Source organism: Emydura macquarii, unplaced genomic scaffold, assembly GCF_026122565.2.
Source record: "Emydura macquarii macquarii isolate MOO-44397 ecotype Brisbane River unplaced genomic scaffold, CSIRO-AGI_Emac_v2 contig_1230, whole genome shotgun sequence".
In the NCBI taxonomy this organism is placed as follows: domain Eukaryota; kingdom Metazoa; phylum Chordata; order Testudines; family Chelidae; genus Emydura; species Emydura macquarii.
In genome coordinates, this window is record NW_027131367.1 from 8,846,763 (window position 1) to 9,135,120 (window position 288,358).

Consider the following 288,358-nt stretch of genomic DNA (forward strand, 5'->3'; position numbering starts at 1 on the left):
TCCTGGTGTGATGCATCAGGAATTATATATACAATTCCCACCTACAATAAGAGGAATTACATATTTAAACCCCTCAAGTAAACTGTGCTCCCTTATATCAGAGCAAAGACTCTTTTCTTGGTTTCCACGCACCAACTGAGTGTAAAATGGTGAATAACTCTCATTTTTAATGTATAGATTGGGTACTAAGCATTAGGGGGATTTTAATAGCACTGGAGTTAGGAATGCGCTATTTTAATATGGACCACAGATCATGGGGCAAATCCTTACCTTCATATTGAACTCAATGCTCTTTATAGGAGGCCTTAGAACATATCCATGTGGAAGCTGAAACACTGAAAAGGGGAAGGCTGGGCGTACACACAGTGAGGGAATTTAATCAGCAGGAATGTGGCCTTTAAAATTAAACTTCAAGAACTGTGTAACAAAAAATAGAAGTCAAATGTTTGTCCAGCAACTGGGATGGAGGTTTCCCTCCCCTTTAATTCATTTCTCCAAGTTCTGAAGATGTATGTAGTAACATGACCCTAGCGTTATGCCTTTTATTAATAAGGATTTAATTTTCTAGCACATTTTCTGGAGGGTGAGAGTATTGTGGGCCTTATTCCAGCTGGAAGTGACAAAATCAATGATGGATTCTGATGTGTCTTAAGAAAATGGGGCATTTCAGGACAATATTTTTTCTCCTCTTAACGACATTGATATTCACATAGTGATCAGAGACGGGCATGAACCAAAATTTTTGATCCAAACTGCCCTCCCAATTTTTCCCTAATTTAGATATAGCTCAGAATTACTATAATGGTCTAAATCTAAAACCACTGATCCAAATACCCCTAAAGTTTGGAGGGTGTATTTGGGGGGGGGGAGGGGGAAGGGTCTGGATCTGAATTTTATGGCTTAGATCCACCTCTGATGGTAATCTGAGATTGCCTGTACCAAGATAAAATTCATACCCAGGCACAGGGCTAGAGAAAGGCCTGAGCCAACGTATTATTCATTCACTAGCAAACCCAGCCAATTCCTTCTGCTCTTGATCTAGAAGGATTATCTTTCAACTAGGGCTGGAGAATAAGTTGGTATTTATGTTCCTTTAAATCTAAACCTTTGAAACAAAGCATTCAGTACTAGCAATTGTGTTGGCCTATGCCAATGTTTAGAGTTGGCACTGATTTTTTATGATAGAAATTAAGAGACACAGAAATGGCCAGAAGCTCTGTGGTACCAGTAGTATTTTCATTCACCAGCCTACTCAGTGCTTTACTTGAATACCAACCAAATCCACACAAGGTGCATGTTGGGAAGTGGAAACATTTATAGGAAAAAAAAGGGTAATAAAAATTTAGGACCACATTTCTAAAGTGACTTTAACCAGATTCCCCCCAAATGTTGCAGGCAAAATCATCTGTGCCTGAAATTCTGCATACCCAGACATTTGTGTGAGTAATTAAGCAAATTTCAATGCCTAACTACCTGATTTTCCACCATGCAGCATGAAGTCAGATGATAAATGTCTATTATTTACATCTGCATCATTGCAGATGTAAGTGATTTGGCATGCCCTTTTGGGGACACCCATTTAAGGACAGATCCTCCACTGGTAAAGCCACCAGAGGATCTGCATTTTAAAGGTTGTTTTGAAAATATGGTCCTGAATTCATAATACTCACAATGCCATTTTGGGGCGGGGAGGGGTAGTGCAATAACCCAGTGCAAACTCCTAAAGCGTGCTACTGAATACTTCAGAGATGGGAGAGTTGGACTGGTCATCCAAACCCATTTCCTGTCCCGTGGTGGCATGCAAGTCTCCATGTTCTACAGACTGCATGCTCAGTGCCCAGGGCTTGCCCTCTTCGCCCAGTAACGTGGTTTTGTAAGGCTCCACGTATATCCTCCGGATGTTTTGCCTCGACTCATGGTACTTGCCTTTCCCATCTTCTGGGAGGCTCGAAGCGTGAGGTAAGAAGGCACTCCGAGGACCATCGACGGGGATCTGTGTTTGCTCGCTGGAGGTAGGCTCTTGTGATAATTCCGTGGCTTGTGTGTACACGCCCTCGGAAAGAGAGGTGGGCTGCGTCTCGCTGTGCACTCGCAGCCAGCGATGGTGCCGGCTGAAGTAGTTATAGTGCTGATGTTTCCCTAGTTTTTTTTTCGACAAGAAGCTCAAAGGCTGCCTGGAACTGGAGGTCTTGTCCAAACTTTTCGACGTGAACCCTGCCATCGTCAGGTTGTTCATGTACTCTGTGCAGTATTCAGCATCGGCATCCAAGTCATTGCCCCCTTTCGGGTCTTCTTTCAAAGTCAGGCGAGGCTTCATATCATGGACCTGGAGGACATCAGGTGCACTGCCACCCAGGCCACCGACTACCTGCTGGGATATGTCGTGGGAGGAGGAATAAACCAAATCCAATTCTCTGGGGCTCAGGGCATCACTGGAATCATAGTCGCTGTCGGTCGGAAGAAATACTTCTGAGCAGCCTTCTTCGTCCGAGCAGGGCTGGGAATCTGAAAACAGAAGACTCATTAGAACAGAATAACCACGGGCAGGATTGGCACCCCTCCTTCTCCCTGAAAAGAACCGCGTAATACACTCACTATATTTTCTTAACTTGGAAGCAAAATGAATATCAGACAAGCTACTGGCAACCTCTGTGTGTTTCCATTGTGGAATTTTCCACAGGCCAGGTGACAGTAGCAAAGAGAAGACAGTGCTGGTGGATTGATGGGTATGCTAGAGAGGAGATGGTGTCACAGTAAGAACCAGGAAGGGAAGAAAGAACTAATGCAATGAGGGCAGGTGAGCAAAGGGGAAGAATTGGGGTTGGGATGAAATTTTAAAAGCATCTTTTTTTTTTTTTTTCCCCTGAGTGTCACTGAATTTCATGGAGATTGAAATTTTGGATATTGAGAAACTATAACCCCAATGCTGTTCTCTGTTAAGGAGTTAACTGAGTTTCCTTGGATTTACACCTGTGTAATCGAGAGCAGGATGCGGCCTTATATGTCTTTAACAGGCATGGATACAAGTTATACAGTCTGCCCTTTTGTGAGAATGTTTATCCAAATTCTAAACTGACATATTTAATCCGCACGTGAATTTGTTCATCCAAGTTCGGCCTGGCTCTAGCACTGACTTCACTGCCATTCTTCTGTCATGGAAGCATCAGGGTCATGTTCTGCAGTGACGTAAAGAGCGGTGAATGTGACATAACGGGTCCCATTCTCTGCTGCCCTCCAATGTGGGTAGTCAGTTACACCAGAACAAAGCAAGCACAGAGTGGGTATAAAATAGTACCCACTACTCCCTTGCACTGGTGCAGAGCAGTAGTACTCACTACTCACTATACACGAGATGCAGGGCAATAATGAATCAGATCCAACTTGGGAACACATTATGCTCTTAGATACACGGTGTTAAGGTTAAATATCTCCACCTGACCCCAGAGGATTATTCTGCATTTGCACCATGTTATTCAGGAGCATTTGGCCTAGAGAGAGACCATGAAATCAAAGGAGAAGATTAATATACAATGGATTAAATCAAAGTGGGGGACACATGCTTCTATAAAGACCAGTTTCCACCCAAATTCTTTGGGCTTTTTTTTGCTTTTACTCTAATCAGAGCAGATTTATTTGACTTTCTTGACAGTAGGAAACTGCTGTTTAGAAGTAAAAATAAATTATTATGACCAAAAAGGCTGTGGCAGTTGTTCTAAGCAGCATCTGCAGCTTTTGTTTCTACTATGTCATTAACTCATTGCTTAATGACCGCTCAGCAGAACAGAGATTTATTTTCCCCCCGCAAGTCCTTATTCTATTAATGAAACAAGCACTGTCATTTAATGTGCTTCCTTTTTTCTTTGCTGCAATCCATTTTTTTCATCAATTTAATTTTCCAGCTATTCAGAGCAGCAGTAACAGCCAATGAAGTGGGCATAACATTTTACTAATTTGCTTAATTTTGCATTCTAAAGGGTCCATCTCAGATCATTTGGGACACTGAGCCATCTGAAAACAACAATTAAACCAAACTGGATCCAATGGCTCAAAAAGTCAGCTGCTCTGTCATCATAAACACAGATGAGCATAGAAAAGAAATAGTGCAAAAAGGAAGAGCCATTAAAGGAAGGCAGGAAAATATGATCTGAGATGAACATGGGATAATTGATCTCTATGTTTTGAAGTGTCCTTTGTCGCCTCTGTGGAGCATTAAGCCCTCAGACATGATAAGATGCATCCTGGGCTCACTATTCCTTAGCCACTTGTATTTAACATTTTGCAGTTCACAGGATGGATGAAATTCACCCCCGTGCAGGCCAGCCCAGGGATAGTGTCCTCAAAACAATGCCTAGGAGGTGCACAGATCTTGCGCTGGATATGTGCAGAGGGACGAATTTAATTTCGAAATGCTTGGCACTGATATGGTTGCATACATGCTGCATGCTTTTTACAAACATTAACCAATTACTCTTCACAAAAGCCCTGTGAGATAGCTACTGCTATTCAAATACCAGCTTCAAGTGTTGAACTACAATCAAGTTATTCATCTATCTGATTAAAATGTTGAAGGCCCAGTTTCTCCATCTCAAGTTCATGTTGACGTTCCCTGTCCTTCTCTGTCTCATCATAATTATCCTCACTTTACAGTTGGGGAAACTAAGGCAGAGAGACAAAGTGATTTTCCCACAATCACACTACAAGCGGCAGAACAAAGATTAGAAACCAGAACTGCCAGTGCTGCCGTTCCCACAGGCCACACTATCTCCCAAGCACAGCATCAGATAGAGTAAACCCCAAATGAAATGCATACGTTGGGTTTAGCATGCGGTAGTGTTGGTGGCCTGTGAAATACAGACTAGATGATCTAGTGGTTCTTTCTAGCTTCAAACTTTATGACTCTGGATGTGGGGCTGCTCGGTGATTAGTATTAATCTGTACGCCAAGATGTGTTTTATGTATGGGATTCCTGAGGTGGACGGTTGGTGTGCTGGAGAGGAGCAGACACTTTCAAGACATTCCCTCATATTGTGCCCCAATGACTGCAAGCCATTAAGGCTGAATGGGTTTAAATACCAAACAATGGAGCAACCAGCACAGGGGTTTCTCGTAGATAGCCTCGCTGGCCGACCGGGCAAAACCAGTCTGAGGCAAAAGGACAACTTACAAAAAGCATTGAGCTATAAAATATAGAAGCTGGTCTCAGGTGCACACAGAGGATGGGGCTTTGAGAAAAGGGAGTTTCCCTGAGAAGGGGTCCATTCTGGGAGATTAAAGCAGGGTGAACTTTTTCAGCTGAAACTTTTTTCTGCAAAGTTTTTTGGTTGAAACCTTTTTCGGCAAAAACGACGGATTCAATTTCACAAATTCATGTTGCTGTCACCCAGTTGTTCATGTCAGAAACAACCAAACAAATTAAAAAAAAAAAAAAGCCAAAAACACTTCAATTTAATATTTTTGAACAACACAGTTTGATTTTTCTAGTCCGAACAACTTTTTGTTTCCAAATTTCCTTCATTTTTATCCCCACCCTTTTAAAAACGTTCAAAACGGAAACATAATGTTTAGCTTTGGGTCAAATAACAACTTTTGTTTGACCTGAAACAATCTTTTAAACAAACTTTTTGGTTTGCCAAAAATTTTGAAGCGTTTTTATTTTGGGTCAACCTGAAACAATTATTTTTATTTTTCAGAACTGCCAGCCAAACAAAATACCAGCTTTTCACACACCACTAAGGGATACACACTCTCTGGAAGGCAAGTGAAGAGCAGGCTGGGTCCCAAGAGCTCTGGGACTTGCTAAAAGAAAGTGAAGTGGATCTGCTTCATTCCTGTAACTCCAGAAGCAGGCCCACTTAACTTAGCTTGTAATAAAGTATAAGATTAGATGAGACTAAATTTGTGTTTTGTCTGTTTGTTGTTTTGAAATCATTTTTTCTAATGCTTAGTTCCATTTGCTAATAAACATACTTGTTTTAAGAAGGCTGTTGGTTGCTACTTCATCGGTCGCTGGGTCCTGAAGTGAAGAGACGCAGCCTGGTGTCCAGTGGGGCTTGCATGATAATAAGCAGTTGGCATAGACAGAGTGTTATGTCTCTGTCTAAGAGTGGGAGAATTGTGAATTCCATCTCCAGACAGGTAAGGGCAGGAGGCTTAACACCCAAGGGACTGGGGGTGGGTTGGAGCACGGAGTGACCAGAAAGGGGCTAGAGTTGCAAGCAGGCCAGAACCGTGACACCAAATAATATGGCTACAAGAACAGAGCCAAGGGAACAGAACCTTCGTATACTATGCATCATGCCCTGCCCTACTATTGAAAATCACATGAGAGTGGGTCAGAGAACTGGTGCTCGTCCTGCAGTTTCCTCCTCGGGGGAAGGCATTTGACGAGAGGACAGGTTGTGAGTAAAGCAGCCACCCCAAACTCATGCAGATAAATCCACTGTGCAAAACTATTAGCTACTCCAGCTGGGGTTTCAAAAGAAGCCCGAGGGACTGAGGTGCCTACGTCCCATTAACTTTCTTAGGTCCCTTTGAAAATCCCTGCTTCCATGTGGTGTGTGTGTGTATACACACACGCATTTATTGTTTTGTATTGTCTGATTCGCTTTTTGTGAGCACTACAGACAATGGGAGTGACTGTGATTCATTGCTTCCTGAAGCCTATGGGAGTCCTTCCATTGACTTCACTGGGCATTGGGTCAGTCCCAAAGTGAGGGACTTGAATGCAGAGAAGGTGATGCCTAGGCTGCCAGCATGGAGAAGACAGTTCATGTGTGGGGCGGGGAGGAGAGTGGTGTGAAAAAACAGAGATGGAGATGGGCAGGAAAAAGGAGTCGACTGGAAACCATTGATGGTGAGGAGAAGGGAGAACTGCAGGGAATGATACTGTGGTGACTGGGAGACCAAACTAATAGATGGTTTCTCCAACTGCAGTTTCTCTAATTCTGAGATTATACTGAGACTGAACATTCAAGAAAAAAAATTGGAAGTAGATATTGGAAGGCACTGTAATTTGGTATTTCTTTTTCCCCATTCTATACTTATCCAACTAGCCTATGAGCTTAAATAATAATAATTATAAAATAATAATAAAATAATAAATAAATAAATAAATACATACATAAAATTGAATAGTTGTTAAAATACCTAGACAGGCATGGAAAAAATATCACAGACTAGCTCCTAAGGTAAAAGGGAGATCAAGGGTCTGTCTTGATTTCCTACTCAGTTTCACCCAGAAAAAATAAATCTCTCTTCTTACCACTCAGAGCTTTTCTCCTCTGGTTCCTGGTCTCAGGCGAGGGTGGTGGTGATGGAAGACAGTCTAGATGGGAGGATGTTGAATTAATTTTCATCTGATTCTGCTCTTCCGACAGGTCCACAAGCTTTGTTATGGGCAAGCCAGCCACCGGCTGTTTGTACCTGGCATACTGCAGCGCCTCTGTGATCCATCTCATTTCACGCCAGATCTCGTCGATTTGCTTTGGAAGAAAGGGGAAAAAAAGGTAAAAAAAAACAAACCCCAAAACAAAAAAACCCCAACCCTAAAAAGTTGCAATCACTCAATGCTGAAGGTATTGATTTTGATGTTCTTTAAAAAAAATATACAGAAATTGCCAGTTCTTTTTCATATTCTAATTTTTTAATTTAATTTTAACCAAAAAGTTGTATAGAGCCAGGGTATAAATCTACATAGCGCCGTGGACAGAGCACAGCAGAGATGGGCTCAAGCAGGGGAATTCAAATCCAAACCAGCTTTCAGGGGTTTGGATCCAATGTTTAGGTTCAACCCCATGCTTAGGGTGCGATTTAGGGCAGTCTGGGGGATGACAATTCTGTTTCGCGGCAACTCTTGAGGTTCTGAAATTTGGTTTGGTTTCGCATTGAAATGACGGCAAGTCCTTGGGAGCGTTTTTGGGCAGACAGAATTGTGTTGAAACGTCCATTTTGGGATCAAAACCCGAGCTTTTCAATTCGGGAAGCAGGCGTGTGTGCGTGTGGCCTGGTGGACAGGGCACTCACCTGGGTGGTAAGATACCCAGCTTTAAGTGTCTGCTGTGCCTGATTCAGAGCAGACTTCTTCATCCCAGCTCACTCTGAATCAGGTAGAGCAGGGACTTAAACATGGGTCTCCTACATCCCAGGGCAGTGGCCTAACCACCAACTTATAGACAGTCAGTCTTTCTCTTTCTGTCACCCTTTCCCCTAAATCAATACCTATTGGAGTGATGGGTTATCACTAGAGCTGCTGAACCTGAGATACCTTGAAGCCAAAGTAGCCAACTTTCTGCAGCGATGTCAAGAGCAACGGGGGAGCTGATCAGTGAAAGGGAACAAGTGATAAAATACCGTAACTTGCGCTGATGTGGGAGTTGGTGAGTGTGCAGAAGAGAGTGGTGTCTTCTATGCCGTGAGTGCGGAATGGGGGTTCAGTGGGGAAATCAATTAATAGAAGCCTGTAAGTTACACATAGGGCCTACAATTCAACACATCTCCTTTTGGTTGTCCTTCTTGCTTAACTTCCAATTTGGCCTGTTGGTGTGTAAGTGGCACACTCAGTGCCACAGCAGTGCCAGTTGCAACCATCAGGCCCGATTCTCTATTGCCCTGCCCCTTGTGCAGTCATCTCCACCGACACAAAATGAGGGCATGGTGTGTAAAATGCTACCCGAGGGTTTTGCAGATGCTATGCATTGGTGCAGGGCAATGGAGAATTAGGCCCATTACACTGCTTGCATCACGCTTTATGGCACCCCAGAATTCTACCCTGAGCCCTTTGTGACAGTCCCAGTCCCTTACACCGGATCAGGATTGTTTCCCAAGTTGCACAGAGGCAGCAAGCAGTACACACAATACGAATCGAAGGGTCTATCCTGGCTCCACCGTAGTCAATGACTGTTTTGCCACAGACTTCAATGGGACTGGGACGTCACCCTACACGTAATGAGAAGTGGTTCAGAGGCTTCTTCGGAAGTGGAGCTTTTTGCCTATTTTACCTCAAACTGCAGAGAAATAAAGGGACTTGACAAGATAATCCTATCTCATTTCAAGGTCTCAGTGTAACTTCAAGAGGCTGGTGTGACTGGCCGATCCGCTAGCACGCTCCTCACCCATTTGGCTCGGAGGAATCTAGGTTTCCATTCCATAACTCATCCCCTAGTTGCATGCAGGAGAGAGAATATTTTCACTAAAATGTAAAGCCAATTGGTTTTCTCTCCAGTACCGTTATAAGGTGTCTCCTGGGATGACGGGCCAGTCACATTTAATGAGCTATGTTTCTTTTACAGCTTAAGAGTATTTGAAGCATTACAGTATGTGAATTATAACTTAATTGCAATTTCAGCCTCATTTCTTGAGAATATGCCTACATATGTCTTTTCTTACTGTCAAACATGCTGGCTTAGACTCCAAGTACCTTATCTGCTATTTTGTCTTTTTCTTTTTGGTTGCCGTCTGACTCCTTTTCAGAGCTGCGTTCATCTAGACTCTTTCGCTCTTTACAATGTTTGGTTTGTGTAGTAACTTCAACACTGTCTTAGATCTGGGATCACACAAATGCTCTTGCGGTTTTGTGGTTGCCACTGAAGATTGCAGTATGTGGTGGGCTGAGATATTTTCGCCAATAGGTGGAATACAGCTGGTTTTCATTTGAGAGGCAAACTGACAAGGCTAATACGCTTTCACAATAATTCAGTCCAAAACACTGGGGTTTAAAGTACTCTCCAGAGTTGTCTTCTGAATATATATATCTGAACTGAAATTCCTGAGAGGAGCAGGGACGGTTGCTGCGTCTGTAGCACTGCAGGCAGTTTTATACATATAGGAAGGCCTCTTGGGAGCTTAGTTTTACTGCACACAGGGTGGCATGTCCCACTGTGCTCCCACTCCACAACTGCACCCCACCAGTCCCTTCCCACTCCCACACTCAGAAGAGCCAAATTGGTCCTAGTGATTGAGACCTGGCTGGGGCTTTTGGGTGAATTTCACCCTTCACGCAAAATACAGACATTCACCCAGCAGCCCCAGAAGGTCTCGAGCACTGTGACCAAAGCACTCGGATCTTCTGAGTGTGGGGGTGGGGAAGGACTTGGAGGGGAAGCAGTTTTAAAGTGGGAGCACAATGGAACACGCCACTGTGTGTGTGAAGTAAACCTAAGCTCCAAGACAACTCCAAAGAGGCTACTGCAAAGATGGATTTGACTGCAGGATAAGGAGCAGCAGAGACACGGTCAGCTGGTTCATAATTATGTAGATTTAAGTGGCCACAAACTTTGACAGGGGGGTGAACAGTTGTCTCGTCCCATATTGCAGCTGGCGAAGGCTTGAGTAGCAGGAGAGGAGGGGCTGTACTGCTGATCTGTGCCCTGTTCTGTAGATGGACCTCGTCCATAAATGCTTTGTGCAAAGATCATGAGTTTCAGCCAGGGAGAATTGGTTGCCCAAACGGTTTGCAGGAGTCACTCTGGCATCAAGGACCCCTGGCACAAAGATAACCTGCCTCTGCCTTGTTCTTTGTGACGTCACCGGATCATACTGTCTTCAGATCATTTTTACTGACAATAATCTATTTCTATAGCATGTGCCCTCAACACAACTTTCGTTTTTTTTTTTCTTTGCAATCTGCCAGTGAGGAAAAAAATGTATGTCCCCGAATGAGAGAAAAGCTACGATCCGGACTAATGACACTGGCTTTCCTCACACAGAGGGTGAGCTCCATAACCCAAAGTGACACATTGCTTTATACCATTCGAGTGTAACTGTCATTTGATTTTATCCATTAAAAAAAAATCTCTTTTATAAAAACAACCACCAAAGAAATTGTGCTCTGGGTTTGGAATTTCATAAAAAACCAACATTTTGACACCAGTAGGCTTTTTATAATGTCTACGAATAATTCTCCTTTTAGATTCCAAATTAGAGACCTTAAAAATCTCCTTGGTCTACTCAGAAACAGACTGTTACCTGTATAGAGTCTAAAACTTGCTCGTGTCTTTGTTTGGCTGCAGCGACTTCACTGTCTGAAATTGCTTCCCTTAGGGACTGCTGGGTTTTCAGAGAGTCCAGCTCTATGACAGCAGAAAGACGGCAATACAGGCTAATAAACTTCTCCTTGTAACAGCAAAAATGAACTGTGAAAATGACAGAAAAAACAATAATTAGAATTATAGTCTGGTCCTGGAATCCTTACCTTTTCGAACACAAATTTTAAATAAAGACGATTATTAAAATTCTTGGTGGAATAGGTTGAACCAGAAATAAATAAGAAAGCCTGATTCTTCTCTCACTTGCACTGGTTTTACACGGCTCTAACTTCACTGATTTCAGCATTTCAGGGAGCCTATTCCTAATTTACACTGATGTAAGTGAAAGGACGATTAGGCCCCGAATGAATACTTTAGAGGTAAAGCCTTTTGTAGCTTTAATCAGAGGCTGTTTTTAAGATTTTTATAATTCATCATTTTTAACAAAACCCTTCAGGAAAGGGTGGAATAATTTTGATCCACGGTGCAATCCTGCAGTCCTTACTCAGGCAAAACACCCATTGTGCAAACCATCAGCCACTCACTGCACAAAATCAGCTGGTCAACTGAACTCTAAATCCCCTCTCTCAACTATGACACAAAACAACCCAAACTCTATCCCCCTTCACCCCTCCAAGCATTATATTTCCCTACTATATGCACTATTCTACACTGTCTGTGGGCATGTCTTCACTGCAAAGTTAACTAGAGTTGTAACTTCATTGTTGGCCCGTAGTTTGACTCTTGTCCACACACACCAAACCGTTAGCTTGAGTTGGCTGATCTGAGAGGGTGCATAGGCTGAAGCTCAAGTTAGCATAACTTGTCAGCTACAGCTTTGTAGCATGGACACAGGCTAGCTCCATTCAAGTTCTGCTAGTCCTCCAAATTATTATTACTATTATTATTATAGCCTTCCGGGGTCAATATTGGTGCACATGGCTTTTCCATTCCACGTCCTTTGCTGCTGCTTCCATCTGTCTACGGGGTTGAGCTCAACTGTTCAGCTCTCCATGCATAAGGTTCTTCTTTAGGTTTTTCTTGGGTGCCCTCATTGCTTCACGTCAGTTTGTTTCCACTTGATGGCTTCATGTGGGAGTCTGTGTGCTGGCATCCGGAGTACATGCCCCAGGGATGTGCACCACTTCCTTCTAATTCTGGTGGAGATGAGCTGTGGGTTGGTGAGTTCTCAGCTGGCTATGTTAGTGCCGGAAGTCCTTCCAGCTAATGCCCAGTATCCTTCGCAGGCACTTTTTTTTGAAGATTTCTGGTAACATTTTGATAGATCTCTAGTTCTCATAGCTGTATGTTAGCGCATAATGGTAAAGTCCCAGTTTTGTTCTGGCGCTGTATCACTTTGATTTCCATATGTTGCTGCATTTAGTGAAGACTGTAGATGTCTTTCCTAAACTTGGTGTCACTTCCTCTTGAGGTCTCCGTTGGCTAATATGGTGCTAAGTGAAGTGTTCTGCCTTCTTGATGTTTTTGCCTTTTAATGTGATGTTGCTACTTGATGTCTGGATTTCAGGGATGTTTGTTTTGGTGCAACTGAGTTTGAGCCCCGCTTGGCCTGCTGTTTTTGCCAGGTTGTCTGTCTTTGTCGTTTTCCAGAGGTGTCACTTAACAGCGCAATAGCATCAGCGAAGTCTAGGTCTTCCGGGCATTTGCCATCTACCCATGCTATGCCAGTGTATGCCTTGCTAATAATCATTATCCAGCCTATGGCTATGCCAGACAACGATGGCGATAAAATGCAGCCCTCTTTTATGCCAGTGTCCACAGAGAACCACTCTATTGTCTGGTTATTGTCAGGAATCAGGACCTGCAGCAAGCCTAGATTCTGGGCAACCTAATGAGATTGGCTACACCACCTGATCAGTTGGAAGAGTCAGTAAACCAGCTCGTAGGCCTAGTAGCAGCAACAGTTGGGAGGCTGCTCAAAGTTTGCCCAGGGCTGTGTCTGCTTGTTCCCAGCCCGGCTCCTGCCTTGCCTCACTCCAGGTAACTCAGTCCTGCGCCATGGCTCCGATTTCTACCGTTGGCTCTGACCTTTGTCTCTGGCACCTGACCTCCTACTCCTGACTCCTGCAGTAAGCACTGGGCACGACCGCCCGCATCCCCGTCACTGACAGTGATTCACCCTTGCAGAGCTCTTCACAGCTCCTTATCTGGCCTTGATGATGTTGATGACTTTGCCTTTAGTCCTCCAATGCCTTCCCACAATTCTCTTCTTCTGCCCCAAAAGGACATACACAGTCTTCCACAATTCACTGAGAGAGAACTCAGAGAGTGTCTCAGCTTACGGCAGTGCACAGAACCAGGAGATACGTCTCTGGAAGTCCTACTGCCATACACGAGTGAGCGCAGTGCCAGGGTGGACACAGCTGTTTGAGCGTGGCTGCTCCGACTCGAGCGAGGCTAACTGGAGAGCAATAATTAAAGTGTTGCTCACTGCAGTCACATCCCCGGTATTTCAGAAAATGCCACAATTTGGGCAGAGCAATTATGCTTTTCCAGTGTCTTTCCTCACAGCCCATCCTCTGAAAACCCAGGCACAGGGAGAAAGAAGGGAACCCAGATTTAACCCCTAGCTTACTGGGGACATAGTACTGCCTCTCCAATTTGTCAGAGGACTTCAAGTTTCTTTGGTACTTTGGCAGGTTACTTAGAGTTAGGGGTAGTTGTGCTTGTGTTCCAATCCAAAACAGAAAAATAGAGATTAAAAAAATCCCACGCCACATCTTTCTCTTTTTCACATGCAATAGGACAGAACAAACAGGAAATCAAACGACAAAAACTTTGTTCATATAATAATAAAGATCTAATCTGAACCCAAGCACCCCAGAAAATCGAGAGTCAAGGACTTCTACTCTCTGCTTTCTCCTCCCATTGTGCCAAGATCTAGTCTGAGCAGTGTGTGGTCTTATAGCATATAGGCCATATGTGCTGCACTCTTGAGTGAATTACAGCCGTGGTTTCAGCTTCACTGCTGAAGTTTCTAGTCTTTGTGGTTTTAAGTCAGAGCCTTTAATGTTACTTTAACAAATGTTACGTCAACATAGTCTTTTGTGGTTTTGCAATTATATATTTGGTAGCCACCAGCTAATGGGGAATGGAAGCTTCTAATATTTTCAATGTGAATCACAGCTATTTTATAGAATGTTGGGGAGACGAACGTAATAAATCAGAGAGAACATGTCATCTGCTTTCGGCCATAGGATTGGTTACTTTTTTATTCAAAGAGTAAAATTCAGCATGCATTGTTATTCTCGCCACTACAGCCCACATTCCCAGCACAGGCGCCTCACTGGGCAGTGAGGAATGGGCATGGGGGGAAAATCACCGTTTCCCGACTGCATGCAGCAAGCTGTACTAGCTACACTGCCTCATCCTGGTCTCTGATTATTAGGTAGTCACTGTTGACCGCTAATCTACAGTGTGCACAAGGGGCAAGATTCACTCCTGCCTAGGGCCTATGCACCACATAGAGAGGTTTCAGTGGTACACAGGCTCTCTGCCCAGGGGGGAATTTCATCCAAGGTGAATGCGCTTAAGCAAATCTAGTTCATTTCTCCCCTCTCATATGGACAGCAACATGGTCAGTACCCAGAGCCTGACTGTGGATGCTGAGTTCCCCTCTCCTTTCCTGTCTGATCTCTTCTTTTACCACAACACTGACTCCAATGGCACTTTAGTACGCTCCCTGGGAAATAACACAGCTGTGCGTCCCCTTGGGAAAGGACACAGCTCCACCCTATTCAAAGCAGCGGTGAGCAGGCCTCTCTGCATCTGAATTGACATAGCTTCACCAAAGGCAGTAATGGATCCCTGAGGCAGGATGGTCCAGTGGTTAGGGTATCATTGTGCAGAAGGGATAACCCACCTGCCCCACTATCACTAATGCCCCGGCTCTGTACTCATTATACAGGCAAACATCTACTGAGGTACTAATATAGCCTCCCCATGAGCTCAGAACCTGAGGGGTTGGCCCATAAAGTGTCTCTGCCCAAGGTCACACAGGAAGCCTGTGGCAGAACTGGGACTTGAAACCAGTTCTCCTAAGCCACAGGCTTGTGCCTTCATCACAGGGTGACTCTTCTTCGCTTCACAATGGGAATTTTGCTGCATCGTTATAATAGCATTGGGCCCTTTGGTACTTCAGGAGGGAAAGCAAAGCGATGGGCCTGATCTGTGAAATCTGGCCCCGAGCAGGATCGCCTACAATCAAAAGTTGCAATAATTCTGCAGTATAAAACTGCTAGATCTTTCCATTGGCCTTAATTCTTCTCTGTGATGATGCAGAGCCCACTTTAGAATACAGACATTTTTGTGGCTACTCTCCGAATATCAGCCTTGGCATTTTATGTGCAGCATAACACCCCCTCCCCCAATCATCATCCTCCATAATAGACGAGGGCTTATCCTTGATAACTGTGGGCTTTTGCTCTAGGCTTTGCATTTCAATAATGATGGCTACAGTGTATACTCCAGCAGCTATGCTCCTTCTGTAACTTGTACACAGTTATAGGCAGTGCTGCTGCCAAAGCCATCATGTGATTTATTGACTCTCCCCGGGGACAAGGGGGAAAACAGATACAACTTTGTGATTTTATTATAAGGAGTCTGGGTTAATATTTCTAGGTGAAGCAAGCTACTATACCGAGTTCAAACATCTGAAGAGGGAGGTTAAGAAATCCTGAGTGTGGGGTGTAAGGATTATTCTGTCCTGGGGCAGTGCAGACATCGTCTGAGGCGGGGAGCAGGAGAAGAAAGGAGACATTGTGACCCAGTTCCAACACCTCCTGTGTATACAGACGGAAGTGCTTAGCCTGCAGAGGGACACGCACGGGGAAAGAAGTGGGAGAGAGTTACAACATGGCACTTACATAAACAACACCCCAAATGATATAAAACATTAAAGAAAATGTGCACAACATCAAGCTTGGAATTTTTATAAAACATAAATATTAGGGGGGCTTAAACTCAGGTTAACGTCGCTACATAAAATCAGGCTTTAAAGCTGTAATGTTCCACATTAAAAAACCAACACACACAAACAAACAACATTTATGTTTCTTATTAGGCAGAAAATGATCACATGCCGTATGCTTTTCAAGATTATGATTGTATAATTATGTGAAAACATGAAAATGGATTCAATTAAAAACCTTTAAGATTCAATTTAGGGTTGGTTAGGAGAAATATGCGGCTCCCCCCCCAGCATGGTACTGAAAAGATTTAACAAGTGCTGCATGAAGGGAAACCGGCACAAATAGTAGTTGAATATTGGCTGCCGTGTAGCTGCCATGTAAAACACCATCTTTGTTCTGGATTTGTACAGAACCTGCTACAAGGGAATCCTGGGCCATGACTGGGTCTCCCAGTTGCTACCACAATACAAAGAATAACAGCATTTATATATCTTCGTTGAATCCAAAATTAAAATCCCTTAATCCACAATTAAGGTTCTGATTCAGCCAAGCATTTAAACACGTGCTTAACTTTAAGGATGTGTTTAAGTGCTTCACTGGTCGGAGATGGACCTCAGCATGTGCTTAAATGCTTGGTTGAACTGGGGCCTAAGGAACAAATTGCACTCTCTTAGTTTTAAAACAGGGAATAATTCGGCATGAATGCTCCAGCCCTACTGGGACTCACTAGCATGGAGTCCTGTATAGGACTGAAATTGGAGGGAGTGGCTGCAAGTCTTAATCTTGGATGTACCTAGGTCTTCTTTGGATTTTGCCGGGCCACAGGGTCTGACCAGGGCCTGAACCCAGCCCTTCCGTATTTAAAAAAAGTTTCATTGAAAAATTGGACTAGATTCTCATTTACACTGAGGCTACTCTACACCTCTCTGACAGTGTAAACAGGCCTTAAAGTGAGGATACCAATAATACAGTTCCACTCTAAGGCCACTTTTACATTGCCAGAGCAGGGAAAGTGGCCTTTCTGTAAATGAGAATCAGGCTTCTGGTGTATTTTTTTCTTGCATCACAGACATATCTGGGCTTCTCTCTTAATCTCTCTCTCTCTCTCCTTTTTCCAGCAACTTCTGTACCTGTCCAGATTTGCTTTATTCTGCAGTTTGCCCAAGAGTCAGATTCTGATGTCTTCAATCACCAGGAGTAGCATATTGCTATACAAGTAGCCTCATTAAATTGGGGGCAAATACTTGTGTGAATAACTGCTCAGAAGAGTACGTAAAGGGCAAACACTCTGGTCCATAGTGGTTGTGCGACTGCTGCCATAATGGTCAACTCACCAGGAACTGAATCGGGATCCTAAAAGAATGAGCATCTGTAGCTTGAATTAAAGATCCAGAGACACTAGCCGGGGCTGTAACAGACACCTCTCCTGTGGACGGGGCACAGAGGGGGACTAGCAGCACACACTTACCAGTGCATGACAATTGGATAAATGTCTTTTATTGTATAACCACAGTATACTCCTACTTCGTGCAGCGTTGTGTGAGTGAAAAATACATAAGAAACATACGACTTGCTTCATGGCCTATGTGAAATACATTTGTGTTTGGACTCAGTCCAGGTCCAGCTAGACAGGTCTCCACTATTACAGCTGGCACTAGTTGGCATGTTTAATGGTAGCATCAGCAGAGGCCAAGGATTGAATGGGTTATGAGGGCTCAGCTATGCTCTCACTTCAACTGGCGAAACCTCAGTTGAGACACTGTGAAATCCTGGCCTCAGTGAAGTCAGTGGGAGTTTTGCCATTGCCTTCAGTGGAGCCAGGATTTCAGACACTGTGTAGGGAAGTTTGCACTGCTCCTGCCTATACTATTCCTGTTCAGTGGGTGGAGGATTTCAGTCTCCGGGGCAGTCAATCTGGAAGCCTGGAGCTACGTTTTCAGAAGCACCAAATGTCCACTGGGTGTAAAAGAATTGAAACCCAAGAGTAGACTTTGGGCCACACTGTCAACAGGCCTTCTTACAAGTGCTTACAATATCTGCAGGTGCCGCCACAGAAATGTGCAAATTCTCCATGGCCACGGGCAAATGCCTATTTGCCATGGCAAGTTGGGTAAAGGCACATCTACCTGCTTGGTGTGTGTGCAAAAGTGCCTATTTGCACATGCATGCAGTTGCACAGACACAAGGCATGTGCCCGCAAATACAAATGAGGGACACTATTGAAAATGTAGCTCTGTTGATCGAATGTTTTCGTTCCATATATTCATATAGCCTAGGAAAGCGCGCTATCCTAAAGGCGATTTTTACCAGCTGATAGTCCTAACACACTTAAAATAACCCTAGTTAAACTATTCTCTGACTACCTTTCTTTTGCAACTATAATATGTAATCACTAGTGAAATGTATACAGTTTTTAGATTTCATTCATGTTCCCAAGAACCAGCTGGAAAAAAAAAAAAGGTGATAAATACCACAAAGCATAATACCTGTCGCAGAGGTAGATTGATCTGTTTGAGGAGAGCTTTCACTGCCATCTGAAGCTCATAGAAGAACAATTGAATAGGGCAATTCGAAGCATGATCCGCATTTTCCACAGATTCCAAGCGAGAAAGCGTTTGGAGCCATTCCCACTCATCTCTGTATGTTGAGTTGGGTTAAAATTAGAAATATAACAAAAGTTCAGTGCACAAGGAAGAATTTACAGTATGTGCATTTGGGATTTGTTGATGACTTAATCCTCAAATAGTAAAATGTTCTAAAATTATGCAGTCCTGGTTGTTTGTAGTTAAAAACCCAACTTAAAAAGGTTTCCTGTTGAATTTTTTCTAGCACGGGCACATCAAGCTAAACATTCCTTACTAACACCTGAAAATCGACTGCCTTTGAAATATTTTAGCAAGGGTTTTTTTTTGACAAGAACTCCATTCAATGTTTTTTAAAACATACATTGGGCTACAGCTGTTTTAACTGGTGAGTTCGATGTCTGATCAGCTGCAGACATCTCCAATACTAAACGCAGTCAATGAACTCGATTCTGCCGGACACATTTCAACTCTAGAGCTGATGAACATAGGAATGGCCCTACTGGATCAAACCCATAGTCCATCTAGTCCACTATCCTATCTCTGACAGCATCCAGCACCAGATGCTTCAAGGGAAGGTGCAAGAAATCCCACAATAGGCAGGTGTGGGATAATCTGGCCCCATATGAAGGTCTGAGTCTAATCTCTAATAGTAGAGATTGTCTTAAACCCTGAAGCATGAGGTTTTGTATCGCTTCCAAAATTGTTGTTAAGAGATCCAGGAAATCACCAACCAGCAGCTTGTCTCCACCAGAATCAGAAGGAAGCATTGGATATATTTGGGGCATGTACTTTGGATTTTAACATAGTCTTGCACATGAAGCTGTCAAGTGGAAACCAAGTGGTGTGAGGAAACGCGCATGCTCAAGAGACGCGTTAAGAAGAATCCTCAGAACTGGACAGAATAGTCAATCCCAACACTACCCAGCAGATGGAAGCAACAACAAATGACAGAGGGGAATCCAAGAGACTAGTTTCTCCCCTGTTCGTTAGTGTTGGCATGGGAAGCATGTAATGCAATGTAAGATTTTTGTTAGCATTAACTATTACAAGTCTGGATATTCCAGTTATCCATATAAATGTCCAGCTCATCTTTGCATCTTGCAAAGTTCTTGGCTGGTTGATGGAACCACATGGGATAACAAACAAAACAGAGGAAGAAAGAAAATGCACTGATGCACTGCCCCATGGGTGAGAATTGTGGAGAGAGAACCAGGAAGAATGTGCTGGCCCAACAGAGAGCATCCAGAGCTGACAACATTTGTATAAATGTGTTTTTGCAATTATGATATATTTAATTGGTTAGGGGCAGGAGGGTGTTAGAAACAGGGTATATCACCAGCCAAAGTATATTGACTTAACGCTCATTTAGGCCCTGATCCCACGCCCACTGAAGGTCAATGAGAAGAATTCCATTGGATCACGCCTATAGGCCCTGATCCTACTATCAGAGTCACGTTGGAGGACCCATGCAGAGCTCCAGGAGTGGGGTCTTTGGGCCTGAGCCATATCCCAGTGAAACAGATAGAATTTTCGGCTTCTACGGGCTTTGGATCAGGCCTTCAGAATACCAGAGAGATGTGCCAAAATTAGCTGACAATTATACTTGTGCAACCAACAATCCATGTAATGGGGTTTTGACTGAGAGTAGAATTTAGCTCTAAATGTTAACAAGTAATGTGATAGTTGGTTGATAAGGGGTACACAGAAGAATTAATAAAATAAATAAAGAATATACTCCAAGGGCTCTGCAAGGTGGTGAGTGCTCTGGTCCTGAACCAGCAACCATTTAAGCACATGCTTAACTTTAAGCAGGTGAGTACAGCCCCTGACTTCAATGTCTCCATGCTTAAATACCTTGTTATCTCAGGACCAGAGTGCTCAATGCTTTGTAGGATGCAAATCACTTTACTCCTTAAAGTTCCCTTTACTCCTCTTTATTGAATGATATGCAATTATTGATAGCACTGTTGTGACCATAAGCATTAATTGTTGATTATCTGCCTCTTCTGTTTCTATTTGTATTGTAGATTTCACATTTGGCGCACACACAAAATGAGCATGTTTTCACATACTTGGCACTAGAGTTCTTCAAGTTTGGTCAACTGTCTTAAACGGATGAGTGTTAAAAAAAAATCACTTACTTGGAAACATTGCTGTTGTCTCGGATTTTAACATGGCACAGAATGTTGGGCAGCTTTTGCAGGACAAGGACTTTGATTTGATCTACGGAGCTGCAGAGTTTCAGGTAACCCAGATACAAGCCGGAAGGGAGGCGCTGCTGACTTCTTTTGTGATAGGAAAGTGTGTCCTGTTGAAATAGAAACATTCCTACATCAAAATCTTCGTTTTTCCTCATATAAGAAGAGGGACCTGGGAATAGAAATCTGCTAATGTTTTTATAGCAGATCTTTTACTTTAGGGGTGTCCTGAATCCAGCAAAGCATGTAAACACATGCAGGGCCAGATTTAGGGACAGGAGACCCAGGTGACCACTTGGGGTGCCAGGCTTGGGATGCTGTTATTGTTATTAGCGACAAAAGGAGAAAATCTGAAGTACAATCTGAAGTAAAATGTTTCAGATATTCCATGATTTCAGTTATTCTTAAAATTACAATGTTTCTATAAGCTTAGATGAAATGATTTTTTTAATTTGCTCATATATAACATGAATAAATACAGATTTACAGATCCTAGTGTGCAAATTTATTGTCTTAGATGACAGCAAAAAACCATGCATGCAAATTGTACATCAAAGCCATGAAATGGGCTACACATGTAATAAAAAATAAGGTATTCAAAAGTTTAACGTATGGAGAGGGGGACGCCAAAGATGTTCCTTGTCTGGGGTGTCATTTAATCTAGGGTTGGCCCTGAGCACATGCTTAACTCTAGGCAAATCAGTAACCCCCCTGTAGTTAGGAATGTTCATCTTGATTCACTGGGGCTACTCATGCTTAAAGTTAAGCATGTGCTTAAATGTTTTGGTGGATCAGGTGCTCAGAGTGCTCAGCACCTTGTAGGAGCCAGCTGCGAAACAATAACTATCCCAAAACAAGAAACACGTTGCAGTCCTAACGCAGAACTCTCCTCTCTGATCTGTGCTCAGGGCTCTTTTATGCACATCTGCAGTGAACTCCTCTGACACCTACTGACATCAGTGGGGAGTTCCCAGTGTGCATCAGTACAATAGGTTGTAAAGTATAGTAACAAAGTAGAATTTATTGTCAAATGAATCATGATATTTTCAACACAATGAACTTTATCATCAAAAAGAGCTAGGAAAGGACTGGCACTGAAGTTATATTAGCTGACGCCAGCAGTCATTAACAAGGCTAGGTACAGCATTCCCCCAAAGACTATCCTAATAAACGAGGTTGACTGCCATTCTGAGTAATGTGCCTCTGTAATGGGTAAGAATTAAGCCACCTGGCCCTGTGCCTTCACCCTTGGAACCATCACATTATCTGCCGGTGCTTTGCTTGGCTCTAACCAGTGCAATTAAATCTTCATTTTCTTGAGCACTTCATGAACCAAATACCCGCATGATGATTAAATATGTAATACAAGAAAGGGAGGGCATTACACTGGAATGTGCAAACCATTAGGGGGAAAGTTTTCCACTAGGATCTCTGTGGAAATTTGATCGGACCTGTATTTTGGGTTCCTGATATAACACTTTCGCCCAGATTGGGATTTTTTTGCACCTGTAAGACACATATAGTAATATAGTAAATTGAGCATAGATCAAGTATGTTTTATTGTCGTTTGGAAATTTTTTAACTTACCCCAAACCTTGCAATGTGTATGCAATGTGTATTTCAGCTTCTGGTACACAAAAGCACACAGTCACCACGCAGGAAAATGACCATAAATCACAATTAGCCACAGTTGTCAATATCTAGCTGAAGTGACTCAAAAATGGAGCTAAGCCAATGACTGGTTTGGCAGTACTTCCAATGATTCCTTAGGTTTAGAGATAAGAGATATTGGTAAATCATTCTCTATAGGATATATCCTTCTGTCACTTACACACAACTCCCGTTGACTTCAATCTGAGTTATGTGCACGAGACAATAGAAGGACGTGACTTTAATAGACACAATTCTGCAAGGTGCTGAGCATCCACAACTCACAGGTGTTAAATGGGAGTTAGGGGTGCTCTTCACTTGGCAGAATCGCTCCATTATCTCAGCATCATTCCACCATTGAAATCCATTGGGAATTTGATGTAAAAACAGATGGGAGGATATGGTCTGTAGAGAATTCAATGGGAGCTGACTTCACTGGGAGTTGAATTTGTCTGGTTTCACAAATAAAATCTGGTTTTAGCGATCAAGCTCTGATGGAAAAATTGTACAGAATATAACAGAAAATGGTCACTTCCCTATAGCTGTTCAGAATTTAAGAGAGAATTATATCCCGTGCTATACAATTCTACAGCATGATTCCAAAAACCTATAGAAAATTTATCAGTCTGCGATAAAAATTGTAAGTCTTTAAAGTCATTTCTATAGGACCCTATTACATTTCTATAGAACCTTATTAGTTTTATCCATATTAAGAGTCCAATCCAATGCCCGTTGAAGGCAATGGAAGACTTTACTCACAATGGGAGCCTTTCCATGAATTTTAATGGACATTGGATCAGGGCCTAAAACCTACGGGACTTTTCCAGAAAGCAGTGCTCAGTCACAGGTTTTTAAAAAATTAATAACAGAAAGTAAGTGAAGGAAAGTGCTACCTGGATCATTATGAGCAAGATGTCCAATGCCGTTGGCTCCTCGGGAGTTGAAAGGGATTTTCTCTGGCTTTGTAGTTTGGATATCTGCATCCATTTGCCATTAAAAAAGGAATAGAGGGTCTCTACTTCTCTTATCGTAACAATCAGGATATTGCCATGTCTGTCCTTGATCGGCTCATAATAAACTCTGCCTAAGTTGTGAGTTCCCAGCAAGTTCTAGAAAGTAAGCAGATTATAAAGGACAATATTAGCCATCATACATCAGGAGGGTGCTATTTACAGCATAGGCCTAGTTCTGTTCCCACTGAACCCAATGACTGGTTTGCCACTGACCTCAACTGGAGCGGGTGAGGCCAATACTTCTTCTATTTCCAGCCTACGTCCAACATTGCTCAGTGCCAGCAGAGAAAAATTCTGCCCTGCCTTGTGCGTGTGAGAATTGCATTGTAGAATGTGGGGGCAGTTCCTCAGTCGGTGTACACAGAAATGACTGGCAAATATCAATCTGATCATTATGACTGAGCATCTTTTCAAAAGACCAGACTGCAATGCGATTCACATGCACAACCCAAGGCAGAATTTTTTCCCCTAGTTGCATAAAGTTATGTGAATATAGGGCGGGATTTTCAAAAGCACCCAGCGTTGGCCTAACTCTGGTCCCATTGACTTCAATGGAGCCAAGCTGATTTATACTGGCTGAGGATCTGAATGTGGGATACAATGAGTGTCAAAGATGCCATATTGATTCTGGAGAGTTAAAATGCTGTGGAATTCCCTCCTTTAGGGCCAGTAACTTTCTATAAATTCAGGTTCATTTTTTTTTTCTAACGTAAATTATTTCCAGTGGTAAAAGTGAGGGGACACCAAATATGTGAGGAATGCAGGTCCGGTAAAGCTGGGACTAAAATGAATGATGCCCCTTGACAAGAGGGACTTTTGAGCAGTATTGTTCTGCCCCTTTTATTTTTGAGTACCAAAAATGTGCTAGACAAGAACAGTAGAGACCCTACCAGTCTTTCAGGGTCAAAACGTTTCTGGCAACATAGCTGAAGATTAAAGACATTTATTAAAACGAGCAAAACTAACCTCGGTCAAAATCCCTTTTCCCACATAATAAGCATCAGCTTGTCGATGCAAGCACACTAACTTCAGTGACCAGCCGCTGAAGAGATTCCCAGATGTCTTAAACAAAAATGCCTAACATTTAAAATATGCTCATTACTTCGGGAGTTTTCAAGAGATCTACAGTAAGCTGGGAAGGGGTGGGGGTTGTTTAAAAGGAAAAAATGAATTGACAATGTAGCACATTATACATATAGGAAAGTGTGTAGCTGTACTTTAACTTAATGACATTCTGTACTGATAGATTATCCTGAGTTAATTTATCTGCACTTAGTAGGCACTATTTACTTATAATCTGTATTATTAAATTGTTTATAAACTAAGCACTCAAGGTAGTCAGTACAGTGACTGCCATTTATAAGTGGCTTTAAGTAGCTATTTTAGCTTTATGTATCCCTCTCCAGGGCATACTATAGAAGTCTATATTGCCACATGCTCTTCTTTTTTGCTGCCTGTAAAGATTAGCCTCCTAAATCTAGTAGCATGGCACTGGGTAGATTTTGCAGCATGTTCTGGTATTTGTGTCTATTAAGAGGATGGGAGACAGTACACAAGCCAGAAGCTGGTCATTTATTTGCCATTTTTAATTAAAACAGTTGCAATGGGATTATTGACAGCACTAGATTCTGAAATGAATGGAAGAGTCTATGATGATTCCAGAACATATCACTAGGACACATGCAAAAAACTATTTTTGAGCCCTCCGGGGCTCCATCATTTCTGTTTTGTTTGCTCTAGTTGTCTAATGGTAGCAGCAGGCAAAATTACAGTCCCCAGTATCTTTGAGTCCACTGATCCAGTCCCTTACCAGCTGCGTTGTCACTGATCTCTCCCACGTTGTCCTAAATTCCTATGGAGTCAGTCTAACAGCCTCAGTAAAGTATATTCAACTATATAAACTTTATTGACACCCTTCATGGGCGGATCCCATTAGACTACATACTGCTAAAGTTTGGCAGATTAGTGACAGTCCTATGTTCATCAGGGGACCAAACTCACAGATCAAATGTTTAGGATGATAAATTTGCCACAAAAACCACAAGAGCAATATACCACAGGGGCAAACACGCTATCTCTCTGTGCTTCAAGCTCCTCTCTTATAATGGCTGCTAGCAAATCGTATGCAATGTGCACAGTGTCTTGGGTATCCCCAAATGCAGCCCCTGCACATTTCTGACGAGTATTATGAACAATGGCCTATTAAAGCCAAAATCTGCGCAGGGAAAATGAAACTGAGCTAATGACAGTAATATGAGCTGGCCACCCTATATGGAGGCATGCAGCAAATACGGTGAAATCTGTCAAACAGCTGACAAGCATCTATTGCTTACATAGGTGGTCTTCTAAGGGGTAGGTCTAGCCTGCAAGCTGGGGGGGGCGGGGGGTCAGGCCCAGTTTGAGGAGACATACTCGTGTTAGCTCTCTCATCAAGCTAACATGGTAAAAATAGAGTGTAGTTGTAGAGCGCGAGCTGCAGAACTGGCTAGCTGCCCTGAGTACATGCCTAAGGTCACAAACAGGTATCGACTTGGCGTGGCCAGCCCATCCCGCCATTCGTGCTGCCATGATGAGGCTCCATTTGTAGCACAGTAGCTAGTGTGAATTTTCTCCTCGAGCTGGGAATCACGCCCCCGCCGCCACCTCAGCCTGAAGTGTAGACACACCCAACGGTGGAGCATTTGTGGATACTTCGGGGGCAATCTCTCAAGCCAGGAGGCTGCCTGGGAAGACTGGTCTCGTACTGCTTTCATTATGGATAAATATAAGACTAATATAAGGATAGTCTCAATAATGCCCTCGCAGTGCTAGTGTGCCATAAAGTGCTAGGATGTCATGGATGCTATAAAACTCAGTTATTGCAGTGATCTGGAACAAGAAGAATGGTCTTGTGGTAACGTACCAGCTGGGACTTAGGAGAACTGTATTCCCTCTGTGGCTCTGCTCTAGATTTCCCTGTGTAACTCTGAGCAAGCCACTTAAAAAAAATCTGTGCCTCAGTTTCCCCATCTGTAAAATGCACTTCCCTATCTCACAGGGGTATTGTAAGGATAATACACTAATGTCTGTGAGGCACTCAGATGCTCTGGTGATTGCAGGGGATGGAGGGGGCATAAATATACTTAGATAGATCGATAGCTCTGGTGTATAAAGGCCCCAGGTAAATCACTTATTTCATCTATAGTGTCCTTCAATCTATAGGATTATTACTATCATTAGTAATATCATTTATTAATATATAATTAGTATTATCATTACTATTATTGCTATCAATAATTATGTGCATCTAAAGACCCCAACGGAGAAAGGAGTCCCATTGCATTAGGCACCCTGTGAACATAGGACGCTCCACTCTCTCCAAATAGTTTACAGTATACATAGACAAATCAGAGAAAAGGTGGGGAAAAGGAAGTGTTATTGTTGCGACTGATCGATTTTCTTTTGGCAATCTCTATTCAATTCTGTAAGCCTAGTGCCAGGAAGGGTGGTCTTGTGGTCTGTGATTCTGGAGAGCTAGGTTCAATTCCCACCACAGGCTTCACATGTAACCTTGGGCTTCCATTGACTGTGATGGGAATTGGGTATCTAATTCCCTCAGGCTCCGTGGAAGATCCCAGTCTCTGTAAAATGGGGATAATAATGCTCCCAAACCTTTGTCTGCTATTTCATTTTTTTACTACAAGCTTTCTGGGGAAGGGGCTGTCGCCTCCTCTGTGTGTGACCAGCACCTTCCACAAAGGGGTTCTAATCTTGATTGAGACCTGTAGGTGCTACAGTAATACAAATAACGGTAATAAACAGGCCTTTTCTATATGAGGCAGCTCGGCTTTTGAGTAATGTATCTCAGGATTATGATTGCTGCTCTCCTTCTGTGTGTCCCCTGCCTGTGAAATCTTGGGTTTATTTGGGATATTTATTTGCTGTGTTATGCTTGTTTTTAATTCTGTCACCATTTCTCCTTCCCCCTCTTTTCCTACCAGTTTACTTTTTATGAGATCACTCACTTCCAGCAGGCAACAGAGGCGCAGCAGCTCACTTCATCGCAGACGCTACTACTACTCCCAAAGACAAGCTAAGGCAGAGAACAGCTGGCAACACTTTCCCTCAGAGACGATGAATGCACTTAAATTAACTACTGAAAACTTGTAACGCAACTCACCTGTAACTGTGCTGTTGCTGAAACCATCTTTTGCCGGGCTTGAAGTGCTGTTGACGAGGACATGGATATTGACATATTCTGCCTCAGCCATCTAATATCATCCCACATACAGGACAGCTGCAAAATATATGACACAGTTCAATCCCCTTTTTTCTCGATGCTTGAAAAGCCGGAAGCAAAAATAAAAGCATATTTGGCTTTGGAAAAATCAGTAGCTAGTGTTCATTTTGAGTTTTTGCAAGTGGTACTAAAGGGGATAGCTATTGACTGCAGAGAAAGAGAGAGAGAAAGATACCATATCTAGCTACAGAAAGAGAGAGCATTCCATAAATAGCATGTACCTATCTCAGTTCATCTGTGGATTTTCATGTAAGAGTGATTCACTCTCTATTTGGATTAAAAAATAATGTGAAGATGTCTTTAATCCTGGACAATCAAAATACCAGCCCTTAAAACTCCTGGTCAATGGTTAATGTTCTTTCACTCCTTCCTTCTTTCTCCAGAAGCCCTTACATCACTAACTGGAAATTGGGTAATGTGGGATTACACGTCTCAATGAATGAATTCCGCTTTGGCCAGCACCTTCCATGCCCATAGTGGGTTAGGCCGGATATATCCCTTAAAAAATGCTAGAAGGAAAAAAAAAATTAACCCAAGCAAAAAGCGTGGTACTTTATCATTTAGCTTCATCGCTGCTGTCATGTTTTGTTCTGGAAATAAACAACTGAGGTTGGAGCAATTTTTGGTCCAGACCATTGAGAGACCCCATATGAAATTAGGCTCCTGTTACCTTTGCGAACCACAGAAAATCTTGCATAATGGAACTGGTGTGAGAGTCATCAATTTCCACAATTGGGATTTGATCTTCATTGGTTACTAGCAAGTTGTCTTTGTAATAAAATATGACAGCTATGTAGAGTCCACTGAAAAGAAGAAAGACAAACAAGAAAGCAAGCAGTCAGAGAGTCTCAATAGCTATGAAAATCAGTACCAAATGTCCTGGATAGGCAAAGACACATAGTTCCATAGATTTTAAGGTCAAAAGGGACAATTTTTACAATCTAGTCTGACCTCTTGCGTAACACAGGCCATCGAACTTCACCCAGTGATTCCTGCAAAATGGTCAGGGGAACTTTATTGCTCCAAATACAAGGAAACTACTACACTGTAGTGATCTATGACCCTCTTCCCGCCCAGTCTGCTCAGGTAAAACAACCTATTGATATAAATTTCAGTGGGAATTTTACCTGAGAAAGTAGTGCATCATTGGAGTCATTAAGGCTTCTGAAGTCAATGTGCATGCTAGTATTTTCTACCAATAATGGGTCAAGTGCTGCTCTCACCTACACCAGTGTAAATCTGGAGTAAGTCCATTGAAATCACCAGGATTATTATGGGTTTACATTAATGTTCCAGGGTATAATTTGCCTGGCATACCCACAAAACTGTTTATAGAAATCATTCCTTTCAATATTTACTCTTGTAATTAGTTACCTACATTAACCAGTTGCTTTAGGGAATTTAAAGATCCCAGAGAACTCTTTTGGAAGAATCAAAACTCTTATCGAAATACAAAAAAGAAAAAGTAAACTGAATGCTCTTGGTGATGAAAGAAGAAATAATCGTGTGGGTAACTTTCATTTACTGAAACCAGACCATCAAAGCTGTAGCGCTGCCCGGATCATCCAGGTCACAGAACTAGCCAAAAATATTAGGGAGCTCTCAGGTGGGTTGCTTGCTGGCAAAGAGACATTATAAATGTACTTAAACAGCCCTACATTTTATGTCATGAACAAATGAAATTCCATTATTGAGCAGCAACGGAACCAGCAAGTCAAAAACATTTAAATAACTGTACTGTGGTTTTGCATACAAGGCTCCATGATGCTACAGTCCCCAGCCAGCAAGACAATGGAAAGATTCCCGTTTACTTCAATAGTTGCTGACTCAGCCTCAATGAGCCTCATTTTCTACTCAGCCACAGTAGTTTATTATACCCAAGTAACTTCATGGACTTCATCATGGTTACTTCTGATTTACTGCAATTAAGCAACAGGAGAACATGCCCATAGCTATGTCTGGGTTGCCTGGCTTTTTGGTATCTGAGCTCCCATTTGTAGCTAAATTGGCACTTTTGGGACGCAAAACGTATGACAAACCGTTTCAGGGTCTTCACAAACTTGTTTGAAGAATGGAAAAGATGCTTCAGGCTCCTGGAGACTGATTGCTTGCGACCAGCATTCTGTAGTTTAGAACTTTCTAAAATGGACAATAAAAACAAAGAAAAAAATCAGAGCGCAATCCTCAGCATTACAGCAAAACATTAAGAACATTAAGAACTCTTCCAATCTCGCTCCTTAATTTCAGTTCATTTATGTCTATCCACAGACAAGCATTTCAGAAACACACCCTCTTTCCTTACGTGTTCATGCCTGTTGGTGATAAGGAAGATTAAAATGACCTCCAAACTCCAGAAAAAATATTGTCGGTTTGCTCCCAACCAAGGATGGGCTTGAACGAAAGGCAAGGATCTGGAGCTTTAGGCCATTCAAAAGCTGGATCTGAATTTTGCAAATGGCCCCTCTAGTTACAATGGGTGGAAACAAAGCTCCAGATCTGAATGCCGTTGAATTTTACGATGTTTGAAATCACATTCCAAATTTTGTGGCTTGAGCCCATCTATACTCTTAGGCTTCTAGTAATGGAACGATAAACCTCCTTGTTTTGGTTTAAAACACTTAGAAGGAAGAGATTTGACGACATAAGCAATGTCAGACATTAATAAGTTGGTGACATCAGTCAAAGGTTAAATAAGACAGCTGAAGTGTCTACGTGAACACTTAGTTCATGGCAAGCAAAGGTGTATATCTACCTTGCTTTGTGTCCAAACTCAGGCCTGCTATATGTCTCACTGTAAACGAGAGATGGGCGAACCAGCTCTGATAACAGAGGAACTCACCTTTTTTTTTGGAGGTTCTAAACAATTTGGTTAACATTTTATTGGTTAAATTGCATTTAGGTTTCACGTGGTCTGAGTGGCCTGATTCTGCTCTCACTTAGAGCTGGATCCAATTTCCTTTGAAGCCAATGAAAAGACTCCCAATAGGAGCTGGGAGGAGCTGTTATGAGAGTGCTCTACAAAAGATATATGTAAATAGTTTTTAGAGGATGTGCCAGTAGATGGCACTCAAGAGCATGCAGCATTGTGCACAGATTTTGTGCCACCAGTTAAAAGTTGCTGTTGTGCTTTGCAAATTGCTTTTGATGTGCAGCTTTTTACATGCAGCTGTTAAGAGAAGCAGGCTTTTAAAACTGGTTTTACACTGATGAAACCTCCATCGACTTCAATGGAGTCACTTCTGTTTAATGCTGGTGTCAGAGAGAGGAGAATCTGTCCCAGAGATGCAAGGCTGGTATTTCTGGCTAATCTGGGAAGAAAGAAGGGCAGAAAATGGTAATTGTGTGAAATTACAGTCCAGTTTTACAAGGCCAACATGTTCTGATTAATCAGATGAAATATGGATAAGCATCTGGACTGAACCGCCAAAATGTTTGGAGTTTAACCTCTCCGTCGGAAAAGCCTATTATCCCACCAGCTCTTTTCAGAAAACTATTTGTCGCATGTTGCTAATCAATCTCCTTGGATATTCTCAAAGTAACATATTTCCTTGTGCCTCTAATGCTAAATAGGAGGTGTCTGACTGTGTCTTCTTAACAAGTTCTAAGTCTGAACATTTAAAGAACATCTAAATTTGTTCTTGTCAAAACCCCATCTGTGGAAGTGTTCAACATATTTTTAAATGATGAATACATTTGCACCATAATTTGCACATTGAAGGCCACAGAAAGAAGATACATTGTTAGCATAATTATTGTTCTGCTGAACAGCAAACACAAGGAGAACAAGTGAGGTGAAATTATGACGGAGTAATTCAGTTCAGAGATGGGAAAAACTTATTAGGTTATCAAATCCATATTCTTTCCAATGCAAAACTGTTCTCAACAGTATTTTCTTCGGTGCTTTGTCTGGTTTAATTTTAGGTGTCTCGAGCAAAATTCTTCCCTTGGAAGATATTCCTTTTATCATTATTTATTATACCATTTACTAGTTGTATTTTATTACCTCTTAGAGGCTCAACCAGATCATGGCTCCATTGTGCCAAGCCTTGTGAAGACAAAGGGCCAGGTACTGTCACCTTTACTTATGCTAAGTAGCAGCTTACTACACAAGTAGTCTCATTAACTTGAATGGGACTACGTGTGTAGTTAACTGTTACTCACCATAAGTACAGTTGGCAAAATATGGCCCAGTCAGTAAAACTATCTCTTCTCCAAAGAATTTATGGATGGGATTTTCAAAAACACTCAGCATTAGGGCTGGCTGGAAAACAAGAATTCTGTTTTGAGGTTTCTGCATTTGTTTTTGTTCCACCTCGTCTTTGTTCTGCTTGATTTTGAGCAGGAATTTGACCTTGGGACTCCCACATCCCATCTGAGTCTCCAACCACCGAGTTAATGGCTCTTCTAGTGTAGTGTTTGTCTCTCTCTCTCTCTTTCTTTCTCTCCCCTGCCCTTCCCATTCCCCCATTTTGACCAGAAATTCCATCATGGACCTGAGAAAACTTCCTGACAAAATTTTCATCAAAATCTATAAGTTTCTGCAAAAAGTTTCAGTTTTGACAAATCGGCATTTTCTGCCTGAAAAATTTCCAACCAACTTTATTTAGCACTGCTGTAAAACTGCTCCCACAGCAGAATTAGGCCAACGTTACATGCTTTTAAACGTCTCACCCTACAGTCTTAGAGACAAGATGCAACAGATGGAGGGAAGACAAGAGAAGAATAATCTGAGCAAAAATTTCACAGCAAGGTCTCCCATTATGTAATGTTTTCTTATTCTTTGTACTACAGTAGCAACTGGAGGCCCAAACTTGCTAGGCACTGCATATAAGAGTTGGTTCTAGCCCCAGAGAGTTTACAACCAGATAGTCAAGACAAAGGAAGGATTGTTATCCCTATTTTACAGAGATTGAGAAACTGAGGCACAGATAGATTAAATGAGTTGCTCACGGAAAGGCAGGCATTGAACCCTGTCTCCCATGCCAGTGCCTTAACTACACGACTATACCTTCTCATGCCCTCTCTATAACCTTTCCCCAACATTCATCATCAATTTACTTTTCCTTAATTTCACCCCATTACTCCCTCTTCAGTGTTTACATCCTTCAAACAGTGGCTCTACCTGCCCTCCCTGGGAAAGAAAATATTTTCATGGATCATTATTACATCATTGTGAGTCTATTTCAGTATATCTCCATTATGTAAACCAAACACTATGTTAAAGCTCTCCTCCTCGAGTAAAACCAGTTTAAGCAATGCTATTTCCATCCTTATTATGTAAATTAGATTCTCTCCTGTATATGGGGGAGCTGAGTTGCTAAAGGCAAGGCAACATAACTCTACATAAAACACCCAGAGATTATAGCACTGAAATAATAGGGAACATTTAAAGTAAGCGTACATGCTATTGGGCTAGTCTGTGGTTTGGATTCAGTCCACAGCTCTTAGATGCCAACAGCAAAAGAAATAATGTAAAACTATATAAAAGACTGTAAACTTTCCCACATTGTTGTTTGCTTTTGTATTACAATCTTCTGTAAAGTAGAAGCCAGCAATGTGGAGCTGGGATTAGAGGATAAATTTGGATCCAGAGGAAATGGAATTTTAATAGTCTGTTATTTAATTAACTAATAAATAACATGAAGTGCCCCTAACAGTAAAATAGCAGCAGCAGCAGAGCAAGTCTACATTAATAAATGATAAGACAACCACGCTATGAGCTCACTTAACAAAAGCCTTAGCATCAACATTTACTGGCCGAAATTAGGGAGTTGCTAGTGATTCAATTTAGATCAGAAACATTTAAATTTAGATTGTACTAAGCAATTAATTACCAGGGTAAATTTACAACACGGGCAGTTTTTCTTTCTTTAGGCAGGATGTAGAAATGTTTCTTTGCTGTCCACTAAATATTGGCAAATGCAACTGATATTTAACAAAGCAAGGTAAGCAGATTGGTAGAGGGATAAGTGCAAAGTTGCACATAGGATTCCAGGGTACAATACTGGTGTCATCAATCTCTAAAAGAAACTCTGTTACTCAGTCTGTTCTGTTTTCCTGAGGAGGAAGAACATTTGGATGGAAAGGGTCTGCTTGTCTCTTGTCCCATTGTTGCAGAAGGAATTACTTCTCTCCCAGCTGGTGTAAATGAGAAGTAACTCATTTGATGCTGATGGAATTACACCAGTGTCAGATTTTTATGAGAGAAGAATCAGAGGTCAGGGGTCTCCCTAAAAGTTATATTTATTTAGAGTGAAATTCACCCATAAAGAACGGCAGCACAAGACCTATTCAATATTCAGAGCCCATTTAACCCCGGTTTGAGGGTATAACCAGTTTTAGCCCTTGTACTGACCCTTGGCATATGGGGCTGAATTTCACCCTGTGTGAAAATACATCCAGTGGTTGGAAGCTGAAGTTAGACAAATTCAGACTAGAAACAAGGCACTCATTTTTAACAGTGAGAGCAATTAGCCATTGGAACAACCTGCCTAGAAATGTGGTAGATTCTTGATATCAAGACTGGACGTCTTTCTAAACGAGATGCTGTAGCTCAAAAAGAAGTTATGGGCTTGATGCAGGAATTGCTGAGTGAGGTTCTCTGGCCTGAGTCATGCAGGAAGCCAGACTGGATGGTCATAATGGTCTCTTCTGGCTTTAAAATTTATGAATAGTTTTGTGTGTTGTTCTCAACCCATGGCATGATGAAAGCCCCCGCAGGCCTGTTATTTCATATTTATTCTAGCCATTTATTCCAAGCTAAATTTTAAAATATGATGCACTATGAAATCGGAGCCCACCCCCCAACCTCCACTTTGCTAAATGAAAAAATGGGTTCTACTGTTTATGAAACAAATTGCCATTAACATATTTTTAAAACTAACTTCTGACTTATCCAGTAAAATATATTTACTACTGGGTCCCAGAAAGAAACTCTTTGGAAAGCATTTCACTCAAGACATGGGTTGCTCATGTAACGAAGCCCCACACAATTACTTTTCCCTGCACAGAATTTGTTTAGAATCAACGATCCTACAGGGGGGGAAAAGAAAAGCACTTAAAATACAACTGAAGTGTTGCCAGGACATATGTAATTGTAGTAACTGAGTTACTGTTCTGTGGCACAGTATTATGAAGACAAATGGATGACTTTGTTGTCTGTAATCAGCAGGGTTTTCCAGAAGATTAAACATATGAAAGCAAAGCTTCCTAAGCAATTCCCTAGGAGATTTCATCATATCATAGAGCAAGTTCAAAAGCAACAGCTGAACTAATTCCAAAAGCTCTTAGATGCACTGCACATTCCAATGTATTCTTCCTGGTGCTTTTGTGAGCTTTTCTCCACAGAAGGCCAAATTCCAGGCTTCCATGCAAAGCGTGACAACCAGGCTTTGTGCGGAGCTCTTTCTGCAGGCTGGGGAATTTGCTCCTTTATCATGTTGGAGCACTAGTGCAGCTGCTGCTTTTATAGATCCCCTTATATAGGGACATTTTGGTCAGTGGGATCTACACAGTCATGGATCTATTTGCTCACATTCACTCACAAAGGCAGCATGGTCTAGTGAATTGCGCACAAGGGCTGGAGACCAGGGACTCCTGCATTCTAATCCTACTTCTGCCACTGTCTAGTCTGAATTTGGCTCGTCATTGAACACTGGGCGTGGTTCTGCTCTCACTTAAACCAGCGTAAATCAATGGATTTACACAGGTAAAAATGGTCTGAAAGCAAATTCTGACCCATTCTTTAGTTGTGCCTCAGAAGCATGGGAAAAAACAGACTCAGAGGGCCAGATTCTCAGCTGATGTAAATCAGGAAAAACTGCACTGAAGTCAATATACCTATTCTCAGCGAACAGGACTCATGAGGCCCTTCCTTCAAGCCCGTGCTCCACCCACGAGACAATCCTTCTCCTGCCACAAACCTGGGGCTTTCCATTCAGCTTGACAGCTCCCAGCTGCAACTTTCAGAGCAAATTCGGCCCCCTCTGCCCATTGCTTCAATGCAGTTTCCAGACGCCTCTAATTTAATAAGAATATTGAAATATAAGGGGCTGACACCAGCTACACAGCTTAGGCAAGTTTCCAAAGCCCCTTTTATCATGTTACAATTCTCATTCATCCAATGTATGATGCTTCACTACGACACAAGCGATTGAGAATTTTTATATGCTCCAAAGTAAGAATGTTGCCATGGCAGGTGTTGCCAGATGGTGCTGTTCCAGAGAGTCTTCCAAGTTCTTTTTCTTAGCATGCAAGAAAATGTTCAGCCTTGGGAAAATTCACTGTATTAGTGTAAGTTTTGGTAGGCAAGGAACAGAAATGGGAGCTGTGAAAGCAGCAGGCGAGTTTGCTTTCTGCCTTGATCTCCAATTGGAGATTCTGGAGGCAGAGATGTTCCCAAGGAGCTTGGTATTGCCTTAGGGGGAGATTCCTGATAGAATGGACTACCCTGCATGCAGTTTGTGACCACTTCTGCTCCAGGACTGGTGTGAAAGTGCAAATAAAACAAGTTGCATTTAGCATATACCCGGACTCTGCATCATTTATTTCTTCTCCACTGGGAAGTTGACCTGAAAGACCCCGGACATCTGCTACCTCTCAGGAGAGAGAAGACAGTCCCATGCAAAACGGCTCCTCTCCAAGTCATATAGGAAGCCAGCAATTTAAGAGTCAAAATATGCAGTCTGCAGCTTCACTTACAAAATCCTCCACAAATGATGGTGTTTTTGTGAATCTTCATTAGAGAAACAATCTATTTTCTTGCAATATCTCTTTTCCATTTCCAACCAACATTGCTGAATTGTTTAAGTTGCCATAGTTACAGTACGACTGTGGCAGACCCTTGATCATGATGATTGTGGCATATTTGCACTCAGAGAACTAAAGCTGCCTCTTTCATTTTCAGTCAGATGATTTCTGTCTTGAGCACTTCTGTGAATTTGAATCGTTTGATGCAGCTTGGAATATGATAAGTAAAACAGCGTGGGAAAACAAAAACTTCATGGCAGTTTGATTCTTCCATTTAAACCAAATTCCAAGCGCGATTCCAGTTAGAAATCGGATTTAAAAAATAAATAGTAACATTTCAACAGCCAATAGAGAATAAAGGCTTTTTAAAAGCTTTAAAAAATATCCCAGGCTGCTGCTTTGGCTCTTGAGTTATCAAAGGCACGGTCTGTTTCTCATGAATGGAGAGCGCAGAACTGGCTGAGATTTGAACCCTCTCCCCATTTTGGGTTGTTATGTTAAAAAAAAATGTAGCAATCTTACCTTCGCACGGGTTAGTATAACTATTTTTCATTACAGGTTGGCATCAGCTCTGCTAGAATACATAGTACCTCCCATTTGGCAGTGGCCAAGTCCTTTCAGTTGATCCAAAATAGATTTAAGAAAAAAAAAATTATTTGGTGGGGAGGGGGAGAAAAAGAGAGCAATCCTTGACATTTTTTCATGGATTCCTGTGTGAAAACGATTTGCAGGGAAAACAATTAAATAAGCGTATGGGAGGGTGGGGGGTGTTCATGGTTGCTTTCTGATGTTCGCATATGTCTTATTGCAAGGGTTAAGAGCAAGATAGTACGCTCAAGTGATTCCAGATGGTCCAATATTAAGATCTTTCTTTTCCTGATGAATGAGAAGGTCTGACCCAGTTAGGAAACTGCTAAAATTACAGGCGCCACGGAGGCTTTGCATGGTACCCCTACCATGGATTTTTTATCCTTACCTCGGCAACTGTAATGCTGATGAGCCGCTCGAACTTGCTGAAGGAGATGTTCCAGGGCTTCAGTATGTCCCCGGCGCCGAGGTTCTCTGCCATCGTAGTCTTTCCAGTCTGTTGAACGAAAGAAACAAACATACAGGAATGTAAAGGAGTCAAAAAGGGCTTTAAAAATGCTCACTCCTCATCTTTGCATATGCACGTGGGATAGAATAGCACTGCTTACGCTACAAGCTTCCTCTCCTTCCCCCTGCAAAATAGATAATATAATAATAGCGTGGGGTTAGGCTTTCAAAAGAAACTCGCTCCCGGCAGCTTCTGTTGTGACATCTATAGCCAGAAAACATCTATCTTAGCTATCTGTATGACCCCCACTGACATAGCATCTGAGCATCTCACAACCTTTAATATATTTTTCCTGATAACCCCTTTGTGGTGTAGGGAAGTACTGTTGTTCCCATTTTACAGCTGGGGTGCTGAGGCAGAGAGAGAGAGACTAAGTGACATGCCCAAGGTCACACAGGAAGTTGGTTGTGGAGCAGAGATTTGAACCCAGGTATCTTGTGAGTGCCCAAACCGTTGGACCATGCTTGCTAGCTGGACTAAGCACATCTGAAAACCTGGCCCTGGGTGTGGCTGCTGAGGCCTGGACATGCTAGTCGTGGCATGCCAGGTATGGTACTGACAAGGCAAGCAGCCATGGTTTCTGCTCCAAATGCCCTCAGTCCCAGGAAGGTTTGCTAACTAAAATCTCAGCCTTAAAATCTTCCATCGCACGCCCTCAAATTCTTTGTCCTGGGAGTGAGAAAATCAATCGAGTGCCTGGCATACAGGAGAGCCATGATTTCAGATCTTTTTAAATCCGCATTTAAATTCCTGTATTTACAAAAATAAAATGAAATAATGTTTAAAAAAAAAAAAACACCCCCACTCTGGCTTCATAAATAACTGTGTGCCCTTGGTATGTCAGTGCGCTGACAGACCCCGCTAAGATTCTCTTCTTAGCTGGCAGAGACACGACGTGTGCCCCCACCTCACTTGCTGAACATACAGTACTAATTTCAGTTGAGAGTGATGTATATCTTCCCAGGGACTCAGCACGCCAGAGACCTAACTGAGCTTTGGCCTTGACTTGCTACAATGATAATGAGGTGGATGCAGTGGGCAGTGGCTGCTCCTATAGTCTGTGGGCTGTACCAAGAGCTGTAGAGAAGCCTCTTTTATGTTAGACATTCTGGTGGATGTCACAAGCAGTAACCTTCGTGGGTGTACACTGAGAGGTCAGGTCTCAGCTACCTCCAGTATGCACTCAGTGCAGGTGTGTGGGGAGACACATAGGAGCCATTTGCCACTCACTGATCGTTGGAGGGCTGGTGTCGTTTAGAACAGCTCTAGGGCTTGGTATGACCCTCAGGGGGGGGCATCTGCTACCTGGGGATTGCCAGAGCATAGCAGCACTCTGGCCACACCCTTTTTATTCTCCAAATTTGCCTCTGGTACAATCACTGGACCTGGGGATGTGGGAGGGGTTAGAAGCCAGTGCTCAGTGACCCCCCCACCCCACGCCAGGGGAATCTCCAGTTGGGAAGATTCACTGACTTAGCAATCCCTCAGTGCTTTGGGGCTGGAATGGGATTCAGCCCTTGATCTTTAATTCCACTACCCCAGTGTTTCTCAGTGACCGGTCCGTGGACAGGTGCCAGCCCCTGAGATCTCCCAGACACCGATTAGGAAGGCATGAAGCCGGTCCCTCGTATCAAAAAGCTTGAGAAACGCTGCATTAGCATTTTTCTGGCTGCCATTATAGACCATTTTATAGAGTGTTAAAGAGTCTAACTTCATTTCTAGCTTAGGGCCAAGTTTGGCTCTGTTACGCCAGCGTCGTTCCAGGGCCACACTGCTTTTGCTGAGCAGTTTTTTTTCCATTGGTTTTGAAAACCAATGGTAAAGGCGGTCCTCCTGGGTAAAGACCTTCCCACTAGAACAAGTTCTGCTGCCAGTAACTGGACCAACGAATAAACAGCATGTTACATGTCAAGCTGAAACTCTGACATTAATATAACCTCATAAAAAGAGTTGAAACTTAGGCTATATGAGTCTGATGCGCTGAAAAGTTTGAGCATGTGTCATTGAGGATACTTAATAATGAAAATATCACACAATGGCCAGCTCTAGAACGGGCTCTGGGCCTGCTGGATGTGAGTGCTCACTGACGAAGAAAACATACACGTCTGGTCTTGTTGAAACCCTTTTCTTTGACACACTGTGACCAAACTTAAATTTCCATAGGTATCATGGGCTACTCCTCTTCTCTTTCTATTGTCACCATGTCTGCCTCTTGGAAAAATAACCCTGCAGTCTGCCATGATTGCCCCACATGCAGCAGTGGCTCTGTTTTTATAGAAGGCATAGCCTGGGAAGAGGCAGGGGAAAGGTGGCTTTATTTCACCTGGGTTCTCAGCTGCTGAGGGGACAAAGTGGCCTTAATTCTAACTGAGCAGGCCTGCCTATGGCTTATATCAGCCCTAGGCTGCTCCTGAACTGGGGACATTCTCCCCCGGGCCACGGTAGCACCTATGCTGCCAGAGTGGCATGGGCAGACTGCAGCCAGGGTCACAGGGTTTTGATGAGGGCTGGTCAAAACTTTTCCATCAACATTTTTTTTTCAACAGAAAATTGGGGGTTTTGACAAAAGGAACTGAACTTTCTGCAGGAAAATAACCCTATTTTCTGACCAGCTCTGGTTTTGGTTCAATAGCACCTGATCGAAAGCCCACTGAGGTCTGTGACAAAACTTCCTTTGACTTCAATGGGTTTTGGATCAGGCCCTTATTGCAGAATATTTTTAAAAGGTTCAACAAGAATAGAAAGAAAAAAGAAGGGTGAGACAATAAAATATTCCCAGAGTAATACCTCAATCTTATACAGGGCTGCAGCGTAAAATGCCACTTGTTTTGCCAGAGGTCCCCTGCTCTGCAGGGTGTATTCTGTTGAATGACACTGAGTTCCTGTAAAAGATACAGTCCCTTTCTTTAAGGAGACATGGAATTTTAAGGCTTCTAGACCAAATTCTGCTCTGTTATGCTGGTGTAAATGCAGAGTAAGTCAGTGGAATTACTCCAATGTAACCATGAGCAGAAGTATGTCCCAGGATTGTACTACACCAAACATAGCAGATTTTGTTCGAGTAACTCTGGATTTATACTGGTGCAAGTGAGAGCAGAATTTGGTCCAGAATAAGACAGTAGTACTGTAAGAGCCTCAACTACCAAAACTCCACTTCCCACAACTCTCAGATATATAGTGTCAGTCCAGCTTCCTTAATATTCTCACATTACCATTCAAGCTTATTAAATGGTTACATTAGCCTAATAAAAGAAAGTGCTAATGCAATAAAACAAAAACCTTCACCACACTAATCAATACAAGGGAAGCTGTAATGTGTCCAGCCAATTCAGCAGTGAATACTAATCCAGGAAAAGTGATTAACAATAGGATGCCATTAGGATAAATAAAAAAATTGCAAATGCAAAATTATGGTTCCAGTGGAGTTTCAGAAAACTTGCCATGATTTTTTAAAAGGAAGGAGGGTTTGGTCATGTGGAACATTTTAACTACTACTTAATTACTACTGTGAGCATGCATGCACATAAGTATCTCTACTTATATGAGTAGTCCATTGACTTCAATGGGAATTTACACCCTTCAGAATCTTAAAGGACTGGGCCCACAAATTTTGGTTCAGCGCAACGCACAGTGCAGAATTGTCTGCGCTATCAGTGATTTCCTGTTAGTAGTTCAGATTCAGATTATGATCTGCTCTTTTCCTTACATTATAGAAAGTTCAATATAACAGAAGCCTATTAAAGGACATCAAGGTCAAAATCCTAACCCTTGTGCATATGTGTTTGCAGGATCAGGTCCTAAATAGACAACCCGGAAAAGGTGTGAAAGTGGAAACAGTACAAGACAATTAAAATATATATAGATTATTTCCAGGGGTTTCTTTTTAAGTTATATTTTATTTAATTCCTGGGTGACTTGTGCATTTTATCCTTGGATCCCAATGGATTTGCTTTGTACAAATTCACTTTTAAAACAATAAAGTCGTTTTAATAAATCAATAGTGGTGGGTGTAGGAGATCTTAACCTACTGGAAGGAGCAGCACAAGCAGGAGTGGTAGTCTGTGGAGGTCCCCATCCTTTCATGTTGTACGCTGAAACACGAGCGTAATAGCTTTGGCCCTGCAAAGGCATTGAAATGGAAACAAAAGGCTATTAAAACATTTCATTTATAAATAGTAATAGTAATGCTCTGCTTCTTCAATGTCCCATATAAACATTAAGTAATGAATCCTTAACATAACAACTTTTAAAATTACTTATAGCCAGATCTACAACCCTAACTCATACCTAATAGGGTCACTGGACTCAATAATTGCTGCAGAGAAGTTAAGTGACTTGCCCAGTCAGTGGCAAAGTGGTGAAATCAGTGGGACTAGTATGACTGTACTGCTTACGTCAAAGGTTGCAGAATCAGGGCCTGAGAAAATAAGTAATGAAGTAATGATTACAGTTCTAGGGTTTTTTGGTTTGTTTGTCTCCTAGCAGTAGAGTAATCCCTGTGACCGGAATCAACAGAAAACTGCTTTGTCTAAATATCAGAAAGTTTACCCAAAGCTTAACTATACTGCATCCATCCTCTTGGTCTAAAAATGAGGATGGAATTGTCACGAGAACAGGCACTCTTGCTAGATTTACAGCATTTCCCATTCTGGCTAAGTTGGAAAAACTGCAGAAACAACACTCCTTTATGGTATTTTGGTCCTTCTCCTCTGGGTCCTGGAGGAGCCCATGAAGCACTGAGGCTGACAAAGGTGAAACACAAACAAACTAAACATTAAGAAAACTTTCCTGAAGTCGAAAATAGTTCTGGTTCAATTCGAGCCTGAGATACAAAGATTGATTCCTACCTAATCCAATCTGTTTCGCCCATTGCTTGTCCACATGGCACCAAAGAGGGGTGTGAACTGCACAGTGCTCTAACTGCTCCATGAAGACCTTGCTGGCACAAATGAAAAGGTACCTCGCTTGCGCTGATGTGGTCCCATTTCAAACAGGATGACATTAATGTGTACTAGGTACCTTCTAGTTCAGCCAGCAGGGTCTACCTGGGGCAGTTAGAGCATGACCCATTAGAGCGCCCTACAATTCATACCCCTGTAGTCCAGATTCTGGCGATGTGTAGACAAGCCCTAAGAACATAACTTAGGTGAGGTTCTGATATCCTTACTCATGCTGGTGAGTACCTTATTTCACAAATAATCCCAAGGGGCCTGATTCTCATTTGTATGAAGGTGTCCTTACACCACTTGGGCAATGCAAATGGGGCCTCAGTGTAAATGAGAATCAGGCCCCTTGACTTCACTGGACTATTAATGCATAAGGGGGTCAGACTCCAGTCCTTAGCACCTAATCCTGCGTACAGTGTTTAGTCCCACCAAAGTCACAGTAGTAAGTGCTACTTTCAGCGCTATGTGTTGGCAGGATCAGGACTTTAACTCACTTGTAAGCCGGTGTGCAGATTCAATAGTCAGGGAAGGAAAAATAAGAGTCCCAACTACAGGTTGCTTTGCTCTATCTTAAGTACTTACCCGGTCCCGTTACCATAAAAGCAGAGTGCCTCCCAAACTTGCCACACCACCCGGCGAGGTAGGGAAGTCTTAGTGGAGGCAGAGAGGGTAAGTGACTAGCCCAAGGTCATACAGGGAGTCTGTGGCAGAGCAGGGATTTGAAGCCAGGTCTCCCCACTCCTACACGAGTGCCCTAGCCACTGGCCCAGCCTTCCCCTGCACCTCAAAGCCGTTCCCTTGGGGCTTGTTTTGTTTCCAAAACTCAAAAACCAGAACAAATCAACTCAAGCTACTGAATAACGAGCACCAGGGGCATTTCCAGCCTCACCCACATGGGAAGAGAGAGGACCTACCCTAATCCTGTGGCAGTCTCCTTTGCACCAGCTTCCTCTTTCCTTTTATAACTCTTCCGAGATCAGCCATGCAATAGGCAAGAGTTGGTAACTCCCTACATGCTAGAATTCCTTTACACCTTGTCACGCCACCAAAGCTCGGATACTCAGAACAAGGGCTGGTGTTCACGCCTTCATTCATTCCATTGTAGCTAGCTACTACAGGTTGGATAACAGATGAGACTACTTAAATAACTCGCTACAGGGAAGGCGAGAGAAGGAGTATATAGTGATGGAGTGTGTGGCAGATTGCAATTTACTACATTTTGGCAACTACAATCTCAGCTGGAATGGATAATCTATTGCTTGAGACTGGGTAGTGTAAATAAGTGATACGTTTCACTTATAAGACACCTTTACATTTAAGACATCAAGATGATTTCCAAGCACTTTTCAATCCTCAAAACACCTCCGTGAAGTAGCTGATATTACATCTGTTTCCCACATGGCAAAACTGAGGTTAAGGCCCAGACTCAGAAAATCAATGGAAATTAGGATCTTAAATACCTTTGTGGCTCCTGGGCCTAAGTGTCTTGCCCAAATCACACAAAAATGTAGTCACAGAGCTGGAAACAGAACCAGCAATTGATGCCCAGACCTGTGTTCTAACCACTAGACGATATTCCCGCACACAGAGTCTTGTTCTTCCAAACACACGACTCAAGCTATTTTGACCAGATTATTATGATCGATTGGAAGATATAGTTCCAAGAGCTCCCCAAAATCCCAATATGGGTGGATCCCCGAGTTAATGGACCATAATGGGTCCAATAGAAACATTACGGTCTGCTAATGAGATCATAGGGAGACCCTTGCAATTGATTGACAGCTCCACTGTGATGCATCACAGTCTGTGTGCCAATGCAGACAGAAGCATATCAATGCCCAGCCATTGGTTTTAATGAGAATAGAGCAAGGCCAGTGTTTGTGCTTTTTGAAAATCCTACCCTTCATTTAAAGATACCGCAGTCTTGGGAGTGTGTAGCTACGATGTACAATAGGCACTGTCCTTAATATGTGACTGTGCAAATCAAGGTGCCTGTAAGTTTAGTAAAGGTACTTTGCATTGCCGATAACATACCAAAATGCAGGAAATACGGCCTATGGCCCAGCAGCCTGGAAAATATTGAGTTTCAAAGGAAAGCTCTTCAGATAAAAAACTGAAAATAATGCCTGGTCTATTCTGGCAGGGAGGGTTTTATATTGTGCCCATCACTTAACTCATAGGCATGTCTTCACTCCAAGTGCGGGCGTACCTGACCTAGCTAGCATGCGTAGCAACAGCAGTGAAGCCACAGCAGCTAGCCTCCTAAGGAACTACCCAGAGTCCCGGGTGGGTTTGTACAGGCCAGGTTGAAGCTTGTGGTGCTGCAGTGTCACTGCTCGATTAAGAGTTAGCTTAGGTGTGCCTATGTGCGCTGCAATCATACCTCCAGCTGCCGTGTAGACATACCCTTAGATACACACACTAGACAATTCTAATCCAAGCCCACAGTCAGAGCTCTAACACCTGTGCTTCAGAGCACAAGCCAGGGGTTTTTGGAATAATTTGTCTTTCTCCTGCTGTGATTTTGTTTTACGGGCCTGAGTCAATACCTAGTGAAGACTCTCATTGAGTTCGGTGGGTGCTGGATTAAGCCCCAATATTTCCAGCGCAAATATTTGTGTGAATTTTGAACACAAAAGGTTTTGGACACAGGTTTTGAACACAAAAGGTTTTGGACACAGAGGCTTGTTCTCTGCAAGCATTTGCAAAACCAAAATTCGTTTGCACAAATGTTCACGCAGCCTAGCCTGCAGACTAGGGTTACAAACATATGGTTGAAGTTAGCTTGCTTAAAAAATCCAAGTGAATATTCATGAGAGATTTTCTCCATCATTGACCCAGTTCTTATCTGTATGAAAATGCACGTCTCCTTAACAAGACTGCAATCAATGACTTTGTTCCTTAATGAGGTAGAGGAGATAGAATTGTTATTTTAACCATCAGACTTGGAGTCAGGATTGGACTTTGACCTGCACTAAGATTATCCTGTGATCCAGAGAGCAGTGGCTTTCATTCCAATCTTTTCTGATCGCCCCAGAACATGACAATTTACAAAGCAGTTCATGCTGTCTGTCTATTCCTTTGTGACTTTCAGATCATGACATATTCTGTTTAATGACTGGTAGTTGTTGCCAGAGGAATGGCACTCTGCTATTGTTGCCAAGATGCACATGTCAGAGCCCTGGTACCATTTGGGGAGTTTAAGATCTAAATTAATGATTTGGCATTTACCGTTCTGAGGCCTGTGATGGCGCATCTCAAAGACTGAAGATTATCCATGATTATTTCCCCAGCCAAAGGAGAAAAGTCTTCAGAACAGCTCCATTCCACTAGAAAATAAATAACAAGGGGAAAAAAACCACCAGTTGAGAACCACTGGTCTAGCACAATAAAGCATGTTTTCTAGTCTTTAATCATTCTTGTGGCTCTTCTCTGGACCCTCTCAATTTATCAACATCCTTCTTGAATTGCCAACCCCAGAACTGGACACAGTATTCCAGCAGCAGTCACACCAGTGCCAAATACAGAGGTAAAATAACCTGTCTACTCCTACTCGAGATTTCCCTGTTTATGCATCCAAGGATCATATTAGTCTTTTTGGCTACAGCATCACACTGGGAGCTCATGTTCAGCTCCAAATAATTTTCAGAGTCAGTGCTTCCCAGGATAGAGTAAATATGCAAATATGGCCTGCATATTATACCGCATCATGTAGCTCTGACTGCAGGATCCAGCCCACAGAGGATTGTTATCCCTTTTTCGGGCCCAAACGTTGAACTGTGGGCTAATAAAACTTTGAGTTCTTGCAGGTTGATCCAGTTAGGAGGAGAAATGGGATGGGGCCAGATACTTTTGATGCAGTCTTGTTAATTTGCAAGGAATGTACAAAGTCTCGTTTCCCTGAACACAGGCAGAATCAAAGAGGAGATCGTTTCTTGGCTTACGGCCCCAAAACTCTTTTAGCCAGCACCACGCTGTGCTTGATCATGCCATGCGTGCAGCTTTCTTCTCTCTGTGTTTCTGCGTGCACATGCTCTCGCTTTCTCTCGACCACCCACCTCCCCAAAACAATATCCAGTGAAAACGTCCATCCACATAGAACTAATTCCTGGGTGGAGTCACAAATGTATTTGTTTTAGGTGGGGGCGTCTATAAAGGAGCTTAACTGTTTCTTTCAGCTCTCTTAAATGAAACGTTGGAGTTACAACCACCAGCTTCAATGATGTTTTGCCCAACCCACAACAGAATTATCCTCTCTGGGCCTCATCCAAAGCTCACTGGAGTCAATAGGAGAATTTCTATTGACTTCAATGGACATAAGACTACATCTCTACTCCATATCAGGTTGTGTTACATAATCACAGAAGTCACACAGCACCATGAGGAATTACTGAGCAGTAGCCACTAGGAAAGCGAAACAAATGATGCAGTATTGACATATGCTTTGCAATTGAAGGGGTTTATCCTGCAAGCTTAAGCACATAGTGGGTATCTTTTACTTATGTAAGTGATCCCATTAACTTATAAGGCTCATGCGTGAGCGAAAGGTTTACAGGATCAGTGCCACTACCTTCAATCTCCCCCCATTCCTTCCTTGCAAAAAGGAATGAGACAAGACAAATAATATAAAATAGAGCAATTCAGACTCGTTAGATCATTTTAAAAACGAGCACAAGCAAGTGGGAAAGCGAGACTGCTGACAGGATAGCAGCTTTTTTTTTTTAAAAACTTGAACTCTACCAGTGGCAGGTACCATGGGCGTAGTTTTAAGGGTCTGTTTCTACTGTAGACTCACACTTCTGGGATTTAATAGTTTGCCCACTTCAAAACCACATCAGATTCAAACCTGTGGACGTCTATTTCAACAAACCTCCATGACCTCATTAAAGATTATAGACCAAATTCTTCTCTCAGTTAGGCTGGTGTAAGTGTGGAGAAACTCCATTAATGTTCTGCATTTACATCAATGTAACTGAGAGAAGAAGTTGGCCCAAAGACTTCTTTCATTTTAGATCCTCAGAATTCCCCATGGCTGTTACTATTTTCAAATGTTTAATTGTCATCAGCTTTAGTTTTTAAGATCAAGTACTGGAAAAAGGTATAGTTAAAGCATGCGATTCTCACACAGATCCCTGGTAAAGCAGAGTCTGCCCTATTTGGAAAAAAAGAAAAGAAAATATTTCACAATATTTTCTGTTCAGCATATGCAGCAATTAATTTCCATATTTCTGCAAGCTTCCCAGAACAAGAAGCTCATACTATCTTTCCACTCGCTTCTCATTCCATTCCCCACGCTCCGCACCCCCTCTCTCTGACGGCAGCATGTGATCTTAGATAATATGCTATGTTCTGAAACACTTCAACATTTACTGCTAAGTAAACAACGTTGTTCTTGATTTTGTCCATTTGCCTCTGGCTTTGTTCAGCATACATTTTCCTCGAGTTCCGTGGAGTTTTAACAACCTGTCTACTGCTGGCTTTAACAGGAGTCACAGGGCTATCTCCATCTGCCACTATGAAAATGTAGAGATTGTTACTGTAAGACATTGTAGTTTTTTGTGTGTGTGGAGGATTTAATTAGAGTAGTGCCTGTAAGTGCCATTATATTTGATGGCCCGTCAGAGTTTCCATTGTAAACCATGATTTTCAGGCTTTTATAACTCCGCTGTATTAAATCACTTAGGACTGAAGTCTGGTATGCACACTGCTCGCTCAGGCATGTTTCTTATTGCAGTAGTGTACATTGGAAGAGCCCATCCTAAATCGTTGAGCGTCTAACAAACAGGCTTTCAGTCATTTCAGATGCCTCTTTTCTTTTCAAGGGTCCAGGTAAAATAAGATGGTGTCATTTAGGGTCAGATTCTGTGGAATAGCAGTTTGCGTCACTCAGACCCATGTGACTACAGGCAGAGTAGGGTGAGAGAAATGGTGTGTGTGCTGTTTCTCTAAGACAACACTCGGAGAGAGCCGGAACTATGGTGGCTTTCAGCCACCTTCGTGTCTTCCCAATCCTAGGCTGCTCTGAGGATTGGAGAGGCCCTGAGCGTAAGTTAGACAGCCCACGAGGCTTGGCTAAGCTATGACAGCCTCCTCGGGAAGCCCCATGGGCAGTACTGCTACCAGAAATCTCAGCTGTGGTGCCTGCTGCAGCCCTGTCTTAGCACACCTTTCCTGCCCGCAGCCTGCCCCATCAACATCCTCTGCTCCAGGCTTATGAGCGTGTCCTTGGACGGCAGACTTACCTCCGTCTACCCCAGCACTTCTGTCAGGGGAATCCTCCTCCAGTGGGAACCAGGGCTTTTAGGGTCCCTTTACACCACTCTGACCTGTTTACACAGCATGAAGGATTTGGAGCAGGGGTGAAGATCTCGGCCAGCTTCAGAACCTGGTCCTTAATAAAATGAAAGCCCTTCCAGTAAGGAGTGTGGCCCTGATTTTCATCTACGCTAAGGCTCCTTGACGCTGCTCAGTAATTTATGCCCCCTTTAGGACCCCATATACATTGCCAGGGAGGTATAAAAAGGCCCTAGGGTAAATGAGAATCAGGTGTCTTTGTATGTATTTGGACAGCAGCGAGCACAATGGGGCCCACATTCCTGATTGAAACCTCTGGAGGCTAATACAGTTCTGTAACAATAAGAATGGCTAAGGGCTTGTAGAAGGATACCTCAGAAAAGAGACAGAAAGCACCATTATGAGTGCACAAGAACAGTCCTTAAGGACTAATTACATTACAAATAAAATTGACCCACAGAACTGCTCCCCGAACAGCAGAATGTGGTCTGGAAAAGAAGAGACAGTGGAGCAGATGCTGAGTGTCTTCGGAAGAGCCTGCGTAGGAAACAGTCTGTGAACAGACACTGCAAGGTCGCCACGTCTGTACTGCAGCCTCTGTGGCAAGTACAGATTTAAGCGCACCACGTAGTATTCTGACCCACCAAATCGAAAGTGCTCTAGAGAAAGAAGAGGCTAAGGCTTTGTGGGATCTGGCAATTGTCAAAGACCAAACGGCGCAGGCTAACAGGCCGGATGTAATTGTTGTAGAAAAGAAGACAAATACGACCCTGTTAATTGAGATTGCCATATCAGCAAACGTAAACAAGAAGAGAAGATGGCGAAGTCTGAAGAACTCTGCCATGAAGCGGAGCGGTTAAGGACAACCAGAGCAAAGACGATCCCAAGGATTACTGGAGCATTTGGAGCAACCCTGAAGGGTCTGAATGAGCAGCTCAAAGAGACATTAGGAGTGTAAGACCTCACCATCAGCGACCTCCAGGAGACAGCGCTCTGAGTCACTGCGAGAATGTAAAGGCAAGTCAAAGGAGAACGAGTGTACCTGAGCACCCAAAATGCAGGAATACTGGGAAGGGTTTAACAAAACTCCTGACTACCCAATCTTAGAGTCACGGCCAGGATTTATTGGTGACTCAGGGGTAAATTATAGACAGTATCTTTCCTCTTTTTATGATTAAAGATCATGAATGTTGTGAAGGTTACTCGTTTTAAAAAAAACCCAACAAAACATCCCCATGATATAGTACTGAAGGATAATAATAATACTTATTATTAATAATCCATTTCCCCGAGTAGTCAGAGGTCACAGAACTCAAAGAGAGAAATTGGGTAATAAAAGGTCAGGCATTTTAGGAAATGTGCAACAGCCAGAAAAGGCTGAGTTCTCTTCCTTACACAGCCATCATTGTACCCACCAAAACAGAAGGAGACTTTCAAAATAATACAACAAAAATGTACTGTAAACAGGTGAAAGCATTCTAAGAGCTCTGAGCGAACTGCTGCCCTGTCTCACATAGCTAGCAGGGGGCATGAGATAAGGGCCAGCAAGTTTTCCTAATACGCTCGCTCAGCAGCTGGTTAACATCATCATCTAGTACTCTCTAGAGCAGTTGGTAGGTGCCTAGCTGTTGTGTCCAGGGGAGAGTGGCTGCCAATCTGAGGGGGTGACCAGGGATACGTCTACACTTCGAGCTGGAGACCTTCCCACCGCTGGCACTGCCATAGCTACACTCTATCTTTAATGGGCTAGCTAGATCAGGATAGAGAGGATATGTCTCCTCAAGCTGGGATTTATATCAGCTGCTGAGTATTTATCCTCTGATCCCTGGACCATCCCACTCTTCACTGGCTGCTGGGCAGAGGCTCAGACAGACTCCTCAGCACGCAGCTTAGCAACATCAGGATTTGGCCCTTATTTTTTGGCCTATGCTGCAGTGGCTTGGTCACAAACTAGATGTGGTATCAGTTTGAACCACAGCCTGTTCCATGGTAACCATTTTAAAGCAGAAGACTCCATCCCATTCAACAGGCATTCTTAAAAGCAGAGCCGATCAACATTCTCCAGAACGTTCCCAACTTATCCTCTAAGCAGAGTTCATCAGCATTTTCAAACAGAGCTTGGAATTTTGACAGAAACACACCCAAAATTTGACAAAAAACTTCAAATTCATTTTAAAAAATGTTTCTGAACAGTGACGATACAGCTGGTTTACATTGTATTCATTTCTAAATTGATGAAAAAATTCATCCAAATTTGAAGTTCCAATGAAAATAATATTCAACAACATTTTCCATCAGAACTGGTTGAAATCTCCCAAATATTGCATTTTTGGCAACAATTTTTGTTGAAATTTTGATTTTTTCAAGGAACACCACTCCTTTGGGATTTTTTTTTAAACCAGCTTTGATTTTCACAACATTTCACAACATTTTTCTCCAGTTTTTGACCAGCTCTACTGAAAAGATGACGACCACAATATAGAACATTTTTTTAAACCACAAATATGAATTAACTCGTTAAGTCATTTGCATATGTTGCCAATTTGCAGTCGTCTAGCCAAAAACCTTTTTCAGATGGATGGACATCCCCCCCCACACTTAGATTTGGTTTAAATAAACTGTAGTGAACTGCAAGTTAAAATCATATTCAACCTTGTTCTATGGCTTATTTATTTTCACAATAGTATTTTTGCATAGAATAGAATAGTAATACAGTCATCACAAGAGTTTATAATTGCAGGACTGCATCCATTGACTTCAATGGGCATTTGATGAGGCCCACAATATAGAAAAATACTTCAGGGTAAGGATAATATGCTTATTGGTGCATCTTATCAGAGCGTGCTGAGAGCAATTTTGGCAGAAGTTTCATTGCACATAATTTTTTTAACTATGTGTTAGTTTACTTTGCAAAGGCTGGTTGAAATGAATAAATCACCGGCACAATTGATTTGAATGCATTTTTTTCACTAATATGGATAATAGGCTGTGGTATGTTGTAGAAATGTACTTCATGGTAAGAATACTGGGATGATAATATTATGAGCAATGGTACAGGAGGATACTTAAAAGGACACTGAATATTAATGATGCATCACAGTGTCATCCACAATCTGACACATACACAGAAATTAAGAGAGTAATGATCCATTGTTTTATGGCCTCTTTGTATCATTCCTGTAATGCAAAAAGACTATAAGCCAGATGGATCTGCTCATCAAAGAATTCCTCTAGTGTACTGGGCATAGCTGGAAGGTAGCCAGAATGGCCGTTCATGCTGGCTTCCAAGGAACTGGAATGGCCCCTTGTGGGCACAGGCTGCTCAGCCTGAGAATAGGGGATGGAAAAAAGTTACTCAAAACCACCTTCCCCCAAACACCATTCCTGCCATGAGCACAGCTTGGTAGGACCAGAGAATCATGGCTGTCATCTAGGGCTTGATCCTGCTTTCACTCAAGTTAATGGCCAAACTACCACAGACTTCAGAGGGAAGCAGGATCTGTTCCTTAATCGTTACAGAAAGAGCCTGGGAATTAAGACTTTTGGGTCTTATTTGAGACTTCTATAGTTTCCCCAGGCTCTTCCCTACCATCGTACTCCAAAATCTACTCCACTCCTGTTCAGTTCAGTTCCCCTTACTCACACTGTATGCAAACCCCCTCCCCATCCCCCCAAACTGTGTTCTTAATTTGGGTTAACTAACTCGGGTTCAAATAGCAGTGAAGACACGGCAGCTTGGCGTTTAATTCAGGTTAGCAGCTCATGTTAAATTCTGTAGGGGTGCCTGGGGTTGAACTTGAGCTGTTTACCCAAATCGGAGTTGCCACGTCTTCACTGCTGTTTTAACATGAGTTAGCTAACCCTAAGTGAAGACCAGACCATTTTTTTTTCAGTGTAGACATACAGTGTGAGCACAAATTCACCATTGATTGCATTGCACTTTGTGGTTATTCAAACCAGTGCGAAAGGAGGACAAAACACCACCAGGTTAGAACTTCAGCACTTTACATTCATTTTGTACTGGGATGCAGGACCATGGAGACTCAGATCCTGGGAGACAACTTGGATGATGGAGCACATTGGGGTGGGGCAGTGGTGAACCAAGGCAAAAAAGCAAGTTCCGGAGCTGAGGACCACCTACCGAACCTCCCCCTCCCCCGATTAAATCACGAGACTGTTAGCCTGAATGCCTCGTCTGTGTTAGAGAAATGTGCACTGATGTAACTTGCAAACCCCTGATGTAGATGTGCTACACTGATAAAAGGCGGGGCCTACTCTGCTCAGGTTTAGACAAAGGACCTTGGCCCAGGGAGGTATGACATGTCCTTACTGCTATTGCCCTTTCCTGCATTCAATTTGCAATTGATGTTGCAACTCACGTGGGGCAGTGAGAGAGATAAGCCAGCGTTATATGATGCCACCCAGCCTGAGCTGCAACACTGCGCAGTAACAAATTGGATAATACCTAGTAACAGTACTATAATAATTCCTTCTGAGGCCATGCTAAGGAGTGGCTCTGTCTGTGGAAGTGTCCCATGCAGAGGATACTGCCGCTTTGAAGAAGTGAGGCTGACCATTACATTGCTAATAGCCTCTGACTCTTCATTGTTTCTTGTTCCCTCCTTCAAACTGGAGAATCAAGTTATTTTCTACCAGTTTTGAATCTGATATCATTTCACAAACATTCGTTTCTTTCCCTTTCATGGTTTAGATTGTGAGTGCACCTCCAAAGATTGCTGCACAGATTTCGGGTATGCACTTTGTTGCTTAAAAATGTAGCCGCAGAAGCAGCGAGAGGGCACTAAATATTGCTTTTGAGTAGGTCCTACATAAATAATGTCCACTGACAATTTTTTTTTTAAATGTTGGTTATGCAAGGGTAGATTGGAAACATAAAATAAAAAATGAGATGGCAACATTTTAAAGGTTGGTAAAATTAAAGATCTAGATGACATCATGATGGGATTTTAAGAAAGAACAAAAGACCGCCTACCCTTAGCATTGAAAAGTGTGGTGGATCTGACTTGAACCCACAAAAGCAGAGGCATGAATATCTGTGAATGAAGAGGGTCCTTTATAAGAGTCCAAGAACAAGAGCTGGTCTTATAGATTGTAGCAGCTGCGCTGTAGCTTAGTGCTTAGTGCTGCTGGGGAATTAAGGATGGAACATGCTCCAGCCCTGTTTTCAATACCCAAAAGGCCTATTTTGTCTTGAACACTGAATGTCCTTGCTGTTGCGGGTTCCTATTTGACTCTTAACATTATGTCAGAGCAGGGTTTGGGGTTTTTTTTGTATTTAGTATATTGGTGACTACGTGTTTTTAATGAAGGTGCCCTGTTTTCCGCAGCTAGCAAATGCACGGTGTATAGTGGCCGTTGCCAAGGTAAGTAGTAATTTTTAAATAAACAGCAGTATAAACAGTTACATAAAACTCATGTAAATTGCTGGCATGTAATTTTAGACTGGCTTAAGTTATGTAACCTACTTTTAGCCAAGATTCTTTTTTTAAAAACACCCAATTCATACACTTTACATTTACGAACAAGATACAGGCTTCTTTTCACCTGTTTCTTTCCCACCGCTCCCTTTTTGGGGGTGATGAACAGACTGCGGGACAGCTCACCAGAGGGATGAATGGACAAGAGATACAGCGAAAGTAATGAAACATCTCCCCTACCCCACTCATCGATCTATTCAGGAAAGGGGTGGCTTTTCCTGAATAAACAGAAAGCACAAGCCATGGCAGAATTTGTCACTTCTCTTGGCATTTGTTTCCTCACTCACATTTAAATTACTCACCAAGTTGCTCAGTGGTTTAATTCGATCCGAAGATTTGATTTATGCTGGGAAGCTGAGGTGGTCTAGTGAATAGGGGACTGGACAGGTATTCTGTCGATGCAAGTTGTATTTCTGGATCTGCCCTTGACCGGCTGTGTGACCTTGGGGAAACCATTGTATCACTGTTCATCCTAATACATTCAATCTATGATTTAAGCTTTTCTGGGCTCAAGGACTCTCTCGCTTTCTCGGTGTGTCTTTGCACAGCACCTAGCCCAACAGGGCCCTGATCCCATTTGAGCCGCTAATGGCTATTGTAATAGAAACAATAATAATAATTATACTCTGTTCTGGGTTCCATTGAAATGTGGAACTGAAACAGTGAGTGCCTGAAAAATATCTCAACCCAAACCCCTTTAACAACATCTTTTTTCTGTCCACTGATATTTAAAAATAATTGTAACCCTTTATATTCACAGCCGCTTATCTAAATGCTTGATGCACTAGTGCATCTCTGCACTCATTGTGATGGGAGCACAAGCAGGCTGTAGGGGCCTCAAAAGGGATTTAGAAGCATAACTTCAGTGCAGAAAGCAACTCCAAGGTGCTGAACACCCTCAACACGCCAACTCCTAATTTCAATAGGTGTTAGGGCACTCGGCACCTCATAGGATCAGGTTTATAGGCCTTGTTTCCCCCCCAAATTCAATTAGTTTCAGCAGGTTTAACGAAACGGATCTATGCATTCTTGCCTTGTCTGTCCTAGCGGTTCAACGAGTTTGAAATCTAATCCAGATTTGGGGAAAATATCCCCCATGTAAACAAGTGCACAATGCTCTTCTGCCAAGGATCTCAAAATGCTTCCCAGCCACTAATGAATTAAAGCTCAAACTCTCCTATAAGCCAGTGGAGTATTATTATTCCTATGTTTTACAACTGTGGAATCTAAGGCATGGAGAGGCTACGTGGCTTGCCCAGGGTCTCATGATAATGGAGTGGTATAAGGAGGAATAGAAATCAGGAGTCCTGACTTATACTGTCTTTCCCTCGCCATTGGAAAATAACATCCAAAGTGAGGAATATAGCTCTTAATTGGGTTTATTCTTTCCCTCTGGAATAACATCTGCAATCTGAAGCAGTGGGAACATATGGAATACCATACATGAAATATGTGCTATGGCAGGACAAATGCTTATCCTGAGAGTGACATTTGTCTTTATGAATGCCCTGTGTAAATTACAATTATTATTGTATCCTCCAAGCAAATCCTTTCACTAGCAAACAAGAATTTGTTCTGGAATTTCCTGACTTCACAAAACCATCAGACACTCACGTCACACTATGGCATCTTGATCATTTGCAGAAACAGAGAACAATATTCAGTACATGTTAGATGGCCAGAAGCTCCCGTCCAGGACATTGTGGCTAGTGGTTAGAGAAATGGAATGAAAGCCAGGACTCCTGTGTTCTATTCCTTGCTTCACTCACTCACTGAAGTTAAGGGGACTGTGCACGTTAGAAAGGCAAGCAGGATTTGACTAAGTATCTCAGTCAAAGTGAACAGTAAAGCCAGTTTAATTTGCACCATCCAATTGGCAACCATGCTTATTCTGCTTTAAGGCAAAACAAACATCTTGTGAATGGAGAATTCCCTGGTTTTGGTCTGAAAGGCCCTTGTTATGTTTCTTTCTTCCCAATATACCTTCCTGTCTGGGAATCCAAGTGCAATTGGAATACACGTTAGTGGCATACCAACCCCACCTGAGCAGGCAGAAGGCAGATGGTTCATAAAGCTAAGGGAGGGAACCTCCAGGAGCTTCCTATTTTATCCCCACTCCAAAGCACTGCATTACTCGTCCAGATCATTTTGGTCAATAATGGCTAGATACGGCTCTCCGTGGAGTCCATGAAAGATGTCATATGCTCACCCAGCAGGGGTGGGGGGCACTTATCTAAAGACAGTTGTGTCAGGGGGCTCCAAACCTATCCCTCTCTGAACTGAATTCATCACCTACCACAATAATACAGGAACCCAAACTCAGTTCCTTTGTGTTTCACTGCAACTAGATGACTGGGCTGCCCCAGTGTATCAACCAGCTATCTATCCACCGGATGTTTTCCTAAGACCCCTAGCACATTGGTATCTAATGTAAAGAAGTTACTATCAGTTCACACTTGCAGGTGCAGGGCACTTTGATGATGGAAAGCCGATACAAGTGAACACATCAATAATAATGACTATGATATTCTTTTTAAAAAGAAAATCTTTACTGAGGAAGAGCTGCAAGTTCTGGAGAAGAGTCAATAAAAACGCTTTCAAAAAGAAAAGAACGATTAAGCATTTGCACTTAACTGACACTTTTTGTCACACAAAATCTCTGGTTGTCTTCAATCAGAGTTAGAGATAATGTAATAAAGCTATAAGGAGCCTATACACGTATGAATTTTCAGAGAGAGGGGAGGTCTAGTCACATGAGTTCAGGGCTGTGAAACATGGAAATCTTTCAGGTCTAATCCCAGCTCTGAAAATGCATCTTCTTTGGCTTTAGGCAATGTTCTGCTTTCATTTTCCCATTTGTAAAATGGTGTTAATGATAACCACTCACCTAATTTACACAGGCATTTTGAGGAGGAACTAGTTATAGTCTGAAAAATGCTTTCAAGGCAGAAAGCACTCCAGGCCTAAGTATGATTGAGAAAAGGGAACCTGCGGTGATGTGTTTTCTGATATTTCTGCACAGCAAGATAGTTTGACGGGTGGATCTTGGCATGCCTGTTGCTAATGGAGATAATGCCTCCAGATCAGGCCTGAGATATATTTTTGGCCACTGTGGACTTCAGTTTCAGTGCAGTTAGTCTGGATCCTTTCAGAATCGTTGGAGAATCCAAAGTCTTCCGGTCCCTACCACATACAATGCTGACCACTAGTAATGAGTGTCCACATGGCGCATGTCTTAGATGTAGCACAGATCATGAGGGTCCAATCGTTTACTCCTTACTGAAGCAAAACTCCCATAGATTATTGGACTGGGCCAAATATGTGCACGTCCATTGGTACTAAGAAGGCATGACCATTCACTCATCCACACAGTTATTTTGGAAGCACCTAGAGCCAGCACAAATTTCATACCATCAGGTAATGTAGTCTGACCTGTACACCACAGGCCACCAACACCACCCAGTCATATACACCCTAAACCTAATGACCAAAATTAGACCAAAATATTAAAACCCTGGCGGGCTAAACTATTGTGTGCCACAGGCAAAGAATAGGAGGGAACAACGTGTGTTAATGCCCAGGGCCTCTGCAACAGCGGGGAATTGATTAAGTGAGCTATACCCAGATGCTCCAGGCAAATGACCCAGGCCCCACGCTGCAGAGGACGGAGACCCCTCTCCCCAAGGTCCCTGTCAATCTGACCTGAGGGGAAATGCCTTCCTTACCCCAGATGTGGTGACCAGATTAACCTTGAGCATGTGAATGAGACTCATCAGCCAGAGAGGTGATGCAGGGAGAGGATTCCCTGTACCACCTCACAGTGCTGGTATACTCCATCCAGTGCCTTTCTTCAGCTGGGGCCAATCTTTGATGCTTCCGTTTCTTCAGATATTTTCTAATTCAAAGCATTGTATGACTTTCTCCCCCCCCAGGATTTACACACAATTTTCACTTTCCCCAATAGACACTTGGTTGCTTTGTCCAAATTCTCTAAAGGGTGGGTGGGGAGACGGACCTGCTCACATGTAATTTACTAGGGGATGCTCTTCTCTTGGAAACAGAAATGACTCAAAGTCACCGTATGGTGTGTGTGCTTTGCTGCTAAAGGTTCTGACTTTCAGATGAGACATGAACCCATCATCCTGACCAGCCGTGGTCACTGACGATCACAGGACAACTTTCCACAAGAATAGGGGTGTCTTGACCATAGTCCAACCGGCGTCATTACATTCTGTGCACCTGAATTCCACCTACAGATTGGCAATTTATTCTCTGATTCCTGTAGGGACAGCTGACAACTACATCCCAGCCTATGGGGAGCTGACTTCAGTGGCAGATGATTTCAGACCTCCACCACAGACTCCCTCCCTCAGGAGTGGGAGAGCTGTGACCCGTCTCCAAAATGTTCTGTGGGGGAAGGGAGCTGGGGGAGAGAGGCAGGGAGCAAGAGAGCAGTGGGAAAGGAGAAAATGTTTCCTCTTCACCTGCAGCTCTTGACTCAGCTGTGCACTCAGGACGGTGATACGTTACTGTCACAGACGTAGGTGCAAAGGCAACTTGGGGGGTTTCGCTCCTGCCCCTACACCGCCACATGTTGTGTTGTGAGGTGAAGATTGTTGAAGTGCTCGGATATGATGGTAATGGGGGCTCTATAACCCCTGAGATAAATAAATAGCGAGAGTGACACCTTGTCTCCCAAGATAGGCCAGTGGATAAAAATACCGCGGTTGAGTTTGGTGTTATAATAAACCTCGGAGCTAGATTCTCATGTGCACCATGATCAATGTATGCCACTCTGGCAGCATAAAGAAGCCTTAAAATAGGAATAGCTTCTAAGCTAAGGCAGTGTAAAATGGCCTTAGCATAAATGTGATTCTCGCCAAAAGGCAACATATCCTAGAAAAGCAGAACTGCTTCGGGCCCCAATCTTGCAACCCCTCATTGACAGGGAATGGTTTTTACTCATCCAAGCAGTTCCACCAAAGCCATTGGGCTGGTTCATGCCAGTAGGGATTATTCACACTCGTGCTCTGCACTCAGGCTCTTTCTGAAGCATACTATATTCAAATTTCCAATTAAAAAACGAACAGTCGTAAAGATGCAAACACAAAAAAAAAAAAGGTCACGTCACCCAAATGTGCCCAACATTCAGATATCAGAACATTTCAGGGCAACCAAACAAAAGAAAATACACAAACACCCATCAAGTGAAATTCTTTGATGCCGACATTGTTCTTTGAGTGCTGCAGTGTTAGAAACATTTGCACAGATCATTAATTACTTACAACACACACACACACCAAAGATAAGGGATCAAAGAAATTCTCTGCACCCAAAGCTGTGCCAACAAAAACATGAGGGGCAGAAGCAGGATCAGATATCAGAACATTTCAGGGCAACCAAACACACACAGCACAGTGTGTCCCTGGCTGCTCACTCCACTTGCTTTACTTTGAGCATGGGGCTCTTCTTCAGACAGGAAATAGGATGCCGACATGGGGACAGGAAGGAATGCAAATTTAATAGGACTTGCAAATGAGGTAGTTCAGTGCCATTGGTCAATGGGTGGGACCATGTGAGAGAGAAGACCCAACATTAGTACAGTAAGATCCTGGATTCTGAAAGCTGAGGTTTTTTGGATGTTGCAAAGTCCACAGAGATGAACTTAACTGGATCACAAACTGCACAGTACAGCAAGGCAAGGAGCTGGTACCAGATCTAGTGGCCTGATCCTAAACATATTGAAGTCAGTGGAAAGACTCCCGTGGACTTTAGATGAAATGTTATCAGACTGTGACATGTTGCTAACTTGACAGGTAGGTTGATTTCACACTCTTTTTCAGGCCCCATGCACGTGTATATGCCATGGATCAGATAATCTTCTGGCTCAGTGGGACCTGCAGAAGAAAGGCAGGGAATCTCCATGAATCTCTCCTTTAGGGAGCTTCTTACTAAGCATCTTCCAGTAGTGGGAGGGATTCTAGTTCTTGTAAAGTTTGCAGTGGGTGATCCATGGGCTTGGGAATCCTCATCAGAGCTTCAGTGGCAGGATCCATCCTACAGGGATATTACCTATCCACCTGAAAGGCAGGGTGGCCTGGAGGAATGAGACTGAGGCCACGAACAAGGAGGTCTTGAGTTTTAATCCTGGCTCTGCTACTGACTTCTTGTGTAACCTTGGGCAAGTCACTTTACCTTTCTATCCCAGTTTCTCATTTCCAAAGTAGGGGTAATACTGATCCATCAATCCCAAAAGGAGATGTGAGGATTATTGAGCTAATGTCTAAAGAGTGCTTTCAACATGCAAAGCACTATTAAATGCTTATTAATTATTATTATAAATAATAATAATATTATTAAGTCAAAGCAAATTTAAAAAGGTAAATCAACATCTCCTAAAAACCACCCATTTAAAGGTATGATTCCTTGTGTACTCAAAATGAGGACAGGTTCAGACCCTAAGAGTCTGGGTTTCTCCATTCACCTTGACTGGCTGCTCAAACACAAAGCAGAAGCCAAGAACAATTGACTTAAATAGTTTTTCGCTGATCAATTACATTATTTAATTGTACCTTCCTTTAGTATTTAGCCTTAGCTGGTGGATAGTGTCTCAGTTCAGGGCAACTGCTGCTCTACTCCCAGTCCTAATCCAGCAAGGGCACCCACTCCTCAGCTGTCACCTCTCTTGAATGGAGACCTACAGCTGTCTCCCTCCTGACTGGGGTTTTCCCAGGCAGTCCAGCTCTCTGCCTACACTGTGAGTTTCCCAGCAAGAAAGACTCGCTAGCGGGCCTGCTTTGGCTTCTCTTCAGAGGCTATAAAGAGTATAATTGCCACAATTACAAGGCACCACGCAGCTTTTCCTAAGCAAGCACATTAATTCTTAAGGTGAAAGCACTACAAAGATACTACAAACCAGTTAAAGAACCTACACACATGCCAATATGCTTTCCTGTGACCCCCCAATTCCAACAAGGACTCTGGTAGGAGTCAGTCCTTCAAACCCCGCCCAAGGGTTTTTCTGTGGTCACAAGGTCATAACACCTTTCACTCAGAAGAAGCAAACCTCTGTATAGATTAACCTTTCCTTTATGCAGCCTGCGTCTTTGATTTGCAGAGAGCGTGAAGAGGTAATCAGCCAGACAAAGGTTTCCTCAGAGAGAAACTTCAAAAGGCTGAATCCTGGCATAGCTAGAAGGAGTACATTTGTATACACCTCCCCTGAATGATTTCCTGGGAAACCCACTTAACTTAAAATTTCATTCTTGTCTGGCCCATGGTCTCAAATAGTCCTCAGATTCTCAGCACGCTCCTAGGGTTTACATTAGTCCTGTCTCCCCTCTAGGTACATTATGTACAATCCCACAGTAACACAAACTTCTGCACTTTTAATGCAATGAACTCCTAAGATACTTAAACTTAATTCAGTAAGGGTGTCCAGATTACAGGAAATTGCCATATCTGCCACAGGTATCTTTAAACTAGTCACATAGTTTATGTGGGTTTTTTTTTTTGTTTGTTTTTTTTTTAAGTCCAAAGCATACTACAAAAGCTGAGAGGACTTGGAAATAGGTTTGTTTTTAACAACTATGCATTTCTGTACTTTCTGGGCATAGAAATAGAAATCAAGCTGCACAGTCTTGTTAGCTACTGAAATGTAATGTGCAAATAAAGTGCCCATGAGACCTAATAAAATGCCATAAATGAACTACTGTGAAAATAAAATACCAGACCACACCTATTCTGCAGGATAAACTCGAACATGTTACAAAGAAACGTATTCTCTTTCCTTTTTAATGGAGAAAAGAACTGATTTGGGGATAGAAGGAAAAAGAAAGTTTAAAAATGTGCTGAAATCATAGGCGTGCGCGCGGGGTGTCCTGGGTGTGCTTGGGCACACCCTAATGCAGGGGTAACATACATATCTTTTGGCGGACGGAGCTGTGAGATTTTGCTGCGGATGGGAACACATCGCGATCTGCCACCGAAATACCCTCTCTCGCGCTGAGAATTCCGCCGGCGGGTAATTCAGATGTTGCCCGCCGGCGGAATTGAGTTTGACACCCCTGATAAAGATTCCCTGGGTGCACACCCTAAGGAAAATTCCCCGGGTGCAAGGAAATGTGCTGCTCACGCCCATGGCTGAAATGCTTAGAATCGTTAACAAAAATGGTATGAAGACCAATTTGGATATATGGTGCCATCAGCTGTGGGCAGACTCAAGCTGCCATGTTGCATTTGCTGCCGCACTTTATAAGAGATTCGTTAGAAATGAATGTTACACCATCACATTTCTCTCTCCTATGAGTATGTCCTCACTGAAGCTGGGAGCGAGCTCGCAGCCCAGGAAGACGGCGGCTGAGACTAGCATGCTAAAAATAGCAGTTCGGATGTTGCAGCTTGGGTGGCAGCTCCGTCTCTCAAGCCCTCCCAGTCCCCTGGGTCCGAGCTCAGTTGGCTAGTCCGAATCTCCACCGGAGGTGCAATGTCCACACTGCTATTTTTAGCATGAGGGCTTGAGCCCTGCTAGTGAGAGTCTGGCCCTGGGCTGGGACAGTGCAAACATACCCTAGGAGTTTATGTCAGCATCCTCAACTCCCACTGAGTCTACTCCCAGCTGCTGGCACCATATCTCCAAATTGGCTTGATGCTATTTTTGCCAACCATTCTAAGTATTTCTCCAAGACCCAGAGAAGTCAATGAGAGTACTTGGCTGCGTAAGGATTATTCACCGGAATAAAATATTCAGGAAAAACTCCGTAAATTCTTTAAAAAAAGATCTTAAATTGTGATTTTTCAAGTAAAGATTATTAAGGGTGTGTCTACACTGCACATTAAGCATGAGCTCTGACTCAGGTTTGAGACCAAACTCCCCTTCCGTCCACACACAAATCAGTCGGACATGGGTCAGCAAGTACTCAAGACCCAGGTCCTAGGACACCGCTAGTGGATAGGTCAGAGCCCAAGTCCCAGTGTAACTCAGGTCCAAGCCCTGTCATTTTGCAGTGTGGCTGCAGCTCGAGCCACAGAGATGAGTCAGAAGGTCCGTGTAGTGTATAAAATGCAGTATGGACATACAGGCTTGGGCTTGGACACAACAAGTCCACAAGCCCGGGTCCCACAGACCCAGGTATACAATGCAGAGTAGACATGCCCCACTGACCTCAATGGGCTTTGCATCCTCCCGTTAGTGCTTGTAAAAGGTAAGTGAGTGAGAGCCTGGGTCGATGAAGCTCTATTTATCTATAGAACATGTACAATACAGGCCAACCTGTGCAAGTTTCCCCATACTGCCATGCTGATGGTCCCAAACTCTGACCTTAAAAGGATTCCTCCTCTAGGCATGAAATAGCTTTTCAATGGTACAAGATCCATTCAGTTCCCTCTGCTGAGACTTCCAACAATGGTGTCAAATTGCACCGATTGTGCTGGTGACATCGACACCCATTTCTCTGGGAACAGGGCTGAGCCCAGGAAATTCATTTCACACAGGACACCAAACCAGCCATCAGATGGTAACACGTTTTGGCCACTTCATTTCTGACCTGGGTTGAACCAGTGACTTAGAGGTAATTAAAGAAAATTATACTAATGCAAAAAATGTTTGAGGTGAACCTCAAATTGCTCTGGAGGAAAGAAGGCATGGAATAATTTTTTGGTCAAAAATTGAACAAGAAATAGCTGCTTTCTCAGTCCTCCACCTCCCCTTGATCTAACATGACTGGTTGACTTTTTCTTTAAGGCTACAAAATTGACAGAACAAGAAAAACATACTTTCCCCCAGCAGAAATCCAGAAGGCAGTGGGGGAATATTGACAAACAGAAATGCATACAATGTCTAATCAAAAAACAAATAAAAAGAAAATAGTAACCAGGGGGATCAGGTGGCCTAGACAATTCCTCATCATTCCCCCCACTCAATGTCAGGCTGAGAAGCTATTTCAAAACCCACCAAGAGAACCCTGTAATACCTTCTGAAAGGCAAATACTGCTACTGGAAAAGCAGTTTGTGAAGCTTTCAGCTGGGCTTTGCAATCAATGTTCAGGCAGAAGGTAGAGCAGCTCAAGTTACTCAATTAAAGGGCGGCTCAGAAACTCTTTCTGTTTCCTACTACAATTTCAGACTAGATTTTTTTTACATCTTTTAACTAAATAATCAAACTAAAAAACATAAGCTGCTTCACATTTTTCACCAAAAGAAAATGTATTTGCCTAACATATGTTTGCTTAAAAATTAATAAGATATAGGAAACTCAGAGGTATAAATTAAGACTCAATATTTTGTGGTAATTTTTCATTGATGATTCATTCAGTGGTTATCCTCAGATCAGATATTACACACACTCTCCTTTATCTGGATGTCTGGGAATTTTCAAGCACTTCTGACAGGAGATATGCATAAAGTAACGTGCAATAAGAGGAGATTATATATGTTTTAAATTATATCTAGATAGGGGGAAACAAACAAAAAACAAAAATCAGATTTAAACAAAACAAACAAACAAAAAGTAGCCTTTTTCCAGACTGGCAATATTTTTCCTCCAGTGTAGTTTTTAAATTTCACAATAAAATTTACAATGATCTTTGGTTAATGATGTTGAAAAGTGCTTTTCATTTGACTAAGATGATATTTTTGTGAGTGTGAGTGAGAGAGGTGACACCCATTTAAAGGGTTACTTGTTAAAGACAACAGTTCATAAATGGGACCACACTGAGGAATAAGGTTCTTGCCTACCCTCGTGTGGTTTTGAGGGGAGGCCTTTTGCATCAGTATAGTTATGCCAGTGTAGCCCCGTTGATACAAACATGTAATGTAGGCTGGAGCAAATCAGGAATTTTTCAACCAAACCTTTTATTTATCGAAAAATGTTGATTTGTTGAAGCTGAAACTTTTCATGGGAAAGAGTGAGTTTCAATGACCTTTTTTACTTGAAGGTTTTTTGGGGAAAAAATGTTACGACATTTTCTAAAAGAAAAATTCCAGTTTTCTGGTTCAAAACATTTTTGTTCCCAAATTTAAGGTAATCAGAGTAAAAAAAAAATTTAAATGATTGAGAAATCTAAATGAAAATTGACCTGGAAAAATGTATTTTCAGATTTTTGGTTGGTGAAAATTTTCAAGATTTTGATGTTTTCATCATGATTCGGGATGGGAAAATATTTTTATATCTTGAAAATTTTCACGACATGGGAAAACTGTTTCCCATCCAGCTCTAGTGTAGACACACTGCCGCAGTGTCAAAACAACTGAGCCTAGTATGACACGCCCCAGTTTCAAGCTGGTGCAATTCACTTTTTAACACCAGTGCAGCATATTTACAACACTAGGGGTTTTCATTGGTGCAAAGTGGTTTGCAAAGTGTAGGCAAGTCCAAAGTGTTTGCAGGTTAAAGTGCAAAGCTTGTCTTCAGGGCATGCTTAGCCAATCAGAGATTTTTCCTGAGGAGTTACTGTAATTCTTATTATCCTTTTGTGGGGGTGGGGTCTTTCAGGAACTGGTATAAATATTTCTCTGTAGCTCGGATAAGATTACTATGATGATGATGATGATGATTATTGATTTATGTCATGCTTGTCTTAAGCCTCAAAACACTACTGAATTACAATATACATAGGAATCATTTCACTTCAGACACTGACATAAGGCAGCCTTCTCTGAAGGGAAACTAAATGAGCCATTAGGATGATGGCAGTAACATTACATGGCAGTTAAGAGTAGGAAGTAAAGAATATCTCAGGCTCCTTAAAGAACTAGCTTGGCAGAATGCAATCACAGAACTGGAATCTAGCTGGGACCCAAAGTCAACACCCATCTACCTTGTGTGCTTAAATTAAGTCTCTTAATGAAGTAAATTAGTTTTAGGGATTAAAGAGTGAGTGCAAAATGTTAATATCCTGTTTTATTTGTCAGTTATACAATTAACAGGAGAACCCTGCACACAGGATGCAGATAATGTTCTGATATATGTTTCTGAATGACTTTGAAAAAAATATTCCACAAAGCAGGTTCAAGCCCCACATCAAACATTTCAGACGAGATGACATGAAAAGGGCATTGGCAGCTTGTTAAAATACTAAGTACTTAGTCTTGATACTTCCCCAAAATAATCCATAGATCCATTGACAAGATCATTATTAGTGCTTGGGAGCGAGGGGGAGAAAGCCTTCTACTGCCAAAGAAGGTCTTATCTCTCCTGATTCCTTCTTTCTTAAAAATAAACAGGAATGTATTATCAATGGCCCCAACTCAGGAAAGCACTTAAGTATGTGCTTAGGTGGTTTGTTGAATTGGGATTTATACTTTTGTGTAAAAAAGCCTCAGTTAATATTATCAAGCTATCGTTATGGGAACAGTAACTCTTACCTGGTTCTAATCACGAGTGATCTTTTGAAAAGTTCCTTTTAACACAAAGAATTTTGCTCTGCCGTGTAATTAACAATTCCACATATAGTGTTTAATTAATCCCTACAAGTCACCCACAGGACCCATTAATGCTCTTTCTTCTCACCTAACCTTAAATATGCCAGTCTCCTGGGATAAAGGATTTAAAATGAACATCCTGGCAGAATTCATTGCCATGCTGATCAAGCATAAAACAGCCAGCAGTCTGGCTTACTCAGAGCATGAAGACAGAGTGCTAACTAGCAAGATTTGGAAGAGTTATATCAAGTTGCGGAAAACTTATCTTGCCTTCATACCTACTGAAAAGAGGCTAGAGCATACTAAACAGATTCAAACCAAACAACTATGTGTGGGGGAAAATATCACACAACTTTTGGAAAATTAATATTTTAAAAAAATAATCGAGTGTATTTGGAATTTACATTATTGTGAAGTTATGACTTTTACTTATTATTTGTTGATTGCTGACAATGTGCTAAGGGCTGTACAAGATTCATTTGTCCTTGCATGTTAAATATGTCTGAGTTTTGTCTCACTGGGTAAAATTTTCAAGTGAATTAGGTGCTTTCAGTGAATTAGATGCTTGTCTCATTTTCAAAAGCAATTTAAGCACTTAGGAGCCTTCATATGACTTGCACTGATAGGTAATCTCTTAGGCACCTAAGTCACTTTTGAAAAATGGGGTCTAGGTTCCTAAATCACAAGTCACTTTTGCACTGCTAGTTAGCTGCAATATGGGTGATTTAACTCTCCCCTAAAACCATCAGGTATGGGGCCACTTTGGGTGTCTGGACACAATGTTGACAATGAATTTTCAAGTCGACGTGAGCCCTGGTTACTCAGCACCTTTGAAAAGCAAGCTATTTATTTAGGTGATAAATATCAATGTAGATGCCAACTTTAAGCACCCAAGTTTGAAAGTTCTGGCCTTTGTCTCTCTCTACTTCATTTTAACCAATTTGCAAACCATTATAAACCTGTCAGAAAGGTGAAGATTGGACTGTTCAATGTATGATATGATCAGGATTTGGATTGGAGTTTTGGCAGTGTGGGCAGAGACAAAATCGCTGGATTTTGGAGATGTCATGAAAGAAGAAGGTGCAAGAATTTGGCAAAGCCTGAAGCTAAGAGCCAGGCTTAATTAACTGAGGCTTAATTGTTTACATATAGCTTTTAGATCCTCAGATGAAAGGTCCTATGGAATTGTAGAGTGTTATTACTACCGCTACAATGATTAATGTAAGCGTACAGGCCTAATCTGGGTAGGAACTAGAATGGGCTTCATTTGAAATACTCTAGCAAATAAAAAATGGTACTTTTCCTTTCGAAAATTCCTCAGGATGAAGCTTTAATAGAGTCCACCTGAATGGCTTTAAAAAAATAGATTTGCTTTGTTTAAAAAAGATGTCTTTTAAATACTCAAGCTCCTCTCTGCAACCTCATGAACTGTTTTTAATATTCATTATAACAATGTGGATGAGCTGCATATGCTTAGGACTGTTCAGATAAAGGTATTTTCTCTGTTCGTTCCTCTTTAAGGACTGTAACTGGTGCCACCCCTAATGTGATACTCTTCCAGGAATTATGTGGCAACACTGGAACAGCTAATTAGCAGGGCTGTGTGACACCACAGCCAGCAGCTTCAGCTTCCAGAAGCATTCCTTTAAGGGATGGGCAAGGATAGACAGGGGTGTTACGAAGACCACAGGCCCCATAAACCTGTGTTTTCTGGCTGGCTCATCCCATGTTCTAACCACAATGAGTCAAGCAAACTTCAAGGCACCATGGATAATGGTTTGGGTGAACTGTTTTTTTGTCTTACCATCTCATTAGGGAATCCCATCCAAAACATTCTCATTTATACACAGATAACCAATTAAATGTTTCTATCCAAATGAGGCTTTTATAGCAAAATATTTTCTGCAAGTAAATAGCTCATCGTTGAGCCTTAACGTTTTGGTGCTTTCTAAAGAAAGGTAAATGAAATATGTCCAAATCCAGTACCTTTATATTTGGTCACTACAGCTGAGTTGACACTAAGAGGTTCTTGGAAGGTGACAATGAGTGATGTGCTGCTTGTTACCATGAGACAGACATTGGTTGGCGCCTCAGGGGCTCCTGGGAGAGAAGAAAAAACATCAGGTTCATAGCACAACAAATCCTATTCAAACAACGTTTGTGTGTCTTCAAAGAACCAACTGAAAACCACCCGGCAATTGTGAGCTTTGGTTTGTAAGTGTTTGTGTTCCCTGCCTTTTGAACATTTTAATTAGTGCCCCAACTAACAATATCCTGCAGACACCATTTGTTTCTATCATGGTTTTCAGTTCCTTTGGCTTAAAAATATTTTCATGTACATATGTAACCCAATAAAACAGAATAATTTTAATGAAGTCAATGAAAAGTCCCTATAAATCTTTTGGGGCAGGTGGGAAGAAAGAAAAGGGACAAACAAAACTACTATAAAGAGCTACTTAAATCTTTAATATTTCACCAATAGATTCAAATGTATCAAAAGACAGAATTTTTTTTAATTTACATTATTCTGATTTAGAAATCACCAAGATTATTAGAGCTACTTGGTATGGTTTACCATGGTCATTCTAAAATGTGCTGTAGCATGAAATCTCTTTAACACTTTTAGATCAGTTCAAAGAATAATTCAGTTCAGAAATAAAATGAATTATCTATTGTTTGTAGGAAAAACTGGCAACCTCTTTGAACATGCAAATGATTCTGAAGCCATGCTGGGCGTGGATGATCTAGTTATCTAACTTTTTACATCTGATTTACAATAAAGACATTAAGCAAACTCTTGTCACGTAACATAACACATGATGGCTGATGGGCCAGATCCTCAACTGGTAGCACCATTGAATTAAATGAAGCTATCCTGACTCACACCACCTACAAATATGGCCTAATATATTTACTATTTTGTCACTGCAAGTAATTAACATTACTATGATATTTGTGGTATTTCCCACACCCTAATTCAGAGACTGCCATAAATACATTAGAGAAGTATTCTTGATTGTGTAATGCTCTTTACATAAAGTTAATTATTTGCAGATTTTTAGAAAGGTGGTTCTAAAGATGTTAGTGGTAACAACGATTGTATGTCATTGAATATATTACAGCAAAAAGGTCTAAAAGCTTATACAAATAGAAAGTTTTAGTCTCTAGTCTGCTCCTCTCCATGGGACACAATATGCCTTTCTGAACAGAAGCACATTTAGAGTGGCTAAAAAAGTTCCAAATTTTGAAACTGACTCATTTTCTTTGTTGAAGTATTACATTTAGATGTCAACAAATGGGATTAACTTTCCACAATTATCTGCGTGAAAACATCATTCTGTTGTTTCACCAACTACACAGCTGTTCAAAATTTTTCTCAAATGAAGATAAAAAGGTTACATTTCCCTCCCTTTTTCCTCAAATGTCCCTATTTTACAGCTATCTTTAATCACATTAAATGAAACCTGGAAGGAAAATGTAAAGAGAAGGAAACGGGGAAAGGGGTGTGGCATAGTGGTACAAGAATTAGATGTTGTACCAGGAACTTTTGGGTCTGATTATCTGAACAGTTTTGAGCACACAACTCCCATTCTGCACACATGCAATTGTCAGGATAATTGGGCCTCTCAAATTCTAGCACCAATTCCCTTTCCACTTTTGGACAGGTCACTTATGTTTCATTGCCCCAGTTTTCTCAGCTATAATCTTTAGCTACTTCCCAAGAGTGTCATGAGGATTGATTAGAACATCTTTGTACAGACAGAATTGCTCAACAAGTGTAAATTGTTCTTATTGAAAGCATATTCCTTTTATGCTTATAAACGACCTTGGTTCTACTTACTGGCATGCTCATAGCCTGCTTTCATGCGCTTGTATAGCCTGTATCTCCACTCCCACGCTTTTAGTTGTTTCTCTTTGTCTGTGTTGTCCATACTAAGACCTTCACTCATCACTTGTGCAGACAGCTCACTCACCCGCTGCTGGGCTTCCTGGACCAAGGTGTTCAAATGCATTGACCTGCTTTCCATATTAACAACTGCCAAGAAAAGGGAAAGGCAAGTGACTGCTTGATCTAGTGATAAAGTTCTGCCTTACACTAGAACAACCCATTTAAAGCCAAATCTTCTCCATCCTTTGAGTAGCCCTACAGTAGTGAACAGAGCCAGATGCTCAGTGGCATAAATTGGCAGTGCTCCATTGAAGTCAATGGATCTATGTCATCTCTACCAGCTGAGGATCTGGCCTGTTTAAATGAGACTAACCACATGAGTAAATTGAAGCTCACAGTATTTATCATATGCTTGAAAGTGTCTTAAGCCAATCATAATTACCCTACACCCTTTTCTTTAAGGTTAACAGATTATTACAAAAGATTAACAGTCAAAATTAAAGCTTTTCAGTTTTCACTCAACCTTTACTCGGTCATAAAAACTCATATGCTTCTAATGAAAAAAAGTTGTGGCTGTCTAGGGACAAAACACATAAAATACACAAATATCTAAAAGTCAAAAGAAACAGCTGTTGGAAGCCCAGGAAGGACGGTTTTGTGGTTAAGGCACTGGAGTAAAACTCAGGAGATCTGTGTTCAATTTCCTGCTCTGCTACAAACTTCTAGTCTGACCTTTGGCAATTCACTTTGTCTCCCTGTGCCTCTGCCTCCCATCTGTGAAAGAAGAGTACTAATAATTCATTTGCCTGACTTGTCTTGTAAGCACTTTGGAGCAGGGACTGTCTCTTAATGTACATGTGTGTGTGTGTACAGTGCCTAGTACTATTATTATTTAACATTTATATAGAAGTGGGGCTGACAGCACAACCAGATGTGGGCCCCATTTCACGAAATGCTGTATAAACATTCAGAAAATGATGACTAATCTAAAATGGGGCCCCAACCTCAGTCAAGGCCTCTGAGTACTCCTGTAATGCAAACCACTACCACGCCTGCATGGTGAATTTGGGTGGAGCAAACTTTTTTATAATTGCTCTTGTCCTGAAATATTGAGAGTCGTTTTTTCCAAAATATTTGCAATTTAGAAAATATGATTGGCAAAGCTGTTTAATTTTAAACAGCAGAGGAAAAGCAGTAACCAAGACAGTGATTAAAATTCAGGAGATAGTATAAAAGAGGAGGAGGAATCCTAAAATCACCCAAACTAATCTTGCTGTGGTGTGCAGTAACTTTTCAGAAGAACGGTCTGATTTTAACATCAGTGCCTTAATTGCCTTGGACCAAAAAAAAAAAGGGCCCCATTCATCAGAAATAATTTACTGCACCAAGCCACAGCTCTTAGCAATGCTGGGGGCAGATGTTGCTTAGGGACATGGCCAGGCCACTGGCTCCTTTATGTCTTTTATGGGATCTGAGCCAACCTTGCCAAAGAGCGAGTTGCAGTGACTATTTACTTCTCTAGTCAAAGAGGGAGCAAGACATCTTCAAGAATGCAAACATATGTGAGATGGGGCCAAGACGCTGACCTGTTGTGCCATAAAAAGCACCACACATAAGAACAAAAGTGGCCAGAACAGGGAGTTAAGTGATGCCTTCCATAGCTACTCCGCTCTAACAAAAAATCAATCCAGCAGCTCATGATACCGCAGAAGTTTTGCATCAGGAAAAAAGCAGAGTGTCACTCTGATATGTGTGTATATATATATGTGTGTGTACACATCTTTATTTCAAACCTCAGTATGATGACTGCAGTTTAGCCAGGAGCCCAAGGATAACCCTACTTACTAATGTGAAAAGTGCCATCGGGATTTAACCACCACAAGGGGAAGAGTAAAGAATCACTCAACACCTCTGATATCCTAAAGGTTTGGAAGAATGATCGTCTTTGGGGCTCTGCTTTCAGAAGTTGGCTTGCAGTCTCTCTCCTCCAAGTATGATCATTCTTCATGTGGCTGTCTCAGGACACATCGCCATGCTTACTGCAAGCTGTTAACATCTTCATAATTGGCCATCTTCTGTGAGACCAGCAAAGGGTGACAGACCTTCCTGGATCCATGCAAATGGGAAGCGTTGGGCATATCTGATCGTATACCAGGACTGAGAAGGAAGATTCTGTGGGTCAGATTCTCAGCTGGTGTAAACTGGCATTGGTCCAAGTTCCAGAGGATAATCTGACCTCATCTCCTTTATCAAGATTCTACTCTACAGTTGCCCAGGTCTTGGAAAGGTGTAGGATGTTCACAGGCAATGACCACTAGGCATTTACATTTTATTTGTATTTGTTTCGCATGAACGAGCAAGACAAGAACAAAGGATGAATAAAACCAGAGGAGGAGAGAGCGATTGGTTACATAGCACCAAGCGGACTCTGATAGCAGGGAAAGTAAAGTGATCTGCTTTCCATTTTTAAATGTAAATTTTCTAGGAGCGGCACTATATCCTTCCGCTTATCCGGTGCTTAAGAGAAGTGTGGGTTTGTGCAGGGGCTTGCTCAGGCCGGGCTCTGGGTGGAACTGGGAGTGGGAGTTGTTGCTTTTGGATTTCCACCCAGAAACCCAAGTAATACAGCTGGGAGGTTTATCACCTGTGTCCTCTTTAAAGCTACTGCCGTGCAGCTCTAAGGGGACTCAGCTGATGGCAGTGTGGTTCCTGCCGGACTCCTGCTACTAGTGTGTGCGTGGGGAAGGGGAGGGAGGAAAGATCAGGAGCTATCCTTGTAGGAAGGCTGCTATCTTTGCTTGGAATGGGGGCGGGGGGCGGGGGTCCTTTAGCTCTGAATTGCCGAGATCTGTGAGGGTTGGTAGGGGGCATACCCTCCACAACCCACAGCTCCCTAACTCCTTCACTAGAGGGGACGGCGCCAGGAAAGCTCTCCAAGAAGGACCTCAGGGAGATTTCCACACTGTGGCGCACTCCTGTGTGTGTCTTGCTGGGATGGGCGAGGAAGGAAGAACTTTCCTTTGCGCCTTACTCGGGGAACACTCCCACTGAGGGAGGGTTTCAGGGTCTGGCCCACTGTGAAGGCCAGGGGAAGGCCACGCTGCCCCGAAGAGGAAACGAAGAATTCTGAGTCTCACCTGTAGCTGTCACATGACAGAAAAGGATGATGGCGTTTAGAGTGCCTGCCTGCCAGGGGCTGTTCTGGGTGGAGACAGCGGGAAGAGTGGCCTGGTACATGAACCCACACAGCCCCTTGAACCACAGAAAGGGTCTGAAACGAGGCAGCCAGCCAGGGGCCAAGTTTATACATGGCCAGCTGCCCAACAGTCTTGGTTCTACCTCCAAATCCCTCTGCAACTCCGCCTGTATAGATCTCCATTCAGTGCCCGCTGAAGTCAATGAGAATCTTTCCACTGGGTGTCGGATCAGGCCCACAGAGCCCAGGTGGAGTGGATTTCACTCTAACAGAGTGGTGCAGGTGGAGTGGATTTCACTCTAACAGAGCAGGCTAAATATAGGAAGCAAGGTGGAGGGGCCGTGAAGTGTGGAACGGCGGCAGAATAAGGGCAAACAGAGAGCGATTACCGCCAGCTTCAAACAAGGGAGACAAATACAGAGGTGCTGAAAACCTTTGCTTCGAGCATTGAACACGACATTTTGATTTTCACTTTCAAGCAGTGACTTTAGATCCTCCAGGACAGAACCCGAACGATTTGGTTTTTATTTAGAAAGCCTGGACCATTATTTCAACCAGAAGAACTGAAAATCAAGATAAGTGAAGTGGAAATTTGGTGGGTATATTTTGAAATGGAAATGAGGTGGTTATATATTCATATTCTCTGTGTTCATAGGCATGTTTGCATTAATTACAGGAAATGAATACTAATTTATGATTGCCCCTGCTCGCCATCAGACTGCATTTATTTACAGATGAGGTCAATGAAAAATTAGTTTAGTCTTTTTTTTTTTTACTGCTGTTTAGAACACTCAAGACTGTGTTTTCCTCTAGATTTGTCATGGTTAATGAATGTTGCTTCAGCAGTCAATCATGTACTCTAAATGCTGTCACACTTTTTTTTTAAAGCCTCAGTCATGAACCATGACAGAAAAATAAACAAATAAATATAAAGCAAAAAAAAAAAAAAAAAAACCCTCTTTTCACTGAGCAGCTACACTATGCAAAAAATCTCCTGGGAAGGTTAAAGGAGGCCAGAATAAATGATAATATAAGTGTTGTGGACATAGAAAAGCAATAAAATTGTACCAACACTGAGGGTCTGGCAAAAAATCCCAACAACACACACACACACACACTCACACACGCACTCACACACACTCTCCAGTGAAAAATTGGCAATGTGACTAGCCTCAAGGTGCAATTTCCTGGAGCACTGACATTGACATGCCAGTACTAAATGTTGTTAATTTAACTAACTTCAAATTAATGACACAGTCTGCTGTGTCTGAACCCTTCACACACGGTCTCATTATAGTCTTGCTGGGAATGTCCTAAATATATGCACTGACAGTTCAAAACAAATTCCTATGTATTTGTGTATTTTTAGCCAAAAGTAAGGCGTCAGAGTTTGTGTCATGGTTTAAAGTTGATTAATTGACTTGGTTTAGTCGTCCCCCCCCGTCCCACGAAGGAAGACAAAGGATAGTTTTATAACCACAGTAAGTGCTACTGGTGGTCCAGTATAGTGAGGCGGTGTATTCTGGGCAGAGTTTTCATTGGTGTCGTTACCGTAGATTTACTGATGCCATCCCACCAGCTCATTGCTACTGGGCTGTCACATTGCCTGGCCCAAAGCCCATCCAAGAGAATGGAAAGTCTCCCATTCACCCCATTGTGCCCTGGGTCGGGCCTAAGCCTGTGGTAATCTGATTTTAATGGGACTGTTGGCTCAACAGAAGATTGGGAATTAACGCCTGAGGTACTGGCAATGGCTTGAAAATACATTCAGTGGCACACCTCTGCACTCCTTGCTACCTCGTCGGGATGTCATGGCATGGACCAGAATAATCTTCCAATTCTTCCATAGACATAATAGTCCATCTTCTTGTTTCCTATACTCTCTGCCATTAAGGACCCATGATCTTCATATTACTGACTACATATTGCCTAAAGATTTCCCACTGTTGCTCACATCAGTTCAGCTCCACCGGCGTTAATAATGTTAAATGGCCCCAGAGTGGATGGGGTGCTGGCTGTGGCAGTCGCTTTTAACATAGTTATTTAGCTCTGTTAACCCTGCCAGCAGATGGTAGCCCCTCTTATACATTTAGAAGGCCTGATTCTCATTTTCCCTGAGGCTCTTTTATACTGGCTGAATGGCATAAATGGGCCATGGTGTAAATAGGAATTAGGAGCCAGATTTTTAAAGCTATTTAGCTGCCTAAAATGCAGCAAGACACCTACTGGGTGCCCAATGGGAGTTAGGCACCTAAGCACTTTTGAAAATCCCACCAGCACCTATCTACAATTATAGGTTCCTAAATAGCTAACAAAATCTGACCCTAAATCTATAGAGTTTAAGGCCAGACCAACTGATCTAAGTTGACCTCCTGCATAACCCTGGCCAGGTAACTGAACAGGATTGAGTCCAGTAATTTATTGTTAGGGCTTCTGTTTTTCAGTATTAATTTCATTTTTCGCAGTTCATTTTTTAGCAACTTGAGTTCTATGTTGATGTGCAAACAATGGGGGTTTTCACTTTATATATACTGTCCTTAGAAGATTTTTGGGGGGTACATCACAAAATTCTACCATAAAATAGTAAAAGTAAAAAAGTAAAAGTGATAGATCTACTTTAATTTTTATTTTTTGTATTAAAAATGACTTACACGTTAGTTTAAACTTTATATCTTTGTTATGGTTCCCTGGTTTAGCATTTAGTGCATTTCATATACTTCCCCCTAGCACGAGGCCGACATTTTTTACAATACATATTTTCCATAAATAGCGGCTAATATTTAATAAAAAGATAAAATAATAAACATACACTTACCGTTATCTAAAGAAATTGTGACCTTTCCCATCACATTAATATCCCAATGTAGTAAAAAAGTACAATGTTTATGAAGTCAAGAACAGGCATTTCCATCTTCAAGGAAAATGGATTTTAAAATTTTTTAATAATTTTTTAATTGCATTCACAATCTGTAATGCAGGACTGTTGTAAATCCTGTATGCATGTACAGTTCTCCCTGTCTACGCAATGTCCATTGGAATGTAGGAATTTGCTGCACTCAGTAGTTGAGGCAGATTGGAAGTACTCAGCATAAATGAATGTTAGATACAAATCAGGGAGCAGGGACATTGACTACGTAAACAATCTGCACTGGGAAAGAGGGGAAGTCAGCATGAACTGAGTGACCATTTCAGTATTTTTTCGGGTGTTTAAACACTAATTTCTTCTTTTTTTCCTTTTTTTTTTTTTACATTGGGGTGTGTTTTATAGCTGTTTATTGGTTAAAACCTAAAATCAAAAGCCCTACGTAGAGTTGAACTATAGCATATACTTTAGAAAGACATCTTGTCTCTATTGAAAGACAAGTAAATGATTAATTGGCCACTTGGCTTGGTATATTTACACGAGGGCTTCCAATGTTACTAACACTAGTGCCCCTGAACCGGTTTTAGCAGCAGTGGGACATTTTTAAACAACATACCTAAAGCAGACAGGCCCATAGAGCAGTGTGACTCATTGAGAGATAGGATGCAGTCAGTTCAGAGATGCTGCTTTTTGCTATGCACCTTTCATCCCAGAGAGCTTTAAAAGGAAGAGTTAAACAAGCCTCAAAACATAAAACTAATCCTTATGATGGAGATTACTGAAAATACCAAGATAACTTCTGCTACTGTATTGGTAATTGTCAAGTATTTAATGATGCCTAACCTATAGCATCATATAAACTACCATCGACTAAGGTCTTGTCTACACTGTGCATCAGTTTGCACTCGAGGAGTGTAAATTCTAGTGTGCACGGGGCTGTCTCACAATAGCTACTACCATAACAATATCACTGATAAATATGGATCCTGTGCCTACATGGAATACATATGTCTTCATGTGTCTACACAGCTATACCTATGTAGACTCCTGTGAGACACACAGAACCAGCAAAAGTGAGCAACTACGTCTGGACATTACTGAGGCCGCTCGCATATTATTCTGGTGCGTTGCCTCATTATGGCACCCAGCAAACAGCTAACTTTGTCCCCGGATCCATTTAAAGCAAGTCTCGAGGTTGGGATTTGCTTGGTTGGTAGGCTGCACTCCCGTGGCTGACACACGAGACAGGAAAAACCTGCTGAGCTTGTGGCTCAGTAAACAAATACTCCTGCAACTGTCTCTGGTTGTCGTGGTGCCACTGCTGCTTGTATTCATCTTAAAAACAAAAGTGGACTGACTTGTCTAGTTTATGTAATTTAATTAAACCTCCCAGAGCAAGATGAAGCCCTTAGCGTGGATTATTTAAAGCAATGCAATTTGGATTCTGCTATACTTACAGTGTGGGCTTTCCTTCGCGCCAAGCCTCAGAAGGATCCTAGCGATAGGCACATTGTTTGTCAGGATAGCAATGTCCAAGGGAGTTAATCCCTCACTATTTGGTGTGTTTAGATCCAGCTCCTCTGGCGTATATTGATAGAGGAGAATCTGAACCGTGTCCAAATCTTGCTGTTCCACGGCCTCAAACATAGCTTCATTGCACTGGAAATTCTGTATATCAGCAACAGCAGAAATTAGTTACAATTTATTTTGTACCCTGTTAGAGTGAGCCTTGGCCCAGTCCTACAGCCCAAGCAAAAAGACTACAGGAAGGGCCCTACCAGTAGTTTAGCATCTGCTGGGGATGTGCAAATTATTTTCAACAAAACCCATCTCCCATTGCTTCATTATACAGTTGAACTTAGGTCAGGTATGTTGGAAGGTTCAATGACATTCACAAACCTTCCAAAGCAAATCTGAGCTGATTTGCAGGTTTATCCTGAAACCAAGCCAGAGAAATGATCTTTTCTGGTTTAGATGTGAAACTGAGTGAAAGTTTGTGGTTTTGGCCAAGGGTTTGATGCTGAGTTTGTTCAGACTCCACGACTCAAAGCAAAAAACTGGGGAGGTGTAACCCCAGGTAATCAAAATCCAACTAAAATAAAGCAAAACTCCAAAAGCTTTTCACAGCTCTATCATGAGCTGGTAGCAGGCACGCATTCTGAAATTGCTCATAAATTCTGAACACTTCAGGATTTATTTATTCTTCCATAGTACCAAAAAGCCCTAGTCATGAAGCAGGACCCCTCTGTGCTAGGCGCTGAACAAAAAACAACAAAAAAGGCGATCCCTGCCCCAAGGGACTTCCACTGTAATTACAAGACAAGAGACAATAAATGGATATAGACTGATAGGAGAGTAAAAAAAGAAAAAGAGAGATCATATTGGTCAGCATGGTAGGCAGGGATCTCTGCATGCTAGCAGCATAGCTGGCTTGTCTTTACTGCTTAGCCTGGAATTATAACTCAAGTTTTGCCTATAACCTGACTCCCATCAACACACACAAAAAAATCTCTCACTCAAGTTAAATGGTACATCTACACTGTAGTCTTAGCCCATGCACACACTGTTGCCCACATCCCTCTACTGTCCACACACAAAACCTCCAAGCATGTGCTTATTTGTGCTTTGAACCTGTGCTTGCTTGCCCAGCTGAGGGTATGGGATAAAATCCAAACTGTTCTTTAGCTCAGGCTAGAATCCACCCACTTTGCAGTGAGGAGTCAAGCAAGATCACTCAAGTGCCACTTGTCCTCCAATGTCCTTCCCATAATTCCCCCTGAGGGACAGACAAATTCTCCCACCACTGACAGAATTGACGGGGAAAGAATCCTAGACTGCCTCAGCACAAAGAACCATGGGATATGCCCCCGGAGACACATGAGTGACAGCAGAAACAGTGAGGATACAGTAATGCAGGTAGGGCTTTGCTGGGGAAATGCTAACACTGTGGCCCGGCTGACACACGTGCCAACCATCTGGAATAACTTTGCATTATAGCCATACCCACAACGACTCGGTGGCTGCTAATGCAATCCCTCTGTGCAACTCGCCTATGGCTCTGCAGTAAAGTCAGTCTCACTTGAGCGAGGGTAGGTTAGCTCGAGTGCAATAACTTGAGCGTACCGACTCCAGCCAACTGTTGTAGTGAAGACAAGCCATAGGTCATTTTTAAATACCTGATCATTTCATATTCAGCTTCCAGAGCAAAACTGCGACTAGAAGAGGGCTTGAAACACAGTGAAGCTTGTCGTCATTAGGTAAGAAGAGGGGATGGGACTGAAGCAGATTAACTGCCTGGATACTTCCAAAAGATTGGCAAGTAACCAAATACGTGCATCTGTGTGGTACTCAGAAAATGCAGATTGAGTGGGTGAGCACCTGAAAAATGTATTATTAGCATCTTCTCCACTATTCTAGGCTAGAAAAGAACAATCAGGGCCCTCTTTCCCATCAACAACAGATATATGAACTAGGAGGAGAGATAAAGGAAGAGTGGGTAGGATGCAAAGAAACATATCACTCCTTAATTGAGCTGGGGAGAAGCAGGTGCAGGAAGCTCACATGGCCTGCAGGGTTTTTGTTTATGAAAGCATCCTTCTAGTGCTCTAGAGTGGTGACATGTTATTTGCCAAGTTACTTTAAATTCCCTTTCAGTGTCCCTTTGTGATAATTACCCAATAGCTTTCTTCTTTTAAAAGTGAATTATTAGAAGCAAGCAGCTCAGCTGTGCAGAGAGAGCTCAGCATGCAGCCATAGAAGGGAGCTACGATTTGGGTGGACGTATGGGAGTGTTAAAGAAATACTTTGATGACAGTGAGAGAGAGCTGTAGAGTCAGGGCTGAAGCGTGGCTCTCCCTCACTGCTGGAGGCGGAAATGTTACAGCGGCAGTCTGCCCAGCACACTCTCTAGCAATCCCACTTGGCCTATTGAAGGAGAAGCATTGCTGAACTCTGTGTTCAGGCCCTCATTGCTGCAGGAAGGGGCCTTGGGGAGCGTGGGAGGGATGTAAGGGGATAAATGAAGGGATTATGAAGACTCCCAGGAGGCATCTGTGGACCTCTAGAAGAAAATAATTATTGCCTGTGAAAGGGAAGCTCTGATAACATTGGACAGAGCCAGGCGCAGTGCAGCAGATGAAATGACTTATATTCTCCAGTGTGTCTTCAATTCTGGGGTGCCTGACTTGGGACCAAGGGGGGCCAATTTTCAGAGTTGCTGAGTATCCACAGCTGACATGGAATTCAGCTGAAGCTGCGGGTGATTTGCACTTCTGAGAAACAGGCCCAAAGTGTCTCGAGTTGGGCACCCAAACATTAGCCCTATACTAGCTTTTCCAGACAGTTCTGCTAGAGGATCTTTAACACCTGTCAATGGTATTGTGGTATTAATACACCACTATTTGTTCCACATTCTGTGGTAGGCTCTGTGATATATGCTATGTCCTAGGATGAGATCCCCAACTCCAGATCAATAGATATGAGCTGTGAAGCAGAACAAACACAAAACAACAAAGACATTTCACACAGCAACATTTTCAAATTTTGTTTGTTATGGGTCAGCTGAAACGTTTCATTCCCGTTTCAACTTTTTGAAAAAAAATTTATATTATAATTTATAGTGTAAATATTGAAATGGAAAAAAAAATCAAGATGTTCCTAATGTTTTGACCTTATGGAAACACTTGGTTTCAAAGTTTTGTCTTTTTAAAAACAAACCATTGTTGAAACCTGCTTGTTCCAGCACAAGGTTTAGTTTTCAACGAAATGGCATTTTCAGATGGAAAAAGGGTTCTGTCGGAACATTTTTTGATCATCTCCAGCTATGATGTTCTGAACAAGCACAAAACTACCTTGATCCATATACAATAACTTTATTGGAAACAATGTAACGACACAGAGCACCTTCTGCTTAGAGAAAACATGGACATTGCTCAACATGGGAAATACAAGAAATATTGCAGCTACTCAGATGATGTTATCTACACGTTTTAAAAGGCAGCCATTGTAACCTGTTCTATCATGATATACTAAATGTGGTGGTCCACCTGAATAGAGATTAGCAGTATTTAAAATAGTCTTTAACCAAAATTTTCACCAGTTTCATTTCACCTCATCTACAACAAACCAAACACATTTGTATTAGACTTTCCAAGCGTCTCTACAGAGGTTATATAATAGATCACACCTGTTACTTTCAAAATAGGTCTTTTTGCATGTTTTATCTTGGAAGACCAAGACACAAAACCGAGAGATAAACATTTCTCTCTGCAGATTTTCAAGCAACTCCATTGTATAAATATTACTCAGGAAAGAAACTCATGATAATGATCCTCTAATTAATTCTCCTTGTATTTAATATAAGGAATTCTAAGAGTCAGATTTCATATATCTACCAAGTGCTTTGATATTAGTGGGATGGATGCAAGAGAAAAAATTTAAAATGATAGATGAAGGAATGGCAGATAGTTAGACAGATGGCTACAGATTATCATCTAAATCTAATCTAATCTAGAATTATCTAAAACATAACTTGAAAGGTTTTAAAGGCAAACTGTCACTGATGGGGGCACACCTAAAATAAATGTAAGAAAAGATCCTGTCACATATTTCTCAATTATAAGGCAAAGCCTAAAATGAAAGAAATTTTTACTGCAATGCAGCAGTTGCCTTGCACTCCACACATCTGCTCTCCTGCATTTCTAATACTTGATTTTGGATCACTCTGATATTAGAACTCAGCACTTCCTCCATGTGTTTTGTGGGGATCCCCTCCCACCTTAGACGATAAAACTCTTTGTTTAGAAAAGAGAAAACATATTCCTTAGTGGCAAGATCCTGAAACATGTGGATTGTCTTCAACTCCCATTGAAGTCAATGGAAATTAGATATAATTACATGTATTTAATAGCTCTATGCTATCTAGGCACATTTAATGTGTTTTAAATTGGGTCATTAACATTCCAGATAAGAAGAGCAAAAGGACTATACTCCTTTGCTCCCTGAGCTTTATGACTAAGGATGGAGAACCATCATCTATATCCTACAGAAACCCCCTTTATATTAAAAATTACAGCTGGAAAATAATGCCACTTTTGTTTTTCCCTAAATGTTTGGACATTAAAATAAATTCATTTCAGTCAAGTTTGCACCCTCCTCAAGTTCATTTTCTGCGAATGTTTGAGCCCTCCCTTTTACTGTCACATACATTAACAGAAAGCAAAATTCAAAATGAATTTCAGAAAAAGCATCAGAAACATTTGCATGTTCATCCAATAACAATACCAGTACAATGAACATTATATAGTTAGTTTTTATGGAGAACTATTTAAGCACCAAATATTATCATCAACTTACTGTGTCTTTCCTGTTACATTCTAAGCTCAAAATCAGTCTTATGGACATTGCATCATTTAGAGGCAATCCTTGCATTAGGAACAAGCAGAAAAATTAATATGGCTTTATGATTTGGTGGAAATTGTGCAGTCTGAATCATGTAGCTGAACTGAATTCAGGGGTGTTACTCTGGATTTCGAGTCTGTAATTGACAGCAGAATTTGGCCCTTTCTTATTCCAATGTATAATATGTTTATACGTATGGTATCAGACAGCAGACTGGGTGCTATACAGCTGCTGAACCTAAAACCAGTTCTGGGTGAATACTGCAAAAAAATTATTGGGGAACTTTGATGGGATTTTTTTTTTTTTAATTCAGCCTCAATAAAGCCTCAATTCAGCAAACTTTCCCTATTCCTCAAAGCAATTAAGCACATGCTTAAATTTAAGTGTATGTCTAACTCCTGTTGACTTTCATGAGACTTAAACATATGCTTAAAGTTAAACAAAGGCTAACGGGTCACATTTTCAAAGGTATTTAGGCCTAAAGATGCCAATAAGTGCCCATGAGATTTACATAGGTGCTGCTCAAAAATCATACTAGGCTCCTCTCTATATCTTTAGTTGCCTAAATACCACTGCAAATGGGCCCTAAATTCTTTACTGAACAGAGATGGGCCTAAGCATGTGCTTAAGTGCTTTCCTGAATTGGGGCCTACATTAGTTTAACCCAAAATGCAACTATGAAAGTTCATAATCACACAGAAAACCTGATGCAGAGTTGCACTCATCTAGACAAGGAGCACAGCATGTCTGGTAACCTCCTGTCTGCATCCAATCGAAACAGTGGAGGCCAAATTGCAAATATTCTGAGTGAACAATTCAGAAGCAACTGATAGGCTGAAAAGCATTTGCATGAAATAATTGTCTAATAGTTTTGAACACTGAGGGAAAAAATAATGGAAATTGTGATCTGTTCTGTCTACTTAGGTACTTATATAGCCCTCATCATCTTATCTGAGCATCTCACAATAATTGACAGGTTTTATCCTCACAATTTATTTGCACACGAGGGAGCAAAATATTGCCTCTCATTTTAGAGAATGGAAAGAGTAGATTAAGGAACTTGCCCCTGGTTGCACTTGGTATCTGCAGCTGAGCTAGGAATTAAACTGAAGTCCCAGTCCAGTACTCTAGCCACTAGACCGTCCTTCTTCCTGTTAGTGTGCAGTTTGCAAATCAGAAGTATCTTTACATACTACCTCAGTTAATGCAAATAGTTCTGCAAACTCTTATCCTTAGTATTTGCCATATTATTCAGTCACCTGCAGTTCCTGGAGATGGAATTCAAATGAGAGAAAGGACTGTGATATCAACAAACTGACATGTTCAACTTCAAACCATCTGGTATCATCAAAATGATTCAAAAGTGCCTTCTGACTTCATTTGCACCTACAGGAGTACAGTATTCTTCTTCACTGGGGAAACACCACTGGGAGCAAACAGTCTCTGAAGGTACAGTTCCAAGCGATCAAGTGCAGTTTAGGGACAATTCTCATGTTTCTCCTCCCTTAACAGTTGCTCTACAAGATTAAATTTATTTAGGTGTTACACAGATGCAAAAATATATCTATAGAAAAGGACCTCAGCACTGCTTTGCTGTAAGCAATAGCTATGTTCCAGCATAGTGATTCAGTGCTGTGTGTTTAAAAATGCAATCTTATGTAGCTAGATTAAAACATAGCCCACTTTTCAAAGCTATTCACTTTAGGTTCTTTAGAAAAGTCCACTAGAATCATAGAATCATAGAATATTAGAGTTGGAAGGGACCTCAGGAGGTCATCTAGTCCAACCCCCTGCTCAAAGCAGGACTAACCTCAGCTATATCATCCCAACCAGGGCTTTGTCAAGCCTCAGCTTAAAAACCTCTAAGGATGGAGATTCCACCACCTCCCTAGGTAACCCATTCCAGTACTTCACCACCCTCCTAGTAAAAAACTTTTTCCTAATGTCCAACCTAGACCTCCCGCCCTGCAACTTGAGACCGTTGCTCCTTGTTCGGTCATCTGCCACCACCGAGAACAGCCTAGCCCCCTCCTCCCTGGAACCCCCTTTCAGGTAGTTAAAGGCCGCTATCAAATCCCCCTCACTCTTCCCTTTTGCAGACTAAACAAGCCCAGTTCCCTCAGCCTCTCCTCATAAGTCCTGTGCTCCAGCCCCCTAATCATTTTGGTTGCCCTCCGCTGCACTCTCTCCAACTTGTCCACATCCTTTTTGTAGTGGGGGGCCCAAAACTGGACACAATATTCTAAATGCGGCTGTATGGTTCTGTAGCAGGAAGCAAAACGTTGAACTCGTTCCGGCAAGGAATTGCTTTGACAAACACGAGTGCAAGAATAAAGCAATTTTGGGAGGTGGCAGGACAACACATTTCTTGAATGGAAAGTGCTGCATAAAAAGAATGAGGAGGAAACTGTTCACTAGCAGAGGATTAGCAAAGGGTCTACAAATCCTGTTCTCTTACCTGGAAATTTGATTTAAATCAATGTGTAAATCCTACACCACAAACGTCCTTTACATTGAGTCTTAGGATTAAAAAACATATCAGCCAACACCTTGATATGTCATATTTTTACTCCTTACTGGTGGTTTCCTGACTATTTTCCACAGCTAACGCTGAGAACAACAGACAATGGGTTGATTGGCTTGCTCAGCAGGCATCTGATCCAAAGCCCACTGTGGTGAGTGGGAATCTTGTCATTGATTTCTATGGCTGTTGGCTCGGGCCCTGGATTGCGGATGGGTTATAGAGACTTTCACCTCTAGCATTCGGCCTAGAGCAGGTCAGTAGTGACAAAAAGCCGTTACAGTCACCCAGCTGTGTAGCAGGTTGGAGAACATAAATTTAGTGGGTCTCGCTCTATTTCCCATTATGCAGCTCTCCACATCATGCCAAAATGTGGTGTACGAGGCTGTGTAACAGTAGCCCCATTGAAGTCAGTCGGAGTAGTCATGCGCTTGGTTAAGCAAGTGCCTGTGTGCTGTGCTGGATCGGGGCTTTAGTGCTCCACACTGTGTACAATCAAGCCCTATAGATATGCTCTATGACCAGAGGAGAGTGCCAAAAGCCTTGATGTGTGTGGATCCTGGGCTCTCTGTCTAGGTTTTTATCTGGGGCACATCACCCTTGCACTTAACGGTTACATATTCGACTGTTACTTCCTCTGCTGTTTAAAGATATTGGCACATACATTAAACGATCCTTCTCTAGAGAAATTATTATTTCTTATATGTTCAAGATGGGCTAGACATTTTCCGTATCATTAGGGCCAGATTCTGTCACATTTTTCACATGCTGTGTAGTACCTTACTCCTTAAAGAGGAGTCCTCGTGGAGTGAAGTACTGGAACTGTAAGGGGGCCCCCAAAACCTAGCCGCAAGAAAAATCAATATCTGCTCTGCAGAGCAAACGTTATCAAGCATAGTGCTTATTACCACGTGCGTCACATCAGTGGGACTCCTCTTTGTCATAAGCTCGGGAATAGGGGTGTGTAAAGCTGGTCCATGAACAGACAAAATGCAGATGAAGGAAGGAGTACAACAGAGAAGAAAGGTCAAGGTGAAATCAGTTAATATGACAGTTTATTAAAAACGAAGTAATTACCACAGAAGTCTTTCGGAGACTGAGTCGGTCTGATCTGGCCCTGAAATACGCCTCATCAAAGGATGCGTGGCTCCCCTTCAGCTTCTCAGAGAGGTTGCGATACAGTCGCTTAGCAGCATTCGGAGAAGATGGCCCACTGTTCTTTTTCGTCTGGGAAAGGTTTAAGTTCTGCATTTGCTGTGTCATTTTCACGTGGCAGTTCCTAGAGAGAAGGCAATGCAGCCATTTGACATGGGTTTGCTATACTACCGTGATCCGTTCAAAGCTCATCACCGTAACACACGCAGCTAAGACTTGTGCAGCGACTGACTTGCGTAAATGTAGGCCAGGCCCACACCAAGAATATTAATGGCCATATTTTAGATCATTTACATTGGTGAGTTGTTGCTCACAGAGGTAGTCCCATTGACATCAATGGGCTGGAGAGGGATATGATGCGGACACCAATGGGACCACCCCTATGAGTGCCAGCCAATGTGAGGAATAAGATCTCCAAAATTTGGGTTTGATACCTGGGGAACCGACTAAGTGAGTGACATTGGGGGGGGAGCGGAGGGAGGAAATCCAGAACAATTCTGGTAGAGAAAAAGGGAGCTCGGGTTAAATGAGAATTGGGAAGAGGGACTTATATGTATGTAAAGTGATGACGATCGTTCCTAAATTCAACCAGAGCAAATAGGGTTGCAGAATCAGGACCCATACCATTTATTGTCATAACGCTTCTTCTGCTAAACACTTTCTTATCCTCTTATTGAGGCTGCTCTTGGGGGCAAAGCAGACAGTTGGAACACAAAAGGGTCCGTTTACAAATAACCTCACACATTTCCCGGGCTAACGAGGTGCTACAGACAGACAAGGTCTGTGAATGACGAGCATATGCCCAGAGACTCAAGATAATTGGGACATGTGACAAGGAGACTGCCTCGTTAAACCAGCACACCAGTGTGTACAAACAGAAGAACAGAACTCTGTGTGAGCAGCATCCCTGCAGCTAATGAGCGAAAATTGATGCAAAGCAACGCAGGCCTTCTCAGATCTCGAGTAGCGTCTTTCATTGAGCATGATGGCCATGGAGTATAGGTTGGTGAGACTGCACAGAAGAAGTTATCTTGTTTTTTCATTATTATTTTTAGACTGTGTTTTAGTAGAGCCTAGAGGCTGGAACTGAAATGGTGGCCCCATTGCACTAAGCACTGCACCTCACTGCATCTGCACAAAACACATAGTAAGACAGTCCTTGCCCCAAAGAGCTGAGAAGGCAATGCAGCCATTTGACATGGGTTTGCTACACTAACGTGATCCGTTCAAATAGATGAGACAGAAGCAGAGATAGTGCCGTTCCCGAGGTCACACAGCAGATCAATAGCAGAGGCGGGAACAGAATCCAGGCCAGTGTCCCATTCACCAGACCAAGGAACCTGCTAACATTATACAATTTAAAAAAAAAAGTAAATAAAAACCTACATTTACCTGAAATTCTGGAATTATTTTTCTGATTTGAAGTAGAGGAAACTAGGGCTAAATGTTCCTCCTTTTTTTCTCACCCCCACCCCTCCAAATAACACACAGGAGTGGCCAGGTTTAGTAGAAGGGGGTTTCTGTCGGGGAACGGGGAGGCTGGGTTGGAAGCTCCCCTCTATCTCATCTAGCTATAGAATCACTCTTTGTGGTGCTGCAATAGTCCTTAACCGGGGCAATATCCAGTGGATCGATATATTGGAAGATCTACTCGAGTCCTAGTCCCCCATACCTTGCTACATGGGGGTATGAAGGGAGAACCCCCCCCTGAAATTTGGTCTCTACAGCACATGGGATGTGAACACCCAGCGGAGGTGCCACAAGTCTTTTTTCCCCACCCGCATGGTGGAATCACATTGGTGACATCTGGAGCACCGTGGAAGGATCTACCCCCAATGCTCCAGGAACCAGATATGGAAATTGTCAGTAAGTGCTGATTTTAACGGCAAACACACGACAGGTGCAGAGCGGGCCGCTTTGCTGAGGCAGTGATAGGCTCGATCAGGAGTTTTAGTTGAAAACATGAGCAAAGGTGCAGGCAGGGAAGTAAAACTATTTTTAAAATGGTTATCAGGGGGCGTTCACATTAACCCCCTATTTAGAATCTTTCCATTCATTCAATGAGTTTCCAATGAGCCAACATCTTAAGATAGGTTTAAAGAGATGGTTGGTTGTGGTATGTGGCCCTCATAGATCTTCATATCCCTGAGTCTGGTGTCATTAAATATTTAAAGGACACTCAGCAATTTACCAAAGATAATTTTATTCTCAGTCACCCGGAGTGATGGCAAAGATCTCCTTGTAACGCCCCCCTTGTAACCTGCTTTCCTATATTCCACAGAGCAATGGATTAAAACACAAAGGGCATCTGCTCTCACATCAGATTTACCCTGGTGAAACTCCACTGACTTCAATGTATGACTCCTCCTATACAGCCCCAGACGCCATGTGCCAATAACATGAATGGCCTTGCAAACATTCACAAAAGGTCGGACCTTGGCGTACGACTGCTGAAACGCCCCCCTGCCCCTCAACGTAATATGCTGCAGTAATTATTGCTGGGCCACAGAAGGGCTCTCTGGAGCTGTCTTTCCTGAGCCCACTGGTTCTATTTATCCAAGGGTATTTTATTGTGCCATCACTAGAACAGCTAAGGGCCTGGTCCATCTCTGCAGGGTCCTATTGAAGCCAGTGGCACAGAGCTGCTGTTCCCCCTTAAAGATGCCCAGAGGGGTGGAAATTGTGGGCCGCGGAGACGCCTTCCTACAAAGCCGCAGGTTGTGAAGGAGGGATACCTCTTTGGGAAGGGGAAGTTCAGTGGAGAAGGATGAGGCCTCCATGGCTTCTGGCTGCTTAGAGGAACCCCAACTCTTTGAAGCCTAGAGAACTGAGATGTTAATAATTATTTATATTACAGTAGGACCCAGAGTCCCCATCCAAAGCTGGAGCTCTCTTGTGCTAGGACCTGTACACGTACATAGTGAGAAGCCTAAACACTCTTGAGGATCTGGGCCTTACCATCCAAATAGACAAGACCTAGGATGAGAGGAGAAACAGAGGCACAGAGAGATAAAGTGACATGCTCACACAGTAGGTGTAGGGCAGAACCCCCAAGTCCTATCAAGTGGGCCCCACTGCCTCACAAAAGTCATCCACCGTTCCCCCCGACATGCACGCAGCACCTCCAACACTGCTAGCCGCAAAGAATTCAAAATTCACAAGACAGCCCCTCTCCAAAGAAATGGAGGGGCTTTTATTAAAAATCATGAGGTTTTAAACTATATACCTGGAGGGCGTCTATTTCTTTATGCATTGGTTTTGGAGCAGTTAGGGTATCTGCAGGTCACATTGTTAAGCTTTTCTTTGAAACTGTCCGGGCACGAAGCTGAAATATTCTTTGAAAATGAAAGCTGAAACTCTCGCAGAACCATTTGATTCCAGGAGCTGAGGCTTTAAGCAAAACACCAAAGACTATGAGACTTGCAGTAAAATCGTAAGTTGGCAACACTGTCTCCTCATCCCCACATCCCACCAGAAAACAGGAGCTCAGATAAAAGGAAGAGAGAGCATTATGGGATGCTGATGAAAAAGATAGAAAACTGGCTGCATTGATCTAACTCTGAGGACTATTTCCCCTTTACTGACTCTTTAAATCCGTAAGGCAGAGCCAGGTAGCCCTGTTCGCACTAAACGAGGACTATCCTAGAGGCAACAATTTGCTTTTTGTTCTTGCTTGTTTCGACATTTTCCACCTAAAAAAAGAGGCCATCTACACACCAGAATCCATTTGCTTTATGTGTATGGAAAACCAGAACAACAACTATCAGAAAGGATGACCATCCCCAACTATACCCTGTTAGCCAGCTCATTGGCCAGGGCATCAAATAAGGCTCCCAACTGTGGGAGAATTTCAGTCCCTTTCTTCAGAGGATGGAGTGTTCTGGTTGTGAGAATTAAACCCAACACAAATAAAACAGCTAAACCAGATGCTTGGCCCCTTTCCAGGTCCTTTTCCTGCCCTGACCCAGGATCTCTTAAGGCTGCCTACCTTCTTGCCACAGGTGTCTGTCTCTAACTGAGCTGTTTATTGGCCTTTTATCTGAGAAACAAGTGACCCGAGACCGATCACTATCACTGATCCCTGGCCTCAAAGCCATCACCTGAGAGACAGCTAATTTGTCACAGGTGGGGCTAAGTCCAGCTAAGGGCCATCACACCCTGTGACGTGGGCCCTTTATTGAATCACTTCTTAATACTGTTGGTAGTGAGGCCAGGGGAAAGTAGCACAAGGTCACTTCAGTTGGTGAGAGAGAGAAGCTGCAGAGCTCTTCTTCAGGTCTGGGAAAGGTACTCAGAGTGTCACAGCTAAATAAAAAGATCAAATATATAGTTTAGCGTAAGTAGTTAGCACTTATTCTAAGGGACAATTCAAGGTGAAGTGGCCCATTATCACCCCTGTAGTCATAGAACAAAAGGGGGTTTATGCATCCCAGATCGTTGTAATGAGCTATGAATGCAGTGTCTTTATTAAGACCATGGTTTTTAGTGTCTAGCAATGTTATGAATTTAAGCTGCCAGACTCGCCTTTTGAAAATGTGGTGCAGGTTTCTTTTGAGGATGAGGACTGATAGGTCAGATACAGAGGGATCGCTTCATGAAAAAAGTCCTCACCCACAGGTGATAGGGTGTTTTTGTCTTGTGAAAGTTCATTCGAGAGCACAGTGATTGTCTGGTTATACCCGCCTAGTTATTATTGGGGCATTTAGTGCACTGGATGAGTTACACCACCTGTTGTGAGAGGCATGTGAAGGTGCATTGGCTCTTGAAAGGTGTGTGGTGGGGGGTTTTGGTCATTGTAGCAGTGGAGAGGGGTGTCTGCAGGTTTTGCATCTTGTTGTCTTGGCAGGGTCTGCTTCCACTTTCAGTGGGTGGGTTCTGGTCAGTGGGAGGCTTGTTTCTGATGATCTTGGAGAGGTTGGGGGTTATTGGCCACTTTGCTTTGAACTGTCCCGGAGTTTAGCATAAGTAGTTAGCACATATTCTCTGTTCGATCTTGTATTTAGCTAGGACACACTTAGCATCTTTCCCAGACCTGGAGAAGAGCTTTGTGTAGTTCAAAAGCTTGTCTCTCTCAGCAACAGAAGTTGGTCCAATAAAAGATAACTACTTCACCCGCCTTGTTCTAATTACACATGGGTGTTTTTTATGATTTAGCAATAGCTGAAATACAAAATCAATATGCAGATACAAAGGCAGTATTACCCAGTAGCTAGAGCACTAAGTGGGGTTTCAGAAGACCTGGGTTATATTTTCTGCTCTGCCACTGGCCTGAGTGACACTGGGCAAGTTACTTTAACTTCTCTGTGCCTCAGTTTTCCCTGTCAGTACAATCGGGATAACGATATATGGCTCATGTGTAAAAAGCTTTGAGATCTACTCATGAACTTCATGAGTGCTATACAAGAGCTACCTATTAGTTTTTATTTATGCATATATGATAAATATACATCTTGATGACCATATAACCCCAAGGATAATTCTCTTTATCCAAGGAAAGATTGGTCAAAGAGAAAGTTGAGTAAATATAGCTGTAAAAACTGCAGTGATTCAGTGACAGCATCTTTTCTATGTGGCTACAGTACAATATCCACAAGACCCTGTCTGAGGTCATCAATGACTATATTAATGTTCAATAGGCTATTTTTATATACTAACAGAAGTACACAAAACATTGCATGAACTAAGCACACAACAGCCAAATAATAGTTGGAAATAACAATGCAAATTCATTGAAGTCCTGATCAGTATGTTAGTACAATATTTTGTAAAATGTAAAATACTGCAGAGGATTACTGCATTTCGGACAGCACAATGGGGTATATGTAATAAGGTGCTATGAGATGAAAAAAGGAAAATGTATGCTGCATATCACGGAAAACTTTCTAGTAGAGTGATCTTATTAAACTGGAGAGCTGTCTCCCAAGGGAACTGATGGAAACTAGACTAAATAAAATCACGGAACAATCCTGCATTGTGAAGGTGATGGATTTGATAATCTATGGGGTCTTTTCCATCTCTAACTCACATGATTCTGTGATTCAAAGCAACTGCAAATTCAATGATATTTGAATTGGCTGGTAGCAGTTTTATAAAATCTAAGCAATTTTATAAGAACAACTTTAGGCTCCTTTTATAAAAAATGCAGGTTAGCTTTCATAGCCATGTCAGATGACACAGCAAAACATGCATCATTCTCACCGAAGTTACACATTAGGCATATCTTTATGTTTTTAACATATGGACAACTGAAGATGTGCCACGAAGGAAATGGGTGATTGCTAGAATTAAACTGGCAGCAGTACCGTATAAAAAAAACTAACCACGTAAGTGCTAGGTGGTGTACTGGGTTGATACATTCAAGACTTTCACCTCTGGAAACCTCAGCACATATCTAGCTTTGGTCCTAAATTAAATGAGTTAGGTGATCTTTGAATAGATCTTTGTGCACAACATAATCACCATCACGATATTTGACCTAACTGGCTAACGCTTGTCATAGTCAGTCAAGTGCTACAATGACAAATGTGCTGCAGAATCGGGAGAATAGGTAGAGTTCTGCAGAGTAGCATGCAGAGCAGCTGCTCACATTATAACTGGGTGTAACCAATACTGTCGGTAGCCCACTTTTCTAAGAATTAAAAATCACAACAAAAATGCTTATGGAAAATGGTTCAATAATGACTATCTGAATCACTGGGCAAACCGTCTACTGCAGACATTTTACACTAGTAATAGCTATCACATGCAGACTCTGATTCTCATTATCACTCTCATTTAGCATGTACCAACTAAGAGAGGGAAGTCTCCCAACCCACGTTTCATACTATACACAATGGAACCTTATCTTTGTCATCAGGTTTCTGATCACACTTCTCAGCACAACTAAAGTAATCTTTCTTAACAGGTATGTGCTTTAAAAGTGAAAATTTTAGATAAAATCCATCTAAATAACCTACCCTAGAAAGCATCTTTATTTCATCTTGGGGAACAACTGATCAAATATTCACGCACACTTTCTAAAATCACATTGCAAAAGGGAAACAAATCCCTGAATTATATATAGATGTATGTCAGTTATACACATATGAACATACTGTATGCATAGGTACACTATATAAATACAAAATAGATATAGAAGTATTAACTTAGGAAGATTTGACAAAAACCATACACACAACAGATTAAAAAAAATCACACATTAGTATACATGTTTATATATTTATTTATTAAGTGGTTTCATTTCTCACCACATAGCTAGAGAACGTCTGTATTAGAGAATTAAATTCGACTCACCAGCTTAGACTGCACAATTCAGAATGGGAACAAGTTGGTAATAATTGTCCACTATCTTCATTCAATATTTCACATTGGGTTTGCTTTCTTTTCTGGTTCAGCCTCTGGACAGAACAGATGAGCCTCTTTCCTATACTGTGTGAGTGATCAAAAATGAAAGAGCTTACTACAAGCAATTACTGAAGTCCAAGATCACTGATTAAATCTCAGCGCAAAAAAAACAAAAAACAAACAAAACCAAACAAAAATAAATGCAAATTAGACAACATCTGAAGTAAAACATTTGATGCCTTAACAGACTTGCACTCTTATCACTGCAGTGATAGTAATGACTGCTATCTAAGGCTCTTGTTTCTGTAGTCAAAGATGCCATGACTTCTGTATGCTTTTAGCCTGTTGTATCTCTAAGAATTGATCAGCACAGCATGCAAGTAAAACAAGTAATCACTGCCGAGAGTAAACAAAACAGGAATTGTCATCGTCATTCAGTCTGAACAAAAAGGCATTGAGGCAGTCATCTTAAAACAATTAGTTTTAAGTTAAATCAATAAGAGAAAAATAATCAGAGCCCTATACTTTGTCCAGGAATTCATGATTGCATATGATGCACAGTTCCTTCTTTCGCCAAGCTACCAATACAGCTGTCTGCAATCATAGCAACAAAAGCAGCAACCATGTCCATAGCTCTGGGACATCTGCAAGATCATTTCAAAGCTCCCAGCATGAATAGGTTATCTTTAAAAGGTTATTAAGCCAGTTAAAAAAACATCCCAGTAAGTACAACTTTAATGATGCCTAAATTTCAATTACAACAGGTCTCCAGGAATTAATATTTAAATGCTTTTGACAATACAACCTAGTAGGAAAAAATGTCATTTTTCCAAGGGTTTAAAAAAAAAAATACAGCAGAAAATGTAAAACCTGGATCCTCTTGAACCCAGCAATACGTTGCAAAGGTCAGAGTGTGCAAAAAGTTTATCAAACCTCAGAATGCTAAAAATATGGATCTGTGTCGGAGTGAAGATAAACAAAGATGAACAGGAAAAGCACTATATATTTTTGAATTGCCTTTCTGGTTAAATTCAAACAAACTACCATGTAAGTTAAGCACCTAACAACAGAAAAAAATTAAAAGACCCTTTTGGATTCTCATTTTGGGATTTGGGATCATTAGTTGTCTATAACAGCGATTTTACTATTATTATTACTTGTATTTTCATAGCGCCAAGTAGCCCCAGTCATAAGTCAAGGATCCCGCTGTGCTAGGTGCTGTACAAACACACAACAAAGAGACAGTCCCTGCTCCAAGGAGCTTACAATCTAAGTTTAAAACAACAGATGGATACAAATAGACTAACAAGAAGGTATCAGGCAACAATGTAACAGTACCAGTCAGCATGATAGGCAGGGGTCTCAGCACACCAACAACCTACCCATGGCTTAGTTTTTTGTGGGCATCATGAAGGCACAGTGGGTTTTAGAGATCGTGATGCTGTCAGTCTGAGCCTGAAATAGCCTCCCTGCTTCAGAGGAGTAACTCAGATATGATCCTGGAAAATGCTGAGCACCCTCTGGGAGATGGTGACCACATGATTCTTACCCGCTTCAAAGGAGAGTTGAGGGTGCTCAGCTTCTTGCAGAGTGGTGTCCTCTTTACGCCAGTGTAGCTGAGAGCAGAATCTGGCCCTATACCCCTACATGCCCCTGGGTCCGTCCTTACACAGCCTGCCGCAGAACTGGCTGGGCAGCTGAATGTAACTTTGACTTCTGTGCTGAACGAGTAAGTGCCCTTGCAATAGCAAATGCTACATTTAAATGGATCAAATCACGTTGTCTTAATCTTTATAAAATCTATGTCACTACGTCTGGGCCTGCACCAAACCCTCCAGTCCAAACACTCTGAGCTCTGGGAAGTTTGAAATGTGGCTTTCGGAACTCTGCAGCCTGGGACCATCTCAGGTTATTAGTCAAAACAATGATCCTCAGAGAGGGCCAATTAATAGTGATCAGAGCCTTCACTTGACTACAGCTTCATCAGTCTGCTAGGCATAACCTGCATCCTCGTCTTTGGAAGCCTGGTGTCAGATTTCAGTAAACCTAGTGAAGCTGAGAAGAGGTCTGGACAGATGAAGGCTAACACTGGAATTATTTTTAGCACCTCTATAGGTTTGTGACGTAGAGCTGACATGGTAGCAGCTTATGTTTAACTGGTCAGAGCAGTGCAAAGTGTTCCCTGCAAAACCTTGACACTCCACAGAACTCACCTGGTTTCAGACTTTGTTCTAAGCTGGAAACCCACCTCACGTTCGTTACAAGATTGGCCAGCCGTGAATGCCTAAGATATCACATTTAGATGGTTTTGCAGCAGAACTGGGGTGAAACTTGGTGGTAGTTTTGCTTTGAGGTTTTCTGGTGCATTCAAATTCAAGACTCGTAGAAAAACCTCCTCAGATGCAAATACATCACACGTGAATGGCAACGGCAAAAAATCGTTGCATCGCTCTTTGGTCCCATTTGTCAATGATGGAGGATGGCAGAACTAGTGTGGCAAAGGAGACCTGTCAGAATGGGTATTGTTCGGAAGCATATCAGCAGGGAGACATAGGGCTAAACAAATCCCAGCGCAATAGAGATGCAAACTTGCTCACATATTCTCAAGGGGAAAACGAACATTTGCAGGAATCAGATATTTAGGAGCATCTGGGGGGAGGGGGGAGAGAGATAAATTGAAAACATGTGTGTTGTTTTGTAATTATTCAGCAGTGCCTTAATTATGTAGTGCTTCCTATTTCTCCCAAGTTTTTAATTTAGGTTTCAAATATAAAACTTAAGGACCAAATCCTCAGCTGGTGTAATTCAAAGTAAATGTAGCTACACTGATTTACACCGGCTGGGGCCGTTTACTGTGGTTTTCGAGAACATGAAAGCCTATCAAAGTTCTTTCATGGCAACACAGGTGTAGATGTTAAAAAGGAAGACCAAGAGCCTTATTTTTGGTTCAACTCACAGTTCTTTTCCAACTGGCACGTTGAACAGCAGCTTGCAGGTCTCTATATCAAAGCCAATCGCAGCTGGCTTCAAACATTTGGGTTGAGCTCTGTGAAGAGTAACTCGGTCTGATAGTGAATTAGTTCCTGAAGTTATCACAGAATGTCAGACAGCACTTCACGAGCCAGTAATTAAAAATAATGTTGACAAATATAAGGCGTCAGTAATTTCTTGTTCCAGTTTTAAATTGCTTAAAATTATTTCAGAGTGGCTTGTCCAATGTCATGCAGAAAGTCAGTGGCAGAGCTGGGTTTGGTCTCATTTAGTGTAGTAACCTATTCACATGGCTATACAGTAGGGCTGACTGGTTAACAACTATTCTGCTTCAGGAGCAATTCTGAGTTTTCAAAATATGTTTTCATTTTAATGTGGAAAAAGACCAGGGGGAGAGAGAGAGGAGGGGAAGGCCCAGATTCAAGTCCTTGCTCTTCCTGATTCAGGGAACAGAAATAACACAATGACCAATACAACTCAGATATAAAATACCACACATTGAACATGCAGAGTAAACTGTTTGTGATCCGTCCACAGAGTGAGGGAGAAGGGGAAGCATCACAAGAGCACTCATGAGTAAATTCTAACAACACACCCATCTGAGGAAGTTGAGATCTGCTCAGACATTCTGACAATCACAAAAAGTGCCAAGACTCATCCAGCAAATTATTCAGTGCCAATTATTTGCTCAGCTATAGCCATTAGCATGGCGACATGGCATTGTCTTTGCTGGGATTTTAATTTGCTCTTGCTGCCTATCCTTCAGCTAATATCCTGATTCTCCTCTTGTTACACCACAATAGTTTCTACAGATGCCTATTGTAAATTACGATGACAAGATCTCATTCCCATGAAGACTGCACATGAGAAGAATAATAGTAACAATAGCTAGGCCCTGCTTCAGCAAAGCACTTAAGCATGTACCTAATTCCTATTCAAGGCAAATGGGATTTAGGCACATGCCCAAGATTAAGTACATGCTTAAATGCTTTTCTGAAATGGGGCCTTAGTACAGCCCCAATATATATTTGCTCCCGGAGCTCTCTGGGACCAGTGAGGGGGGATTTGCCCCTGGCCCCACCCACTCTTCCTCCAGCTCTCTCCCCATTGGTGGAATTCTAGACAGCCCTCTGTGAGGTGACTGCTTCAGTCTGTTAGCAGACATCACCGCATCAGTTACACTCGGGTCACGTTTCCAAGGTTTCTCTTTGCAACTATGAGGGTTAGAAACTTACTTTTTTCTCTTCAACAAAGATCTTAGCTTCTGCAGAGTCTTCTCCTGCTCTGTGGGCCAGATGACTATATCAAATGGGCCAGACACAGGCAGATGCATCACTTAGAAGAAAATCTGAGCTATGATAGTTAGTTTAGCTTGAAAACCAAATAGACAAAAGCAAATAACGACACCTGGAGGGGTCCTTGTATCCCCGCTGGAATAAACACGTAAATATTTGATTTGGCTCCAATCAGCATTAGCCTAGGAACAGGTCTGTCTATATCTAGGTTCTTTACCTATGGAACTCTCCTATAGAGGAGAGCTCACTCCAGCTGCTTTAGGGCAAACTGAGAGTGTGATAACAATGAAATACGACTAGTCTGTTCTTGACCATTTCCTGGTGGTCCCTCCCCTTGTGGCAATATTTCTTATCCCTTCGGTTTCTCCTTTCACCTTACTGCGTGGGAATTGATCATCTTGAAGGTGGGCTACTGGATTTGGCTGCATGCCTTATCTTTGCATGATGTCTAGTATTTCTCCATATTCTTCAGAGCAGATTAGTTTCTAGAATATAAAACAAAGACTTTTTTCTTGTCCAGGCTACTTCTTTAAAAAATATTTTTCTAACATTAACTGAAATTAATGTATTGAAAACCCTTCTGGCCAGAGGAGTTTAAGTTCATTGGTCACAAGTTCAGAAACTAAGGGACATAAAGTAACATTTAGTAAAATAAGAATAAGTACGTTAAGGAGGGAACCGTGGTACACCTTCTCATGTAGGATAAGAAACATGGAATACATTATCAGGAAAGGTGATTGAATTAGAGAGTATAAATGAATTCCAGAGATACCTACATTTATTTCTGAAGTTGAAAAAAAAAAATTGAGAGGCATAGAGAGAACAGGAAGTTGGGCTTAAAATAAAACAAACAGTCAGACATGTTGGTCTGATCTGGTGCAGGAACTCACGTCTTCTTAGATTTTGGTGATTCAGACTTATATTCCATTATTTGACCTATATACACGTCAGCTAGTTAATGTTTCACCTGCCCATATTTCATACTTAATTAGTTTAGCTGAACATTTCAGCTATTCTGTTTCCACAAACTGTACTAGTTAAGCAACACACTGCAGTGGAGACGTTTTCATACCCTTCTTTCGATCACCTTGCAAGTTTAGCATGACTAATTGAGCCACTTTACATTCCAGCGGCTAACTAATTTTTCTGAAGATGTTAGTGTTGCAATGTATTTCATTTACAATGGCCTCCCTAATTTGCTGACTAAATTTACCCTACATTAGTCCCAATGTATATTATACAATAGATATTTTAGCAGCCAAACTGTATGTTTTGCCAGATACTAATTCCATTGATCAGGTTAGTACTGATTTCTTTTGTATAGGTGTAACAAATGTAGCACTTTGGTTCCCAAAATGGGAATGCTCATATTTAAAAGTGTGAAGTCTCCGACTATGGTGTGTTCCTCTCAAGGTAGCTGGGCAACACAAAATTTTTATTTCATCAATCAATAGGTGGCAGTAGTCACCCAGTTCTTCACAGGCATGATAATAGCCCATGGAACAGGAGGAAATACACATATATTGCACTGTCCTGGTCACACAATGTCCAGCTCTTAACTACCAGGCAAATTTGCACAAGATATTTCAGTAGGAAGCACTGGTATATTATAGGCCAGATCCTCCGCTAATGTAAACCGCTATAGCTCTACTGCAGTTAATGGAGCTGAACTGATTTACACCAACTATGAGTCTGGCCCTATGCACACAGAGGATGCAAAACGCTCAAAAGAGCAGCGGGGTCTGGAAACGGGAAGTGAAGTTTGGGATTAAGAAGCCTAACTAGTCATATCAGGATTTTTAAAACTTCATACAGGGTTTGATCTTGCTCCCAGTTCAGTCAATGGAAAAATTGCCCTTGGCTTCAGAGGAACAGGCCTGTACATTTTCTGTGGTTAGAAAACTATCTGGTCACTTGTGCTCTGAATTCTCCTCTCCCATTGTGTAAATAAACAATGACACCACTGAGATCAATGAAGGTACTTGAGTGTAAAGTTAGTGTAAGACAGAACACAATCAGGCCCTTGAAGACTATAATCATGGGTGACTATGAATCAAAAATCAGCTGCTAAGGCCACAAATGACCCGTATATAGATCAGAACTTAACATTAATGTCTCCTGCTGGAGATGCTTGCTATGGTAAAACAGTGAGTGTTTGAATGTTGTTAGCTAATGGTTGCAATAATTGTTTTCCATTCCAGGGCAACACTAAACATGAGGGAGCACATTCATTTTCAAACAGCTTACAAAATTACATTCCGGCCATTAGACCTATCAAGGAATATTGCTGTTCTTCAGAAATGAATTACCCATTGAATGCCATAGGAATAATGAAGTTGTCAGCAGCAAAAGTGCAACTGTGATATTTTGTCACTCTCATGCTGATTATGCCATCTATTCAGCCGCTCCTCATGGAGATAATTTATGTCACATATTGATTGGCTGGGACTATTCCCAGAAGGGATGCAACAGTGTTTACATCCAAGTAATATCAGCACACTTTACAAACAGAAATTAACAAGCTTTTCATCACTGGCAATTTCTAGGTTAGGAAGAAGGAAAAAGCTGCCATTGACTAAAACGAGTGTGAAAAGAGCACAAATTGTGGCAGAAACAGTTTTCTGAAAGATCCCAGAGATATATAAAGGAAGTTATTCTTTACTCATCAGAGATAAGGTGACTGTATCTTTAATATAGGAAAATGAGACACTTTGATCCACATTTCTAAAGGTTGGGACACCCTAGTCACACAAATGACAACAGTGTGCTTTAAAAACAGCGTGCAGGTGACCCTACTTCCAGCTTCCGATTCAGCAGCAATATGGGATGTTTCTAGGAGCAAAGCATCCCCCCCCCCCCCCCCCCCCGTAACCTAGCATCTGAACAAGTTTATAATGAAACAGTGAACTAGTATCATTAGTTTTCAGTTTGAGTGAAGGAACAGCTTTGATAGTGTCTGCAGTCATTTGACTTTCCCTTTCACTCCAAACACTGTTCATCACCCAAACACTTGTTCACAGGACTGTCTGCTCCTGGTAACCACAGCAGTATCTACTCACAGCAGTGATAAGTCTTGAACAAACATTCTGTAGGGATTTTAAAAAAAAATCAAATATTTTGATTACTAAAATGAAACATCAGGAATATCCCAGTGATCATTTAAATAACATAAGAACACGATCCTTCTTGGGCCCGCTAGTTTTTCACAGGCTAAAACTGGTAGGTATTGCATCAGCTGGGTAGATCTGACTGTTCATTTATTTATCTGTTAGAGTGAAAATTGCTGTAAGGGATTCCTCAGTTGGGAACCCCAGTCTCATAGGAGCAGTACAGAAACCTAGATAGAAGAGAAATGATTGCTTTGAAGCTGTTCCAAGCTTTCCCGTGCAATTTTATTCTACATCTAGTGAAGACCCCATCTAAACATCCAGTACTGCTGGTCTCTCAAGGCAGGTTTCACATCATTAAGCACCCACCCGAAATCAGGGGCCCATTGTGCTACGCATTGTACATTTCATAGTAAGAGACAGTCCATGCCTCACACTGCTTACATACTAAATAGACAAAGGTAGTGCTATTATCCCTTTCTGTACAATTGGGATCTGAGGCACAGACAGACTAGGTGACTTGCTCAAGGTCGCACAGTAAGTCAATGGCAAAACTGGGAATTGAAGTGATCTCCTGAATCCCTCTCTAGTGCCTTCACCACAATATCCTTTCCTCATCTGAAAGAAATACACAAAATGCCCATTTTTTCTATAAATGGAAGGAAAAAAGGCCTGTCTCATTCACACAGGGAACTGAACCAAACCCGAAGTAAACTTTCCTATGTAGAGTGCAAAAGTTCCATATCAGAGCCCTCAGCATGTTGTCAAAATACATTACTTCCCATTTGAGAAGAGATTTTTAATATTGTTAAGTAACTAGAACAATAGTTTCAAAGAGGAACCTCTTTCATTTCCTCCCTCAAGCCCCGGAGATGATGCATCTGTGTTTTCAAATACAGTTATGTCAGCCCCTCGGTATCAATCATCACCATTACAATTTCCTGTTTAGTCACCACTGGTGTCACAACATCTCTACTGCAGTCCAAAGTGGAACAGAAAGTAATCCCTGTTCTTTAATGAGCCGGAACACGTACCTTGAGTACTATGCCCAGAGTGTCTATTCCAATTCTTATGCCCCCAACATGTCTTGAGTGATGAATCAATTAACATCACATGGGGGGAGGGCACTAATTTTTCACATTTACCTTTCAGCTTCTCATTTACCTCTGTTTCCCACCCGGGGAATCTGAACAGTGATAAGAAGATTCCTAAGATGGGGTTCTCCATTTAGGCCCTGATTCAGCAAGGTACTTAAGCATGTGCCAAGTGTTCAGCACACAGATAGTCCCGTTCACTTCAGTTTGAGAGATGACCAGGCAAGGGAGAGCAAACAAGAGCAGCAAACAAGAGATGGAAGGAGGATGGCTACAGCTAATACCAAAAGGCAGAAGGCAGGAATATTGGGCAAAATCCCGACCCCCCCTGGTGTGGCCTCCTTTGCACATTCATTGCCCTAACAGGACAGCTGGCGATTCTCCTGCTGCATGCCTCTCACTCTCTCCCAGGAAGTAGAGAGTGATTCTGGGACTGCAGTGCACACCAGAAATCCCTGCGTGAGAGGGGATCCCATTAGAGATCCACGTTCTCTGGTGTCAGTGTAATTCAGAACAGCCCTTGGGCTTCCCTAAGTTATGTGGTGTGTCCGCGCACCCCCCAGTCAGTCTCAGGGTCACAGAAGTGTCCTTTATCTTTCAAATTGCTAAAATAATTCTTGGTCTCTCCCAACCGAGAGAATCACTGTTTGAAGTATTCCTTCTTATACCAAACTCACTTAATCCATGTATTTAAGGTACAAAATGACCCTCTTTTATGTTAGAGGAATCGAGTTTTAGAAAGAAGATAGAACAATTAAGTCCCAACTCAACTTCCCCATCTAACAATTTTTTAAAAGAAAACTCATCTAAAATTAAGTTTTTCAAAAATATATAAAAAATGTAACAAGCCGCTACAAATATCTGCTAAATATAATTTTTTTAAAATAAAAACACTTAGAAAATGTTTGCACTTCACCATCCAAATATTAATTTAGTCTGACGTGTCACAGGAGACATATTTGTTAACATACATAATTTGCTGTTATGTTAAGCGATTGAATATCAGTTCGAAAACAAAGCCACGTGGCCCAATGAAGTGCATATTCACTTGAGCTGAAGTGCTAATTTGAGTTCATCTGAATTGAGTTAATAAGTGTTTGCAAGAGCAGGCGGTTTAGGTGGTTTAATTAAGAAAACGCTTGCTTTGCACCTTTAGGAACTCATTTCCTCCAGGGTCAGAGTTTGGTGATCTTACAGCTATCCCACAAACTTCTACACAACTTGGAATGATTAATAGTCCCTGTTCAGAAAAATTATGAGGTGCGATAGAGGGAAAAATTAATTGAATTCACCAAATGCTAAAAAGTCCAACTGAATATCTTTTCGGGGGGTTTTTCTAAGACCAAAGCTGTGTTACTTCTGGTTCTATTTCTATGTGTATGTTTTATATATATAAACAAACATAGACATACACTTATATATACACATACAGATGATATATATGCACATACAGGCCCTGATGCTACAATGAGATGCCCGCAAGCACCCTTGTGTCCAACCAGAGTCCTGTTGAAAGCATATATTGGATGGTGAAACTGCCATTTCATACACCACTGAACAATAAAACACATTTGAGTTTTGTACAGTATAAAATGTGTTGGTTTAAATTGTAGTGCAAGGAAACCCTTTTAGAGTTCAATGGTTTGCAAACCTCATTATTTTGGAGGTTTGCAAAAGTTCGTGGGGAAAAAAATTTCCTAGTTGTTTTAAGTTACATGATATGGCTCCTGAGTTGTTAAGTTCAGATCTGGATCCAGAGCCACATTTTAACAAGGTTTATTTAGATGCAGCATTTGGATCTATTTAAAATATAGGTTGGCTTTTGAATAATGTTTTTATCAAGACACCATCGGATTTTTCTCCAGTGTTAGACAGCACAGAGAAATCTAAATGCTAGAAAGGAACTATCCAGTCTGTGTTGCCATTGGAGGGCTAAATAATTTTTATGCTATGGTTATTACACCAGCAGCCAAAAGCACGAATCTTGCTTCTGTGAGATGTCAAAGATCTGTGCTATCTTTAGGGCACTATTCATGAAAAACAAGCTTCATAGTTTAGTATAAAATTTTGTTACAGATCATAGCTGGAAATTAAACTTTGTTGCACCTGAAGTAGTAGGGCTTTAAAAGAAGAAATACCAGCATGTGAGCAAGGTTTGGACATGCATATAATTACAGTGTTGCTAAATTTCACCATTTTATCCTCAGTCTTCTGATGTTTAGTGTCTATCCTCAAGCACCTGGATTCCTGTAACTACAAGAGAACCTCAGCTTTCATTTAAAAAAAAATTCTAGCCCTCACATTTTCTCTGCTACTATGGAAAATATGGCCCCAAATGCTCCCAATGGGTTTGAAAAACTAGAAGGCAAATAAAAAGAATCCACATTTGATTAAATCTCATGATTTTTGAGGCCTTGCTCCTTTGAACTCTTGGAGTTGGCAGTGCCATTGTCATCGAAGGAAATCAAGAAAACCACACAGGGAACCAGCCTCTTTTAAAAGGAAAGGTGACGGGTTGCCATCTTGAGTACCCACTTACTCTTTTTAATTAACATCCGTTGAATTGAGATGCCAGGAGGCAGCCTCTCTGGCATGAAGAGGCCTATATGAGACACCCGTCCTTATAGAGGCAACGTGATCTATAGATATTTGTAAAATCAAGTAGAGCACTGGACTGGGAGTCAAGAGACCCGGGTTCTATTTCTGGCTCTGGCACTGGCCTGTTGGGTAACCTTGGGTCAGTCCCTTCACATCTCTGTGCCTCAGTTTCCCCCATCTGTAAAATGGGGATAATGATTCCAACCTCCTTTGTAAAGTGCTTTGAGATCTGTGGCTGAAAAGTGCTATGTAAGAACTCGGTATTATTATTTATTCCCTTCCTCAGCTTTGGTAACCCTCAGCCACCTTTTCTTTCATGTGTGCTCCACTTTTGTTTTCCCCTCAAATAACATTTTCCATATTGTGATGAAGTGGAGGTATTTTTGGGGTTTTCTCTGAGTGCTGGGTGTCTGCCTCAGTTTCCCCCATATGTTACTCATGTATTTCGGTGATGGGACCCGGGTGTGTGATCATTGCAGAGGCCACTGGAGGGTGGAAGGTCTCTCCCCAGCTACATACCACCAACCAGACCCCTTTGTCCTCCTGAGTCAGCCAGCTGCAACTGGTTGTGGCAGGTGGAGACGAGGAGGACTGGCCAGCTTGCCCGGAAAGGAGACAAAGGACTGGGAAGGGGCAAGAGGGACAGGTCTGTGGGTGACTGTGTGGACGAGGCAGTCCCCCGTGAGGGATCGGAAGGAGTAGGGCCCGAGAATGGGGGCTCCCCAGGTGGTTGCTGCTGTAACTTCTAAGTAAGCTGCTAACAAAGTCTTTCTGCACTGTGATCCTGAGAACTATTAAACCCTTCCGACTTCCACACTGGCTGTGAATTGCTTCTGACTGCAAGGCAGGTACCTGGGCCCTTTGGGGGCGTGTAGGAGCTCCCCAGAGTCCCGGCCAGGTGGTCTCATAGGGGGAGCTCGGGCAGAACTGGGAGGCTAAACGCTGCGAGGCCAGAGACAGGAGATGGCTGCACTGGTGTGTGGAGACCCGAGGGGGCAGACTCCGAAGCACTCGAGTCCTGGTTGGCTGCGTCCCGAGTGGTTCCAGAGCACAGGGGACTGGGGGACTCCGTCACACATATATAATGGAAGAGGTAATGGTTCTTAGCTACAAAAATTCAGATGCCGGTTACATTCCCTTTGCACACAGGCTTCCCCCTGCCAGCAAGGATCTCAGAGGTGCTGCCATCACCAGCAGGCTCAGGACCCTTTATAACCACACCTTCCCAACAGTACTGGTAAGGACAGGGAGGATTTTGGGGGGAGCTTGTCTGTTTGTTTGTTTCTCTCTCCCCTTTCCCCCAGCATCTTGTTTTAAAGGGCTAGTCCCACCTGACTGAGTCAGTCAGAATGTCATCAAAATTGACATGCTCCAGCAGAACATTTCCATTCTGATGAATCAGCATTTTCCACTGGCAGTCCATTTTATTCACAACCCCATTCCTGGTAGATTAATCACAGATGCTGTTGAATCAGACTGAATATTTATTAATTGAAAAATGCAATGGGGAAGGCTGCAAAGAAGGTACATATTTTCATCTGAAAGATTGCTAGGGAAGACAACAGCTTTTCAGACGGAATGACCTGTTCCTTTAAGGGATAGTCTGAGGGCTAACAAACAGGCCTGGGGCTCAGAAAACTTACTTTACGATGCCAGTTGATGTGTGACCTGGGGCAAATCACTTGGGGCCACATTTTTAAAGGTATTTAGATGCCTAATTTCCATTGATTTCAATGTGAGGTAGGTGCCTGCATACCTTTAAAAGTCAAGCCCTTTCTCTCTCCATGCCTCAGTTTCTGAACTGAAAAATATCTGCCTGACAGAGATGTAGTGAAGCTTAAGTCATTAATGCTTGTAAAGTGCCTAAAGATTCTCAGATGGAAGACAAATTTATTATATACCTTCCACTAACATAAGACCTAATGCCCTAATAGTGCATTTCTTTGTGATGTTTTCCAGGAGTTGCATTTTACAACACCCACATTATTTTTCATTAAGGCCCAATGAGCGTTTTAGAATTATCCACTCTCCCTGAACAAACAGAACTTTTATCCAGTACGTATTTTGCCTTCATCTTCCAATAGTTCTTCCCTGCCAATTAAACAAACGAGAGTCGTAATAGTCAATTTTTATCTTCCAAATCCTTGAAAGTTTGCAAATTTTCTTTCAGTGTGACCTTGTCTGTCCCAACAGGCAAAGCCTCAGCCAGGAAACAGCCTCCTCCTTCTGAAACAAACAAACTTTTCTACACAACAAAAGGACAAGTAGATAGTCCCAGCTGTGTTTAGTGAAAAGCAATATTAGAAATTAGGCTATTTTCTCAGAATCAATAGCGCAGCTGGTTGTATTGCCCATCATGCACTATGAATAAGATATATTCATATCATTTGAGGCAAAAATTAAGCTACAAGGGGATAGGGGAAATCAAGCTAAGAACTACTTATCCCTTGTATGTGGGCTTGTAATTTGTTGAGGCTAAAGCTGTCCACTGAAACAATGGGTGGGATGGGAAACAAAGGCTCAGAGAGGTGAAGTGATTTGCCCACGGCCACTCAGCAGATCAGTGGCAGAGCAAGGAATTGACTCAAGGTTTCTGCATGCCCCATTCACCTATTCACTAGGCCAAGCTGCCTACTCACACTGTATCCACATGGCCTTCTTGAAAGCAGAACCTTGCCCAAAACTAGCTAATCTCCGGTTTTCTCTTTTAAAATTGAATCCTAGGACTATCACCCCTTTTGCAACTGAATTTTAAGCCACTTATAGGTGATCACTAGGGTGATAATTGCAATATGAAAACATGGATTAAGTAAAATTAAATTAAACTAGACACATGATTTAGTGGCCAAAGCATTGGTGATATATCCTGTTACTCTTTCCCCAAGCCATGACTGGTTTTGAAATGAGATTGATAAAGAATGCCTTAACTTAGAATATACCGTGTAGTATCTGTACATGCTAAAGACATGGTAGAGATTTCTGGAGAACTAATTCTGCAGACTGATTAAACCATTACTACAGCAGAATGTCACAGTATGACTAAGTTTTCATGATAGATATCCAAAGAAGCTTGAAAGAACCACTAGTCATTAATAAAGTTCAGCCCTTGAAACATGATTCCCGAGGAAGACATAGAGGAAAAAGTCAGAAAGGAAATGAGAATGTGACTAGCAGCCTAAGAGAACACTGACAGTGTCAAGGGTGTCTAAAAATAGAATGTTCTTACATATCAGACACAAAGTACATGGGGAGAATGTTAAATTTCAGGACACACGAAATTGCTTGAGGAGAGCAAGGAAATGATCAGTTAAGGAGGAAATATAGCATATGTTCTCCAATACCTAAGCACAAAGAAGTCCCCAACTTAATAGCGCTTAATGTAACTTGCTGTCTGTGATTAGTGAAGGATATACAGTAAAGATTGTCCTTGTTGGTTTATAGAAGAAGCTTAACATTTCTAACATAAAACAGTAATAATAAGAATATTCTACATTTCACATCGTTCAAGTGTTTGTGATGCGTGTCTGGTACATTTTGTGTTTTGGAACTCCGCGATTTTTGAAGGTTTGTAAGTGAACAATACAGTATCAATTACTACCAAAAACGGGAGTGGAGCTGGGGAAGAGTTGCTTCCTTCTAAAATATGATGGTTCATGAGTGTCTACCAAACTTAGAAAACAAAGTTGTGTTGTGGTCAGTGAGCCTGTGTAATTAGTTTTAGTCTGAAAAGATTTTCCCGTTCCTCCCATGCAATTATACACTCCTAAAGAAAGGAGCTTCTAATTGGAGTTCTCACATCTTATCTGTGTTATGTGAACTATAGGATATGATTTCTTTATGCAGCCTACTCTGTTGGCTATGGGATGGGAAGGTTGTGATGTATTTGGTTGCTACATCTAGGAACTTTAATGGATCCCAAACCATGTTTAGAGTACTCAGACACCATGGTGAATCTCTAAATGAAATAGATAAAAAAGGATCTACATCTCCTAGCACAATGGGGTCCTGGTCTGTGACTGGGGATCCTAAATGCTACCATAATACAAATAAGTGTCCAAATGCATTTGAAGGTTTTGATTTAATTGCTCTTAGAATAGCCATTTGACATCTCAGACTGGCTTTTAAGCCTAATAGAGGCTTGATTTTAGGCTTGAATGGATGATGTCTCCATCTTTTGGGGTTTTATTCCAGGGTCATTCATAGAAAGGACCCCTGTGATCATCTGGTCTGATCTGCATAATACATACCATCAAACTTTCCCTAAATACAGTGATTCCTGTTTGAACCAACTGCCTCTCCTTTAGAAAAATATCCAATCCCACTCTAGGCTGAGAGGATCCATTTTAGCATATGGGTGGGCAAAAGCCAAAATGTTTAAGAAGTGTTTTCTGATTTTAGGGCTGAACCATGTCTCGCTGGCATGATGCTGAACATGACTCGTCTAAACTGACTGCAAAGTGGTCAACCTGCCAGCTAACAAGACTCTTCTTAGCCATCTTAGAACAGGATTCACTTTTATAATGAAGACAAGCTCCTTGCATCTGAATTTCAGAAGGCTGAGCACCCACTGAAATCAGAGAAAGAACAAATTATGATGCTGATCTTTATGTAGCAGAGGGCATAGAGAAGACCTGATAGCTAAAGACAGTCATAACAGAAGCACATCTCAAATTCCAAAGAGTAGAAACTATAAAACATGTATGTTGTAATGCTAAAAACAATTTTTGTTACAATGTCTGGCAAAAGGATTCCTGTGATGAGAGGAATTCGTGTAGGTAATCTGTTATGTCATCACCTAACAGGCTCTTCCCTGTCACACAGGAGACCAGAGATGGGAAACATCACTGAACAGAGACTTTGGCTTTCTTCAACCCCAAGAAATCTAACAACCAACCAACAAACCACACAGTACCCAAGGGACTTCAGCATCATTAAGCCACTGCTGTTCTGTGTTATCAATCAGCTGTCAAAATGTGAAAGAAAACTCTCTATATTGAGACAATATTTCAAAATATGTATATGGTGCCTCAGTTAGCCATGCAGTATATGTGTTGTGAGCCAGCTGCACACTAGAAATACTTTGGGCATGTAAAGTTAAGCCACAGAAGTGAACAGGTAATCACTGACAATTACACAACAAAATAAAAATGTGAGCAGCGACAGCTTTTGGTTTTTGCAATAGAAATTGGTCTCCCCTACAGGAAGTCAAAAATCTTTCATTTGTGCATCCTATCTGCCTATTTAGAAGGGGTGGAATGACACAGTGTCTGAATGATATTTCCCAAACAATTTTTATAGACTCGGCTAATGGGTACTGTCCTTCTTCCAGTGGGATTTCTCAAAAGATTGCCCAATCTATTTTCCCCCGACTCAATCAGTAATGGATGAAAATTGCCACAAAATCTTCCATGGCTAGTTCATTTGATCAACCTTTTGTCTTTAATATAAGTTTCTTATGTTTCTGAGTGACTACTAAATTTTCAAGTAACTAGTGATTTTGGGCATCCAGCCTGAGATGCCTTAAATGGGCCTGATTTTCAGAGAGTGGTTTCTCTGGCCTTTCTGGAAAAAATCGGACCCCCTTAAGTTGTCAGAAGTTGGACATACTAAAATTTAGATCTTTTTTTATAAGAAAATCTCTGTTACATCAGAAAACTTTGAATCTCTTTGGAAGGTTTAATAAATGCAAGGGGGAGACATGCAGAAAATGAGTTACAAATGGCCAGGGAAATGAATTGTGATTTAAATCCAGCAAAATAGGATGGATTGTTTTGACAGTTCTCCTACGAGATTAGCACTAGAGCTAAGTGTATGCTGGGAAAAAAATCCATAATTGTTGAATATTTTAAAAAAACTGTTTAGATTGTGTTCCCTCTTATTCTGTGTTGGCTTTTCACAAATACTCTTCGGAATGTAATACCACTCCAGGATGTTCCCAGTAACAGTGAATTTTAAGTGACTATTGGAGACTTTTCACAGAAGGGAAAGTCATAGCCATGCTGACAGATTTCACTTAGCTTAGACACTACTTAATTCTCTTTTATGCCCTCAGAAGCCTCTGCATGGAATTTACTGATAAATCCAAAGTAGAGTTGGTCAGAAAAATGAATTTTCTCCCCTGAAAAATTTTGATGAAAATGAAAAAAAATGCCATTTCCTTAAACATTCAATGGAAAAAAAATTGAGGTTTTGTCTAAAACTGAAATGTGTTTCAGTTTCTGGCATATTTAAACCAAACATTTGACCCCAAATCAAAATATGTTTGGTTTTTGGTTGAAAACATTCTGTTTTCATGTTCCAATGGATATTAATAAAAATTTTTCAAGAGATGAGGATATGTTTTGTGAACATTTGCATTTAGTCGAAAACCCAATTATTCATCAAAAAGAAGTTTTGGTGAAATATTTTTGACAGTCCTTCTGTTTGTGCTTGTCCTATGTCCACTAATATTTTGGCTCACGGACCAAGGAACAAAATCATACCATGTGACCTATCCATCCAATCAGAAAGAAGCTACCCTGTTCAAATTTAGCATATTGAACAGTCACAATGAAGTGCTGGTGCATGATCAGTAGACCAAGAATTTTTCACCAAAACTATCTGGTGAATCATTTTGAATAAGTAAGAAGTTTGAAAAAATTGTACGTTGCTTGCAGACAAATCATGAACCGAAATGCAAAAGCCATTGGTTGCCAATTACAGGTCCAACTTTAATTATGATCTAGTATTTTTCAATATAGCATAAGTACCACTAGCACAATTTGAAAAGGATGCAAAGGTGGGCATGAAGTGAAAATTAAGTTTGCTAGAAAAATATAAAAATCACTGATGCATGAGAGTAATTACAAAGGGCTTTTTACTCTCTATTTGTTCCTTATAAAAAGATGTTAACTCATTTTCACCTCTGGTTCCAGCACACATTGACATAATACAATTTCACAAATTTCAGATAATAAAGGGATTTGCACTGTTATTAATCCAGGAGCAAATGAGAAAGAAACAAAGAAAGCCTTAGCTAAAACTGTCAGATCATGATACAGAAGATCATCAGTGGCATTTATATTATCTGTGCAGTTAGTAAAACTAATAACTGATAAAATTGTGTATCAACATATTTGATTTGTTAAGAATGAATATCTGGAAAAATGTAAATACCTTAAAAAAGGACAATCTTTCCATTAACGTCAGTGGGTTTCAATAAGCTCTTTAAGAATTGCATTTGCAAACCATTATTTGACCCAGGAACGTGTTTTGCTTGTGTCATTCCTACACATGAAAGCTATTTCTAGAATGGACCGAACATTTTACAACTTGTTGATATCAATCAAAGTTCATTTGTCTAAGCTTTTATATTGGCATCTATCATTATATTAGAATGCCAGATCCTAAAATGTATCTCCAGCTCAATAACACTATCAATAAAAAGGCTGCATGAATCATAAGTGTTCGGCATCCATCAATCTAAGCCATTTTTAATGTGCCCATCACCTTACTATCTTGGATGCCATAATGGTTTGAACACAAAGATTAAATAACCTGAGAAGTCCTCTTACTATCCATCACAGAAAGAGCAGAAAAGTGGTTGGAAGACTTTACTGACAATTACTGAAATGTGTCCCAGGCCTATGGGGGCCAGATTCTCAGCCGGTATGTCAATTTATATCAGCCATGGATCTAGCTCACATGCATGCCATAAGACAGAGACATTTGTCCTTGTAATGTGTCAGTTAATGCTTAAAAACAGAATGTGTGCCATGCAGCGGGACTGTTCTTTTCTCTAGAGCTCACCAGGAATTTTCCAACTAAACCTTTTTTCAATGGAAAATGTTGATTAGTTGACACTGAAATTCTGTGCGAGAAAGGGTTTGTTTCAATGAATGTCCCAGCTTGAAAAATGTTCCAATATTGCCAAAATACCCCATTTCCACCTTTCTGTGAAAATGAAAAGTTTCTTTTTTTTTTTCTTCAAAATGACTTTTCATTTAAAAAATCAGTGAATTTATACTAAAATAGTTTTAAAGGTCAAAAATCTTAAAATGAAACATTTTGAAATTATTGAAACAAAATGTTTTGATTAACCCTCATTTATGTATTTATTTATTTTTGGATGATCAGTTCATGACAATGTTCAGAATGTTGGCTTTCTGTCATGGTTTAGAAAAGGAAATGTTTGAAATCTTCAACTTTTGTGGGATGGGAAAATCATAACCCAACCCCTTGCTCTAGTTGTATCTATTCTCCATGTGATGCTGTGGAATAGTAGTGCACTGCTATATACAAGAAATAGATTTGGAATAGAAATGACCTGAGACCCTTGAGACAATGCAGGCAAGTAATGCATAAATACTATGCATTATATCTCTGAGGGCAGGCTTGTCAGACCATTCATCCTCAAATAACTGCCTCTGGATGATCTATGAAGTGGCATAACTAATGTCCCAAAAGACATCTCCTTACTCAGACCCTCTCCACATTGTCTCGAAAGGAGGAGGAGATAATACGATAGCGTATTGCAGTATTGGTAAAATGGGTAGTCGGATACTGTCCACCAAAATGAGATAGTACTCCAAACATCCCACTTGCCAAGGGGCTCTTACTGATTGGTCTCTGTTCATTGCAATATTCACTATGCACAGTCGTTTTCTGAGCGCTGAATATTGTGGGTGACATTATTGAGGATATCAAAGCATATTTCATGCTTCAAGAACCCAAAGAGGAAGCATATCCCTTGAGGTTTGATGGTTTTGATTTAAACTGAGCTGGTTAACTGATAGTTGATTCTTGGATTGAGGTCACAGAATCATTTGCAATGAAAATAATTGGTAATAAAGCAAAACAACAGACTCACTCACCTAACGCACCAGAACTGCTTAAGCCATGGTCCTGTATCCTGTTAGAAACCTAGAGAACAGAGCTGCCTGGTCAAGGGGTGACCTCATTCTAGGACAGTTGGTAGATGACAGATTTGTACCGATTAGGAGCCATGGAGTGTTTGTTGCACAAAGCAAGAGGCTAAAAATCAGTAGCAGAAAGTACCACACAAGTGATTTGAGGGAAGGCATCATATTCATGTAAAACACTGTTAAGTGCTTTGAATCTTTAGAGGGGAACCCAAGGTAAAACCAGTGATGCATAATCTGGCAAAGGATGATAAAGAACGGCACCTCAGCGAAGTTGTGTTGTTGAATTTCAGGTTTGTGTGCTAGGCAGAATGAGTTTATTTATCTAACTAGGTACCCGGATGGCCGTCGTCGGGTTAGCATGTGCGAGCCTTCACATTTTGTGCGCTGATCAATCTAATGTAATTTTTTATATTGCATTTGCAGACATCAAGCATAAACTTGATAGAACGGCATTCTTTAAAGAGAGAGAGACTGAAGTGGAGGGCTAGATTTTCAAAAGTGCCTAAGCAGGTAAGGCGCCTAACTCCCATTGATATTAACTGGTTGATTTCAGTCAATAGGAGTTAGGCACCTAACCTGCTTAGGTGCTTTTGAAAATCTCACTAGGTGCCTATCTGCACTTCTAGGTACCTTTGAAAATTCGGCTTAGTGTATTTAAGTGCTGCAGGTCACAGGGTGAATTTATAGCAGTGCCTAGGATAGAAACCAAATATCCTGACTCCTAATTTAATCATTATCATCATCTTCTCCTCTTCCTCCTGTTTTATGCACCATAATAGTTCAGAAAACACTAAAAAATAAATGTAAAAAAAAAATTGTCCTATGCCATTAAGTACAGTGTGTAACAGGCATGTAACCCTTTGTCCTTCCCTTAAAATAAGTGAATCACAGTCACAAGGACCTGAAATAATATTGAAAGCCACTTTTCCTTTTCTTAAAATCTGTGACTTGAGATTGTAATTTGACAATTGTAGGGTCCCCTAGAATTTATATGTCTGGCTATTCCATCTCAGTAGGAAGGTAATAAAAAATCAGAGGCATTTACCAATCTGATGAAATGCTATTCTGGGGAAGTTAAGAACATAAGAATGGACATACGGGGTCAGACCAATGGTCCCTCTAGCCCAGTATCCTGTCTTCCGACAGTGGCCATATGCTTCAGAAAGAATGAACAAAACAGGGCAATTATGGAGTGATCCACCCCCTGTCATCCAATCCCAGTTTCTGACAATGATAAAAGATGATGATAAAAGAAATACCAGTTCACTGAAAAGATGGACAAGTAGCTGAGATATGTACTGCAGAATAGCCTTCTGGTAGAAGAAGGTAGATCTGACAAATTATAACACACATGCAAATGTCCAAGCTGCAGTTTTCCCATTGCCATTTAGCAGGCATTTATTACAATCTAGATCAGTGTTTCTCAAATGCAGCCACCGTGGTCACACGTGACCACCAGGGGCTTTTCTTGCAGCCACAGCCTCCTGGGCTGTGATGGAAAGTGGGGGGGCAAAGCAGCAGTTGGGTTCTGCCCCCCTCTGGGGACACATGGGGCATAATGCTGGAGGCACAGGCAGCTTGTGAGTTCTCGACCTTCCCAGGGGCAGTGGGGCTCAGGTGTTAGGCTTCAGACCTGGGGGTGGAGGGGTGGCAGGCTCCGGCCGCAGGGCTTCAGGCCCTGTCCCTTGGATTTCAGGCTCTGGCTTCCCACCACTCATCCCCATCACCCCTGGCTCCTGCTGCTTTCCCCACCCAGGGTTAAATTTGTCCCCAGACTTGCCAGGGCTAAGTAAGTCTGCTGTGAAAAGTGATACTTGTATGTTTGTTAATATCACTTTTCACAGCAGACTCACTAGCTAGCAATAAAGAAATAACAATGATTTAGGTGTGTTTATGTGCATTTTTTTTTCTTTTTCCTAAAGTTAAGTATTTTATAAAAACATATGAGACTGGCCCCAGCAAGACCACCAAAAAATTTGCCCTGAGAACCCCTGGTCTAGGTATCCTCCAGTTACAGCAGCTCAGTTGTCAGGGTGGAAGATAATGGAACAGGGGCTCCCACTTTCAAAGGCAGCATGGGAGCTACTGCAGTAAATGTTTGGGTAACCGTTAGATTGTCTAACTCTGAAAAATCAGGCTCTCTGCTCATCACGACTTTGATGATCGCCTTATAGAGTTATCATCACACCTTCCGAGTGGGATTGGAGTTAAATAGCTCTGTCACCTCTTGCTTTCAGTTATGCTTTATACTGGAGGTGAGACAAGGTTAGGGACATGCTGCGTTCAGTGAAAATTCTCATTATCGTCTTCTCATGCAAACTATCCCTGGGATGGGGCGACTGCCCCACAATGGCTGTGCGGGGGTTAATAGAGTGTTGGGGAAGCAGCCAATAGGAGAGGGGCTGCGAGCGACAGCCAATCCGGGCTCAGCAGGCCCATATAAGAAGAGCTTCAGGGCAGAGTAAAGCAGACATGGCTTGAAGCCTAGGGAGAGAAGGCTTTGTCTCCCACAGGCTGAGAGACCTGTAGCACCTGACACAGAGCTACTGCTGGGAGGGTCCATGGGAGCTCCTGGCAGGCTGCTGAGAGTGGGTAGTGGCCGGCCCTGAGGATGGGTGAAGAAGGTGCTAGGGATGGGGAGAAGTGGTCCAGGGAGACAGCTGCAGGAAGAGGAACTTGGGGTGCAGTGGAAGGCTGCAATCCACAGGGTCTCCAGGCCAGGACTTGGAGTAGTGGGTGGGCCAGGGTCCACCCTCTTCTCCCCCACATGCCACTGGGAAGTGGCAGGATAAGTGACTGCTGTTGCCACTGGGAAAGTGGCCAGACCTCCCCCAGAAGGGGGAACCCAGATTGTGACTCAGCCAGAGGAAGTTCCAGACAGCTGTGGGAAGGGCTACAGGCCAGCTGTGGTGAGAGAGTGGTGGTGCGCAGACCATGAACATGGTGTTGGCCCGGACCTAATCCCCAGATGACCAGCAGGAGGTGCCAACCCAGTGGCGAGTAGAACATCCCTTACAATCCCTCTTAGACAGAAACCAATGAAAAATGCCATTCTGAAAAATATTCTTCAGCCACTCACCAAACCAGCTAGTTATGTCCAAACAAAACAACTTCCTGAAAACACAATATGCCCTGAAAGCGGTTATGAAGAGAGGAACTGTTTGCTTATAGTTATGATGTCAAAACACTTTGAGATAAACACTTTCTACTCTAAGTCACTTTTCACACGGATATCGAGATATCTTTTTGCTTCCATTATGATGTTGCTTCACTTCATTGTAAGGCAAATTATTGACACTTTCAATCTGAACAGCTTTAAGCCTTACTGTAAGCAGCTTATCATTGTAGTAACTGTCCACCACTATTCCCTACAGTTTATGACTGAAAACTTTGGGCCATGTTCATACATGATGTAAAACTGGGTGTAAGTTAAGCATTTCTAATAAGCCAGGGCTGGCATGCTTTATCTGACATCTATATTATACCTTGGATATTTTTCATATTTTGAGCCCCATCCTTTCTGAAGATAAATTACCACAATTATTTTTCATTTTCTGAGATGTAACACATACACACACACTGATTCACACTCTCTCTGAATTTGCCTCTATCACTCACTCCTCTGTAATGTTGTCAGTTCATAGTGAGTATCATTTTGCTGGCTCTCTGACCATGACCACTCCTGGAGATCACTCTTCCCAGATAGCTTTAGAAAATAAGGAATATTCTGGTGGCACAACAAGGTACACACATACCAGGTACCACTGTCCCTGCATACTGGTCCCGTGCAAAATCTATCTCACTAGCTATCTTTCTTAGGTACTTATACAGCCCCCATTACTATAGTATCTGAGCACCTTAATCTTTAATGTATTTATCCTTGCAACACCCCTGAGAGGTAGGGAAATCTAATATCCCCATTTTACAGATGCAGAGCCAAAGCGCAGAGAAACTAAGCCTTGGCTAACTTACAACAGCGTGTAGAATACAGGCACTACGCATGTAGCAATATGCCATAGTGAAAGACGGCTGCATCCACACTTGACACTGTGGTGAGTAGCTGCAAGCTGCAGTGAAAGGCTCACCAGAGTCTTTCACGGCTGCCAAAAGCCTTTCCCTGCTGCCAGTCTTTCACTGCTAAAAATAGCAAGGAGGTGTGATAGGCCCTTCTTGGAGGTATATACCCTCGGGTTCAGGCATGTAGGTCACTCTAGTTGCCTAAGTCACGCCTCACCATCTACACTGCTATTTATACTCATGCTAGTTAGGCATGCTGTGTTTGCACTCTACATGGTGCTGTAAGTGTAGATGTGCATTAAGTGACTTGCCCGAGGTTTCATAGGAAATCTGTTGCAGAGCAGGAAACTGAACCTGAGTCTTTCAGTGCCCTAACCATTAGGCCACCAATTCCCTCTATTATTTTTGTCTATAATTCACAGATCTCAATAACAACTCCACAGTAAAATCCATTTACACCATAAATTCCATAAAACATAAGGGGAAAAATATTTTGTGTTATCAGTGTCCCTAAAATGTTTGATAATGTTAACACAGTAACAGCATATAACTTGCATCTGCAAATGGGCCTTTGAAATATTAATACCCAACAGAAAACTGAAGTCAGATGAAAATAATATTTTAAATGCCATTCATTCTTCCTTTTTTAAAACCATTTGCTGTAAAGGCTATTTAATTTGCATTGTTTTTATAAAAACAAATGTATAAAAGCTTATGCAACAATGAAAAGTTTCTAAATTAAAAAACAAAACAAAACAAACAAAAAATTGTTTTTCATCTAAATTAGAAGTCAGATTCTGTTCAGCCTGAGAAATCAGTGGCTAATATCCCATTGACTTTAACAGCTGCAGGATTGGGCCCTTATTGGGCAATTTCTAGGTACAAATAAAATCAGTTTTTACTGACCTGCTTAGTTCTCTTTTATTATAAACATCTGCACAATAATGAAGTGTAAAGTATTCAAAACTAGATCATCAGCGGCTAATTCCAGAGCATTCCTTCCCCCCAACCCTCCCCGCATGGGAAAGGCATCACACTCTCCCTAAACCCATTCCCCATGCTTGAAATAAAAGAAGGACATAAGATCCACATGCACAATGAGGTATGTAAAATCAGTGGAAAGCAGAGGTACAATTTAATGGCATCCTAAGGTAGCCCGCTGGAAAGTATATTGCTTGTCTAAATGTTTGGTGCACTACTACTTCAAAGGTGCGGTAATTGAAAGTATTTCACCAAGCCCTGATTTACATAAGAAAACAAGCTTTCATACAATTCTAAGCAGATCTGTTAGACTTTTTAAAGTGGGAATTTAATAATTAACGAACAGTTCTTTCAATTTTCTTTAATTTAACTGAGCTGATTTCCTTTCTAGGAAATTAAACTTCAGAGAACTGATTCTGAATCTATATTTTTCTAGTTCTTGGTTCCTTTAAAATAAATCGGAATACTCTACAAAGAGGGCTAATGTTTTTAACATTATTGTGGAATCCAAGGAGTCAAATATCATTCTCCTAACCAAATTAGTGGAAGTAACAGCCCATGGGACCACACACAGGCATTAGACTAAGGGCTTGTCTACACTGTTAGGCAAATGCTGAACTTTATGCACATGACTAATCTTGTTGCGTACATTTTTGCAGCAACAGGGCCTCAGATATACATTGGCACAGCTCTCACTCTGCCATACAGGTAAGTAAGAAGGAGTGGGAACAGAGCATGGGCTGTTTGCGGCTCACTGAGAGTGAGTGGACGGGGAAAGGGCAGAGAGAAGAGGGGCGTGGGAGCAACATAGGAACAGCCATACTGGATCAGACCTAGGGTCCAACTGGTCCCCTGTCCTGTCTCCAATGGTGGCTACTTCCAGATGCTTCAAAAGAAGGTGCAAAAAACCCAGTAACAGGCTGATGCGGGATAATTTGCCTCACATGAAGTTCTCGTGCTGCTTCTTAGCGGTAAAAGACTAGATTAGACCCTGGAGCATGAAGTTATATATTCCTCCCAAAACCATTATCACTTAGGCTATTCTTGTTGCCCACAAAAATGCCCACCTCTTCTTTGACTCTTGCTGAGTTCTTGGCCTCAATATCCCATGGAAAGGAGTTTCCCCTGTCTGATTACTCATTGTGTGAATTCTTTCTACGAGCTCTGTTTCACTGATTTTATTTTTATTTCTTCTTTGTGTTATGGTAGTAGCTAGAAGTCCCAGTCATGGACAAGGAGTCCATTGTGCTAGGAGCTGTACAAACACAGAACAAAAAGACAGTATCATTTCCAAGGGGTTTACATTCTAAATATAAGATGGATGTAAACTGAGTGACTGACGGGTGAGCACAAGGAACCAATGAGATGATACTGGTCAGTACAATAAGCTGTGGTTTCAGCACAGAAGCAGCCTAACCATGGCCAAGTCCCCTTGTTCTTGTGGTGTGAGATGGAGAATTAGATGCCGCTAGAATTACTGTTTGCCCTCTACACCGCTTTGCCAGCCAGAATAGCTGGCCAGATGCTCCTTAGGGAGAAAGCTACTCTCCTTAAAAAAAGAGTGATATAACTTATTCCAAGCCAAGAACAAGAGGGAGTCAAGAAAGGAAGCAAGGCTCTGAGTCACACTTGGTTCTCTAGGCTGCTTCTGGTCTGCACTAGAACTGGTTGGGAATTTTTCTATGGAAGGTTTTCTGTCAAAAAATTGTCAACCACAGCTAGTCAGCATGGCCCCTTACTCAGGGCAAATTGTGAAGTTACTTACTGTCTAATCCTAGGTTTCCCTGGTATTTTACAATCACATAAGATGACAAGGCTCCTGCCTTAAGGTCCTTTCCCCCCAAGTAAACAGGAAAAGAAATTGCTTAGGCACACAGCTCTTGTGTCTTCAGAATAAAAGCTTTTTGCTTTCTAAATTTCTCCCGTTATCTGAATATATTTGTTTTCCCCCTCAAAATGGCTTTTCAACTAAACAAATTTTGTACCACTCCCCTTCCCCAATCTTAAGCTTAAAACTAAAACTCTGTGGTTTTGGTTGCTAAAAACTGACAAAAGGTTTGACTTTTGGATGTTTGGGTTTTCAATAAAAACTCAAACGTTTTCAAAGGAAACCACTGATGAAAACTTAAAAATACTAGTTGTCTGTCAATTTTTTTCCACTGGGGAAAAAAAGTCATTTTCTGACCAGCTGTAGTTTCAGGTTATTTTTCCCCAGATCTATTCATTTCTTATGGGATCATACCAAATATTTCCTACACAAGCCATCTTAAGGATTCAAAATATGACCCCTCCCCAATAACATACTAATAAATAGGCCAGTGTCAGAGACTAGGTCGTGGGCAGTTAAGTCTAGTGGTTAGAGCAGGACTCAGCCACCAGGAATTTGGAAGCCCAGGATCAGAGCTGGAGGCAAAGGCCAGAAGTCAGGAATTGGAGCTGAAGGTCAGAGCCAGGTTACCTGGAGCGAGTCAAGGCTAGGGCCCAGGCAAGAGCAGGAGTGGAACAAGGCAGGAACAGAGCTGGGAACAAGCAAGCACAGGAGGCTATCAGAGGTGCAGGAAAAAGCTTTGAGCAGCCACCAAATTGCTGCTGCTGGATTAAAGAGCTGGTCTACTGACTCTTCTGGCCAATCAGGCCACCTACTACAGGCCAGCTGCGCTTGTTAGGTTGCCCAGAGACTGGATCTGCTGCAGATCTGGATTCCTGACACCTAGGCAAATACGAACATTGAACAAAGCCGGTATGTATTGTCAAGAGAATGTTTCACAAATCCAGCTAAACTGGGGGCACAGAGGATCCACAGGGGAGAGGCAGAAGAGACCCCGTAATCATTTCAGCTGACTGCATAAATGTCACATTGATCCTGTCTCAGCAGTTTACATCTGAGTTGTGCTCAGGTTATAAAGTTCATCATATTTGTCACTCCCGTCTCTCACCCCAGGGAAGGAGGAAAATGTCATCTACAAAAGGCTTAGCTCTTCCTCCCACGGCAGTCACCACTCCCCATCTTGTCTCCTTCTCCATCAGGTATCCCCATAAGGAAGGGGGGGCAGATCCCACATGGCTTCTCCATTTTAGCCATTTCCCATCTTCCACTGCTTGGCGGGATCCTACTAAAATACCTCGGGGTCTGACCACCTAGGAATGACTATGGCTAAAAAAGTCAGCAAAAAACCGGAGTTCCTGGTTACCTTTAAGAACCTAGGTGGCTCCATTGAAGCCTACCAGACTAGTCATGTGCTTTGTTGAATCTGGGCCTTAGGTAATCTCACTGGCATCAGTGGAACTCCTTGTGTGCTTGCTGAATCCGGTTCAATTACCAGGCATCCAACTGGCTGCTGCAGAAGTTCAACCCAACGCTACAGGCCTGGGACCAGAATGAGCTTGTGAAGAGCTTTGGGTGCCCAGAGTATGAATTCTGCTCAATAAAACCACATTCTATTAGGGCACGAACGCAGCAGATAAATGAAGTGCTCTCTGACCTTGGCAGTTCTGCTGGGGAACGTTGGTACATAAGGAAAACTTGTTCCTGAACAATTTCTCCAGTGTGTTAGGCATAAATGGGCCTTTCTTCAGAATCAGCTTTGGTTGTTTTGTTCCCCCACCCCCATGCTACGTTTCCCCCTCCACCCGCAAACAGGAATATTTATGGTAGTTATTTAAATAAAAAGTACATATGGGGACTAAATACAAATCCAGCACCCCACTTAATGCGGGAGACCCTTTTATGTGCCTCCTCATAAGCTCAGGGCTGTTCTCTACAGATGTCATTTTCATATGTCTCGCCCACTCTCTGTCAAGGTTCCACTGCCTGGGAGCATCTGGCATTAATGAGCAACTCCCGGCACAGAGCAGCAGCTCTTTGGGCATCAAAATCGATTTTCCGCACCTTGGCAGTTAAAGAACATGTCTCTGGCGCTGGTGCCTAAAGCAGCGTTTTCCAACCACAGGCACTACTCGCTGACACTACTGAGATGTAAAGCTTTGTGACTGGCACACTGGGCTCCCTCTGCCTAGCTTATGGCCAGACCCAACTCCAACTACAGTCAGTGGGAGTCTCTGCTGAATTTAACGGGAATGATATCAGGCCCTACGTTTGAAATACGTTACCTTAAGTGAAGGCCTGCAGAGGGCAGCTTCTTCTTTTGAGCCTCATGGATCTTCAAGGGTAGGAGTGGGAAATAAAGAAGTGTGTTGACTTTCCAACGTTTGTATAGGCTTGAGTGTATAATGGTTGCCCTGGAAAAGCTGCCTACGGCATGTTTGAGAGAGGAATAATTGTTCATCTCTAGCAGATCGAGCTAGTTCAAAGAAAGTTTGGATGATCCCAGAACAGACCCTTAGAACCTTTTGCAGTTTAGAGACAAAAGCTCCTGAAACTAGAGGGAGGAAATACTGCTGAAATGCTCTTCTGCGGCATGAATGACAGAGCTATCCTACTGCAACCCATCTGGTAAGAAATATAAAGAACTCTCCCCCACAATTTCCAGAGAAGAATTGCTGTGCATTATTTAATGAATAATGCTGCATGAATTTATGTCATGCCCTTGTTGAGTAGACAGCTTGGGAAAGCGCAAGTGTTTTATCCTAACAATACACAATGCAGCATGTTCATGATTGACAAATCTCCTTTTCCACTGCAGACCTGTGGCTACCTGCAGCTCCTTAAAAACGATTCACTTGTTTGACTACAAAATCCCAACAAAGAGGGGTGTTTTTTAAGCTGCAAAACGGTTGAATTTTGCACTCTGCTCTCTTACAGTTTGTGAGCGGCATGGTTATCCCCCACTCTGTCCAGATCCTTCTGTAAGGTGGGGATTTTTAAGTTAGGTGGCCAAATCTAGAGCTGAGCATCTAACTCCCTTAGGCTCCTCTGAACATCCCAGCCTGGGTCTACAACTAAGCAATTTTTGTTCTGTGCACCTTTTGATCTTTTTACAAAACACAAACACCATTACAATGAATAAAGCCATGGCCCAGAGGGTCAATCCTCCATTGTTTACCTCCCTCCCCCTCTGAAAGGTCTGGAAGTCTAGCAGCATCAAACTCCCTTGGTTAAGTTGGGTTAAGATTCAGCAGCAGGTATCTGAGCACTGTGACGAATGAGTGTGTGTGTCAGGGGAGACTGTTTAAACAAACAGTTGGATGCTTGGGAAGGCAGACTGAAGACCTAAGATCTTTTTCTCCCCCCCGCCCGGTCCCTTCAAAACAGAAGATTAAGTTTGCTGTGAACATGAGCTGATGAAAAGAATTCGCATAGTGCTTTGAATGGTGCCACTGGGAGCGCCACAGGAGAATTACAAATTGCTGTCGGAGACACCAGTCTCCCTTTACAGAAAGTTAACATAAAAGTACACATATCTTCTTTCTATAAGGCACTAACTTGTAAATTAACCTTTAATGGAGTATAAATGATGTCCTGAAAGAACTGCTTATGTAGCTATATTTATGATCTAGAAAATTGCAAATGTTTACAAGATTATAGGTGTTAATGGTCTGTCAAAAATGTTTGTATATTGTACATACATTAAAGCCCAGTTTAAGACCACCCGGGTATAAAGATCACCACCTTTCTAGTCCCATATAGGATTTCACTTTGATTCCATATATGCTGATCCCTAATATAGACCAAGACCATTTTATACAAGGAACTTGCTCTACAGATTTCATTTGTTTTAAAGCTGGCACTCAGACAGTCTGTGTGAACTGTTTACTAAGTGATTCTGTCTGTAAAATTTAATCTTGGCTAAACAGAGCTGAGGTTACATTGTATAGCTCATGGCACGCTCCGAAAGGAAAGGAGGGCTGGAAAGACTCTTCAGGAACAGAGGCACTTGCTTGGGAAATGGAACAGAACTTTGTTGCGATATATCATTTGGTCTCCCCAACCGCAGCACCAGATGATGTCTCTGCCTCAGTTTCCCCACTCTCATGTAAAGCAGCAGGCCAAGTCACCAGCCAGTTTCATCAATGAATCTTCCACCAGGATCACTATTTCCTTCCCTTTCCCCACGGATGCGTTTACCATTCAAACATAAACACAATGCAACGTGAATAAAATGAGGTAAACTTGGTCCTGCTGCCTGGCCCCTCCTAAGGTCTCTGTCTCACAGCGCTTGGACTTCGGCTTACAGAGGTCATTCATCTAGCTGGTGTGACAAGACCCATTCCAGGACTTATTCCTGACCCAGCATGTCCTGACTCCCTGAAGCTCTTCCTGCCACTGAGCTGTTGGTCGGTCTTTTAACTCACTGCCCAGAGGCAGCTAGTTAGTCACAGGTGAGGCTATGCCCAACTCCCTTGAAGGGGCCGTCCCACCCTGTGACACTGAAATAGTCATATTTATATCTCCTGGTGTACATTAACTTCTATTGGCTGGGCTCTCCTGGCTGTACAGAGCTGTCTTTTGATCCTTAACGTGTCCTGAAACCATTTTGTTTTGGGACTCTCTAATTGTCCATCAGCTTTCCCAATAAAAGGGACATGTCTCCCAATCACACTGAAAGGCCCACCCTCATTAAGGGACCAATCCAATGTCCACTGAAGTCAATGGAAAGATTCCCATTAACTTAAAAGACAACAGAACCAGGCCCCAGTACAGTAGCATACAGCTGTGATACTATTTAGTCATCTGAACCTGAAGCAAAACTGTTCAGCTGAGCTGCAACATTCACTTAAAATTAATGATGATTAGAGCTGGTAAAACAATTCCATAATTGTTTTAGAAAAATGCCACCTGTCGCCATACAAACTGCTGTAAGATCATAATTTTCTTGAATTTATTCTTTATTCAGAATTGCTTACCAAATATAATTTCTGCAGATGATTCTTGGATGATAGCTTGAGTAAGAGCTTTTCATATTAAAAACTGGAGCTGCTTTGACTAGGCCAATATTTCACGTGGTACATTTCTGTTTCCTCACTAGATGAGTAAGGATAACTTTTCACACCAGAAATGTGATTCTAACACTCAGACTTTCACATTAAAAACTCCCTTTCTGCAAACAATTTCCAGGAGGAGCAGCTGAAGTTTTCCCAAGTTTTACATGTCAATTGAATTAAAAAAAATTAAATTTTTCAATTTCAAAACAAGAAAACGATTGTGGACAAAATAAGTGTATGAATGTTTTCCATTTTTTTTACCAGCTCAGTTTTCTAGTATTTGCTTAAAATGTGCTGTTTCTGCAAACATTTCTTTCAGTAAGTTCATTCACTAGAATATTTACAGGAAACAAACAAAAAAGTGAAAAAGAAGCACACATACAATTTAAATTAAATCCAAACCAATATTTGAGGAATAAATATTTGGGGTATATCCCCAGGTTTAGTTACAATACGTTATTTCTTTGGTGATAGTACAGAATGAATGAAACATCTTGCTATGTGACTGAATAAAGAAGCAGTTTTTCTTTTGGGTAAAGAGTCAAAGGAAATCATGAAAGAGCTTGTGCACATTTTCATTAATATCAAACTGTTTCTGTTCTGTTTCCTTGTCATTTTCATTTTTATACTTAATGGGTCAGATGCTTAGCTGGTGTGAACTGGCATAGTTCTATTTTGTTTCCATGAAGCTGCACCAAATCTACAAAAGCTAAGGATCTGGCTCTATTTATTGGGGACTTTTTTATTATGCAATAAATTAGTGTAAAGGCATGTTATTTTCTAACTTTGAAACAGAACTAGCGTTAATGTAACCATAGAGAAACATTTTAACTGAAATCCTATTGCGAAATATTAACTTTTAAAAATGTGTACATAGATCTTCAAATAATCTAATTATAATTTTTGCCAGGAAGCATGGCAGGGGAATAATAAAAGTTAAGTTTCCCACAAATTATGAAACATTTAATTTTCTTTAAAATATAATAAATGCTTGGTTGGTGCTGTGAAATGATGCTATTGAAATTTTAGAAAAGCTCTTATATGGAATGAGCTGACTGATCTCAAGTTAGCAGCTAATAAATGGCAGAGGACATAACAAAGTTTACATATAGGACCCAGTTGGCAAGAACAATGTTTGCCCTGTTTCCTTGAGTTGGTGTAACCAGATAGACTGCCAGATTCAGGGTATTCCTTAATTCCTAGTGCATGAACAGTTTTAATGAGCCCTCTACTGGGCTGATGTTGGTCAGCCAGGATGGCCTTGTGGGAAAGGACAGAGATCTGGATTTGATATTTAGACACAGGTGGGTCATCTTCAGGGCTTTGCACACCTAATCAGTAGGTCAGAGACCACACCCTCTTCCAAACAAATGCAGCAATAATAGGTCCTGGGAGACTCTGGACTTTTGACAAGTATTTTCTGTGATCAGCATGATGTTAGAAATGCAGTAGTTATAAATCTTGATTACGAAACAACCAAAATCTTCAGCTAATCATGGAGCTAACTCAGCAAAGTTTGAAATTTATACTCCAGGACCCCCCAGTCCTGGGAAAAATCTTAAAAGGCCTGCCAATTACCTCTTCCACATATTGAGACTCCTGAATTTTCCCCTAGACCAGCCAAGCAGCATGCTCTGCATTCCCAGCTCCCCACAGCCAGCAGCAACAGGGTGGGGACCCATTTGAGGACCCCAGAGAAGAGTGAAGAGGTGTGGGCTTCAGCCAGCATCCAGAGCTACCTCAGGGAAAGTGAATGGAAGTTCTTCCCATCTAGTGAACCCTGAGCAGAGGGAAGAGCAAAGCACAAGCCTGGGAGATCTAACCATTTCCATTAGCCAAGATCCTGTTACACTGGGTGTTAGTTTCCATTTCCCCAGTTTTTAAAGGTGATCACTTACCATTTTCGTTTGTTCTCCACCAGTTCTTTCTGGAAATATGAACGGGTGAGAGACTTTTAAGCCACAATGTCACCGTTGTTGTATTTAATTTTGTCGGCACCAAAACAGACAATGAAAAATATACAACCCGGACATTTTCAACTAGGAATGGCTGCCTACCTATTCCTGGCAGCAGCTGTTCTTGTTTAGTTAACAGTGCTACCCTCACAAATGTGCTACTAGAAACCACTGAAGCAGCAAACAACAATCAGCTCTGCACTCTTGTGCTCTCTTCCAAAAACACCCCAGCAACCTTCTGCCCAGGTACCCACTCTCAGGATAAAGTGATCATGCATCCTATTTATTAGTGTTCCTACTTTTCGCACTGGAAACTCATTGTGCAGCGATTAGGTGGCTCAGGTACTAGGGTAATAGGGGTCTTATAAGTACCTATATGGCTAGATAAGGATGCCTTGTTTGGGGGAAACTAATGGTATTGTATATACTCTATACCTTGAAGTTGAGCATACACTCAGCTCCCTTATATTTACATTTAAAACCCGGACACAGTCCAGCTAAAACTTGCATGCAATTAACCAGACTTGCATAAAGACATATTAATTTAAACACAATGGAACGACCACAACCCAAGTATTTAAGGTTTTGTTTTTTAAATCATTACTAGGACACACACTGGGTCTATTTTCTTCAAAGCTTTTGTGTAACTCACATACCTGTTAAGAAGTTCTACATGCATCCAACATAAATGGCCACTGACTTACAGGAAAATCTACCCAGTACTTGTGTCTATTTGTCAAATGAGGCAGAGGGCCTTATTTTCAGAGATGCTAAGCATCTGCATGTCCAGTGGAGATTGATAGGGCCCAGGGAGCTCAGCATAGCTGAAAAACAGATCCCGAATTACTTCATCTCATTCTCCACTGTTTCCTCAATCCAGAATCAGAAGTAGAGTAAGTAGGAAAGTAATATGAAGGAACTTGTAAATAGCTTAGAGATAAATAATGCATGAGGCGCCATTTCAAAGTCAACATTTACCAGCATAGTGGTATCTGAGATAGGGCAATTATCACATTCCACTCTGTGGTGACTGATGGCAAACGTTGGTTGCTGTTTCTTTCACTGCTGGTGTCTCGTTTTCATGGAGACAAGTAATTACATTTCCAAAAGCCAACAACTTTGCTATAGGCATGTCCGACACTATGCCCCAGCCCTCTGAGCTCCTGCACACTTCCTTCCCATCACAGGCTCGTCTTACTGTCCTGACTCATGGCACGTCTACACTACAAAAGAATAAGGCCATGCTAGCGAGTCTCAAAGCTCGGGTCAGTTGACTCAGGCTCCCATTATGGGGCTAAAAATAGCAGCATAGACATTCCGGCTTAGGTTGGAGCTCGGGTGCTGAGCTCAGCGAAGGGGTTAGTTTCCTCTGCTTATGGCTAGGGCACTGGAAAGAGATCTGTGTTCAGTTCCCAGCTCTGCCACACAAGACTTCCTGGGTGGCCTTGGGCAAATCATTTAGTCTAACTGTGCCTCAGTTCTGTACCTGTAAAATAAGGAATATAACCCTTCCACTCTTTGTCTGTCTTGTCTATTTAGATTGTAAGCTCTTCAGGGCAGGGACTCTCTCTTACTCTGGGTACAATGGGCCCCTGATCTCAGTTGAATGTTATTCTAAAACAAAATAATTATTATACAATAGATATTACTGACTATAAAATACGTCTCTTTGGCTAAAGGTGCATTAAAGGAATTTTGGTTGTTCTGTAGGTCATCAAAGTTCTTAAAAATTCATATGTCAGGTATTACCATCTGAACCAAATTAGTTTTGTGGAACTAAGATTTCACGGCAAATAAAAATGCTATATCACCTTAATAAAAGCATCATGTGCAAGAGGAAAATAAAGGCAAAAAAGATATAATTTTATAGGACTTGCACAGGTCTTCTTACTCTGAACTGAAATTCAAAACTACCAAAAGAAGCAGCCATCAGCAGCCACATAATCAATCTGTTACAAAACTGGTGCTGGTTTCTAACTTATTTGGTACAAAGGCCAGTGGAAAATAATAGGAAAGTTTGCAGGCCCGTAGTAAATAACCCTAATGCTTTGAAATGGGGAAAGGGTAAGCAGCCTACAGAAAGTGTTTATCAAAGTCATATTGGAAGAAAGAAATATCACCAAACAGAACATTGCAAGCCAGATGCCTGGAGATGAAATGGGGTCAAAAATGCAATTCTAATTTTCAGAACATCCTCCTAAAAACTTTACAGGAAACTGCTTTCTGAAGCCCGTTATGTTTTGGTTCCCTCCCACCCCCAAAAGGCAAAATGGATATATCATGTAGGATTATATTAAAGGCAAAGGGGTGGGTAATAGTCTGTTCATTAAATAAAACTAAATCTAAAAATCAATACAGGATTATCACTAAAAGTAGGTGGCTGGTTATGTCTAGACTTGAGAGATCGGTTTTACATCTTTCAATTTGCACTTGTGTGTTTTGCTGCTGGTTCAGATTGGAGTCAGACCTTCCTTTAACCCCTTCATTGCAGGTTCTGGATTTAGTGTGTGTCATGTAGCCAGTGAGCTTTTTGGAACTCCACATTTCCCCCTTTTCAATTGTTTCCTCACTTCAAAGAGATGCCTTTCAGTATAGACCTACAGTTACTTTCAAACACAGTGTTACTGCACTGTTGTTATTGTGTCATTTCTATCAGAAATGCCAAAAAAATGAAATTATCTTTAAAATGTTATCTGGATTCCAATGTTACTTTTAGAAGCTAGTCAGAAAATAAAGAGAAAATGTTTGGAAATTGTCATTATTGTCTCTCTTTTTACACTGAAATTTGAAATTTCAATGAAAAAAATTCATCAACATTTTGAATTTTAATTTTGTTCTTACCTAGTCCACGGTTAGATGAAAATGGAGAAAAAAGTGAAGATTTTGCAAAAGTGTTTCTCCATATTTTGCCCATCAGAATTTCAAATTTTGAAATATTTTGAGCAGCTCAAGTTATATTGTTCCTGAACTTCATTTCAACCTTGCCAAGTTAGGAACTATAGTGTATATTGCACTTCATGCTTCACTGACATTCTTTAAATCCTCAAAGCCGTCTAACTAAACCACTAAAAATTACTATATCATACAGGTGGCTCAGTGAAATTATGTCCATTTCCACAAGCCTTTTAAAGCAAATGTCATCACTTCCACCATATAGCCAGTAGTAGGTGATGCAACCACTCATTTCTGCATTTCCTATTGGGATTGGGAAATGTGTTGTTCAGAATATTGGCAATGGAGTAGTAAGAATTTCACCTCTACATCAGTCCTGGTTCAAAACCAGAACAAGTTGGTGGTGCCCAAAAGACACTACTAATTGATAAGTTCCAGAGGGGTAGCTGTGTTAGTCTGTATACAGCAAAAACAACGGGAGTCCTGTAGCACCTTAAAGACTAACAAATTTCTGCGGGCATAAACTTTCGTGGGCTGCAACCCACTTTGTCAGATGCATCAGATGCAGCCCACGAAAGCTTATGCCCGCAGAATTTGTTAGTTTTTAAGGTGCCACAGGACTCTCGTTGTTTTTACTAATAGATAGTTCTTCGGCAATTTTTGGAAAAAGAGTAATGGCGTTGGTCAAGTTCCTACATGACCTGTATCCAGGTGACCACCAAGCTGCTGTTGCAACAAATACTAATTGGTATTGTCAATGGCAGGCTCATCCGAGAGGACAATGGTTGAATGGACCATGGACACTACACTTCCTTCTCAGCCTGGTCTACATTTACCCGGAGATTTGGTGGCAGTCGACGGGAGTTACACAAACTACACAGAGTGGCTTGCATAACTCCTGTTGACTGCTGTGCTTCCCTTCTGCGTGTCGTCTTCACTGCACTTCACTCAAGCGCTACTTGAGGGGGTGGTTTTACTCAGTCGACTTCCTGATCGATTGAGCGGGTCTACACTGACTGCTCAATCAATCCAGAAAGATCGATCTGGCGGCGGCAAGTCCGTATAGACATATCCTTACTCCTAAACATAAGCTTCTCCAGCTGAAGCTCAGCTGGGAAGTGCGTGGTTGAAACTTGCACTGCCAACACTACACTTATTCTGTGGGTGGATAAAGGGCCTGATCCAAAGCCCATTGAAGATAATAGAAAAGACTCCCAAATGTCTTCCATGGGTTTTCAATCCAGCCCTAAGAGAGGACTTCATTTTCCAGGGTGATCAGTTTGGCACCTTTTATGAGCACTATCGATGTAAATCACCCCTGTGCAGAGGACCACTTCAAGGCCTGTGTGCCACTCCAGTTCTACATAAACCCTCAGATAAATAAATCTAAGCTCAGATTTTCAGTCACTTACAGGATTTGAGTGTCCAATTCCCACTATAAATTAATGGGAACTGGGTGTTGAAATCTCCAACATGGCTTTGCAAATCTAACCCCTAATTTCCATTCAAAATCTTGTAGAACAGTCAGGTTGGGATTTTCTAAAGCACTCAGCACTGACTTAACTCTTCTCCCCATAAGCCAGTGGGGAAACTTGTATAGACTCCAGTGGGAGCAGATGCATAGTGCACAAACCAATAAAAGGCATTTAGTTTCCAGGTTTTGCTATGGCAAAACAACAGAGAAAAGAAAAATGAAAATGTATCAAATGAGTGGACTCTTTTCTTTTAACCTTTTCCTTTTGGTTTCCATCCATTTCAGTTGCCTCCTGCTGACTTGCAAAAGAACCACAGCATAATTAATTTGCTTTAGTGGACAATAAAAGAATGTGGAGAGCAGATATGGGAACCTCAGCTTTGGCATATTTTAGCTGACAGTTTAAGTGGTAATTATTATCTGCCAAGTGTGCGCACAAAAATGTAATTTCTAATGCAAATGAATTCTCAGAAAAGTAGGCAATGAGGTTTTAAACAGTGAGGAATAAAAACAGCAGTGTCTGAATGTATTATCCATACTGTTCTTGAAAATACAACATTTAATAAGTCAATATATTTGCAGAGCATATAGTATGAACAAATTATGGACAGGTAGTGGCAACAGAATGAAATTTATTTCCATTAGCAAGCAATATAACGTACTATAGGTTACTATAGTAATTATATCATATATATTATACTATATATTAATTTTACTACTATATATAAATTATAGAGTCTAATTCAGGGACAAAATAATTCTGTGTCTTAAATGATGGAGCTTGCAATGAAAATTCAACCAAAGCCAGACCACCAAAATTGACATTTTTTCTTATATATTCACATACATATATTGTGTAACTTTGATAAATAGCAACAGGAGATACATAGCTACAACATCATACAACACTGAAAAAAGGCTATTGGATCAATCTAAATATATCCCCCACCTTCTATCTTTGGTATTTATTCACATAGGTACTCCCATTACCATAGTATTTGAGTGCCTCACAATCGTTAATGTCTTTATCCCCACAATGCCCCTATGAGGTAGGACAGGAGTATTATCTCCATTTTTCAGATGGGGAACTGAGGCACAGAATGGATAAATGTGTTGCCCAAGGTCACACAGGAAATCTGTGGCAGAGAAGGGAATTGAATCCCTGTTTTCCAAGGCCTAGGTTAGTGTCCTAACTGTTTCAGAGGAAGGATTTAAAGTCCACCTCTCCCCTACCATTAGATTTCACCCATATAATGTAAATATAATTACAGTATTTACCAGGTGCTTAAATGTCTGTTGTTAGGTTTAATGACTATTTGGAAAGACTTTGCAAAGTACCAGAGAAGGACAAAGTTTTATTACATTTAAGGCTGAACAGGATGTCTACTATAAACTCCTCTTTTCCTTGTCTGAAAAATTCTCTCTTTGAATTAAATATAACAACCTTCAGGTCCTTTTTTTCTTTCTTCTTTCATAAATTATGCTTAGCTTGAAGACCCATGCCCTTTTTGGCATTTGTGGACTATTGATTCAACTGATTGGAATGCTGAGATGTCAATAATGTCCAGTCTGCAACATATGCACAGTAAGTGGGCTGAAGATTCACATGATATCGGGATTGTGAAATAATGCAAGTAAATACAACAGTGCCAGTGTTTCTGGCCACACTAGATACTTCACTTCCCTCTCCCCTAATATTTGGATGGCTCTTAACCCCAAGCCCATTGTAATATAAATGGGACCTCCAACTCAGCCTGCCTGAGTGTCTGTCATGTGTAGGAGTCCTAATGGGATATTTAGTTGGCAATGTTTTCTTGTCTGCAATGGATTTCACAACAATACAATTAACTTCTCGGTCCAAAAAAACCCAAAAACAAATAAACGAGACAGATTGAATGAATAAAAAATGAACTCCCAGAAAAACAAAGAACACAACGAGCTCAAGACAGATTTTGTGCCTTAAACTTAGAAGTTGGTAGATCACAATTGTTATTTTCTCATTGTTAAAACAGCTCACAGAGAAATGTAAGCATCTTTGATACAGATCACTATATCTACAAAAACCAGAGCTTGTAGGCTCACTATCCTTCTGAATATTTCCCTGCATATTTTTGCCTGAATGACAACTGGGAATGCCAGACTATACCTGCTGCACGTACAGAGTAACAGAAGTCTTAGCCATGCCTATCTCTTGGACCAATTTCTTCTTGCCTTGTTATCTTAATATTAAATTCTGATTGGAATAGTGTTCTTCACAGATAGGGAAGTTGACAAAGCTGTTTTAACACTTGCTAACCACAGACCCTAACCCTGCAAGTATGTTTATTTAAAATGTTTGTGTTGTTAATTATTGGATCCAGGATAAATGGGACATGCTCCTCTTTCAGGTCATCCGTGCTTGGACACCATCTATGTTGGTACTTAAGAAATAATTAAAGATACATAAGAAAAGGCTGTGTAGACTAGTGACTAGGATGCAAGACTGGGAGTCAGAGGACACGGAATCTATTCCCAGCACTGTCCTGTCCTGCTATATGATCATGGGTAAATCACTTAATCTCTCTGTTTCCCCGCCCACACTTGTCTGTTGTCTATTTAGACTGTAAGTTCTCTGGCTGTCTCTCTTGCTCACTTAACTCAACAGGGCCCTGATCTCCATTCAGGCATTGAGGTGCTACTGTAATGCAAATAATAGTAATTAGAGAATACTTCCTGCCTACATGCATTTCAGACATATTCTTTCCACGCTCATGAATCAGGAGAGGGCACAGTTTATCCCTAAAAACTCACATAATTTATGACTATTCTAATCCCTAGGGACAAAACATTTCTATATCACAAACATGTGAATCATTAATAGGGCCAAAGCATTATTGGCTTCTTGTTTGCTTCATGCAAACTGTGTAAAATTAATAAAAGACATAAAATATATTTTCAAGAGCAAATGAAAATATATTGCCTTATTTCATTAAAGAGTGCAGAGAAAAATCTTGTGGCATATTAAAGTCTCTGAGAATTTATCTACTTTGTTGTGCTTCTACTAATCATTTAAAAAAAAAAACCAGTTTCATATGTTATAAATGTTGTTCGTTTATCTAACAAAGTCTTCAATTTTAACAAGGTCAACTTTCTAAAAGACCTTTGGAGACGAATTGTTGATTCTTTAGTCTTTAATTTTCTCAAACAACTTGTAGCAAAAACAAAATCAATGTGAATAAAGACTCAAGGGCTGAATATAATGATGCTGTTTTATAAAAAACTGGAGCACAGAGAAAAATTAAGGAGGAAAAAAGGAAAAAACAATAACATGAAAAGTTAATTGAACTTTTATTTCATTTGTCAGTGAAGTGAACAAACCAAAAATATTCCATATATTTCCCTGTGTACCACGCAGAAAGAAATGTAACTGGGCCATCACACAGACATATTGGAGCAATATGCCAGCAGTGATCAAACCTGGGAACTTCATGGTGAACAGCTGGCACATGTAACAAACTTCCATGGTTTAAATTCACACCGTGAATGTAGTAAAGCACATAGGGCTTGATCCTACAAGGTGCTAAGAATTCTGGCCCTAATCTAGTGCGTATATTTATAGTACATGCCTAACTTTAAGCATATGGCTTCAATGAGATTACTCAAATGTTTAAAATTAAGCATGTACTTTAGTAGCTTGCTAGATTGGGGCCAGAGTGCTCAGCAGTTTGCAGGATTGAGTTCATAGGTTCATAGATTCCAAGGCTAGAAGGGACCATTGTGATCATCTAGTCTGCCCTCCTCTCTAACACAGGCCATAGAACTGCCCCAAAATAATATTTACAGCATATCTTTTAGATAAATATGGAGTCTTTATTTAAAAATCGTCAGTGATGGAGAACTCAGCACTGTTCCAAGGGTTAGTTACTCTCACCGTTAGAAATGTACACCTCATAATGAACCTCTATGGTTTGTGTTGAATACAGCTAAAGCAGTCATCTTAGTGCAGGGTTTGATACAACTAAATCTACAGATTAGTGTATAGCAGCAGTTAAAAATTCCACAAAGGATAAACAGAGGTACTGAAAGCAAATGAGTAAACTCACGTAACATGGATTAGACATAAACAATGAGCAGTGGGGCCAAACTTGGTGCATAGTTCTGGTTTCCTTAGTATTACAGAAATGCACCATAAAAAAGGTCTAACGTTATGCCATATAAAATTCCCAGAGAAATTAGATATCATGAGGAGACCTCTTTGAGGTATTATAGAAAGGCACGGTTCTGGACTGGAGGAGAGATGAAGGTGCTATAAAGCTCTTTTATCTAATATCAAATAGAGCAAAAGAGGCATAAACTTAATTTTAGGAAATTTTAGGCAAGTCCTAAGGGTATTTAGTCTGTATTTCTCATCGCAGAATATAGGGATGAATAAACAATAATGAATTTTCAGAAAGATACATAGGTATTATCAATCATCATCTCTTCAACAGCCAGTTAGCATCCCAGATTTGACAATACTCTCATTTTACTAACTGTTAACTGCTGGAGATCTCAAATGATTAAGGCATTACACAGGAGAAACTGACTAGCATAGCTGTTCCAGAATAACTGCTATGCTATAATTTAGCTATTCCAAAATAACTCCCCCATATGGACACTCCAAAGGGGAGTAATCGGTTTGGAATGAAGTCACTTTCATTTCATCACAGAGCGTCCTCATGGGGAGTTATTACAGAATAGCTTTGGTGGTCAATTTCCCCATGTACACAAACTGGTCAATTTCCCTGTGTAGATAAGCCCTAACAGTTACATTAAGAAGGAGATTTTCTGTTTAACTGAAAATAAATTTATAACCAAAAAGGATGCAGAAAATAGCAGCTTACCCCTCCACACTAGGATCCTTTATAGTAAAAGACAACATGCCATCAAATTACCTCTTAAGATAGCAGACTGACCTCTTGCTTTCAGCAGATGTGTTAAAACCACTCAGCTTAATTTCTTAGTCTCTCTCTCCAAACATTCATAATACATCTACTATTATAGGTGGCAACCCCGCGATATGTTAATACAGACTAAAAACTGAGTGGATTTTTTCTTTTCATAGAAGGATTGAATAGTACAATTATGGAAGACTGCAACATTTTGATAAGCCTGACATCTATGTCATCTGTGTAGAGAGACATGCTATTGCTATATCATGAATACATCTGCATGGGAAAAAGATATTATATTTCTACAATAGCTTTTTTCCAGAAGGCTTCCAAAGTGCTCTGACAACTGCTTGGGTGAGATCCTCACCTCACTCTGGATACTTCATACAGGGTAAAAAGCCACAGCAGTGTGTGTAAAGGAGATCTATAAATTCTAGTTCCACCTGAGTGAGGATTTCTCCAGAGCAGGCACTGTGGAAGATGGCTGTAAGGCTGCCCTCTTGAGAACCCCCTCACAAGTGCTGGCACAGGAGGTGGGGCTGGGAAGGATGCGTCAGGGGCAGGGTTGCGGGACGCAGTGCTGTGAAGTTTCTGGGCAGTGTTGCTCCCTATAGGGGAGCCCAGGTAGGCTGTCATAATTTAGACAGCCCCTCAGGACTTTGGAAATGAATAAAGCTAAAGTGAACTAAGGCCATTTTATTTCTGACTGAGAGCTTCCATGCAGGGGGTTAATACGCTTTAACAAATGTGCTTTAAATTCACACCTTTAGTTAATCGGGCTTAACTTCCCATATAGCTAAATCCCAAGTAACACCTTCGGAAAGCAACACCACAGACTGATGTGGGTATCTTCATAAATGTGTGTTAGTTTTCAGACGACGCATTATTAGAACTTAGGGTGCAAAACCATATTATATCTTTTGGTACATGCGGAGCTTATGTTTCAATGAAAATCCCAAAATGTGCATAGATGGCAAGAATATGGCCCCTAAATATGCACAATCAATGCTTTGGTAGTTAGAAAAGGTACAAAATCACCTTCAGCTAACAACATATTTGTGCATTCTGACTATGGTTTAGATCTGACCCCTTCAATCTTTTACACATTCATCCCCAGTATAAAAGGGAAAAAATAAATAGAAGAGAGATGTTAATTTTTCTATACACAGCACACTACACGTTTACTCAACTATAGCAAGGCTAAGTATAAAGGACTTACATCTGAGTTTGCAAAACACACTCCTGCAATGCTGAATTTTTTTTCTGATGGATGTCTGAAAGCACTGGTTATAACAGATGCCTTAAATTATCCAGAGAAAACAAAACAACACTTTGCCTCAGATAACCTGGGAAATCAATACAAACTGTGTTTTTGCTCCAGTTCCAGCTAAGAAAGCATTTTCAGATTCATATTTTTGAAAAAGCAAGCAGACATAGGAGCTACGCTTTATACAGCACGTATATTTATAAAGTGACTCACCGCCCTATAACTCAAGAGACAATTCTGTAGCATGAAATCCAAACTTCTATGCCTGCTATTGTGCTACATAGACAGACCAGTCTCGGATACCAGGAAATAAGTTTAATAAAAATTACAGAGCAAAGCCTTGCCCTTTGCAGAACTTGGGAAAAGGCGGCTTTTTTTCTCACAGTGCAAGCAACCAGACAGTATATCTCCTCAATGCACAAAAACGCTCCAGATGCACATCTACATTTTTTCAAGGCCATACTGGATGTCAATGGCAGAGCTTGGAACTGCATCTCCTGCATTCCAGTCCAGTTCCTTAGGCACCGGGCCATCCTTCTTTTCTTATGGTTGGTAAGTAGAGCTGGTTAAAATTTGGAATTTCTGTTTCCAAACTGGAACAAAAACCAAGTTTCCATTTCTGAATCAGAATGAAAACAAATATCTTCAAAAAAATCCCATGGAACTATTTGATTTTAAAATTGTCAAAGAATTTGTTTTCTTGGGAAATTTTGTCTAAATTTTGTCTAAATCAACATGAGTTTGCAAAAAAAATGTAGTTTAGTTCAAAAGGCATTTTTTCACTGGACAACTGTTATGACAAAAATGTTCTGATCTGATCCATTAGTAAGTTTCACATGTCCAGCTCAGAGGCTGCTGATGGTGGTTGCAGTCTTTCTGGGGGAGGATTGATTCAGTTTTTCGCTAAAAGGACAACAGTAGCATAATTGGGGTTGGTCCTGCTTTGAGCAGGGGGTTGGACTAGATGACCTCTTGGAGTCCCTTCCAACCCTAATATTCTACGATTCTGTGATAATTTAGGAACCTGTCAACCTTTCAGGTGTCCCTTTACAGAGATTGTTGGTTTGTACAAAAGGAGAACATGTGAGGGGTTAGAACCAGCCTAAGGGAGCCAGAAACCAGAGCCAGGGACTGGGGTCAGAGTCAGGTAGGGGATATGGGCTGCAGGAGCACAAGTGATCACAGCTGTGGGCCAAACACTGAGCAGCCAGCAACCTGCTCTGCTGATCATACAAGCAAGCCTGCTGGCTCTCTTCAGCCAGTTGGGCGGGTAAGCCAATTCTACCCCAGCCCAGCTGAACTCATCAATCTGCCTGGCCTGGCTATTCCTCAGGGTCAGCTGAAGGTGCTTGATCCTGACAGCATTTCACCATCTAAATGCTCATCAACCACCCGTCTCCCAATCTAATGCAGAACGATCGGTTTAACTGGCATCGCCGTGTTTGAAACTCTCAGTATCAGAAATACAAAGAAGTAAAATGTTCTGCTTTTCAGCAGCACACCTGGGGGAAAAACCAAGAGCTTTATACAGCTATAAAGAAATTCCTTTACTCTTTGCAGCTAGTTCCTGGCCTAGCTTTAGAATGCAGTGTCCATATAGAAAAAGTGAAAGAAGGGTAAATGCATTTATCTTTAGGATTCCATAATTAGGAATAGTGGAAAAGAAAGAGGGCTTCTTAAGTCTGTGGTGTCTGGAACATTGCTCCCTGCGTTGTTTATTAAAGCAACAAGAGCTTTTCTTCTGCTGAGAAATGAGAGAATTGGGTGGCATCTTGGGAAAATAAATCTTTAATTGGAGGAGCATTCCTCTAAAAAATGTTGGAACACAAACATGTTTGTGGATTTATTTTATGGGGAGGTGTGTGTGTGTGTGTGTGGCCGGGGGGTCGGGATAAACTGCAGCAAAATTATAGTCCTGCAGATTCTTTCAAATCTGTGTTGCTAGGAAACAAACTTAGAATGCTGACTTGTCAACTACCTAGAGAAAGGTCTAACAGAGTTTCAAAAGGAGTGTGTTCCTTCAGCCACAAGTAAACAAAGAAAGCTGTCTGTCTGTCTCTTCAGGGTTTCAGCCATAAAAGGGTTTCTATGATTTCCCTAAGCCACTGATGGCTGCCGCATTATTGATAACTGTAAAGAACCTGAGAACCTTTCTTAGTGAGAGCTGTGGAGCATCACGACAGCTGCTAGTCACTTGGGCCTAGATTGTACCTGTCCCCAAGCAATGTAATGAAGTTCCCACCTCCAACACTTTGCTCAGCAAAGATCCTACCCAGATTCTGGGTTTGGTGCAGAATACAGAGAGCAGCACCGCTCTGCCTACACTGTTACTGCTTGGGGAAGGGGCAGAAATGGACAGGGAGTGGGTGGAGCCTTGGCTTGATCCTTAATCCCCCTCCACCAAACCACCTCATTGGTCAGAGGAAGAAGTGATGCTGTACGTACACTTTCAAGAGCTGCAGTAATTTACTTACTTCCACCTGTGAGCAGGAGAAATGACAAACTCTTTGGGGCAGGGGCAGTATTTTTGTTCTGTGTTTGCACAGTGCCTAACACAATGACTTCATCCCTCACAGGATTCTCTAGATGCTACTGCAATGCAAATAAATAATAAGTCTGAATAATAATTGTGCCTGGGAGGGAATGGCTCAGAGGCACATCTTCCACAGCTACTCCTTGATCACCAGTACTGCTGGGGGAGATTGTTTGGCTGAAAATTTAATAAAAAAGTATCAGATTCAGTGACACCAAAATATTTTGCAGATTCAATTCAGATCTGATGAAAGGCTCTGTGTAAAATTGAAAGCTTGTCTCTCTCATCAACAGAAGTTGGCCCAGTAAAATATCACCTCACCCACCTTGTCTCATGAATCCATGTAGGTTTTGCTGAATTGTTCAGATGGGGATTGAGGGGGAAGGAAACAGAAATGTAAAAAAAAAAAAAAAAATCCTCTTGACATTTAAAAAAAAAGTTTTGATTTTTCACTTTGAAATGACATTCATTCCAAAATTTCCTTTAATTTTATTTTTTTTAAATAAAAAACTATTGAAAAATGGTTGAAATCAAAACAAAATGTTTTCACTTTTCTTGAAACAAATTTTTTTTTTTTTTTTTACTTTCCAAAATTTGCAGTGTACTGAAAAATCCATTATTCTCTTAGCTCTCTTCATCTCTCCTTGCTCAGGACTGTGTCCAAAAACACAATTTAGCCTTTTAAATGTATGATTTTAAATAACCAAAGACATTAAACAGGCACAAGTGGGATGGGAGACAGCCCCAAGGAACAAACCAGAGGTTATAAAATGTCACGTAGACCAAAACAATAACAAAAAGGTGAAATTGTTTTCAGCTCATTTTTTCCCTCACTTTTAAAAGGTACAGGGGATTCAGTGTCACAGCTACACATCAAGTGCAATCTCTTGGACTGTGTGAGAAAATTTTCAGAAGGAGAATCTCTTTAACGATAGGGGAAATGCAGTTCGTCAAAGATATGCCAGCTGTCATTTATGCAAATGCTAGATCTCTGACAGGGTATTTCCGTACGGGTTGTCTACACGGTGAGTTAGTACGTGGCAAGGCAGGATATGAATCTACAGCTCACAGCTCATGCTGCACTAAAGTCCCATGTGGGAGTCACTCTGTGACTTTCACTGTGCTGCAGCAGTGACCACATGCACATCAGTGTGCAACAAGCTGGTGAGCTGTAGATTCACTTCCTGACTAACTCGCTGTGTAGACTAGCCCAGTTGCATGGATTTCCTTAGGGACATAGTTATCAAGTGTAAGACACCTTGGGAAATATCTGATCTATCTTCCCACCATCACAGGTTAACATGGAGTTTTTGAAGTCATATTTAACAACTGGGGTCAGGAAGACATTTTCCATCCATGGTATATTATTACACAATTAAATGTACTACTGGGGAGAGTTCAGGGTTAGATAGTGTCAGACAAGACACCAGATTATATAAACCAACCAGTCTGCTCAAGTATAGCAATATGAACAGGCCAATGGATCCACTTCTGCATCCCATCTCCAATAGCAGATAAAGCTGGATACTTCAAAAGCGAACAACCCAGACACAGACACTCCCCCCTGGTTTTGGATCTGAACTAGAACCATAAATCACAGAGGAAATTTGGGATTCAGCAATTTGAAACTGGCGCTCCCTGAAACTCAAAGAAGTTCAGATTCAGAAACCAGCTTTTATCTAGTTGCCAGACTGCTTGTTTGCTTGAAATATCTTCAGAGGACCTCTCTAAAGATGGATAATCTTCAGCGGCTCTCCTGAATAATTGTACCTTCAGAGTAGTCGTTGGCAGTGTTGGCAGTAGCCTAATAATTTGGTAGGTTTTTCAGCTTCCAACACCATGGTTAATTGCAAGGAATGGAATGTGTATAAATAATATAGGTCCAGGAAAACATCATCTCAAAAAAATGCATCTCCCTCAACAGGCTGGCCAAAAAGACAATTCAAATCGGATGGATGGGGCATTACGTGCTCCACCATTTGTACCTGGTGAAGGAATCCTATAGGATCCTATCAAAGAATGAGGAAACTGGCCATTAAAAATATAGTGATTTTCCTTCCAAATTGGATGGCTAAAATACCAAATCTCATGGTAGATGAAGTATAACTACATTGTCAAACATATATTGCTCAGTATATAAAAACACTAAATATTTTAGCTTATTGTCAAATCACAATAAAAGGCTTGATTATTAATTCAAGCACTGGATGTTTTGGACTAATGGGCTTGAAAAGAAGAGATAGCAAAATCTGTGAGCAGATGATCTGTAAACAAATATTTGCATCAACCTTCATAAATATTTTGAAGAGCTGAATACTTCCAATTAGTCTTTCATTTGGTTCACACAGAGAATCTTGACAATTGAACTCCACCAGTTAACAAGTTTCTGCACATGGGGAGATATCTTTGCCCTCGTGTGTAGTTTACATAATATTACAAGCTGCGAGTGTTTCTTTACAGTGTGATGGTGGGGAAGCAAGGTTTTTTTGCTATATAGCACAATGGAAAGGAACAGATGTCCTTGCTTAGATAAACCAGTGCTCTACACTGCAGACATTTTCAAGCTCTACCACTGATGCTAGCAACTCCAGTCTGCCTGGTGATAATTTTTGTTAGCAGACTGTTGCTCAGACAGGACCTTTTCTGCCCTTAACTACTCTTAGAGCCAGGTATGCTGCTTTTTCAATAGAACCAACATGATAGTCATCTTTGCTCTCCCCCTAACTCAACCTTCATGTGATTGGGCAGTACACACCCTTTTCTCGACCAATCAGCATTAAAACAGCCTTTGGATGGGTTTCCCTTGCTTGATATAAATGCAATCCTTGCCTCAAGAGCTCCTAGATCTAGACTTGTGCTCTGAAGCTAAATGGGTCACAAGGTTGATTTCTCACATACAAAATATAAGTACTTGGTTGGGTGTGTAAACTGATTTTAATGTAATTAAAGTGTATTATCTTTAATGATAGATAGATAGAAAATTGGGTTTAGAAAAGTCTTGTTCCGCCACACCTCACTTCTGTCCCCTAGGAAGTCCACTTCTATCTTGTCCCCTCCATCCTACATGCCTCCTTTCTATCCCCTTCACACTTTATGCCAGGTGGAGCAGCCTCCACCTGAAGAAGAAGCAGAGAGGCCATGTGTTAGAACTGCTTCTGCCAGCTTTACACTGGCTGTAGATGCCCGGTACAGAGGGAAAATTCTCCAAGTGGTTTCTCCAGCCAATGTACATTCATTTAGCAGGCTCACAAAGTGAGCTGAAGCAGACCAGCGAATCTGGTCCTTTATCTTTGTGCTAAAGCACATTGTTATTTCTATTGTAGAGTAAAACAGTCTACACTCTTCTAAGGTTCAATTATCACACTTGCAAGATGATCTCCACTACTTTCTTGACATCCTCCAAGAATTCTAGTAGATTATATATGCACAATTTTCCCTTTACTGAAGCTGTGCTGATTTCTTCTTATATCATGTTCATCTGGGTGTTCTATAATTCTGTTTTAATTAGCATTTCAACTAATTCACCTGGGACTGAGGAAAGGCTCATTGGTTCATAATTCCCAAGATCACCTTCTTAAAGGCAGTGGACAAGAAGCTGGATATGAGTCAGCAGTGTGCCCTTGTTGCCAAGAAGGCTAATGGTATATTGAGCTGCATTAGCAGGAGCATTGCCAGCAGATCAAGGGAAGTGATTATTCTCCTCTACTCAGCACTGGTAAGGCCACATCTGGAGTACTATGTCCAGTTTTGGGCCAGTTTTTATTAGCAACTCAACCACTTTATTTTTAAACTCCCTTTGAACTCACAGATTAATATAATCTACTGTATACTACATAGGTCCTTATAACATGCTTATCACCATAGAGTCTGAGTTCCTTCCAGTAATGCATTGAGCAATGTGAATGACATCTGTCATATTTGTTCTCTCATCCTCTCCCCAGGGATAGAAGTGTGTGCAGTGGAATGTTTTAGTTTAGGAATTTTTTAAAATATAATTTTACACACACACACACACACACACACACACACACACACACACACACACACACACACACACACACACACACACACACACACACACACACACCTTCTTTGACACAAAACTCTGTAAGATCAAAGAAATTCACCTTGCACTTTGAGCAGAAGGTCTTAAACATATCAGTTTGTTCCAGCACCTCTTCTTTTGATCCTTCAACCACAAGCATTCAGGATTTGGCTTTTATGTCTCATCCAAATATAACAGCACAGAGCAGTCAAACCATGCTAAGGAGTTAGTTTAGTTCACAGTTGGAAGGAAGATGGTCATTTAGTGAATCACCGCCATTTTCTGAACAACCCTTGATTTACTTTGGAGTCCTTCCGTCCAACTTATAATTAGACCCAGCCACGTTTAGTTTGTGAGATCTTTTGATATACCCCAAAGCGGTACGTTTGTATGATAATATGAAAGAAATTCAATATTAAGAGCTGAGCCAAACTGGCAAAATTCATTCCTCGTCTAACTCCGTTTAAGTCAATGGAGATACATCATAGAGGAATTTGATCTTACATGATTCAATGCTTTTCCTGGGAATTCTTTCCTGTGAGCACTAAACACAAGTAAACAGCCTTGTGAAAATTCACTATCACTGTTAGCGCTGTTAGGAAGGCACAGCTGATCAGCCTGCATGGATGACATTTCCTAACAACACTAACAAGATCATGCTAGCAGAAAAGACCAAATGTGAGATTGGAATGTTAGGCAGCAAATGGGAATTTTCATCAGAAGACAAAAGCATCCGTTCTGATTAAGCACACCCTGTCTCTCTTCATTAAATATTAGTTTATACCATGGTGTCACAAAATGTTAACAGTCAACAGAAAAACATTATCTAGCTACCTTTTATGCTAGCTCTTTTTCCAGTGTTGATCCCACCAACAACAACTGGTAAATACAGCTATTTCTGGCAAATATGATTATTTATGGCTAATTCTGCATATTCAAGTATTTGGAACTTACATTATGGATTTGACAAATTAGCAGACACTGTGTGGTTCAGAAAATCTCCCAACATTTGCAATAGTGTGGTGGACCAGAGAAGAGGGTCTGCACCGTGATATTTCAGATGTCAGAACAGCTATGTAAGCACCAAAAGCCAAACACCTGTCTTGTTTTTTATCTTTATTCACATCAGGACGGAGATATTATTGCCATATTTTACTGTAGAAACCTGTGTGGCTTACAAGAATGTCATTTAATACAATCCTAGAATCCTGGGGTAAAGCCAAAGGGAGTCATCATGCCAGGATATATTTTTGCTAACACTGTGTGATATGATGCATTCCAAAGACAAATCTTTGTGCTAATTTATACAGCCTCTATCTCCCAAGCATTTTTGACACAAAATGGGAGAAAACATGGGCAGAAAGCTGTTTTTGAGGTCTTCATTGCCAAAGAAAGATGCATTTTTACTTTTCTTTGGCAATGAAGACCTCAAATAGCGAACAACTGTTTGCTATCTCACTGTGGAATCCTTGATAGTTTTTGTCATGCTGTAGATAATCAAGGTGAACTACAGGCTCAATGTTTAGTGATGACCTTGCCTAGCTAGATCACAGTAAATATCATCAGCTTCTTCTCTCCACTAGGATTTCACAACGAGATAACTGTTGCACGTGAGTTATTTCGCTGTAAAACGTCCCCAACTTTTTTGGCACTAAAGACAGTCTCCAAGGGGACTGAGTGCCTACACTCCCATTAATCTTCCTTGGAGTCGTGGATTTTCAGCATCTTTGAAGATCAAATCCTACACAAGCAGGCTATGACTTTGTCTGCTTTGTTGGCAAAAAGGTTTGACTCAGTCAAGCTATCAATGATAATTACTATTTATCTCCCTTCAGGGGTGGCCCTGGAATCAAATCAAGTGTAACTTCACTGAAGTCAGTTGAATTCTGTGGGGGCAAAACTCTGTGGGATCAATATCAAGCCCAGTTTGTCCATTTATTTGCCGACTCTTCCCTCTTTTGTAATGACATTATTTTGACATCCAGGAGCAAGTTCTGATCATTTTGCAAATAGATCGATAGAATGACAAAAGACTTAATCATGTGGAAACCACTCCTCCCCGCCACACTTTCTCTCCCTGTAACTCTCAACAACATTTTTATTTTACCAGAATAAACTTCAAATAATTGATTTATTTTTTGTAGACTCACTGGTTGACTCTGCCTTCACTTTATCTTGGCTTGAGTACACGCTTATAGTGCAAGCTATTCAAATGTTTTAAAGAAAAAACTAACTAAACTTTTGTGATGCAGTAAGTGGCCCGAGCCTTTTTAAAGCTATTTCTTCTCTTTCCCATGTTTCATCAAGATGTACCGCAGGAATTCATCTGCATAGATCAGTGATTGGCTGTGGAATAAAAGTGACAATTCTTTAGGCACTCAAAGAATTCATGCAAAGCATATTACAAAGGAAATAATGTTCACTTTCAGACTTATTTTTAGTTCAGTCACTGGTACAGAAATTGTACACCCAGTTTGTTGGGGAAAGAAACACAGAAGGCATCTATGTTAATAAAATATCCAGCAAATTCTCCTGTCCGGGTTCAGCAGTGTTGTCATAGCAGTATAGAAAATCCACTCCTGAGAAAACTGGAAATGAAGACTACTGGGGCAGTGGTTGGTGGTGAGGGGGGGGGGAAGTATGAAATATTACTAACATGTCCTTGCAAATGCAGTGTTCAAGCCCTCACCACAGAACAGAGATAAGACTAAAGTTAGAGACCTAAGAAACTCCTGAGAAAGATGGCCTTGGCCATGGGATTCCAGGAGATCAGGTTGATTTCCTGGTTATAGCACTGATTTCTTGGTCAAATCACTGAAAGCTTGATAAAAGCCCATTGAAATCAAAAGGTCTTTCCACTGACTTCAATAGGCTTTGTGTCAGGCCCTAAGGTCCCAGTCCTACAAATACTTATGCATTTGCTTAACTTTAAGCATACAAGCAGACCACTGAAGTCAGATTCAATCTCTATTTTCAGTAAGTATAGCCATTGAAGTGAAGGGGACTACTTTAGTAGTCATGTTCTAAACAGAAATTTGCATGAAATTACCAAAATGAAAGACATGAGAGAGGTCTATAAAATCATGAATGCTGTGGAGGAAGGGATTAAGTTAGTGTTATTTATGTTTTCATATAACACAAGAACCAAGGGTAACCCAGTGAAATAATAGGCAAACATAAGGAAGTACTTCTTCATCCAACACTCAGTCAGCCTGTGGAACTTCTTGTCAGGGCTGTTGTGAAGGCCAAAAGTATAACTGGGTTAAAAAATAATTAGATAAATTCACGGAGGATGGGTCCATCAATGGCTATTAGTCAAGATGGTCAGGGACACAACCCCATGCTCTGGGTGTCCTTAAGCCTCTGACTGCAAGAAACTGGGACTGGATGACAGGAGATGTATCACGCCATAACTGCCTCTTCTGTTCATTCCCTGTGAAACATCTGGCACTGGCCACTGTAGGCAGACAGGATACTGGGCTAATGGACCATTGGTCTCATCCAGTATGGCCGTTCTTATGTTCTCATGAACATATTCAAAGATTTATAATAAAAAATGACATTTTTAGGAAGATGCAGACTCTGTGACCCCAGGAATGTATATGAATTCCTGTTTTTAAGTAAGAACCTAGTAGCTGCAATGCGATAGAAGAGTTATCTGGAAATGGATTTTTGGAGGTATAGCCCTAAGTGTTCCACAAAAGGAATCCTCTCCAAACTGATACACTAAGCAGGTCACTGATATAATAAAGTAGTATGGAGCTGCTACCCCTTAATCTAAGTTGTAAAATATTAAATTATTTACTTCTGAGAGATGCAACGAGAATAAAAACCTGAAACAACCTCTCAAATACCTTATTAGGAGAATAAGACTTGCCAGACTGGATCAGACCCAAGATCTATCTTGTCCGGAATCTTGTCTCTGATTGTGGCTTCAGAGGAAATTGTAAGACCACAGCAGGCATACGTGGGATAATCTGCTCCCCATATCATCCATGTCTCTAATGGTTAGAAGTTGGCTGAAACCCTGAAGCACAAGGTTTAATATCCCTTCCAAAATTTGTTGCCATTAATCATGGTACCTCTGGATGTCTTGATATCCATAGCATTATTCATCCACAGGCATCATAAACAGAACCAATGGTGACTACTGTGCTATGATAGTACATCTGGAAGTGATAACTACATGAAAGTCTACTTTCCAGGAAGGACAACAGAATAGGAGACAGTTGAGAGGGTCTTCTTCATGGCTGGTATGTTTGATGATGACTACACTCAAAACAGTGACATATGGAGAAATGGATGGTAGGACTAATAAATTCTGAGGCCAGAACTGACCACCATTGGGCTTCTAGTATGACCTTCTGCGTAACAAAGGCCATAGAACTCCCCCAAAATAACTACTGTTCGAAATAGAGCAGATCTTTTAAAAAGTCTAATTTTGATGTAAAGGTACAGCAGATTTTACTCTTCACATCTCATGAATGCATTGGCATTTGAACCCACAACCTCTGGCATAAGCAGAAGCACCAAGACCTGAACCCAGACCCGGACCCCTACGCCACCAGGAATCTGTAAGCATCATACCTTAGCTAACCCACCAATTAGCTTCGCTCACCAGTCAAAGCAGTACATATATTCACAAACACCACCCTAGTATCTTGTGTGCCAAAGATAAACCAAACACAGTGACCCAAGTAATATTAAAAAAGAATAAGAAATTAATAAAGTTTATGCAGATATTCATGTGGCTCTCATGCACTCCTAATGTGTGATTGATATATAGCACTACCATGTTCCATTGTACAGGTCTAAAATGAATCCTTATTTCTCCCCTCAATGTTCTGATGTTACGAGTATTACGGAGCATGAATTCTTGAAAACTGAAAGACAACTTGACATCCAGGGTATTCCAAAAATGAAATTCCAGTCCAATGTTAAATAGCTCAAGCTAAGGAATCATGTAAACATCAAACACTTAGCAACACTCATGAGATAGAGAGGGAAAAGTAAAGATGTAAAGGATTTAATGATAATAGGATATTTTCTCTCCTGTTGAATGCCAATCCTCAGATGCCACAGCAAAAAGTCCACTTTGCAGAGCTGTGAAAGCTACTTTTTCTATTTTCAAACAGGCATAAATTGGACTTTGCCACTATGTTTCTTTAGCCTAATCTCCTGGAAGTGAAGAGTGCAATTTTAAAGGTTTTGGCCAAGAGTCTGGCTCTCTGAAAACACATTTAACATTCATACCATTCATGGTTTGCTAGCTGATAACACTCAGGCAGACATCTCTGGAGGAATTTTACATGCTGTGCAGAAGGTGGTGGTTTCAATTATGGCTGGACACCATCCAGAGCCTTGACTCCAAACATACTCAGACTCCGGGCAGTTTGGCTCAGGAGTCATGCTTTATCACTCAGCTTCACTTTTACTTTTCATGAGTGATCGTCAAGTACAAATTCCAGAAATTCAATCGGAAAAATCAGATGAAATAGGGACTAGAACCAGTCAAGGGAATAGATCTTAGGTCTCCTGTCTCCCAGTAAGTAACTGAAAGTTTCTAAGATGTCACAATAACCTATAACAACAAATGTTGATGGGAAAAGGGATGAAAAAGAGACAAAGTCTGAATTAGTCCAAACAAAAGGCCTACTGATATAACTCAAGGACTGTGTTAAGATCATGCCTGGTAAACAAGAGGAGTTGAAGACTGGAAATTAATCAACCAAAATTGGTATGTCAGATATTAGGCCTAATTGGTGGACAAAATAATGAGGGGATGGGCTATTCCACCCATCACTCTCTGTTGGTCTCCTTAAAGAAAGAGAGTTTGGCAAGAAAATTTGGTTACTGGAACAAACTTCACCATCATGGCTGCCATCCCACGGTCTCCTGGGACCCCAGACTTTTATCGTCCTGGTCATGAAAGATATCCTGACTAGACCAGGCTAGAGAGAGAAGCCAAATAACATCAACACCTCTACCAGCTCCAGCTGAATCCCAACCACCACCTGGGACGAAACGGAATCAGAATTTAACTACAACAGCAATAATAACAGCTCCAGCCCACCTCAACTGACCTCTCTTTTCTCCCAAAAGGATAGTTATGACCATCTTTTATACCATCTAAAAGCCTGTCAAACAAGATTTATTCCCAGGGTCTGCCACCTCCCACTCTCTGGCCCAATGACTGTTCTACTGTGGAGAAATATTTAAATAGTCACTGGGCCAGAGAGAGAGAGAGCACTTGAAAATCTGGACCACAGCCTTGATTCTGACCTTACTTACACCAGTGTAATTCAGGTGTAAATCAATGCAGTTACCCCAGTGTTAGTGAGATCCAAATCAAGCTCTAAATCTTCTTCCACCATCATCCAAAAAACCCCTCAGATACACAGGCAATTCCTAGGGGGGAAAAATGAGATTAGAATGCTTTAAAGACAGCCAGAGTTCTTAGGGCTTCCTTGGCTCTGCCATTGACTTGTTCTGTGATTTTGATCGAGTCACCTTGGCCTCTCAATGCTTCCATTTCTCTCTCTCTCTCTCTCTGTCAAATGAAAATAATGACATTCACCTACCACAAGGAATGTCATGAGGCTTAGTTAACTAGGACCTGGTTCTGCAATCTGTGTGTTGAGAGGCACTTGCTCACATGAATTGTCCCGCTGAGTTGAATGGGAGTAAGTATTACGTGTTATGAGAAAACGTACAAAATCAGACTCATAATGTTTGTAAAGAACAATGTGTACAGATCAGCAGAGCAAGGACAACATAAATATAAAATTGTTAGCAAAGAAATATTAGATAAAACTTTCTGTTAATGTCCATCAGCTTAGCTTTCTTTTATCTCCTCTCAATCAGTCAGTGAACCTTGGCAACAGGTTGAAACTCTCCCAGAGATACAGCAAAGCCTCTTACAAGTGTCAGGCAAAAAACCTCACAGCAGCCTCTTCATGTAGTGACAGCAGAGGGCTAACTACAAGGCCATGCTTCTGATTTTCTAATTGCAAACACAATAGAGACTTTGTTGAATATTTGCATTGAAATACAGGAGACAAAATGTATTTCCAAAATAGGCTGGTTATCTCTGCTACTTCGGTGGCCCCCATTATCATAGCACCTCAGTCTATTAATGCATTTATCTTCTCAACAACCCTGCATGGGAGGGCAGTGCTCTTATCCATATCATACAGATGAGGAACCGATGCACAGAGACTCTAAGTGACCTGCCCAAGCTCTCACATCAACCCATTTCTCCCAAGGCCTAGGCTAGTACCCTCATCACGGGACCATCCTTTCTTTCTTTAGCTGATTCCAGTGGATTGTATAGGTGTAATGGAGGACACACTTTGGCACCATGGGTGGGATCTACAAAATTACCTGGGCACCTAAATCCCTGACTTAGGCACCTGGGTCCCAGTTTTGTCTCCACAAAACTCCTGCTGAATCCCATAGGTGCCTAATAAAACTCAGCATCTGTGTTGTCAGGGTACAAGTTCCCTCCATGTCTATGTTTTAGGCACCGCTTCCTCCTCCCAGGTGTGCAGTCACCGAATTCCCTCTCCCCATCGCTCTCTGGACCAATGACTATTTTAGTATTATCCACAATGGAACATTGACTGGGCGAGAGAGAGAATAACTCTGTAGTCCAGTGGGTAGAGCCTGTATCTGGCAAGTGGGAGACCCTGCGTCCAGTCCCCCGGCTGTAACCAGGCTTGCATTATTTGTCCAGAGTGAAACAGGTGAAACTGAGTGAGCCTCCCGCTCAGAATGTCCCATAGCTCAGTGGTTGAAGCACCTCTCCTAGGCAGTAGGAGACGCCTGGTCAAAGACTGCCTCTAGAGGAGAAGAGGGAATTGAACCTGAGTCTCCCACATCCCAGGCAAGTGTGCTAACCCCTGAGCTAAAAGGTATATGGTAGGAGGCAGTGGCTCCTCCTTCTCTGGCCATTTTGTCAGTAACTCAGTCCTGAAGGAACATTGCAGAGGTCTCATCTAGCTGATGCCAGGCAGCAGGTTCCCATCTGTGGACTGCTACACAGAGCTACGCTCCTCCCTGCAGCCCGAGTTTAGGCACCTATCTTAAAGGCAGGGTTTAGGACATGCCCTTCTCATCAGCATCTCCCCTTGGCTACCCTAGGCCTGCTAGTGCCTGCCTAGTGTGCCTGCTTTCTGGGGATCACCTTCTAAGGTGTCCTCTTATCTCTCCCTATTCATCATATAGGGAATTTAGGTGACTAACTCACCTTTGTGACTAACTCACCAGTGTCATCCCTGGATTTTCTAGACACCTAAAAGTTAGGTGCATTGCAACAGCTAAATCCTCTTCATGGCGCCCATTGAAAGCCGTGGAAGTTAGGCACTTAGTTGTTTCTGAAAATCCCACTAAGCATAGGCACCTAAAATGTGGCCATGGAGCTGAGTGGGATTACCCATGTACGTAAAGTTACTCACATATGTAACTTTGAAGATCAGGCCTTCGAGAGAAAACTACTAGTTAGAGTGGAATGTACTGAAGAGATTATTATAGTCCCAGTCCTAGAACCTGTATGCAACAGATTTGATTGTTACAATTGATGCAGTTAATTTGAATGGGACAAAATTAAACCTTCAGGGCAAAAGAAACAAAGCATTAATTTTAGGTATGGACAAGCCCATTAGTCCAGCATAAAAAATTTGCCCTATATGCATTCACCCTGACCTCAAATCCCATATTTCTATGACATGGTCAGTATCCAGGAAGAGGAAGTTCCAAAATCCCAGCAGAAAGACTGCTGATAAAACAGCAGCTCACTGTAATAGAACTGGGCAAAAATGTTTGGAGGAGTAGTTTATTTAGTGAAAAATGTAGTTCTGAATTGACCAAAACTACTCATGAATCTGGACTGAATTCAGTGAATAGTGGTAGCCACACAAAAAAAAAAAAAAGAAAAGAAAAAGAAAAAAAATCCGCAAAAACTGAAAGTGTTTTGTTTTGCCACTTTCAAAATGAAAGGTTTTGACTGTTGGCTTTGATTTTTTGTTTTGAAATGTTTCATTTAGTAATTTAGATAAACATATTTTTAAATGGTTTAAAAACATCCAAGATCAAACAAAATGGAAAAACAAAACATGTTAGGTTAAAAAAAAATCTTTATGTTCAACCCAAAACAATTGAGGGGGTGGATTTTTCAGTTTGATTACCCAAGCAAAAAAAATCAAATACTTCCACAGCTCAATTCACTGACCATGTCAGATGTCTAATAGTAATGTAAAGTGTCCCTGAAACTTTCTTCCATTCTTAACAGCTTTAGGTTTACCATGGGCTTGATTCTATGCTCACTGAAGCCAATGGCAAAGTTCCCATTGACTTGAATGGTACAGGATCAGGTCTCATATAGGATATTAGGTGGGGAGAGGGAAAGAGGGGAGAAAATGTTTCTTAGATGGAAATTAGAGGGAGCTATCACAAGGAGCTCCCTCAGCTACCCAGTATGTCACACAGCCTGGCCCATTTGCACAGCCTCTTATTCACAGCATACACACACAGTCTGTTTCTTTTTCCCCTGTGTACCTTTAATCTTTAGATTCCAAGCACTGCAGAACATAGCACAGACCCAAGACACGTTCTGCCCTGGTGTCTCTACTACACCTAACTCATTGTCTAAGCTCTCCCACTTTACCACCTGTTCCTGCCAATTATATAGCTTCCCTTATTGAGCTAATTACCTCATTAGCCCTACCACTGGCCCAAGTGTCAACAATCCCCACCATAACAGGTTAATAGATTCCAATTCAGACTGTAATCCTCTCTGTTATACAATTACCTAAGTGATCAGGGTGCTGTCACACTAAGGTTAAATGCCTGCCAGCAGCATGGGGACTATTTAAGAAACACCCTAATAGAGACTCAGGCTAAATGCATATCCCAAACTAGAAAAGACAATAAGAGGACCAAAAGAATGCCATTGCACCTAAACAGCAGAGTCATAGAGGCCATTAGAGGCAAAAAGTCATCCTTTAAGATGTGGAAGTCAGAGTCTCATAAGGATGAAAGGAAGGTGCACAAATTCAGAAGCAGGAAGTCTGTCAAACAGGCAGTGGAGCCACTAGACGACCAAGGTGCTAAAGGAGCACTCACAGAAGACAAAGCCATTGTGTAGAAACTAAATGAATTATTTGCATCAATCTTCACTGCAGAGGATATGGGGGAGATATCCACATCAGAGTTATCCTTTTTTGGACAAATCAAAAGTACTGTCCCACAGTGATGTTTTAATCAAAGAGGTTTTAGAACAAGTTGATACATTAAACAATAAAAAGTTACCAGGACCATGTGGTATTCACCCTAGAGTTCTGAAGGTACTCTAATATGAAATTGCAGACCTACCAACTCTAGTATATAACTATGGCTGAAACAAGTCTCTGTACCAGATGTAATGCTAATTTTTAAAAAGGGCTCCAGAGGTGATCCTGGCAATTACAGACCAGTGAGCCTAACTTCCGTACCACGCAAATTGGTAGAAACAATAGTAAAGAACAGAATTATCAAACACATAGATGAACATGATTTGAAGGGGAAGAGTCAACATGGCTTTTTTAAAGAGAAGTCACTCCTTGCCAATCCTATTAGAATTCTTTGAGGATGTCAACAAGCATGTGGACAATGGTGAGCCAGCTGATATAATATACTTGGATTTTCAGAAAACCTTTGACAAGGTCCCTCACCAAAGCTTGTTAGGAAACTAAATAGTCATGGGATAACAGGGAAGGTCCTCTCTGGATCAGTAACTCATCAAAAGGCACCAAAAGGTAGGGATACATTATCAGTTTTCACAATGGAGAGAGGTAAGCAATGGGGTCCCCATGGATCTGTACTGGGACCTGTGCTGTTCAACATACTCATTAATGATCTGGAAGAGGGAGTGAACAGTGAAGTGGCAAAGTTTGCCAGTAATACAAAATTATTCAAGATAGTTAAGTCCAAAGCACACTGCAAGGGGTTACAGAGAAATCTCACAAAATTGGGTTACTGGGCAACAAAATGGCAGATGAAATTTAACATTGATAGGTGCAAAGTAATACACATTGAGGAAAAAAATTGAGGAAATAAACACATATGTAATGATGGGTTCTAAATTAGCTGTTATCACTCAAGAAAGAGATATTGGAGTCACCATGGATAGTTCTCTGAAAACTTCAGCTCAATGCACAGCAGTGGTCAAAAAGACTAACAGTATGTTAGGAACTATTAGGAAAGGGATAGAAAATAAGAAATGCAACTATATAGATTCATGGTATGCCCATACCTTGAATACTCTTTCCAGTTCTGGTCACCCCATCTCAAAAAAGATATAGTGGAACTAGAAAAGGCTCAGAAAAGTGTTAGAAATAACCAAACAGGTTGTCCCAGGGGTGGATTGGGGAGACGGAACCCTTTACTGCCTGCTCGTTCCACCTCGACGCCGTGAGTGAGCAACGAGGGGTTACTTTACAATTCTTGTATCCATAACAGTGTGTAAATGTGTACATTTCCAGCAACTCCCCATAGACCCTTATTTGGTTACACTGACACCTATAAAATGAATATTAACAACTACATAATGAATATAATTATACCCACCCCTGTTTGTTGTTTACAGGATTACCATACAGAGGTCAGGCACATCACCTTAAAACCTATACATTTTACACTAACATTCTTTGAAGTAAAGGTATGCCTGGGGGAGAAGGAAGATAATGCTTTCTTCCCACCAAGGCCTTACTCAGAAACAGCAATAGATTCATTCCCTGCGCAGATGGCCAGGAAGGGAGGAGAAGAAGAGAGATAACAGACTAACTAAAATTCACACCAATTAACAGAACCAAGATTTGCCCTTGCCTTGACCCCATTCCTTGTAATTTAAGCCTGACTACTTGTCCAGTTTTTAACTCTTTACTCTCCTACAAAAAGAGCAACAAAGATGATCCTGGATATGGAATGATTTCCATACAAGAAGACACTAGAAAGATCAGGGCTGTTCTCTTTAGAAAAGAGACGACTAAGGGGGGATATGATAGAGTTCTATAAAATCATGATTGGTGTGGAAAAAAGTGTTATTTACCCTTTCCCATAATACAAAAACCAGCAATCAACTGATGAAATTAACAGGCAGCAGGTTGAATACAAACAAGAGAAAGTATTTTTTCACACAATGCACAATTAATCTGTGGAACTCATTGCCATGGGATGTTGTGAATGCCAAAAACAAAGGTGGGTTCAAAAAAGAACAGATAAGTTTATGGAGGATAGGTCCATCAATGGCTATTAACTAAGAAGATCAGGAACACAACCCCATGGTCAAGGTGATCCTAAACCTCTAACTACCAGAAACTAGGAGCGGAAAACGGAGGTGAATCACTCAAACTGCCCTGTTCTGTACATTCTCCCTGAAGCTCTGGTATGGGATACTGTCAGAGACAGGAAACTGGATAAGTTGGACCATTGATCCGACCTAGTATGGCAGTTCCTATGTTCTTAAAAGAAGCATTATGGAGACAAAGTAGTTTTGATGACATAAGTTAGATTGTTGTCTGACCGACACAAAACCTTTGGGCCAACCTCACATTCCTCTTACATCCCAAATCCCATGAGAATCACTGGGAGTTTCACATGAACAAAGACAGCAGGATTTATCCCAAATATTTACTATTTACATGGCACCATTGTGCTTGGCATTTTAGAATGCGACTTGTTTTGGTGAAAAGCCAAACTCAGCTAGCAAAATAAAGCTGCATTTTATCAATTTGCTTTGTGTGTTCAATTCTACTGCACAAGTCAAACTAGAATTTTCAAAAATGCTCATGTTCAGTATGTGTATTTCCAGTAGTCAGTGTTCACAGCAATCACTGAGTATTACTCAAATATGTAGGCGAAAATGGGGTCAACACCCTTAAGGAACTGTTGATAGCATTTCATATTAAGTGTCTATAAGCCTACATGGTGCTGAAAATATAAACATTTGGTGCATTTCTAAGGCCTGTAAGTAAAGGTTTGCTACAGAAACCTCTCAGTACCTTTTATGTTACTATTTACATGAGATGGATTAAGTACATAATTACATCGTGATGCATTAAGTGCATAATTGCACCAGGAAATTTGATCTTCCAAAGTACAAACTGTAACCATTTAAAAAAAAAATGACTGAAAAACAATAGTGGGTGATTCAAGGCAGTGGAGTCAAGCATTTCATTTCACTATTTGTGGTTTCCCACATATGATTTTACAAAGGAATTAAACAATGACCAAGTCTTAGCTTGTGAATCCCTGCTTTTATCCTTCCCAGCTGTGAAGTTTTTCCTGCTAAATAAATTATGAATTATTTTAGAAGTTAAATGTCACTAGAACTTTCAGAAGCAATAGTTTATTTCAAATTGTGCTTCTGTCTGCAGATTGTCCAGGAACAAACAAATCTGTTTATTTTAAACTAATCTGAAATTATTCACCAAATAGTTATTGGTCATTCAAAACCAGTTCATGACAGTTATTGATATGCAGAACTGAAGTTAGTTTATGGAAAAGATAGGTCACACAATATTTTTTGTCCATTCTGATTAGTTTTCTGACCTTTAGAATGAGGTTTCATGATATTACTGCTTTTTGCTCTGGGAGGAAAGTTACTGAAGCCCTTGAAAGTGTGAAGCTCCTTATCCTCTTTGCACTTGACCAGCTTCTCTGAGCCAGAGCCAAAGATCCTCCCACTCCCTGTCCACATGGGGCATAATCTGAAGAACTGGCGCTATATTCCACACTAGGCCGAGACCCAAGCTCTGAGCAGGTCTTACCCAGCTCAGAAGGAAGATTTTATTCCCTTGCTCAAAAATATAAGTCAAGGACACAGTCTAGTCTATGGAAATGAATGCATATGTTTTAATCGTTTTTTTAAAAAATCAGGAAAATTTTAAACATAAAAATATTTATTAATATAGAGAAAATGCATCTGAGAGACAGTCATCTACTTCATATCCACCAAGCCATGCGCTAAACTTTAACTCCAATGATTATGTCTGCAGTGTTTAAATAGGATTTAAATTATAAGTCTAGCAGATGTATTTTTCTAATAATAAGCCATTAATTCTGGCAGTTTCAAACTGTCAGAAGCTAGGTGTGTAAACTGTGGCAGCATCAATCAGTACTAGGTGTCTGGCTATTTCAGGCATTCCCCATTGGTGTAAAGAAAGACCAGTTTGTCCACCAAGTACAACTACAGCTGAGATTCCCGTTGATTGATAACTAAATGCACCGTACTGAAAATATATTCGTATAGTGCAGGAGTAGTGGGCACGGCAAAGATGTAATGCGGGGTGGGAGAATGAGAGATTAAATTGGCCCCACAACAGGAAATTCCTTTTCATGAGTCTTCCAACTAGATGACAAGATGGATTTCATTCCTCCAGGTAAGAGGGCCTTTGTATTTCCACTTCAACAACATCTGTAACCATACAACGTCTTTACTCTGCTACTCTGCACACGAAGGTGAGCTTGCTTAGTGCAAAAGTCTCCTTGCTGTTCCACCAGGTGCATCTCTATTGCACGTTCTACACTGTTTCACGTGTGGTGTGTCCATTGGTGTCAATGGAAGCTGTGTGCAAAGCAGATGCACAAGTTATGATGGGAACTGGCAGTGTAGATCAGAGAACTGAATCCATACTTAATTGCTTACTTCTCACTCGGTTGAGTGAAATGGGACGTATTGAGAGTTTCTAGAATCCAGATGCTCTAACTAATGATTTATGGTGGCGTCTATTACCATAGGGGCAAATGTTCTGCTCTTGGAAATTGACATAACTCCACTGACTTCAATGCCCATAGTAGCTAAGTTGAAGAACATTGCTATTCAAGACCCTCAACTTTAGCTGAAAAATAAGAATTTTCTTTTGTATTTCTGACATTTTCAGTATTACAGATACTGACAAGGGACTTTGAATAGATTTAGCAGTTTAGTCCAAATATTTGGATTCTTAGCCAAAAGCCTGTCCAAATTTATCAGAACTTTGACAGTATGGACACCAAGTTAGATATTTCATGAGTATTCTTTGCAGATTTCCAGTATTTACTGAATTTTTCTGAATTGCAAAAATTGCTAGAAAAGCTGGTTTCATAATATTTCTGCTTTCAATCTTGGCCTAAATCCTGGAAGGGCAGAAGCATTAAAAATAATTCCTAAATATTGCGAAATCTCAAAAAAGTTCAGATTCAGCTCAGGTCAGGTTAGTTCAGTCTAAGTTTTGCACCAAGATTTCGGATGGTTCTTTTGGTAGCACAGCTGTTTCTCCCATCACGAACTCCAACCCATAAGAGAATTCTTTGGAATGCTTGAAGTCTGCATCTATAAAAGCTCCATACCTCACAGGGGTCAGGTGGGGATACATCCATTAAAGTTTGTGAGGCTTTCAGATACTACGGAGCCGGAAGCCATAGAGATACTTAGACAGAAGCAAGAATTCTGGAAAGCTTTGTGCTTTTTTTTTTTTTTTAGCTTAAATACCCTTCATTGATTACATTATAAACAAAACAAAAATATAGAAGAAGAAATGCAGCTAACAAGCCATGTGCCCACCAATCCCCTGAGACTTTGCTTGTTTGTTATATGCCTTTCTCCTATCTTTCTCTGTTCTGCACCTCCGCCCCCAGTTCTTTTAGATTGTAAACTCTTCGGGGCAGAGACTGTGTGATCCTGTGTGCTTGTACAGTATCTATCAGAACTGTGCACAGATCGATATTTCCTGAGCAGAGTAGGTGGGCATCATCCTAGTAATTAGTAATATCAAGTTAGAATTCCTTTCATTAGTGACTTTTTGTTCAGCAGCATAACAAGGACATTCTGTTTTCTTGTCTACGGTTCCAATCCAGCACAACTCTTAAGCATGTGATTAACTTGATTTCAGTGGAACTACTCACATGCTTAAAGTTAAGCATGTGTTTAAATGCTGTGGTGCATTGGGACCTATAAAAAATTCTATTAGGCTCTGATCCAAATGAACTTTGAAATGGATAGGAAGACTCCCATTGCCTCCAATGGATTTGGAATCAGTCCCTCAAAGAAATTCTCTCTTTTTGCATCTCAGCTGTCTGATAATCCTTCAAATGAGGGAGAAAAACAACCAACAAACAAGTAATGAGGCAAGTAATCTTTAGCATTTACATAACAGCTTTGACAACCAACAGGTTTAGCAGACAAAAAACAAACAAACAAAATAAAACAGTCTATTCTTTCCTAATCCAAAAGGCTGGTGGCTGAAAATCTAGTAAGAACAGTTGGTGGCTTATTACTCTTATTATTACTGATTTTATGGCACTGCCTAGTGACCGGCTTAAATCAGGGCCCCATTGTGCTACAGACTGTGCAAACACATAGTGAAAGTCAGTCCCTGTCTCTAAGAGCTGGATGGATAGTTCACATTTACATCTGAAGGCAAGTTTCACAGGGCACAGACTAAATGCATTTAAAGAAATACAGGTTTCTCAAGCACCTCTCTCCTTTTTTATGTCAAATTAACACGTAGACATGTTTAGAGATGAAACTGGTCTCTGAGAGCAATCGTATAGATATGAATAGAAGAGGTATCTTCTGCAGCTGACACAGCTGGTATTAAACCTCTAGAATGCTACATGTTGTTCTTGGAAGAAATGCAGCAATGTTACTGATTGCAAATATTTATTGGGTTACATGAATACAAGATATTAGTTATTAAGATCCTGACCCAGCAAACCACTTCAGCACCTGCTTAATTTTTAAGCAGATGTGTATGTATGTAAAGGACAAGATTTCTTTTCAATTCTTTGATGTTTTGTATCACCATGTAGAGAGCTGGGGAGCTTTCACAATTTCAGACTGGCAATGGGACCGACGCAGACTGATCATAAAAGACGGAACTTAGACCCAGTTCAGCCAGATGCTTAAAGGTAGACATGTGTGTAAGTCTGTTAGTTATCCCACTGATTTCAGTGTACTTAAAAGTTAGGCATGAGCTTAAATACTTTGTTTATTTGGGACCTGGATTGGGAAAACATGTTACATAAACGCTGGGGAACTTAATTCAGATCTGATTTGGGGAAGCAGGTGGATTTTCAGCTCAGTTTTCAAAGGGAAGACTTTGGCAACATTACTGTATCTGAGCACTGAAAAGGAAAAAGGGCAATTGGCTTCTTCTCACTAGAGGGCATTTCCACACGACTGCCTCCCTATCACCCACACACTGGCTCATGACTCTGTGCTTTTCTCATTTTTCTTTTGAATTGCCTAGCAGCAGCTTCCCTCATCACTTATGAAAAAGCACAAAAAGCGATGTAGCAGAACTTTACATTTTCTGAGAAATCAGCCTCCCAGAGTGATTTCTAAATGAAGAAAATAACCTTTTTCCCCACTTGCAATTTCCATATTTAAACCAGAAAAAGACACCATATGTCCCCCCTTCTCACCCCCCCCCCCTCAACCCACAAAATTCATTTACACACACAAAAGAAGAGAACTTCTCTGGCGAAAAGTCAGATTGACATGTATTTCATTGTGAGCTGTTGTATGACAAGGGGCAGGGGCACTACCCAGTTCCTGGTGAACAAGAGGCTACAAACTGAAGAGGGAGAGAGGGAGGGAGAGAGAGATGAGGATGCTTTTGCAAAGGTTGAACTCCACACTCAGGGTCTGAAGATTTTATTAATTATTTGTATTATGGTAACACCTAGGATCCCAAGACATGGATTACACTCCCATTGTGTTTGCAGAGCATACAGATGGCCCCTGCACCAATCTAAACCCAAGTTGAGGAGTTCTCTATTTACACTTCTTGATTCCTTGTTTTAATTTTTTCCCCTTGTATTGAAAAGGCTTCCTGACCGCAACGGTGGTTGTTTGCTCAACTTTCTCATTCAGCCAAGGTCAGATCTCCAGATGGTGTAAACTGTTATAGCTCCATTGACTTCACTGCCCTTAATGGAGCTGAACCAGCAGAACATGTGGCCCATAAAGCTATATTACAGAATAATATGATGAGTTAATAATGGTGGATGAGTCCCTTTCCAGAATCAGAACCAATGAGGCAACAAGCCAGTCTTTTCTAATGTGGATAGAAAGGCTGACTGATTTTTAAGTTCCCTATTGGCTAGGAAGCTTGAAAGGGATTTCTTCAGGTCTCTGATAACTAGAACTTTCTTCCCCAAGTAATTCTCAGACATTATCAGAGAATGACTGTGGCCTAATTACTGATAGGCAAAGGTGTGTTAGAATTAATCAGGTTCTGAATGCTGATGTTGTACTAACACTCTCTTGCTGCACAGATGACTCATTGCTGCCTAATTGTAAATGTTATTGATAGCATTTCTAATTTGTCATCACAATCACTGGGCAATTTGTTGTGTAGCCAAAATGTTTAATACAATTTTACACATGTATAAACACACACAGCCAGTACTACACAGACATCCAAACACACACACATCGTTTGGACCTTTGAGGATTCAAGCCATCTGATTAATTTATGTTAAAGGCACAGATTTGACGCAAAAATACTGTATGTGCCAGTTGAAAATGACCACCCATGAAAGAATTCCACCTAACTCTGTGTGTGTTGGCAGGGGGACACTGCTGCATGGGGGAAGATAGGGTGCATGTGTCTCCTAGCGGTACAGAAATAATGCCCACTGCACCGGAAATTTCCTGAAAAATGAAAAGCAAGTAGAGTTAACTCCGCCGAGCAGGTCATTAATCCTCAGGAAATGACAGACATACCTCAACTTAGATGCTCCAGTCCCACTGAAATTCAAGAGGAGTTGGCCACCTAACTCTTTGCCCCTCTGAGAATCCCAGTCTAAAAATATTTGATCCCAATAACATTTCAAATACACAGCAGCCAAGGTGGAAGAGAATATTTTAGCCATAGTGAGCCGTAACACCAATCCATAAGAAGAATCAGTTGTTTAAACAGTCAATTAGGCCTTGGCTAAGTTAGGCATCAAAAGGCTGTGGGCTGATTCTAGCTGCCCTCCTTCCACTGTCCTGTGCTTCCAGGGCAGGTTACTTTTGGCAGGGCGGAGCGGGAGTCCTCTTTATTGTTTGTTATAATCAAGTTGTGGCCACTTGGTCACATCCTCATTCGCCCATGCACAACCTATATTTAAACTGTTACTCTTGACGCATTAAAAAATACTCAGCTGCTCTGTTCAGTGGCCTGTGTGAAACAGATTAACAGTCTACGGCGGGATTTTAACTTCAATGGGAACAGAGTTAGGAAAATGCTGAGTGCTTACAACCGTCTCACCCCTCGGTTCTCAATGGGCTGGTGTAAATATCACCAATGCAAGTGGCTTTAATTGATTGCCTCTGGTAGGCCCAGCCTGCAACCATTACTTCCCCAATGAGAATTCAGACATCTAACTCGTTTGGTGATTCCAGACAGTTTTCGATCACAAAAAAACCATCAACTCCTTTGGGAGTCTCACCAAGGAGAAATAAATAGTGTGGGAGACTAAACACTCCCGAACAGTTACAATAAATTCCACCTTTCAAGTCAGGCTTAAGGCTTATTTCAAAAACATAGTGAACATTTTTCACAAAAATTTTAAATTTTTCTATGGAAAACGTTTTGGTGAAGTTTCAATTTTCATTGCAGGGCAGTGTGGGGGGGATTTACTCTGCTTCTGCCTATTCCATACTGCAGTTTCATGTTAGTGAACTTTATATAAAAATTTCAAGAAGCAACTAAGCGGGTAGGAGCTTAAGTCCCCTGGCTTTCAATTGGATTTAGGCCCCTCAGTGCTTAAATTACTTTTGAAAATGGGACATAGGAGCCTAATTCACTTGGGCACTTTTGAAAGTTTTACCCTAACTGGCTTTTGAAAAAGGGTCTTTACGAACTTTAATTTGACAATGTTACCCATCATTTTCTTTTAGGTAAGTATCAAACACCCATTTCAGTCATTCAAAAACTCTGCTGTTCGTCTATGTAGAATTATATATAGCTGAGTTAAACACCTTAAAGAGGGGAAAGAATTCCTACCAAATGGCATCTTTCAGCCCCATTTATAAAATCCCAATGAATCAGTCATGAATGATTAATGTTATTCCAATGAAAACTAAAAGGAATCAATGATTGGCCTCCAAATGTGAAAAGATGAATGCAATCCAAAAAGTGAATAAGTTCTCTATAAACACCCACTGCCACACACAAACAAAAATATTTTGTAGAAAAAGGTGCAGAAGCATTTGCAATTGGCCAAATGTAACGCATGGGAGTCTGAAATAAAATCTGTTACTTCAGATTTACTGTAGTATTTGCATTCTCTGTGGAAAAACTTGTTACAACAGAAGATGAAATAGCAATTTATATGCTTTGCCTTGAGTGTATTTCTAGCTATATCCAAGGGTGTGTATGGAGGTTCTCTGACTGTGATCCAAATGATTGGGAAGCAAGACTAAGCAGTTCTATTCTGGACAGGCAATGAATTAACTGTGGACCCACATATATCACCAGTGTTGGGTTGCTGTTCTTGTGCATTAATATTGCACATTGACTTCCAGGTTCAAAACATTGCAGGGAGCATCTGATTAGAAACCGAATCTGAAGTACTAGAGAAAGGGCCTGATTCAGGAAAGTATTTAAGCACTTGTTTAAAGCTAAGTATATGCGTAAGTGCCCTCCCTGAATAGGGTTGCTTTCTTAAATTGCAGCTGACGCGCCATTGGGGATATTAGTAATTCACCACCTCACATGGCAGGTGCAAAGCCCTGATGGTATTTGATACTCAGAGCCTTCCTTTGCTCATATAAAATCCCTACTATCTGCAATGCCACTTTTAGGTAACAAGTATTAGCACTTGCGTACGGTGTGTATCTGTGTTAACTGCATATATGTGTTGAGGGACTGGCCAATGGAGGGGTGGCCACTGGCCACCAATTGGCCAGTGTTGCCAATTCAGATGTTTCGCTGGGGGAGGGGGCAAATTCTGGTCCTCCTCAGACGGGGATCCCATTCTGGTCCCCACTCATCCCTCTCCAGTGTCTCCTCTTCCCTTCTCCTCCAGCAAGGTCCCCAGGTCTATCTTGGCCACAGAGTCTCCCCTCTCTGTGACCCACACAGAGAAGGAGCTGGTGCCACCAGGAGTCAAGTTCTGGGGATACTCCCCACGCTCTGCTCTATCCATTTCAGCTCGCAACACTGTTTGGTTATTACAGCAAGACAACCTCCTAAACTATTAACTGCCCTTTGCACACTGTATCCTCCACGGGGCCATTGCCTGATGATTTTATGTTACAAGCCACTCTCGATGAGCGTGGAACTTTCAGTAGCTACGAGAGTACTTCTGATTTAATGGTCTCATAGTCTTTAGTTAATGACTGTAATTTTCCCTAGAGGATTATCCACAAATTCCTCAGTTTATCCATATTTGTTTCATCAGCTTCCAAAACTACTTTGAACTGTGCACTGAATGTTTTACTACCCTCAACAATTTCCCTACTCACATTGGAAAGGCATGGGGAGGATGAAGAAAGAGACCTCGCTGCAGCAAATGCTGTACCAAATCCTGTACCACCAGAGTTCAAAAGGAACAGAATATCAGCAGAGTTAACAGGTCTAAAATACAACCAGCTAGACATCAACATTCGTGGAGCTAAGTCCTTCAGTGTGAATATATCAATCATAGAATTGTAGATCTTAAGAGGTCATCGAGTCCAGTCCTACACGGGACTAGGAGAATGCTCGCTAGAAACCAGCTTATCATTCACACTTTTAACTTTTGGACTTGCAATACACCAAGCATACACCCTTCTTTTACACACGCACAGTGCTCCATATTTCATAACAGCTCTTGATAAAAACAAGTGCCATCACAGGCTGGGTTCTATTCAGGTTTTCACCCTCCAAATGAAGATAGGTGTCTTGAATCATGAACTGTGCTGTTGAACGTTTTTTTAAAAATTATATTTTGCAACAAATGGCTGACAAATTGAAATTGAAAGTGCTGCAGCAAGCAGTCGCACAGAGACAATTAATCCTAGAAAAGTTATTCCGTAATATGGAAACTGACAGAAAACAAGTGAGGAGTTGACCAGGGCAAAGTCTGACATGGAATCTCAGGAGACCACAAATTCACTAGAGATACTTGTTTCAGGGTTATAAATTCTACGTTAACTAACCATGTGTCATACAGCACCTCCGTTACTCACTGACCCAGACTACCTGGGCAGCTCAGGTGATTTCACAGCCACAAACACACACTGGGTTGTTATCTTTCACCAAGATTTGTATTTAGTCTTTTCTTACATAGTAACAACGTAATGCAAGCTTACAGCAATGCTTGGCTTCCCTCATTCCTCAGCCCAAGCTCACCCACCAAGTTGCCCTTTGCTTCTTGTACCTTCCACTTACATTCTCCCAATTACCTCATTAGCCCAGTGATTACCACCCTGGTGCACACAGGTCCCCCAACAGAAAGTGCATAATTGCCTCCAGCTGGGCCTGCAGCCTTCTTCAGGCAGCAGCAGCAATGGCAGTTCTCAGGGCACTGCTGATAGTGTATGTTTTTCTAAAACAAAACCCGCTTTCTTGAGCAATGCACAGCCACTGCAAATGTTCTTATTACAGTTATCTGCAACATGTGTATTATATTTTTCCAAGCACTGAAATACAAGGTCAGTGACTTGCACTTTGTTCTACCAAAGCCAAGTTAATAACTTCGGTTGAACAAAAATATTGTTTTGCAAGCTTTAGGTAAAGCGTTACAACCTACATGACATATTTCTGAAGCTTTTGAAATGATCACCACTTTGTTAACGGTAGGTTAACACTTTAAGGTGATTATTACAGTCTTTTATTATTATTTATTTGTATAACAGTAGCATACAGAGACCTCAAGTGAGACTGGGGCCTCATGGTGCCAGGCACTAGGCAAACACATGGTAAGAGACAATCACTTGCCCGAAGAGCAAACAATCTAAATAAATAAGACAAAAAGAAATAGGAAAGCTGAACTGACTTCAGTTAAGGTTACACAGCATCTTAGTGGCTTAGATAGGTTTAGAATTCAGGTCGCCTGACTCCCACTCCAGTACCTGACTACTATGCTTTCCTGGATGCCCACATTCTATTATCGTATCTGGAGAGAGGCATGATCTAGTGTTGCAGGTTGGGAACTGGGAATTTCAGAGTTCTAGTCCTTGAGACGCCCCTTTCAGACCTTCAGCAAGTCACTTGACAGCTGTGAGATAGGTAAAGCAAGTATCACTATTCCCATTTTATAGACAGGAGTTTGAGGAGAATGAACTAGTTACTATCTGTAAAGCATTTTGCAGATGAAAATCGCTCCGTGTGCCTGACCCAAAGTCCACTGAAAGGAATGGAAAGGCTCCCATTGACTACAATGAGCTTGGATAGTGAGAAAAGGCCCATTTAACATAAAATTTCCCATTTATCAGCACCTGAAAATCCTATTGATCTGTGATCCTGAACCTGCAGAGAGGACTGTATGGGCAGACCCAGTGTGGAATCCCATTGAAGTCAATAGGACTCTGGACAGGAAGGATTAGGGCCATTGGGATTCTTATTCTATTACTAACATAGGCAAATCAGTGTCATCAAAACAGCATCCTTCATGAGCTAAGTAATAATTTAAGCTACAAGGGCCTGATTCTACAAATACTTACACTCAGAAGTAACTGAGTTCCATGAGACTACACAGGTGAGTAAGTGCTAGCTGGATCAGGAATTGAATATACCATGTATTGAGCATTTGCTACTTTCATAAGTAAATAATGCTATCATTGCAACAAATTAATTAGGAGATGTAAAACTTCACCTAGTTTTCAGCAGCAAATATTAAGCTGAACACAAGTCTTTAGGGAAAAAATGGCATGTAATAATCACTACCCTTGTTCTATACATACAGGTCCCTAGTATATCACCAACTTTGCGCTTTACTGTCATTCGCTTTTCTCCTCACTACCACTTCCTGCAGTGGAGTTCCTTTTTTATTCATTTTTGAAAGTTTCCAATCAATCATCCTCTTAAAGAGCTTGCCAGAAACTTGGACAGAGCCTCATAATAAAATAGCAGAGACAGAGAACTAATTGATTTCTATAAATAAAGTTTAGCTGTACAGATATGAAAGGTGGTTAGGACCACACGCATTAATCTTCCTTTAAGCCACCACTCTCTGCAAAGGCAATTATACACTGTGACAAAGTAACCGCACCAGTTTGCCCTGCAAACACAGTGGGACATTAACATCACACTCCTCTCTCTTTTAGATTCTCCAAGTCCCCCTCGAGCTTATATGCTATAATTTTTTTACTTTATTTCCATTACCATCTCTATTCTGACAGCATGTAGAAAATGCCCAGGTTTTTTTTTTTTTTCTTTTCCTGGAGGATGAATGTAAGTTTAATCTAAATTCTAAGTATGAACTCATTCTAATTATCCTGTAACGACTGACAAGGTTCAATGCAAACACATACCACCTTCACAATACTACTACTGTATGTCTTGGAAGAAAATAAATAGCCTAGATTAATGCAATAGAAAGCATTAATCTGGAGTAAATTCTGTCACAATCCTATTTTGCTGCCTTTAAACAGACAATATATAGAAATTGCTACTGCTCAGCCTCAAATTATTTTATCCATGTGAAGTTACATTATTCTTTATGTAGCACTATCAGGGGCAAATATTTAGCTGATATAATTTGTCATAGGTCTATTGAAGTCAATAGCAATAGACCTATGACATTGTACACCAGATGAGGATCTGCCCCTAACTGCACAAAGCACTTAACCAAAAGATAGGCTTCCTGCCCCAAATATAAATGAATGTGGGTGACTGCTTTATGTTCATTTGATAAAGGCAATGGAGTAAGAAATGTACTTTACTTTGGGATCATCTTAAAACGCAGGGCACAGTCAGCTACAGTGACGTAAGTGATGCCCAAAGGAGCCAGCAGAAATTAGTCTAGCAGAATCGGTCTATCTAAAGGTCAAACAAAATCATTTTGGATACACTAAGGAACTTTTAAAATGGTCCATATTAAGGCAGGAAGCTCTCTGTTGGACTTGGCCCTTAATGCAGGTTTCACTGTATATTACATCTAAATAAAAACAATGGGATTACAGAGGAAGACTTGTGAAGCTGATGTCACATTTAAAATTATGAATATTAGGTCATTTTATGTGCAATGATTTATAAAGGCAATGTCAACCTATTTAGCCTTAACAATTTTTGTCAACCAATCATTGGGTTTAACGTCGAATGCACAAACCAAATAAAATGCTATGTTGAGATTGGATTTTTTTTAAGGATAACTTTCTGGCTATATACTAAATACAAATTTAATGATTACCTTCACTTGTGAGCCAGAAAGAAGTATCATACGAGACAGAATTAAATAGAAATGGCCAGTTCTATTCCAGACCTTTTTGCAATTGCTGTACATAGATTTTTCCATACATAAAATTCCTAGTGATTTAAAAAATAAAAAAGAAATACAAATGGCTAAATTGATTTAAATAAGGCAATTTTAGCTCAGCCTTGACTTCTGAACACATTCAACATACTTTGTTATAATTGGTTTTGAAATATGGTCATAATTTTAAATATTTTTACAGAAACCCGCTCAAACTACTATACAATCATGCAGCTTTTACACAGAGTCAAATGTTTCACAAAGCCTTTAACGTTGCCTTTCAAAAGCACACTGAGCACCATAAGTCAACTTTCATGAAGTATTATTTTAGCCATTACAATGTCTGGTTTTGATTTGAAATCCCTATCCATTTTAAAATACAGTCAGAATAGTCGAGGCCTGGATTCAGATACAAAGAATGTTTTAAGTTTCAAGTTAAATAAAGCTACCCTTTTTTCCCTAAAGAATTCAGTATTCTGTCATGATGCATTTAGCCATTATATATTTCCCTATTGCCCAAGAAGGCACTAAAGAATCTAACCATTTATGAACAAAGATTTATGAAGATCTAAATATCTGGTTATCACAACTGCTCACATGAAAAGAATATTTGCCGGGGATCTGACCTGGAGTGTGTTACCATATGATTTAAACTAGAGATAGATCTGAACAAGATCGGCAGCAGCCTTGTACTTTGAGAAAGTTTGGATACAACTTCGGCCCATTTATGTTTTAAACCCAAATATTATGCATTCAAGCATTGTCAGTACGCAAATGAAAAAAGTGATATGAGCCTTGGAAAGATTTAGAACAAAAGTATTTAGGCTATTTGATCAGCCCTGCAAAGCTCTGTTCTTGGCCCTCTCTCCAGGTGATCTCATCAGCTCACCTGCTGTCTTTACAGGGATGACTCACAAATCTACCGCTCCACTCTGAAGCTGCCTCTTTCCATCCAATGCTGTGTCTCAGCCTGTCCCTATGACAATTTTCTCCAGGATGTCTTGATGTCAATATCAACTTAGCACGATGGAAGCTGAGCTCCTGGTCTTTCTTCCAAAATGCTCTCAGGTCTCCCCATTCTCTGTCATCGTTGATCATAACTGGGTAGAAGGGTATAGTTGATATTTTATTTATTTTTATATATATATATCACACACACACACACACACACACACACACACACATATGAGTCTAACTCCCCTTTATACTAAATCCACAGGAAATCAGTGGCAGAATCAGGGATAGAATCCAGACCTCATGTGTTTCAATCCAATACTGTAATCACTCAACCAGCCTCCCTCTCAAGTCACTGCTGATCCCCCTATATTGGCAAGAAAGCCAGGAAAAAGCCAACGTAGCCAAATCTGAGCCTTCCAAATAAGCTGTGGATGAAACATAGTTAAGGAATTTAATTTGTGTTGTGGTACCTGGCACCAGAGTCACATGATCCCACAGTGTGGGAATGGAGGATGTCTCAGGTTGGTTGGCTGGGTACCAGAGATATGTGCAGGTGATAATAGACCCTCTCTAAGAAGGCTAAAGATTAACATTTTACCTATATAGACCTACTGCTGCATTGCTAGAGGTGGTGAGAAGCAGAGAAGATGAGAATGTGAAATGATAAAATATATATAGACTTTCCTTTGGGGATGATTCCTCTTATTTTGCTTTCTATTGCCCCAGGCATCAATCTAGAGTCTTAAGCAAGAGCAGTCACAGTTACAATTCCTAGCAGCTACCCTGCAGCAAACACACATACACTTTTAATGACAGTCCTGAAGAGAGGAAGTTCAACAAAGTCTATGCTTGGAGAATTAATAGAAATAGAAATGTCCCTCTCGTGCTCAAAAAAGGAATAAATCAGTTGTACCATTCAGGAGAGGACAAGCCTGAGGACTTCTCCATTAAAAGCCCCATGCTAGCATTCATAGAGAGAGAAGAAATATAAACCTGCCAGCATACATGACATTTCTTGCTTTGGAAAAGAGTTTGTATGAAAAATGCCAAAGCTCTGTCAAAAATGATACTCAGCACCAAAAACAAAACAAAACAAAAAGATCATTTATCTGCCCAAGGAGACATAACGACACAGAAATGGGAATGGAAAACAAATCATCTCCCCTATGCTCCTGTCAGCTTTATTTTAGAAAAATGTATACAGCCCAGAAAGTCTTCATACCAGATTTCTCTCTCCCACCCCCCACTTCTAATAACCTTGGGGAAAGACAGACAGGGGTTGCTCTTCCAAGCATCTGTTGAATCCTTTAAGTTTTTCAACCACTTCTTTCTGCAATGCCCACAAGGAGTGAGCATAAATAAGTAGCATTCTATTTTTATCATGCTATGTCATCGGGGTTTCCCAGTGCGTCCTGTCCTCTCTGTGTCCACTTTCAATTTGGGTGTCTTGTGCAGCCTACATCTTGTTGCCAGACCTTAGCAAATGAAGTTTGGATTTTCAGAAGGGCCTAAAGGAGTTAGGTGACTAACTACTATAGACTTTCAATGAGAGTTGTTCACTTAAGTCTCTTAAGGCTCTTTGAAGACCTCAGCGTAATACCCTAGATTGTGAAGAGTTGCATGGGAGCTGCTCACATTAGCAGTCCCTCGGCTCCCCACCGGTCCACAAAGGAAGATGCTGAAAAGTGGGCAGGGAGGCATGGGTCCTTGGCCTGCAACGCCTACTGAATCAAGCAGATTGCTCACCCACAGTGCACCTTGGGTAGTCTGACTCCAGACCACCGCCTACCCTGGGCTGTGATGTAAAAGCCAAGATCAAGGCCAAAATGAATAGCTAATAGCTGCACGTTTTGGCTTCGGGTATTCTGGAAGAGCTGTACGCTCCAATGGTTAGAGAAGAAATCAGCCTGGATAGCAAATGATTTCACACTTACACATCCTGCCTGTCCTCAGCAGTGAAAATGACATGTTGTACAAGTGCTAAAATCCAGAAAATGGTGTGATTATCTTTCCTGCTAGAGCAGTAGTTGCCAACCTTTTTGGCTTGAGGGCCACAAATATCATTTTTGCAACCCTGAAGGGCCACTGGTTTCTCAACTCATTATGGTGTACACACAAATACATTTTTAAGGACTACAGATTACTACCTATTTAAAGTAAACATGTGGATGCTATTGTGCTCATTTTTACATTCACTATTTTACATGTACAAATTACTCAAAGTATTTCACACACTCACAGGCAAAGTGTAGACAAGTGACTGTCACTGCACACTGAAGCACATGGCCTAGCAGCTAAGTCATGGTGGTTGACAAACCAGAAGGCCCTGATTTTTAGAGTCCTGCCCCTCCTCAAGCATGGCGGGTCCTGGCTGGTCCGCCAGCAGCCACCCCACCCCTACAGCCAACGGAAGGAGTTCAGTGTGGAGGCTGCCTTTTCTCTGATCTCCCATCCCCCTGACTTCAGCAGGGAAATTGCACGCGTCCTGTAGCCCTGTGCGCTCCACCTAGTCCCTAGGCAGTGGCTCCCTTCTGCAGCCAGGGGGACAGGAGATCAGTGCTCCCTTCTTCTGGCTCCAGTAGGGCCCCCGGCACCTAGGGACCCAGACAGAGCACTTTGCCATGCTCCTTGCTACAGCCAGGGGGAGGGGAACGCTGATCTCCCATTCCCTGGGCTGCAGCATGCAGCCTGCACTGGTCTTGTAGCTCTGTCTGGGTCCTTAGGCAGCGGCTCCCTTCTGCAGCCAGTAGGAGAGGAGCAGTGGGCCACTTTGAAAGACCCCGTGGGCCGCTTTTGGTCCCCAGGCACAGGTTGCTAAAGCTTGCTAAAGGTGTGCTAAAGCTTGAAAGTTTCTCCGATTCCTTGACATCCAGCCACCTAACAAAGCTTCTCTTAACTGTTCTTGTCAGTCAGTTACAATTTGTTTCTCTTGGTCTTTGCAACAAAAAAAACGCCCTAACCCTTCTCTTCAGATAAGCCTTATTTTATGTCTGGGCAGCTCAGTGAGAATGGAATATGTGAAGCACCTAGAATTTGAGATAGATGCTGCTCCATCAATATTTAATAAGGATAGAATATATTTGACCATTTTGGTGCTGCAATACGCTGCCACATAGAGCTCCTGAACTTGAGAACAACTTCAAGACAACTCTTTCCTGAACTAGTGGATGTGGGTGGCAAGAGGGAAGCAATATGATCTGGATTCTGGTAATGGATGCAAGTCATGCAGTGTCAGCTCTGCAGCCATGCCCCTTTGTGCAGTGACCCCATCTAATCTCATGGGTCCAGCAAGAATGAGCTGGATGAAGGTTTGGGGTGATCTCCAAGTAGCACCTATCTGCTGCAGGTAGCAGTGAGTTGTCAATTCCCCTCTTTTAGAGTCAATAATGACACAGTGTCCCAAAATACTGGAGAGGGGGCATTGTTCTGATAAAGGTGTCTTTCAGAGGAGATATAAAAGTCAATGCTTTGACCATTTATGGCCATTAAAGATCCCACCATGGCACTTTGTATAACAAAAGGACAGTTAATATTGGTGTCCTGGAAGTATCCCAAAGTAATTCTAACCCCTTGTGCTAGGTGCTGTACAAACATCTAGTAAATGATATTCCCATGGGATGTTCCTCTAGAAACACAAGTAACCATTAAAGCAATAATAAATTACATGTGCAAATGAGGCCAATTGGCTGTATTGGCAAGCACTCTCATTATGCATAGTCCATGCATACTGCGACCCAAGCTCAGATTGGAACTTGTCAAAAAGACTATGCCCAAATGGCCAACATATACTATTTCTCAGCAATTGTTTGTTTGGTTTTTTTAAAAACCCAAACTTTAATATATGGGGTTAATTAACATATGACCAAAAACTTAAATCATATTTAGAAAGCATGCTGCTAGAGTATGAAGAAGGATGCTATAATGGTTTGGGTCCCAGCCTAAGATTTAAGAGATCTGGGTTCAGGTCCCTGCTCTGTCACAGACTTCCTGTGTGACCTTGGGCAGGCCACTATGAGGCTATCTGTAAAATGGGCTTATTACTTCCTTCCCTTAACATTAAAGACTGGGAAGTGCTTTTAGATCTACTGCTGAAATGTACTACGTGAGAGCAATACACATATTGTTATGGTGGATGCTCTATAAATGAAGCCAAAGAGGATATTCTATTAGCCAAACTCAGACCTGGGCCAGCTCCATTTGTTAAAGTGGAGTTACACTAGGGATTAATTTGGCTCTGTGTTTTTAAATGAAATAGACAGAAGACTGTGGAATTTACATATTGACTTACTCAAATAAAATTGGGATTGCAAGGATTTTGATAATAAATAACACTGCAGTGAAAGCATAAAAATGACATACTTTAATGGTTTGGCACATAATGAAGTTAAAACCATTGCGTCTTTGTATGTTCAATTTCACGACAATACAACATGATTTTCACTTAATCAGTTCCATGGCTCATTGGAAGTAAAGCTGTTCACATTATACACAAATATACATGTATATTTGCATTATTTACATTTGCAAGTAAAGCTGTTCACAATATATACATTATAAATACTTAGACACAATATATATATTAATTGTACACCTACTTCAATTCATAAGTATTGTACTGGAGGGGAAAATATGTAGCTAAATCTGCAGAAAAGATAAATGGTGTTGAATTTACAACGAAAATATGGAACTGCTTGACAAAACTATACTTGCTCTTCAAGCTAATTCTAACGTGTATAAAATCTCTGAGACAACCGCACATTTATATAGGACTTTACATATTTGATCCCCACAAAGCCCTGTGTTATAATATCTCCATTTTGCAGATGGGGAAACTGAGGTACAAAGAGGTGAAGTGGCTTGTTCAAAGTCACACAGCAATCCAGCAGCAGAGCCAGAAGTAGAACCCAGGTCTTCTAACTCCTACACTAAGCACCTGACCCGCTGATCTAGAGATATGAGCACATCAATAAAAGAGGCAAATATCACATCACCGGGTCTATTACAAAAACACATACTATTGGAAAGCATTGAGCAGTTCAATCTCTTAGCAGGTCAAACTTCCTCCCCACCAACACATCATCAATTTGGGATGCTCGTCAGTACACTTACCTGTGCTTATCACATTTTCTGTCCGATGAATGCAGAATAACTGTGTTGCGAATGCCAGTTCTGTAGAGCCAGGAGAGTAGTTTGCCGCTAGCCCAGTTGTCGGAGTCTCCACATGAGATGCTGTGCAAACCACTAACTTGAAAGAAAACACGAGTAGGGGGGGAAGAAAGCTCTCTGTGAACCTCCACATGGTTCCTGTTGCTAGGGGAACCACTCCCTTTGTCTGCATAGGTTAAGAATGGCTGCTTCATTTGGCATTGAGCTCTTGAGTAGTGCACACAGCATAGCAGCGTCAGGAGGGAAAAGGAGGATTAAAAGCCTCAAATGTTTTATGACTTTCCCTCCCCCCCACACACAAAAAGGGTGGCTTGGAATTTTAAACAAAAATTAGCCATTAACAGATTTGGGGGTGGGTTGACATTGAAGATACTGCAGGGTCTCTTGCATGCCATCTGATGGGAGGGAACTCAGGTGCACTGCATTAGACTCAGATGTAGTACTCACTGGTGGACCCAGACTAAATAGAGTGCGGCTTCAATCCACCCACAGCCAAGTATGACACAGTTAAGGCAGGTCAGTTTCACAGCCAACATTACCCAAGGAAGTAAAGTGGCTGTCATCACATCTGCCCACCTTTCGCTCCCCTCACCCAGTGGATCGGGTACCCATTTTGCAAACTGGAAATGGCCTTCAGGGTGAGATCGAGCAAGACTCAAACCCCAGCCTGCAGGAGTTGAGCTGAGTGCCTTCACCTCTCAAGCACTGCACTGCTCATTCACCCAAACCATCCACAACAAATCAAAGGGAGCTATCACAACAAATAAAAGCCTCTCCACTTTTGCAAAAAATGCTCATAATAGGTGGGATTTTCAAAGGCACCATATAGAGTGAGGATCTCGAATTCCACTGAAATCCAATGGGATTTGGGAGCCTTAACGCCTTCCTTTGACTATTCCGGCCAGAATTTCTTGCTCCCTTCCCTGCCACTGCTATCTCCTGCTCCCCGTCCTCTGCTAGTCCCCAGCATTGCTATGGAAGTGCTCCATTACCCCCATAGATTATAGGAACCCTTTCAGTTCAGCATCTATATTGGAATCCACAGTTTCTGCAGTTATCCATCATCTGTTATAACGACAATGCTAGTATGCATGTTTCTGGATGAGAATTGTTAAACTGTGTGTCAGAGGCTTTATACTGCTAACACCTAATAGAGATTCTCCTTTAGGCCAAATTCAGCAGCCTGTACATGGGGAGCAAAATAATCTGAGTTCTGTCCTTGCTTTGAAGTCATGATATGCAGTGTTGTGAAGTGCTGGACATACATACATTGTATAACACACATACTCAATCACATCCCCCTCTATCTTAGAGACAGAACCACAACTTTAAGTCCAGCCAGAACCACCCTTAACATTTGCAGCTAGATGGTTGCTCTATAGTGAGTTGATCCAAAACCTGAGCTGCACACACTGATACTTGTAGGGACAAGGGCAGAAGCAATCAAAATTTGGATCCAGACCCAAATTTTTACACCTCAGGCCAGTCTTAATCTTCATACACATACACACATCCTGCCTCTGACACATACACTGAGCTATTAGAAAATCTTGCAACATTTAGTCTCAGTGTGCAGACAAAGGTTCAGAGGCTCAGATGATGCACTGCAGTTTTGACATCAAATGTTTCTCATTCCGCCAGGCAGCAGCCGCTGACGTCTGCAATAGTGAAAGTTCCAGCTTCCCACCGAAAAGAGATGAACTTTGGTTTGTGTAGGCTGGATGTTAGGGAGATCAGTGCCAGTTTTCTTCTTTTTTTCAGTCAGGTTTTTGCTATCAGAGAACCCAAGGCAGATAGCACTAGACCTCTCTGCCCAAAGCTCTAATCCAGCAACGACACTTCAACACAAAGGTTTGCAGGATTCAGTCCTCACTTCCTTGCCCAGGTTAAATTCTATTCAGAGACATGATACGAGCTTTAGACTTTTTCCCCCTTTCCTCGGTGTTAGCTGAAATTTAGCAAAGAAGACAAGTTTGATCAGAGGCCCCGTAGCTTTCCCTGACAAAGATTGGAAAATTTTTGGAGATTATCAGTGGAGGTTGAGGCTTTGCTTTCCTCGCTCACTGCACCAATGGTTATTGTGCAGGTTTCAACCACATCATCATTTGAAACAGAGAGCAGTTTGTGAGAAAGAAATCAACTAAAATTTCCCTGGTTTTACTATTAAGACTGATTTCCTTTCACCATGTAAACTCTAGGCTCTACATTAACTTTTATTTATAAATTAATTTAGCACAGGCTGAAGGTGCCAGCCTAGTTAAATCCGAGGTTTGTGGGCGGAGCCTACCAAACAACAAAAGGAGTACTCCTCGGATAAAGGAGGGGCCACAGAATCCAGAATTTAACTGGTTATGGGGGTGGGGGGGCAAAGGTTGGAGGGGAGAAAACAAGGATGAGGATGTAGCTTGGAATGTCGGATCCAGAAAAGGACACTGAGCAGAGAATTCAGGACTGTGGGTGCCACCCAGAGGAACTCTGCCTGAATGCATGTACAGAAAAAGGAATGAAAAAAGGCCCCACAGTGGCAAAGAACCACCCCATCCAGATTCTTCCTCCTGGACTGAGAGATGGCTGCATTGGCCAATGCCAGGAAGAGAAAGTGGGGAGGCCTTGGGACTTTGTGGATCCACAGACGGGAAACCAGCAGCTCTCAAGAATGAAGTGTTCCAGTCCCAGTCAGCAGAGGTGCAGGCTTATGCCAGTGTGCCTTGGCTCCTGACTTGTACCAAGCCCCTCTAGTTTTTGGCTTCTCTGCTGAGACTGCCACAAACAGAGTCAACTCATGTCAGGTGTGGTGGAAACTCCTGCAGCACTCTGTGTTCCAGCTGTGTGTGTAAAACATGCAACCTGTAGACTGCACGTAGCTGACTTCCTATCACTTGGGTAACATAATCAAAAAACATCTGGTCTTTTATTTTTGCTTATTTCCAGTAATGATATTCTGCACTTCCAACAGCACATTTTACCCATGAACTTTACAAGCATAGATACTATCCCTGTTTTACTGATGGGAAATAAAGGACAGAGGAGTTAGCTGGTTTGCCCATGGTCAATCTGGTTGCAAAGCCAAGAAGCTCTCTACCAAATTCTAGTCTTGTGCTCTAAGCATTAGACCATGCTTTCTCCAAAGACAGAGAATACACTGATTCTCCTGTATTTTGTTGGGGAGGAGGTTTATTACATTCTACTTAATATTAAAAGAGATTCACCGGAACTTGACTATTCAGCACCCACTGTAGAGGGATCTCTCTTAGTCCCTTTCTAATCTATTGCTTGAAGGATATAATGAGCTCAAATAATACTGACGTCTTGTTTTTCATTAGGTTTATGCTATCTCAGGAACTAAGTTGATGAATGAACCGCTCCCATCTCTCTCTCTTTATCTCTCTCTCTCTCTCTCATGTTTATACACTTTTCTTAATTAGCAAAATGTAAAAATAACTTTATGAATCGTTGGGTGAATCTCTAGAGGGAATGTGATGTTGGAAACATTCCTGAAGGATTTCAGGATCTCATCTTTTTGTTATGCAGCAAAGATCTATCCTTAGAATCATAGAAAATTAGGCTTGAGAGGGACCACAGGAGGTCATCTAGTTCGATCCACTGCTCAAAGCAGGACCAACCCCAACTAAATCATCCCAGCCAGGGATGCACCTTAAAAACCTCTAAGGATGGAGATTCTGCCACCTCCCTAGGTAATTCATTACTTTGAACTACATTTAGCAGTTTAGTATTATTTCCAGTGCAGCCTGTTTCTGGGCAGGTAATTAACAGATGGGACTCCATTTCATACACAGAGATACCACAATCTCATTAGCACAAAAGTGGGATTCCAAAGATCACTTTCAAGAAGGTAAATCATTCATTAATCATAACATGTAGCTCTCATATAGGGCTTGTCCTCTGTAGATCTCAAAGCCCTTTACAAAGCAGATAAGCATTGTTACAGAAGGACAAATGGTTCAGCGGCTAGGGCACTAGCTGGAAACATGGGAGACCTGTGTTTATTATCTCTACCACAGACATCCTGTGTGACTCTGGGCAAATCACTTAGCCCCAGTCTGAAGCTCCTTAACTCCTACTGATTTTAAAGGGAGTTAGATGACTAAATACCTTTGAGGATCTGAGACTTAGTCTCTCTGTGCCTTGGTTCTCATCTGTAAAAATGGGGATAACATCCTGCCCTACCTCACAGGGGTGTTGTAAATGCAATAAAAGTTTTGAGATGCCCAGACACTCTGATAACAGGGGTCATTATTGCAATTGATGGAGTGAGTGACGCACAGAGAGGTAAAGTGGCGAGTCCAAGGTCACCTAGCAAACCATTGGCAAGGCGAGGAACAGAATCCAAGTCCAGGCAGTTGAGTCATACAGTTATTAATGCTTCTTTCTCATCTCTCTTACACACACACACGGTTAGAAATCACCTAACGGTGTGACTGAGGTTTATTTATTTACTTACTTTAAAACAAGTAGCTGAGCAATTTGTAGTCTGTAAAATGAGGCTATAGAAGAGTACCTTCTACTTTAGGGACCTGCCAGTCAGTGTTTTCATTATATATGCCTGTTTTTTGTTTATTATTCAGCCAAAACATCGGGGGGGGGGGGGGGGGGGGGGAGGGCCTATGTCTACAGGCTGAAATGTAGAATTTGAGACAGGGAATTTTTTTACCCTGTTTAAGGTATCTAAGAGCAATTTTTTAAAATTAATACTTACAGCACTCTAAAAATATATCATCCTAGCTGTATTAAAATTGAAAGGGCACAAAAAATACAAAATATAAAGCTTAACCGCTGCAAACAGAACTCCCAGTCCTGCAGTACGATTCATGAGGGTGGAATCTGTGGAGTCCCATTGACTTCAATGGTGCAGGGTGGAGCTGGATGGGAACCAGAATTTCCCTCACATGGAAACTATCACATTTCTGGAATAATTTCCTTCTGAATCTGAACAAAAATGTGGATATGCACAATTTTCAGTGGAAGGGACATTTTTTAAAAATTTCAAATTTTAGAAGCAGTGAAATGGAAATTTTCAAAAATTTCTGGCCGCACCTCCCAGGCTCCCCACGGTCTGCCAGATGGGCCATAAAGCAAAGTAACCCACAAAGCCCTGACTTCTCAGCAGCCTACCACATGGGCTACATGGAGAACTGGAAGCCCAGAAGTTGTGCTGCTGAGGAGTCAAAGAAGCAGGTGAGTTAGCAAAAAACAGAAAAAGCAGGCAGGTTTTTGTTAAAAGTTTAGTTGAAATTGGCACAGTCCCTCAAAATGTGAAAATATACATGCATGCAAAGAAGTATGTAGACCATGAGCAGTCATAATCGGCCTGCTTGTTATGCATTGTGAACAAGATTTAGAACACAATTCTCAAAGTTAATAGGATTGTTTGGTTGAATCTCATGCTGCTCTAATTTGGGGCTTATTAATATTATTTAATAGATGGTATTTTCATTTCTATACGTACCATGGGCAAGATTTTAAAAAGTGACTAGTGATTTTGGGTGCCCAGTAGGATGCACTAAAATCTTCAAAGAGTTTTGAAAATCAGGTCCCTTTAAGATGGACATTCAAAAAGGAGGCAGTCAAAAAATCAAGTCATTTTTAAAAATCTTAATCTCAGCTTGTTCTCAGGCTTTTTGCTTTTTATAGAGCTTCCAATGAGGTTGTAGTAGGACCTTCATCTTTTGAAGATCAACTGTCGACTACTTGATCTGCATGAATTAACCTTCTGACAGAGAACTGGAACCAAACATTGCTGTTTTCATTCCCACTCAGAAAAATCCAAATTCATTATTTTTGTCTCAGACACTCAAAACTTCATTGATGTTCAGCAGAGTGATTGTATATCAACAACAGTCTATGAGATCTCCTAAAAAAAAGATGTAGTCAGATGTCTCTATCGCTTCAAGAGGCATGATACATTCTGTAACACAAGATCTCAAAAAGACCACACTGCTTCAACATACTGCAGGAATTGGAACAGCAGTTTGGTGCCAACATAACTGATGCATAGTAAAATTAGCAACATCATATGCTGCTAATCTGGCCAGTGAAGTCTTCATGACCCAATCATTACTGGAATTAGTGACCTCTGAAAAATAGCATCTGGACATTAATCTGAATTCCAAGCAACAGTTTACTTGGACCGTGTCTGTGCCCCTTTTCATTTGCTCTTCAAGAACAATTGCATTAGTAGCTTTTTGCTTCCACTGCTGTTGGGGAATGGCTGCTCTTTGTGCCTTATGTGGATTTGGGTACAAACAAGAGTATTTTTGCTATTCTGTATAGAAAGTTTCAGTCATCAACCCAGGCAGCAGAAACAGCAAAGGGGAGGTTGCAGATACTAAATTTAGCTCTGTATTATATCTTGTTCTCCTTTCTATATCTACCTCTTTATGTTTCTTTCATATAATTGAATTTGTATGTTGCCGAGAGAGTCAAGCAATTAACCTGGCATATTGCCTTGTATTCATTGCCAAGTTGCTCTATTGAAATCAGTAGGACCATTCATGGAGCAAGGTGCTTCTCCACATGAGCGAGATTGTCAGAATCTGGCCCTTAATGAGGTTAATAAATACAATACAATAAAGGTTCTCAATCTTTATTCTGAGTCACTTCTTGGGATAACCTTCATAGCTGACTGCAAGCTTGAACCTAATTCAGTTTTGTCATTGGTGCGGAATTGCTGAAATCAGACAGTCTCTGAAAACCTGGCTTTTGGATCTGCCCCTCCAAACAATTATTCACATTAAGCCCCATTCAGGAAGTGATCTCGCTGGAAAATCTGAGAAAACAGTAGCACAGAACTTCCAGACTCTCCAAAAGCCAAAGAATGTTCTCTCTCTTTTTAAAAAAAATGAATTTAGTGTTTGTGAAAGGAACCAGATTGACAGCTCCGAAGACTGAGGGCTTCTGTGTATGCACAAAAACAGATCCATTATCAGGTTCCTGACTGCCCATCAACATGCCTTGACCGTGAGCGACAAGTTTAACCATTTGCCATCTTGGTCATCAACAGAAATTGAACCTGGGACCTCCCAGGCTAAAGGATAAATGTCCATAGCTTGAGATGTAGGACAACGTCCTTTAGCTTTCTGCTCTAGAGAACTCATATCCTCGGAATTAGACACAAGAAGGGGATGTTAAATAGACACTGAATAGTGGTTTACATAAAAACACCTTGGAGGGGGAGGGGGGGCGATAAGGTACTTCCGTGTTCATGGTCATTCAGTCTTTGGCCTCTCTGGTGCATCTAGTGCCAAATATAGTGGCGGCTTTTGTGCTGAGGGTGTGGGTCAACTAGGCACTAACCTGAAACGACCATATGATTGATGAGGAATCAAATAGTAACAATTTTCTATTACTCCTGGCCTGGGCTGCTTTTAAGAATGGGTGGCCTCTGGGCGAAGAGCTTTTTCTTCTCGCTCACGCTGTTGAAAGTATAAAAGGGGATTATAGCAGAGTACCTCCAACTCATTTCAGCTGTGATCTGAACCAATTAACCGCGAGAGAGAAAGGAATGCATTAATCCTCTGTCCGAGCTTCAAAATGTTCAGTAATCTCACTCTGAAATTCATTCTGTGCAACAGAAAAGGCTAAACAGCCTACATGCAGTGAGGTTTTGGGTTTGGGGGGTGAAGAGCATTACTGCATTATTATGAATTGTATTATAGCCGTGCCTATGACTCATTGGGCTCCCCTTGTGATAGGTACAAGTCAGGGGCTAAAAAGTGGAGGGGGCATATATTACCTCCACCCCCCTCACACACACTTGACCCTTCTCTTCCTCTCTGAAGCATCCAACCCCACCAGCAGCCTGACCCATGAGCCCCTACCACCGACTTCCTCCAAATGTGAGTGAGAGGCATTTTGACCTGGCACACAGGGGAGCAATGCCACTCAGGGGGCGATGGCCCAGTCAAAAAGGATTCGGGCCATGGCCTGGGGGCCACCCCGCCTTTGCGGCCTATGCAAATAACACAGAAAGTCCCTGCCCCAGAGAGCGCTCTAGGATTATGACAAGATGAAACAGGTGGTTGAGACAGACAACTGGGGGAAGGGAGAGGAGAAGATAACAATAAACAAACTGTTGGACAGAGAATGGAAGAGAAAGGTCTTTAACTTCCCGGGGAAAGCCAAAAACAAATGATTAAAATTAATAACCATTGCCTGACAGATAATGCAGAGTTTACTATTACCCAGAGAACTACAGAATTGAAGCACTGAAAAGACCCATTAAGGTAGCTAATATAAAAGCCAATAATGGTCGCATAATTATGTTAGGGAAGCTACCAGTCAGTCTTCTGCAGTACAGGCCCAGTTAAACACAAACCCATGGAATTGCTATTTTACTTTCGGGTGTCAGTAACTAGATAAGAAGTGCTAGAGCAGATGCCAAAAGGAAATAGCTCCAAACCCCAGCTCCACTGTGCTCTACCTAACGGGCCAAATCCTGACCTTAGTTACTCAGGAGCAGCTCTCAGTGCAGTCTGTGGGCATTGCACCAGTGGGACAGAGCAGAATCTGGTTAATTCTGCATAATATAGCACAAATTCCCAGATTTATCATCACAATTTTCCTAACCTATTTTTAAGGGTAAGTGGACCTAATTTTCAGAAGTGGTGAACACCTCCATCTCCAGTTGAAGTCAATGGGGCACTTTGCTGGGAAGGCTGTAGTGTCCAGTTTGTATGAGCATAGCTAGGGAAAAGTCATAGCAGCACTGGGGTCAATTCCTCCCTTAGTCTTTAAACTTTCAGTATATTCCTGTTGATTTCAGAAGCCCTCTGGCTGTCTCGACCAGGGTGTGGGCTGTCTGACCGGGGGGTAAAAACAGGAGTCAGGAGTCAGGCCAAGTCAGACACTGGGAGGTCAGAATCTGAGGCAAACCAGAGGACAAACCAGGAGTTAGATGGCAGGCAGGTCAGGTTCCCAGGAGATCAGTAGGAGCAGATACTGCTGGGGACACAGTGTTAATCAGGCAGAACCCAGTTGCACGGACAACTTCTTGGTCCTGTGCTTGGGTTAAATAGAAGCTCAGGACCAGTCAGGACCTCCAGTGTTCCACCAATCAGATCCAGACTCTCTCTTCTAGTCCTCCAGCACAGTTTTAAATCAAATTACTGCCTATATGAAGATGGGTTCTCTCATTATTTAGAAGTCAAACCTCTATTCAGACTTCTCACTCCATTCTTGATTTTTCCTCACTATGCCTGTTTATCAGTGTGAGCATTTGCAATAAACACTGTGGTGCTCTGACAGCTCTGGATATGCATTATCAGTTCATTTCCCTCTATAAGACTGAAAAATAAACTCTGTTGCCTTTGTCTTAGAGAGGGATTTTGACTTGCCCTCCCCCCTTTTGTTGTTTTGGAGGTAAACTCTGCAGCTGCTAAGACTTTCAATGGAGTGGTATTTTTTTTTTTAAATGTGCATTCTTTCCTTATATCTATATACACAAGGTAGCTCATTCTAGCATTCTGCTTAAATCCATCATTTACAATGGCTGCTGGTTAATTTTGGTAAAGATTTACACACAGCTTTGGTGGTCTCTTTGCTTGCAGAAATAAAAAAAGGGCTGATGAACAGCAAAATAAATCAAGTTGGCTAAGTTTGATTCTGAGATTCTGACAAATTGCTTGCAAGGAAAAGTTTGCGAGAAGCAAGCTTTTTGCCAAGATTCCCGCCATCAAACATATGCAGTCAGCACTCCGTCTTTCTGTTGCTCATAAAGGCAAAAGAACTCCCAGAACTGAATTTCACCCTGGCTAATCAAAATGTCACTCGATTGCTGATCGAAATATACTTCAGTCAAATCAGAGTGAGAGCATTTAATGGCTACCCAAATGGATGTCAAATTTAATAAGAAACAAAATGCAAATAGATTAGCATTCCTAGCTGCTGATACATTATAAATATTTCTGAGGAAAAAAAGATGCTGTAATTTCAAATGATACCACAGCCCTATTCTGTATAAACAGTTAAAACAGTTATACATGCAATACTGTATTTTGCAATTTTTTTTCCATTTCACATCACCATAATCACCTAATACATATTTAAATAGACCCATTCGCTGTAACTATAAAGGAACCGTGTAAACTTGTTGTCATCGAGACACATAAGCCGCAGTGGAGTCAATGAATTTCAACAGTCACTTAATATTGCAAGCCACAAGTTACCTTAAACCTGCCAGCAACTGTCTGCCAGGAAGCTACTGTAGCACCACGGCTACCTCCTCCGACCCAGGACACGAGAGTCATTATGAATGCTAGCATTGCTACTCTAATTAGGCCTGGGAGAGGTTTAACAACCATGCTACAGTCTTGCTGCTGACAAATATAAAAATAAAGCCTTGTTCAAATTAGCAATGTGAAGTGAGAAGGCCTAGAAGTAGCAACTGTCTGACCAGTAGTGAAACAGTTCTAATCTATAGTGAGGTTATTTTGCTTCATAAACTGCTAGTATGTTACCTGCAGGAGGTCTCCCTGTAAAATGAATTATAGTAAGCTATATGTGATAATTAACCGTGCATTAGCAAATATCTTGAAACAGGGGGGCACTGTTTTCTCTGTATTTTGACTAATAAAAGCATGAATTTGTTCAACAAATGATCATTTAGGTTGTGGAATGCTAAGCATATTGGAAGAACACAGTAAGCAATAGAATATTGTAGGTGGACTAACAGTTTCCTTACAAAAACAGGCTGTTTAATAGGCTGGCTCCATACTACGTTATTCACAGTACTAAAAACCACAGTGTCGGGAAGACAAATACAATATACATTTAAAATAATATAAACCTTATACTCTTATTTACTTTTAAAATGCCATGTATGTGACAATTAAAAAAAAAAAATCTATAAGCAAAAGTTTATTTCAGAAAGTAAAAAAACAAACAAACCCCAAATAAATCTCCCTATCATTTTAACAGATAATGGTGCAACTTCTATGGTCCTCCTCTCCAGCAAGGTTTTTTAAAAGCCAGTGTTGGTTTAAAATGGTCTACATCATCTAAAGTGTAACAAGATTAAAGATCACATTATTAAAAATGTCCGTTTCACCCACATACTGTTTGTCACAATAAAAATATAGTGGAACTGTAATCCATTTAGCTATAGTTTTTACAGCACATGAAAACTTATCTCCTGTTGCTTCACAAAAAAATGGATTGTGAGTCTAAGAGCCAGATTCTCAGGTGTAAATCAATGTCACTCTATTGAAGTGACTGGAGTCATGCCAATTTACACCAGCTGGGGAATCTAGCTCACTGCATTTGTATTGGTGAGCCCAATCCTGCAAACACCACCATTTGTAGTACTTGTACTTGTACAAACCAGGAGTGGTCCATTGGTTTCAACCAGACTGCTTGTGGCAGCAAGCATCTGCAGGGTTTGGCCCTATTATAGGAAACGGTGCAGTGCTGGTTTTATAAGGATGAGTTGCAAATTGTAACTGACGTGAAGACCTGAGGAATAACAACCAATGAATAGTAATAATTTTTAGTGCATGGATAACTGTATTTGGAAATCTCTGGGAAATTAAATGCTACAAACATTTCTTTTTAATCTGAAATGAGGATAAATGCTTAAGTGAAACCAAAATCAAGAGCAATGCAGTTTCCACCATCCCACCCCAAACAAACATCTCACCAGTCCTATAATACTGATCCTGAAACTAAAAATCACAAACAAAGGACCAGATCCTCCACTTCATTGGTTCGTACACTGATTTACACCCGCTGAGGATCTGGTCCTTTGTGGGGAGGGATGCCAAATATATGAATGTGCAGTCAATGAGCACTCAACAGTCATGAACCACCAAAAAAGAAAATTAATTTACTTGTCACACAAAAGGTGGAATTTAATATAAATTTACCAAGTAAAATGTATCAATGCCTAGTTTAAGACACTTCAGTTGTGACAGAGTTTGCATAGTCTGAATGATAGATAAGTCTTTTAAATACTTTGCATATTAATTTTTTTAAACTGATGATTATTTGGGAAAATTGGTTTTGTTTTGTTTTTGGTTTATTTGGGTTTTTTTACTGGACATATGTGGCCCAATTCTGATCTGATTTCCTGCTGGTGTGAGGAATAACTCTACTGACATCAATGGAGTTACTCTGGAATAAAACTGGGGTGAGATCCTATTCAGGTCCCATGTACTAACTTGCCATTGTAGAAATAAGCAGAACAGAACAAACACACATTGTATCAGCATAGCCAACATGGTTTCTAAGGTGACATGGAAAAGATTTTTCTTTGCGAGTTACAAGAACTTTAGCAATCTGTCTCCTTCTACATTCATGTGGTGGTTTGGAATCATGCCGGCCATAGTTTGCGTTAAGTGGAAGTAAAATTCCCAATTGAGATTTGTTTGGCAACAGTTATGTGCACGGGGTTAGATTATGTGACTTGAAGCATAGTCTCACAGCAAAGTAAGGTGCTGATGTGCATCTCCCTAGTGTTCTGAGATCCCCTGACTCTCTTCTGGTATTTTCAGATCAGTCAGGAGGGAGAATTCTGTTTCTTAGTTCCTGTCACTTTCTCCTGGATGGACATCAAACTGATTCCACCAGAGCTCCAGCTTAAAGTCAAGACCACTGGAAAAGTGAGCTCCATCCAGACTGCCACTGATGCCCTTTACACCACCACCTTCTCTTGGTCTTTCCAGTGTCACCATTGGTAAAGGCAGGGAAGTGGACTTTAATATTCAGGATCTCTGCACTAAACTGTTAGGTACAACTAAACCATAATCCTGTCCCCGTAGAAATTCACTGTGAAGCACCCTTCCAGATTGTCTGATGTTGGCTTTATAGTTTTCTCTGGGATGACATTCCTTAATGAACCCTGCAGGCAGTCAACCTCTATACCTACATTTCTGATATAGAATCCTTTCTGTGCTGATAGTGGTATTTAACTGCAAAAAGGTTATGAAAGCCTGGACAATGTAACAAAGACTATTTATATAATTACCTTGCGGTGTATATAGTTATTAATGTATGCTGTAGTCCATTTTAATAGGTAGCATGTTTTCATAACAGATATTACATTATATACTTTATTTATATTAACTTATTTATTACGAATGAATGGCTGACACGTATTCTCTGGAGAGCTTATTCAAAAAAAATACAAGCTATATATCTACTGTGTACTCAATAGAAATAAGAGCAAAATACCAATTTGAACTAATTTGGCAATAAATTACATTCCTCAAGGAAGCATACATTTTTGACTCATACATTTAATACATGCACTTTTCAATCAGCTGGAAAAGTGTGGGGGGGAGTTTGGGATTCCATTTTCCTCTTATCTTCATTATAAATGTGTTTGATTTATGCCCAAGTGCAATTAAAGAATGTACATAGTTTGACAATTTTATGGTTCTCTCCATCAACAATATGACTGTTCTCTTCAGCTACAGACATTTGATAACCTTAACCATAATCACAATAAGTGAAAAGGGACCATGTTCTTTTTCTCATTATTGTGGCTAATCAGAACACAATAACCTCCAGTATCTCACAATTCTAAAAAGTCAGTCTTTAAAAGAAAGGAGCATTTTTATCACTAATGTACTAATGTTAAACTTTAATATTACCAAAGTCAACAAGAACTTTATATGGTTTCACTTGAGAACAATATTAGAGCCCTGTAGTGTGTTTTCTCAGCTGAATTATATTTTGGACAGAGGGTAAGAGTGCCCCCTTTTGGAATTTTGAAGTGTAACAACTCAGTGAAAAATTAGGTGCAAAACATTTCCTAATCTCTATTCAAGATGTGCATCTCATCAGGGATTATTTGTGTTTCACACTGTTGTCTTTTACTGTTATTTTGTATGTGGCTTCACGGTCCTTAATAAAGTAATAGACATGAAATAATTTAATAGCCCTTTCCAGCAACCACAAAAGGACATACAATCTTAAAGTCAGTTAAAGATAACCATATGGAACCCTCCAAGGAATGCAGCAAAAAAAATTGGAACATATGACTTAGACCTTCCTCTGCCCCCATAGGTTAATTATATTGAAAAGCCACTTCACAGACAACAACCTACAATCAGAATCTACCGTAAACTGATATTCTCTACGGAACACTCAAAAGAATCCTACAAGAAATGTTTAATGTTTTAAACTAAGATACTGACATTCTTTTTTTTTTTAAATCCAAGGACAATTGTTTTTAATTCCAGATTTAATTTAATAGCAAAAAAACCCAACCCCTGCAATATTGAATGTGGTATTTGATTTTTTTATGTTGCCAACTTTAATACCAGAACACCAGTCCTCAAGAATGTAATGTCATTAGATGTACTAGAGTTAGATGTTAGATGTCCCTGGGCAGAGTTAAAAGAGAGAGACACACACACACACACACACACACACAAAGTAGGCGCCTGGATTGAAATCAACATTTCCATGGCAAGGGTATATTTTATTTTTCCTGATTGCAGTGCCCTAATACCAGGCATAACAAAAGGAATGTTTTTGTTAATGAAAGCAATGCGTTGTGCTCCATATTAAATGGGTATGGATTGGAAATATTATGCTAATAAAATATGATCAGTGTGTCGCTCGACAAGTATCCTCTTATAGCATCTAACTTTAGAAAGCTGATCTATTCTAATTGCACTAAATAGCGCTTTCCTCCTTTTGCTTCAAAATTGAAGATTTTTTTGCGTGGTGTATTAATAACTCTTGTTTCAATTCATAGTTTGTTCTTCTGGTTTTAGTATAGTGTGCCCTAGACAGTGGCAATGGAGAGCATCTGCAATTACAGCCGTTATTGCGAACTATTTTCGAAAACACAAGCTAAATGCGTCACCTTATTCCTGCTTTAAATGTATACAGAAATAGCTCCACCGCCCAGCATTACAACCAGTAGGCAGCAAGTTAAAATAGAGCCTATTAAATTGCTTTTTCATTTTCAATGGACATGCTCCCTGGTTAATTGAAAAGCATCCCAGTTCATTTAGCAGATCATTCTTCCTCATGTTGAATACTATGTTTCATTGGACAATGTCCACTACTGATCAAGGCTAGGTCTTGTCAGGCAATCAACTGTATGTTACATTTACAATTAAAAGTATGTTCTTGGCTCATTTGGGTAGTAATTGGAAATCATTGCCACATGACAGCTGTGCAGTGGCCAATCAAACCCCTGTGGGGAACAGAAGTATTAGTATCACCATTTAGCAGGTGGGGAAACTGAGGCAGAGACGTTAGTTTCTAGGACTAATGATATGGAGTGAGTTAATGTCAGAATCTGGCTTGAAAAACAGAGTACGTTGCTATCAATCTAGCGCTTGGTTAGCCCAATAGTTCACACTCCTGTGCTTATTGCTGTTCCTCCTGGTTGTGAAAGACTGCACTGACTGATCAGCATAGCAGCTAATTCAGATAAAAGCATCCACCCCAGGAGGTGCACCAGAAGCTATGATGAGTGCATTAAGGACATTCTCCTAGGGATGCCCAATGCACATGAAAGGTAGCTCTCCATGGCATATTGGTACCTTTCTATGCGTTGATGTGGAGAAGGCAACACGTCTTCAGCTCTGCCTGCTGCCCAGCTCTTTTGGATATGATTCATTTCCTGGGTCCCTGTAGCAAACACGGACCAAGTCCTAGCTCACTGGGGCTGCTTTCATGCTCTGCCCTTGCACAGGATTTGTAAGGATGGTAGTCGAAACTTTTTATGCTTCCTATCTCTGCCCATCCAAGCATAGGTAGATGGCAATTCAACCTCTTTATTGGGCTCAGGGGTGTCTCCCTGTAAGGAGATGGATTACTTGTTTGAACAAGGGCTCACCAACCTAAGGGAGGGTTGCCCAGCTAGGAGTTGGCTCTGCTATAGTAGACAGTCCAGTGGAGTTTGTAGATGCATTTTAATGGATTTATTATTAGTTACAATGAGGAAAATGAATGGTGTTGGGATTTCCTATTCATTTAAAAAAATATCATATGCAATTGTATAGCTTTCGAACCCAATTCTTTTTGAAGGCCACTCCCCATCTCCTGTTAAACCTGTAGCTGCCTTAGATCCCAGCACCGCATCATATTAACTATATGCTTATTTTTCTTTGCTGAGATTTCTCTCCCTTGATTGTTCTTATCTGCCTTCACTTCACCCTGCTAGACAGGTGGGCAAATCTACTCCTTTTAAAATCTGATCAGATTTCTCCTTTAATTAGATTAATAAAGGCCAGGTTTCAGAAATGTTGTAGGCCCCCCAATCATGCAAACACTTAGGCAAGTGCTTAAGAGAAAGTTCATGCAGTCGCAGTGAAGTCATTGATTGCAGTTAAAAAAAGAAAACCCAACAATGAAAAAAGACTAAGGTGAGATTTTCAAAGCAATTTGGATATCCAATTCTGATTAATTGTAATGGGAACCTGGTGACTAAATCCCTAAGGTAACCTTGAAAATCTTGCCCCACAACTTGTGAAGACAAAAAAAAAAAAAAAAAAAAAACAGTTAAAAGCAGCTCAAGATACATGTGTATCCTCAAATGGGGAATCTCGCAGGTAATTGAAAACCACAGCCATGTTACAGTAGGGCAATGGAGACAGGTGAATAGATATCTACTGGTTGGCATTAACATAAGAAAAGCAGAAAACAGAGGATCTTCTACTTATCACACCACATTTGAAACATTCTTCTTCCAGAGGGACTCAGAACAGCAGACAGTCAATAACACGTACCATATGCACTGAAAATGCAGAAGTTTTCAGGTTGCACAACTTTGCTGAAAATCTGGTCACCTGCAGCTCTGCTTATTGTATTAAATAACACCATTCAATCTATTCCAGTGCACACATTCCAGGAAATGCAACATTTGGTCTCCCACCATAATGTGATCATTGCTATGTCACTTACGACTGCTATCTCCTGATAAGCTGGATAGGGTTGAGCCAGCTGATGCAAGACCAAAGAGTAGTACTGGTGATTCAGTAAGCAAGTGGCACACTTGATTCTCGGCCAGTATTGATCCAGTCCTCCAACACCATGCTAGGGAACAGTGCTCCTTTGGAAGCAACATCTTTTGAATATCATTGAGATGGCATGATAGTAAGATTTCAAAGCGCTATAGAGAGGAGTTGGGATATTAGCCCCAGTGTACTCACCACATTTTAGTTTTACTAATTACAAGATGTATTAACAACATTTCTCCTCTCCTCCATTAGATACTGTAGCATTCTTCACTTCATTCCTATGCATCCTTCTTCACTTGGCATTACAAATGTGATGATAGTAATCCTTAGCATTTACATAGTGCTTAATCTTTCCTTCACAATGAATAAATGGATTACACTTTACATTATCCGCTGAGTTAGACAGTGTAAATTTAATTATCTTCATTAAGAAGTTGAGGTCTTAACTTTATCTCTATCCTGGGGCCACCAACAGGCAGCCACCCTAATCATAGTTCAAGGACACGACTGGCTTCTTAATCCTACCCATCAATGAACCCCAAACCATATGGCCACCTGCAGCTGCAAACCTAACCCTAGCCCTGGGCCATCTACATGCCCTAACTCTATCCAGGTGCCATCTACATGCCCTAACCCTAAACCTAAACCAGATAGGATTCCCCATATAATTCTGTAGCCCTAATCCTAGCCTGGGATGCCCCACAGGCCCTAATTTAAATCCTAGCCCAAGGCTCCCTACCATTCCCATTAAGCCTAACCTACCTCTGTCTACAAACCTAATGCTTGCCCAGAGCTTCTGAAAGTCTTCACCCTAACTCTCGCCCACAGCCAACAGGCCCCAGTTCTAACTCAGGCCAAGGGCCTCAAACTAGTCCCAATCTTAATTCTACCCAGGAGCTAAATACAGGCCCCAACCCTAACTGTAACCCAGGGCTGTGATCCAGCTCTAAGACTTAACCTAGCCAGAGACCACAATCCCACTCTAACCCTAAACCCAGCCCCAACCCTACCCTTAGCACAACACCATCTACAGGGCCCAACCCAAGCCCTTTCTTAGGACAATCTATGTGCCCTCAACCCAAACCCTACCCTGTGGCCACCTATGGGACCCAACTCTAACCCTAGCCACGGACCATCAGCCAGGCCCCACTCTAACCCTAGCGCAGGCCATCTTTTGGGGCCCAACCCAAACCCTAACCTAGGCCACCTATGAGCCATACCCAAAACCTAGCCTGGGAACATGATCCAGCCCCAGCTCTAACTCAGGCCCTCACAAGAGCTCCAACTGCAACTATAACTGTGGGTGAATATCTTGCTGAAGTTCATATAGTGTCTTAGTTTGAGTACCCAGTTCTCCTGACCGCCAGAAAACCATTCTATCTTCCTGTATACCCTCTGTACAGCCAGAAAACCATGCTGCCTTCCTGCTGTCATTGTCATACTATGCAAATGCAGTACAGATGAGACAAATTCCATACAAGAGAACTGAAAGCCATGCTGATTTGCTAGGCCCCTATGGCCAAACATATTTTTCCATGATCAAAACTATTGTCTAGATTAGACTGAACGACATTCCTCATCCTGCCTCATTTCTACGTCAACTCTTCTGACAAGTAAAATACACAGTGTGTCCTCTTTGTAATTAAAATGCCCCCTTTGATTTGGTGCAAGAATATCCCTTTTTTGACTCAGACCCTATAAGCCTAACATGAGGTTTTTGACATCGATACATTTGCATCTACTTCAAGTTTGATGAGTGTTTAAAAGGCAACGGGGCCAGATCATCAGCTGGTGTAAACGGGCATAGCCCCTTTGCTTTAAGTGCTACCACATCAATTCACACCATCAGATGCTCGAGCCCACTGTTTTCAGGGCTTCAGTTACGAAGGCCAAATTACAAACACTGATGGAGTAACAATGCTGGTTCATTTTAAGCCTTCATGTATATCCATTGTCCTAGCCCATTTCACATGGCCCTGTCTTCCATCTGCTGTGCTTCAGCGGCATGCTTTTTTACAGCTTGTGCAGAGCTCCCACTGACAGTAATGGAAAGTCTGTGCGTAGAATAAGAAATGAGTAGCCGCTGTGTGGATGTGAGAGACTTTTGCCTTTTAGTTGATCTTAGTTTTTTGCTTTGCATTGGAGCCTACAAGATATACAAAGTCCAGGTGTGCATAGTTTTACTGCTAAGCATGAGACGTAGGGTTGTGAACATGAAAAAGCAACCTTCCATCACGTTCCAACATTCAGGTGAAAAGTCATCTTTTCTGCTCACCACAAAATTGCTGGACACATGATTGCCCATTGGTTGTTCTAGCAGAGTGTTTCCCCTCCCACACACACTCTTGTGGTTAAGACACTGGACTAGAAATCAGGAGATTTGAGTTCAGTTCCCAAGTCTACCACAAACTTCCTGTGTGGCGTTGGGTAAGTCCCATCACCTGTATGTATTTCAGTTCCTTATCTGTAAAATGGGAATGATAATATTTCCAGTCTCCCATCTTTTGTCTGCTTTGTTGATTTAGATTGCAAGCTCTTTATGGCAAGGACTGTCTCTTCTATGTGCATGTGCAGTGTGTAGAACAAGGGGGCCATGATCCTGGCTGCAGCCTTTAAAAACTAGTGTAACACAGACAACAACATATGGGGTAAGGCGCCTAAGTGATTAAGGAACCTAAGTCCCACTGACTTTCAATGAGACCTAGACTCCTAAGCCACTTACCCCTAAGCTTTTACATTGAATATCTAAAATTTATCACTCCCAACTCCAGGACTACTGAAAAGTTTCCCAATGTCAAATCTAGAAGTTTTGACAAGCTTTAATTAGGATTAAGCGGCAGACTCTCACTTCATAATCACTGACAGGCCTTGTTATTTTGATTTTTGCTGAAGTGCAAGAACCCGTTCAGCAGATTTTCATAAATAATTTGCAAAGATATTTCTGAGCCCTACCACACAAAGGCTTCCTAATAATAATGAAACAACCATCACTGACAAATGAGTTTGCAGTTGCACTCTACCGGAGCAGTCACTAGAATTACATATAATGTTGATAAAACACCTAAGATTTTGCTATTGTTGCACTGTTTAATCATGTTCTTACAAACTACTTAGTCCTCAATACTCAATCATGCAGTAATTTTACTGTGTATTTTTAAGAAGAATCATTAGAGGGATTATTTAGACACCTTGGGGGGGGGGGGGGGGGGGAGTGTAGCTGGATGGTTATGTAAAAATGTGAAAGTAGCACCTGAAACAGTGATAGTTAAGCAAACTTCTCTTCTGTTCCATATTGGTTCTTATACTGTGCTCATCACCACGATAACTGAGCACCTCTTCTGCATGTTGGGTGAACAAGGCAACATTTGGAATCATTTCTTTCAATAACACACCAAGATTTTCAAGCTGTTGAATGGGCTAAATCCAGAAGTTTGTAGTTTCATTTGACATTGACAAAGCATCCGACTGAATTGAAATGGGATCTGCGTGGGATTTTTTGGTTTTGTACAACATTATTATTGTCTAGTGGTCCATTCAGGCTCTGGTCCTGCATTGTTAAATCAATGGGGACAAGGTCAGGCACTAAATAGATAACATGTTTTCCAGTTCCCCATAGGCCTTTTTCAGAAATTTACATCCGAAACATCTCCACCTACACGGAAAAATCCATCAGAGGTCCCATTTTGTGCTGTTCTGCTTTGCTGAACCCCTGGCTCGAACATTCCAAGACCATATTTAAACATCCATGGAAACAATAAAATCCTGATAAACTGCACACCAATGTAGTCTCTAAGAGTCTTGGAAAGTAACACTGGAGAGCAATGGCTCTTTCCCTCCTACAGATCTCTCTAAGAACTGCATGGAGCTCAGGGAATCTGTGGATAAATTGTGTGGAACACCCAATACCTCCGTAGGGAAAGAGGGAGCACAGTGTGTAGGCTGCCAGAAAGATGAGTCCAAAAGTCAAGGGTTGTCTACACACAAGCTTGCAAAATCCTGTTGGCTGGGCTTCTTGTTCAGATTACATCTCCACTGCTATGTATCCTCTGAGGGCATGGTGCAACAGGGAAATTACATAACTGTGGTGCTTGATGGAAGATGTAATCTGGCCAGGGAGCCTGACTCAGGGAAACACAAGAGCAATTGGCACTCACAGTATAACTCCCATGAGGCACTTTGGACAGATGCAGTCTGATGTTGAACGGACTCAAAATGAAATATTTCAATTGAGTTCAACAAACTGAAATATTTCGATCTGGGAACGATGAAACATCTCATTTAATTAAAAAATGTCAAAACTTTTCTGAACTGAAATTATTTCAAACTATTTGTTCCATGAAAATTCTTTGATATTTCAACTTTTTGCTCAATTTAGGAGGAAAATAAATGTCAAAGTACCAGAATTTCAAGGGGTTGAAAATTCCAATTTTTGCTCAGCATTGAGTTTAAACCAAAATAAGAGCGTGCACATGCAGCCTCATACACGAGTTTAAAAATAACACTTCAAATTAATTCAGTGAAACTCTGCATGTAAACCAGCCCTCAGAATTTCTACTCCTGCTGTTCCAGCATAGAGAATAATGCCAGACTAGAGATTCTATCCAGGCTTTCTACATTCATCAGTGCTAGAAATGTATTTGAAAGGAGGCGTTTTATGCAATCATTGGGTAGATTTTTACTCCACAACAATCTGATCCACAAACAACACCGAGGCTGAAAGATCATTTTGTGTTTCCCTATTATCCCCCTACCTGCTTAGTGAATAGCATTAGGAGAAATGAATTTCGAACAGTTCATAGGCTTTGATCTCCAATTATCACAATGTATTTTTAAAAAAGGCTCACGTTGGAATATGGTCTTAGACAAAATCCAGGAAGATTGGAAAAATTCTCTCTCTCTAACTGTATTGGTTTCTATTAATGCCTAGTATAAAGTGGTTCTTCCATCCCCTCCCACCATCCGTAGTATCCATTGTTTTCTTTATCAGTTAAAGAACAAATTTTCTTTATTTGCAATAAATCTAATAACCTAATAGAAATATGTAGTCATGTTTTTCATCTTGCAGCACTAGTTAGCTTTTTAGGAAGATGTTTGCAGAGTTTTTGGACTCTGTGTAATTTAAGAACCTACTGACCAAGAGAGGAATTAGATTTGCAACAAAATTTAATAGCATGCATATGAATAATACACAGTCACACATTGCACTGCCCTAACACCCACCACCAAGGGATCACAAAGAACATTACCAGCCTTAATTGAGCCTCACAACACTCTTGGAGGGTAGAAACATGTTATCTCCATTTTACAGTTGGGAACATGAGATTCCCAGGGTAAGTGACTTGTCCATGGTAACAGAGCAAGTCTAGAACTAGTATTAGATGTCACAGTGACATTCTTTCAGATTTGAAAAGATGTTTGTGACTCTTGCGGATTTTCCTTTCATGTAAACTAGGAAATCTATAAAGTCTCCAAACCGAGGCAAATGACTGGGAAATTGAAGGGATAGGGAAGGACAGAGTCTTATCTGCAAAAGTTCTTCAAATAAATCTTACCTAAATACCCTTACATAACAGCATATGTTAGAGCAGGCTGAGGGCTGCACTAATTTATGCCCACTGGTTATGGTCTTTATGAGACCATGATTAGGAACCAATGTAGAACAGGAATATTCTGCCCATCACCTCAAATCCCCAACACAACCCTTTTGCCCCTTAAGTCAGGCTGTGTTGGGGCAACTGGTGTAGGAGCCAACCCCAGCACTGTACACCATGTGAGAGTTCTCATACATCAGGGGAACTCTCAGATGGCCCCTTAGGACCACGTTCTACCACGTCATGCCTTCTGAGCAGCACACTATGGTCAGAACAGAATCTTGGTCACATTTACTCACACACCCGGGAGGGCTGCCTACTCCAAAGCACGGCTGAGTTCCACAGTGAGAAAGACAGGGAAGCTTTACTTCTCTATCCTTCCTGGTCTAAAGGCTCAACAGGAGTCTTCCACTGATTTTAGTGAGCTTTAAATCAGACCCTTGGACTCCACTAGAAGACTTCTATTTCCACCACCATCCATCAGGCACTTTTCATGCGCATTCCCTTAATTTTACATTTTAAAAGAGGGGGTGGAGAAAGCCCAGTGTGTTCATTGTGTCGGGCAGGCTTTATTTGATCCTGGTTAATTTCAATATTGGATAACACCATCATGAAACACGTGCTAGAGTACAATGTACCATGGATCCATGCTGCTGCACGCTGCCTTATAATGTGAAATAGACTCTGAAAAGCAATGGCTAAGTTACCCTTTTCAAAGATACACTCACGATTCATGAGTCTTTGATCAGTTTTTACTGTTTGACAGCTCTGAACATAAGGGTGCTCCACAGATTGAATAATGTATATCTATTCAATCTCAATTCAAGCGGCTGTTAAATCCTTCCCCTTCTTGTAGGTTCATAAGTATGACAAGCATAACAACAACTCCATGCTTTGAAACTATATTCTCATATGGCAGACACTCATTTTGGGTGATCCTTCATAACAATGGGCTTTGCTAATGTTTATTTATAGCTCTCTAATATTTTATTTCATCCTTTTTTGGATTTGAGTCTTTGGAAGGAACAGGAAACTGGTATTTTGCCAATAACAGGTTTGTTTTCATCAGCAGAGATCATTTTGTTTTAAAATTACCATGAAGGCAGAAATTTCATGTGTTCTAATTAGAGCTGAACAAATAATTGATTTTTTGGGTGGGTGGCTGAACCAAAGAATTTGAAGAAAAGAATTGCTTTGTTTTAAACAGAAACTTATTTTTGTTTGTTTGTTTTTTCCTGTGAAAATTGGAGAAGTTTTATTCAGATCTAAATAGAACTGTTGTTTCAACATGGCATTTTCTAACCAGTTCATTTTGACATTTCTGAAAATTTTGGTTTTAGGTTTTTTTTGGCAGAAACCATTCACCGAATTCGATCTGAATTCACAAGCAGTTTTGGCTCCCTGAAAATGAAATTTTTCTGCAAATTTACTATGTGCCCTCCAAATTTTGCTCAACTCTAATTCAAATATTACTTGAAGAGTTCACACTTTCCCTTTTAAGATAAAAATATAGTCAGAAATAGTTAAAAACTAAAGTCCTTAAATACCGCTGTTATTTTCCTGGCAACCAATGATGGAATGTTCCTTTATTTTTCCCTGTTGTCTTGTCCACAGTAGAACTAGATGCTAAGAACAGCTTAAGCTGTATTTGTAGGCCAGGATAAATCATGTTCAGCAATGGTCCAGAAATCACTGTCAAAATCTGCCCCAAGGAACAGATTCAGAGTCCATCTCACTAGCGCTGTTTTGACATAAGCTCTTCCTAACCTGTGGCTAAGAAGGTAGGGAGGAGAGGACCAGGAGTGAAGCCTTCGGGAGCTTCTGTAACCAGCGCCACCTCCCTCCTATCCCCATCCTCCCAAGCAGGTTTGGCACTGAGCACAGATCAGCTAAACCCAGGGATCTGGCCCTTAGTGTGGACAAGGCCAGAATCCGTAGTTAGAGGGTGTCTACACCAGGCACGTTTGTCACAAATTTTCCACTGGGACAACTGTGCAGTGTCACCAGTGATAACACCAGTGAGCCTTAGCACAGAAAGGGCTCACCACTGATTTAAGCTCTTCGCTGTCTAACCCTGCTCAGAGGAGATCTTCAAGACATGGTGCTCAAAACGCTGACCACCACCAGTGCCTACACTATTGCTGTCACACATGGACCTGCACTGCCTGTAACAGAGGCGGGAATTTTTAGCACAAATTTCCTAGCATAAACAAGCTTTGGGAAGGCTATCTTATGGGGTCTCACTGAGTTCATTAGAGCTGGACTGGCGCAATGCAGAAGAGAATCAGGAACAACTAAAAATAAATAAATCAAAACGGATTCTGGAGCACAACAATGTATCAAATTTAAAAAGACTGCCTATTATGCAGCTGCATAATCACATTATACTTAGGAACCTGTTTATATTTCCTGTCCCCACCTGAAAATGAAGCTTATCAATTAACCCCCCCCACCTCCTCCTCCAAAAAAAACCACAACATTTACAAAATTGTTTGCTTAAAGCCGGTTCCTCCGTTCCTACATTTTCATCATGCGGCTAAAAGAATATGTAGCACAAAAGGAAATTGTAGGCTGCTGAGTGTCTCTTCAGCTAGTTTACTGGTGAGCTTCCACTGTGATTTATTCAGAGCTGAAGATAATGGTGGGTTCACTGCCCAGGCTACAAATACATTCAACTGCTGCAGAGTGGATGCATAAGAAATAATCAAAGGGTTGAAAGCAGTGTGTTCATCACAAAACTCTCTCCCCTGGTTTATTCAATGAATAACAGACAGATCCAATAGGTAGTTTGAAGGCATGCACTATAATTCTGTCTAAAACAGTATAGAAGAGGAACATATAGGAGTTTATAACTGGAAAGAGCCAGCTGTAGTTTAATTGGGCTGGGCAAGCAGGTCAGTAAATTTTAGGTGCATTCCAAAATCTTTGAAAAGCTGAAATCGCACTGGTATGCAGCAAAGAAGTGCTGCAGAAAGACAGATGCACAAAGTGGCTATCAAAAGGTATTCTGCATAGAAATGTAAACATTCAGGACCTAATTCTTTGCTATTGAAAATCAGGGCATCTTCACTGAAATCATTGAAGCGACACTAATTTACACTAGCTGGGAATCTGGCCACAAACACAGCATTCTGCTTGAATCCTATTCATTGACTTTCTCACTGCCCCCGCCCTTCCCCACCCAGTTCACGGGGTACACATCAGCATTCATCTAAACAGTTCACTCCCAAATTCCAGAATAACAGGCAGTATGAGAAATAAGGGAGGCAGATGTGTAGAGCTGGCCAGACACAGAAATTCCTGCTCTGTGGGAAATTCTGAAATTATACAAATGATGTTCTAAAATGGAACAGAACAAAACAATTTCCCAAGGAATGGGAATGCCAACATTTTGTTGTGAAAAAGTTGAAAACATCCGGGTTCAACCATCGCAAAATATTCCCAAGGCTCCCTGAGCTGCCCAGAACCCAGGCAGCCCACAGGGTGCAGAGCCGCGAAGCTCAGAGAGCTCCAGCTTCAGGACAGTCTGCGTGTTTGGGTGCCCCAAAGCTGGGTCTCTTGGAAGTCCTGGTTCCAGAGCAACCTGACTGGGGGGGCTGCCCAGAGCCAGCAACATGGAAGCACTGGAGAGCGCCGAGGAGCTGGAGCATGGGCTCCATGGTGGCCTGCCCGCCCAGGAAAGCTGCTGAGAAGCTGGGTGGGCAAGTTGTTGGGAAACCAGGCCTGGAAATGTGCCTGCCAAATTTGCATCAGAATTTCATCAAACACGTTATATTCCTCCAGAACATTTTGGTTTTGAAGAATTGGCACTTTCCATCGGAAAATTGTTCTGTCAGAAAATTTCCATCCAGCTCTAATTTTGTGGCTAATGCCCTAGGAGATATAATTGTCAGAACAGAGACCATAATAGACCTCCTGGGGCAGATCTAATGGAGCCACATTGATTTACTCCATCTTGCGGTCTGGCCCCTGTGTGAATTTGGGCTCATAATGGTTGATAGGTCTTCTATGGCCTGCGTTATACAGGAGGCTAGACTAGATGATCACAAGGGTCCCTTGAATCAATTAATCTAAACTCAGTCACTACTGTTGGTATAGCACGTTGAGATCCTTAGACAGAAGGTGTGAAAGATCACATGATCTAAATTACTGGCATCCTTTGCAATGACTACAAATAAGTTACTGCACTGTGATAAGATAAGCTAATAGACCTCATTGAATAGATCTTTCTGTCCCTAATTCTCCTATCCTCCCAGTCCCTAGCGTTCAATATTTTCCTCTGGTCTCTGCTCACTAGAGGAATGCAGATTCCTTGACAAGAAGCCAGATTGCTGCTCAGGGGTGACTTCATGGCGAACACATGGAGGCAGGACCTGACCAGGTTTGGGCCCTTTTGTTTCATTCCTTCAGTTTACTAAAATTAGCATTAGAACATGGCCTGAAAAGGGACAATTTTACTTCCAAGGAATGTTTGGGGCTATCCAAGCATAGGCGTCAACTCCATGGGTGCTGAGGGGCTGAGGCACCCACAGAAAAAAACCAGTGGGTGCTCAGCACCCACCGGGTGTCCATACGCCTGGGTTGGGATGACAGCTGTTGGCAGACAGGCAGCCAGCAGCTCTTTCACACAGGCAGCTGCAGATGCTGTTGGCAGGCCTGCCTGCCCATCAGCTGTTGATTGAACCCATTAGCTGTTAATTGGTTTTAGGAGTGTTTTAGGAGTGCCTCCCTTCTCTGGCAGGGGCTGAGTCACTGAGTCACAGCCCAGCCCTCTGGGGCTGCTGCTCCAGCCAGGGACACTGGGTGGGGTGGGGCAACTCCCAAGTCATGCCCCAGCACTGTGTGTGTAACAGAAAAGAAAAAGCCTTAGGGACAGGGTTAGGTGTGGTCATCACCTGCTGCTGCTCACCTGGGGGGACACACTGGGCCACCTCCCCGCCTCTCTCCAGCCATCTCCCCTCATACCTGCATGTGTGGCTGCAGCCCGCAGTGCCCCTTCCTCTCCTGGCCCCTTCGCGGGCTCCCAGCCAGGCTGCAGGTCGGACTCCAGGCAGCAAGTAAGTCCCAGCAGAGGGAACCCAACTCTTAGGCTAGGGCTAGGAGGGTGAGTGCGCAGTGGTGGCCACCGTGAGGCCACTGGAAAATTGGGCACCAGCTGGCACGCCCAGAAGCAGACGTCCAGGGATGGGTGGGGGGAGCTAAGACCCATTCCCTGGAGATCCTCAGCAGAAGCCGGGAGGGTGGGGGGAAAAAGCCCCCTCAGCCACCGCCGCCGGGGAAGCTGTGGGGCGGGGGGAGCTGGACCCAACACCTCTGTCCCAGCAGAAGCAGAAGTTCCCAGGTGGGGGGAACTAAGCCCTGACCCCTGGCAGAAACTGGGTGGGGAAAAAGCCCCATGGGGAAGCCACATGGGTGGGGAGCTGGACCTGGCCACTGGCCAAGGCAGAAGCTGGGCAGGAGCACCCACTGGCAAAACCAAAAGTCAGCACCTATGTATCCAAGGAATTTGCTGGATTTCAAAGGGGACAAATTCTCTACTGCCACAAGCACATAGAGCTCCCAGGGCACAGCCCTCAGATGAAAGGACTTTATGCTCTGCACAGTTGAGGAAAATGGGCTGAGCAAAGGACTCTCATTTGCATTCTTCTAATCCTGGGCCAGTCAGGAACAGAAGTGGCACCACATCATTAACTATCTGAAAAGGGGTTCCAGGGAGGATGGGGCTAGGCTGTTCTCGGTGGTGGCAGATGACAGAACAAGGAGCAATGGTCTCAAGTGCAGGGCGGGAGGTCTAGGTTGGATATTAGGAAAAAGTTTTTCACTAGGAGGGTGGTGAAGCACTGGAAGGGGTTACCTAGGGAGGTGGTGGAATCTCCATCTTTGGAGGTTTTTAAACTGTGGTTTGACAAAGCCCTGGCTGGGATGATTTAGCTGAGGTTAGTCCTGCTTTGAGCAGGAGGTTGGACTAGATACCTCCTGAGGTCCCTTCCAACTCTAATATTCTATGATTCTATTCTATGATTCTATGATTCAAAGCAGCCCAAGTGCTTGCTGCAAAGGTAATAAGGACCTGCTGAGCCAACCCAGGATCAGGCCTCGGATACACCATCTAAGGAGCTGAGACGTGGAGTGGGGGAATATGAAATGGCTGCCCCAAATATGTACCATCTGTGTCAGGGGGAATAGCTGGATGTCCCTTTAGGCCAGCTTACTGGTTGCTTTGCATTGCTTAGCCAATACAAAGTGGTTGGAGCACTTAATCCACTGAATTCAATGAAAACGCACTCACTTATGCCAGTGATGGGGCATTGACTTCAGTAGTAGCAATGAACAGAAAATCATTTCAGATCAAATAGAACAGAGGCTCTGGAATAGGTGCAATACACCCTTTGTCAATATTTCCAGGAAGAACTTTGCCCCACTGAAGAACAAGAAGAAACTATTGCTGAACACTCAGACATACAGATTTTCTGATTTCTGAGGGCACCATATCTTGCCATCAGGACATTCTCCTGGATGCTAGTGGAATTCTCCAGGTTCACCTGCTCCAAGCACACTTGGGTCTCCAGACAACATTTAAAATCCTACTTTTCTGCTCCAGCTAAGAGCACACTAAGATCAGCAGGTTTACTGCAAGAGCCATGAGGCAGCTACACTTTGTGGTCTGGAATGAGGTAACTTTGTAACCCTCTGATCAGGATGCAGAGCACTAGCTGTTTTGCTTTCCAGCAATTGTAGCCGTAATATAACAGTGATGCTCACAATCATTACAAACGGACATGAGCTGCAACATCAATTCCCACAGAGATGGAGGAAGGGGGTGGGGTGGCTGGAGATTTCAGAGCTAGGGTTTTGGTTCACCTTATTATGAAGAAATGGGCCATTTATTAAATTTTGAGTCTTTCTCCTTCCTCCAAAAATGTATGGGGAGTTTAGATTTAGAGTCTCAGTTTATATTCATTTTTACTACTACTTTGCCCTTTAACTGAGTCTTTCATTCAACAACCTCAGCGCACATTGCAAACATTAATGAAATCTCCCGTACTCCTTTGATAGATACATAGAGCTGAATTCCTCCACCCATGAAGCAATCACCTCTGAAGTAGGATATAGCATCAGTGCCCAGCAACAATGGACAACAGGTTGAGATGGGGACACGAAGGAGAATTCCACATCCATGGAAGCTGCAGGAGAAATTTAAGTGCAGATAACAGAATGACCTAATCTGGAATTTGGCCAGGATACCAGTGTTATGAAAAGAGCCATGGAATCTTGAACGATCAGAAATAGTCAGCACTAGAGCTGATCAGAAAAACGTCAACGGAGCTGTATCCTGTCATAACAGGAAGTTTAAATCAAATTTAAATGCGTTGTGAAATCAGATAGATTTTGCCAGAATTCCTTTTGGAAAAAAACTCAAAGCAAAAAAAAAAATTCTGAACATGTCAGAACATCTTGTTTCGACATTTTCAGAATGGAACATTTCAATTTGAAACAACTGTGTTTTGATTTTGAAAAATGTATATTATGTATTACACTATAATGCAACACAATTTAAAAAGTCAAAATCTAAACAAAATGTTTTGATTTTTCTCAAAAAATTTCCACTGTAGAGAATTTCATTATTTTGGGGTTTTGTTCCAATTCAGATCAACACCAGATTTCAGCATCTCAAAATCCTCCTCAAAACAGTACTTCTGTCCTCCACAGAAGTTCCAATCAGGACATTCGTTTTACATCTTGTGTAAGAGATGGCACATCCGGAAGCATAGTGTTCCCTTGTCCAGTACTAGGGACACTGAGTGAACACTGACTCAGAAGCAAGAGTACCACCTACTGAATCACCAACACCATTTCTGCAGAACCCATCTGTTTCTTCACAGTCTCCCATCCAACCATCAACCCAAGCATGATCATGCTTACTAAACATGCTGGGTCTGATAGAATGCTCTCTCTAGATAAAGGAGAATTAGCATGAAAAACTAAATCATCATGCATTCAAAATTAAACACACTTTGGATGTGACAGACTGTAGTAGTTTAGCCCAAGATCCATTTGCAGAACTCCCAATGCAGAAATCAAAGACTGCACATAGCCCTTTATGTGTAAATATCAGAGAATATAAATAGGGAGAATATTTAAGAAAGGGGTGGGGGAAAGAAAGACGTGGTTCAGAGTCTTGAAGACAGGCTAATTATTCCATTCAATTATGCATTCAACCCCATCTGACTGTCATTAGCAATGTGTTCTTTTCTGATAAATATACAGCCCAACACAAAACTTCCAGTGTGTTCCTTCCTTAATTATCTATCATCCTACCAAATGCAATTAGTAACTCCCCACTAAAATACAGCAAATGGGTTAATGAATATTCAAAGCTAATGAACATTGTTACTAAACGTATTAACTTGAGGGCAATGAAAAATTGTTTTCAGGGTTTTCTTAGGCGTGATGAACAGCAATACTGAATGCAGCGTATAATTCTAGCAGCTACATTCTCAAAGCTTAATGCAGGTTTGGCTGCGTTGATATCAGTGGACTAAAAGCCTTGGACAATACTTTGAAAATTGGGGGTTACAGGAAGGGGAGGGCAAAAGCTCTCCATAGAAACATTTTCTGATGGAACACTCGATTTTCAATGAAGCAAAAGTTTACGTGATAAATGTTTGCTTTCCTCAAATATTTCCAGGGGGGGGGTTTTGTGAGAAAAGTGAAAATCTCCATCTGAAAACAGAAAAAGGCAATTTTCAGCCCTCCCCCCCCCACGTATTCGGCAGTTTTAGGCTAAATGGTTTTGGATGCCAAAAACTGAGCTGGTTTTCGGGGGAATATTTTCCAACCCGAGCTAGGCACAGGCTCTCTTTTTTTAAATTGGTTGAATAGGAAGTTTTAAAGTGCAGATCATCCTTGTGAAGGTTTTGGGCCAGAGCCTTTTCTTAACATTTCCCATTGTTGCTCCATCTGGTGCAGCTTCACCAGCAGTAACAAAGGTGAGTGCTCTAGTGCATAAAGCACTCCTAGAAACGCTGGTGTTTTAATCAACATGGGCAATGTTTTCAAAAGGGGCTCAGTCATATTTTCAAAAGTGTCTAAGGCACCTGGGCTCCTAAGTCCCTTTGACTTTCAATGAGACTTGGGCTCCCAAGTGTCAAAGACACTTCTGAAAATGGGAGGTAGGTACTGCAGTCATTTAGTCAAAGCTGCTCCAAACAAGGTGAGAGGACATAGTGGTTTAAATGCCAGTGTCCTGTCTACACTAATGCTCGGATTATTACTATCACCAGCGGAGTTGCATCAGTGGGAAATTTTAAGTGTGTAGACATGGCCTTAGAGACAGTGGTCCTATTTAAACTTAGGCAGTGGCAAGGAAAACTTACCCCACACTCATCAACCAATACCGCATTGCCCAGTTCTGCAGTGACCACTTATCAGAGTGAACGGAGTATATAAATCTCCATAGCTACCCGCTCTTAATGTTTCTGCCAATGGAGGGTGACCATTATGATGCTAGTTGTGATGATGAAAAGCTCTCCATTAGGAACTGGACTGAGGCCATCAATTCATTTCACAACACTTATGACTCAGGTTACTGGGACCATCTTAATTCAAGGGACTAAGCTCCTATCCCAGTATGCAGTGGTCTCAGTATACGATTTGGGATGAATTCTCTGGGGACATTCTTTATTTTACCAAAGTCCTGGTCAAGATCTAGTGGCACTATCTCCAAGTCACCATTAAAAAACATCAATATCGCATTTTCACCTGCAGTATATTGAGATGATACAGGCTGGTAAATCATGTACAGGGCAAGCTTTCCACTGAAGGAGCAGTCTCTAGGAGAATATTGTTATACCCATCACTGTATTTCCTTACAGCACCTCAGTGAGCTTTGGCAAAATACAGGCAAACACTCCAAAAGTAGATGAACTCCAGCTAAATGATTCCCCAGGTTTTTTTTGTACGACATCCACACCAATTTCTGAAACATGCAAAAATCTAAGTGGGGTCAAGACGCCTCCCTGTAATTACTGCAAAGAGTGGCAGACACACACGGGCACAAAAGAATACACTACTAAGAAACATTGCTCGCAAAACCTAGGCTGAGACATCGCCGCAGCTTTTAGCTGCGCAGCTTTCTGAAATTCTTCTTTCTATTCCATTTGTCGTGATCATCTCTTAGGGTCTGGTCCTGTAAGATGCTAAGCAGCTTCCTATCCCACTGGCTGACGTGTATCAGCACCTTTCAGGACTGCACTCATCATGCACATGTTTATGTCTATAAAGCCATTTTATTCTCAAACTTTCAGAAGTGCAAACCCACATTCACACCACTTTGCCCACCCCCTCAAAAACCAACCAAAACAAAAATTGTCCCTACAACTATACATTCAGTCTCAGGTGTGCCATAAAATCAGGTATATTTGCTCCACATTGCCAGTTTCCACACTGGATTAATTTAGCTGCATTCACACTGATATTAAGGGAAATTAACCCCTACTTCCATAGAGTTGGCAATTGCTGAGAATGGTGAAGATGTAGCTAACCTGACAAACAGATGCAATGAAGGCTGCACTTATTTGTCTTTGGATTGCATGAAAATCAATTGATCCAAACTCCTTTACAAATACCTTGCTAATGAGCAACGGTGTGATCAATATGTCTGTAGACATTTGGTAAGAAAAAATGAGAGGGAATTTTCTGCCCCTGCAAAGATTTTAAAGTCCATTCTTTGTACAGTTTAATCCACATATTTAGAGAACAAATAAGAAGGCATATGCCTAACACTTCATATTTGATTATCATTATTTAAGGAAATGCAAGTTTTGCTCTTCCTCTCTGTATGTGTTTATCTCTAGACGAGGCTTTCATGTCCCAGTCTCCTCATCTTAAAAGGAAAACAAACCAGATTTTAAAATCATTCCAGGATACTCACATATAGTGGTTTCAGCTTGTCTTTTCCTTTTACCAGTCTACTCCGTGGCTTTCCCTTCTGGTGCTCATTGGGCTTCAGCTGAAACAAACCTTCGACAGAAAAATGCTTTTCCTCCGGGCTGCTTTGTCAGAGATTCCCCAGATGAACACTGACTCTTATGTCATTACTGGAGTTCTGTTGCTCCCCTAAAGCAGACAAAGCTTTGGTTCTATCATCTTCCACTTGCTGAGCTTCTGCAAGAGGAAACAATAAAACAAGAAACTGACAACTGATAGCATCTGAATACCCAAGGGACAGCAACCTTAGATGAAGAGGTAACACATTAGATTGCAATGCTACAGCACAGTGTATCATCTGTCTCCCATTGGTATTCTGAACCCTGGAAAGTCTACAACGTATTATTTATGAACTAGTAAGTGTGTGAGTAAATCCAGGTAAAACTATGGTTTTATACAGTCAATAACATAATAATACTAGAGTTAAAAGCTAGAATTTTTTTAAAATACAGTATATAGCTTAATGAGAAACTCTTCCTTTGCTAGCAACCACAGAAAATGCTAAGGTAACCCTGATAGCTAAAGTGTCCTGTTTCAAAAAGCTTAATTACAGCACCTATATTAGCTCTATATACTGTCTGGAAGCCCGCTGTGTGGTGTTAGTAACAATGCTACACGGCCACCGATTTTATTTAGGGTCTTAACAAACATCAGGAATTATTTTCTAAATGATACTTGAGACAGCATGTAAAAATTAAGGGCCAGATTTTTACCTGCTATCCATTGGCATAGTGCCATGACTCAACAGAGCTACACAATTTACATCAGCTGAGGATCTGGCCCTAAGATTACTGAATTGCAACCATTTCCAGGGTGAAACAAATGTACACAGGAAAACCAGCCAGTAGGTAAGGTTAGGAAATGAAAAGTATTTCCAAATGGAGCAAAGTACCAGGGGACTTCACATGGGCAGAATTTAGTGTCACAATGTTGGCATATGCACCAACACCTCAACACCAACAGAAAAATGAATTTTTTCCACATAAAAATTGTTTTGAACAAAAATAGTTATGCTTTTATCAAAAAGATGGAAGTAGGGACATTTTGTCCATGTTCAGCAATTGAAAATGCTCGGTGTTGAGTTTTTTGAAGACCCAACCCATTTTTTTCAATAAAAACTAACAGTGTTTTGGATTTTTTTTTTTTTTAATTTTCAATTGGGGGGAAAAATAATGTCCCCGCCTGCTCTAGGCAGTCAGGACTTTTGTTTTGCATCATAGCCAAAAGACAGTTCTTCTCATTCCACAGGCCCCTAAACACCAGACAGAGACATTGGTTCAACACTGATTCAAGGGGAAGAATGAGACCTACTGAATCCCAAACTCCCCTTCCTATAGCATCTGGGTACTCCCAAGACATCTCCCATATAAATGATGACCCATTTGGAGCCTGCTGAGCTTGAGAGAGCTGGTGAAAGTACAACCTAAGCTACCATCTTCACAGTTAAAAGTAGAAATATTGTGCACATTTCTCATTCATTGAATTGAACAGTTTTAATATTTCATGGGGCCTTCTTTTGTTTTATTTGTGAAGCTGATGATACATGTAACCGTAATGCCATCTTTTGAATGTATATAACTCTTTCTAAACCAATGATGGAATAGCAACATTTTCAAAAGATAGATAAAATTCTTAAGCTAGGAGCTGTAAAAGAAAGAGAAACATGACAGAAACAAAGGGAACACATCATTCTGATCCAACCTGAACTATGGCTTTTTCTGCAGAAGGATCTCATATATGAACAGATTTCACTAACAGGATGTTCAGTAACCAGGAGCATGGTCTTCAGAGTTTGGAAGCTTCAGGACAGAAGGTATTTATTCATAGAGTTAAGGGAATGCCAATTAAAATGACAGCAATAGCACATCATCCTGAAACTAGATTATGAAGTCTAAAATATAAATATCACCCAAGTTTGTGGAAAGTGTGTGGATTGCTTGTTATATAAAGTCGAAGTCAGATATAGGTACACGTCAGCTAGGTACATTAGAAGTGTCCAAAAACCTGCTCCTTTAATTTATTGATTTGTATCACTGAATTTCTCTACTGGGAAATTTTGAATTAGAGTTGCGAACGCCTAATAAAATAGGAAAAATAAAAGCTGCTACATTTCTAAACTAGAATATGGAGAAAATAAGTGATTTTAGGCTGTCTTTATCTTAAGTATGACCCTATTCCACAGTAATGTGCCAAAGAGAAATTAGTCCCTTGCAAAGGGGTAAACATCATCTTGTAGTTACCTCCAGCACAGGATGCTATGTCATCACACACAAACCCATCTAAGGCTTTGTCTGCATTGCAGCTGGGAGGTTTAATTCCCAACTCAGATAGTCAGACATGTGCTAGCGCTGTTAAAAATATCCATGTGGCCGTGGCAGCACAAGGTAGCCACTTGAGCACAACCCAATCCGAGATCCTAGGCATGTACTCAGGCATGTAGCCTGAACCTGTGCCCATGCTATCACGGCCACACTGCTATCTTTAGCATGCTAGTTCAAGCAGAGCTAGTGCGTGTATGTTTATTCGAGCTGGGAATTACATCTCTCCCAGGTGCTGTACTCTCAATGGCTTAATAGCAAACAGAAACTCCTGCAAGCATTCTACACAAGGGTGAATCTCATCCCAAAACATTACTTCAGTCCCACAGCACCAAAGAAGACAGAAGTCACCCCCTTTGCAATAAGATCCACGAATATAATAAAACCATTCTGACAAACCATGCTCAGCTTTTCAGATCTAGTCAAATCACACTTAATCATACCATTCAAACAGTCTAAAGTCCCTGGACCACAAGAAGGACACCTAGATTTAGATGCACCATGAGGAGGGAAGAGAAACATTTTCAGTACATGGGAATAATTCCATCAACAGCTTCTTGACTCTCACAAAACAATTCTATTTTTTTAAATCATCCTAAAAGAAAAACAAAAATCAATAGGGACAAAATAATCTCCCATCCATGCAGTAATCCACATTTTCAGTATCAAGACTTCAATTTTCATCACTTTATTTTCTTTCTTTATTTTCCCTTAGCTCCTCTTCTGCCCCCCCCCCACCACCACCCAGCAGCAATAAGATACTGCCACAGGATATAGCCACCTATACCCCCCTCCCCGCAATTCATATATCTTATAGAAATAGCTCAAATGGAAGATATGGGCTCAATGCAGAATTTACTAGAGGGAGGGACTATGGGTTCTGTTGCGCAGCAGGTCAGCTGACTACATAACCAAAATGGTCCCTTCTGGCCTTACATCCATGAAAAATAGAAGCACTAAAGATCTCCTACTGATATCAACGCTGACTCTGCCATGGGAAAGTACAGATGTTGTGCAATATCATGGGGATATAAGAAGAAAATTATTGCCTGAATTAGAAAGAACTGCAGGACTACTGTTTGCTAAATCAGAGCTTTCCATTTACTTCAATGGGCTTTGGATCAGACCCCAAGTGTCTGGAGTGGCACTGTATAAATGTATTATTTAGAGTCTTTATCTCTTGCCTTTATAATCCTGATGAAATATGTATTCCTGCAAAAAGTTTTGTTTGAAACTACAGAGGCAGATCATCTGGCACCATTGCTTACAGTTATATAAAATCAGCCCTAAAAATATACCTTATACGACCCCACTATCCCATTCCATTCTTTCCCATGCCCCCACAGAGGGAATGGAAGAAATGGAAAACCTATTATTGAAATGCGGCGTCCTCTGGAGTGGAGCATGAGGCACACTTAACAGTACCCTTTCTTGGCATCTTAGGGAAGGAAGTGCATAACCTCTCCAAATGACACTAGAAGGGAAATGTATTTAAGGGCCATGATTTATTTCCCGTTGGGATTTGGTTGGGTTATTGGAGATATCTGACAGCACTTGATAAAAATCAGACAGTGATTTAAATGCAGTCAAAGAGTTTTGATTTTCTGTATCTGTTCTTTAGAGGATGTGGAGTGTCAGAATTTTGAAATTAATTTAAAGATTCAATATTAGGGAAATAAAACAATCATTTAAAAGATGATGGAAATCACATAATGCTATAGCTGCATTTTAAATCATTACTCATTTAAGAGAAGATGTCTACCCAACATTTATCTTTACAACAGAAAGGCGTGCTCAAATTCCAGAAATTATTAAGCACACAATTGAGGGCACCACAGGTTTGAAATCATTCTGGAGGCTTAAAAGTTACCTGTAAGACTCTGAGGAAAAGGGGGATGCAGGTTACTATATACTTGTAAAAATAAAGGACTTGTAAAAATCAAAATCGAAAGGACTTGTTTGGACAAAGCACAGTTGACAAGCTGAGTGAGGGCACTAGCGAGAGAAATAAATTGTGGGAATTGTTCCTGAAGACATAAAGGTCCAGCTGTTATAGCAGAGTCCAAGCCCAATGAAAATAGAAATGCAGCTGCTAAAGTAAAAGGGAATAAAGTGGGGAGTGGAAGATTTCAGATTGCACGGCATCATTTGTGCTTCCAGTCCTTAAAGTCCAATCACTTTCTTTATACCTACTGGCTTATCCTGAATTAACATTACATTTGTTAGCAAAGTTTTCCCATTAATAACAGAACCACATGAGCCAGTCTGTGTAACGGGGGCAGATTAAATCCTTTATGTTAGAGGAAGAGGATCTTGTGGTTGAGGCATAGGACTAGGACACAGAAAATCTATCCACTTGTTTGTTGCCCCTACTATAGTATCTGAGAACCTCACAAACATTAACAAACTTATTCTAGGAGATAGGAAAGATTATCACCCTAATTCACATTAGGAGGTTTTGAAAATTTTACCCAAGATGTTGAGAGTCATCAGCCAAGAATAGGAGCCCAGGCTCTGAGTTAGAGGCCAAATGCTAGAGCCAAGAGTCAGAGTCAGAAGTCAGGAGCCAAAAGTCACAGCCGGGTTACCTGGAGTGAGGCAAGGCAGGGGCAGAGCAGGATCCAAGGCTGGGAATATCATAGGTGCTATCACAGCAGTGCATGAATGCTTTGAGCAGCCACTGAATTGCTGCTGCTGCTGGGCTTAAGAGCTGGTTTGCTGACTCTGCCCACTGATCAGGCAGCCTTCTACAAGCTGGTTGCACTTGTTATGTTGCCCAGAGACTGGTTGTGCTGCAAGCCCTGGTTGCTGACATGCTGCGATAAAACTGCACCATCGTAAATTGTTTAGTGCAATCTGGGTGAATCAGGATGGGTGCTGAGGTGAATGCTCTTCTGTCGATCAAAGGCTGACTGAGCCTCCATGGACCAAGCAAACTGGGCTCCCTTTTGCAGAACCACTGGTATGAGTGTAACCAAGCTAGAGAATCCTTTAATAAATCACCTATAAAAACTGGTGAACATATGTACGTCCTTGGGTGCAACCCAGTTGGATACTGCAGACACCTTATGCGGGTCCATGGTAAGTCCCTCGTTGAGACGATACATCTCAAGGATTCCACTGTTTCCTTATTAAACTCACATTTCTCGAGCTTGGCCTAGAGGTGGTTTTGGCAGTCTCTCTCCAAGAGAGCGTGCACGCGATGATTGTGGAGGGCTTGACTTTCAGCGAAAACGAGGATGTCATCCAGGCAAATTATGACACATCCCTATACAAGTCATTTATGAAATGCAGCGGTTATACAGCTGAGGGACAATGCTTTGAGCAGCCACTGAACTGCTGCTGCTGGGCGTAAGAGCTGGTTGCTGACTCTTTCCATCAATCAGGCATTATAGCCATTCAGGCAGCCTACTACAGACCAGCTGCACTTGTTAGGTTGCCCAGAGACTGGCTCTTCTGTAGGCCCGGATTCCTGACGCTTCCAAGAATACAGAAAACCTAGTTCTCTTCTCAAAGATCAAGAACAAAACAGGCAACAGAATTAAGATGACAAACATAAAAAAACAAGTAAAATTGTGAAATCAACAAATCTGTGCGCTCAGTTCACTGCTGTTGCAGCCTGTCACACCAGCCCCCTACATTCTAATTTGTTGCATATTTAACTTGTAAGCTTCTTGTGGCAGAACTCTATAGCTTCATTTTTAACGTGTCTCATTTACTCTGGGCCTGATCCAATGGCCATTGAAGTCAATGGAGAGTCTTTGTTCAGCTTGAAGAGGCATGAAATGAGGCTATATGGATGAAATTCTCCCCAATGCAGAACAAGGCATCACTTGTCCCCTACTTTAACAACTTAAGTAGTGCACATAGGCCTTGCGCTTTGCACCAGGGTGAATTTCATCCTCTGCAAAGAACAACAATACCTGGATATATTGGGAATGTGTGCTGTCAGCATCCTTAAAAAGTTCAAAAGCAGCTCACTTGGATAATTCCTCTGGCGTTAGAGATGGGACATAGTGTTGAAGTTAAAGCCGCCATCCCAACTGTGAATGATTGGGCTCAAATTTCCAGCAGCCAATGGCTTTGCTTATTTTCTCCAAGCACTTTCACTGGGTGTGAGTTATTAACTAACTGGAGCATCCAATCAACGCCAGCTATTTTTGGCTGACATTCAGAGCCCCAGTTGAGTAGAGTCTGGCCAACGCCTCTGGCAGCACTGACACAGACACACAACACTAACAGGAGCAAACAGGGAGAGCGCCTGGGTGTTATTGATATAAGATTGTATTTTTACTAGGTAATAAATACAGTGTCTGCTCATTCCCGTAGGCGTGTGGAAATCTCATTTCACAATGTCACATTCCTGAAGAGTACAGTTGGCAGAATCCAGAGAATACATTTAAAATATAAAACACACACACGCACACACACAGACATTCCCTCCTCATTTTATAAATGAAGACTGCAGCAGCAGCAGAACTAGCTGAAAGTAGTAAAGGGAAAAGGCAACTCCACAGTACCCCACTGTCTTCTGTTCTGTCACTGGTCCAGCCATAATCATTATGTCTATCACTTTGTCTAAAGCATTTTGTTTTTGTGGGAGCTTGGGGAGTAAAGTTACTATGAATTTAGGGAGACTTTTGATCTATCATCTCCTAGTCAGGAATGTCAGACCTATTAACCACTCGCTACTTTGTTGCCAAATATTAATGAGCCAAAAGTAAGGGCCAGGGACTGGAACAAGCTCTGTCTCATCTACATTCAGCACCAAAGCCATAAGGGAGCATGAGGTAGAAGGAAAGAAGAAACCAAGGATTGAGATGTGCATTCTCTTGGCTCCATCAACCTCCTAACACATGGAGGCAGCAGCGGCGAGAGCTGCATGAAAATAGTGGCAGACACAAAGAATCGAGGTCATTTTGGATGGGTGTGCCTGATCCACTTGCAGTTTTGTGCCGTTTCAGAGATGGGATAAAAGGGTTTTACAATCCAAAGCTCCTTTTATTTACTGCAAATGAACAAGAAGGAAGACCCCCGCCTCGTGTTTCTCATATTCCTGGAGCTGAAGGAAAGAAAACAAAAATATCCTTGGCTGCAGAGTCATCATTCATCAGCCTAGGGCAGAACCTCAGCAGGTGTAGATTGTCACACCTCCACTAAATTCCATGAGCAATTTACAACGTGATCAGGATCTGCCCCTCTCTGTCTTCTGAAGTTCATTTTGTAGATCCTGGTGCGTTTCCATGTGGCATCACCAAATGATCTTCCCAAAATGAAGTTGGATAGGAGAGCTCTATAATTCCTTTACCCAGGTGGAGACAACTGCACCCAAGCCAGCCCAGCAATGTCATCTCAGTCTTATTTTGCTCATTCATGCTGTCACAGCCACATCACCAGCTGTGCATTAATCATCCATGAACCAAAGAATGGACCCTTGTGCTCTGACCTCCTGAGAGAGAACTGTGGGTGAAACCACTGGGATGGAGATTAAACATCTCAGATCCAGTTTCAGAGTTTAATGGACTGGAATTTTCAGTTTCAGTTTAATGGACATGTGAATGGGACTGAGCCATCCCCTGAGTTCTGCTCCCTGCTCTGCAACTGGTTCAGTCTATGGACTTGAGCAAATCTGTTCACTTTTCTGGGCTAAATCTGCCGCAGCCTATTTTGTTGTAGTAAATACTTGCAAATGGAACATGTACTTCTCAGGGCACATATTTGTCTAAAAATATAGCCTGGGAATTTTGAGATAGACCTGAGGGGTTCGGTACCCAACTGTTGTTGAATTTCAGTGGTATTTGAGTTTTCAGAGGTGAGATTTTTCAAAGGTGCCTCTATTAACATTTTGTTCATCATCAGCTCACATTACCCCATATATTTTTTTTTAAAAAATATTGTGTCTCCAATACGTTCTGTGATATGGCACCAGATCCTTATGGTGTATCATGACAGCTGATGGTTAATTAATGACGGAAGATAAGGTTTCAATTAATTTCGTAAGTCATTGTTATATACTCTTACCAGCTGTCAAAGCAGGTAGGATCATATTAAATGAATCTATTTAACAGCATCATGGTTTACAGCAGCTGCACATGCACTAGTTTTACCTGCACTGTCAAACTATCTATGTTCAATAGGTCATAAAGGAAGAAAATTCTTGCCTTGAAATATTAGGACAAATTGTGATGCTACTTGTATAGTTGTGTATGAGTTTCCTAGTGCTGTTATTGAGCAATGCTGAAGCCTGGAGCACACACGGGAATTATTTTATTCAATAACGTCTCAGCTTCTTTTTGCCATGTTTCCCTGAGATCTATTGGCAGCAATAAGCCAACTTGTTTCCGTTCATGAAAGGTGCACTGTAGCTTCCGAGACAATTAAAAGGCATCATACAGTTATAAGTAACTCTGTCATTATCTTGCCAATGAGCCCCTGATGTTCAGTTATGGAGGAAGCATAACGATTTTTGCCCAAGATATGGAGGATGGCCCTTTAGCTTTAGAGGGGGCTAGAACAGCTTAACATACAAAAAGGAAATGGGCTCCATTAATATTATACTCGACTCAGTGTCAGATCAGAGCTCACGAGAGAGCTGAAATGCAAGACTCCTGTGCATTCACACCTCTGTAGGTAGAAAAGCTGGCGTTCTTGAGATCATACCTTAACCTGTTGTTAAGGCAATAAACTGGGGCTCAGGATATTCAGTTCTGCTGCAGACTTGCTGTGTGACTTTGAGCAAATCACTTAATCTTTCTGTGTGTCAGTTCCTCACCATCTCTTTGGCTGTTGTACTCCTTTCTTGTCCTTCTTGACTGTAAGCTCTATGGGGCAGGGACTGTCTCTTACTAAGTGCAGCTGGCCCCCAAAATGCTACTGTAATAGTAATAAAAGGGGTCAAGCATTAGAGAATCAAACTGACTTCAGCGGGAACTGAGGGGTGCTTAGCACCTCACTGGATCAAGGCCCTAAATGCGAACAACCTGCGGTTCAAAGAAAAACAGAGAAAGAAGAGCATTTTAATAATAAAGAAATGGGACCCCCAAAAAAATCTAACTATTGTGCAAATCATATACTGTACAATGATCTTGGCCCAGGATATTTCACAGTAGTCAAAACCAACAGAGCATCTGTTTACAGATATTTGGATTCAAAGAAATTAACTTTCAAAGGAGATGCAGACAGAAAGAAATTGAAGCAAAAAAAAAAAAAAAAAAAGCTGCAACCCCACCCCCTCTAGACTGCAGAACATCAAGTGACTATGTGGACAGTATCATGTTGACAGGGAGGTATCCGATATTTAAAGAAGCCAGAAAAGTTCTCTCTTTACAATTGGTCTGCCAGCTTAAAGCTACAGACATAAAAATACATTCAGTCCAGACTGGAGAGGTCTGTGTACGCAAAAAGGCTAATCTTGTACTTTAAATTTGTACTGCTATAGACGGCAAGTCTTGACAGCTGACTAAGTCTTCTAAGAAAGGGCAGAGAGAGCAGATGTGGACAGGCATGCTGCTTTTCAGTTGGAACAATTATCAGTAACCACAAAGGTTACCACTACTTTCTTAAAGGAAACTGAACCAGTTATTTGATTAAAGCAAAAGCCAGTGCTCAATGACCCACATTAAGTTACAGCGTACAGAAGGGATTTTTTCTTTTAGTGCTGACTGAGGTATAACCATGTCACAGTAAAATTAAAATCCCTATAGACATCTTGGTAAAATTTAAATCTCAGTTTCATGTGACAGTGAACCATACAGACGCATACAAACCAGTACTGAGTGGGAATTCTTTGTGCAACTTTAAGGCTTCAGTAGAAATGAAGTGAGGGAGCATTGTATTGGGAAGAGGTTTTAACATCTACATAGCCACAGGGGTTATTGGCCACTGTGATGGGGTGTATAAACCCTTCAGCAGACAGCAGAGGAGGCCCCGCCCCTCTGCCCATGCCAAGCATGCTCCACTAGAAGTGGGGTTATAAAAGGGAGCCAGCTGGCTTAGTCAGGCGGACAGGGCAAGGAGGACTGGCTCTGGGAGCTCTGAAGGAGGACTCAGCCAGACCCAGACCGGAAGGAGAAGCGTCAGTGAGTGACCCCTCTTATGGGCCAGAGAAGGGAAGGCAACCCACAAAAAAGGCCAGGACAAACTGCAGCCCGCTGCAAGAAAGGGAGAGCTGGCAGTGACTTGGGGAGGCTGACTTGAGACACCCCAGGGTGAACAGCACAGGACGGGCCTCGCAGGGCCCTGGGTCCAAACCTGGTGGTGCAGACGTGCCTGCATTCCTCCACCCCTCTGACTGTGACCCCGAGGTGGGATAACTGCCAGAGACCGCGATCCCCAGGCGGTGCATTCCGGACCCATTCACACTACCTAAAGGAGGCTTCCTTTGTGTCCCATGCAAAACTTCAGACCTCTATACTAATGTTGAGACTACTGACATGGAATGGCTGGATCTCATCGACTGAGAAACCCCTCCCTGGAGCAAGAAAGGGGAGTGCCAGGGAAGCAGTGGTATGTCCAGGATGCTGCTGGACTAAGGGTATTCCCTGTTGGAGAACAAACCCTTGGGAGCTGTGGTGCTGGCACATTGTTCTGAACAACTCAGGGGGCTCGCCTAGAACCAGCCCAAGAACGAGGGAGCCACAACTGGTTTCTTTCAGTCTCCCCTTTGCAGCACCCAATAGAGACTGCGCACAGCAGAGCATCTGGGCTTCTATTGACACAGCACCAAGGGTGCGTCGGAGGCTTTACAGAAACGCCAAGGCAGTGTCCCTGCCCTGAGGATCTCGCTGGCCAAGTGATGCATGATGCAAGGAGAGCTATCAAGCTATCATACCTATTTGCAGCTGCAGTAGAGTTAAACCTGAATTGCCACTTCAATAACAAAACCTTCCCCACCAACCTCTCCTGAGTGATTTAGTAGACAGCTGTTCCCAAATTGCATCAGGCTGAACCCTGGTATACAAGCTGTCAGCCTTGATGCAATTTTTTTTGTAAAAAAAATGGTCTCTGGGTTGTAGGCTAAGCCATTTTGTTAGTTCTAATGTAGTAAGACAAATAGGGGATTATTGGGTGGCTTTAGATGCCCTTTTTCTGTCTTGTTGTTTTCTAACTGAGCGGGGGAAGGAATTTGAAAAAGACACAAATGTTTGCTGAATGTCAGAGCAAACGTTTCCTCCTTGATCTGCACTAGAGGTCTGCTATCCAAGATGCAAATCACTGTGTGTGTGTTATATATATATTATTCGTTTGATCAGTACTTACCTTGTCCAGGCCCAAACTCTTCAGGGATATTAATAACATTCAAATGATACAGGCTTGTCACAGAAAAAAAGATGGTACATTTTCACATCCCACAAACCCAATCCACCTCCTCCAATAAATCTTGGATAAACAGATGAACCTTGCAGTATGCCCTGAAAGTCAACGAATACAGAATCTGTCAGATCAAGAGGAAAAGAAACTTCCAGGACTCATCACTAAGAAGGCAACCTCTACCCAGCATGCTGATGAACAACGGTTAGCAAAAACATCCAAAGTGATCAGCATCAAGAACAGAGAGAATGGTGGTCTCCTACCTGCCCAGGACCCAAAGCAGAGAAGGCTTTACAGATCTAATCAAATTGAGCATCTTGAATTGTATTTAAAAAGGAATTGGAAGTCAATCCTGTTTCTAAAGTTTCCCAGGAAGAAACACCACTATGTAAGAGAGCTGATGAATTCTGCAGTAGTGGAAGTATCTGAGTGGTCTTCAGGTGCAGACTTATTTAAAGTTTATTACAATAAAATAGACCAGAGCTGACAAATGCATGAATGCTTGCAAGGTCTCCTAATCAGTTATTCTGCAAGTCTAATTCCCATTGATGTCAATCCTGAGCAAACACGGAATATGTGTCTGCAATTTACAGAGCAAGTGATGGCCATGTATGAATTGGAGAGCCTCTCTTCACTTTAGACTTCAGTGTGGACACATGTAATTCTCTCAGACTGATGCAGTTGCTACTTTCCTAAAAAGAAATTGGTATAGCGAGCCAGGACCTCTTTTTGACTCCAGAGCAGTGGAGCCAGTCCCTACAGTCCAGGACAGATGAACCTGATGCAGGGGAAGGAACCTATGGTAAGTATTCAGTTTGCTTTGATATTGAAGGGATGGATCTGTTCATTTATTCTTTTTTAATCATGCTACAAGAAATAGTGAAATAACCAGTAGTTGCTACCTGCTTCTCATTCCCCCATACAGTTAGGAGGGGGGGGGCCCTGCAGACCAGTTTTTTTATGAGCACTGGGATGTCCCATGAATCCTTCAGAGATCTCGAGGAAAGTTTCCTGGAGGTAATCTGCAATCCTCTGTTGAAGGTTTCCGGGGAGGACTGCCTTATTTCTTTCACTGTGCAACCCTTGAGGACTTAAAAGTTTGGTCAAAGGAGGACTTTCAGTTAATTGGGGTTATGTTGTATGGGTCTGATTTTCCATTTTGTCACAAGCTTTACATCGCAACTTTAATGGAGTTGCATCAATGTAAAACTGCTGTAAACACATTGGGGAATCAGGCCTAGGTTTGTAAAAAAATATATATATTTTGTAGTATTGGTGTCTAGCCATGGCTGAAAAATGCTAAGAAGTTAAAAAAAAAAACAAAAAAAAAAACTATTTTGAAAAATTTCCTCTTTATTTGTGAAAATTTTTGAGATATATCAACATCTCAATGAGCTGGTTGGAAAAACATTTTCACAAAAAATTGACAAACATTTCCCCCTCCAATTTTTTTTAACTGACTTGAATGATGTCCCACCTAATATCAAAACAGACAGGAATTGTGGAGGTAAGCCTGTATTTTCAGATTTAATTTACTCAGTGATTGCTGCCAGTGAATGTCACATATTGTCTGGTCCACCAATGATTCTGAACCTCTGGAAAGAGGCACAAGAAAGGCAATTTAAACAGCTACATGATAATATTTGCCTCAGAAAATAACACTTGTTTGCAGCTGCAGTACCAGAATCAAAAATATTAATAAATTCAAGAACAATTGTACATGGAAAAAAGGGTTGACAGACATGAGAGCACAACATTCGCATCTGTTCTGTACAGCATGCAAGAGGGAAAAACTATTAAATTTTTTATAAGTGCATTTAACTGAGTGCCTAATTTCATTAAAAATAGGAAAGTGAAAGCACAAATTAAGCAGGGGCTAGTAGTAATGAGAAAAGATGCAGTTTCTATGACAACTGTTGTAGCACACTCTCATAATCACAGTAAGAGGTCTAACAGGGATGCAAGTGCCGACAACAAAACAAGAGTCCGCTCCGTTCCACTGTGGAGCTTTTCCCAACCCATTCTTAATAACCATACTGGTACTGCTGTTACAGCAAACAAGTCTGAGAAGTACTAGTGTGGCCACTGGGCAGAGATTTATGTAACATAATTTTACAGTTAATGTAGCAATATAATATATACCCTGGTTTTAAAAAAAAAATCACTGACAACACATGCATTTTAATTTTGGGTGGGTATCATTGATTTTGCACAGTGGATCTATAGCTATTTACATTGACTCAGGATCTGCTCTACTTGTGTTTATAACTGGCTTTACAAAGAAAACTGAAGTCTTTGGACTGCACCCAAGTATAGTAGATTAATCAGCTGAACATGAGCTCGTGTGATTCTGCGGCCAAAAGAGCGAATGTGATCCTGGGACGCGTAAACAGAGGAATGTCGAGTAGAAGTAGAGAGATTATTTGATCTCTCTATTTGGCACTGGTATGATCACTGGTGAAATACTTTGTCCGGTTCTAGCGCCCACAGTTCAAGAAGGAGGTTGATAAACTGAAGAGGGTTCAGACGAGAGTCATGAGAATGATTAAAGAATAAGAAAACATGCCTTCCAGTCAGAGCCGGCATTAGAGGGTAGCAAAGAGGGCTCCACGTCACAGGGGGCCCCAGTCAGCAGGGATTGGGCTTCAGCTTCAGAAATGTTGCAGAAATCCAATGTGTCAGCAGGTGAGGGAGGTGGGCTGGAGACCCGCTTCCTAGTTTTTGCCTGGGGCCCCAGCGAGTCTAACGCCGACCCTCCTTCTAGTGATAGACTCAAGGAACTCAATCTATTTAGCTTAAAGAGAAGGTTATAGGATGTTGTGCTTCAGTTTATAGGCTCTATACAGGGAACAAATATTTAATAATGAGGTCTTCAATCTAGCAGAGAAAGGTATAATACGATCTACCCCTGCTGTCTGAGCTCAGCCGTTCCTAGAATATTCCATGTAGAATATCCTCCTGCCCCTAGTTCACTGTGGTTGAAGAGTCACTCCCAGCCTTTCTATATTGCTGGGTTGGAGCTAATAGGACTCATCTGATCTGACCAGGAGGGTAAGTCAGCACAAATAATTGCATCTCTGGGCAGGTTAGCTCTTGACTTAAAGGCTGAGCAAGCAAAACAGATTTGCATCTCTGTGCAGGGCCCCAGCAGTTGCTTCTTTGTGCCACTGGCAAACCAAATCACTGTGCATTGAAAACAAGTGAAAATCCAAATCTTAGAAAGTTTTGGGTGGAAAGAAATAGCCGTTTTATCAGCGTTCAGGGGAAAACAGCACTAAGGGGCACAACATCTTCTGAAATGAAGCGTTCAATTATTTCCCAAGAAAACTTTCAGCTGTTTTGCACTGGGACAAAGGAAACTCATTGGGGTCAGACTATAACTGCAACCACGTTGGCTGATAAAACGTATCCTCTCTGTTTTCTGGGAAAGGCATTCCAATTATCTTCTGGTAACAGGTAATGTTAACCCTCGGGATACTTCAAACAAGAGTGGACAGATGCACAAATGCACTGCAGCCATTAATGGGCAGCAAATTAGATTAGATTAAGGCTTTTCCATCTCTAATTCCCTAGGATCCTTCACTGAACAATAGTCATAGTGCTTGAGGCTGCCTGACCTTCTCTCATCCCTCCCCAAAAAATCAGAAGGCAAGAAACACTCGTTTGTTGCTGTGTTGCAAACCAAGCCACTGCTAACATGTTTTTAACCTTTCAAGAAGGAACCCCTGTGATATGGGAACTGATCTGACACAAACAATACCCTAAACAGAACACTGCAGGAGGCATTCTTGTAGAAGCTGTCAGTGTGTCTCCTGTAGGGTATAGCAAGTAAAATAAAGAGGCAGGAATTCTAATTAATATTTTTCTTATACTGTCAGTGGTGTTGTTTAAGGTTCTCCGCCTTCATCTTTTTGCCTTTCCGAAAAGGTTTTTTGCTTGTTTATTGAGACATTACTATTGAACAATGGCTAAGATAAAATCACAAGCTCCCTCCCATTCTCCTCTCCTTGCTGGGGACACAATGGATGGGTTGTTTCTGTTACAATAGCTTCCCAAGAGGCGCAGTATAGTAGGATAGTATGACCGTTATGGGCAAAGCAATGAAGCATTTCAGCAGGCATAATATCCCAAACGGTGCAGCTTCAGACAACAGCACCCAGTTTACTTGCAATGAGTTTGTGCAATTTACCTGGTAATGGGAATTCAGTCGTTTCACATCATCACTACTCCACAGCCAGTCAAATGGCAAAGACACATCAGCAAGTAAAATGACTAAGAGTCTATTAAAGAACGATGCATAAAGCAAACAGAATACATGGCAAGTCATTCTTGAACTGAAAAACACGCTCATGGAAAGCCTTAATAGCAGCCTGGTACATCATGTGATGTCATCTAAAGATGCATGCATACCTGGGTGCCTATAGCACCTGCCTTACTACAACTGGCAGTGGTGGACGGAGTAACAGACAAACTGGAAGGAGACATACAAAGGTGAAAGCCTATTGTGACCAACAAGCTAGGGTCTCCCGATTGTGGTTCTGAGAAGACTTATCAGCATTTGGAAGCAAGCTACGTGTGTTGAACAGATTAATCCTCATTCATATAACACAGCAATGGAATCACATCGAAACCACAAATTCATTCACCCCACTAGGATCACAAGACATAAATGTGAGTGTGGAATATGGTGAAACATCTAATCCATGGAGACTTTCTCGGCGGTACATGGAAGGAACACAGGCTGACAAGTGACTGATGGATGTTGGAACAGACTCTCAAAACACACGCTGCCAGAAGAACCAAGTGCAAGGCAGTCTCCTGGCATCCCAAGAAAGACTCATTCTCACTCCAACATCAAACAGCCAGAAAGGGATATACAAGACTGTGTACTATACTATGCTGTGAAAGAACAACCCTTCCAACTGCAGGGGAAATACCTTAGGTCCCAAGCAAGTTAAGACTGTAAAAACAAAAACAAAAAGTGGTGTTCAGTTGTGTTAAGTTACATCTGATGAGCTAGATTTTAAGGGAGTGCAATAGAATGGTAAATAGGTAAGCAGGTTATGGTATTCAAGTTTAATTTTGCTATCTCAAATGTGACAAAAGGGATGTTACGATAGATAGCACCCCCTAATGGGAGAGTTTAATATGATAGTATGCTTACATATGATATAGGGTTATGTTTCGGAACTTGGAAAACTCTCATTTCATTAAGTGCTAGATGAGAGAAGACATGCATGTTTGGAGGAAGGAATAAACCCTGAATATTGCACCGTCTTGGCTCTCTCTCTTTTCATGCTTGAGCACTGAACAATTTATTCTTTCATTCTCTGTCTCTGTTTTATTGCTAATGAGTCAACTAATTTATAAGATCCTATGGTTTAAATATGTTGGGGAAAGGAGTGAGGGTACAGAGCAAAGTAAAGCGAGTTCAATTAAAGCTCTGTTTAGTTTGCACAGTAGTCTCATATCTTTCGCGTGGCGTGGCCTTCATAAAAGCCCCATTAAAAGAAACGGGCTTTCCTTCAATAGGCCCTGAATCGTTTGCAGAGGTCTGATCTCAGATACGCCCTATATTCATCTACTGCATTTCTTTCTAGTATTATTAAAGAACTGACCTCCCTCCAGCCCCCCGCAAGTGACATTTTAAAGGAAATAGATTCAGTTGCAAGAAATCCTGTATAGTCATTACTGGTAACATTTTCAAAAGGGTTGCCAACATTGTATTTAAAAAATAAGGAACACTTTTCTTTGCACCCTTGCCCCATCCCGCCTCCTGATATATCATCATTATTATTGTTAATACTGACCTACATTTGCCAGGGACACTTCTTGCTGCTTTTTGCAGCACTCAGCAACTCCTCATCTTGTTGTACAGAGATGAAAAAATAAGGGGCATCCCTTGTAGTAAGGGACTGTTGGAACCCTTTGAAATGGGACTTAGAAGCCACTTAGGGGGATCTGAAAATTTACCTTGTATAGATAAGCTCAAGACTGAAATTTAAAGCAGTACAGAAGAGCCAGAAAAGATCAGAGACCCATTTATAAGCTTACATTAATGGTCTGAGAGGTGTAGAAAATCAGGCACCCTCTGCACTGAGGGCGAACTTCATACAGCAGTGTTTGTCACACAGGCCAAGTTCTCCAGACCTGGGAGGTTTGCCTGAGTTAAGACGTTAGGATTCGGCCCTCAAGGCATAGCCAGAATGACAGCAAAGCAAAGACGAGAAACAAAACAAACCACAAAATGATCATCAAATTGTGAAAAGGTATAAAGTTAAATCAGAATTGCCCTGTATGTGCTGCTGAATCATACCACAGAAAAACAAAACCATGGCATGTAAGGTCAGCCTATTACATAATTCATTAAATAGAACACAGACTCCCGGGATCAAAGGCTGGCCTGAAGCCCTCTACAATCCTATTACTTTAGGACAGAATTTGTTCCTCTGAATTGAAGACAATTTTAAAGCCCATAACCAATCTATGTTCAGGAAATAAAATCACCCTCTCTTCCAGTCAATACACCCTTTCCTCTCCCACCAACATACAAACAGGGTCCTGCCCAAAATAACAGATTTCTGAAAGTTCTGGTTCCTTTTTAAGGGCTAAATTTTACCTTCTGGGACCAGAGCCTCAGCTGATATAAACCAGTGTAGTTCCATTGGCTTCAATGGAACTACATTAATTTATACCAGCATATGATCTGGTCCCCTCTGTGTATGTAGAGGTTTTTCATTACATTCAAATGGAAACCATTCACACAGTTCCAAAAGAGATCTAGTCCTTTACTGTACAAAGTGGTACGTCAATGTCTGACAAATTCTTACCAGGAAAAAAAAAAAAAAAAGAGATCTTACTTGAAGTTGATAAATGAGGCACTTAGGGGTAAAGACAATTTTCTGACTCATTTTTTGGAGCGTTTTAGTGTGGCTCTATCTGTTACTTTCCCTGTGTGCCAATCTTACACTGCTCTTTCAGGACACATTCTTACTTTTTTATTTCTAAGTTTAGTCTTTTGGAATTGCTTTGTGACTTCACAGAAAGCACAAGTGAGAATTCCGCTCTCTTGGGAATGATATAGAAATCAGAGGCAATGAATTTTCAGATCTTGCTGCTATTAGATAATTACATTTCAAAGGTCTGTTTATTAGAAAAGAATGCAGGCCTAAAGTACAAGCCCTGCTGTAGAGAGTGGGACAATGACTACCCTTTCCTCTGTCTTTGTAGATTCTTATTCCTCCATATCCACCAGTACTGTATCTGAACACCCATCAAATTAAAAAAATGTTCACTAAGAGATGTTTCTCTCTTTCCTCTCACCTCTTACTCTTTTTTCTCTAAACCCCAAATCTTCAAGGACTGGGATTCTTGTGTGTGTTTGTTTGCTGAATATGTCATACTAGCTAAGTATGTCATGCCCCTCTTTAGTGGAGAGTTCACAGAGGATAAGAGCCTACAATTAATGAAATTATTTCTTTAGGTCAAATGGTAGAGGACTATGAATTTGGTGTTGAACATCCCAGGTTCAATCTCTGATGGATCCAAGTGGGGCTGTTACATTTTTGCAGGGTTGGGTTTGTTTTGCAGATGTGTGGGGTTTGGGTTTTTTTTTTTTTTTTTGGGTTGGTTGTTTTTTTTGTGGGAAGGCTCATTCAAAGTTGTGCGTTTTCTCATTTTGCTCTGAAAGTTCATGATCATCCTGATCCTTTCCACAAATGAGCTCCAGCTTTGTGAGCCAGTCTCTGAGAAAATTCCTTCTCCTGCACACGCACAAGTCTCACGCCTAAGGGTGAGCACTCCATTGCTCCAGTGAACCATAACTGCCGTGGGGAGGTCATGATCAGGTAAGGTGAGATGAACAGCCATGCAACAGGAAGACAGCGGAAGGAGTTGAGTACTGGGGAGAGGGACTGTTGGTGGCCTGTGCTTCTAAGCAGAGGGGCATGTTGAGGTCTGCACCAGTTGTAAATTATTTTTAAGGATAGTGGTTTTACTCCTAAGTAGTGAAACAATTTCTTGAAACTTTGCAAGGCTTTGGAAGACAACGGGGAAGCACACCTATTAGTGAAGGCAGAAGTTGGCCTTCATAGTCTACATGAATGTACAGAGATTAAAACACTGGGCTTATGACATGTAGCACCCCAAGTTATTGGGTTAAGGGCATGTGAAAAATTGAGCAGTAGTGGTCACACTCTGTCCATACCCATTGGTTGGATGAGAAGAGTGGGTTGGAATGTAACATGCTGCAGTATTGCCAACCCCAAAAGTTCAAAAATTATGGGTCAGGCTCAGCAAAAATCATGATATTGACTTTAAAATCATGAGATGATGCACAAATAATAGAGTTGGTGCTCTGTTTATTTGCCTTCTGCTTTTTGAGCCTTTGGGGTGCACTGGGTCACATTTTGAAGCTTTCTCCACAGCCCTGAGTGCTAGAAACTGACTTTTTTCTTTAAGAATGAAGGCTGAAGTCGTCACATAACCACTTGACTCCAGGAGTGGGGGCTTTTTGGAAAACAGTGATTGTCATGAGATTGATGACAAAATCATGAGAGGTAGCAACACTGCATCGACGATCAATACAGTAACTTCAAAAACAAAGGAACTAAGTGAGTGCCTGCGTCTAAAGCCAACAGACTTATATTATTTTCCACATTCTTATTTCATGTTAGTAGGATAATATGAATTACAGAGGAGCGCTGTAGAAATGTACCTACCTAGATAGATATAGATACACACACACACACACACCCACACAGAGGAAGCTGTATGGAGGGTTTTCTGACCACATGCATTTTAGCCTCATGCTCTTTGCAATGTATCAAATACAGCACTGGCACAATTTGAAAAATAAAATAAAATGTGGCCATCCAGTGGCTGAAGTTCAAAACCACATCTCAAAATATAAACTTCTTTGTCTAAACCAAACAATGCAAAATCAGACATACAGGATGCCTTTGTCACTATAAAAATATTCAACATTCTGTGTTAGACATTTTATGAGCAGTGAACTACCTATGTCATTTCACAGAATCATAGAAGATGTCTAGTTATACTAACCAGGCTGAAACAAAAGGTGTAAAGGATATCAACTCTCATGCTTCAGGAGATAAAGGCAATGACCTACTACTGGGAACATGAAACAACCTTTGTTAATAGGCACATGATAGCAGAATTGTCTATTGTGGAAGTTTTCCACCTTTCTACAAAGCATCTGCTATTAGTCATTGTAAGAGAGAGAGGATATTGGTCTAGATGAGCCATTGTTCTGAGGCACTAAAGCAATTCTTATTTTTTAAATTAGTGCACATAAAAGAATTGGTTGATTACAATATATACACCCAAAAATAGGCCCCATTATAGGCAATTGCTCACCCATAATGACTTTATGATTGAGAACTTTGTCTCATTTTATTCAACACAATAGCAACCATCCACTTAAGCAACTACCTTATGCCTGTTAAACAGGGACGTGCGAAGGAATTTAATTTTGACCACTTTTGGAGGGACTCCTTAAATACACATATACTATACACATTAAACCATATCAATACATGCACATACATCATATGTATAGAATAAACAGCAGTACATGCCCCATTTCAACAAAAACCCATGCGACGTGGATACAGTTATTCAGATGGCTCCACAAGTACTTGACTGCAGTGGGTCACAGAGCTTCTCTGGCCCCTGGGCCATGGCAGAGAGTTCTGTACCCCTCTGATTATTGGGGGGCCGATGCCCCTGCTTGCCCTCTCTTGTGCATGCCCTCCCCCTTTGTGCATGCCCCTGTTGTTAAACACCTCAATACATTGGTGACATGAGAGAATTAATTTCAAATTGTGAGATCATTTGATAGATGCTTTACCTAGGGGGATTATTTCTCATTTAGATACATTCATTCTTGATGACACTTATGAGAAATGCTATGATTGCATGTCATCTAACGATATGGTTGTGAACAACTCATTATTTTACAGCAACATGTAACTTTTCCATACCATCTTCAATCCAAGGATCTCAAAGCACTTTACAAATGTAAATAATTGCCCCTCAGCACCCATGAGAGGTAAGGCACGTGTACTAAATACATAGAGTACAGACCCCTACTCACCAAGCAGAGATGAGAACTTGGGAAATCTAGATCCAGTTCAAAACCTAAACTCTCTAATGAAGGTGTAGATCCTTCAGGTGTAGATCCTCAGCTTGTGTAGACTGATGTAGCTCCACTGATTTCAATGAAACTGGTGATTACACCAGCTGAGGAACGGCAAATCTGGTCCCCAAGCTCTTCCTAAGGCATTTAGGTGCCTAAAGATCCAGACAGACCCCTACTGGGATTTACAGAATGCCTAGCTCCCACTGAAAGTTGCTGGATGTTAGGCACCTACCTGATTAAGCACTTTTGTAAATACCAGTAGGCACCTTTCTGCATCTTCAGGAACCTAAACACCTAACTCTAGCCCATGAACATCAGTTATGTGCCAACGGCTACATGTTCTTCCATGTTCCTTTGTCTGATAGCTGATTTGGGAAACCTCAGGTAGATGTCTTGGATAAGTAGTTATGCCATAGATGGGAACTGAGACATGAAAGTGAACGTGCCCCTTGTACACTGTATTTCAATCTCTCTAATTCCAACATGAAATTTATGATAGTGAAACAGCACTGTGCACATACACTTATATCACCGTGCATCTTCCATGCAAGGATCTCAAAAACACATCACAAATACTAGTGATTTAAGCTATGACCGCTACTATGAGATAGGTATTATTACAGGCCATGTCAGCTTGAGTAAATCACTACTGTATTCTATTCAGGTTCTAATTTTGTGCTTATCACTTAACTTCTGTGTGCCTCAATCCTATCTCCCTTCCTCCCCACCCTCATCTATAAAGTAGGGCTTATCCTGAGCATCTTTTATGGGGCATTTTGGAATGGTTCTCCCCTCTGTTCATTCTATCATCTCCTACAGCTGTCTCCACAAACCAATTTAATAGCTGTCTCTTAACATGTTGCAAATTATCATGGACCCTAAATTAGGAAGTTGCCTCCAGTGGTAAAAAGGGCTTGGAAACTCAAAGAATGATCATCTGTTATAGGCTTCTGAGCTTGATCAATATACAGATCAACCATCCCAAGAAGGCTGTGTTTGTGCATGTCAATAAGCCTTGATCACAAATCTTGAAAAAACAGGCATCAATACTTTCCTTTTATAAAATGCAACAGAACTTATGCTACAACTTGACTAGTGGAACATAGCCACTCAACTCACACTACAAGTACTAATTTTTTAGACAAAATACATGATTACTTTTATAAATGACTGACTATTCCTCCACAGGACCAATCATAGCACAGATGATGGTCAGATGTGGTCCAGCACCAAACCAGTAATTAAATGCTGGTATTTTGCTAAAACAAATTGCAAGCAAATGATATTGGTCTGCTGTCTATACTGAGAAATTAATGTTTTAGAAACTGAATAATAAACGCCTTTAAAGTTTTCTTATACTTTTTTTTTTAAATTGCATCCCCAGTACAGCATGTTCCCCTTTTCATTCTAAAAGAAGCAGATTCTTCACACATAGTTTTCAATAAATGGGCCTTTTATGCTGTATCAATGAAACCTGATTTGGGTTAAACTCAGGTTTTTTTTTTTCACCCATGTTAAATTAGTAAATATAGTGAGCCCTGTGCTGCTGTTGGCACCATTCTATGAGTAGCCAACTGGAAAAGCTGGGGCTTAGAATCAGGTTCTGCAGACTGGGGTTGGCAGAGAGACTGATAATGTCACAGCAATGACAATCTCCATGTGAGGAGGAAGCTGGCTCTGTTCCTCACACATCCTCAAGTCTATAATGGGAAAACATTCACTTAGACTTAAAGGGAGATGTTCAGTCATACTCGTTTCTACTAGGAGTAGTGAAAGGAAATCAAGTAGAGGAAATCTTAGGCGGAAGGTTAGGATAAATGGGCCAGATTCTCAGCTGATGCAAATTGGCATTGCTCCACTGATCTCAAGAGCCATGCCGGTTTATGGAAACTGAAGTTATGGCCCAACTTCCTTGTCTGGTAAAGTCCACCATTAGTAACAATATTTAAAAAAAAAAAAATTTTAAAAAAAAGGTAGAAGCCTCACCACTTGGTATTTAAAAATTTACAAGGCAAATAATATGCAGTACAGAACAATACACCAATGGTTGCATTAAGTGACTTAATATGTCTTTTGGCACCTGTTAGTCCTGATCCTAGGACCCTTTCTCTTCCATTTAGATGGGCATGCAAGGAAATACTGATGAAACTAAAAAGATGGACTATGGAGACTTAGGAAAAGTAAGTGTTACAATATTGTCTATAGGTGTGATCGAAAGCTCATTGAAATCAATGAGAATCTTTCTGCTGAGTGTTGGATCAGACCCCTCCTATATGCAGTAATGGAACAGATGTTCTGCTAAATATTCAAGTGAAACAGATCTCTGTGGCCAAGAAACTGCAAACTGCCTATGCAGATGGACCCCTGCGATGTACAAATTTCATAAAGAGGAACTTTGCCATATTAGTCCTCTGTTTCTAGCACAATGCTAGGATGGCTTTGAGAACACACAAGGTGAAATTTTCTTGCTGTTAATCAAACAAAACTCACATGGAAGTCAGTGAAACTAATTAGCATTACTGTAGTAAAAAGTAGTTTCAGAATCATGCCCTAAATCTGTACCCTAAAGAAAATATCCCTGCTACCAGCCCAGGAGACAGTCGCTATGGTAACTGTGTTTTTTTTTCTGTATTTCAAACTGAATGGTCTTATAAAAAATTCAGAACTTCCAGAGTCGCACATAGAGCTGATATGGTGTTTTCTCTTTCTTTGATGTCGGTAACTGCAGTCACGGTAGGACTATCTCATCACTAACATCACAGTCCTAGACTTCCTGAGGAGAACTGAAGGGACAGAGGTAACCATGGCTCCAGTACCACCAGCTGTACATGCAATGACAGAGGTTTGTAAACAGATGAGAAGTTTGTTTCCCACCTCTGGCCAAACTAAAAATTTGTGTGTGGGGAGTAAAAACAGGGAGGTCTCGCATTTGGCTAGAGGAACGAGAACCTGTGTGTAGGGATGAGTGTCCTTTTATGCTGGTTTCCCTTTATGCATCAATTAGGCCAGAGGTGGGGAAGAGCACAAGACAGATTAGGATGTGTCATCCCCCATGCAAGGAATGCAGATCTGGGAGAAGTTCACAGGAACTCATATGAGACTATCCTATCTATTTTCACTAATTTGAGCAGGAGTTGTTGCAGATCTCCAGATCTCCCATGGCATGAGAGAGACTGAGCCTAACAAGACTGCGCTAACACTGAGAGCCAGCATTTTGGACCTAACTAGAGCTGGCTGGAAATGTTCCAGTTTAGAATTTTTGCTGAAATTTAAAATTTGGAAAAAATAAATAGGAAAATTTCAATGATATTTTTGCTAGAGTCACCTCTTCCAAGCCTCCCCCTATTTGGGGGACCAACTATATATTGGGTCAAAGTGTTTCACGTTTCAAATGAGCATTTCAGAAAAGAAAACATTTCCAGGCTGTGGTTCAAAGCTCCTGTCTCTCACCTCCCTGTGATAAGCAATCCAAAATCAACAGTGAAAGATAAAGTTGGGGCAGAGACAATTATCAGAGTCTGCTGTCTCATGCCATTCCATACTGTGAAGAGTTGGTTTTTGCTTTCAATAAGGTTTGTTTTTTAAGACAGGATCAACAGTGAAGGCAGAGAAATGACCACAGGAAGCTGATCCCATGAGGGCTAGGATGGTAGGGAAGGAGTTGCAGAAGCTTAAGAGAAGTTACATAATGAAAGTCACTTTAAATAGCCCTACCAGGTGCAGTGAGTTATAAAAGTACAGTACTTTATGTGCCAGGTATCAATATTTATACTATCACTGTTTCGTGGTTGACTGAAAAATATAAAGGCTGGCCCCCTTGTTGCCCTGGATTTGAGGGATGTGTTACCCCAGAATTTGATTAAGCTAATTGCAACCATAGTGTGTGCATTCATAATGAATTAATAAAGTAGAACACCATATAGTTAAGGGTTCATTTGAACAAGCAGGGCTTCTGGAGGCAATGTCAAATGCTAGCTGCAGGCTTGCAGTTTCTGCTAATCAGAATGGGAGGAGGGGAGAAAAGAGTCAGACTATGAGATTGAAAAAAAAAATTAAGTGGATGGAGACCTTGAATTTGGGCGCCTTTAAAGCTTATTATGACTAAGATTGTTAGGAATGTTTTGTTGATAAGTAGTTGATTGAAGTTAGGAGAAGTGAGGGGTCACTATGATCTGTGTGTTTTGTGAAAGTTAATTTATAAAAGACTAGATAATAGTGTATTTTGTGGCAGGTCTCTGAAGCTATCCTGAGAGACCTTTTTCCTGATACTATACTCCCTGGCAGGGGAGCAACTGGCCATTGCTGACCTGCTGCAAATCATTCAGCACCATCTCAGATGCTACATAATGATTTGGGATGTTCTAAACATAATGCTTATATCTGTTTGTGCTTAAATCTAATAAATAGTAGTTTTAGATATGAGCATGCTTGCTTGTATTAATTGTCATTAGCTAGAAGAGCTGTGTTCCCATTGATTTATTCCTGACACCACCTGGAGTGAAACAATTAAATTATCACTGCTTAGGGTTCTGAAAACCCGGGGTAACAGCTTTATCTATAAACAGCTACATCTAGGGATGAGAAAGCCTTATGACTTATCTTCATGGCAAGTTATTGCTCAGAAAGCTACAGTGTGCATTTAAAGTGCTGTAGCTTGCCAATGAAGTTAATGTGCCGTTTGGACATTGCAACAGTGCACTAAAAGTCCCAGCTTAAGCCAATGGTACTCCAGGACTTTCAGTGCACTATAGCAGTGTCCACACCAGCCTTTACTGTGCAGCAATATTGTGCACTGTAGCTTCACACTCTGACTTACTGCACAGTAACTTGCTGTGAAGACAACCCCTTAGGGCCTAATTCAAAGCACATTGAAAATGATTGAAAGACTCTCATTGGCTTCCATAAACTTTGGATCAGGCTCTTCTTAATTATCTGATTTTGTGAAACCACTGTCATGCCTGAATATGAGGGCTGATGAGCGGGTACCATTGAGTAGAAAGTGAAGTAGAACCCTCTATTTTATGAGTCATTGTTACCCCAACTGACACTGGACTGGCCCAGATCTGCCAAAGAGCTCAGCATGTTGGGTACACGTTGAGGGCTGAGCCACTTGAAAATCTGGCCGCAACTGGGGTGCTGAGCACTTTAAATCTGGCCCATGCTGTAATTTACAATCCTGTGTTGAGAGGATGACTAGATAGGCTCAGTTAGGGACCCCTCCTCCCCCAACTGGGATTCTATGGCAATTTGTGTTTGAGTATGAAGTGAATACAGAGAATATTACTCACAGTCAAAGCAGTACAATAAAAAATGATGAGGCCAATGGCTCACAATCACAGCAGCTATTTGCTTCCAATTACTTTCAAATAATAAGTGACATTAATAGTGAATGTATTAGAATATTTTATCATTCACCAACATAGCAAATGAACAGGGTAATTTATTTTTCACACATCCCTAATTTCCAGATAACATAAGTCTGCTTCCAAGCAGTATTATTCATATTAACAACCCAGAAAGACTTCCAGGCCATCCACTTAAAAAAATATCAAGGAAGAGCCAATTCAGGATTTTGGATAGAAACAAGAGGGCCTGATTCCTTTTTCACTTCAGAATGTAAGGCAGGAATGAAACAAGGGAAAGTGAGAGAAGGGATTCAAGGCCAGCCATAATTCTTTTGAATAGTATCCTATTCCATGAGCAGAGCAGAATGCGTCCAAGAAGCACAATTCGATTTGTACTCCTAAATTGTGTGCCTGAAGAGCAGGCTTTTAAACCTTCAGGCAGCAAATATGACTCTTACTGATACATCTGGTTTACTTGATTGAAATCATGTCCCTTCTAAAGTCAATAGCAAAGCATCTATTAAGTTCAATGGGGCCAGAATTTTACCCTTGGTTTCAGTTAACCTGTAAATCTGAATTATCCTGTATGTGAGAGACTTCTTTCAATTCTCCTGAACAAATTGAACATGTTTTGCAGCTTTGAACATTTTTTACATAGAAAAGCTATACCATTCACAACAACACCCCCAGAAATCCATTGATGAGCATGACCCTCCTGTGTTTTCAATGGCAGCGCAGACGCTGTTCTTCCTCAGAAAAGAAAATCTAAGGTTAGAAATGCTTTCACATCAGTATAATTCTCAACAGGTTTTACAGCTCAGCAAAGGGGCTTCCATGCACCAGAGATTTAGACTTATTTTACAGCTGGGTGATATGACATTGCTGTTTGCTACAACTTCTTCCTGTGTCTGAATAATAACAGAACAAAAATTCAGCATCACAGCCATTGATTCATTTTCTATTCTGAGCAGAACTCTCTCTTATTTGTGCTGGTTAGAGGATGGAAGATGCACAAACAAAGTGAATTTCAAATCCGCCTGTCAGAAGAGAGGATATTTAAATGGACAGTGATAAAAAACAAAAACAACCATGCCACTGGTGTTGTGTGTCATATTTCCTTATGAAATGGCACAAACGGATAGAAACACGAAAGGGGAACAAACGTAGTCACTCTTTAGAAATTGAAATAAATATGATTACCGTTATTTGCCCAGATCCTAACCAAGCAGATCTCAGCTAGATAGACTGGGGTTGGGGAGAGCTGAGGGAAATGTGTTTCTACCATAAGAACACAAGAGCTGCCACACCGAATAAGACCATGCCCAGTATCCTGTGTCCAGCGGTGGCCTGGACCAGAGCTTCATGAGGATTGTACAGAACAGAACAGGGCAATTATGGAGTGATCCACTTGGTCTTCCACTCCCAGTTTCTGGCAGTCACTGGTTTAGGCTTGCCCCAAGCATGGGGTGCATCCCAGATCATCTTGGCTAATAGCCACTGATGGACTTATCCTCCATCAATTTGTCTAGTTCTTTTTGGAACCCAATTATAGTTTTGGTCATCACAGCATCCTGTGGCAATGAGTTCCACAGCTTAGTTGTGCATTGTGTGAAAAAAAGTACTTCCTTTTGTTTGTATTAAACCTGCTGCCTATTAATTTAATCAGGTGACCACTGGTTTTTATGTTGTGGGGAAGAGTAAATAACACTTCTCTCTTCAATTTTTCCAAACCATTCATGATTTTATAGGCCTATATTAAATCCCTCTTTAGCAGTCTCTTTTCTAAAATGAACAGTTCAGATTTTTTTAAGTCTCTCCTCATATGGAAGCCATTCCATACCCTGATCATCTTTGTTGCCCTTCTATGAACCTTTTCCAGTTCCACTCTATCCTCTTTCAAATGGGGCGACCAGCACTTGACACAGTATTCAAGGTGTGGGTGCACCATGGATTTATATAGTGGCATTATGATATTCTCAATTTTATTTTCTATCCCATTCCTAATAGTTCTTTACATAGCTAGCTTTTTGACCACTGATACTCATTGAGCTGAAGTTTTCAGAGAACTATCCACGGTGACTCCAAGATCTGTTTCCTGAATGGTAACAGCTAATTTAGAATCCATTATTATATATGTGTTGGGATGATTTTTTCCAGTGTGCATTGCTTTGCACTTATCAATACTGCATTTCATCTGCCATTTTGTTGCCCAGTCACCCTTTGTAATTCCTTGCAGTCTGCTTTGGATTTAACTATTTTGAGTAATTTCATATTGTCGGCAAATTGTCAATTCATTATTCACCCCTTCCTGAGCACTAATGAAAGGACATGTACACCTCCCACTTGACAAGCTTCTGATTCCCAGATTATAATACATTTTGAGATAAAGCTGATTGTAAAGTAACCATATCGAACCATCTACAGCCTCTAGTTTAAGACCCATAATCTAGTCACTGGACCCAGCTGTTTTGCTTCTGCCATCATTTTTATAATCACATCTGGCTCCATCTGAGCGCAGCAACAGGTCTCTTTACAGTTCTTACAGGATTTATATTTAATGTGGTTGTTTCCACATGTGATGATAAAGCTTCAAGTGGTATGAGCAGTGACAGTCTCAAGTCTAGGCAACGGCTACATTCACCTAAAGATACTGCAGATCAAATTTAGATGTAGCATTACGAGTTTTTTTGTGGGGGAGGGGCTGGTGTTAGGCCCAAATCCTGCAAAAGACTTCAGCACACACTCCCCTTGTCTTGCTAACTCCAAGCATTCAAAAATCAGCAGTCAGGCCCCAAAGATTTAGGAGATTGGTTTTTTGTTTGCTTTTTTCTATTTGTATTTTAAATTTTTTAAAAAGCCAAATTTTATTATGTGCTTTCTGGTTTCTGAGAAGGGGTATAGCAGCAGCCACCACCACGTTCCAGGCCCTTCAACAGCTTCCATGGAGACGTCAAGACACTAAGCTTGCTATGACGCTATGGATCTACAGGGCAATGGTTATCCCAACTCCATTGCATAGTGAAACAGGGGTACTGAGGAAGGCTGAAGAGCAGGAGAGCCACAGTTATACCAACTCTATTGGACAGAAAAACATAGGTACTGATGATGGCTGATGAGAGGCAGCTTGATGTTTTTGATTCTCCTGGGCTTACGTCAGCTGCTCTATACTTGTGGCAGGACAAGATCAGAAATGAGGTTAGTCTGAGCTAAACCCAGCAAACACCTCCATCAGTGCTGGTTCAGTTTATGGGTATGCACATGTTTATAACGATGGTAGACCAATGAATTACAAAGTACTTTTACCAATGGAAGCCAGCGATCACATGGTCACCAACATTTTTGGTAGTGCCATAAGATCACCAAACTGGACATAAATTAAAAGGGTCAGGATAGATATTCAAAGAGCTAGCGAAAGATCAGTCTGTATTGTGCGTGATCTGCAAGGAGGCGAAGTTCTTTGGGGATTCGTCTTGACAATGACTGCTGAGCCTTTAGCATGCATCCCCTTCATGCTTTCAAGCTTTTCTCCACAACCATGAGGGCTAGGAACCTTTTTCCCCACAAATGAAAGCGGAGATTCTCACGAAGTCCCCTGATTCCAGGAGCAGAAGCTTTAAGAAAAACTTCAAGTAACACAAGGCAACAAACAGAGCTGGCAGCGCTGCACTGCAGTCAGTGGAGCTCCTCACAGTGCGTTCACTTGAGCACATGCATGCCTCTTTGCAGGATTGGGACCTTAGATTTTAAATTCAGTGGTGCAGGGACTGGTCTGCTTGTTCATCGTGAAGCACAATGAGGTCATGATCCTGACTGGGACCTCTCAATGCTATGGCAATAGAAATAATCTATTAAGTAGTGTGTGTTTTAGACAGTGTTTCTCAACCTTTCTGATACCAGGGACTGGCTTCCTATGCTGTGTCAGGGAGATCTCAGGCTTCCTATACTGTGGCAGGGAGATCACAGGGACCGGTCGTTGAGAAACACGGTGTTAGAGGATACTTCAGCTTACACCTTCTTGCACTTGACTACTGATTGCATTTCACAGTGTACACATCACTTCCGCTCTCTCTTTCACTCTGGCTTGCAATCCCTTACACCAACCTACACAGCCTCTTTCTGGAAGTGACCTTGCCCTCAGGGAACCCCCACCCTCCCAGTGCACAACTGACCTACCCCCAATCACAGAACCACCTGGCCCCCCTCAAGGGGACTCTAGAGGAGGGAGGTAAATGCAGACACAGATGGCAAGGGCCTGCATGTGCCTCCCCCTTCACACTGGGCCTTGTTCTGGTGAAGAGGCTCAGTTGAAGAAAGTCAGGGACACAGGAGAAGCTGTTAGTCAAGTACTAAGCACACACTGGGGAAAGGAATTCCAAGTCCCGCTCCCCCCCACAAACACACAGAACTTTACATTTAAATGAGAGACACCTCCCCCTCCTCCCACCGCCATGTCACAACATGGGCTCTGCTTTCAGTTCTTTCCTGCCTTTTGGCCAACCGTTTTCTCATCTACTGCACTAGTAGCTCCTCCATGCCTGGCCACACCAAGCAGCAATCATTGCAGTCCCGGGGGCTATGAACATGCTTCCTCCTCTGAAGCTGCCATCGCTACATTCCACGAATAAGCTGGTAGGAGTGCTTAGGAAGAAGACAGACATTTTCCACCAAAAAGGGGCGGAAGAGTGGAGAGAACCCTTCATCTTTTTTTTTTTTTTTTTTGTACCTGGCTATTATGTCTCCAGCATCCTACATGGCAGTGCTAACAGCTCCTTCATCCTACTGAACATTATGTCTCCTCTTAGATCACTTAACTCATCGCACGCACACACAACCTTCCTACGCTCATCTCTTCAAATGCTGCAGAAGGGCTCTCCAAGCAGGCTCATGTCAGTGCTGTCTTGAACAGGGCTGCTTCCAAAGCAGCCAGATGGACTCCTCCAGACATTGCCTATAATTAAATGTTCCATGAAACTAGGACAACGAAATGAGCATGTAGCCCAAGTGACGAGCTATAAGTGTTCAAAGCATAATATTTGATGTGTTTTATTTATAAATCAAAGCAGCTGGAGACTGACCTAGAATGCTGGCAGTTTTCTTTGTGTGAAATAATGCCAGATTCTAGGATTTTATTGTTTGTCTTACAAACAGTGCCTAGCAGCTCCAGACACGCTCAAGACTCCAGAGTGCAAAGGGGTTGCACAAACAACCTAACACGCCTCCCCCCCAGACTTCTTGTGGTCTAAGTATACAAGATAGACAGAGGGTAGGCTATTCTCTTGTTTGAAAGATGGAGAAATGAGGCACCAAGATAGTTTAGGTGACTTGCCCCTGGCCAGAGAGAAAGTATGACAGAAGGAGGAGTTGAACCCAGATTTTTCCACCCCAGGCTAGTGCTTTTACTACAAGATCCTGCTTCCTCCTGGGTTGTCATCACTAGTTATTTCAGAGATGTGTTTATTATTTGTGTTGTGGCAGCACCTAGAGCAGTGAGCTTCACTATTTTTCAAAGGGGGCCACTTTGGCAAAAATCCTTTAATGTGAGAGCCACATCAACTACTAAATTAACACATTGCTTGCTGCTCCTTAATGATGTCATGTTACAGAGCGACTCTTGTAACTAAAACAAAGTTTGCTTGCGCAATGTACAATGTTTTCTTTTCACATTATGCATTGTTGAAAATGTAGATTTGCAGGTATATGTACCGAAAAAAATGACAGCATTTTTTGCACACAATGTTTCAGAGATGGATACTGTGTATTGGAATATAAACAATTAGTCAAGGAGCCACACTTAGGGTTGATGGGAGCCACCACTAGCTCCCGGGCCTTGCAATGAAGAACACTGACCTAGAGTGTTCAGTTAAATCAGCTCCCCTCCTGTGCTAGGAACTGTATCAACACCTCGAAAATGACAGACCTTGCCCCCAGAGAGCTTGCAATCAAAAAAGACAAGAAGTAGAGAAACAAATAGGTGTGGGTGAGGAAAGACAAATAATAACAGGCATAATAAATAATATGAATAATGGTTGCAAACATCTGGATGAGCCTTGGATGAGATCAAACCATGCTATCGCTACTTTTGCACATGAACTGAGCGGCAGGTTGTCTCTATTTTTCACCTACTAAGGCTACGTTTACACTGACGGCGGCAATTTTGCCGCCGCCAGATCGATCTTTCAGGATCAATTGAGCGATCAGTGAGACCCGCTCAATCGATCAGGAAGTCGACTGAGTAAGTCCACCCCCTCAAGTAGCGTAGCGCTGAGCCGAGGGGAACGCTGTTCCCCTCGGCTCAGCGCAGTGTGAACAGCGTGCAGAAGGGAAGCTGAGCAGTCAACGTCAGTTACGCAAACTATTCTGTGTAGTTTGCGTAACTCCCATCGACTGCCGCCGAATCGCGCGGTCAGTGTGAACCAGCCCAAAGACACATAACCCGACCACTGAAATCCATTCTTGTAAACAGCCTGCAGGCAAACGAGGAAGTAAAGCAGTTCAACTCGACCCGCATCATTAACAATGAAGCGGAGCTCAGCCAAGCATCACTGCAACAAACGGATTTGTCTATCCCCTTCTGGGTGGGCACCTAGCTGATAAAGCATCAATAACCATCATACTGTAGCAGCACCTGGCTCTTCAAATACTGGAGAAAATATATTTTCACTTGAAAGACATCACTATGGTCTATGGGGGGGTCTATGGCCTATGGCCACTCTCTGTAAACTCAGTTATTTACAGATTCTCTTTACTGCTGTTCCCAAACAATCTATGTTGTCCTTCTTTGGAGATTACGGATCCTTTGGGTCAGGGACCGTCTTTTGATTCTGTATTTGTACAACCCCTAGAACAAGGTGTCCTGGTCCATGACTGGGGTTCCTGCAATAATAAATCATCATAATCTGAATGCACTAGCTTGGGTGTAAATCCGGAGTAACTCCACTAAAGCCAATGGAGTTATGCCAGGACTACTCTCTGCCACACTGCATTCAACGATACAGCACTTATTTTGGACATTAGCACCAATAACGTTGAACCATCAGATCTCATTAGAACTATGGAAGCAGAGCAACTTGTTTTTGTCTATAGACATTGAACTTCCATTTACAAGTGCCATTCAAATTGAAATCCATTCTAATCACTGAAGGGAATTAGTGCAGCATAGAATGTGAAGCTCCCCTGTTTATCCAGCTACAGCTTGGAAGGATGCATTGCACATTAAGACATCATGCATTGACAACCATCCTGCTTTAAGCTTGTAAACATTGTAACGTAGGATAAAATTATGCTGATTAATCCACTTACACATGTGTAAACTCCTGATTCAGGAAAGTATCTTTATTCAGGGGAGAACTTAAGCATGAGCATAACTTTAAGCAGGTACTCAAGTCCAACTGAAGTCAAAGAGCTGTTTTAAATAGGGCACATGCATTTTCTGAATTGTGTCTAAGTAAGAAGGATAAGTATGTATTTGAAACTTGCTTGATCATATGGACACATATAAATAAGACTAAATAATTATTTGAAGCCTAGACTTATCAATAGCTGGATAGGTCATGGGTTCTCAAACTGGGGATCATGACCCCTCAGGGAGTCGTGAGGTTATTATGGGGCGGTTGCAAGCTGTCAGCCCCCGCGCATGCTGGCATGGCATGGGGGCGGGGGGTCATCACTGTTGGTAAGGGGTCATCACAGCCTGAAATATTTTCAAAGGGAATCCCAGCAAAAAGTTTGAGAACCCCTGGGATAGATCCTTAAACAGACACACCCACCACAATCATTCTAACTCACATAGAACCCTCTTCTCCAAAAAAAAAAAAAAAAAAAAAAAAAGCATCTTATGCAGCCTGAAAGCCTCAGTATTTCAGTCTTTTACTATACCAATAAAATGCATCACATCACCTGTTTTGGCTACCACAAGCAAAGCAAGTACTGTTGGAAAGGAGGTGCTGGATTTAAAAAAAATAGATGGAAACTGAATGGCTGCATTCCAATGTTACAGAGTAAAGTTTATGCTTTAGACTCTCTTCTGAACTGATACACTTTACAGTACCATCAGCTGAGCACCCCAGTCATGCAACAATTGTGAGCTCTTGTCCCCTATGGAAATATTTCACTTTCATGGAAGGAATTTGCTCCCCAAATGTCATAGTATTGCACAATTGGGCAGCAGCCTTCCTATTATGCAGACAGCACATTAAGTGTGCATGGTGCACAGACAATGGAACAAAAAGACAAGCCTCTGCCCTGAGAACATTACAATCTAAATGTTATGGGGAGGTTTCCTTCCTTGAAGCATCACATGCTGACCACTTCCAAAGACGGGATTAGACTGGCAATTTTTCTGAACTGGCGTGGCAAATACAGTACTATGGGTGAAATCCTGCCTCCATTGAAGTCAGTGAGAGTGTTACCTTTGAGTTCAATGGAGCTCAGATTTCCTATGCACCAAGCACTACCTTGATCACAGCTGGATCCTTTCCTCCAAACCTCTGTCTGTCCCGTGAGCTTCTCAGGACAAGGACTATGTTCTCTCTGTGTCTAGGGAGTACTGGTAGGTGCTACAACAAACAAATAGTAAAAAAAAATCTCTACCATGTGAGATTCCTCAGGAGGGCAGTGTGGGATCTTTGGCTGCTGGGCATAGAGACAGCTCCTCCAAACTAGATGCCCATGTGTCAGTATCTATGAGCAGTATAGGCAAGCCTCAGTGGGCTTGAGAAATCCAGGTAAATAGGAAATCTGAGATACTTATATGGCCTTACATGGTAGTATCTGACTGCTTCATGGTCTGTAATGTATTTATCCTCACAACACCCCTGTGAGGTAGGGCGGTGCTATTAGGTCTGTTTTACAGATGGGGAACTGAGGCTAAGTGACTTGTCCAAGGTCTGCCTCTGACTTCCTGTGAGAGCAGGGGTTTGGACCCATGCCTCCTGACTACTAAGCTAGTGCCCTAACCACTGCAGAGACAACAGCAGGTTGTCTTTTCAGCCGACAGTTGAACAGCACCAGTCAAGGTGCTTTATTGTTCTTTAGAAGTTTTGTTCTGTCTAACCCAGCCCCAGCCACATCTGGCAGCAGGAAACCCAGGATACAATCACTGAAAATCTATGCAGTTAATCATGATGACTCTGATATCAGTCTTTAAAAGAATAGGATTTATTTCTACCTTTAGAAAGTTATGTTCAAGGCATCACAGGGAAGAGTTTGATTTAACTACCACTCCATGATGATCAAAGTCACCTCTTCTTGCATCGCTCCTTTAAGAGGAAAAAAGAATTATCCTTACGTGGGGAGGTGCACCGCTGTCATGCATGTGAAGGGGTAGTTTTGGAATTTCTGTCTTTCTAGGTACTTGTCATCATGACATCCAAGCACACACTGGAAAAATCCTGCACTGGATTGCAACTCCTGCTCAGATGTCTGTGTGAGGCTTTCAGGGGGTACTGCAAGATTTTGTGATAGTCTGTGGTCTTATAGGGCCTGATCTGAAGCCAATGAATTCAGTGGCATCAGACTCAGTGATCTAACCCATGGCAATGGTTGTGATGGGGTATACTGACCTCACACTGGGTCCAGGTAATGCCACCCCTCCGGGCCTGCTGAGCGTGCTCTGACTAGAGGAGGGGGTTAAAGGGAACTCAGAAGCCCAGGCAAGAGGTGGTGGACAGGCTGCAGGAGAGAGGAACCCTTCTCCAGAAGCCATAAGGAAGGTGAAGCCTGAGAGGGGACCACAGAGCGGGTAAGGCCCCAGGCAGGGCCTTCCTCAGCCACCACCCACTTTGAGAACCAGTGGATCCTGTAGGGCCCTGCTCCTTTGGATGCTTTTTGGTAAGTGAGCAACTGTTTGGCATAGGGGCCAGGCCCCAAACTGAAGGGACCTATAAGTAAGTAGCATCACAGGGCAGCGGACTTGAATTTGCAGCAGGGAGGACCCTGCCAGTGTTGTTTCCCACAGGGCCCGGGGCTGGGAACTGATGGAGAGGAAGGGCCTGGTTTTCCCTACTATGCCCCACTGAAGCGTCAAGGCCCAGGTGCAGGTGGAAAGCTGAATATTCCCATCTTCGGAACAGGAATTGGCACCTCTCCAGCCCTGACAGAGAGGCAAGAGGCCAAAGTCAGGTGTACTAACCACTAGGATGCCTGGCCCTCTGAGCCCCCTATCACAGAGATGCTGCAATGTGAATGGGCAGCTGGCCCCACTCACCATGTTGATTACGCCTGCACTGAGCCAGCTGCCCGTCTAGATTACAGGCCCCAACACTGCTGACGCTGATGGAGCTGAACCGCCGGTAGCCGTGGTGCAGTGACTGCCAGCTTCTCCTCCCCCAGCAGAAGAGAAGGATTCCAGCTGAAGTCCAGCTCCTGCTTCCAGGCTAGGATTCTTAAAGGGTCAGCACCCCCCCTCTGTAAAACAATCCCATGCTGCTCCTCAGGGGAAGACACGTTTTGGGGTAATGTTTCTGCACACTGTATAGGGCTTTGGTTGGGAGCAGCCTCCATTTAAATATGGTGTCCGGAGAGGGAAGGAATCCAGCCAGTCAGAGAATCGCATTCGTTCCCTCTGGCAATGACAAATCAAGCACACCCAAATAAATAAATCTGCAATCACCTGGGTGACAAAACAATTAGAAAAAAACCCCACTAGATTTCTATCAAGTGTGTATATAAATAGATATAGTGAATTATAACCACAGTGATGGCCCTGAGTGTGTCCATTCAGATACACTGTTTTTATATTTTTCTCCTCCTGGGACTGGGAACAACCTCATAGCAGCATCAGAAAAATAGATACAGCTGTTTTTAGCAGCACTCTCCATTGCAGAGCAATGCTGCAGCCTCATTCATTGGTGTCACAGAAAAACCTGAACAGCTACAGGTATCTGAATAACAAACCACGCTCAGTGCCTTCTGGTAATCAGTGCAGAAGAAACAGATGTTATACAGCCAATTTCAGTCTGAGCCACCTTCTAAAAGTTCTGATGAAAACCTGATTCAAAATTCTTCTAAGCTTTAAACCCTGCCACACCTGGCCCTATATGGCATGGTGAGAGAGAGAATAACACTAGTTGATCAACCAGTCTGACATTACTAGTGCACAGTGTAATTAAAGGATCTATTTCTCATGCATCTTCTAAACACAGATTCCTGAGTCGGGTCCCCATCCTGCATAGATTGAATGGCCTCACCTTTAGGAATCATAACCAAAATACCTGGTTTCCTTGCCTCAGAGTAAAATTCTCAGAGCATCTATGTCACTTCAGTTAAGTCCCATTTTCAAAAAGGATTTAGAAGCTTAAATCCTATTGACTTGCAATGAGACCTAGACACCTACATGCCAGAAATGGGACTGAGGATCCTAAGTCACATAGGTTCTATTGAAAACATTCACCCGAGGAGTTTGTTCTTCTTGATATACAGCTGCTTTCCCCCCCCCCCATCATTACCACATATTGCATTTCATCATGTTACTAATCTGGTGACATGTTCAATAAAGACCTGTCATCTCACACAAAGAGGCAAAATCTATTTTAATGCAATCCATATGTAACGATTTTTCTTGTGGGTTATCCATCATATAGAAAAACAGGTATGAAGCTAGAAGATTGTACTGGCATGCTCAGGCAGGTACATCATAATAGACAAATGTATACTGCCAGTTATCTGCATTATATCAGCATTTCATCCACTGTACATACCATCAAATTATAAGTGGATGTGTGTTCTGTTGAGATTTGGGGTTTATTGGTTTATGTGCAGCATATATTTTCTGGACTGTACTGTATCGTTTGTAGCTTTTTATTTTTTTAAATTTAAAGGTTGAATTAATCCCAATTGTATTTAAATTGAACACAGTGGACCTGTCCAATGGATGAATATAATTCATATTTAAATTCTATCTTTAGGATCAAAAGAAATAGTCCTGTAACTGCCAGAATCACCTCTGGAGCCTTTTAAAACAAAAAACAAAAACAAAAAAAACTGGTGTGGCATTAGCTGGTACAGAGACTAATTTAAGTGATAGGTTACATACCACAGTCAATAGTTCTGCAATTTCACATTTGAGTTCCTTCACATCTCTTGGGTGGATATCATCTGGTCCTGGTGACTTATTACTGTTTAATTGATCAATTTTTTCCAAAATATCTTCTACTGACACCTCAATCGGGGAGAGTTCCTCAGATTGGGCACCTAAAAAGAACGGCTGTGGGATTCAGGTGTGGGAACCTCCCTCACACCCTCTGCAGTGAAGACTGATGCAAAGAATTCACTTGGCTTTTCTTCAATGGCCTTGTCTTCTGTGACTGTTCCTTTTGCATTGGGATTGTCCATAGTGGCTAACCTACTTCTGTCACTGATTATACCCCAGTGCTGCCAACTCTTATACTTGTATCATGACTCTCATGATAGTTGGCTTTTCCTTAGGCCCCAGATACTGCAGTCCTGTAATTACATAAAATTCTCAGTTTTCCTTTTTTTTTTTTTTTAAGTAAATTTCTAGCCATCATGTTTGCAGAGAAAACCTTGAAAATGTGACCCAAGTACAGTCTTTAGGCTCAGCAAAAGGCAAAATATGGGTTTTTTTAAATCTCATTATTTTTAAATGCAATTTCATCATTTCGGGGGGCAGGCTCAGACTTTTTCAACAGATTGGGTTGGCAATACTCTAATCCAATAATTTCAGGCATGTTGCCATTTGGGAAGAAAATATATTTGGAGGTCACAGCATGAGAAAATGTCTAATCCAGTAAGTTTTATTAAGGGCAAGAATTTACACTATTTTCTGTTAATATTCTGCTGAAAGTATTATAGCAGTTTAGAAAATTGAAGAAGAGAGAAACTTCCTGTGAACCAAGAAGTTTTAAATGAATTTTGCAGGTAATCTGCATGCATTCCATGATACAACCTAATGGAATCACTCACACACAGTCTCCTGGCTTTCCAGAGAACTGTCAAATTCCTTTGCAAAAATAAACAATGACAGCAAACAGAGAATTCCTGCTTTCCAGAGGTTTGTAGAACCACATTCAGCTTCCTTTTTTAAAAATAGATAATATTGTAATGAAAACGCTATTGCTGTGTTTTACTGGGTGTGGTTTTGGAGCAAGAGGATCTGAATTTTGTCTTCACTGCCACTGTGAAATTCTTATGCAAACTTTGTGTATAACACAGGTGCAGTCAGGAATTACTTTATGACAATTTCTTACCTTTATAAAATGTCTATCATTCTGGAGAATCCCAAAATCTGCAATCTTGCATCAGGGTTTGCTAACATGAACCCTATGACATGTGTAGAGTCCCACTGAAGTCAGGCCTTAAAATGCTATACACACAGTATATAGGAATCATTTCCACCCACTACAGTATAGCAGCCACCTCTGGGGTGAAAAGCAGCAGCAGCAGTTGAGCACTGCACTGGGACAAGAAGTGTAAAATGCTATATCCATTTGAAACTGGAGAAGTTTGGAATATTGCTAAGCCCTTATTTGCTAATTCTTGTGGGGGGGAGAAAAAGAGCTCTTTAACAAACCAGACAGGGTTAGGACTCTGTTTTACATCTTAGCCAACACAATTCATTTAAGTGACTTAGACCATTTAAAATGAAAATTGAATTTTTATGAGTAATTCCACAGCATTTTGCATTGCCATACTTAGCAAGGCACTACTCATTACTATTATTAACACAATAATATGCTTTATATTACTATGAATGTTTCACATTAACTGAGCAAATTTTCCCCAAAATAAATAAAGCAAGTTCTGAGAGAAGCTGCTTTCAAACAATCACATAGATAAAAACTGCAGGAATAGGGTCATCCTGTGAGGATGTGGTACTTCTGGGTTTCACTCCCATAACTCTTCTTGACACAGATAGATGACTGAACAACAAGTAAATAACTTTCACAATCCACAGATATCTTAATCTTCTCAGATTTCATTGCTTGCATTCTCTGGCTGCTTCTGAACCTAGCACCTTGACTGGAATTTACAATGCACATAATTCAATTTATCCACAGACACCTCTGATCATTTATAATAAGTCTGGAAATTCATTGCTGTCTCAGTCCAAAATATGCAATACTTCCATTTTCAGACTCACCAGCAATAGACTTTTCTATTTTAATTAGGCAGCCTCAAAAAGTGAAAATGGGGAGGCATACTATTAAGCTTAAAAGATACAAGAGGGCTAGATCCTGCTGATGTAAAGTGGTGTGGCTTCACTGAAATCAATGGAGCTATGCTGATTTATGCTAATTGAGGATGTGCATTTGGGGTGTTAAAAGAAAGCCAAACCATGTAGGCTATAACAGTCCTTTCTGAAATGCTCTCTGAGAACTCAATGCTCTTCACTGACAGTAATGTAATTTAATAAGATTACAACAATTGATCTCTCATAGCTCACCCTATTATTAAGAAACCTACTGTCTCATTGTTTCCTTGGGCTCCCTCAGTATCCACTTCTTGTCTCTTGTCTTCTACATAGATTGTAAACTCTGAGGCAAGGATCTTCTTTTTGTTAGCCCATAGACCATGACTGGAGGTTTTAGACACACCACAACACAAATGGAGAATATTTCTATTTTATAGTTTATACATAACTGGAAACCCCAAGATCTCTGCATCCGTGCCAGACCTAAGGGAATGGATGCTGAATCCCCAGTATTTCCAATATTAAATGACTACAAAGCCAGCTATATAAGTAGTGCGGGAACCCTGTTGCTATTTATATCAGAGCCTTACACGTCAGTGTCCCTTTGGAATGACCTGGTTTTTCTAAGCTTGGGAACAAATTTACACTTGGAAGAAGAAAGACTGAGACCACCAATGCTTGTTTCACTAAAAGGGCAGGACACGCAAAAACTGTCAGGCATCTCATCTCTCCTGCCACATTCTCCTTAAAGTACATGAGGAAGCTTTATAGAATGGAAAACGCTGAAGGCTATCATACAAGGGCTGATCCAAAGCCCATCCAAACCAACAGAAGAATACCTATTGACTTCATAGGCATTGGATCAGGTCCACCATGAATGATCTCAGTGACATGTCTTACCATCCGAGGAAAGGAGGAAAGGTAGAAATATGGTCCTATTATATTTTATTGTATTCATCATGTGAGAACCAAAACCGTAACACATTTGATCCAGACACATTCTTTGCCCTCCTCATTCCTCATTGCTGAGGTAATGTGAAGAGACATGTACAAGGATCTCCACAACCACAGAAAGAAGGATTAAACTTGTTTTGAAATACAAGTCTCCAGCTCTTTCTCTCAGTATAGTCTGCCCCATCTATACACAGTAGTCGTAAATGGTTTCTAGGCCATGTGTATTCAGTTTAATCTCTGCTCCACTCAACAAAACCCTGATAAAATCCACAAAAAGTGAAGCAACGCTGCGAGAAGAAGAAGCAACAGCTTTTTATGGCTATAGTACGTAGACGCTCTCATTTTTCATGCTGGCATTATTTACATGGGGCCTTATGCTGCATGTAAGTCAGGATCCAATTTCAGATTTTTATGGTTAAACAATACTCATATTCTGGGCATTTTATGTAAAAATTGCAATATGATCCCGGTTTGATTCCCATAATGTTTTAAGGGAAGAGTTTTCCATCCTTACTGCAAGGATGGCTCTCAATTCACAACTCTTTGGTATTATGGCATATATACGGGCTTTAATTGAGGTCTGCCCACTTGCCAAGCCAATGTTGGAAGCGCTGAAGAAAGAACTAAGGTGGATTCTAAACTTTAGCTTTTAAATAAAACCAAATCAAATACTTTAACCACCCTAGGCCTCAAGCTTTTACGATTCCCCTAAACAAACCAATCAAGAAGTGACAGTCCCAGCTAACTTTGTTAAAGTCTGAATCATATTTACAAAGTTCTGTTCAGTGTTGCCCTGAGACTTCTTTATGCCACTTAGGCTGGCACAAAGGAATTGCAGGGGAGGTGCCCCAGATTAGCAGCCCAAAATGCCCTGGAGCAAAGCCATCTCTGAGCTGCATCTGTTGCAGTCCTGGGCTCATGTTCATTCCAGGATGAGCTTGGGGTGGAGCAGAAGTGCGGTGTCAGCAAGACAGGGGAAAGAGGATCCTTCCACTCCAGCTATTCTGCACATGAGGTCATTGAAACGGGTGCAATTCAGAGCAGCCCACGCTAGATGCTGCAGCCACTTTCATGGCTGGTAAAGAGATGATAAATGAACTACCTCCTCTCTGTCCCTGCATTGGCATGAATCTGATTCAGACTGTGAACAGCGCAAAGGCTTTCTCAGGAGGCACTCAGCATCATGAAGGATTGGGACCTACTTGAGCAAACTGATGCGAATCTGCAGCCAGTGACTGGTTCCTTAACTGTGACCAGAACTGGAGGGAAACCCCATTTGTACAACTCCTTCACTGAGAGGGTCTGTTACAAGGTTCACCGGCTCAGAGCACTCCCTTGCCACATAGTGTGACATTTCAGCGGCTCTGCCTCAGCTACCCCACCACCATCTGGAGCCTACTCCAGCAATAGATGTGACACTGCAGTGACTTGGACCTCCACATAAGTTCATCCCACCCAGGGAATCCAAATCAAAACAAACAAAATGCAAAGTTTTTGCCTCAGTCTTAAACTGGGCCCAGTCCTTCCTTCCCAAAGGGACTGTCTTCTTTCCTCTCATTCAAGCACTTTTCCACCCACCTTTTGGGCTCAGCATTCACCCTTCCCGGGCTCTTTTCCATCTCTCCCCTCAGTCCCTCCCAGGCTCTTTTGGCTTTGCTCCTTGCTCTTTCCTGAACAGCCGCTGCCAGGCCTTTTGGCCTGGAGTCTTTCACAGGCCTCTGTCTGCCATATGCTCTCCTTGAGCTTCTCCTCAGCCTTCTACTTTCTCCTCCAGCTCCCATTCCACTGCTTGGCCTCCTTCCCCTTAAATGCCTCAGCCAGCACAGGTGTAGCAGGCAGGGCTAATTGAACAGGGTTGACTGGCCCCAGAGCTCCTGGCCTTAAAAGGGTAGGCCGCCCTGTTACAGTGACGCATATTAATGGTATTAACCTAAAGCCAGACGTGGTGAGTCAAAACAATGTGCAAAGTTGTGCAACCCTAGTCACAGGTCCATCCGTTCTGGATAGTATTCGTGCAGCTGAAATATCTTAGCAGGGCAAACACAGTCTGAGTAATCCATCTGGGAATGAAAACCTATAAAGGCACAGTGAAAATTTGATGCAGTCATTATTAAACCTGAATAAAACTGAAGTTTGAGTTCACAGGGGTTCATGCCGCCCTCACTTTGGGTATCAGTTCATGGGGTTTCACTCCACCTGAGCTTCAGATTTACCTGTTCACACAAGTTGGATGCTCTTGTGGTTAAGGCACTGGTCTGGGATTCAGGAGTTGTGCGTTTAGTTCCCAGCTCTGCTGCAGGCTTCCTGGGCACTTTACTTAACTTCTCCATGCCTCACAGTGTCATGACCAGGATGTGGGCAGTCTGGCCTACCAGGTAGGACCAGGAGTCAGGTCTAGTGGTCAGAACTGGAGTCACAGATCAAGCCTGGAGTCAGAACCAAAGTCAGGAATCAGGAGTCAGTCCAAGGGTCAGAACTGAAAAACAGAGCTGGGGTCCAAAGCAGAGAGCGATAGTGGGGTCAGTTGTGACATCAGGCCAGGGACTGCTGAGTTGCATAGACAGCTTCCTGGATCATCATGCTGAAATAGTGCACCTGGACCACCAATCCGCAGTCACAGGAGATGCTGCCAATCAAGTATTCCATGGGCAGCACTTCTTCTGTTTCCCAGGGTTTACAGAGCATTGATCACAGTTCTCCCATGGCAGTGCAGAAGTGTCAGTCACCTGAAGCCTTGCAGACCCGCATTCTACTCCTCCCAATCTTTACACAGGGCAGAGACTGTCTTTTACTATACGTGTGTACAGCGCCCAGTATATTGTGGAATCTAGATGTTACTGTAATACCAATAGTTGTAACTCAAAGTGAAACAACCTGGTTTTGGGTCAAAACCATACAAACACTCCATCTTTACATGGCCTGCAACCACAACACTCTGTTACTTAGTTTACTGGCCTGCTACTACTAGCTTAGCTAGATAGTTAAGCCAGCTAGATTCATCTGAAACTCAGCCCAGGTTTGTGAACCTGGAAGAACCTGGCTCATTTACTAAATTTACAACAATAACAAAAAGTGGGAACATTTTCCTGGTTTGGGGTTTCACTACAAAAGTTTTGCACAGCTCTGATAATGGGGAATGAGCCAACTAGTTCAAGATATAAAACTTTGGATCCAGAGTTTGAATACCCCAAAGTTTGTTGGGTTACCAGATCCATGATTTTGGTTCAGACCCATCCTTAAGCACAAGTAATTTAAACAAGAAGAACATTGTCCAGGAACTATAGATTGCAATACATGGGAACACCAGTAGATGGAATATGGAGACGTGGCTGACCTTTTGTATACATTTTTTAAGTAAATCAATTTGAAATTTGACTTTCATTGTTTAAAATGTACTGAGAAGAAAAAAATCTGAAAAGTAACTAGTTGGCATTCTTAGTAGGTACTTCTCTAAAGCAAATACCTTAGATTTCAGAAAAATATATATTTGTAATTATTAAATGGTACCAGTCCACACTGAAGATTAACTGCCGGTAAAAACATATTTCTTTGCTTGTTTTTTGTTTTGTTTTGTTTGGTTGGTTTTTCCTTTCAAAAATTGGTGACTTGCTACATAAATCATATGAAACTAAAACAAAAAAAGGCTAATTTTTATTTGCCTTTCTGTTGCTTGAAAATAGCTTAAGAATACATAAATCATTTTGAATATTAAAAAGAATATGCAGCTAAACTGACAGTGAAACTTCAACTCTGTATCCTTATAAACCCCTTCTTAAAAAGAGCGTTTTAACTAAGGCATACATATATCATCTGATGTTGCTTTCATAAACCTGATGGTTTCTGTATCCTATTAATTACATTGTTAATATATAATGTAAATAGTCTCATTAGGAAGATTTGGAGGAATCTTTGTGGATACAATTGGTTTCCTAGGTATTACCATACTGCCCTCTGGAGTACAGTGACAACTCATGCAACTGGGAGAGATTTACAGGGCATCTCATTTTGAAACATTGGGCTGGATTCATCAAAAGGGAGAACAGATAGACACCATCCTACTTCACTTACTGTGTGTAAGCCTACATCTACTCTTCCCCACAACTCAGACTAGGGGCGGGGGGTGAATAACAGTGTGCACCAAAGTGCTGCCCTGTAACTCCCCCCGTGTTGATGCTGCGGGCATGAACTAAAAGGTTCCTAGTTCTCATTAATGTCATCCTGTTTAAAGAAGATTATGTTAATGAGAACTAGGAGCCTTGTGGTTCACACCCGCTCCATCCACACGGGGGCGTTACAGCCCAGCACTCTGGTGCATTTAACAGCCCATAATGTCTCAATATTTCACAAGTTACAGGAGCAAGAAAATATACTGCCTCAGCCATAGGAATTGCAGCTTAGTTTTATTACGTAAAAATATGTAATTAAAGCAAAGCACAATTTCGGCCTGGATCCTTTAGATGGCTCGCCAGATGCTGCATGATTCAGTGACATAGGTAGTGAAATTCCAGCACTTGTGCCACTGAGCATAACTTCAGGTGAAAGAAAATGCCCTTATTTCCATTCTCCCTGGCACAGCGATAGAGCTCTGTGCCCAGGGTCGCTTTGTGCCCAAATAAAGGAAAAGGCGACACCATGTGATTTCTATCGCTAGAGGTCTGGACTCAACTTCATGGATAAAATGCATTTGGTGGCCTTGACCTACTTCGTACTGGAAGCTGGCTGCCAAATCCTGCTCTCACTAACATCTGTGCAGTGCCCCTGAAGTCTGTCATGGTGCCAAGGGTAACGGAGGGAAGAATTTGGCTCTTTATATACGCCCACATCATCAGGCCAGCTGGCAGCTGTCACAGGGGAATAATAGGAGTGTTGAGGGCAAGAACTGAGGAGCCTTGGCTGAGCGGTCTGGGGACCTGCACAGTGCTTCCCTACAGTACGGCTGGCCTCATGAAGCCAATGCTATTGCTGGAACTCGCCACACACAAAAAAAGCCTTTCATTGATGAACTCTGCAAGGTCTCGCCACTGTTCTGAGTTTGTACAGTCCCTTGGTACAGTGCGCCTATCTGCACTGGGGGCTTTTCACATCAGACATAGATTGTAAGCATCTTGGGGCAGGGACTGGGTCTTTTTTGTCTATGGAACACTGAGGAGACCAGTCCTTACAGTCGTTAACAAATAACAAGTGGCAAACTTCAGAGCTGCTGTTATAAAAGACAGACACCAAACTCTTCTCATGCAACATTGCTGCTTCCTCTCATTTTTGATGCTGTTGTGGTACTCAGTAGAGATTCAGGGCCAGATCTTGCTTCCCTTGAAGTCAATGGCAAAACTCCTGAGGGCTTCAGTGGGAGCCAGAGGTGGCCTTCTATGTGTACGTCCATACGCGCTGCTGCATGACAGCTCCAGAGTTTGGGTCAGTGGTTATAAAAGCAGAAGTATTGATAGGAAGTCTCTGGTTGCTCGACCTGCTGTAATAAATCCTTGTGCCGTAAGCTACAGACCAAAACACAGTATCAATCACACACCCATAGGGCTAGAGCATGGCCGGGGCCCACTAGCTTCATGAACGCAGTCCTCTACCACAGGAGCAAAAGGAAATCTCCCTTCTAGCTTAGGGAGCATTGGCAGGTCCCTCATCACCTCTAGCAGCCAGCCAGTAGATTACGAGATCACTGTCGCTCAGACAATGCCATTGAGCTACTCCTTCACTGAGCAAAAGCAAATGGTCAGGGGCCAGGGATGGCACCTCTGCAGCAGAGTCAGCATGGTCAGTGACACTCATGGGCTGGACCCTTAGCTCACCTTGGTGACATGGTACCAGTTACAGTGCACGAGGAGGGACCCCACCAGCAGGAGCAAGCAGGGAATTCTGCCCATGCCACACTCAGATTCACACCCAACCGCCACCTCACAGCCTGATCGCCAGACACCGCGTCACAGCCAGTAGCACCGTGCTGCACAAGCCGTCCCATCCGCCTAAGCATTGGGTACTTTTCAACGTGAGCAAAGGTATCGCGATCTGCACCTTAACTCATAGCAGCCCCTTCTCCTGCCATGCTGAGCAATGCTCTAATAGTTACGTGCCTGAACTTAACAACAACTCGGGTAAGAAATTTGGCCTGGGAATTGTTCGGATGGGGCACCAAACGTGTCAGCTAGAGGGAGTTCCCCGGAGTGGCCTGAGCGTGTCAAACATGAATCTCTAAGAGAAAGAACTTGCAGGGTTGGTTTCCTTGTAGACCCTGTGATTAAAACTACATGGCTCAGGCTGTGATCAAATGCACGCAGGGTTCCTGATGCCCCCACACAGTTCCCTTGTCTTTTATGGCATGCGTTTGTTTTGATGGTAGTAACTATGTCTTCATATTCAGTAGTCAGGCAAACCAGAGCAAGACCAATCTGCTTTATCTGCCAGTCAGTCGGGCTCTGTTGTCATAGCCACAGAACTAGGAGGCAAAGGTCAGAGCCAAAGGACAGCCGCTTGGCTTTGATATTAAGCATGCGGAATCATTCACTGGGTGAACTGAAGAAAAAAATGACTACAGAAAGATTTAGTTTTTAATCCTGTCTATTTCTAAGAGCCTTTTGAACAAACATCACAGCAAGATGGGCAGTAAACAAATCATGGGAAATGCATGGAACATGGTGACGCCATTGCAGGCTAGGGCTTTGCGAAAGGTCCATATAAGAGATCCCCTGTGAGGAAAGCCACGGCTATTATCCCCATTTTATAGGTGAGGAATTGAGGCTGAGAGACTAAATGACTTGCCCAAGGTCACACAGAAAGTCTGTAGTTGATCAGGAGACTGAACCTAGGTCTCCAGAGTCCCAGGTTAATGCCCTAATTGTTGGATAGCTACAGAACATTTTAGCTGCTTAGTTTTGCACCCTGTTAAATTACCTCACAAGTTCGATAATAGTAGTTGGTGTTCTAGCTACAGTCCTGGAGCCCTAAAATTCACCAGTAGCATCCTGGCTTATGGGGGTGACGTCCATTGAGTAACTAGGAGTTCCTTTTAGAAGGGCACTCTGTCTGCGGAACAGGTGCAATTTCAAGCTCCAAGCCTATAGGCTGGCAGATACAGCTCACAAAGTTTAAGAAACACCAGAAATGAATTAAATTCTTCTGCCATCCACTCCCAGTTAGTTTGCTGGAGAGGAGAACAAAGAGAAACTAAAAATATAGGGTGAGCAAACCGCATCCTGCCGCTGCGTGCAGAGGGAACCCTGTGAGGAGAGACAAAAAGCTCCCTATGCACGATACAAATAATGAAACCACTTTGATGCCAGGAGCCAGTACCGTGGGTCATGCATTTGCAGTAATAAAAGCCCTGGCACTCACCGCAGGGGAACAGGGTAAGCTGTAGCTGGAGGAGTCCTGTGATCTGTTTCATACACAAGAGTCAGAAAGATCATGTCAGTGAGATGAGGAGAGAGGTCACCATGTAAATCAACAGTGAGATCATGACTGAGATTAATGAAATCACATATGGTAGAAGAGAAAGGCAGAGAGACTTAAAAAACTGAGCTGCATAATGCAACAACATCTGATTCTACTGCTTTTAATGATGTTCTAAAAAGGACTAAACAACAACGAACATCTCCAGTAATGGCAGGAAAAAAGCCCGCGGGGAGAGGGGAAAAGATAGTTTCAAGGAGAAGTCACTAGGCCAAATTGATCGGTCATTGTCTTGCCTTTTATACCAGCTGATTTACATTCTCTGAGAATCTTGCCCAGTAATTTAAATAGAAATGAGATAAAGGGGAGAGGGAGTGATATATGAAAAAGGACTAGCTTTTCATTCAGGAAAGCTGGGGTTCAGTTTCAAACCAGTTGGAAGCTGGAGGTTGATGGAGCTACATACACTTCCATTGTTTGAACTCTGAAGTCAATTTCAGACATCTGTTTATAAGTTCTTCAGAGTAGGGACCACCTCTTCCCACGTATTCTGAACCCATACTCAGCCCCTAACAAATGGAATGATATCTCCACAGTTTGCGGGAGGGATAAAGCAGGTAGAAATAATTTATCATGAATGTCCCATGAGTGAAAAATTCTGGATTTTGTCAAGACATACCAGCATACCTCAAACCAGAGAGCTGTCAAAATTGATATTCACTTTGCTTTGAAAAAGTATTTAGCTAGAAGAATCAATACAAGAGTTAGATGAAATTGCCATGTCTGGAATAGTTTAGGATTTATGACTCAGATCTTATGACCATAGATTTCTGTAGCTCCATTGAAACAACAGAGCTATGCCGATTTACACCAGCTGAAGTCTATTTCCCCAGCTCCCTTCCCCCATACACACACTCTCTAATGTTACAAAGATCTAAATACTGCAAACCAGACAGGCAAATTGTAAGAGTACGTGATGAGATGTGAAATTTCTCTTAAGGGATGTTTTGTTCTGTGATTTCTTTAACTAAGAAACCTATAATCACTGTCATCATTTCTTTAATGCGAAACTCCAATAGAGGAAATGGCAGGCACTGCATACTTCAGAATAAGCCTTCCCCGCAGGACGTGATTGCCCCGCCCCCACAAATTTATCACAAAGTAAACAATTTCTGACAATTAACATCATATTTAGATTTGTAGTGATGTAATAATAATAACTTACAATTATATAGTCATGCCCAATCTGAAGGATCTCAAAGTACTTCACAGACCACCCACACACTAGTATAATACAGTCATCTCTAGAGGAGAAAACGAGAACAATTCTGTACCTGGTGCAAAATACAATAGTATTTAAAAGGTGAAACAAAGAATAACTTCTCCAACTGAAATGCAAGGGAAAATTTAGATAGGAAGGATCTAATTATTCGAGAGGGCCAAAAAACAAGATTTTCATTTCATGAAAAAAAATTGAGGGTTTGAAATTTGTTTTCATCCTGCATCGGAATGAAAATGACACCTTTCAGAACATTCTGTGAAAAGCTTAGAGAAGAGAGCAGCTAGTAGCCTGGTTTAGGGTTCACACAGGATTTGGGAGACGCAAGTTTGAGTTCCAACTCTGAATCAGAAAGAGCAGGGGCTTGAATCTGTGTCTCCCACACCCCAGGTGAGTACCCTAATCACTGGACTATAGAGATTGTCTCTCTCTCTCTCTCTCTCATATTCCTGGACCCGAGAAATTTTCATCAACACAATACGTTTCTGCAAAAAGTTTTGGTTTTGACAAATTGGCATTTCCAACAAAACATATAATTGAAAAATTCCTGACCAGCCCTAGCAGTTACTCAACACCCCAGGGTTAACAAACACCCCTACTATCGCTTATTCAAAGATTGGTATAGAACCACTAACACCACAGGAAGGTACTGATTCAGGGAGGAGTGCCATCTACCGCACCATGACCACCAATTTCTGTAGCACCTTAGACTTTGCTTGAAGATCTTCTAGCCAACTACTGACCAGGCCTGGTTCTACTCTTGAAAGACAAATAGCTCCAGGTAAGATGGCAAAGGCACCAGGAACTCAGCTGTAAAATGAGTCACCTCTAGTTTTAATGAGGAACAATGTATCTACGTTGTTTAAAATAGCTCCAGGTTGAAAAATGTTCATTTAAACATTTTTCCCCCTAGTTAAAAGGTAGAAAATAGCTTATTTCGCCACCCATTGTCCTTTGATAGAGTGGAGGAAGGGTACAGTCCAAACGAGAGCGGCTGTTCTTCGATGCAACTACCTCCCCCGCACTGCCTCACAAAGGGCCATATCCAGAGCTGGTGGAAATGGGCATAGCTCCATTAACCTCAGGGGAGCTCTGCTGATTTACACCAGCTAAAGGTCTGGCCCAAGAACTTCAAGGTCATTTCTACTACATTAAAACGACCGAGATGATGTTTTAGAATTTCTCTGCTGAACAATCCTTCAATTTCATGGCTCTCTGCGTCTGTTATAGTGCAGAGCACTGGAGTCCAAATATTTTAATGAAAACAGCAAAAGATGGAAGGTCAGAAGAGTTCAGATCCATCTATCTATCTTGGTTCCTAGATTGTGCTACATGCCATTGAAAAGGGATCAAATGGGCAATGTCATGGCTCAGGCAATGGTAAATGGGTTTTGTACTGACAATTAATTGATTGGGGTAGAAGGATGGAAGAAATTCTACTCTCAGCCTAAGGGCAGGTCATGGAGCTGCTGTACAGTTGCTCTGTGATAACTGCAAATGCCTTCCAGCATGCCCCCTCCGGAGAGTTAGAGGAGAACCAGTGTAGATGCATGCTGTGAAGAAGTGGGAGTTTTCTGTAATATTTTTATGAATTCTATGTGTTCCTCAGTTTCCCTCTTACTTTGCATTGCTACCTAGTGAGCACATAAAGGGTTAAGTCTGCTCTGGGGGGGCAGTCCAGGACATGAAGTGTGGATGTCGCCTTGCTCTCTGGGCCACAACAACTAGGGTTGTTAAGGAACGGATTGAAATGGGCCCAGATCAATAAGGGGTCCAAAGGGAAAATGAAAGTCCCCAACGACTCCACAAATAGATACTCAACAGTGGGAAGCTCCAGCAAGTGGGGTTGTGAACTCAGCATGGCCCTGCCTGGAGACAAAGGACTGGGAGGTGACCAGCAGGGATTAAACTGTGGGCTTCCTGGAAGAGGCTGGCTGCTTTCATCTGGGACTGACTATGGAATCAGAGAGCGACAAAGCCTGAGATGGAATCCCCTGCAGCTTGGCCGATGGATCTTTCTGGCTTGGCCAGATGGACTATGTTTTAGCCTTCATTTCTGCGTGCTAACTTAAGGACTTCCAACGCTGCATTCCAACTGACTAATAAATCCTGCTCGGTTTTGAAAACACAACTCGGTGTCTCTGCAAATACTTGCTGGTGTGCATCAGTCCCTGAAGAGTGTCCAAGTCCCTAACCAGGAGTCAGTCTGAACTGGACTGGCTGGGCAGAGCTCATGGCATGAAGCAGGAGTGCTGGAGCCCAGAGGGCTCGGTCTCAGAGTTGGTGTGAGTGCGTGACCTACCCTTCAGGTGTCTTAACACACAAAAAGGGTTCTGCCGAGGGAGTGTTTAAAAGCTGGGGCGTAGCACAGATCCTGTGGACTCGTGACACATGCCACTGGCTATTCCTCCAGAACAACCTTCCCACGTTACCACTGAGTTAGGGGTGTGCAAGGGATGCCGTGTTCTCCAAGTCCTCATTCCTTCTACCATGATGGAACACAGCATTCAGACCTTCCATGTGTCATCTGCATACTGAGAACACCTTGCCCCGTGCCTTTTCACTAGCCCTTCTAGTAACCTCAGAGACATGTTGAATGGTGTATGGGGTGGGGGAAGGGGTGACAAAACAGAACCCTGAGGTACCCTGCACTTGGGTAAGGGGGAGCAGTTGCCAACAATTACCTGTTGTAATCTCTCTAAGGGAAAAGACTGAAGATACTGAAAGGCAACAAAGTTCTACCTCTGTAAAAGATCCGCAGGAGCGTCAACAATATCTCACCAACAATGGAAGGCAGCTCACAGACCTAATAATATTAGCACAGACTCCTGAGTTTATGATCCAAAATTCCCATGGCACAGCACTCCACACAAACATTTCATTTTGTACCCTGGTTTTGGAGGCAGGACAGATGGCTGCATTGCCTATGTGTCAGTCCTGAAGACGCCTAGGATTTCATACACACAGAAAGAGTCTTACATCTGTGCGGTTTTAATAACTGATTTCCAGCATCCTTCTCTGTGAATGAAAGCATTTAGCACACTGAAGTAAACAATTACATTCAACCAAAAGAGTTGACATTATCCATGGAACCACTTGACAAGAAGCATAATAGGTAAGAAAACCCCACAGAATGCAAACTCCTACTTTAATCATGTCTAATATGTGAAAACTTTTACTATCATTCAGTGCAGCAGAAACAATCTGCTGTACAAACTGGGAGCAAATCCTAGTAGAAAAAACACTAATTAATATAAATCAAATACTGTGAGAAGCCAGTTGCATGTGCAGCATAAAAATAAATTGCAATCAGTTTCCCATGCAAAACAGCCTTCATCGCAGATACAACCATTCAGTAAATATTTCAAGTCTACAGACTGCTCAGAAGTGACTTTCTAATTTGAGAGAAATACTCATTAAACCATATGGCTTGATGCCTGAAACATGAAGTAGTCACTTTAAAGCATGATATTTATTCTGGGTAGCATATAAAAGCAGAGCATTTTCATCCGTTTACAATAATTTTCTGTTTGGTGAATTTACTTACAGCAATGATGAGTTTACCTTCTCTGGTGCTGGATTATGTCCACAAAACACAGTACTCATCCAGAACATCTGAAATATATAACGAGGAAGAGACGGATTTTTTCAAGGGAAAAGGAAAATTATAAATACCCATTACAAAACCCTAATTCTGCATACAAAATGAGTCTGAAACCTCAACCGGGAGAATCTTGACCCTGGAGATAATCCATTACTGCCTGTTTAGTAGCTTTGCCCATATTTCCATTCCCTTGTGAGTAGAACAAACTTTCCCATGCTGTTAGTAATTCCCATCTACCATTCACAGATAAATGTGAAGGAAGGACATCCTATCATCAGAACACACCATATTTTTTCAGGCTTGGAGAAGAACCCATTTGCAACATGTTTAAGTCAGTAGAACTTACTAGAGACAGAAGCATTAACTAGGATTCTACTGGCTGTTATCTCACATCTTAGACCTGCTGTTTCCCCATCTTAGACCAGTGGTGTCATTTTTTGTAAGTAAGATCCTTACTGAATTGTCTTGTCAAACTTATTCCATTTATGCAGGTGTATTGCTTGAGATCTGCTGATCTTCTTAACCTGACGCTGCTTAATGTACACTTTGGAGGTTGGGAATCACACCATAGAAGAAAAATGCTGGTCTTCATGCCAAAGGACACAAAAATCCCATGGTACAATATCTGAGCATTGAAGGCATCTCTCTTCCGGGTTTGAGAACCTGATCTCCCCTATGCCACTGGAGAAGGATAAAAATTCCTTCCCTTTAATCTTGCAAGGTGATTTGCCCTCTCAAATCTTTTCCCTGGATGCTGAGCTTTAAACAAATTTGATTGGTGGAGAGGGTTGCTCCCTGCATACTTCAGCAGCTTTTCTCCTGGTACCACACCTATCATTAAGCTTCCAGAACAAAACCCTTTCCAGATCTATCATTAACAGCTCCCAGTGGCGTTACTGCTGTTACTCTGCTTCCTTTTCCATTGCCATGGTGGCAACAATAGGAGATCGTTCACCTTAAAAGGAACATTGATTTGTCAAAGCACATCAAGCCTGTTTTGATCATAAAGTAAGGAAAGGAAATTAAGTCTCCCTTCAGTGGGAAATAACTATATTTACCATTGTTTGGGGTTCTATTCACTGCTAATGGGCAGGTTTTCTGAGGGCTTTTTTTCCTTCCTTGGTAACTTATGGGAGAATTTATGGTTCATGAAAGCAAAGGATTGACAATACAGATTTGAGCTAGCAATAGTGTGGGCAAATGCTGTGTGAGACTTGCCTCACAGTAGTTTTACCAATGCAGTACCTCATTCCTGCAGCATGCCTTGCATTTCAATTCTGACCCATCGTGAGCAGGGTCAGATGCTATGAGGTGCTGAGAACTCCCAACGTCAACAGCACTCAAGGGTGCTCGGTAGCTTGCAGGATTGGTCCCAGTTTTGTGATGAAGACAAAAGAGAGCTGGGCTCATACTGACAATAATAATTAGAAAAGGAGGGTCTGGACCAAAACCCTACATCTGAACACCCTCAGAATTTAAAGGACCAAAAATTTCAGGCCTTTGAGTCTAATGAAACACAAATAGGTATATTGCAGAACTTGCCATACACATCATTGATCTATCATATGTTGACGGGATGGAGGATTGATGAGCCCATGGAATGCTGGGAATGGGCAGAGTGAATGGTAAAACCAGAATGTTAGCTCAGGGACAGGAAGAGGACTACAAAACCTCCTAAACTGAGGGCGTATATCCTTACCAAAAGCTATCCGTTTGAATTGGATTCTCCACATCCTGGACAGTCATTTGCACCAGTGCAAGAGTGTGTGCGTACTACTATTCTGGTTTAGCAGCAGTGTAAACCCACTTTGCACTGATGCATGACATTATGCAAGAGCAAGATAATGGGAACAAGGCACTTCAATCTATACTTTGCTTTTGATAGTACAAAGGTACTAATTATAAAGCTCTTCCACCTTTGCAGAAAAATAATACACATAAAGCTAAAAACTGTGACTTGGACCTTGCTGCTTGCAGACTTCCAGCCAATAGAAGCTATAATTTGATGTATGTGCTTTGATAGCTGCTGTTGTAGGATTAGTGTACATCACAAGTTAGAAAGTAGATAGGCCTAGGACAGGATTGTCCACATACCACCAGGATTGCTTGATGACAGGTGGCATCCCAAATTGCTATCTCAGAAATTACCGTGAAGAACTAGTCGTATACCATTTGCAGGCAATAACAATGCCATTTGATTAACTATCATGGGATTGTAACTTTGTAATGGCCTTTCAGCACACAAACTCAGAAAAAAACATGAAGAAATGTAGAGCTGGTGAGCTAAATTGTATAAAAAGGATTATTCTCGTAGGCAGGCAAAAACCTCTAATGAAGAACATGACTAACTCCACCAGGCATCATCGAAATGACAAAAGGCTTGCATTTTAGAGCATTTGTCAGAAGCTGGATTGGGATTTCATCCTTTGCCTCTACAGAACAGAAATTGTAACAGCATGTTTGTTTGATGCAATGTATAATTTAGTCTCAGTGGAACAAACGCTGAAGTTACTGTGAAGTAGTTTCATTAAAAGGGAAGGTGCAAGGACTTCAGGGTTTGGTCCAATGTTAGGATTTAATACAGTGTGGCATTCACTACATTTTTACCTTGACTTGTGGTAAATTAATTTGAGACAAACAAATCTTTGGATTCTTTGAAACTCTAGGTCTCATTTCAGCCTAATCCTTTTGCCTTCAGGGCCCAATCAAATGGCTGCTGACGTCAACTGGAAGGCTTCTATTAATGTCATTGGGCATTAAATCAAGCTCATAGTTACCACTTACATCCACCATGCTGTGAAAATATGTTAAATGGAGGAGCAGCATCAGGGGACGCTTTTGCATTCCCAACCAGAATTAGAGGTTAAAATATGGTTGGTCTTGTACTGGTGCTCCCATCTTTGCTCCCACCCGATGTATATACACAGCATCCCAGTGACCTAAGAACATCCAAAAAAAATAAGAAAGAAATTTGATAAGATATTCTTTCCTTGTTTTGTTCAAAATTCTAAATTCCGAGCAAAAGAATTTGCCAACGTTTTGAATTTTGACCAATTCCTACCATCTCTCTCTAAAGAAGGCATGAGGAAACACACAGCTGAGTCCAATCAACATGAAGAGTGGGGAAAACTTGAGGAAAAATCATCTGAAGACCACCTGAAAGTTGTTTCTTACTTAATGTTGCTATAGGCCTTAGCCCACCCAACCCACAGGTTAATGGATCACTGGTTTGCCTGGTCATCATTGTCCCACAAGCTAATCGTATTCATTTAGGATTCTCTCTATGCTGCCTCAGCCTTTTGCTGGCTTCCTTCTGATCTGGCCTCAGAGCTCTTCCCTCATGATATCCGTTTTCAGTATACTCTGAAAACATGAACAGAGAGAGTACTGATTCGCTGGAGCAGACCAAATGTCAACATGTTGCTCAGATGTATCCTCAGTTTTAGAGATCAGCTGATAGGACATATAACCCTTTTGTTCTAGTGCTGAAAATGCCATACTTTATTTCAGTTGCATGACAAGGGTTGAGACCGCTGCACAGCACTAGATGGCAGTCACATTACACTTTCCAATTAACTCATCAGATTACTGCGTGTCATTAGTCATCTGTGTTGGGAATCATAAATTTAGGGTAAAATAGAAACAGATTTTTTTTTAAAGTTTGTTTTGGTCGATGGTATGAAGTTGATTTAAGCTAACCACAAAAAGCCATTTCTCATGCTACATTCAGCATATTGCACTGCAAGGGAAAGCTGATCAGATTCTTTATGCCTCTGCCAAGAAAACTGGAGACTGTTATCTCAGGCACTGGCAAAAATTAAACAGGGACTTATACACTTCACATCTAGCTAAACCTGTCATCATCCAGTGATAATTTACATTAATTGGTAGACAGATGTACTTAAAACCAAACTGTACACCAGAGCGGATCACTAGGCCGCATCCTGAGCTGGAGTAAATTGATGTAGCTCCATTGAGACGCAGCATTCTTGCTGTGCTAAGCAGCTGGAGGGCGTTGCTGCGAGCTTTTAAACACCTATCATTGTTTGGCTTGAGAGGTGGCGTCTCAGAATGCGCTAATTTTCAGTTGATATTTGTATTGCTCAAGAAATATCCAGAGTCCCTAAATATATATATAGCTGTCCTCTCGCCTACGCCAACACACCCCACCTTCTAAGCTCAGTCTCCTGTGTGGTGAGAAGGAACATTTCTTATCTCCTCGCCTGAGGGTAAGAGAGGAAAACTTGCTTCCTCTCATGGTTCCAGATTAGGGGAACAGCCCCCTAGAGCCATTGAAGAGAAGATGCGGAGCTCACCTTTGTTCAAGACCAGGAGCTGAGTCCGGGAGGGACTTAGGGTAAATCTGCATTGCACACCACTGGAGGCGGTGTGTAGGGTATATCTAGTGAAAAGCAGGCTCTGTCCACGCTGCAGCAGGTAGATACATGCAGCAGTGAAAGGCTCGGGTGGTGGGGAGGCTTCTGGAATCTTTCACTGTAGTGGGGAAAAGGCTCCGACAGTTCCCTGATCCTTTCCCTAGTGCCGGAGCCTTTTCCTGCAGGAGAAACACTATATTGTGGCACTGCACCACACTATGGAGTGGGACACTGCACTGCTTGGGTGTGTAAACAGCCAGGTAAGGTACACACCCTAAGGCAGAGATTGTCAAACCATGGGGCACCCTCCTCGAGGGGGGCATGGAGGAACACTCAGGGGGGCGAGCGGCAATGCCAGGTGGCTCGTGCCAGCCCCACGCAGCGGGGCCCCGGCCGGCCCGCATGGGGGGCAGAAAGGGAGCGTCATCTCCACTCCCTGACTCACCTCAGGGGGCCACCCAGGCCGTGGATCAGTGACAACCCCGGCAGTGATTGCCACTCCTGGCAGCTTTCGCACCCAGCACTGGCTCCGCCCCCAGAGGCTGTCACATGCACCTCCCCCACCCTGGAAACCCAAGGGAGGCAGGTATCTATCGGCCCTGCCCTAGCGGTGCAGCCTGGCTACAAGGCAGAAGCAGCTAGCTGTTGAGGAAACCTTGGCAGAGCTGTTGGTCAGCAGCTGTGTATTTGAAACTGACGGGGGCCGGTAATTTAGGTAAGGTTGTGTTAAGGCCTTGGTTAGGTTTAGGAGCAGGCTGTCAAGCATACTTTGCCATGTGTCTATTTGTCTCTGGGCTGGGGGACAGGGCGCAGCCAAAAACGGTAACTCAAAGTGGGTGGGTGGCTTAGCACAAAAAGATGGCAAACCGCTGCCCTGAGGGTTCAGATGTGTTTTTGCTGTACCTCACCCCGCCTCACTGCTATTCACACCCAAGCCGGGGGCGTGCTGTGTGTGTACTCTACATGCCACCGCCAGGAGCACGCGGTGGAGATGTTCCCTTATGGGTCACAGGACAACTTTCAAACCAAGCTGGGGGTCTGTGATGGGACCCGGGCCCCACGCCACTGACAGCGAGACCATCGAGCAGCCCTGCACCTGTAGAGAATGGAGAGCAGGCTGGACTTGGAGAAGGGAAGCTTCAAAAGGGGAAACGGCACAGGCAGAAAGGGATGTTTGCCCAAGAAGAGAGGCTGCTGGAGGCTGCTAGGGAGCCCAGCAAGCATGGGAATGACTAGCCTTCCCTTCCCCCCCTCTTGGTTTAGAGCAGACAGACACTGCACCCTGAGTGGGGATCTGGATGTCTGCTCTCCATCACTGCCCCGTTTCTGGGCCAGAGCCATGGCAGGGGCTGAGGATAGATAGACAGGAAGGACCCTGGGAGAGAGCTCAACTCCGAAGGGAGCAATGAGCTTCTTCAGAACCCCCACTCCTGGGCGAGACCCACAGCCAGGACATTTAGGATGTCTACACAGCAACCAGACACCCACAGCTGGCCAGCGCAAGGCGACTCGGGCATGCAGAACTTAGACTGCAGGGCTCTTTCATTGCTGTGTAGCCTTCCGGGCACAGGCTGGAATCCACACTCTAGGACCCTGCGAGGTGGATGCCATCAATCTCCAGTTTCCTAGAATTTAGAGATATCCTATTATTTCAGACTCACCACTCTAATACATGACAGGAAACCTCCTTAAAATTCCCCTTGTTTTGCATTAACAGGGACTATATATATATATATATATATATATTAACGTTAATGGAATTCAGAAGGTCACCCTCTGATGCCCTTGCTCATGGCTGACTGGCACTTTTCCCCATGAGAAGCTCTGTTGACTTCAGTGCAACTGCTCATGGAGCAAGGCATCGTTCATCAGGACTAAAGAGATCAGAATCTAGCCCAAAGTGATTGAGGATCAACAATGTCTAATTCTCATGTGGTGCTTTTCATCTGTAGATCTCAAAGCACTTTATAAAGAGGATCAGTATCACCATCTCCATTTTACAGATGGGGAAACTGAGGCCCAAAGAGGTGAACTGACTTGCCCAAGGTCACCCCATAGGTCAATGGCAGAGTCAGAAATAGAACCCAGATCTCCTGAACTCTATCCACTAGGTCACACAGCATCCCCTTAAAGAACCCATCTCTGCTCCCACGGAAGACTGTCTTGGCTTCCATTTGCTCTAATGGTGTAGTATCAGTCCCTAATACAGTAGTGCAGTGAAGCAAATTAATGTTCATGAAGCGATCCCCTCTGCCCCAGTGCCATACATCTACATTGCAATCAGTTTAGAAAGCGAAGGATAACGGACACCTTGCTTTAAAGGAGAAGAGGAGATAAATTGTGCCACCTCCTTGGTTCCAAAGGAATTTTTACTGAAAGGAGAAGTTAAAGGATATGAGAAAGTCTAGTAGAGAAAGGTATTATTTAAGATGGGCTGGTTAAAAGGACAATTTGCAATTGGAGAAGTAGACCTGTTCTTGCACAGAATTGTCAGTGTTCTCCATTGCAGGTTTTTAATAATACCTCCTAGGTACACATAATAATATGTAAAAACATCTAGGATCTGATTCCAAGCTGACTGAAGTCAGTGGAAGGACTCCCTTTGACATCAGTGGGTTTTGGATCAGCCCCTAAAGGCTTGGAGGGGTGCTTTTTATTTATCATCTAAACAAATAAATAACTGAAAAATGTGCCACTGTCAGTGCACTCTCCATTTTGCCTAAAACAGTTATAATGTAAACATTTTCACTCTATCCCCTCCCCCAAACTGTCACTTGGCTTTTACAAATCCAGTGGGGCTCACTTAGCCCCATAATACTCCAAATATCAAACAGATCAAATTCAGCTGCATGGAATTTTCAGCATATTATGGTCTTTGTGAATTGCCTCCAGCAGCTGGCAAAAAAAAAAAAAACCCAAACAACTACCACCTTTCTTATGAAGGCAAAATAGCATAGTGCTGTTCATTATACTGCTTTGCTGATTGCCATCTGTGAGCAGCACCCATGGTAGGCTACAGGTGTTGCTGATATGTTAATCCTTCCTATTGAGCTGCTGGGAGGTGGCTGCAGTTAGCATCTATCAGGAGGTAGGAAACAACATTCTAATCTCCCTTTCCCTTGCTGTGAAGAATATATTATTAAAGTATTTAGATACCAGAAGGCAAGAGATCATGCTTTGACTTTTAATAATGCAGTACCACCTTTGCCAATTCAGATTAGAACTGGCTACAGAATGCAATATGACCCCCCCGCCCCAAAAAAAGTCCACCCAAGCCCAATTCACACTGATGGTCATTTACTTTAAAGAGCAAAAGTAGTTAAATGGTCTGAAGCTGCTGCTCAATTTGTCCTGCCCTTTTATCACTCACCTTTTGAGTAGTACAGGACTGGAGGAATAATTTCCTTCAGGGAATCACATCATATTCTCGTAGACAGGAATGAAGCAAACATCACAACAAGACTTAGAAATTCCTATCCCCCGTTTCCATGAGGATAATATTTTGCACATCGATAGCATGTTCCATCCAGGGATATCAAAATGCTTTGCAAATGTTAATCTCCTGTGTGATCATCAGTCTCTATTTGAGAGAGAATGAAGTGGAGGCACACACAAAAAAAGTGACTTTCCTAAGGTGACATAAGTCAGTGGCAGAGCTGGGAAAATAACCTCATAGTCCTGATTCCTAGGCTCACCAGCAGATTCAGGACTAGATCCACAGCTGGTGTAACTTCCTAACTAACTTCAGTGGAGCTATGCAGATTTACATCAGCTGAGGATCTGACACTAAACACTCCTCTTCCCTGCTACAGACAGATTAGGCTGATTTTTAAAAATAGCTCCATTTTTACACCCATATTTTGAGACCACAATCAACCATGTACACAGGTGGTAACCTGCAGCTGCAATTAATTGTGGCAGAAGGCAAGTGGGGGTACAGTGCTGGAGGCTAGATTTTAAAATCAGGCTCTTGCTCTGCAAAAACTAAAGGCATTTCTTTGTCTCTCAGCTCTCTATTTATGATCTGAATCTGCATGATATTCATTCACACAGTACAGCACAGGGCTCCCACACACAGCGTTCCTAAGGGAAAGCAAAGATTTCAGATCTTGCCCTTTGTACTATTATGGGAACCTGGTTGACAAATGAGCTGCCAGGTGACTGAGGAAGTTTGTTGTGAAAGAGAACAAAAGTCTATAGAATGGAGAAAGTTAAACAAGAAGTTCTTCTGAGCAGGAACGATGGTCAAGGTTTTTGAAAGTGCCTAGTGATTTTAGGTGTCTAGCTTGAAATAGTTAAAAAGGTACCTTGATTTCCAGAGGATAGAAGCACTGTTACCAACCCCAAGTAGTCAAAAATCATGTGTCAGATCCCAAAAAATTTTGAGGCAGGTTTAAAAATCACAAAGATTTTTTTTTAAATTAATTCTAGGGTTTTTAAATTTATCTTCTGGATTTTGAACTATAGGGTTACATTCAGGTAATATTTTCAAGCTTTTTTCTATAACCACAGGGGTAGAAACTTTAATTAAAAAAAAAAAAAAGCTGAAATTCTCATGTATTAGCATTACTTTAGGAGCAGGAACTTTTAGGAAGTCACCAAGTATGGTCAGACTCATGCTAAAAATCCCAGGCCTGCAAACACTGGGGATGCTCTGCAGTTTCTGAAAAGCTGCCCCCTTTATACGGTGCCTGATTGGATAGTCTTAAAAAAAAAAAAACCACTAGTGGCTTTTTGAAAATCTTGATCCTGGCTTTTTGTAAATCATCAAAATACTTTCACAATGGTCTATAAATAGCCATCAATATGTGAGATTACCACGCTCCCCAGCCCTGGGTTAGGAAGTATTATGAAATGTAAGGCTATGTCTACACTTTGAGCTACGGTGTGATTGCCAGCTCATGAAGACAGACCAGTGGCTAGCTTCCATTGAACTAGCAGGGAGAGAGAATTTAAGAAGTGGTTTGGGAAAATCAGCAGACTTCGCAAAAAAAAAAAATTTAATAGAAAATGCAAAAAAAGTGTCAGCCAGTTCTGGCTCAGGAGTTCTCTGTGTAAGAGACTGAATCCATTTTCACCCATCATTGTGTTTGCATCAGGGTTAAAGAAAAGCATCTCTCTGAAAGCTGAGACTTACTATGCACGGGTTCAGCCAAGGATGGTCAAAAAGATAAAGAGGGGGCTATTTTTAGTGGCTACGGAAGCAAAGAGAAGCCACCAAAGACTTCAGGATTGAACAGGAGGAATCAATGGCAAAACTCCTGTTGCCATCCATGAGGCCAGGAATTCACCCTGTGTTTGTTTCCAGATCAGGATATGTCTGAGTTGCAACAATGGGTTAAACGCAACTCAGGACATACTCATCAAGTCATGATTTTATCGCAAGTCTCACAATTTGGGAGGGTTTCTTAGAGTGCCTCTATACAGCAAGCAGCAGCTCGCAGTCTCAGAGCCCAGGTCCACAGACTCGATTCTCATGGAGCTTGCACTGGGGTGCTAAAAGTAGCTGTGTAGACGTTTGGGCTGGAGCTGGAACTCAGACTCCGAAGGGGGAGGGAGCAGGGAGGATTTCAGCTCCCAAGCCGGAATGTCTACACAGCTATTTTCAGTGCCATAGTGTGAGCACGAGTCTGTCAACCCGGGCTCTGAGACTTGCTGCCTCAGCCTGTGTAGACATACACTTGGGTGTTTGTTTGTTTTTAAAGTAAGTTTTTAGCCCTCCTGGGTGCAGAGCAAAGCTTGGAAATGTAAACCCTACAGTCTCTGATGCCAGAAAGCAAAACTAACCCTGCATTTATTATTTTTTAAGTCTTGTGATTTTTGGCACCTGACTCACGGTTTTTGAATGATGAGGCTGGCAATATTGCAGGGACACGTCCCTGAGGCATCTGCACTAGAATTTACAATCAGGTTAGTTCAGAGGTGTGAAAACGTAAGTGTATCCCCCTCCCCACAAAAAGAGATCCCTTTCTGGTACCTGTCATGCTCCCCTCAGAAGTTCCCACAAGCACTTAACGAACCCATGCTCTCCCGCTGGATTTCATGGCTACCTCAAGCTTCCTCTCCCTGAGAGCTGTACTTTTGCCTCCCCACAGGATGAATTAGCACAATCCACATCATGTTCATTTTTTGAGTCAAATCATTTCCCACCCCCCATCTTTTCTGGTTTTCTTCCAATCACCAGTGAAACATCAGGAAAATGTCAGGAAAAGGAAACCAAATGCTGATGTGCCTTCTGAGATAAAAGAATCCCACTGTGTCCATGCTGCTTCTATTTCCAACCCCCTCCCCCGGCGTTAGAGCCGCCCAGCGTAGTGTGCAGTCCATGCCCGGCAGTGCCCCTGTTTGTTTTACTGTACCTGAAGCCCTTTCCTAATGCTTTGATCCTCCTTCCTGGTCTACTGTGTTCTGGTACCCAGCTTCCTGTAGTCTTTCCTCACTGTTCAGCTTTATTTTGCTGCCCTTTTCCAGGTGCTACTTTGCCCTGGTTTACTGCACCGACATGCCTTTCTGTGCACTGGTATGTCTGGTTTCCTTCATCCTCCACGTTTCAGACTCAAAAATTCCATTCTTGTGATCTCTGCCAGTTTAGTCACCAGACTGAGCATGTTGGGTCATTCTGTAAAGGGGCTTCCAAAAGAGACAATGAGACGGCTGATTTAGAACTACCATCCATCCGGCCGGTCGGTACACGTGATTTTTGTTCCCTGGCTGTCTCAGGGTAACATTCTGACAGATGAAGTCCTTGAGTTCCCTAATCAGTGAAGACCTTTTCTCCCATGCAGATCTGATTGATTCTGCAAAGAGCTTTACCAAAGCAAATGTGACATTGATAACTGATTCGTTATCATGATGCAAGGCCTGTTTGTTTTCTTTGGCTTTTGGGGATATTTATGATCCTTGTTTCTTGCAGCAGCATAGGGGATTGGTTTGTCTTATTTGGAGACAGCTTTGGGAATGGGGGAGAGGAGGAGGAAGTTGGTTGGGATTTTTATTGGGCATTACCATGCAGAAACAAAAAAATGTGTAGCACTAAAATGTATGCAACCTATCAAAAACTCACTTAGGATTTTGAGTTTGGCTGAAGCAGAATCAAACTAACTCACAGCATGAATGGGAGGCTTCCAAGGACCAGCTAGATATTGCAGTGATGTTGGTCAATAGGCAGAGGGGTGCCACTTATTCAGAATCAATACTAAATCCATACCCCAGTGTGGTGATGGGAATGCTGCATTGCTGCAGGTGCGCAGGGTTTTGTTTGTGGCATAAAACGGCAGGTTTTGTTGGGTACGGTGTCCTGCCTTCTTTCTGCCCCAAAATACTGCATAGCATGCTGTTAAGTAGCCATGGCATTCCACTCCAGCCAGTCCGGATTTCAGTGGAGTGGGAAGTTAACTATTAAAACAGGTAAAAAATTGGGTGTTTCGCAAAAAAATCTTAAAATTATTTTTTTTTCAAACTTTTCTGTGATTTTAACAGTTTTTTTTCCGTTTTTCCACAATTCCTCTCAAACAATTAAGGTTTTTTGTTTCTCCTTCCCCTTGCCCCCCAACCTGCTTTCTCTTGCCCCTCCCCTTCAGTAGGAAAAGAGAAAGGAGGGGGAAAGAAACACAAGTTTACAATTTTAGTATTGATTTTTAAAAGTCAATTTTTCTTCAAAAAAAGTTTGAAATGAAAAATGTCAACCAGCTCTGCTATATGTGGATAAGCCTTATTGACCACATAGGTACGTTGTGAGGCTTAATTAGTAAGTGTCCCACCTATGCCTCGGTTTCCCCATCTATAAAATGGGAAATATGACACTGACGTCTCATGTAAAGTGCTTTGAGATATGCTGATGTAAAGTACTATAAGAACGGTGTCTCAGTAGTATTAATGCAGCATTGTGATTGCACATCAACCAGAGTTTACAGGTCACAAAAGAAGAGGGCACTTGTTTAAAGGGCTCTCTCACTCTACATAATACTGTGGTGTAGTTATGAAATAGGCTAATCAAAAATTGTCAAAAAAGTTGACATTTCAAACTTCAACAGAAAAATAAAAGTCCCTTTTTTGACCAACTACACAGATGGTCAAAAAATAGCCACATTTCAAAATGTATTAAATTTTGATGAAAAAAGGAAGAAAACACACATGAAATATTATCCTTGGTTTTGATCAGCTCTACTATTAAGACTTGTGAAACATGCTCTCATGGAAATAGTCTGGTAATGCAAGTTATTTTATTAGATCACTTTAAACAAAAATGCTATTCTTGCTTACAGTGATTAACACTCACTATATTTTGTCTTTTTTCAGCATGCCATATTCTCAGCTTTTCCTGAACTTTCCCATTTGCCCTTAACGCACATAAATGTCAGTCTCAAAATGTATAATTGTTGTTTACCAGTATAAATCAAACTACACACAAAATTCATTCAACCGCTAAATAAATATTTTAAGAAGGAAAACAAAAACAAAAAAATGAGTCTTAAAAAAAAATGTACACACTACATTACAATTCACTGAGCCAAAAATAAGTAGGTGGGTAGAGGAAGATGCTTAGAATAATTTATGCACTTTACTCACCACAGCAGGAAGTGTGACTAGGTTGGTAGCATGGCTGGTCTAGAAGGTCACAAGTTCAGGTCACACACTGGGATTTGGGCTCATACCAAATGCTGACACTTACAGTACAATACTGAAGGGGGAAGGGAGAGGTAAGATCGTCAGAGAGTGAGGTTCTGTGCTCGCCATTAAGCATTGATTTGAAGAAATTAATTTGTGCCACAGAAGAAGATTCCAATATGGAATCAACAACACAATTTATTAATCTCCTGGCAATAGATGTTACTGGCTAAAATGGGCTGAGAGTGGCATTTCTGCCAGGAAAGCCTGACTTCTAGTTTTAAGGAATAACTATTCCCATCTGACAAAAATCCCTTCATGTTAGACTATGGATTTGCACCAGCAATTTATTAATCCACAGCCTGTCATGGCTCCTTACTATATCAATCAGTGTGTTGTCTGCTTAAAATACTTGCCAGGAAGACGAAGGTTAAACTAGTTCAGTTTTGTGCAATGCTTGAATTTCTGGTCTCCACATTTATCATCCAAGGTGGCATCCATAGCTATTTAATACATCCAGACGTAGTTCCCCTCTCTGCTTTAACCCTCTGAGCATGACCCACAGCTGCTAGCTGTGACAGGAAATGAACAATAGTGGCTGTTGTCAATAGCTTTGCTGGCTCTGCACCACAAACCTGGCATTGGCACTCTCACAGCAGGTTTTCACAGGCTATGTGGACTCTCTCCTCAGGCCCTCTGCCACCAGCACTCCTAGCTATCTTCATGATACCACTGACTTCCTGAGCAAACTACAATCCATCAGTGATCTCCCAGAAAACACCATCCTAGCCACCATGATGTAGAAGCTCTCAACACCAACATTCCACACAGAGATGGACTACAAGCCAGCAGGAACATTTTCCATGGTGATGATATGGCACACCTGGTATCTGAACTTCGTAACTTTGTCCTGACCCACAACTGTTTCAGATTTGGAGGCAATCTATACCTTCAAGTCAGTGGCACAGCTATGGGCACCCGCATGGCCCCATAGTATGCCAACATTTTTATGGCTGACCTAGAACACCCCTTCCTCGAAACTCGTCCCCAAGCACCTCTCCTTTACCTACGCTACATTGATGACATTTCATCATCTGGACCCATGGGAAAGAGTCCCTCAAAGAATTCCACTGGGATTTCAATCATTTCCACCCCACCATCAACCTCAGCCTGGACCAATCCACACAAGAAATCCACTTCCTGGACACTACAATACAAATAAAGGATTATCACATTAATACCACCCTATACCGAAAACCAACTGACCGCAAGACATATCTTCATGCCTCCAGCTTCCACCCTGGACACATCACACGATCCATTGTCTACAGCCAAGCCCTAAGATACAACCAGATTTGCTACGATCCCTCAGACAGAGACAAACACCTACAGGATCTTCATAAAACATTCTTAAAACTACAATACCCACCTGGGGAGGTGAAGAAACAAATTGACAGAGCCAGATGGGTACCCAGAAGTCACCTTCTACAGGACAGAGAAACAAAGAAAACAACAGAACACCACTGGCCATCACCTACAGCCCCCAGCTAAAATCTCTCCAACGCATCATTAAGGATCTACAACCTATCCTAGCAGACGATCCCTCACTCACTCAAGCCGTGGGAGGCAGACCTATCCTTGCTTACAGACAGCCCCTAACCTGAAGCAAATACTCACCAGCAACCATACACCCTACAACTAGAACACTAACCCAGGAACCTATCCCTGCAACAAACCCCTTGCCAGCTCTGCCCGCACATTGACTCTAGTGACACCATCACAGGTCCTACCCACATCAGCCACACCATCAGGAGCTCATTCACCTGCACATCTACTAATGTAATATATGCCATCATGTGCCAGCAATGCCCTTCTGCCATGTACATTGGCCAAACCGGACTGTCACTACGCAAAAGAATAAATGGACACAAATCAGACATAAAAACTGGTAACATCCTTAAACCAGTAGGAGAGCACTTCAATCTCCCAGGACACTCTGTAGCTGACTTGAAAGTTGCCATACTTCTACAAAAAAACTTCAAAAACAGACTTCAGCAAGAAACTGCAGAGCTGGAACTCCAATGCAAACTTGACACAATCAGACTGGGTCTGAATAGGGACTTGGAAGGGTTCTCTTATTACAAGAAGTAATTGTCACTGTTCACACATTCTCACCTTCTAATCAATGGTTGTGAATAGGCCTCATCTACTCTAACTCAATGGACTTTGCTAACACCTACCCTCCCCATTGTTGTTCCTTACCCTGGGATGTATATATATATCCCCTATCTGATTTCTGTTTCTTGCATCTGGCGAAGTGGGTTGCAGCCCGCGAAAGCTTATGCCTGCAGAAATTAAACGTGTTAGTCTTTAAAGTGCTACAGGACTCTCGTTGTTTTTACCACAAACCTGGCTTGTCTGCTGCTGTTGTTCTACTGTCCTTTTCTAGAAGCATTTATCACGTTATTGTTCTAGATTGGGGTGGAGGGGTTATTATTCACAGTAAGCTTGTGCAGCAGAGATCTGAAATTTTGCTTTCATTACATCAAGTTTAAAATCCCTCGACTTTTCCACTAGACCCCAATAATGCAGTGCGTCCGACAGCATTTGTATAGAGTGAGAATTTTCCCACCCTTGGCAGGCTTTTAATGTGGCTTTTAATCACAGGAGCACCAGTGCTCCCTCTCACTGCACAAAAATGGGAATTTGTCCTATTCAAGCTGGTCAGAAGAGGATTGTGGATGGTACTATAGCCTTCCAGTGGCACCCATGTGGAAAGCTTCTGCTAGGTTTCTTACTATGAGAAAGTCTGAATGATCAGACCAGCCACTCTATATGTAGGTGGCATTTTCAGAGGTGATATAAGCAGATGGCTATTTAGTGTGCAGGACTGCCACAGTGACAAACAGGATATGGGTTAACATACAATCATTTTAAGATTTGTGCTGGTAAAGTTTTTTTCTTAAGGATCCCTCTTTGTGGCATTCATTCTGCTCCATGTCGACTGTTAATCTACCCGTGAAACTGTAAAGCCAGTGTCTTTTCTTGCAGGCATTTAGTGCCCTACCAACATCCACTGAAGTCCACTGGGTGCTTTCTGTTCACCTAAGTGGGAATTAGATCAGTCTGTTAGGGAGGTTCTATGGAAGTTCTTCTACTGCTCTCATTACTGAAATAGCTGAGCACCTGTTGAAGTTGCCGAGGCAAAAGGGGATGGAAATGCAAAGGTGGTTTAGATGAGATCTTAAGACACGTCTTGGGGAGAGCCTTAAACAAACATCGGGAACTGGAAAAACTGATGAATTGGAAGCATAATAATTACAATTTTAGATTTTTAATTGTGAGCTTTAAATTTTGGGAAGTGCCCAGAGCTCTGAATAGGCACCACACAATTGATGACTACTATACTGGACAACTCTCAATCTAACCGAAGTGCCAGTGGTTACAAAATAAACAATAAGTTTCTTCAAGGGAATAAGGGTAAGACCAGCTAGAGGTAAATGATCTCAAACAATCATCCTTCAGCACTCTGACAATGGGAAACAAACAAATGAAAATCCTACTTATTATGATAACATCCTTGAATGTGTGTGTGTGTCTGTGTGTGTGTTTATATATATTATATAAATAATCCACTGGGACACAGTAATGACAGCTCCATAAAACACATGATATAGTTGGGACACCTGACCTTTATTTAGGTGAAAGAAAATTGATTATACTTTGCACTTATCTTTTTCGTTGACAAATTTAAGCCATTTAAACATTCATGACATTTTAAAACATGCCTAAGTGACTAAGCAGTCTGAGTCCCATTTTCAAAAGTGAGGCAGGCACGTAGGAAACTTTGTTCCATCCACCTACAGAGATGATTAGGCTTCGAAGTACCAAAGTTAATTTTGAAAATGGGACTTAGGCATTTTTGAAAATTTTGTCCTAAGCCTCAAAATATCTTTGTGGTAAATAAACATTATTGTATCCATCATAAAGATGTGTCAGCTGAGGCATAGAAAGATCAAGTGAATTTTCCAAGGTTATAGAGTATGTCAGTGGCAGAACTGGGGATTGAAACTTAAGTCTTCTGCTTTAACCATTAAACACCTCCTTCCAAAGTGTTTGGAAAACATTCTGTTATGGAGCAAGAAAGTAATTGTCTGTTTCTGTAAAGCTGTGCATGTGTGTGTGGATTATTGTGTTCATTCTGGATAGGAAGTTCAAAGAACAGCAGGGATGAGGGAGCTAAATAGGTTGTTTCAAAAGGACGCATAAGAACGGCCATACTGGGTCAGACCAATGGTCCATCCAGCCGAGTATCCTGTCTTCTGACAGTGGCCAATGCCAGGTGCTTCAGAGGGAATAAACACAACAGTGCAATTTGTCAAGTGATCCATCCCCTGTTGCCCATTCCAAGCTTCTGGCAAACAGAGGCTAAGGACACTTCAGAGCATGGTTTTGCATCCCAGCCCATCCTGATTAATAGCCATTGATGGACCTATCCTCCATGAACTTATCTAGCTCTTTTCTGAACCCTGTTATGGTCTTGGCCTTCACAACATCCTCTGGGAAAAGAGTTCCACAGGTTGACTGTACCTTGTGTGAAGAAGTACTTCCTTTTAGTTTGTTTGAAACCTGCTGCCTATTACTTTCATTTGGTGACCACTAGATCTTGTGTTCTGAGAAGGAGTAAATAACACTTCCTTATTTACTTTCTCCACACCAGTCGTGTGAAAGATGTGTGCCTTGGCTAGGCAAAACTGAAGACAATAGGGAGAGACCAAGTAACAACTTACAAAGAGCAGAAGGATGGAAAGAGAGGGAGAGGAATTTCAAGAGTCAAGCTCCTTATGGCAGAAGCATTTGACTAGATTTGTACAGCACCTGGCACATTGTTGCTTCTTACCTAATACTATGGGATAGCAGCAGGAATATAGGTAGGAATAATGTGGTATTTTCAGTAGATGAAACGTCAAGGAATTGTACTGCAACGGCAGAGAGAGAGAGTAGCTGGCCTGTAACTGATCTAGCATATACCTCATGCACCACTTAAGGCTATCTGAAATCCTCAAAATACAGTAGAACCTCAGAGTTACGAACACCAGAGTTACAAACTGCCCACTCACCCACACACTTCATTTGGAACCAGACGTACACAATCAGGCAGCTGCAGAGAAGGAAAAAAGGAAAAGAAAAGCAAATACAGTACAGTACTGTGTTAAACGTAAACTACTAAACAAAATAAAGGGAAAGAAGCATTTTTCTTCTGCATAGGAGTGTTTCAAAGCTGTCTTAAGTTATGTACATTTTTGAAAGAACAACCATAATGTTTTGTTCAGACAACCTCCTTTCCCGAGATGTTTGTAACTCTGAGGTTCTACTGTAGAATTTAAGTGAGACATTAGTAGTGGCTAGGCCTTAAGTTAGTCCTGTGCATAAAGAACAATTGCAACTCATCCGTGTCAGTGACCTTCACTTGCAAATGAGACATTCTTCCCAAATATTCCATGTATTTTGTTCATCATCATCGTGAAATGGTAGTGTTCTTACATGAGGAGGAGAGAAAGCATTTTATATCCATAATTCTCTTCTTATTTCATCTTTATCATCTCTCTGGATATCCTTCATTGACATATAGCGGGTGTTTGTTTGAGGTAAGTTGAAACATCAAAAATAAACATTTAAATACTTTTTTTTAAAGGTTGAATGGATCCATTATCAATCCAGCTGAAATCACAATTTCCTAAAGACCTCACACTAACAGTCACAGAAAATGTGGTGATTGCTGCCCTTGCATCCATATTAAAGTCTTTCAGACAGGCAGTTTATTGTTCCAGTCACAACTTTCCAAATTAAACCAAGAATTTGATTACACAGTAGCTACTGAAAACAGATTTTTTTCCTTCTTTCCACAAGCAACTAAACAGTGATGTGAGATGAATACAACTTCAGATGTGTCTATTAAACTTAACTCTCCATTAGCTTCCATAGTGACATAAATATACAATGATATTGCATTTGGTTTATTTTTAAGACCTGGAATATTAGGGCTGAAGTCAAATTACACCTATATCATATTACCAGGGAACAAAAAGCCATTGTATCTATGTGTATGGCAACTGCTTGTTTTAATCAGGGACATAACTAGAAAAAATACTTCAGTATCGTTCAGTTTTTGAATGCGAGAGCCTTATTCATAAAGCATCTTAGGGCTCTATTCATGATTGATAAATATTGATCTTGTGTAAATTACATGAGGGTCATGTGAATTTTTCCTGGAGAACTTGAACAAAAATTCCCCCTTTGTGCAGGGCATAAGTCACTGTGCATTATGGGTTGGATAGCACAGAAGTTAGGGGGTGGGGAAACCTGGTAAGTCATGTAGTGGCTGAAACTGCCCTCCCTGACCTTTGCCTGAGAAAGGAGTGCTTTTTGCACATTCCTCAACTAATGTAGGTTCATTTCCCCGTGGCACATCTACGAGTGCATTATCTAGTCTAGTATTAAGTATCCTGGGTGATGTGTCTTGCACTACTTTCCTTAGGCAACTATTCCATAATAAAAAGTTCCAGAGGGGTAGCCATGTTAGTCTGTATACAGCAAAAACAACGGGAGTTCTGTAGCACTTTAAAGACTAACAAATTTAATTTCTGCAGGCATAAGCTTTCGTGGGCTGCAACCCACTTCGTCAGATGAAAGAAACAGAAATCAGATGGGGGTATATATACACATATCCAAGGGTAAGGAACAACAATGGGGAGGGTAGGTGTTAGCAAAGTCCATTGAGTTAGAGTAGATGAGGCCTATTCACAACCATTGATTAGAAGGTGAGAATGTGTGAACAGTGACAATTACTTCTTGTAATGAGAGAACCCTTCCAAGTCCCTATTCAGACCCAGTCTGATTGTGTCAAGTTTGCATTGGAGTTCCAGCTCTGCAGTTTCTTGCTGAAGTCTCCCAATGGCATGAAGACTTCCAAATAGCCTAAATTTCATCCTATCACTCCTAGTTACATCCCCTTGAGCCAACCTAAAGCAATTCCTCTCCCTCCTTATTGTTCATGCTGGAAGGGTCTGATCCTGCAAACACTGATGCACATAACTTTACTCACATGAATAATCCCACTGGAGTCTACTTGCACCAGTAGATTTCCTTAAGAGAACACAGCTCGAGGACTGGGACCTTATAATTTTGTTTTGCTGATCATTAATGTCCCTCCCTTAGATGCTTCTAATGTAGAGCTCTCTGTACCATGTAGAATGCTAAGCAATCACTCCAGGTCCCTACGTTTTTAAATGTGTTATTCGCCAAACATCTTCCAGTTAGCAGTAGCCTCCTGGAAATGAGGTGCCCTGGCATCCCAGCCATAGAGATCCTAGGACAAGGCATTCATAGCAGAGAGAATTAGATTAAGCCAAACTCAGCTCCTGCTAACAATAAAGCTAATTGCACCACAGCCAGAATTAGATTCACAGCTGCCGCCACACCCCAGCCAGGCAGTCAGAGGCCCTCAGGCATGCCATGTCACAGGGCCCCCTGGAAACCTATCATTCCTATCCTCGTACTGTAGCCCTGCCTCCCACTCAGAGTACTAGCAGCAGAGGTGTATCTGTCTGGGTGTCTGGACCAGGCCCATCGTATGCTTCTCCTGCTACAGAGTCCTCCACTTGGGTGATGTTGGAAAGTCACAGACCAGCGTTAAGACCAAATTAAGATAAATGGTGCAACTGACACCTGCTAGAGCAATTTTTTCCAGGCTGTCTGCATCAGTTACACTTAAGTCATGGGTTCTTTCCTCCCTACAGCCACGATGGCTAGGAATTCATTTCAAAATGTAAGACTAGTCTACACTCAGGTCTGGTCTACACTGGACATGGATCTTGGCAGCAGTTGATGGGAGATACGCAAGCTACGTACGGTACCTTGCGTATCTCCCATCGACTTCCTAACGTTTACTCACCGCAGTGTCTCCACTGCGCTGACGGGAAATGCCCTCCCGTCAACACAGCACTACGCTACTTGCCGAAGTGGATTTACGGAGTTGACCTCCCGGTTTGATTGAACGAGTTTCTACTGCCGCTCAATCGAACCTGCAAAAAATCAACCTTGCACTGCCAGCTGTGCCGCTCAGAAGTTTATCGGAACTTTATGCAAAGCTCCTGAGTTGCTCAAATTGAGCTGAAATCCTCCAAGAGCACAGGCTGCCTCAGGAGTGTGCCAGTTCTACTTGTCTTGGTTCCAGTCTGACTGGAAAGCCCAGGCAATTCCTGGAAATGGACGTGGGCCTAATCCAAAGCTCACTAATCAGAGACTTTCCATTAACTTTACTGGGCTTTGGATCAGGCCCCAAGTGCATAAAACTCTAGTTGGGTTTAAAATTAATCGGACTTTTCCAAACCTCTAAAAAGGCTTACTATGAGTTTTACTTCACAGAAGAGAATTAGTGTTGGTTTTCTTTTTTTGGGTGTGTGTGCGGGGAGGGTGTAATTCATCCTTATCCATTCATCCATCCTTAATTTCCATAAGAAGCAAGAGAGAGAGTGCAGGATAACTGAGATCAACTTTCCCAAGTTCCTGAAACTTATGTGAGAAAAATAGTATTAAAAATGATTTAATGTTTGACAGATTGACAGCAACTGGCTTGGCTTGTACACACACCGTTACAGCAAGGTCTCTTCCTCTGTACCATATCTGAGTTCTTTGAGTCTGTTCTGTCTCTATAATCTTCCTGCAAAGATACCCGACCTTCCCGTTCAAATACAGTAAGAGAAAGATTCCCACTAGGCTAGTGTCAACATACTGAATGATGTCAGACCTGTGTTCATTGTAGCACTGCCTCTCACAAGATGATGTGCAAAGGGAAACACTAGCTGTCTTTGCTCCGGAAACATCTGGTGGATACTTCAATTCTCAAGCAGGTCATTGGCTGTTTTATAACTTAGTGGAACAGAACAGTGTGGGAAGACAGGGGTATAGCCCTCTGATATTATTCTGCCTAGTGGGCAGCTACAAACTGAAAGAGATGTGAGGAAATGTCCTCCTTTTTACTGCTTCTCCGGGGACTTGCTTGGTTGCTGCAACCTATAGTCACATTTTCTAGCTTGCAATGGAAAATATATCCTGTGTGCAAAGCTTAGAGGGGCTGCAATGGGAAAGTAAGGTTAGCTGTGCAGGAGTGGGGGAGAAATCCCTTATTTGGAGACTTCCAAGATAGCATTCATGAAGCATGCAGAAAGAATCCACCATTTATTAGCTATAATGGGATTTCACCACCTTCTTCTCTCTATAACAGGACCCTAGAGCGTTCACACTCAAATGAAGTCAAGCAAGCAGCTGATCCAATCCTCATTAATACCTCCTGGCCACCTTCACCATTACTTTCCCTTATGTTAGAATTTCAATTCCACACACACAGAAATTATTCTGAGCAGGGTCAGTGATGTGCTACTCTTTTTAAGATGAGCATCATCATCTCTTTAGCCGGCACAAGCCTGCTTCCCTCTGTATAGAAGAAAGGTTAACAGTCCTATCTGCTAGTGTACTGCAGATACCAGCTTCCTGTGAGATTCTTCCCACCCCAGCACCAACAGATACCAGTTCATCAGACCTTCAGACACTGTCTCTGCTTTTTTCCCCTCATAACAGAAGGTTGGAGGAGGAGAAGCACCAGACAAATATGAAGACAAGGCTTTGCCAGCAGGCAATTCAACACAGCTCTCTATTAAAGTGATTATTGAAGACAAAGTTTTATGGAAGCTGGTTAATGCTGGAAATGAAACGTGTGGCTTCACTTTGCACTGATGTGCACGTTTTCCGGTTTTGATCCGCCCAGAGCAAGTCAGGTCAGGTTCTCACCACTATCCCACTTGCATCTGGCGTCTCAACCACTAAATTCAAAGTCAAACTCTGTTTGGCATTTGAAACCATTGTGTCTTTTGTTCTTTACATGGCAATATGAAGGCAAAGCCTAGCTGCAAATATGCTGCGGATCAGTCTGGTTTGGGGTAGTTCCTAAAGCACAGAACACAGTGAGCACCATTAAAGGGCACACAACCTATCTAAAGGGATACTACCAGAACAAATGAATCAGCTGAATTTCAGTTTTCATTGCAGACATTTCACACCACTTTTGCTAGTGGCTGTCTGGAGACCTAGGAAGATTCCTGAGCTGAGAGATAGCTAAAAATGGATGTTACAGACAAAGATTTCTAGACTGCTCTAGGTTCCACTGTATGTATTAATGATAAATACAAATGAATGAAAACATCAGAGGGAAGAAAAACAGTTTCCCCTTCCATCATAGTTTCATACAGTATTTTGTCTTCTGCCAACTCAAGTGTAAGCTACTTATCAAATATTTTAGGCAGGGTATCCAAATTAGGGAAATGGATCAAGACTCCTGCTATGGGAGAGGAACATGGGAAATGAAGATTTCCATTTAAAGAGTGGTAACAAGCATTTAGAACTGCATTTTGTGAATGTGTCATCCCCTTGTTCCCACATTATATAACATGAATGGGTGATCACTTTTTCAATATACCTTTGTCTCCAGTGAGAGCTGGGCATGCAAATAGACAGAACAGCCCTTAGTGTCTGCAACGTTGTTTCCTGCTAAAGCAACGGACTGTGCTGCTGATTATATTCAAACTTTATAAAACAGATGCACTCAAAGGGTTGTACAAGCCCACTGGGAACCCTGGGTCCATACACACAATGGTAACCTCTGCTGATCTCCAGGCCACCACATCTTCACTACTATTTATTAACGTGCTAACGAGATTAAAGCCAGCTCTGGTACACCCACCGGAGTGGCAGTCACGCC

The 288,358-nt window shown here is 41.7% G+C and overlaps 1 protein-coding gene across 1 annotated transcript; it reads right to left on the bottom strand.

Annotated features, from left to right (window-relative positions):
* Positions 1-424: 424 nt before the first annotated feature.
* Positions 425-231,862, bottom strand: ANKFN1 (ankyrin repeat and fibronectin type III domain containing 1). Its single transcript, XM_067547819.1, has 20 exons — positions 231,786-231,862; positions 209,986-210,218; positions 93,997-94,131; positions 86,626-86,827; positions 78,086-78,296; positions 70,522-70,716; positions 68,667-68,780; positions 45,699-45,796; positions 41,550-41,640; positions 37,402-37,509; positions 29,717-29,816; positions 28,348-28,480; positions 27,558-27,674; positions 23,279-23,494; positions 20,679-20,845; positions 18,439-18,589; positions 15,682-15,850; positions 10,963-11,129; positions 7,262-7,481; positions 425-2,505 (listed from the first exon to the last, which is right to left on the bottom strand). The coding sequence occupies exons 4-20, from the start codon at positions 86,809-86,811 to the stop codon at positions 1,721-1,723; spliced, it is 3,228 nt and encodes a 1,075-aa protein (XP_067403920.1). The 5' UTR covers positions 86,812-86,827; positions 93,997-94,131; positions 209,986-210,218; positions 231,786-231,862; the 3' UTR covers positions 425-1,720.
* Between the last annotated feature and the right edge of the window lie 56,496 nt (positions 231,863-288,358).

What these genes read in the sequence shown, in the direction of transcription:
- ANKFN1 (XM_067547819.1), bottom strand. Translation starts at nt 86,811, where the DNA reads ATGACACAGCAAATGCAGAACTTAAACCTTTCCCAGACGAAAAAGAAC. An exon ending in GACAACAGCAATGTTTCCAA is followed by an intron (nt 18,590 to 20,678) that starts GTAAGTGATTTT and finishes CTCAACATACAG; the next exon opens with AGATGAGTGGGAATGGCTCC. An exon ending in TCAATCTACCTCTGCGACAG is followed by an intron (nt 15,851 to 18,438) that starts GTATTATGCTTT and finishes GTCCCTCTGCAG; the next exon opens with GCTAAGCACTTCCGTCTGTA.